The following is a 288,358-nucleotide window of genomic DNA, read 5'->3' on the forward strand; positions in this document are numbered from 1 at the left end:
ACGCAGCCAGCATTCCTGAATGACTTGCTGTTTTCCATAGAAATGTCTTTTAATCGAGGACAATCCAGGCAGTTTCTTTAGCCATCATTTAAAGTTTTAAACCCTTTATGTTGACCCGGGTCTAGATTTGTTCCCAAAGCTCTTGTCAAACGGGTGATTGAGTTGGGACAGATTTGACCACACGGCACCCATTTGATGCAATGGGATTCCCTGGCGTGCTGTTGACGAGGACTTGATGATTTACAATTCTCCAACTATCGCCGGTATGCAACTCAAACGGTGCTGAGTCGGCAGAAGAAGACTTTGCACTGCTTTCTCGCCACACTGCTCGCTCGGGCTATATATCGTTGTTGCCGGGCGGAAACCTCGTATCTCCAAGTTTCAAATGTGTACGTTTTTTCACCAAGTAAAGCCCTGCTTCATCATATGAATGATGAATGAATTAAAATGATGAATGCAAAACGAACGGTTTTGGACATACAAGGTTTTCAAACGACAACGACGATATGCCTCGCGGCCTGGGCCCTGAGTGCGCTTTTGACGGCACTCCTGCATTGTCTTACGTGTTTTAGCCTGCACGTCAACCATATATTTATAATAGACCTACAATGGCCGCCCGAAATCCCTGCCCATTCATTTGAATTAGTTGCTGACCCAGGGCATATACTCCCTTTTTTTTCTTCCGTATTTGGCTGGCCCTATTGCATGCACAGTAGTGTCCAAGGGGACTCTTCGCATGCCCAATAGTGTCCTTTATGCTTCTACGTCACAAACAACGGGAGCGTGTCGATATTGCGGCATAGCATCTGTTCGACGGTCCGTTCTTTCAACAAGGGTGAATGTCCACCTGGTGAAAAGCTAACCTGCCGACGCGGGTGAGTAGCTAACCTGCCGATGTGGGTGAACGTTAACCTCTATGCCTAAACCTAAACCTAACCCAAACCCTAACCCCAACCTCAGTAACCGTGACGCGGGTGAGTAGCTGTAGCTAACCTGCTGTGGTTACGCTGCTCTACCAGAGTCGGCCAACAGGAGATCTCTGCTTCATTTATTCCCTTTGGTTATTGGTTGGGGACAACCTATTACAAGTTGGGAGTGAGAAAGGCACCTCTGCATTCCAGCATGGCGGCCTGGCGGGACTACCAGCAGCTTTGAAAAGTCCTGCTGTTACAGTGTTTTGTCAACGGTTGACGCATGGTCAGATGTCCCCAAGTGTTGCGATGCGTTGTGAGCTTCTACGCTATTTTCGCCCAATGTCCGCCTATTATAACAGGAGAGACGAGATCCCCCAGCGACGGTTGACAGGTTGGCGCCCCGCCCCTTTCGGTCGCCGACCCGCCCCTTTCAGTTGCCGCTCGGTCACCGGTCGGTCGCTTGATCGGTCGGTCAATCTTCGACGCAGCAACCGACGGCAACGCAGCACAGACGCAGTGCCGACGGCGACGCAGCACAGACGCAGTGCCGACGGCGACTGGGCGCCAACGGACGTTGGTGACCGGTCGCCGACCGGTCAAGGTCGCTGGGGCATCTCGCTGTCCCTCTATTATATAACATGCCCAGAATAGGGACGCTATAAGGTTCTATAGCCATAATACTCAATCACCAACATCATTATTATGCAGAAGCCCGGATACTTCTGGCATTTTGATGTGTTTTCTCCTTGATAATTTAGGGGTCCTCAGTTGTCAGTAAAGCCTGAAATACTCCTTTTTGTATGAAGCAGACTTGGGAGGCACAATAATGTCACACAGGATGTACTTGTAAGACGCCTCAGGGCGCCAATTCTTGGCCATCTGGCAAGTGATGTATATCAGACCATATATGGAGACCCCTGGTACCCATGGAGATCCATGTACTGTATTATTGCGACTGTCAGGTCGCAGTTACTATCAAAACCTCCGTCTGTCTGTCCGTCCGTCAGTCTGTCTGTCTGTCACGTCACGTCACGTCACGTCACACTTTTGTCCTACTTATATCTCCACCATCGTTGCCCCTAATCCATGTGAAATTTTCCACACACACTCCTTGCCTGCCAAACCACAACCTTCAGGACCCCGGACCTCCACGGACCCCCAGGGACCCCCTGCCACCGCCGCCAAATAGTGCAAAAAACTGGGCTGCTCATGGGGAATTCCCGGGGACCACCGACTCCTGCTGCTCCAACAGTCCTTCACCTTCATTGGTTTAACTTTGCCCCACCCCCTCCCCTCATTGGCCAAAACTTTATTTGGCTTTACTCATCAACCGTTTGTCGTACAAACTTGTGGGTGGTGTCAATTGACTTGATTAAGAGTCCTTCACCTTAATTGGTTTAACTTACTACGGTTGCAAATAGCAGCTTAGGCTAAACCAGAATGTATCTATAGTAGCTAAAAGATTAGCCTACTAACCTATAATGTGAGTTGGTGCACCAGGCACTACTCTTCATTCAGCTCCTTTATTTCTCAAAGGATGATCCATTGATTGTCATGGATTGTAGGCTACATAATGTTGAAATAACTTACTTATTATTTTTGAGTGGGACTGAGTTACTAGGGCTCAAGGTGGAGGGGCCTTAATTATTTTATTTACTTTAGCTATTGAAAAATAGCAGATCTACAAGTAGATCTTGTAGATCTGCTATGTTTTGAAAAGCTGTGAAAATGTGTGCAAATCTTTGAATATGTGTATTTTTTAAGCGAACATTTTTAACTAAAATGTTGCTTCTGGGGGGTCCCTGGAGATGGAGGTTCCTGTGGCCAAATACATATCATTTTGGGGGTCCTTCACATGAAAAAATGTGAGCACCACTGACATGGAAACATAGGTTTTTCAAAAAACCCTAGAAGGATTTAAAATATTCAAAGACTTGCACACATTTTCAAAAATAGCAGATCTACAAGCTCGCAGCGCTCGGTGCTGCGCTGTGAGCTTTATCTGCTATTTTTCAATAGTTAAAGCACAAAACAATGCGTAATAATGTGTTCCCAGTCTAAATGTGTTAAATAAAACCCCTCCCCCTATGACGAACATTCATGGGGGGCCCGCAGTGAATCCCTGTACCCAGGGCCCAGTATTTGGTGTGACACCCCTGGGCAGATGCTCCCTGTTGCTGTTTATAATGATAGATTACAAACAACGAATTACAAAAGAAAGAAAGAAAGAAAGAAAGAAGTCTGCATATCATTTTCATGCCTGTGCATGATAGATGTGGATAAAAGATAGGCGCTCGAGCACGTGTATCTAATTTCCAATACTTGTAGGCTACTCCACTACATCTTGGATCCAAATATTGTACTTTTACTCCACTACATAATTTAAAAACTTCAGCTACTAGTTACTTTGCAGACATATTATAATATTATAAAACATACATAAACCACTTTAGCCCTATGTTATACCTATATAGGCCTAGGCTATTTGAAAATAGCCGATCAACAAGCTCACAACGTGTCGCGATCACAACGCGTCGCATCGGACACGTTGTGAGCTTGTAGATCTGCTATTTTCAAACATTTTGGTTTCCTACTTTAAGTACATTTTGATGCCAATACTTTCGTACTTTTACTCAAGTAGCCTACATTTTGAATTTCTGACTTTTACTTGTAAGGGTGCCCTCACACCAAAATACCTAGAGTGGAATCCGCCAATGCATTTCAATGGCAGAGGCGTCAATTGGGTATGGCAAGCTATGGCAGCTGCCATACCTTGGCTACAGGGGCGAAACAATAAAATGTTCTGTAATCATGCCTGTTGCTAAGGTATGGCAACATGACTGGTGTCTTCAAGACACCAGTCATGTTGCCATACCTTAGCTTTTTATGAACTGACGCCGCTGATGAGAATGGAGCCTTTTTTTTGCCAGTAGAGGATTTCTGCAAAAAACGCTCCATTCTCATTGAAATGCATTGGCGGATTCCACTCTAGCCTAGGTATAGGTGTGAGGGCACCCTAACAGAGTAGCCTATTTCTATATTTCAGTATTGATACTTAAGTAAAGAATGCGAGTACTTTTTCCACCTCTGCCTTTCCAGCATCGACTCTGTATCCAGCAGCACGTCTGGCTGCTGGAGGCATGCCAACACCCGCCCTGTGAAATCACCATCGAGGCGCGCACGGAGTTGACAAGTGCGCCTCCCCCTCCAAACGTTGTTTGACATACCCGTCGTTATAGGCTTCGCCTCTGGCAACCCTTTTTTTCTGTCTTTCTTTTTTTTTTAAGGCAAGCTCAAAGCCCACAGATTATATATTGTGCTGGGGAACCGTGCGGGTTGGTACATAGCCTACGGAGATTCGCCGAGGAGGTGAATTTGGTCTGCTTCTTCTTCCACCTCATTATAAGGAGACTTAAGTTTTTTCGCGTAAAAAAACGACACTGGACAACCCTGGAGGAGGAATTGCTCAGGAAGATAGCTAATCCCATTTTCTTAATTTGATATATTTCTGCACTTCTTTGCACCGCTGAAGAGGACTTGCTGCGGGGCGTTTTTTTCCGCTTTCTTTCTCATGTGGTTTGCAAGCATCGGATGCAGACATCAGTGACACCAAAGGGGACTTCAACGACACTATAAAGAAGCGCGCACGGCACCTGTGGATGCTGGAGGAGGAACCCCCCCGTTTTGCGCACTGATTTCGCCCCCCTAATGTTTCAACTCGGAGGAGCCACTGGAAAGCTCGGATCGGACGTCATATTCAGTTGATATTCGTTCATATTCACATTTAGTCGGACACATTTCCAGCAGTGAATATGCTGCTGAGTGCATATTATTCTCTCCTGGTGGTGATCGTCCCTTTGCTCGCCCCGATCATCAGCTGCGCGCGGGGCTCCTATGTTCCCTGCGAGCCGTGCGACCAGAAGGCGCTGTCCATGTGCCCGCCGGTGCCGGTGGGCTGCCATGCCCTCGTCAAGGAGCCCGGCTGCGGCTGCTGCCTGACGTGCGCGCTCGACGAGGGCGCCGCGTGCGGCGTGTACACCCGGCCGTGCGCGCGCGGGCTCCGCTGCCTGCCGCGGAGCGGCGAGGAGAAGCAGCTGCACGCGCTGCTGCACGGGCGCGGCGTGTGCGCCAACGAGAAGCTGTACAAGCTGATGCACTCGTCGAAGGGTAAGAAAGACGTGTTTTTTTTTTTTTTTTACTCCCGAGCGTTTATTATGGGAGTGCGTGTGCGTGTGCGTGCGTTTCTGTGTGCGTGGATGGAACCAATTGGTTCCATTTAGGGAATTATTATCTTTTTCCACCTTTGAGGACTTTTCTTCTTCTGTATTCTGCAGCCCTATTTATATGCTATATCATTTTAGATTAGCCTATGCCTAATGTTGCGTCCCTATTACGTCCTCTGGTGCATGGGCTACAAACGGAGGGTCTAAAAATAATAGGCCTAAATGATAAATAAAGCATTCTTTGTTCATTTGTTTTAGTTTGGAGCAGCTTGGTCTTGTAGGCAATATCCATTGTTAGACAGCATTTCGGGATAAAAGCCTGGATTTCACAAACCCATGGTGTTAATAAAACCATAAAAGTCACTTTGCACTTTGCACTCTCTCATATAGGCGGCTAGCCTATTATAGCCTATACTCGATCGCTAATATTCCATTGATTAATTTGATAAGGCCATTGAAAACACCTATATGCCCTTGCCTTCATGTGATTGGGTGTGTGAACGACATGCCAGTCTTTAGAATTGGGAGGTGGAGGTGGCTGCCATTTAGAAACGCTCCTCTGTGTGTGAGACGGGTTGACACCTGTCAAAAGGCTGTCATTAACCGAGGCGCGCGACTCTAAAAGCCCGGCCGTGACCCGGCGAACTCTTGTCAACGGCTACTGCCGGAGTGCCGATCAACCTGTCATCTTGGTTTGAAAGCCGTGTATACGCGGTGGTGGTGGGACTCTAAAGAGCCGTAAATTAGTGGGTTTTCGGGGGCAGGCACGTGCACACATAGACATCAAAGGGGGCTTGAGCCCCCTGCCCTTTTATCCTTCAATAAAAAAAGTGCCCTCTCCAGACCATGAATGCAGTTTTTACTATGGTGAAAGAAATGCAAATGTCCTCTTTCCATGCCATAGCTGAAGGCAGCATTCACGAGAATTGCCTTGTCCGAACTCTCCTGAACTTGAAGGCAGCATCTTATGTTGAAAAAATTGTCCTCTCTGCATAGAAGCATCGAAAATAGCCGACCCCCAAGCTCGCAACACGTCGCAAGCGCGATGCGCTTGGAGCTTGGAGGTGTGCTGTTTTTGATATTATCACCAAAAAGGCCCTTTTAGAAATGTCAGCCCCTGCCTCTCTAACATCCTCTGCACGTCCCTGTTCGGGGGGCCACATAATAAAACAGGGAGAATATTACAGGCGCTGTTCCCGTTTGAATGACATTTTAGGGACATGTCGCAGACTAGTGTCTGCGGGGAGGGCGTCAAAGGCGAACGCTGTCCGAACGGCTTTGTGTGATTTGGCCCTATTAGCAGCCCCGGCTTGTGGTAATTTGAGACGACGGAGCACAAGAGGATTTTTTGTTCTGTCCCCCTTCGGTCTGTCTGACACGTTATTACCCTGCCACTCATTGTCTGGCGCAGGTGAACATGCAGGGACGTGCTGGCCATTGGGAAAAGCGGGACAACTCCCGAACGGCCGGTTCATTCCCCGGCCGGTCCAGGCCAGCCATTAGGAAAAAAATATAAATAATAAAATGTCGGCCTTCTTTCCATTTTGGGGGCTGGGCGGCCAACAAAGTAAATCGTCACTGTCGGGCAGAAACCTCGTATCTCCAAGTTTCAAATTTGTAAAAAAAAAATTCGCAAAGCAAAGCCCTGCTTCATCGTACAAGGCTGTCGCACAAAAGTAGTGAAAACAGCAGATCTACAAGCACACAACGCCTCGCGGTGCGAGGCGTTGTGTGCTTGTAGATCGGCTGTTTTCACTAGTTGAATTCATTTTTAAAATGGTTTTGCACATACAAGGTTTCCACCCGACAATGACTCATGTAATATATAACTCATGTAATTGGCCCACTGGCTTGTCACTTGTCATGATCTGAAATGGCAAATCTTTGAGTAGCAGCAGCGCTATAGAGAGAGATCTCTCTCTATAGCGCGCAATGAGGGCCTCTCCAACTCTTTTTCCCGGGCTGAATCAGGGGCCCAGCACGTCCCTGGTGACATTGTTTCCACAATATCGAACTTGCCCTATATTAAATCCCTGTATGTATTCCCCTGTCGGTAGGCTAGTCTGCGCTCTGTCATTTTCTTTTCCTTCACCCTACCTCCGTCCTTAACCTCCATGCATGGTTTTGTCCCTCCCTCCATTCTTTTACCGTCTCGAGTGGCAACGTCTCCTCTTTCCCCCCTGTCTCTGAGCCAGGGACGTGCAGAGAATGTTTGAGAGGCAGGGGCTGACGTTTCTAAAAAAGGGCCTTTTGGTGAAAATCTCGAAAAGAGGGAAATTCTTTCAACATAAGACACCGCATTCAACTTCAGGAGAGTTTGGACGAGGCAATTCTCTTGAATGCTGCCTTCAGGTATGGCATGGAACATTTGCATTTCTTTCACCATAGTAAAAGATGCCATTCATGGTCTGGAGAGGGCACTTTTTTTTTTACAGACGGGTAAAAAGGGGCAGGGGCTCAAGCCCCCTTTGATGTCTATGTGTGCTGTCTCTCATCCTCCCCTCCCCTTCTCAACCTCCCCACTCCATCTCCTCCGCCCCCCCCCCCCCCTGCTGTCATTATTACCCTCTTTCACCTCCCTCTTATTCTCTCTCTCTCTCTCTCTCTGCGTCCATCTCTCTTGCTTCTCTCCCTTCCTCCTGTCATCTTTCCATCATTCCCTCCTATAGTCACCTTCCCTCCCTCCATCGCTCGCTCTCAGGGGCGTCACATGGGGGGGAAAGTGGGACTGAGTTACTAGGGCCCGAGGTGGAGGGGGCCTTAACTATTTTATACTTTAGCTATTGAAAAATAGCAGATCTACAAGCTCACAGCGAGCTTGTAGATCTGCTATATTTTTTTAAAGTCGTGAAAATGTGTGCAAATCTTTATTTTTTAAGCGGACATTTGTAACTAGAATTTTGCTTCTGGTGGGTCCATGGATCTTAGTATTTTGAGATGGGGGTCCGTGGCCAAATACATATCATTTTGGAGGTCCTTCACGTGAAAAGGTTTGAGCACCACTGACATAGAAACATATTTTTTTCCAAAACCCTATGGAAGGATTTGAAATATTCAAAGACTCGCACAAACCTTCGCGATTTTCCAAATTTTTTTTGGAGTCAAAGCAGACTTTTTCAAAAGTCAAAGCACGAAATAATGTGTTATAATGCGTTCCCAGTTCCCCCTATGAAGAACGTTCATGGGGGGCCCCGCAGTGAATCCTTGTACCCAGGGCCCAGACACCTTGCGACACCCTGCCTCCTGCCCCCCCCCCCCCCCCCCCCCCCCCCCCCCCTCAATCTCTTCTCTCTCTCTCTCGTCCCCCTTCCGCTGAGTGTGTGAGCTGAGTCAGTGGCGTCAGTTCTGAAAAAGCTAAGGTATGGCAACATGACTGGTGTCTTGCACACGTGCCTTCAACATGACTGGTGCAAGACACCAGTCATGTTGCCATACCTTAGCAACAGGCATGATACACTTATTTCCAGAAGTACATTCTATTTTTTCCCCCGTTTCTACGGTTTCTTGGGCTGGATATATGGCAGCCTGGAACGGTTGTTCAAGTGCAGCTAAACTTGGCATGTCAGTAAACGTGTCACAATTAACAATGATGCATTGCACTTGTGCAGCTGACCTGCAGAACCTGGGAATATACCATTTTGTCAAGTTGGGGAGAATTTTGCATTTGTAGTTATTTTACTGTAATTTAACAACATAATAACAGAACAGATAGACAAAGAGACATTCATGGATTTATATTTAAAAGTAACTTTTATTTTCCCCCCCTGGACCCATGGGTATGGCAGCTGCATACCCCTGCCATACCCAATTGACGCCCCTGAGCTGAGTGTGTGTGCAGGCTCTGTATAGTGATTCAGCAAAATGCTGGCTGAGAGTGGATCACTAACCCCCCCTCCCCCTGCCCCCCCCCTCCCCCCAGTCTGTCTGTGGTCTCACTCGTATCGTGGATTAACTCCTCAGCCCCCGCTTGGTACGCATCTCATTCATTCTACACGCATGCATCGGCTCGCTGATATCATGTGCAATCACCCTAAAACCCACATGCATGTCGCACATGTGACATTTCTGTCAAGTATAGTATAAGTATAGGCATGCATGCATGTTGTATGTATGCACGGCACGCACGTGCACTTATGCACCGCACCCGTGCAGGCTGTTGTGCACGTACTATACAGTATGCATGCTAGGATGTGACGATAAGCGATATTACGGTTTATCGTGATAAAAACACTCACGATAATTGCATCGTGGAGATTTAATTCATCATGATATCGTCCTCCGTTATGCACTGGGATCAATTCACCTTTTATTTGCCGAGCTGCATATCCGGTACCACTTAAACCCTCTATAATTGGTGAAAGGTACTTATAATATACATACTTTTTACAGTCTCTCTATCAAATGTATTTGCCAAAAAAGAGCCGATTTGCGCGTTTGCGACACGTTGTGAGCTTGTAGATCGTCTATTTTTTGGCAAATGTTCCTACCAGGATAATGGATTTTGATTATCACGATAATCCTTTGTCTCAATAATCGTGATATGAAATTTTCATATCGTTCCATCCCTAATGCATGCCCCCTTCCATGCATGCATGCCAGCATGCAACCACAAACACCTACAGATACCTTGTATCAACGTATTTCATTCGTTTTTCATGCATTTATGCCCGACTTCGTCATGGTAGTGTCACACTAAAGCAAAAGTAGCCGATCTACAAGCTCACAACGTTCGCGATGTGACGTGTAAATGAGCGTATAGATCACGACCCGATGTGATATTGATCATACTCCCTCTTATCGTATAGTGACAGAATTGTGTTATGATATTTTATAATTAGGAAAGCGCTGTCCAGGTTTACATGAAGCATTTCTTTTTTTGCAAATGCAATGCCAAAGTTGAAGTATTAAATGCTGTGAGCTTGTAGATCAACTATTTTGTAATGATATCTAAATCTGCAAAGTAACTAGTAACTTAAAGTTATACCATGTAACTTTTTTTATAAAACAAATCTTAAAATTGTCCTAACTGTTAAATCGCTAAAGTTTTAGAACCCCCACTCCGTTATTTTCAGCTTCTGAAGCCTTCTCTTTATATGTTTTCTACTTAGCCGTGACAGGGGCGGGATTTCCCGGCAAAATTACGTCATCACACTACCGGCCAATCACAGCGAGGGTTATACACTGCCGGCCAATCACAGCGCATCTTGAAGTGGGGTCGCCATATTTGTAGTCGCCCGTGTGTCTCTATACTCAAAAGGTAATCTCGCCTACCTGGCAGGGGGAAGGAGTCCGTTTCTCCGGAATGCCTGAACGCACAGGAACCAGGGACCCCTCTAAAGATAGCTCTCGGCGAGGTGGAGGCAGACGCGGGGGTGTGAAGGTACGAAAAACGGCCGAAAGACGCGGACGCGACCGCGGTTTGCTATAGGGCTAATGACCACTAGTTGAGCATCTTACACAGTATAGCTTTAAGCTAGATACCTTCCACCCCTGGTAACAGAGATATGAAGAACTGTCTGGTTAGATGGATGTCCTGTATGTGTCAATGTGTACTCTGAGCCCTTTTAAAGTGTCAATATGTGAACAGGTTCAGTCTGAAATAACACGTCCACACCTTTTGAAAGGAAAGCCAACCCGACGACGGAATGAAAACTGATGAGCCCTGAAGAATAAATCACAAACACTGGTCTTTTGAAGGCTTTGTCGGACATAACGGCGGCAATGTTCATTTTCCATATATTTTAACCCATTTAGGGCCTAGAATTATTTAATGCTTTAGCTATTGAAAAATAGCAGATATACAAGCTCACAGCGCGGCACCGAGTGCCGCGCTGCGAGCTTGTAGATCTGCTATTTTTTTTGAAAAAGTCGTGAAAATGTGTGCAAATCTTTGAATATATATGTATTTTTAAAGCGAACGTTTGTAACCCAAATTTTGCTTCCTGGGTGGTCCCTGGAACTAAATATTTTGAGATGGGGGTCCATGGCCAAATAGATGTAATTTTGGGGGTCCTTGACATGAAAAAGTTTGCGAACCACTGACATAGAAACATAGGTTTTTCAAAAAAACCTTAGAAGGAAAGACACTTATAGAATCGGGTCAAAATTCAAATGTTTCAAAAATAGCAGATCTACAAGCTCGCAGCGCGGCACTCGGTGCCGCGCTGTGAGCTTGTATATCTGAGCTTGTATATCTTTTTGTGCTATTTTTCAATAATGAAAGCATGAAATAATAATAAGCTCTTCTTGTCTCAGTCAAACGGTTACAAGGGTGGTGGGAAAGGGTGAGTTTAGATCCTCCCTAGTTTCGTTCACAACCCCATCCAGAAAGGGATCAAATTCAACCGAATCATCACATCTCTCACACAGCTCCCAACCACAAGAGAAGGGATGCTAAAAAAGAGAGAGACATTATCAGTCAGCAGTAATCAGATTAGAAGATGGCGGGGGATTAACAAGTGCAGACTTGATTAGACTTGCACTTATCCCCCCCCCACACACACACACACACACACACACACACACACACACACACACACACACACACACACACACACACACACACACACTCCCCCCCAAGAAAAGTGTGTCAGCAGAAAACTGGGGGTGTGGGCAGGGGCGTCACAAGGGGGTGGGGGGAGGAAGTGGGACTGAGTTACTAGGGCCCAAGGTGGAGGGGCCTGGAATTATTTTATACTTTAGCTATTGAAAAATAGCAGATATACAAGCTCACAGCGAGCTTGTAGATCTGCTATTTTTTGAAAAAAATTGAAAATGTGTGCAAATCTTTGAATATATGCATTTTTTTAAGCGAACCATTCGTAACTCAAATTTTGCTTCTTGGGGGGTCCCTGGAACTAAATATTTTGAGATGGGGGTCCTTGGCCAAATACATGTCATTTTGGGGGTCCTTCACATGAAAAAGTGTGAGCACCACTGACATAGACTTTTCAAAAATAGCAGATCTACAAGCTCGCAGCGCGGCACTCGGTGCCGCGCTGTGAGCTTGTATATCTGCTATTTTTCAATAGTTAAAGCACAAAATAACGCGCAACAATGCGTTCCCAGTCTAAACGGGTTAAACCCCCTCCCCCTATGAAGAACATTCATGGGGGCCCACCCTGCAGTGAATCCTTGTACCCTGGGCCCAGAATTTGGTGTGACACCCCTGGGTGTGGGTGGGAGTAACATCTCTTTTTCCTTCTCCCAATAATAATTGACTCCCGTGGACAGGGGGCATAGACATCATTGTCATCAGCATAATCATCTTCATCGTGGTGGGGGCGGAGGCTTTATGACAGAGGATTTTCATGGGTTTAACCCATTTAGGGCCTAGGATTATTGACTGCTTTAACTATTGAAAAAACAGCAGATATACAAGCTCACAGCGCGGCGAGCTTGTAGATCTGCTATTTTTTTTAAAGTCGTGAAAATGTGTGCAAATCTTTGAATATATGTATTTTCAAAGCGAAAGTTTGTAACTCACATTTTGCTTCTGGGTGGTCCCTGGAACTGAATATTTTGAGATGGGGGTCCGTGGCCAAATAAATATCATTTTGGGGGTCCTTGACATGAAAAGGTTTGAGAACCACTGACATAGTAGTCTCTCAAGAACAGACTAACTGAGCTCCAGTTAAAGTGAAAAGGACCTTTTCTTTGGCGATGGCCGGCCAGATTGCTGACATAGAAACATAGGTTTTTTTCCAAAAATCATAGAAGGATTCAAAAGACACTTATAGAATCGGGTCAAAATTCGAATTTTTCAAAATAGCAGATCTACAAGCTCGCAGCGCGGCACTCGGTGTCGCGCTGTGAGCTTGTATATCTGCTATTTTTCAATAGTTAAAGCATAAAATAATGATACACAATAATGTGCACCCGTTATGAATGCGTTAATGTATGGCTTCATGTCATGACCCCCAGCGAGCTGACCTTGTTTCCCTTACAGACGTTGGCTTAGGAATGGCGTCATCATCATGCAAAGCTCAGACGGGTCGGTGTTTGTCATCCCCCGGGGGGGGTTTTTACAAGGCAAATCTTTTTACTGCCTGCCAAAAGTGTAAGCGGAAACACGCACATGATGCACGGATATCCCTGACAGTCATGGCTCAGCACGCACATACAGTATGGCTAAAACTGTTTAGTGAAATGCCACCACGTATATATATTTCAATGTTGTTTTTGACATCAAATTTTGATTTCGTTTTGAAAAGTTGTAGTTTTAGTCAGATTTTAGTCAACTGAAATGTATTTTGGCAGGCCTTGATGGCATCATAATGACTGATTTTACACTTGGTTGTGTGCTGAAAATAGCAGATCTACAAGCTCACAACGCATACAGTATGGCTAAAACTGTTCAGTGAAATGCCACCATGCACAGTATATCCATTTCAATGTTGTTTTTGACTGCACATTTTGATTTAGTTTTAGTCACAGTCTTTTGAATGTTAGTTTTAGTCATAATTTAGTCACCTGAAAAGTTTTAGTCTAATTTTTAGTCGACTAAATATCATAAGATTTTAGTCAACGCAAATGTATTTTGGCAGGCCTTGATGTCATCGTAATGACTGATTTTACACTTGGTTGTGTGCTGAAAATAGCAGATCTACAAGCTCACAACGCGTCGCAGTAGATCGGCTAGTTTCAGCATGCAACACCGGAGAGCAACCAAACATAAACTCTCTCTTCTCCACTAGTCCCTCCCTAACGTTTTAGTCTAGTTTTTATTTTGTTGACGAAATTGCCAATATATTTATTCTTAGTTTTAGTCATCACAGCTCAGTTTTTATTTAGTTTTTGTCAGTGTAAAAACTCAGTCGACCCCCTGAGGGAGTGGAGGAAGTTGCTCGGGATAAGGAAATAATGATTCTGGATAAGCGGTCGAGGATGGATGGATGGATGGATGGACAATAGTGAAACAGCCAATCTACAAGCTCACAATACGTTGTATCGCGACGCATTGTGAGTGTGTAGATCGGCTATTTTCACCATTTAAAAAGTAACAAATCATTAATTAATCGTAATCAAGGCAAAAGTTTGAAATAATCCTCACAATGATTTGAAGTCGTGTCGCCCCGCATTAATTGAGCTCTATTCAGGTGTAGTCTGGGATCACTTCACTTTTCGGGGTTGTAACTGGTCTGGAGCAGAAACCACAACACGTCATGTTGTAGTACTCAAAGGACTACAATTTGCCGGAACTATCAAACCGGATTCAGTTTTAACACAAAATATTCCCCTGCGTTCAAGGACATACTTTTAGGGCCTACCTAATAAACTCCTTGATGCAGAGTTGATTGCTTTTGAAAAATTCGATTGGTTTATGCATCTTTTAGTCCAACTGTTAGCGACTGGCAAGACTACACTAGGTTACTCGAGCATTTTAATAGGAATTGGGGAAACAAACGGGTGGAACCAAATCAAAGCGACGCCGCTTCTTAGTGGTTTCCGCGCTTTCGGCGGAAACCAAACGGACTGTTGTGAACGAACACCAGGCTTTCCCCCAGAAAGCCTGGTAGGCGAGGTCAATTCAGGTGGACAGTAACAGACAGAGCTGCGGTGTTGCTTGGAAGCCCACAGGACTGACCACTAATTCCAGCCTGCATTGAGAGGGCAGCGAGGCCCGTGATTGGTGCGAAGATGTGTCGCGTGTTTTTTAACCCATTTAGAACGGGTACACATCATTGTGTATTATTATTTTACGCTTTAACTATTGAAAAATAACAGATATATAAGCTCACAGCGCGGCACCGAGTGCCGCGCTGCGAGCTTGTAGATCTGCTATTTTTTTTTTTTAATCGTGAAAATTTGAATTTTGACCCGCGATTCTGTCTTTTGTATCCTTCTAAGATTTTTTGAAAAACCTATGTTTCTATGTGTCAGCAATCTGGCTAGCCAAAGGTCCTTTTCACTTAAATGGAGCTCAGTTAGTCTGTTCTTGAGAGAATACTATGTCAGTGGTTCTCAAACCTTTTCATGTGAAGGACCCCCAAAATGATATTTATTTTGCCACGGACCCGCATCTCAAAATATTTAGTTCCAGGGACCACACAGAAGCAAAATTTGAGATACAAACGTTCGCTTTGAAAATACATATTCAAAGATTTGCACACATTTTCACAACTTTTTCAAAAATAGCAGATCTACAAGCTCTGCGAGCTTGTATATCTGCTATTTTTCACTGGTTAAAGCATTCAATAATTCTAGGCCTGAATGGGTTTCCTAAAGGCCTTCCTAAAGGCATTCGTTCGAAGAAAAAAAAAACATGAGAGCAGTCCAGTGTTTCTAGGGATTGGGACCCAAAATGGAGGACTTGTCCCCAGTGGGTTGCCCACATGACAAGTGTAATAGTATGTTTTCTTGACTCCGGGGTGCTAGTGTGACTAAAATGTCTCATTTAGGTCGCCGGCTATAAAAGTTTGAGACCATATGGTCTACATATACCCCCAAAATGCTAACTTGACCTGCCACAAATGTAGGCTGTGTTTGTCACGCATGTCAACACATGGTGTCTGAAATTGGCCGGTGGCCACGGAACTGCGCTAAACGCGGACGCAACGGTCCGCAGAGACATCATCACATCATTTCATTTTTCTTTTCTTGTCCAGTGTCTGGTCTCTCTCTCATTCCAACAGCTGTACGGTTAGTTTTCGTAACCGCATGAACCCTAGCGTCCCTATTCTGGGCAAGTCATAATAGACAAAACATTCTACGAAAACGGGCGAACGTTCTGCGAAAATGGCAGTTCTGCAAGCTTCTGGTGCGTTTTGAGCATGTTGATAGGCTATTGGGGGATGGACAGATTTGATGTATAACCAGTAAGACTGCCTAATCGGGAGATAAGCAACCGCCACGTTGCATACACAAACTTTAGAAGGCAGTCGTAGCCAATCGGGAGGGAATATGCGAAATGGGACAGATCCATGTTGATGACATGACTTTAGAGATAGAGTGTACCGCTTTGCGTGATTTTAGGGCAAAATCTGTAGGAGCAGTGTCCAAAAATGTGTTTTGCAAAAGTCGCCCTGATGGTGGCGCTAATAGGACAGATCCATGTTGATGACATGGCTCTAGACATACTGTGTAACGCTTTGCGGGATTTTAGGGCAAAATCTGTAGGAGCTGTGTCCAAAAATCCAAAAATGTGCCACAGAGATCTTTTGACCTCCCGAACCAAACCAAAATAAATGTATCTCTAAAAGTGGAGTATGAATCGGCCCTTGGAATATGACTTCTTATGAAAAAAGAGATTAATTCCTTAACACAGGGGTCTTCAACAGGGGGTCCGGGACCCCTAGGGGGTCCTCAGAGTTACTACAGGGGGTCCTCCAAATCTTTGAGTGATAGAAACTTTTTTTTTCCTTTTTTATATTAACCACTTGCACCCTAGCGTCCATATTCTGAGAACTTTAGCCAAAAATAGCAGATCTACAAGCTCGAGCTTGTAGATCGGCTATTTTGGGCAAAGAGCTTTGGTGTAGAGGGGGAAAAGAGCAGCCTAAGTACAGAGTGAAAGGTCAGGTTTATTAAGTATTGACGGTTCAAGTGTTTAAATATCTGAAAACACAAATTGACATGAATCCAAAATACACTGATGATTGTGCTCTCAAACAATGAAACTATATGGAATCTATGAGGTTGTGGGGGGTCCCTGCTTCATCTCTCTCTCTCAACTAAGGGGTCCTTGGCCTGAAAACGTTGAAGACCCCTGCCTTAACACAATTGGCCACAGAGATGAATAGGTTATCAATACTCCTTTCCCCACCAAAACTGCCATAGATATCTGCAGTTTCACACTTCATCTTATGCATGTCAAAGCATGTCGCCAGTCACCATGTTTCCATCACTGCCACTCAGAACTGAAACTGATAAAGTCCTGGGACGAATGAAAAAGAGTCCATGACAATGACAGGCAGTCATTTTGTTCACCTGGTGTTTTCATCAGGATGGGGGACAATCATTTTTAGCCCTCAGCACAGAGGGCGTCAATTGGGTATGGCAGGGGTATGCAGCTGCCATACCCTGGGTCCAGGGGGGAGAATACAAGTTACTTTAAAATATAAATCCATGAATGTTGTTAAATTACAGTAAAATAACTACAATTGTAAAATTTAACAAGGTATTATAATTATATTCTCCCCGTCTTGACAGAATAGTATATTCCCAGGTTCCACCGGTCAGCTGCACAGGTGCAATTCATTATTGTTAATTGTGGCACGTTTACGCCAAGTTTAGCCACACTTGAACAACTGTTCCAGGCTGCCATATCCAGCAAGAAACCATATACATTTTGGGGAAGAAAATAGAATGTACTTCTTAAAATAAATGTATCATGCCTTTTGCTAAGGTATGGCAACATGGCTGGTGTCTTGCACGCGCGCCTTCGCGCGCGTGCAAGACACCAGTCATGTTGCCATACCTTACCTTTTTCTGAACTGACGCCACTGCCTCAGCACATCTAGTGACTGCACCTTTCAACAGAAGACAATAAACCTCTGTGTGTAATGTATAAGCACTCAAAACAAGTGTTCATTATTTTGTATCATTTTCATTGTGGTGAAAACCAGGACAATTTGGTAGTGAATGTTGAAAAGCAGGACAATCCCAGCCAAACCAGGACATCTCGTCACATTGTAACTTTCTGTCTCTCTCTAAATATTCCCAACATCCATTATCCTGGGGCGGAACATTTGCCAAAAAAATAGCAGATCTACTGTACAAGCTTGCGACGCATTGTGAGCTTGTAGATCGGCTATTTTTTGGCAAAGAGATTTGGTAGAGAGTGAAAAAAAAGACTGTATCCAGGGACGTGCTGGCCATTGGGATAAGCGGGACAACTCCCGAAAGGCCGGTTCATTCCAAAGCAAAGCCCTGCTTCATCATACAAGGCTGTTGCACAAAAGTAGTGAAAACAGCAGATCTACAAGCACACAGTGTGCTTATAGATCGGCTGTTTTCACTAGTTTAAATCATTTTTAAAATGATAAATACAAAACAAACGGATTTGGACATACAAAGTTTCCACCCGACAACGACGAAATATAACTCATGTAATTGGCCCACTGGCTTGTCACTTGTCATGATCTGAAATGGCAAATCTTTGAGTAGCAGCAGCGCTAGAGAGAGATCTCTCTCTATAGCGCGCAATGAGGGCCTCTCCAACTCTTTTTTCCGGGCTTTCACTTTTTGAGAGTGAAAAAAAAAAACTGTATCAAGTAACTTATTTACAGTTCCGTTTGACCAATTATAATGGTACCAGAAAGGCGAATTGACCCCAGTGCATGACGGAGGGCGATTTCACTATAAATGAAATCTCCATGATACGATTATCGTGTGTTTTTTTATCACGATCAGCGATAATGGCGATTATCGCCCTGTCCCTAAATACTTCCTCTTAAATGTGTTCACTTCAACTGTCCATCTTATTTGAAACAATCCCTGGAACCATACACATCACCATATCCACTCAGGAACTCACAACATCCCTATTTTACAGTCCCCCCCAAAAATAACTACTGAATCTGGACGCAGGGCATTCCACTACAAAGCTCCATCTGACTGGAACAATCTCCCTCTTTCACTCAGATCTGTTACATCTTTTGGCCGCTTTCAGGACTTCCTTGTACTCACATCTTGAAACAACCGGTTCATACTTCTAATATTGATTGTATTTGTATCTACACTATTTACATTTTTGGACTCAAGCCAAAGTATTGTATTCTCCATTCTTTTAAATTTTTTTGCTTTAGGCCTAGGATTATTGACTGCTTTAACTATTGAAAAATAGCAGATATACAAGCTCACAGCGTGGCACCGAGTACCACGCTGCTCTGCTATTTTTGAAAAATCGTGAAAATTAGAATTTTGACCCCATTCTTTAAGTGTCTTTTGAATCCTTCTAAGGTTTTTTGAAAAACCTGTGTTTCTATGTCAGCAATCTGGCCAGCCATCGTCAAAGAAAAGGTCCTTTTCACTTAAATGGAGCTCAGTTGGTCTGTTCTTGAGAGACTACCAAGTCAGTGGTTCTCAAACCTTTTCATGTGAAGGACCCCCAAAATGATATGTATTTGTCCACGGACCCCCATCTGAAAATAGTTCCAGGGACCACCCAGAAGCAAAATTTGAGTTACAAACGTTCGCTTTGAAAATACATATATTCAAAGATTTGCACACATTTTCACGACTTTTTCAAAAATAGCAGCTCTACAAGCTCGCAGCGCGGCACGAGTGCCGCGCTGTGAGCTTGTATATCTGCTATTTTTCACTGGTTAAAGCATTCAATAATGCTAGGCCTAAATGGGTTAAATGAGTTGGGGTGTGGGTGGGAGATGGTGAGCAAGCTAACTGTACTGTACTTGTTGTGTGTTTGCATTGTATGTAACGTTTTAGTTATGTGTTTTTGTACTTTATGTAATGTTACTTATGTGTTTAGGACCCCCTCTAAAATGAGATGCTGCATCTCAAGGGACAACCCCTCTCAATAAATTCTGACCAAATCCTCCTCTCCTTCTCAGATGGCGCGTCTCCCGACGAGGCCATGTTACCCATCCCAGAGTCCATCCTGCCCCAGACCAAGGTGCCCACCAACAGACGGGACCACATTGTCAGCCTGAAGGCCCAGGCCAAGAAGCACGCCGAGGACCGCAAGAAGTGGCTGGCCAGGCAGAGGCCCGCCGCAGGCAGCCCGGACTACGCAGCCCGCCCCGTGGAGAAACTACAGCCGGAGTTTGTACGCGAAACGGTGGGCCTGCAATTTATGCATGGGGTTACACATGTGGGCATTCACACAGGCATTCGCACGCACACAGGGGTGTGGCACCAAATTCTGGGCCCTGGGTACAAGGATTATTTTGTGCTTTAACTATTGAAAAATAGCAGAGCTCACGGTGCCGCGCTGTGAGCTTGTAGATCTGCTATTTTTGAAAAAATCGGTTTGTGCAAGTCTTTGAATATTTCAAATCCTTCTAAGGTTTTTTTGAAAAACCTATGTTTCTATGTCAGTGGTGCTCAAACCTTTTCATGTGAAGGACCCCCAAAATGACATGTATTTGGTCACGGACCCCCATCTCAAAATATTTAGTTCCATGCAGGGACCCCCCAGAAGCAAAATTTGAGTTACAAATGTTCGCTTAAAAAATACATATGTTCAAAGATTTGCACACATTTTCACGACTTTTCAAAAATAGTAGATCTACAAGTTCACAGTGTGAGCTTGTAGATCTGCTATTTTTCAATAGCTAAAGTATAGAATAAGGAAGGCCCCTCCACCTTGGGCCCTACTAACTCTGTCCCACTCCCCCCCCCCCCCTGTGACGCCCCTGCACACATGGGATTCACACAGGCATTTGCACGCACGCACGCATGCGATGCGCACACACACACAAACTACACAAACAATGAGACTGTACACACTGTGCATGGCTATGTGTGTAATTTGGATAGCGTGTTATTTAGACTGATGCTTTGTTTACCTGCTATCCTATAGTTTGAATGTACAGATGATTATTTTGATAGTACGGTGTTTAGACTGACGATGGGTTCTTAGTTTACCTGTGATCCTATAGTTTACTGAGGCACTACTACACTGTCTCTCTGTATTTGAGGTATGTGATTATCTTTCTTAATGCAAGTCTCTCTGGATAAATGCCTACATTGTAAATTGCACATACAGTCGTGGTTAAAAGTATTGGCACCCTTGCATTTGTTTAAAACACAACACACAATCGTCTAGATTGCGCACAGTGAAGGAACATCAAGGTCTCTGGAGATGGACTTAGAGCCTTCAGATTGTCCATGTTTGGCTACAATCTGACCTCTGACCTCCTGACAATTCTCTCCTTTTTTATTTGGTCCATGCTCAGTGTGTGACACAAAACAGCAGAATGAGGGATTTACTCCATTTAAACTGGGTGGATTAGTGGTTACTAAAGATTAAAGTCAACTTGGACTCACCACAGGTGAGTTCCAGGTGAATAGCCTGCTTGATCAAATCAAGTACAGTACAGTGTATTTAATTATGTATGTAAGTTTCTTCTAGTTTTATGTTGTGTTCCTCTGCAAACCAAATACGGTATGTTGATGCAAAATATGTTTTCAATTGCCAAGCTTTTTTTTTTTCTGTTTTACAAATGCAAGGGTGCCAATAATTTTAGCCACAACTCTATCCACAAACTGTATATATATAATAATAGTGTGTGTGTGTGTGTGTGTGTGTGTGTGTGTGTGTGTGTGTGTGTGTGTGTGTGTGTGTGTGTGTGCGCGTGTGCGTGTGTGCGTGTGTGTGTGTGTGTGTGTGTGTGTGTGTGTGTAGGGGCCCTGCAGGAGGAGATTAGACAACCTGATTCAGAGTATGAAGGACACGTCCCGGGTCTGGGCTCTTTCCCTCTACATCCCAAACTGTGACAAGAAAGGTTTCTTCAAGCGCAAGCAGGTATTTCTACCGTGAAAGCAAATGACCCTGCCTGACTTTTAACATAGTATATTGTCAGTGTTTCTCAAACTTTTACATTTCAAGGTCTCTGACTTGTATGAGTCAATTTAGACCCCCATAAAGGAACTAGGGATGTTAATCGACGCATTATTTTCGAATCGACGCGTCGCGGCCGAAAATCGACGCGTCGATCGACATTTTTCATTTTTTTTTTTTTTTTCCCGCTAAGCAGCAGCTGAGAGGAGACTCAGGAGAGCACAACACAACGGGGCATTACTTTAAGCAACACAACTTATGCAGCTGCACCCATCAGAACTGGCATCAAAGCCCTAATAATACTTATAATTGCTCTTCCTTGCGTTAGCACAGAGTCTGTTCTCTAGAGACTAGAAGCGGAGTGACAATTTAAAGTCCATGGAACGTAGTGGTAGCGCTCTGGATGGCTGGCACCCCAGGCTAGTGTATCAATGTGGAGGAGCTTTGGTCTGCCTCGATCTCTCCCTCCCCGACCGCATCCACGGGTGTCGCATTAACGACGTGGTATTTTGTGTTGTTTTATTGTCAATCTTGACAAAATCACTGCACACGAGGCGACGCTGCATCAAGCATGCATGCACACAGGCACGTAAACAAAACACATCCAGTCAGCGCGGTGAGCGCGCACTGCTATGACGCGTGCACACGAACAGACCAGCAGTGTTTCTCAACATGTAGTCCGCGGACCTGACTAGCGCCGTATGCATGCGAATCTGCGATGCATGCATGCACAACACAGACGTTCATTCGTCCCCGACACAGACACACACACCGGTCCGCTCACATTTGGAAAACATTAACGCTTATAACGTTTTTGAAGCGATTAAAACATTTTTGGGGGAAAAACTTTAGAAAAAAAAATAAAAAAAATAAAAATCCCTAAAAGGAACCCAGGGGTGTTGCACCAAATTCTGAGCCCTGGGTACTTTAACTATTGAAAAATAGCAGATATACAAGCTCACAGCGTGGCACAGAGTGCCGTGCTGCGAGCTTGTAGATCTGCTATTTTTGAAAAATCGTGAAAACTTGCAAGTCCTATATTTGAAAAAAATATTTCAAATCCTTCTGAGGTTTTTTGAAAAACCTATGTTTCTATGTCAGTGGTACTCAAACCTTTTCATGTGAAGGACTCCCAAAATGATATGTATTTGGCCACGGACCCCCATCACAAAATATCTAGTTCCAGGGACCCCCCCAGAAGCAAAATTTGAGTTACAATCGTTCGTTTTGAAAATACATTATATTCAAAGATTTGCACACATTTTCACGACTTTTTCCAAAAATAGCAGATCTACAAGCTCGCAGCCGCGCTGTGAGCTTGTATATCTGCTTTTTTTCACTGGTTAAAGCATTCAATAATTCTAGGCCTAAATGGGTTTTAACAGGTACAAGTGGTAAAACATCTCATGTTTATCCGCAGTGTAAGCCGTCCCGCGGACGGAAGAGGGGGATCTGCTGGTGCGTGGACCGCTTCGGGGTGAAGCTCCCCGGCATCGACTACAGCGGCGGAGACCTGCAGTGCAAGGAGATGGACAGCAGCAGCAACAGCAACACCAACGAATGAGAGCTTCAGATAGTCCGGGCGTTTCGGGCGGTATTTTTGATGGAATCGTGCACTTTACGATAAAAGCATGACATTTGGCACGCAGTTAGAACATGCCATATGGAACATTTTTGGCTATAGGGACATCGCAGATTTGTCTTCGGAAACTTGTGGGAGCCAATCAAAGTTGGTGTCTCATAGACTTTACTATGCAGTAAAATAAATACGAAAAATAAATATGCTTTAAGTAGCATGTGAGGGGTCAAACTAGGTGTTTTTTTGTGATTCGGAATCCAATGCAAGCATTGCATTTGTGCAAGCGTTTTGCGCAAAAAAACATTCCTTGGGCTAAAAAACGGCCCCCATAAAACTATGGTTTAGTGATCGAGTCATCACTATTTATTTTTTGTATTATTTTACTGTATAGTAAAGTCTATGAGACCCCAACTTTGATTGGCTCCTTTTGAAGTTTCCCAAGACTCTATAGCCAAAGAATTTCCATATGGCATGTTCTAACCGTGTGCCAAATGTCACGCTTTTTATCGTTAAGTGCGCGATTTTTGCCCGAAACAGTGAGAGAGGTGGGCTCAGCCGCACTTCCTCTTGAGTCCGTTCCTCTGCTTGTCAAACCTGCCAATCAAGCTAGCACAATTATTGACGACTGCCAATCTAGAGAAAGAAAAAAATATATATATAACAATAACGGCACAAACGATTTTACCTGTGAGGTCAGGTGTGTGTGATGATGATGGTCTGCGTAGGTTTTATCAACGGGGGAGCTGAGCTGAGAAGGTTTGACGGAATCCTTCTGGTATCGGTAATTTCTGGTATCGGTATAGCGTCATGTCTCAGCCTCATTAACCCATTTAGAACGGGTACACATTATGGTGTATCATTATTTTATGCTTTAACTATTGAAAAATAGCAGATATACAAGCTCACAACGCGGCACCGAGTGCCGCGCTGCGAGCTTGTAGATCTATTTTTGAAAAATCGTGAAAATTTGAATTTTGACCAGATTCTGTAAGTGTCTTTAGAATCCTTCTAAGGTTTTTGGAAAAACCTATATGTTTCTATGTCAGCAATCTGGCCAGCCATCGTCAACGAAAAGGTCCTTTTCACTTAACTGGAGCTCAGTTAGTTCTTGAGAGACTACTATGTCAGTGGTTCTCAAACCTTTTCATGTGAAGGACCCCCAAAATGATATTTATTTGGCCACGGACCCGCATCTCAAAATATTTTGTTCCAGGCCCCCCCCCCCCCCCCCCCCCCCCCCAGAAGCAAAATTTGAGTTACAAGCGTTCGCTTTGAAAATACATATATTCAAGGATTTGCACACATTTTCACAACTTTTTCAAAAAATAGCAGATCTACAAGCTCGCAGCGCAGCACTCGGTGCCGCGCTGTGAGCTTGTATATCTGCTATTTTTCACTGGTTAAAGCATTCAATAATTCTAGGCCTAAATGGGTTTTAACCCGTTCATTTGCAATCAACCAGATTGTTCACTCCCCGGTGACTATGTATGTAGCCATGTTTGAGGTGAAAGAAAACAACAGCTCGATAATTCCGTAGATGATAGAAATAAATACACACACACACATACAGTATATATAAAACGATGAGCTCAAAAAGAAAGGCAACTTGACTTCGGTCCATAATATCTCCCCTTTAATAATATCAATTTGTATTGTGTTTTGACTTATTACTGTGGGAGAGTGCAATCATTCAATGCATCAAGCAACAAAGGTGAACACCAAAAGAACAGTATTGCAGGCCTGCCGGGCCATTTTGACCATTTTTTGGAGGGGCGCTACCCTCACGTTTGGCTGTGTTGCTCATTCCACGAATGCCATATCCTTACAAGCTGTACCTCGTTGTAAAGGTGACAACGATAAAAATGATATAAAACACAATACAAATTGGTATTATTAAAGGGTAGATATAATGGACCAAGTCAAGTTTCCCTTCTTTTAGTGATTAGTTTTTATATATATCGTCACTGTCGGGCAGAAACCTCGTATCTCCAAGTTTCAAATTTGTATGTTTTAGTAAGTAAAGCCCTGCTTCATCATACAAGGCCATCGCACAAAAGTAGTGAAAACAGCCGATCTACAAGCACACAACGCCTCAAGCACACAACGCCTCGCGGTGCGAGGCGTTGTGTGCTTGTAGATCAGCTGTTTTCACTAGTTTAGTTCATTTTTTACATGATAAATACAAAACTAACGGTTTTGGACATACAAGGTTTCCACCCGACAATGACGATATGTATATGTGTGTGTGTGTGTGTAAGTGATATATATTGATAATATTTTGTGTATTGAGTCAGGGTGACAAGCTATATTAATGGTCAAATTACTTAAAACGATAAGCCAGATTTCATGTACTGTAAATGTGGCTGAAGCTTCATTATCCTGCTTTTGTAATTTTGTATTGGAGCTGGCTGTAGGGAACTGAGTATGGTGGAGTTCATGTAAATATAGGGAACTCAATGTGGTAATGTTGATATTAGTCTTGCGTAGCCAGACAACTATTCCACAATCTCCGAATGCTATATAGAGTCTGGAACGGCAGCTCCTGAACGGCGAGTATCGGAAGTAGCCAGTGCTGCACTGAACTGTAGTCCCATTGGAAACATAACAGAAACACAATAGCTCAGACAAAGTCATTCGAGCGGCCTATTCTTGTTATGGATGTATAGTTTAAGAAAACGTTTGAAAACATCATGGAGGTAACACCAATAACACCAGAGAAAGACGAAAATAAGACCCCCAGAAATATTGAAAGGAGACATAACGCTTCCAGTAGGACATGTTATTGCTACTGCACCAAGGGAGCGGTTGCGTCACATCCGCTTTATCTCGCACTCATCGTTTCTATTTCCGTTTGCCAGACTGTATGCCGGGAGCATTTGCCCAAATCGCGGAGGCAACAGTCTGGCCTCGCGAGACTACGTTGATATGAACTCCGTACGGGAGCTGGCTCTAGAGAACTCAGTCTGTTGAGGTGGTCGATTTAGAGAACAGAAAAAAACAGCCTCTTATAGCTCTTTTGTCCTAAAGCTTCAGCCCTTGCAGAGCACTTTGCCACGTCTGTCGCTGGATAATCTAGACCAGGGGTCTTCAACAGGGGGGCCGGGACGCCTAGGGGGTCCTCAGAGTTACTGCAGGGGGTCCTCCAAATCTTCCAATCCTTTTTATATTAACAACTTGAACCCTAGTGTGACTGTCCATATTCTGAAAGCTGTAGCCAAAAATAGCAGATCTACAAGCTCACGCCGCCTCGTGAGCTTGTTGTGCTATTCTCGGCAATGAGCTTTGGTGTGGAGGGGAAAAAGTACAGTGTGAAAGGTCAGGTTTATTAAGTATTGACGGTTCAAGTGGTTAAGTATCTGAAAACACAAATTGACATGAATCCAAAATACACTGATGATTGTGCTGTCAAACAATGAAACTATATGGAATCTATGAAAAGGTTGTGGGGGTCCCTGCTTCATCTCTCTCTCTCAACTAAGGGGTCCTTGGCATGAAAACGTTGAAGACCCCTGTTCTAGACCACTCCAGATGATCCACGCATGCTATTTCTTGTCCAAAAAGTGAGTGGGTCCACCAACAACGCAGTGTGTGTTAAGGGTTGACATTCTTTGGCAATGCCAGTCCTGCCAAAAGAGGCATTCCCTTGTCACCTGACGTTGATATTCGGGCCTTGTCACCCTTCACCAACCTATAGTATCATAGTTGATGGCTTACCTTTGCACAAGAGTGGAGTTCCTGTGGGAAATGTCCAAACATTAGATATTGCTGCTCTTTGAGTCGTTGGCTCTAGCACACTAACCCTATAAATGAATAAGCAGTCAAGATAAATAAACACTTAATGGTATATATACTGTATAGCAGTAGTGTATAAGGTTGGTTATTTGGTACTGAATATCCTCTTGAAATAATGCAAGAGGCCTTTTTCTCCTGTCCCAGCAACTGTTAACTGCGTCATTAAAGGACAACTTTGTTTTTTTTGAACAAGGGTTCATATTTTAGATAGTCATTAGAGAAAGAAAAGATGAGTGTTCAATTGTTTTCATTTACTTCTTTCTATCTTTTTAGTGATTTTAACGATTTTGATTTGGGCATGCATGCATGTGGCTAAATATGTCTTTTATAGACACAATAAGCCCATTCCCAAGATGAACTGCAAGCTTTCATGGGCAGATGTGACTTATGGGGGCTGGTATAAATAGCAACAAAGAAATTGCCGGCTTATTGTGTCTAAAAAAACATATTTAGCCACTTGTACGCATGCCCCCAACCACTGAAATCAACACACTAAAATGGCTAAAACGATAGAAAGCCGTAAATGAAAACAATTTAACGCTCATCTTTTCTTTTCTCTAATTACAATCTAAAATGAACCCTTGTAGAAAACCAAAGTTGCCCTTTAAGAACTTTTGTGTGTGTGTGTTTGTGTGTGTGTGTGTGTGTGTGCGTGCGTGTGTGCATGCGTACGAGAGAGTGCATTCCCTCCTTCACTCTCACATCCAGTCAGTTCAAATCAACTTGCTCTCACTAGCCAAGCCAAGCTAAGAAAATCACGGTGCTGTGAATTTTCCTACATAGCTCGCACGCAAATCATTATGCAAAACACACTCACGTTGTATATCTTTAACCTAGCTAATATTGTGACTTCCGGCCCGGTTTTTCAAGCCTAGAAAAGGTCTCCCAAGTTCGCATGTAAATTCAAGTGCCTTCCATCTCACGTCGCTTTGAATTGTGATTTGCATGGAGAGCCATTTTGTGAGCCGTATAGGATGGTTTTATTTTCCAGTTGCCTGCCCAGAAAGGTTATGAATACTGTATGTTCCCGTCAAGAACTGTATATGAACAACATTGCTCTACTTTTCAAAGTATTTCACGTCTTCAGTTAGAGTCTTGACACTCAGTTCTCATTTAACCACTTAAACCTAGTATATTGGACCCCTACTTCTTTTCCTCTATACCAAAACCTCTTCAGCTGAAAACGGCTGATCTACAAGTTCACAATGCATTTGCGTTGTGAGCCTTTTGGTGGGCTATTTTCCGCCTAAGGTTCACCCCAAAATGGGGACGCTATAGGGTTTGGGGGCAGACCTCCATTCAGAAACACCCCCACTTAGAAACATCCCCATTCAGAAATACCCCCACTGAGGTTAGGTTTTAGGTGACACCTCCATTTAGAATAATGGAAGGCAATCTTCTGAATGGCAATGTTTCTGAATGGAGATGTATACGTGGTCAAGTAAACGTGTGTGCAGTTTACTGCCACATCCGTGACATGGACGTTGGGCCGATCGGCCTAATCTCCGCAATTTACTTTCATGCTTGTTATGTTTAATGGATATACATGTTAAATGCGGTGACATTTCATACATTGCAGATTCTCAAAAGGTGACAAAGATCAATGTGAAGCAAACAGTGAAATATTTATCAGGTGTGTGTATTTGATGTACTCATTTCTTTTTTTTCCTTTTTTGTAATGACAAATCACTTATTTAAATAAAGTTCCAGTACTTGTGAGGTTGTGTCGTGTGCAAATTGTGTTTGTTCGTTTCTTGTTTTTCCTCTGTGCATTTATGTATACCTGTCGGGTCATTGAATTTAAGTGGATATGGGACATATTGCATTGTCAGTGACTATTTGTCACAAGTCAGTTGTAGCATAATGTGGGACAGGTTATCAGGGGCGTCACAAGGGGGGGGAAAAGTGGGACTGAGTTACTAGGGCCCAAGGTGGAGGGGTCCTTAACTATTTTATACTTTAGCTATGAAAAGTCGTGAAAATGTGTGCAAAACTTTGAATATATGTATTTTTTAAGCTAATTTCTTTTTTGCTTCTGGGGGTTTCCCTGGAATTAAATATAGAATATATGAAATGGGGGTCCGTGGCCAAATACATATCATTTTTTGGGGGTCCTTCACATGAAAAGGTTTGAGCACAACTGACATAGAAACATAGGTTTTTCAAAAAACCTTAGAAGGATTTGAAACATTCAAAGACTTGCACAGACTTTCGCGATTTTTCAAAAATAGCAGTTCTACAAGCTCGTGAGCTTGTATATCTGCTATTTTTCAATAGTTAAAGCACAAAATATGAAGGAATCCTTGTACTCAGGGCCCAGAATTTGGTGCGAGACCCCTGCAGGTTATTAGTCATGGCAAAATAAGCCATAATAGAGGTTTTATAAAGACTTCAGGAGAAGAGATTACTACGTGACGGACTGCAACTCTATGATCTCTTCCACACAGATCTTTATAATTCGAATCCCCTATTGTCATGCAGACGCGAGGCATTTCCTTCGGCATTACAAGTGACAGTAATGTTACAGTCTTTTGTTGGGGTGGCAATTTCCCTGGTAACCACGGAAACCCACTGCCCCAAACATTCCAGGGCAGACAGTCACCCCTTTCTAATGACATGCATTTGCAGATAATGACGGTGGTTCGACAAAGCCAAGCACACAAACCAAAAACCCACGAGCACAAAAGGTTTATTTCTCATCTTTTTTTTAATAGCATTACCTATTCTATGACATTCAAAACACGGCGTGGTTTTAATAACACTTAACTATATTAATACTGTGTATTAACACGAAGGGGTTGTTCGAATGCCCGTAAGCATATGAAGTGGAACAACGGTGTGCGAGCGGAAACACTAAACACTAAATATTCTGAAGGCTTTGCGTTTTTTAAAAGACACACATAGTACAAAACAGTGATGACAGGGCAAGTCTGAGTAGTTCATGCGGTTCACGATGGGGGTAAAAGCGGTGTCCTGTCGCGGACGAGTCGACCTCTAGCGACGATTATACCTACGGAAAAAGGCTTGCGTGGAAGTCAATGTCATCTTCGCTTCTTTCGTCCCCTAAAGGACCAGCCGGTTAACAAGTTCGTGTTAGAAGAATGCAAGCCACTAGCACTTTTGTGGTGGTTAAAACGTAAATAGCGCAGAGAAGTGTCCTCAGACAACCTACGGTCACATACAAACAGAGATAATGTATAGCTTACTCAGATGTTTTCAAATACTTTTTTTTTTTTTTTTCAAAATCTGAAATACTTTACTGTTTGTTTCTCCCTCTCTCTCCCTCTTTTCCCTCACCTCCCCATCTCTCTCTCTCTCCCTCCCTCTTACCAACTCTCTCCCCTTTGTCGTGGTCGGGTGAAAACCTCGTATCTCCAAGTTTCAAATGTGTCCGTTCTTTCGCAAAGCAAAGCCCTGCTTCATCCTACAAGGCCGTCGCACAAAAATAGTGAAAACAACAGATCTACAAGCACACAAGGCCTCGCGGTGCGAGGCCTTGTGTGCTTGGAGATTGGCTGTTTTCACTATTTTAAATCATTTTTAAAATGATAAATGCAAAACGAACGGTTTTGGACGTACAAGGTTTTCACCTGACAACGACGCTTTGTCTCTCCCTCTTTCCCTCACCTCTCCCTCTCTCTCTCTCTCTCTCTCTCTCTCTCTCTCCCTCAGGGCCGTACTATATTTGGGGCATGGCAGGGAGTTCCAGTTCCGATCCTCCAAGGTATTGGCTGCAGTTGGGGTCCCCCCTCACGGTGGGGGCCGACGGTAGAGGCCGGCCGGTGTGCGGGTTGACGCACCAGCACTCGCCCCGCTGGCCGTGAAGGGACATCTTGCACTGTGGAAAAACACAAAGCGAGTTTACTGTTTCCAGTGAGTCTGCATTAGCGACTGCAGACTGTCACGACTATGACATTTTACATGACGATTAATTGTCACTCAAATAAAAGAGTTTTTGTCGTTGACAATTACATTACTGTTTGGCTTGTAGGCTTTGAAGTTGCACATGGCAGATATGACACATAACCTAAATATACAAAGGAATTATGACATATTTGACAACTTTACACTTAAAAAATCACACCCGTGTGAAGTGGAGCTGTGTGTGTGTGTGTGTGTGTGTGTGTGTGTGTGTGTGTGTGTGTGTGTGTGTGTGTGTGTGTGTGTGTGTGTGTGTGTGTGTGTGTGTGTGTGGATCATGTGTACCGATTTTTGTGACATTTGAAGAAAATATGTAGGAAAAGGAGCAAAAAGTGTGTTTTGGAGAAAATTCAAGATGGCGGAAAATCTATCATGGCGCAAATGGGCGTGGCCTATATGGGGAGATGCGTCATGACCCAAGGAATCCAGGGAAAAAATATTTTTAATTTTCCGACCTACGGTTCAAGAGTTACAGGCCAAAACGTAAAGTGGGGTGTTATGGCGCCACCATGCGGCCAAATGACACAATTATTTTTTATTTAATCCTTGAAATCATTATGAACCTCCTCTCCAAGTCTTGAAACTCTAGCCCCTATGGTTTGCGAGAGACAAATAATTGAATGTGAGTTTTTGCGATTCCCATTATAAGTCAATGGGGAAAATTAATTCACTAATCAATTAATATCAATTAAACTATTGAACCTTTCTCTTAGCAAGTTACTAGCCCACGATTCCCGAGTAAGCCGGTCGATTTGACATATGGCGCGAGTGTGTGGTGGCAAAACTGTGGGACTAGTAGCGTGCCGAAGTTCAGGCTACATACACACAGACACACAGACCCACACAGCCACGTATAGGGAGCCTGTGCTTCACACAGCTCCAAAAAGAACATTAATAGTGGAAATAGCCGATCTACAAGCTCACACCGCGTCGCGATGCGACGCGCTGTGAGCTTGTAGATCTGCTATTTCACTATTTTTCAATATGGAAACGATTATGACGATTATGAAAAATAATCGCGATTATGTGAAATAATCGTGGTTATGACTCTGAACCCTTATTTGCTCCCGATGTGCAGAGCCTTGCATGCTTTCCCCCGCCATCGGTGTGTGAATGGGTGAATGTAAGGCACAATCTATGTAAAGCGCCTTGGATATCTAAATGCACCATTCTTTATTTATTATATGACGAAAATTTTTTGTCGATTACCTTTTTTCACTGATGAAAACGAGATAAATCTAAATAAAAGCTATAATGACTAAAAGACTAAATAAATTGACAATTTCGTCAACAAATAAAAACTATACTAAAATGTTAGGGAGGGACTAGTGCAGAGGAGATCCAGTAGAACTAAATGACGAGTAACTTTGTTTGGTTGTGCTCCGGTGTTGCAATCTGAAAATAGCAGATCTACAAGCTCACAACGCGGCTATTCTCAGCATGCAACCAAGTGTAAAATCAGACATTGCGACGCCATCAAGGCCTGCCAAAATACGGTTTTGCCAACAAAATCATCTGTAGGTTTAGTCGACTAAAATCTTATATTTAGTCGATTAAAGAGACTAAAACAAAAACATTTCAGATGACTCAAATATGACAAAAACTAAATGAAAATGTATTCAAAAGACTATGACTGAAACTAAATCTAAATTTGCTGTCAAAATCAACACTAGTCTGCATAGCCTTGCTCATATTTCCAGTCACTTCTCCCCTAGGTATATACATTTTGGCCTTTTGAAAATAGCCAAGTTGACAAGCTTGTAGATCTGCTCTTTCTAAAAGATTTGTATACATTTGAAATCTTGAAATGTGACATTCTGCACAGCTAAGTACTTTCTACTTTTGCACTTTAACTACATTTTGATACCAATACTTGTATTTTACTTTTACTCAAGTACATTTTGAATTCCGGACTATTACTTCTAAGGGTGCCCTCACACCAAAGTACCTATGAGAGTGGAATCCGCGTTCCGCCAATGCATTTCAATGAGAGTGAAGCGGTTTCATGCCAGCAGAGGATTTCTGCAAAAAACGCTCCCTTCTCATTGAAATGCATTGGCGGAACGCGGATTCCACTCTCATAGGTATTTTGGTGTGAGGGCACCCTAACAGAGTACTTACATTGCAGTACTGATACTTTTACTTGAGTAACAAATGTGAGTACTTTTCCCACCACTTCTCAGAGTTATGGGGGACTGGGGTGCTTGGTCTAAATCAGTGGATCTCAACCTGTGGGTCGAGACCCCCAGGGGGGTCCCCACATTATTTTGGAGGGTCCCCAGATGATTAGCTTAATGTGAAACATTGTTTTATCACTCAACAGTAAACAAACCAACATAAAGTTTAAGTGTATAGACTATAAGAACAGGGGTCTTCAACAGGGGGTCCGGGACCACTAGGGGGTCCTCAGAGTTACTACAGGGGGTCCTCCAAATCTTTGTATGATAGAAGCATTTTTTCTCCTTTTTTATATTAACCACTTGAACCCGTGGGTCCATATTCGGAGAACTTTAGCAGAAAATATATGAATGTATTATATAATATTTTCGACAAAGATGTTGTGTAGAGGGGAAAAAGAGGGGAGTACAGAGTGAAATGTCAACTTATGTATTGACGATTCAAGTGGTTAAATAGTAATAAATCTGAAAACACAAATTGACATGAATCCAATATACACTGATGATTGTGCTGTCAAACTATGAAACTATAAGGAATCTATGAAAAGGTTGTGGGGGTCCCTGCTTCATCTCTTTCTCAACTCGACCCGTGCTATAGAGGGTATCTTCACATTTCTAAAGTGACTTTTTAATACCTCTAAAACTAAAAATTAAACATTGGCCAAATTGTCAAATATTAGAGGCAGAAATTGTGAAAATAGCCTTTCTACATGCTCAGCACAGGCGTTGTGAGCTTATAGATCTGCTGTTTTCACAACAGAACCATGTTATACAAAATGTAATGCCTCAACTCTTAGTGCTCGTCAGGGTGGTGGGGGGGTCCTCAGTTAAAATATGATTATTTTGGAGGGGTCGCTGCCTGAAAAGGCTTGAGAACCACCGGCCCAAATGAAAATCCTGCTTCTCCCAATCTCATTCACCCAAATTCACGGGAGTCACCTGTTTGAGGTTATACTGCCCTCTCTTGTCACAGTTGGGGATGTGCAGGGCATAAAGGTCCTCCAGGGGGCCTCTGTTGTCCCTGAAAGGCATCTTGGATATCCTCTCCAGCACCTGGTCCAGCTCCTGCTGGCACTGGGTCTGAAACAACACCGAAACAACGACAACAGCAATTAGTTCAATGATATTGTCGTTGTCGGGTGGAAACCTTGTATGTCCAAAACCGTTTGTTTAGTATTTATCATTTTTAAAATGATTTAAACTAGTGAAAACAGCCGAGGAGCGAGGCGTTGTGTGCTTGTAGATCGGCTGTTTTCACTACTTTTGTGCGACGGGCTTGTATGATGAAGCAGGGCTTTACTTTATGAAAAAACATACAAATTTGAAACTTGGAGACACAAGGTTTCTGCCCGGAAAATTCAAACTATTTGTAATGATCACTCGCTTGCAAAAGCAAAATATCGTACCGTTTTGGCTTTGTATCGTATCGTTTTAAAATGCGGTAATCGTATCGCATCGTTTTGCAATGCAAATAATTGATTGTATGGAAACTAAGTATTTGTGCCTTGTATTTGTAAAATTAAAGAGGAAAAAAGAAAAAGAGGGGTCTAACTACTTCTCCATTCCATATAGCTACTCTTGGTCTATCGATAAATCTGTGTAATCTCTGTGTTCATGTCAAGGTGGGTTTGTCCATATACTGTATGTTGAAATATGATCCATGTATTTGCTAGATAATCACAGCGTTTACTTCCATAATAATGGATTTTTTACACGTTTTACAAAGATTTAATTTCTTTGCAAAATAGCCCCTGTTGAAGACCTCTGCTATAGAGTCTATAGAGACTATACATGTCAATCTAACCAGTGTGACTGGTTCTACAGACAGGGATCTCCATATATGGGCATAAAAGGGATTGTATGTGGCCAATGTGGCCTCTCCATATATGGACACAAAAGGGATTCTGTTAGTGTGGTTTCCCTGACATCACAGAGCGTGATGACAGTCAATCAACAATAAAAGATCAAACCAAGCATTACCCAGGCAGACCGACAGACAGACAGACAGACAGATACGGTCAAGATGTGACGGTTCTCATACTAAACTGAATAAAATGATGTCAGTACTATTATTATGACGTCATATTGATGGTATCAGGGATAGAGTTGAGTTGAGTTCTTTTGATTTACCTTTCATCATTTGAATTGTCGGTTATACTGTCTTGTATTTTCATTTCTTTCTTGTTGCTGCACCTGCTTTAATACTTTGGCTAGTGGAATTCCCCTCAGGGATTACCCTCTCCTCTCCTCTGCACTCCTTCTTCTGGCAGTATTATTATTATATCACAATAAATAAAGGTAGCATAACAGTTTAAAACAATCAGCGGTCTTCGACATTTTTCAAACCAAGGACCCCTTAGCTGAGAGAGAGATGAAGCTGGGACCCCCGCTACATATTGTATACATTTGTGATGCAGATTACACTATTTCATGAATTTCATAGATAGCTTCATAGATAGACTTGTTTGAGTATCATTGTGTAGAGTTTCATGTTAATGTGAGTGTTCATTTTCAGACAGTTAACCACGCACTTAAACCCTTAATACTTAGAAAACTTGTACTTGGTCTGCCCCTAGGGGGTCCTCAGAGTTACTACAGAGGGTCCTCCAAATATTTGTGTGATAGAAACCTTTTTTCCCTCCTTTTATATATGAACCACTTGAACCCCAGCATCCATATTCTGAGAAATAGCAGATCTACAAGCTCACTTGAGCTTGTAGATTGGCTATTTTCGGCAAAGAGTTTTGGTGTAGAGGGGAAAAAGAGCAGACTAAGTACAGAGTGACAGTTCAAGTTTATTAAGTATTGACGATTCAAGTGGTTAAATATCTGAAAACACAAATTGACATGAATCCAAATCCTATGAAAAGGTTGTGGGGGTCCCTGCTTCATCTATTTCTCAACTAAGGGGTCCTTGGCCTGAAAACGTTGAAGACCCCTGCCCCAGGGGTCGTGTTGAGGACCCCTGTTCTACAATATAAAGACATATGTGCTGTAGGTGCCACGCAAGTTGTCGTTTGTACAGTAAATAGTCAATCTCTACAAGCTCAAAACACGTTGTGATGCGACATGTTGTCAGCTCGTAGATCAGCTATATCTTCGGTTTGCAACGGAGTGCGCAAAGGAGAACCTAAATCAAATGTTACGTGTTTTTATGCATGCACTTCATGGGTTGTTGTGCTTTTCCCCCTCTTCCCTGTCTCTCCTCAGCTCAGGTCCAGCCCATCGCTCATTCCACCAGCCATAAAATTCCGCCTCACGCAGGGGCGTCACAAGGGGGGGGGAGTGGGACTGAGTTCCTAGGGCCCAAGGTGGAGGGGGCCTTAATTATTTAGCTATTGAAAAATAGCAGATATACAAGCTCACTGCGAGCTTGTATATCTGCTATTTTTGTGTTGTGTTGTTGTGAAAGTTGTGAAAATGTGGACAAATCTCTGAATATATGTATTTTTTAAGCGAACATTTGTAACTCAAATTCTGCTTCTTAGAGTTACTAGGGCCCAAGGTGGAGGGGGCCTTAATTATTTAGCTATTGAAAAATAGCAGATATACAAACTCACTGCGAGCTTGTATATCTGCTATTTTTGTGTTGTGTTGTGTTGTGTTGTGTTGTGTTGTGAAAGTTGTGAAAATGTGGGCAAATCTCTGAATATATGTATTTTTTAAGCGAACATTTGTAACTCAAATTCTGCTTCTTAGAGTTACTAGGGCCCAAGGTGGAGGGGCCTTAATTATTTAGCTATTGAAAAATAGCAGATATACAAGCTCACAGTGCGGCACCGAGTGCCGCGCTGCGAGCTTGTAGATCTGCTATTTTTGTGTTGTGTTGTGTTGTGTTGTGAAAGTTGTAAAAATGTGGGCAAATCTTTGAATATATGTATTTTTTAAAGCAAACATTTGTAACTCAAATTCTGCTTCTGGGGGGTCCCTGGAACTAAATATTTTGAGATGGGGGTCTGTGGCCGAATACATATCATTTTAGGGGTCCTTCACATGAAACAGTTTGAGCACCACTGACATAGAAACATAGGTTTTTCAAAAAACCTTAGAAGGATTTGAAATATTCAAACACCCCTGGCCTCACCACTCATCAGTTCTCCAATCACCTCCAGCCACCTCCAATAAAAAGCACACAATGCAGCTGCAAGCTTCACCCTTGCTCTCTGAGAGCTAGTTTCTTTTTGACCCCGTTTTCGTCTTTGTAAGGCATTTCTGTTGTATGGGGAAGGACATGTAAGTAGTTGTTTTTCTGTTAAGCACACTCGTTTAGAGTTGAGTGTCAAGCCACTGTAGTTTTAGTTGATAGTTGGAGTAGTACGTTTTTAGTTGTCCATTGTATTGTACCTCGATCTGTTCACCCTTACAATCTCAATCAAACAACAAATCGTGACCATCAGTTTCCTTTTCCATTATTATTTTTTTAAATTCATACATTTATAACCCCATAGAGCAAGGGTCTTCAAAAGGGGGTCCTGGACCCCTTGGGGGTCCTCAGAGTTACTACAGGGGGTCCTCCAAATCTTTGAGTGATTGAAACTTTTTTCTTCTTTTTTATATTAACCACTTGAACCCTAGTGTCCATATTCTGAGAACTTTAGCCAAAGATAGTAGATCGGCTATTTTCGGCAAAGAGTTTTGGTGTAGAGGGGGAAAAGAGCAGACTAAGTACCGAGTGAAATGTCAAGTTTCATTAATTATGACGGTTCAAGTGGTTAAATATCTGAAAACACAAATTGGCATGAATCCAAAATACACTGATGATTGGAATCTCTGAAAAGGTTGTTAGGGGGTCCCTGGCTCATCTCTCTCTCAACTAAGGGGTCCAGTGAGTTAGGCTTGGTGGCAGGCCACCACCAGTGTCCATTACCCTCACATGGGGTGTGACCAACACTAGGGACGTGCAGAGAATGTTAGGCCCCGTTCAGACGACAACGCTCTTCAGAGAAAACGGCGAGGTCCCGGGACTTCGCCGTTGCGTTGTCACGTTTTATCCAGCGTTTCATCAGGCATGAAATGATGTAGTGTCCATTTAATTTCGCTAGGTGGCGGTGACGCAATTCAATTCAAAGGAGCTTTATTGGCATGAGAAAACATAAGCACATTTCAAAACATAATAAAAACTGTTGAAAATGGGGAACATATAGCCTATACAGTTGGAGGGGGTACAGCATTGTGTAAACAGAGCTACTGTATGTCACATTGTGTTGTTATGTACAGTATAGGGTATGAAGCTTTTTGGAAGAGCATTTCTATTTTCTTTTTCTTTTTTGACGCACGGATAGACGATTCTACTTCCTTGTTTACCATTCACCATGGTAACGTGGCTGCAGTAGGCTGTATGCGAGCCTTGATATCACATGTGTTGTCGTTTCTTGTGTTTCCCACTGTTCACACGGTGACGCGAGGGGAGGCAGTTGTCAGCTTTTCCACCCCAAATTCCGGTCTTTCTTCGTTCCGAAAAATGCAGTTGTCGTCTGAACGGAAGGCATATCTGACTTTTCATTTCTCGTTGCAACGCCGCCGCGTAAACGACCCCTAAGAGAGGCAGGGTCTGAAATTTCTAAACGGAAATGAAAAAATCTAAAATGGCAGACCTACAAGCTCACAACACGTTGGTTCCCTGGTTCACATGGGGGTGCGACCAACACCGTGGTCAAGGGCATTCACGAATAGTGATTTTTAGTATTCGAATTATTCAACCTGAAAGTATTCGAATAGTCGAATATTCGACAGGACTGGCCAAACTGTCAAATATTAAGTAAGCAAGAGGCGAACATTGTGAAAATAGCCGATCTACATGCTCACAATTATATGGGTAGGGCTGTCACAATTATTACATAATCGTCTAATCGCAATTATTTGACATAATCGCAATTATTTTGTGATAATCGTCATAATCGTTTACATGTCGAAAAATGTCTATATATGTTCAAACATAAAAAAAAAAATGTGATGCGACGCGTTGTGAGCATGTAGATCTGCTATTTTCACTATATTTATCTGTGGAACCGAGTCACATTAAATGTAATACCTACAATTCCAAGTGCTTGTCGGGGTGGGGGTCCCCAGTTCAAATATGTTTATTTTGGGGGTCACGGCCTAAAAAGGTTTCAGAACCCCTGGTATAGAGCATTAACAAACTCATCCACCAGGGGCATTGACAACTCATTCTTATGACTTCTTATCTAGCCAAGCTTTATAAACTATACATTTTTTAAAGAGAAAACAATGAAAAGAAAAAAAAAGCGATTATTCGACTTCGGTGAACAACGTCGAATAGTGATTTTGATATTTGAATATTCGGTGAATGCCCTACTGTGGTCAGTGGATGCCGCCGACCCTGGTTACGTCCACTGATAATTCAAGGGACACGAAACTGCAATGGCGCCCAGCCGTTGACTTGTCTAAACAACCCGCCCTGCTGCCTTGCATAATTAAGACCTTGGTCACCCACACAGCTGTTTTAGTTTATCTTGGCTGATTACACCTCTTCTAAGGACAGTTTTGGCTGTGTACAGGCCGTGCTCGACTGCCATCTCCCCCTAACTCCTTAATGTCAGTTTTGTTGCACCTGTTCGGGGTCAGGCCAACTTACGACTCTCTTCTTGGATAGACGCACCTTGATGAGCTCAGCGAATTTGCCCCGAATTTGCGCCCAAATTCAACCTGAGAAGAGATCTAATCAGCGACGTAACTGAAAACACATGTGCGGATAACCAGGGGCTTTAAGCCATTTAGAACGGCTACGCATTATTATTTTATGCTTTAACTTTAAAAAAAAATAGCAGATCTACAAGCTCAAAATGTTTACCCGATTTTGACCCGATCCTATTCTGAATCCTTCTAAGGTTTTTTGAAAAAGACATGTTTCTACGTCAGTGGTTCTCCACTCTAACCTAACGCGGATCAGTTTGTGTAGGCAGATGGGCGGGGCACGGCGAATCTCTCCGCGAGTCTCTGGCCAATAGCATGCGTTCTCCTCCCCCACCCCCCTCTGCTCCTCTGCTCAGCGCAGAGAACGCTGCTGCGTCATGACGTCAACACATTGGGCGCGACGCTCTCTGAACTCTGAACTCTTCTACACTTCCTCCAACAGTGATCATAACGCGATCACCCAGGCTTCTTTTTCTTCCTATCGCCAAAAGAAGCCTGGGTTTCCGAGGCTAGTGGTTCTCAAACTCGGTGCCGCGCGGTGAGCTTGTATATCTGCTATTTTTCAATAGTTAAAGCGTTCAATAATTCTAGGCCCTAAATGGGTTAAAGAATGAGGCAATTCTCGTTTGTTTGGTTACCATCTGGGCTTGCACTATGACACTGTATCTTATATGAAACCACCGCAGGAACTGTGCTAATCACTCATTCTCATTTGCCCAGTCCTTTGTTGGATCTGCATTCAAAAGGTCTTAAGTGCGTTTCCTGAGGATTATTAGCCACATCTGTTTTTCCAGAGGTCACCCTCTGTATTGGCCAAAGTAATAGGAATTTGTCTACGTTTGCATATCCCACTTCTAGAAATTTTACATGTGCATGAACAGCTAGGGCTGTCACAATTATTACATAATCGTCTAATCGCAATTATTTGAGGTAATCGCAATTATTTTGCATAATCATCATAATATAATCGTTTCCATGTTGAGAAATGTTAGTATAGTTTCAAACACTTTAAAAAAGTAGTGGAAATAGCAGAGCTTATAGATCGGCTATTTCCACTATTGATGTTCTTTTTTAAGTATAACGTTGTCATATGCCAGTAATTTCTTTGTATATTTAAGTTATGTGTTAGCCTTACATTAATCCTCTCCTGTAGTAGCTTCTGCTTTGATGACGTCTATGGCTACAGGAGAGTCTTAACGCTTTGACAGACAGGTCGGGAGTATGGTCTGCAAAACTGCTACTGCGGCTCTACACATGCATACATGCGAGACATATCTTCCGTACAAGTTCTGCAAGGTGTATGCGACTTGTACGGTAGCCTTGTTTAATGTATAAGTCCGTATTGTTAAATAAAATGAGTTTTTACCAAGTGTGTGTCTTTTCCAAATCGAGCAGCTCTGGTCTGGTTAAAGATGGCTGCACTTATCACGTGACGTTCATCCATTCCCCCATTCGTTCATACAAGGACATGACGTATGTGTATACGGAATAATGCTTCCAGCCACCAACGGGCGCTGTTGCAGCTAACATTGTAGCAAACGAGGAAAAGCTGTACACTTGGTAAAAACGAATTTTATTTAAAAATACGGACTAATACATTAAACAAGGCTACCGTACAAGTCGCATACACCTTGCAGAACTTGTACGGAAGATATGTCTCGCATGTATGCATGTGTAGAGCCGCAGTAGCAGTTTTGCAGACCATACTCCCGACCTGTCTGTCAAAGCGTTAAGACTCTCCTGTAGCCATAGACGTCATCAAAGCAGAAGCTACTACAGGAGAGGATTAATGTAAGGCTAGTTATGTGTCATAATTGCCATGTGCAACTTCGAAGCCTAAAAGCCAAACAGAAATGTAATTGTCAACGACAAAAACACAAGTTGTTAATCGCAGTTTAGGGGGTTCCACACTACGTGCGGTCACCGCCTCCTAGCAATTCATTTTCAATGGGAGGCGGGCGGCTTTTTCAGCCGCACAGCAAAGTTTTGGGGCTGCGAGGAGAGCGGGCGCTGTCCCGTGAAATCCCCGCGAGCGTGCTCGTTTGTGCATGCGTACGCGGGCGGTGAGAGATGGATTGTGTTCATCTTTGTGAAATACCGCGTGGCGTTTATTCACTGAGCGAGTGTGTTTGTGTCTCACCGAGGCGTGGCCACCGCTGATCCTAGCGACAGCCCCGACGGAAACCGCCTGTAGTGTGGAGGGCACCTTATTTGAGTGACCATTGAGTGACCATTAATCGTCATGTAAAATGTCATAATTGTGACAGGGAAATGTCATAATCGTGACAGCCCTATGAACAGCAACATTCGTTTTTTTAAACTTAATTTTTATTTGCAGCTTGTCACATGTACATCACTCACTCCATATTAAACATTCGTGGTGTCGTTCTGTTGGGTTATAAATTCAGTTCATTTCTCAAGGAACAGTTCTTCTTGTATCCTGAGTTTGTGTGTAAATCTCTCCATCAATGCACAGCCACTGCTCACAAGTTGGAGGGTCACTTTTATACCACAATCTTGTTATTGCTTTTTTTGCTGGCTACCAGCAGCGCCTTGACCAGATACATGTCATCTCCATGTGTGTTTTCCTAGATGCAGTACCAGGGGCGTCAATTGGGTATGGCAGGGGCATGCAGCTGCCATACCCTGGGTCCAGGGGGGAACATAAAAGTTACTTTTAAATATAAATCCATGAATGTCTCTTTGTCTATCTGTGCTGGTTATTATGTTGTTAAATTACAGTAAACTACAAATGCAAAATTTTACAAAATGGTCACTTTAACAAGGTATTATAATGATATTTTCCACACTTGTATTCTTCCCATCTTGACAAAATGGTATATTCCCAGGTTTCGTAGGTCAGCTGCACAGGTGCAATGCATTATTGTTAATTGTGGCACGTTTACTAACATGCCAAGTTTAGCTGCACTTGAACAACCGTTCCAGGCATATCCAGCCCAAGAAACCGTAGAAACGGGGGGGGGGGGGGGGGGGGGGGGGATGTTATACACTTCTTAAAAGAAATGTATCATGCCTGTTGCTAAGGTATGGCAACATGACTGACACCAGTCATGTTGCCATACCTTAGCTTTTTCTGAACTGACGTCACTGTACAGTGCCACACTTGTCTTTGGTATTTCATATTTCAATATCTCCTTCATTACTGACCACACATCATCCCAGTACTTGTACATTTTTGGACAATTTCCAAAATATATGTTCGTGGTCAGCGTCCATGTATCCACATCATCTCCAGCATGGTTGTTTCTCTGCTGTGACTTTTCCTCTGATCTTTGGAGTTATGAAATATCTAATAACATTCTTCCAGCAAAACTCCCTCCACACTCTAGAGCTTGTGGCCATGCACTGTGTCTTACACCTATTATACCAGTCCTTCTTGGCAATCTGCAATTCCTAGCTGCTTCCCATTTCTCCTTGACATAGTCATCTTACTTGTCATCAGTCCCTGATAAAGGGCTGAAATTACTCTACATTTTTTTTTTATTATTGTAGGCCTGTATTACCATTATCTCAATTAGCGGGTTCATTGAAGCAGTTTTAATCTCTTTTACATAGTAGTCCCTTATCTGCAGATATCGGAAAAACTCATGTTTGTCCAGATCAAGGCTGGGCAATTATTTTTTCCATGGGGCCACATGAACAACAGAAAATATTGTGGAGGGCCGGTCCAAAAAGCAGTGCTCCCCGCAAGATGTGCTCCCTGCAAACTAAACATGTGGCTTTACCTCCAACTTTCAGTCCAATACTCCAATACTTAGCAGTCAGATTTGTGTTGAAAACCCGGCATTCGGCATCAACTTTTCTTTTTTTAGCCACAACTTAAAAATTAAAGAAATGCAGCTTTAGTCCATGCATTGTAATTTGCCATTAACCCTACAAGGGCAGGTCAGAGTGAACCAAAGCCCCAGGGCCGCGCAAGGCCCATGTCTGGTCCAGATCATATGTTGCCCGTAAATCATCAAAACTCTGCATCTGCCCATTCTCTATTAATGTACATTATGTACATATCGCTGTCACGCCCTTTCGTTCCCATTACTTGAATCCTTGGTCAATGACTCCTGTTTGAAGTTTGGGTCAGCCAGCCCAGGATCTTTCTTTCGTCTTCCAATTCATATTTCTTAACTATGGTATTCCAAATTTCAATTGTAAATTTAGTAATCGGGTCCAATTCTTTCTCTAGTTTTTTTCTCAGTTCTTTATTTGACACCAAATTTTGTATTTGGCGCCCTCTCTGATCCAATTCAATATCCTTCCATTTTGCAATATATCCTGGGTTACACCGGCATACTAGGAATCTGATTTGGGCTGCATTAAAGTATTCTTTCAAGTTTGGCAGTGCCATTCCTCCCTTGTCCTTGGGCAGCTGCAGAGTTTCCTATCTGATCCTGGGTCTCTTACCCTTTGATATGCATTTATCCCACTCAGCGAATTGTTTTTGTGGTACCGTTACCGATAGGGACTGAAACAAGTACAGAAGTCTCGCCAATATATTCATCTTGTTTATCTCTATTCTTGAACTGAAATCCAGACACAGTATTGACCATCTATCTAGGTCTCTTTTAATTTCCTGATTTACCTGTATGTAATTAGCGTCATATGAACAGCAACATTTGTGTGTGTATGCTCTCTGGGCCAGGAGTCTTCAACGTTTTCAGGCCAAGGACCCCTTATTTGAGAGAGAGATGAAGCAGGGACCCCCACACCCTGTTCATAGGTTCCATATAGTTTCATTGTTTGACATCACAATCATCAATGTATTTTGGATTCATGTCAATTTGTTTTCAGATATTTAACCACTTGAACCGTCAATACTTAATAAACTTGACCTTTCACTCTGTACTTAGTCTGCTCTTTTTCCCCTCTACACCAAAGATCTTTGCTGAAAATAGCCGATCTACAAGCTCACAACGTGAGCTTGTAGATCTGCTATTTTTTGGCTAAAGTTCTCATAATATGGACAGTAGGGTTCAAGTAGTTAATATAAAAAAGGAGAAAAAAACTTTCCATCACTCAAAGATTTGGAGGGCCCCCTGTAGTAACTCTGAGGACCCCATAGGGGTCACAGGCCCCCTGTTGAAGACCCCTGCTCTAGGCCAGTGGTTTTCAAATTGCGGCCCAGGGACCTCCAAGCCAAAGGAGGAGCAATAATTCAATTCACTTGAAATTATTACATAACAAAACATTTATAAAGAACATCTTTCAGTATCACCAGTATTAGCAAATGTAATCAGAACATCAGAATCATTTGAAATTGGTCTATGGTCAAATGAACATGTATTTGGGTTGGAATTAAGTCCCCTGCTCTTGTGCTCTAGTGACACCTGCCATGCCATGTATCCAACCATCTAGTATCTTGTCTTTGTCATCTATAAACATTTAAGAACAATTCACATGGTTCCATTTATACACACGCCACAAGAGGGCCTCTCTGACTTCGAGGTGAGGTGTGTGTGTGTGTGTGTGTGTGTGTGTGTGTGTGTGTGTGTGTGTGTGTGTGTGTGTGTGTGTGTGTGTGTGTGTGTGTGTGTGTGTGTGTGTGTGTGTGTGTGTGTGTGCGTGCGTGTGCGTGTGCGTGTGCGCGTGCGTGCGTGCGTGCGTGCGTGCGTGCTATATCCCAAGCCAGGAGTGCATCAGCACTTAGTGAACAACTTGTGCACTTTGGACAATCAGCATATTTTCATAGATGTGCATGAATTTCCACATAAAACACAGATGTGGACATGCGAGCACACACGCACGCACACACACACACACACACACACACACACACACGCGCACGCGCAGACTCCTTTCAGCAATGGCTAAATGAAGCATGTCTCTTGCCAGTAATGAATAATAACTGGTGCCAATGACCTCAGTTTTACCTCACCGTTTGAATCCGCCAAATGCCTGTTGGAAGTCCGCGCAGCGACGCGGGGCTAACGTATGATTTATAACCCATAACGTCATTATCAAATCATCTTCGTCTTTATTGACACATTTGGCTACCGAGCACCGTCTCCCTTGACATAAATGTCACTATGTTATATGGGCTGCATTAATCTGACCATTAAACCCATTCAGAACGGGTGCACATTATTGTGTATCATTACTTTTATGCTTTAACTATTGAAAAATAGCAGATATACAAGCTCACAGCGCGGCACCAAGTGCCGCGCTGCGAGCTTGTAGATCTGCTATTTTTTGAAAAATCGTGAAAATTTGAATTTTGACCCGATTCTATAAGTGTCTTTTGAATCCTTCTAAGATTTTTTGAAAAACCTATGTTTCTGTGTCAGCAATCTGGCTTAGCCATCGTCAAAGAAAAGGTCCTTTTCACTTAAATGGAGCTCAGTTGGTCTGTTCTTGAGAGACTACTATGTCAGAGGTTCTCAAACCTTTTCATGTGAAGGACCCCCAAAATGTATTTGGCCACGGACCCCCATTCAACATATCTAGTTCCAGGGACCCCCCAGAAGCAAAATTTGAGTTACAAACCTTCGCTTTGAAAATACATATATTCAAAGATTTGCAACACGTTTTCACGACTTTTTCAAAAATAGCAGATCTACAAGCTCGCAGCGCGGCACTCGGTGCCGCGCTGTGAGCTTGTATATCTGCTATTTTTCACTGGTTAAAGCATTCAATCATTCTAGGCCTGTATGCGTTAAACTGTCAACATCCCGAGGATCAAGCTACAACATCCGTAGGATCAGAGCTTTCCCCACCGAGGAGTCTGCCCGGCTCCTTATCCAAGCCTTAGACTACATCTCCGGGGTTCAGGGGCGTCACAAGGTGGGGGGGGGGGGGGAGTGGGACTGAGTTACTAGGGCCCAAGGTGGAGGGGGCCTTCATTATTTTATACTTCAGCTATGGAAAAATAGCAGATTCGAGGGCTTCATGGAGCAAAAAGGGCGTAAGTGACATGCTCAAACATTTTAGGACAGCTTTCCATTGATTGTAATACTTTTACGTTAATTAGAAACATTAAAAAAGTATTTTAAAATATATTCATTGAAGCCTAATCTGTGTTAAAGTATAGATTGCTTAAACATATAGCTTTCAATTAAATAATTACAATCAATGGAAAGCTGTCCTGTAAAATATTTGAGAATGTCACTTACGCCCTTTTTGCTCCAAGCCCTCGATGTACAAGCTCACGGCGCCGCGCTGTGATCTTGTAGATCTGCTATTTTTGAAAAGTCGTGAAAATGTGTGCAAATCTTTGAATATATGTATTTTTTAAGCGGACATTTGTAACTCAAATTTTGCTTCTGGGGGGTCCCTGGAACAAAGTATTTTGAGATGGGGTTCCGTGGCCAAATATATATATCATTTTAGGGGGTCCTTGACATGAAAAAGTTTGAGCACCACTGACAGAAACATAGGATTAAAAAAAAAAAAAAAAAAAACTTTAGGATTTGAAATATTCAAAGACTTTCATACATTTTCACGATTTAAAAAAAATAGCAGATCTCGCGGCGTGGCGTGAGCTTGTATGTCTGCTATTTTTCAATAGTTAAAGTACCCAGGGCCCATAATTTGGTGTGAGCTCAGACATCTCCGGGCTTGACTATCTCACTCAAACCCCAGCAACTGATCCAGAATGTTGCGGTCCTCCTGGTCTTCAATCCCCCTTCATTTTCATGGCTCCCCCCGAGTCTCGCGTAGCCAGACAACTATTCCACAATCTCCAAATGATATACTGTAGAGTCTGGAGCTACACCTCCTGAAATCCGTGTAACGGAAGCTGGTGTTTCCGTTCACCAAGATATATCTTAAAATATAATTTCTGCTAAGCAGCAAGATAAATATGCTTAGATGATTTTGATTTATGTTAGGATAAATGTGCGTGACTGTAAAAACGAAACGGAAATGGGGAGGACTTATGGGGAGGACTTATGTCAGAACTTATGTCTCCCAGACAGTATGACGGGAGCATTTGCAAATTGTGGGAGAGAACAGTCTGGCCACGCAAGACTATGTTCCCCCTAACTTTCCTTCACTGGCTTCCGGTTGCTGCTGCCCACGTCAAAATTCAAACCACTGATGACCTATACGTCGAAGTCTTGAAGGGCATTGCAGCCCCCTTCCCCCAGGACGTGATCCCACCCCTACAGCAGGGGGTAAAAGGGCAGAGGCTCGAGCCCCCTTTGATGTCAATGTGTGTACATGCCTGGTGTCAACACAAACACAATTAAATCAAGGAATGGAGCCTTGTGGGATATTTTTCACAAGCTTCAAAGATATGATTTGATCGGGTCAAGTTGACCGGGGAGATGTTGCCTGTGTGGGGGACTTGGAGAGGAGAGCAACAACTGTCCTGGGCTGGTAGGCAGAGATCAGATCAGATCAGAGATGGGATTATATAAAGCCTTACTGTTACACACAGGGGTAGGGGGGGGAAGTGGGAGTTACTAGGGCCCAAAGTGGAGGGGCCTTCATTATTTTATACTTTAGCTATTGAAAAATAGCAGATATACAAGCTCACAGCGCGGCACCGAGTGCCGCGCTGCGAGCTTGTAGATCTGCTATTTTTGAAAAGTCGTGAAAATGTGTGCAAATCTTTGAATATATGTATTTTTTTAAGCGAAGATTTGTAACTAAGATTTTGCTTCTGGGGGTCCCTGGAACTAAATATTTTGAGATGGGGGTCCGTGGCCAAATACATATCATTTTGGGGGTCCTTCACATGAAAAAGTTTGAGCACCACTGACATAGAGACATAGGTTTTTTTTTAAAGGATTTGAAATATTCAAAGACTTGCACAAATGTTCCAATTTTTTCAAAAATAGCAGATCTACAAGCTCACAGCGTGGCACTCGGTGCACACCCAGGGCCCATAATTTGGTGAGAGAGAGAGAGAGAGAGAGAGAGAGAGAGAGAGAGTGTGTGCGGGGGGCAGAGGTGTGGATTCTGTGGAAGTTTTCCCTAATTTGTTTTATTTGCAGTTTAATTGTCAAGATTCCTTGGAGAAAACAAACACACAACTGAAAGGTTGAACTGACAGGTTTTTACCATATGTTTGTGGACACCAAACTCGTGGCATTCTCGAATCCAGTGGAAACAATTACTCTTTCCACTAAACGCTCTTTCCCTATAGCTAAGCAGTCACGGTGTAATTTCTTAATTAATTCACTATGTTTTTTTAGGTAATAGACAACAGTACACATTAAACAGAGGTTTGCAAAGGTTATTTGTCAAAGATTGAATTACATTCTGCACATGTAAACACAGATACTCTGTATTGTTAGACATTAAAGGGGAAGACCACCCATTTTCAATATTGACTATGTCATTAATATACCTTAGAGGAGTTGTGTGGAAATTGAAAACAAGTTCCCCCCCTTCTGTGTTGCCTAGAACTGGAAGATTGATTTTGGGGTTTGTATTGTAAAGTACAACTTGATGACATCACACCATTGTACTTGTACTTTACAATACAAACCCCACAATCAATCTTCCAGTTCTAGGCAACACAGAAGGGGGGGGGGGGGACTTTTTTTCTATTTCCAAGTTATATTAATGGCATAGTTCAATATTGATAATGGGTGGTCTTCCCCTTTAACCGAATCTTCTGTTTGTCTATTTGTGTCATCAGCTCTGAAAACAATCTACAGGTGCTAGTCTACAAATGGAGGGATTATAACATGCAAGCTGAGACACTATTTGGACAGGTAAGTACTGCTGTACGTCGCCTGCATTTTCACATATTTTCGTAACTCCCGAAAGCTGTGTGACAGAGGCTGTATTGCACCCTGACTCCCAGTCATTGATAACATATTCCATTTATCTCTCAACCAACTTGAGCTCATCTGCAAGGCCAAGGGCCAGTTGAGTGAACCTCACAGCAAGAGAGGTAGATAGATAGATAAATACCTTTATTATCCCAAGGGGGAAATTCAGTCGGCCAGAGGCAGCACAGCAGTTAAGGTTACAGGAAGTTACAGGACAGTAAGAAAAATAAAAATGACTGTTGTGTACTGCAGCCGAGCGACAAAAACAAACAAGAAAGAAGAATCAACAATACAGGAGAATCAACCATACAGAGAAACTAAGTTAAAAAAATATAAAGTGAACAGTTGAATAGTAGTACTTAAAGTTTCTATAATGGATTAAAATGTTATAGCACTTTTCTAAGCATATTGCAAACTCAAAGCACTTACATTGGTCCATTCATTCAAACATTAGGAACTACTTATCAACGCAGTGCCAAAAAAATATACACATATATATATACTGTACATACGTTTCTGCACCAAGACAATAATACTTAAAAAGCGCAGAGCCAAAAAGGTGTCCAAAGTCAGTGCAAAAAAGAAGTGACTGGTGCCGAGTCCCGAAGAAACTGGTGCCACAGAACAAAAACGCACAGGAATGCCCCTCTCTGCAATCCCAAGAGGGGGGAGGGGGGGAAGTCATGATTTGGATGGCACAGGATGGAACAGTAATGTAGTATGTTATGCGCGTTGCAATCGCCCGTTCCGAGCCTCGGTACGGCACCTCCTCCGCCGTCTTGACCCACACTACGACCCGCCACAGCGACAGCGCCTCCGGTCCAAGTTACGGGGCTTTCACGGCGAGGGCGCCTCCGGCCCACGCTGCGGGCTTCCACGGCGAACGGCGCGTCTGGGCCTCCTGCGTCGAGCTTTGCGCGGCGTCGCGCGGATGCAGCATCGCTCCGGACCGGACTCCCGCAGCCACGTTCGCATGCATCCAAAGACGAAGTCCACGTAAACGTCTCCCATGCCTACGGCACCGACAGACTAGCGTCTCCAAAAATCACCAAGGCAACGAGCCATCGAGCCTCGTTACCCCAGGGCCACACGCGTAAGACAGGCTAGGCAGGTAGAGGTAGGCCGCTGTTTCTTATGTTCCTTTGTTGTTCCAAGGCACAGAAGGCCTCCCCAACTTTTCCGCCAGCCGGCCGATCAGAAAAACAACACGATAAGAAAACAGACTAAACTACTACATACTAGGGACAAATAGTGATTTTTAGTATTCTAGTTATTCAACCTCAAAGTATTTGAATAGTCGAATATTCGACAGGACTGGCCAAACTGTCAAATATTAAGTAAGCAAGAGGCGAACATTGTGAAAATAGCCGATCTACAGGCTTTGTGAGCAGGTAGATCTGCTATTTTCACAATATTTATCTGCGGAACAGAGTCACATTAAATGTAATACCTACAATTCCAAGTGCTTGTCAGGGTGGGGGTCCCCAGTTCAAATATGTTTGTTTTGGGGGTCACGGCCTAAAAGGTTTTGACAACTCATTGTTATGACTTCCTATCTAGCCAAGCTTTATAAACTATATATTTTTTAAAGAGAAAACAATAAAAAAATAAAAATAAGCGAATATTCGACTTCGGTGAACAACGTCGAATAGTGACTTTGATATTCGAATATTCGAATAGTTGGTGAATGTCCTACTATCAAACATATAATTTTCCAAATGTCTGTCTGTCTGAGTGTCTGTCTGTCTGAGTGAGTGTCTGTCACAGCGTTTCTCCTCAGTGGCTGGAGCAATTGATCTGAAATCGCATCACCATTAGCATATGAACACACCTGACATAACTGTGAAGCCCGTTTGTCACTTTCACAAATCATATGCTGTATATTAGCATTTTTATGGTGTATCTATATCTATTCTGCATCTAGCTTGAGGCATATCTATTCTGCATCTAGCATGAGGCAACATGTTTAACCAGCTGTGTGTGTGTGTGTGTGTGTGTGTGTGTGTGTGTGTGTGTGTGTGTGTGTGTGTGTGTGTGTGTGTGTGTGTGTGTGTGTGTGTGTGTGTGTGTGTGTGTGTGTGTGTGTGTGCAGGCGGGTGGGCGGGCGGGGGGTCGTTTGTCTTGCCCTGTTACAGATTTTGTCCAAAAATCATGCAGATCGGTACACAGTATCTCTGTAGCCATTAAACGAAACGGGTATTTCTTACATTGATGCTCCTACATATTATCATGCAAGCACCCGTTAAAGTTACTTTCCATCCCTCATATACTGTGTGCACAGTGCACATCCCATAACCCACACACTGCACATCATTTCGGAGCTCATATCTTTGAACGGGTAAGGGCTAGTATACACAAATAACACAAAGTTCCTTAAAACATGCCCAGCCTGGCCAATGTAATGAGTCACAACAGGAAAAAAACAAGAGGAAAAAAAAGCAAGAAAAAGAGAAAGTAGGAAAATGACTGCGGAGCAGCGTCCAGACAGGTCTTTTCCCACGACAGAGCGACCACAAGACAAGACCCCCTGGTGTCAGTCAGCCGGTTTCAATTGACACAAGCCACATTCAAAAGTAACATACAAATCCACTATTATGATGTATTAACCTCGCGTCACCAGGCTTTCTCGGGGGAAAGCCTGGTGGTCGTTTACAACGGGCCGTTTGATCCGGTCTAGGCGGAAACCACAAGCAGAAGAAGCGGCGTCGCTTTGTTTTGGTTCCCCCCCGTTTGTTTCCCCAATCTCTATTAAAATGCTTGAGTAGCCTACAGTAGTGTAGTCTTGCCAGTCGCTACGAGTTGGACTAAAAGATGCATATGCCAAACGGATTTTCCAAAAGCAAAACTACACCGCATCAAGGAGTTCATTAGGTAGGCCCTGAAAGTATGTCCTTGAGCGCAGGGGAATTATTTTGCCCTACAGGAAAAGCCTGGTGGTCGTTTACAACGGGCCGTTTGATCCAGTCTAGGCGGAAACCACAAGCAGAAGAAGCGGCGTCGCTTTGTTTTGGTTCCCCCCCGTTTGTTTCCCCAATCTCTATTAAAATGCTTGAGTAGCCTACAGTAGTGTAGTCTTGCCAGTCGCTACGAGTTGGACTAAAAGATGCATATGCCAAACGGATTTTCCAAAAGCAAAACTACACCGCATCAAGGAGTTCATTAGGTAGGCCCTGAAAGTATGTCCTTGAGCGCAGGGGAATTATTTTGCCCTACAGGAAAAGCCTGGTGGTCGTTTACAACGGGCCGTTTGATCCAGTCTAGGCGGAAACCACAAGCAGAAGAAGCGGCGTCGCTTTGTTTTGGTTCCCCCCCGTTTGTTTCCCCAATCTCTATTAAAATGCTTGAGTAGCCTACAGTAGTGTAGTCTTGCCAGTCGCTACGAGTTGGACTAAAAGATGCATATGCCAAACGGATTTTCCAAAAGCAAAACTACACCGCATCAAGGAGTTCATTAGGTAGGCCCTGAAAGTATGTCCTTGAGCGCAGGGGAATTATTTTGTGTTAAAACTGAATCCGGTTTGATCTTTCCGGCCAAATTGTAGTCCTTTGAGAACTACAACATGACGTAAAGTGGTTTCCGCTTCCGACCGGATCAAACCCCGAGATGTGAAGGAATCCCAGACTAATGATGTATGTTAAAGCTATACTGTGTAAGATTCTCAACTAGTGGTCAGTAGCCATATAGCAAACCGCGGTCGCGTTCGCGTCTTTCGCCCGTTTTTCGTACCTTCACACCCCCGCGTCTGCCTCCACAACGCCGAGAGCTATCTTTGGAGGGGTCCCTGGTTCCTGTGCGTTCAGGCATTCCGGAGAAACGGACTACTTCACCCTGCCTGGTAGGCGAGATTACCTTTTGAGTAAAGAGACACACGGGCGACTACAAATATGGCGACCCCACTTCAAGATGCGCTGTGATTGGCCGGTAGTGTACCATGTGTGCATGATCGGCGATGTGATTGGGCAACGTATACACAACGTATACAGATGATGCAGATTACGTCAATTTTGCGCGAAATCCGGTCCACGGCCAGGATCATAGAAAACATATAAAGAGAAGGCTTCAGAAGCTGAAAATAACGGAGTGGGTGTTCTAAAACTTTAGCGATTTAACAGTTAGGACAATTTTAAGATTTGTTTTATAAAAAAAGTTACATGGTACAACTTTAACTATGTTTAGTAAATAATTGACTTTCCATGTAAAGACAACTCAAATTGTGTTTTGCCTAAAGTTTAGACAGTATCTAATGCGATCATAAGCACCTAGTGGTATTATAACTGTAAACTCAAATTAGCACAAAAGCAGGGACGTGCAGAGAATGTTCTAGAATGTTCTAAATTATAAAAGGGCCTTTTGGTGAAAATATTGAAAATAGCCAACCTCCAAGCTCACAACGCGTCCCACTGCGACGCGTTGTGAGCTTGGAGGTGAGCTTGATAACAAACTAAACTAAGCATAAAAAAGGCAATACTTGAGATGTGGCGTACGGCATGGATTTATATACAGAGAGGGCAATTCTATCAACATGAGTTGATGCATTCATGTTCAGGAGAGTTTGGACAAGACAATTCTCTTGAATGCTGCCTTCAGGTATGGCATGGAAAGAGGGCATTTGCATTTCTTTCACCATAGTAAAAACTGCATTCATGGTCTGTTGAGGGCACTTTTTTACAGACGGGTAAAAGGACAGAGGCTCAAGCCCCCTTTCATGTCTATGTGTGCACGTGCCTGCACAAAAGTAATAGTGCCCGCTCCTTTGGACCTCGCAATGCAACACACCAATTCTAGGTGTCAAAAAACATAAGGGTAAAAGATTTAAGGGCAATAAATAACTGTATAATACCATTGTTGACACTGTAATCGATCTTTGCTCAGCATTTTGTATTCCAATTGGAACACGATATTAGTGTTTTTAGTCCTTGGTTTTTATGTGTAAGACGCTAAGCCTGCCAGTTGCCACTGACAGGGAATCCGTGCTGAACAATGTGAACATGGCCAGAAAACAATTAGAATGGGGGTGAAGTGAACGCTGGCGTGAGTAGAATGAGTTAACAGACGTTTTAACGGTGTGTTGCGAATCGACATGACAGGGGACATAAGTTCTGCTTCTTATCTCGACTTCATCCAACACTGGAGAAACAAAGGCCGATCTCTCAGTGCTCGTAGATCAGTAGGCTCCCTCCTGAAGGCTACTCAATAGCCACGACTTCACGGTTTTCAAGCTAGGTGTCCCGGCCCGGATTCCGACAATTATCTCTAAAACACTCAAACGTCCCAGTTTTCAACACTCACTACCAAACTGTCCTGGTTTCTCACAGCAATTATAACAACAACACTTATTTTGAGTATTCGCATACCATGCGAGTGCTCACTGAACATCGCATATCATGTTCAGTTCTGTTGAAAGGTGCAGTCACTAGGTGTGCTGAGCGCTAAAATAATTGTCCCCATCCTGGCGATGAAAACACCAGTAAGACTCCCTAATCGGGAGATAATCGACCGCCAGGTCGCATGTAAAAATCGGCCTGATGGTGGCGCTAAATGGGACAGATCCATGTTGATGACATGAGTCTAGAAATACTGTGTATGGATTTGCGTGATGTTAGGGCAAAATTTGTAGGAGCAGTGTCCAAAAATGTGTTTTGCAAGAATCGGCCTCGTGGTGGCGCTAGTAGAGGGCCATGTGAGAAATGAGGTTGGTTTGGCAGCCAAGGAGTGTGTAGGCAAAGTTTGGCATGGATAGGGGCAACGGTGGCGGAGATATGAGTAGGGCAAAAGTATGACGTGACATGACGGACAGACAGACGGACTGACGAACTGCGACCTAATGGTTACAGTTACTGGTGAAAATAAAAATAAGTAAAATAAATTGACTATTTCCAAGCTCACAATGCATCCCAATGAGACACACTGCAACCTCGTAGATCTGACTATTTCCGCTATTTTAGAAATTGGATTTAAGTGATTGAGGGTGCCAGTTTGGGTTTTTGAAACAAATTCTCACTATCTTCTGTCATGATGGCAGAGCAATCCCGTCTGAGTGACAGCTAGGCGGGCTGCGGCGGCTGATACCGCCAACGCGGCTGAACATGAATAGGCCTCATATTCAGCTTCATCCTCCTCCAACTGGCGCGACGCGTTCGGGGGCCGATCCGACACGTCACTAGCTAACGCAGGGGTCAAACAAACGTGGGATGTCTTTGGCGTCTAACTATCGACTCTGTGGGATTTCTACAGAAGTGTGGTTGCCTGCTGCTCACGTCTAAACATGACACTAGAGAGCACTGACAACGTCGGCCAGGTACGCCTGAAGCACTTTACCCCAGGGGCGTCAATTGGGTATGGCAGGGGTATGCAGCTGCCATACCCTGGGTCCAGGGGGGAAAATAAAAGTTACTTTTAAATAGGCCTATGAATCCATGAATGTCTCAATGTCTATCTGTTCTAGTTATTATGTTGTTAAATTACAGTAAAATAATTACTAACAAGTTTAGCTGCTCTTGAACCATTCCAGGCTGCCATACACAGCTCAAGAAACCGTAGAAACGGAGGGAAAATAGAATGTACTTCTTAAAACAAATGTATCATGCCTGTAAGGCATGGCAACATGACTGGTGTCTTGCACGTGTGCAAGACACCAGTCATGTTGCCATACCTTAGCTTTTTCTGAACTGACGCCACTGCTTTACCGAGCAGCGAGAGGAGTGAGAAAGGGTTCCAGACAAGACATCGAGAAGACATCTAAAAGCTTTCTAACGCCTGTCAAAGGGCCAACTTTTCATAAGGGAAAATAACCAAGACTGGGCCTTCTTAAATATGGGACTGGTATTCTCTTTTGGATGTGATGCTGTTCAATAACTTAAGTACTTCCAGAACAGACACTCTGTTGTCTCTAAAGCCTGAGTTAAGGTCTTTGCACACTGCTGCGTTTTTCGGGCCGAATATCGGTGGGAATTTCGGAGTGCGCAAATAAAAAAATCAACCTCACGTTATGTCAGTCACGTTTGCACACTGCCGCCCGTTTCGCGCACCACTCTGTCCCTTGCTCTCTCTATCTCTCTCTCTCTCTCTCCTTGCCCTGAAAAACGCAATTCGCAACGAAAAACGCAGCAGTGTGCAAAGACCTTTACTGTAGATTCACAGTAGTTGCTTGCGGGTGTTGCGCGTCGAAAACAGCCGATCTATAAGCTCAACAACCCGTTGCAGCGCAATTGTGAGCTTGAGTTGTGAGCTGGTAGATCTGCTATATTTCTGGTGCGGGACACCCGTCCGCACGCAACCACTGAATGTAAACGACAACAACGAGAAAAAGGTAGACCCTTACTATTCCTACAGGGGAAATTCAGTTACAACTTCAAACAGCTGATGGCTGCTCTGATACTGAATGCTCAAGGGGGAGCAGGGGCATCACAAGGGCGGGGGGAAAGTGGGACTGAGTTACTAGGGCCCAAGGTGGAGGGGCCTGGAATTATTTTATACTTTAACTATTGAAGTATAGCAGATATACAAGCACCGAGTAACGCGCTGCGAGCTTGTGGATCTGCTATTTTTTAGCGAGTTGTGAAAATGTACGCAAATCTTTGAATATATGTATTTTTTTAAGCGGATATTTGTAACTAAAGTTTTCGCTTCTGTGGGGTCCCTGGAACTAAATATTTTGAGATGGGGTCTGTGGCCAAAAACATATGATTTTGGGGGTCCTTCACGTGAAAAAGTTTGAGCACCACTGACATAGAAACATAGGTTTTTCAAAAAACCTTAGAAGGATTAGAAATATTCAAAGACTTGCACACATTTTCATGATCTTTCAAAAATAGCAGATCTACAAGCTTGCAGCGCGGCACTCAGTGCTGCGCTGTGCGCTTGTATATCTGCTATTTTTCAATAGTTAAAGTACCCAGGGCCCAGAATTTAGTGCGACACCCCTGGTCCAATTTATGTTATAATTGATGTTATAGCAGGGTATGCTGTAGGAGGGGCTTGTGATCTGGCTTGTGACGATTCTTCTTTGTGTGCTTTATTTTCGGCAGGCTCAACACATTTACCCAGCGAGTGCCGCGCTGCAAGCTTGTAGATCTGCTATTTTTGAAAAATCTTGAAAATGTGTGCAATTCTTTGAATATTTTGAACCGATTCTATAAGTGTCTTCTGAAGGTTTTTTGAAAAAGATATGTTTCTATGTCGGTGGTGCTCAAACTTTTTCACGTTAAGGACCCCCAAAATGATATGTATTTGGCCATGGACCCCCATCTCAAAATATTGTATCGGGGACCCTCCAGAAGCAAATATTTGCACAAATCTTCATGATTTTTCAAAAATAGCAGTTCTACAAGCCCGCAGCACGGCACTCGGTGCCAGGCTGTGAGCTTGTATATCTGCTATTTTTCAATAGTTCAAGCATTCAACAATTCTAGGCCTAAATGGCTTTTAATATGAATCAGGTCATCGTTACCTGCTTTGGCCTGGTGGGTCGCACCTCTTCCACTCTGTTGTTGGTCTTCATCTTGGTCTTCATCTCCTGGCGGTGCTGACGCACGGCGCTCTCTTTGGCCCCCAGCCACAGGCTGTCTTTGGTGGGCTTCCGGATGGCGGGGATCTCAGTCAGACCCTGCTCCACCACAGGGTCCACAGTCTCACCTGTCAATTAGGGATGGGGATGATAATCGTTATCATTTATCGTGATAAAAAAAAAAAACACTCACAATAATCGCATCGTGGAGATTTACATTTATCGTGAAATTATCCTCCGTCATGCACTGGGATAGCCTAGTAACTAGGCTATCGCAGTGCATGACGGAACTAGGCCCTAGTTCCAGACCCTGAATCGCTAGCCACACCCCTTAAAATTTTTGTTTTGGCGATTCAGGGGTCTAGAAGTGCTCTCATTGAAGAGGCCTTCCTCGTTCGAAAATCCGTACGGCGAATCAGCGTCGTGAATCAGCGTCTTGTGATCAGCGTGGGTGGGGGTTTCCCAGAACTCATGTGCGTTTCCAAGTAAACCAGCGCCGCCGCCGTACCGTGCATCGCGTCGCGGTAAAATGCGGTAAAATGCGATCGTATCGATGGGTGTTGTTGTGCACATTTGCCTTCCCTGTGTATTTTTGGTTTCTTCCTGAAAGCTGGAGCCTCTGAGTCAAAAGGCCTGATCGAAAAACACTGATTCAATGACATCATAAAATAATCCCCTCCCCTTTTACCATACACCCAACACTGTGGGTGTGGCTAACCTCAGCTGGGTCACCACCCACCTGACAACCATGCATACCTAATGACCTGGTGGGTGTGGCCACATAAAAACATAATTTTAACTCATTCTGTACACTTTTTGGTAAAGAATCTACACATCTAAATACTCAAGTAAAAGTACCTCAAAGCCAAAGGTGTACTTAAGTAGTAGTATTTGAGTAAATATACTTAGTTACTTTCCACCACAGCTTTTGCGTAATAAAATGTTTGCATGCAACAGTGATCGACTCCAGCTACGTGTGGGTTATTCAAACCACTGCGATTTTTACGACCAAGTATAATGTAAATCATGTTTTGTCTCGTTGCAAATCGTTGGTCCTAATTAAGTATCTATGATTAATATGGACATCAGCACTGAAACCATAAAGAATCTGAATAGTTTGTGCCAGGAACCACCAATCCACCATACAAGTTTTGGGTTGTTAAAATGTTTCAAAAAAAAAATATATATATTTGTAACCCCTTGTAGACTTGTAAACAGCACGAGGTACAGTCCGAAATTGTGGTCCTACGTATGTATTGATGCTACATTAACTAATTTAGCTGGGGACCACCCTAGAAACCCCTCAAGGCCCCCGGACCCCACTTTGAGGAACACTGTCGTAAATGTGCGCAGCACACAAACAATAATTGCGACCATAGGTTGCAGTTTACTGTCAGAACCGGCACAGCTTGTCCGTATATGTGTAACATAATATGTGACCGAACACAGCTGAAGGCTAGTCATTGAAGTTTTTTTCATTTTCATGTTTTCACTCAGCTGGGAATCATAGCTACAAAATGATATATTGGTTGTGAAGATTGACCCAACAGTTTTGTAGATATAGCTTATAGAGTTATGCCATGCAGAAATACTAGATCTGAGAAATTCAGCCTTTTAGATAAAATGTAACCTGCAAAATGTGAGGTTTCTCTTCACATTAATTTAAAAAAAGTCTTATTTACATGCAGAGTTAAGCTCTGGCGTTTAAGTGAAATGTAGCCTGATATTTATGAAATGCTTTTGTGGCTTTATCACATTTTAGAGAAAAAAAAAGAAAAAAAAAAGGAATTTCAGGGCTGGTCTAAAGCTGTGCTTTCCGAAATGACTGCCCCTCTGCTATGCTGGGACACATATGTGTATTGCCTGACACTGTGGTTCCCCTGACACGTCACTGTGACAACACAGGTGACATCACAGTGATGTCAGACAGGGATCTCCATAGAGCAGGGATCTCCATATGTGACTAGTGCTGGTGGAAAGGTCCATAAGTCGGCGATTTTCAAACAGTAGAAAAGTGAGAAAATTAAGTTGATTTTTCCATATCAAACAGTTCGAATTTAGAACAAGGGTTTCGTGTCAAAAGATAGTTGTTTTATGGTACTACAATGGCTACTTTTATTAGTTAAACTAGGCTGCTTTTGTAAGGAATTGTCCGTGGTTTTTGGGGGAGGAGATATTGTGCTCTGAGAACTCTTGTCTCGAGCATAAACAGGTGACATCACAGTGGTGTGGCTGGTTCAGACAAGGATCTCCATGTATGGGCATAAAAGGGATTGTATGTTGTGATGTCATGGGAACTAAGGCTGGGCAATATATTGAAATATATCGATATCGAGGTATCAAAATGCAAGGTATACATATCGATGAAGATGGCTTGAAATGAGGTATTGGTGTATGTGTCAAATTAATTAACAGACACACTATGCATGCACGTAGCACATGCAACAAAGCAGTCCATCTGTAACCAGGTGGATATGCTATTCATTATCTGGGTTAGGCAGGCAGTGGACCTAAAGCAGAAAAAACATTAAAAACTATATAATGCAATTGTTTTTACTAATATCGTGAGTAATACCGATATCGAGGTATTCAACAACGTTATCGAATATCGAAGGCTTTCCTAATATCGCCCAGCCTTAATGGGAACCACTCTGTGCCGATATATGGAGATCCCTGATGTCATCAATATTAAGCCCATATCTAACAGGACTTCATATCCATATATGGGGAACTGGTCCGATATACATCACTGGCCAGACGGCCAAGACATGGCACGACCTCGCCCTTGATGTATATCGACCAGAGGCGTCTTACTAGATGACATAGTGCAGCTTACATTTTCGCGAAGGGACCTCAAGCCACCCAAACGGGGCCCCATCGCGCACGCGTCACAGTCGCTGTCAGGGACGCGTTATTGGAAATGACACCTGAGCTCCAGGGAAACCCCGCCCACCGAAGCTTTTGATTGGCTGAAGCGGAGCTCGGGTGTCATTTCCAATAACGTGTCAGGGACCCCAATCCGGTGGCATATTATTTTGCGTGTTTTCAAACATAACACGTGAACTGTAATGTGGAATTTCATTTAGCTCTTAATGGGGAATCAAACAGCTGCATGCTGGGCCCGTCCTGAAGGCATCCCCCCGTCTTGTTAAACAGCGACTTCTCTCCAAACACATGGTGCAAGCAATAGGGGTGGGACGATACGCGATATTATCGTTTATCGCGATAAAATACACTCACGTGACATCGTCCTCCGTCATGCCCTGGGATCAATTCACCTTTTATTTGCCGAGCTGCAAATCCGGTACCACTTAAACCCTCTGTAATTGGCAAAAGGTACTTATACTTGATACAGTATTTTTTTCCGCTCTCTAACAAATCTCTTTGCCAAAAAATAGCAGATCTACAAGCTCACAACATGTTCCGCCCCAGGGTAATGGATTTTGACTATCGCGATAATATCGTAAATAGCGATTTCTTTTGTCACAATAATCGTGATATGACATTTTCATGTCGTCCCATCCCTACTCCAAACAGATGGCGCAAGCAACAAGAGAAGCCATGAAGTGCATCGCGACATGTTATTTTCTCACAACAGAACATCCTGTGGGGGGGGGGGGGACACTTAACTCCAAAGCACAGACAAAGTGTCTCATCTGAAACAATGGTTCTCTCAACCTTTTTCTGGATCAGGGCCCAAATGAAAACCTTGTGCCCAGCCCACCCATCAGACCACTTAAAGGACAACTTTGTTTTTGTTTTTTAACAAGGGTTCATGTTTTAGATTGTAACTAGAGCATAGGTCTCCGCCAGGTCAGGTAGGTTATTGTTAGCCTGAGTTCAGACTCTGCGCTGGAGCTTGAGTCTGACATTGTCCCATTGACAAAAGATTTCAAAGGGGAGGGGATTTAAAATTCGAAATTCCCAATCACAAGAGATCTGGTGGGAGGGGTTGTGTTTGACTTGTGTACACAAAACATTCCCCCCTCCCCCTCCCCTGTATGACAGGCATCAAACAAGTCGTTGTCTTTGATGTTTCATTGATTAGAGAGAAGCACTACGAGCTATTGACACTTGTATGGCTCAATCAATTACTGCAGTTCAGAACCCCTTTGAAGTTCAAAGGGAGCAATTAAGAGCTCTGGTGAGCCACCCCTCCCTCCACTGTTTCTGTTGATTTTCAAAAGTTAGACCCACCCCTCCTCCGTCTTGCATTGATTTCATTGGTTGGTTTGCCAAGATACCATAGAAAGAGGCGCGTCATATGCCAATTCCAGACCAAGAGAAGCAGTCCACTCAGAGAGTGGGCGGGTCTATTGGCTGGAGCCAGGCAAGGTTATTGTGGCCTCCTGGTGGCGCTATAAGAGGCCAAAGTGAAAAGGGTGCCATGTCTTCTTCGGCCTTTCACGACAATCGGGCGCCGCATTCATCATTCGAGGCGCTTTGTTCGAAACACTTGTCGACCTACTGGTGGCGCTATAACAGGCCAATGTGAAAAGGGTGGCACTTGTTCCTCAACCTAGTGGGAATGTGCGTGCAATATTTCACAGAAATAGCACGCTGCGTTCATGATTTGAGGCATTTTGTTCAAAATCAATCAATCCTGCAAACTTTGGAAGGGAAGCCAATTTTTTTTTATTAGATTTTTTTGTGTCTGTCTTCATCACATGACTATAGATATCATGTGTACCAAGTTGCGTGAGATTTGGATAAGATCTGGACGAATAATACAAATACATTTTTACGTAAGTCGGCCTCCTGGTGGCGCTATAAAAGGCAGATTTGAAAAATGCAGGGCAAAGGTTTTTCCTTGGCCTCTAGGGAGTGTGCATCCAACATTTTACACTGATCGGTGGAGTTATAGGTAAAAACACAAATCAGCCTGTTATAGCACCATCATGAGGCTGATGTGAAACATTTCAAGTGGTATTTCTTCCTCTACCTCGTGGGAATGTGAGTGCAAAGTTTCACAGAAATCACACTCTGTGTTCCTGATTTGAGGCATTTTGTCAAAACGGAGCAGTCCTGAAAACCTTTGAAGCCAATCAGGATGGAATATGAAGAATCGGAAATACCCGCTTCGTTTAATGACTATCAGAGATACTGTGTACTGATTTGCTTGATTTTTCCACTAAATATGTAGGAGTACTGTCCAAATATTTTCACCAAAATGTCCTTTTATAAATTTCAGCCCCTGCCTCTCTAAAATTCTCTGCACACGCCCTGATGCGTTATTTGGAATCGCTGGCCCCCTCATCTTGGCACAAAGTGCTCAAAGTCTGTTGTACTGACGGTCACATTGGCCAAGCTTCGCCGGACGCTTAATGAAATGATCTCATAAGTAGCACCGTGCACTTCACACTAGGTGTTATTTTTTTTATGTATATTCATGTAAAATTATCAATTTTTTTTTTAGTGTTTTGCCAATTATATGCATGGGTAGGGCTGTCACAATTATTACATAATCGTCTAATCGCAATTATTTGACATAATCGCAATTATTTGACATAATCGCAATTATTTTGTGATAATCGTCATAATCATTTACATGTTGAAAAATGTTTATATGTTCAAACATTAAAAAGAATTGTGATGCGACGCGTTGTGAGCTTGTAGAACGGCTATTTCCACAATCAATGTTCTTTTTCTAGTGTAAAGTTGTCAAATATGTCCTTCATTTCTTATATTTAGGTTATGTGTCATATCTGCCATATGCAACTTCAAAGCCTACAAGCCAAACAGAAATGTAATAGTCAACAACAATTAAATCGTTAATCGCAATTATTTGAGTGACAATGAATCGTCATGTAAAATGTCATAATCATGACAGCCCTATTATGGGGGCCCACTTTCTATGTCCTCATGGCACACCAGTGGGCCCCGACCGACAGGTTGAGAACCGCTGACCTAAAAAAAATGTGTCAGTAAATGCCTCTGCCTGACAGGTCGGTCACAGGCGGTAGGACTGAAGGTCACATACTGGACAACACGCTGATCTGAAGCTGTTTTGATAACAAGCGAGACAGAGAAATGGCCTGGACAAGTAGATAAGAACACATTCCTGGAGAACAACCTTGATGCAAGAACCAAAGTGTAACGCCTGGGACTTAGGGGCCGTGTGCGCAGTGTTGGGGAAGTTAAAGTTACATGTAACTGAGTTACGTAACTAAGTTACATTTTGCTGTAACTTGCTGGTAACTGAGTTACATTCATATTTCTACTCGTCATGTAACTTCAGATACTTTTTGGGTCATTTTTGGCTCAAGTTACAATTTACATTTACAATTTGTTCATTTAAGTTATGCTAAGATTGACGATCAAATGTCCTCAACAGATCATAATTTTCTTCTTTTTTTAACTTCATATTAGGTAAACAGATATTTACCAAAGAAAATGTCAACCTTTTTGAAATAAAACAAAACTCAGTTGAGAGGCATATTTCTGACTTTTTTGTAGGATATTATATTTTGTTTCATGCACACCAAATGTACACTCAATTTAACGCTGAAAAAAAAAGTAACTCAAGTTATACTCAAGTTACTTTTTTTTATGTAACTTGAAACTTTAAAAGTTACATTTCTCCAGGGGTATAACTTTAACTTGACCAAGTTACTGCCATGGTGAGTTACTTGTAACTGTACTTGTAACTGTACTTGTAACTGTACAAGTAACATCCCCAACACTGCGTGTGCGTGCGTGTGTGCGTCCGTGCGTGTGTGTGCGCGCGTGTGTGTGTGCACGTGTGTGTGTGTGTGTGTGCGTGTGTGAGTACATTTTCTGAAGCAACAAAAACATAAAGCCATGACGTTTCCGGAGCAGCTCCCGGTACCAACTCCCCGTCAATTACAAATGATTACGGAGCATAAATTCACGCACTAATGACTTTATAATGATGACATTGCGACGATGGCTTTATAATGAGGCCTTTTATAATAAATGTTCTCAAAGTGTTTAATGTCCCTGGATATTAGAAACGCAAACACACACACACACACACACACACACACACACACACACACACACACACACACACACACACTAGAGCTGGGATCGGGGCCATTTTTTTCTGTCCGTTCCGAAACGCGTCCGACAGTTTTTTTGTCCGCCCCGAGGCCCCCGAATCGACGTCCGAGCATTAATCATTAAAACGCGCCCGACTCGTGCAGAGGCCTGACCCTTATATTTCCCACCGCTTTTTCCCCTTCTTTTTCTTTGAGGAAGCCGCGGATTACACTGACTTTAGTCTAACAAACGTATTCTTATGTTTTCTGTCATTTACTCGAAATGCGCTCCTATATGGGTTATCGCGTTCAAGCTCATAGCATGGCACTTATGAGCTTGTAGATCTCGCTGTCGCCTCGCGGCTAGAAGGTCCTGGGTTCGATTCCCGCCGGGGGACGCTGTGGGTGCTGGAGGGCGTGTTTCCTCCTCCGCGTCATCAGTGCCCACACTAGGTGGAGTTGGCGAAAGGGCCTTTCTGTGTGGAGTTTGCATGTTCTCCCCGTGTCTCCTAGGGTAGATACCCTCATAAAAACATGCAGTAGTCCTGGTTTCTATAAAGCCTTCCCCTGACCAGGCGTGGCAGAGGGAGAGCAGAAGCCAGGATTCAAGGTTAGGCAATTGGCACTGGGTGAAAAAATGGGTTACAAAATCGTAGGATAAAAATTATACGAATAAAATAAAAATGAGATTGTAGATCTGCTATTTTTGAAAAATCATGACATCTTTGAAGAGATATTTTTCAGGGATATGTTTTTGTTTTTGTAGCATTCCTAGGCAATAATTTGATGACCAGCAGTGGTTCCCTATGGAGACACACAGAGTCTGCTTTGTTCCCTATGGAGACACAAAGAGTCTGCTTTGTTCCCTATGGAGACACCATAGATTCTCCTCAAATTATTGGCTTAGGAATGCGACAAAACCAAAAGAAAAATAACATGAATTCAAGTCTCCATGGAGTAATCAATAGAAAAAGAAAAAGTCATTTTGGGGGTGAACTACTCCTTTAAGTAGGACATTCAAAGCACTCCTTCCACCCTTTGCAGGACATAATGCAGTCGGAGGGTCATTCTCTGTGCTCTGCAGGCACGTGCACACATATACATAAAAGGGGGCTTGAGCCCCTGCCCTTTTTATCCGTCTGTAAAAAGTGCCCTCTCCAGTCCACAAACGCAGTTTTTATTATGGCGAAAGAAATGCAAATGCCCTCTTTCCATGCCATACCTGAAGACTATGCTTAGTCAAGTGTGGTATCAAGCACTGAAAATAGCCGACCTCCAAGCTCACAACGCGTCGCAGCCCGACGCGTTGTGAGCTTGGAGGTCTGCTATTTTCGATATTTTCACCAAAAGGCCCTTTTGGAAATTCCATCCCCTGCCTCCTCTAACATTCTCTGCACGTCCCTGTTCTCTGTGCTCTGTGTGAGGTAAATCTGACATCCGCCGGTCATAAAACAACCATCACAAGGGCTCCAGAAGAGACGCGGCGAAAAAGGAAATTCCGAGCGCAGGAAAAATAAGGTGGCTGGCGCCTTCGGCCATCGGATAGAGCGGCTGTTGTACTCCGGTTCTCTCATGACGCTCCTCTCTGTGCTTCCCCCTGGCCTGCACTCTTTTGTCTTTGAAGACGAAGTTTCTTTGTTGAGGGGCAAAAGTCAACTGAAATCAGGTGTTTGTGCATTGTGTGCATGTGTGCATGTGTGCATGTGTGCATGTGTGTGTTTGTGTTACTATAGGCTACTTGTGAGGACCAAACGTCCCCAGTCCACAAGCAATGATGTAAAGTAACTAAGTAAATGTACTTAAAGGGGAAGACCACCCATTTTCAATATTGAACTATGTCATTAACACATACACAGCCATTTACAATATGCTTGTGCGCCTATACTGCCAGGAATATTATTAATTTTCAAACTATGGAGTACAGATTCCTAGCAGGCATAATTATAATGGTAGACTGTAGTACATCTAACTCACCACTAGAGAGTGCCCAAGGATTAGGTCTTCTAGGCTGGACCAGCCTGGACCATAATGGCCGCCTATGGGCGCCGCCATTATGGGCCGGTCCGGACGAACGGGAGCGTTCGTGCACGCTGTGCACGTCGTGCGCACGCCGTGCACAATCGTTTTTGCTCCTGGGTGACCACTCTGCCACTTTTTTCCGAATGAAAATCCGTTTAAATATGGTAAAGTTTGATAAGAAAAACGTTAGCTTTCAATGCTAAAAAAAGGCCTATGCTTTGTTATGGGCAAACGGCTTCCGGGTTACGTCATCGATGATGTCATTTCCAGCGCTTTTTCATAGCTTAAGCTTATATGAACCTGGATGCAAGCTGAATGAGTAAGCTGTCAACTAAAGAATATACCGTGTGAAGATGGCAGATGGTCAATGCGATGGTGCAGGGGGCTTGAGCCCAAGAGAAGTGTACGATAGAGTAACCGCACAAGGAGACCAAGTCAGAACCTTAAAAATAGACAAGGCTGATAAAGCCGATGTCGATGCCGCCGTCCAAAATTCTGTTAAAGTTAAAACTGGAATACAAACAGATAACGGGTCAAGAGACTCAAGACTACAAACCGGGATGTCCGCCCTCAGAGGATTCTGTTGTCCACGACAACGGGCCATCAGAAGATGGTGCTGATGGGGATACAGTTGACCCATGGAATGTGTCCACCACCAGTGCCAAGGGAGTGGACTAGGACAAACTGATAGTCAGGTTTGGCAGCAGCAAAATAGAGAAGGACTTGGTGGACAGACTGGAGAAGGTGGCCGGCCAGAAAGCCCACCGCTTTCTGAGAAGAGAAATATTTTTCTCTCACAGAGATATGGACCAGGTGCTGGATGCATACGAAAAGAACAAGTCCTTCTATCTGTACACCGGCAGAGGACCCTCATCAGGGTCCATGCATGTTGGACACCTCATCCCCTTCATCTTCACCAAGTGGCTGCAGGATGTGTTCGACATCCCCCTGGTCATCCAACTGACAGACGATGAGAAATACTTGTGGAAGGACCTGACACTGGAGGAATGTCACCACTATGCAATGGAGAATGCTAAGGACATCATTGCCTGTGGCTTTGATGTCAACAAGACATTCATCTTCTCCGACCTCGATTATATGGGTTCGTCACCTGAATTTTACCGTAACGTGGTGAAGATCCAGAAACATGTCACTTTCAACCAGGTCAAAGGGATCTTTGGCTTCACGGAAAGTGACTGCATAGGAAAGATCAGCTTCCCAGCCATCCAGGCAGCTCCATCCTTCAGTAGCTCTTTCCCTCATATCTTCAACGGCAGAAAGGATGTTCAGTGTCTTATCCCTTGTGCCATAGACCAGGACCCCTACTTCAGAATGACGGTAAAATTCAGGTGTAGCCCCCAGGATCGGCTATATAAAGCCAGCCTTGCTGCACTCCACCTTCTTCCCGGCCCTGCAGGGGGCTCAGACAAAGATGAGCGCCAGTGACGCTAACTCCTCCATTTTCCTCACTGACACACCCGAGCAGATCAAGAACAAGATAAAGAAGCATGCGTTCTCTGGAGGGAAAACGTTGGAGGAACACAGGAAGGATGGTGGTAACCCAGATGTAGATGTGTCCTTCATGTACCTGACCTTCTTCCTGGAAGACGATGAACAGCTGGAGAAGATCAGACGGGACTATACCAGTGGAGCTCTGCTAACAGGGGAGTTGAAAAAACGTTTGATTGACACACTTCAGCCAATGATTACCGAACACCAACAGAGAAGGAAAGACGTGACAGATGACATGGTCAAGCAGTTCATGACCCCCAGGCCGCTGAACTTCTAGCCTGTTACAGAATTTGGACTGTTAAGTTTTATCCTCTGGTCAGTAGCAATGACAATAACAATGTGAATCCTGTGACAATGTTTAATATGGATGAAATTCCAAGAATTAGCTTGTGAACTGGGAAAAGAAATCTAATCAAATTCGACAAATAAATCCATTTTATGTGCTTACAGTACATACAGCTAATCATCACACAAATGTACATGCATTGCCACTTGTTTCCAGAAACATTAATTCATGTGTCGAATTAAATTGACTGTAAATGTAAAAAAAAAAAAAAAAAAAAAAAGCTTATATGAACCTAGAATGGTCATTTATAGCTCAAAAAATGTCAAAAAAATACCAAAAAAATCAGAAAATGATCCCCAAGGCGACGTTTGGCGATCTGGCTGCCTCACCCTCCTCACCCTCCTCAAAATGGCGATGGAAGGCGATTTGGCTGTGAAGCAGTTAATATACCTTAGAGGAGTGTGGAAATAAAAAAAAAGTTCCCCCCTTCTGTGTTGCCTACAACTGGAGGATTGATTTAGGGGTTTGTATTGCAAAGTACAACTTGATGACATCACACATTGTACTTTACAATACAAACCCCAAAATCATTCCTCCAGTTCTAGGCAACACAGAAGGGGGGGAACTTTTTTTCTATTTTCACACAACTCCTCTAAGTTATATTAACTAGACCTTACCCGTTCGAAAAACTGCTTTAATTTGGGAGAAATGAAATTCGGGCTCCGTCAGTGTTGGTATAATGCTAATGGCCAATACCATGTGAACTTTGGGATCGGTTGCTGAAGCGAGTGAATAGATAAACGTCGATAAGCGTGAGCGTTAGAGCGTTAGAGCGTGAGTGAGTTGAGCGTTAGAGCGTTAGAGCGTGAGTTTGCTCCTTTATTAGTAGGATGACATAGTTCATATGGGTGGTCTTCCCCTTTAAGTACTGTACAATTTTGAGGTATTTGTACTTTACTTGTATATTTCCAATTTCCAATACTTTTACTTCTACTCCACCACATCTCAGAGGCAAATATTGTACTTTTACTTCACTACATTTATTTGAAAACTTTGTTTACAAAATTACTTTGCAGATTGATTATTATATAAAAAAAAAAAAAAAAAACATTTCGGCCATTTGAAAATAGCAGATCTAGAACCTCACAATGCGTCACATCGCAACGCATTGTGAGGTTGTAGATCTGCTATTTTCAAAAGATCTTTATACATTTGAAAAATCTTATGCCAATACTTTTGTACTTTTAGTAAGTACATTTTGAATTCCGGACTTTTGCTTGTAACAGAGTCTACACATTGCAGTATTGATGCTTTTACTTATGTAAAACATTTGAGTACTTTTTCCACCACTGTCCACAAGTATGGTAGAATTTGAGAAATAGACATCGTGAGTTGTTTTAACTGTGTACTAATATTGTATTGTTATCGCAACAACCCAATATGCAGATATCGGATCAATTATTTACCTATACAGTATATCTCTATGTACAGTTCTTTATTAAAAAAGTACAAAAGATGTTCAGTGTTAGGTCTACAATTAGAAAAAGATTCGGGTTGGTGGTTAGTGTTACTCAACTTGTGAGTAGGGCTGTCACAATTATTACATAATCGTCTAATCGCAATTATTTGACATAATCGTGATTATTTTTCATAATCGTCATAATCGTTTCCATGTTGAAAAATGTTCATATATTAAAAAAAAAGTCAAAAATTGTGGAAATAGCAGATCTACAAGCTCACAACGCGTTGCATCGCGACGCGTTGTGAGCTTGTAGATCGGCTATTTCCACTATCAAAGTTATTTTTTAAGTAGTAAGTTGTCAAATATGTCAGTCATTTCTTTGTATATTTAGGTTATGTATCATATCTGCCATGTCTTCAAAGCCTAAAAGCCAAACAGAAATGTAATCATCAATTAAACACAATTAAATCGTTAATCGCCAATTATTTGGGTGACAATTAATCGTCATGTAAAATGTCATATTGTGACAGCCCTACTTGTGAGGGCCAAATATCCCCAGTATATCGCCATTGTCCAGCAGAAACCTTGTATCTCCAAGTGTCAAATTTTTTCGTAAAGTAAAGCCCTGCTTCATCACACAACACACTGTAGCACAAAACGAGTGAAAATAGCCAATCTACCCGACCCTGACAGATCCATTTGGTTCCATTTGTACACTCTCTGAGTTACAGATCCATAAGAGTGCATTTTTTTGGTTCCTATCATTTAGCTGGGGACCCCCTGGAACTCCCTCAAGGACCCCTGGTGGGGTCCCCGGACCCCACTTTGAGAACCACTGTCCTAAAGCCTTTTGATGTCCTCAGCCTCACAAGTATAGCATTACCTGTGTGTGCGTGCGTGCGCATGTGTGTGTGTGTGTGTGAGAGAGTTTTTGCAGACAATCACAGCGCACACACACACACATGCAGAGCATATTGGCGGCCGGGGAGATTCTTGTTTTGCTCCCTTACATAATTCCAACATTATTCCAAGTGCAACACACTACAGACACTCCCACTTTCCAGGAGAAACCGGAGATGTTTGAGTCTCTGCACAAACATGCGTGCACGGCTAGGGATGGGACGATACGCAATATTATCGTTTATCGTGATAAAAAACGATAATCGTATCATGGAGATTTAATTTATCGTGATATCGTCCTCCCGTCATGCACTGGGATCAATTCACCTTTTATTTGCTCGAGCTGCATATCCGGTACCACTTAAACCCTCTAGAATTGGTCAAATGTACTTATAATATACGTACTTGATACATCCTTTTTTCACTCTCTATCAAATGTCTTTGCCAAAAAATAGCAGATCTACAAGCTTTGCGACGCGTTGTGACCTTGTTGTAGACCGGCTATTTTTTGGCAAATGTTCCGCCACAGGATAATGGATTTTGATTATCGCGATATTATCATAAATCGCAATTTCTTTGGTCACAATAATCGTGATATGACATTTTCATATCGTCCCATCCCTACTGCGCACACACACACACATTCATAGTTACGTGCACATGAAAGCATGTACACACACACAGGGGCAAGTGCAGACTCATGCTTACACACATGTGACATAACACATATACCAAAAACAGTGGTCTTGCTCACATATGCTTGCACACACACACACACACACACATCAGACACGCACAGGCGTGCACACACATACAAACAAAACACCAAGAGGCACACTGTTGCACGTACGGATTCACAACGTGCTCGACTCGACTGCGATTTCTGCCACAGACCCAGACTCATGGGTGTCCTGGACACTTTGTGAGCTTGTAGATTGGCTGTTTCCGATACATGACACCCACCACGCGCAACGACGTATAACTCAGGCTTTACTCAAACACACACATACCGTGCTTTCGTTCCGCTCTTGCACACACACACACACACACACACACACACACACACACACACACACACACACACACACACACACACACACACACACACACGCACGCACATGCACACACACACACAAACACAGGGGAGTCGCACCAAATTCTGGGCCCTGGGTACAAAGATCCACTCACATTTTGTATAAAAGCTCGCAGCGCGGCACCGAGTGCCGCGCTGCAAGCTTGTAGATCTGCTATTTTTGAGCGGTGGTCACACCGTCTCCATAGCGTGGCCGTGTGTGTAGGTATGTATGTTTGTTTGTATGTATGTATGTATGTATGTATGTGGGTGGGTGGGTCTGTATGTAGCCTCAAGCCTGTGGTGTAGTACCTTTTCTGACCACACATGTTAAGGGAGGGGCGCTGTTGTTCAGGCCAGGCCAGAACAGGCAAGGCACACTCACACTCACACACACGCACGCACGCACACACACACACACACACACACACACACACACACACACACACGCGCGCGCACAGACTCCACCGCTCAGTTCACACGGGTGTGATTTTTTCAAATCGTGAAAATCTTTGCAGTCTGAATATTTCAAATCCTTCTAAGGTTTTTTGAAAAACCTATGTTTCTATGTCAGTGGTGCTCAAACCTTTTCATGTGAAGGACCCCCAAAATCATATGTATTCAGTTCCAGGGACCCCCCAGAAGCAAAATTTTAGTACAAACGTGCGCTTAAAAAATACATACCGGTATATTCAAAGATTTGCACACTGTGAGCTTCTTGTATATCTGCTATTTTTCAATAGCTAAAGTATAAAATAATGAAGGCCCCTCCACCTTGGGCCCTGGTAACTCAGTCCCACTCCCCCGCCCCCCTTGTGACGCCCCTGTGTGTAACAGTAAGGCTTTATATAATCCTATCTCTGATCTGATCTGATCTGATCTGATCTCTGCCTCCCAGCCCAGGACAGTTGTTGTTGCTCTCCTCTCCAAGTCCCCCACACAGGGAACATCTCCCCGGTCAACTTGACATGATCAAATCATATCTTTTCAATAGAAAACTGAGTTTGTGAGAGAGAATATCCCACAAGGCTCCTTTCTTGGACCAATTTAATTGTGTTTGTGTTGACACCAGGTGCGTCACAAAGGGGGGGGGGGGGGGGGGTGGAGGGGAGTGGGAGTGAGTTACTAAGGCCCAAGGTGGATTTTATATTGAAAAATAGCACTCGGTGCCACACTGTGAGCTTGTATATCTGCGATTTTTCAATAGCTAAAGCATAAAATAATTAAGGCCCCCTCCGCCTTGGGCCCTAGTAACTCAGTCCCACTTTCCCCCCGCCTTGTGACGCCCCTGCACACACACACACACACACACACACACACACACACACACACACACACACACACACACACACACACACGCGCACACACACACACACACACACACACACACACACACACACAGGGCCAGGAGCACACTTCGGGGGGTGCCGTGTCTCTCTGCAGTACAAGCTGTCCCACAGAGGTGGGTGTGGAGGAAGGCTCAGCACCATCATGTCAGGTCTACTGCCTGAATTAACCCTTCAAGACCTGGAATTATTTGATGCTTAAAGGAATTATGTGTAACTTTAAGACTACTAAAACATGTACAGTATATGTATAAACTATTTTAGCAGTCATTTCCCTTCATCGGTAACTATATTATTGTGTTGCCGTGTTTCCTTGCAATAAGACACATCCCCTGGTATTTCTGTTCTGTTCCACTCTTTATGTTGACATTAAATGTCAACAGAAACAGTGGAGGGACGTTTTTGTCAGGGGGAGCTCAGCCAGAGCTCTTAACTCATACTCTGCGATCCCCGTCGAAACCGGAGATTTCCCGCTGTACCACTCTGAGTCTGCGATGCCCGAGGAGCCCGAAGATGTAATTATCTTTAATCATTATGAAACGCTTAAAAGTAGGATTGCTGTATATAGCCGCTTCGGAGACTTTAGGCCCGCCCCCTAACTGTATCCGGTCGTATTTCCCGTTTGGACCGGATCTAGGTTTCCATATCCGGTCTGACGTCCAATCGCAGCTCCGTTCGCATAGCTTTTCATTGTAAACAAGTGAGCTGACTGCATGGCCATAGAATGGTATTTTTTCACATGTTTTTTTATTTATTTTGTAGCTGTTTGATTCCTCTACCCGCCTGGCATATGATCTGCGCACATATCGTCTGCTATGTGCGCGAACGTGTCCACGTGTTACCATAGCGCACAGCTGGCTTTTTCCAATGTTTTTTCATGTAAACACTGGCGGATAAGCAGGTATACAGCGTGGCAACGGATATGTCTATTTCAATGGGGTTTTTTTTATTCGAAAGCTGTCACCGAGTCTACACGTCTACTAGATGAGTCGCGCACAGATTGTGCACGATGCGTGCGCGTGCCCATGTTAAAAGGTAAGGACAATTTGGCAGCTGCTTAGTACAGCTATGTTTAAAATGGCAGCAAAATTGTTAATTGCTCCCTTTGAACTTCAAAGGGGTTGTGCACTAAGGTAATTGATTGGGCCATAAAAGCGTCAAGTCCTCGTTAGTGATCTCTTTAATCAATGAAAGCATCAAAGACAACTACCTGTTTGATGCCTGTCATAGAGGGGATGGGGAGGGGGGAATATTTTTGTGTACAGACAAACTTGCATATTTTTCCTTTAAGCTATTGAAAAACTGTGAAAATGAGTGCACATTTTTCCAATATTATATTTTTCAAAGCAAACTTTTGTAACTCAAATATTTGCTTCTGGGGGGTCCCTGGAACAACATATTTTGAGATGGGGGGTCCACGGCCAAATACCTGTAATTTTAGGGTGTCCTTGACTGTTTCAGATCATTCAGAGGAAGGATTTTAGAAGTCGGGTCAAAGATCGGGTTGAAGATATTCAAAGACTTGCACACATTTTCACGATTTTTCAAAAATAGCAGATCTACAAGCTCGGAGCGCGGCACTCGGTGCCGCGCTGCGAGCTTGTATATCTGCTATTTTTCAATAGTTAAAGCATAAAACAATTGTTAAAGTGGTTCAAATCTAACGTGATGTGGGCTTAAAGAATTAAGACTGCGGGGCCTTCCATTCTATATAGAGCATCGCAGCGGAAGTGGATTCCTGGGGTCACTTAATATTCCCCATTCATTTTCGCCATTTATAACAATTATGTTAAGCCTCGAACCAAGCCATCCAGGATGGAGGTGAATCATGACCATAAAACCTTTGATCCTATGTGAAAACATATTTTAATATTACATTATTTGATATACTACATTTAATAACTACCCTTTGTTTAGCGATTTTCAAAATGTTCTTTTCATAGAAAAAAAAGGTTATATGATCATGATTCACCTCCATCCTGGATGGCTTGGTTCGAGGCTTAACATAATTGTTATAAATATTTTTGTAAAAGTCTATGGCGAAAATGAATGGGGAATATTAAGTGACCCCAGGAATCCACTTCCGTTGCGATGCTCTATGGGCTCCCTGCTGGATCCCCAGATAGGAGTGTCACGTCTTATTGTCTAACAGTCGATTCTGGTCAACCGAGCAGCAAATTGCAGACTTGGCTTGGAAGCGGAGCGGCGTTGGAAACAGGAAGAGAGCTCGGACTCTGAGCAGCATCTGTAACCCCCCCCATCCCCCTAGATCTGAAGATAATAACTCTATTTATAAAGCACTTGTTAAAAAAATAAGATTACAAAAAGCTTTTTTTTCCAGCATTTGATATATGCATATGCTCAAAATGAATGTCATATGTCCTACTGCCCCAAAGACAGTGGTGTAAAGTAACTAAGTACATTTACTTAAGTATTGTACTTAAGTACAACTTTGAGGTATTTGTACTTTACTTGAGTATTTCCAATTTCCAAATGTTTAACTTCTACTCCACTATATCTGGGATCCAAATATTGTACTTTTACTCCTACATTTATTTGAAAGCTTTAGTAACTAGTTACTTTGTAGATATAAATTATAATATTATAAATCATACATGTACCACTTTATCCCCATTTTATATCCCTTTAAGGCAGCAGTGTTCTGTACAATTTTGAGCCTATTGAGTGTTTTTTTTCCCTTCTTTTTCTTTTGCTTAAGGCGTGTTAGAACACCGTCGCAACAGTCAAGGTCAAGATCTCAGAGGGCCATCATCGGCTGTGTCGGGCCGCAATTATTTCAGGAATTTGGCCCGTGGTATGGGCAGCAGCACGGCTGCCTTTCAATCGGCCTCTCACGAAAGCTCAGGTGTGAAATAAGTCATGCACTGCTCAGAGCAAGAGTAGCCGATCTGCAAGCCCCGCTCGCAAGATCGGCTACGTTGCGCCTCATAGGGCTGTCACGATTATGACATTTCACCTTCGCTTGTAACTTCTTGTAACTTGTAACTTGAGCCAAAAATGACCCAAAAAGTATCTCAGTTACTTGACGAGTTATACAGAAATATGAATGTAACTCAGTTACCAGCAAGTTACAGCAAAAGGTAACTTAGTTATGTAACTCAGTTACATGTAACTTTAACTTCCCCAACACTAGGATTATGTAACAATTGTGACAGCTAGGGCTGTCACGATTATGACATTTTAAATTACGATTAATTGTCACTCAAATAAATGCGATGAATGATTTAATTGTGTTTTTGTCGTTGACAATTACATTTCTGTTTGGTTTTTAGGCTTTGAAGTTGCACATGGTAGATATGACACATAACCTAAACATACAAAGAAATTACTGACATATTTGACAACCTTATACTTAAAAAAGAACATTGATGGTGGAAATAGCCAATGCGACGCGTTGTGAGCTTGTAGATCGGCTATTTCCACTACTTTTTTGTAGATTGGCTGTTTCCACTACTTTTTTGTAGATCGGCTATTTCCACTACCTTTTGATAGTGTCTGAAACTATATTAACTTTTCTCAACATGGAAACGATTATGACGATTATGCAAAATAATTTGCGATTACCTCAAATAATGGCGATTAGACGATTATGTAACAATTGTGACAGCCCTAGCGCCTCACGACATACCGCCGCACGACGGAGGGTAAACCGCGCATCAGAAGCTGCTGAAAGCTCTCGCATAGAGGAACCCGCAGTTCGTCATCCATTACGCGGCCAACTGGGACCGTCTTCCTAGAAGCACGCACTCAGCAGGAGTGCAGATGTGTTTACCTTACAGGCTTTTTCTGGCCCGACGGGGGAGAACTCAAATTGGAGCCCTTGGACAGGACCTGGCACGTACGGCCCATGGCATCCAAGGCCACGCATCAGCCAGGTACATACTGTAGCTGGCTACCTTCGCAGCCGCTTGAACCCTATGGCAGCTAGGGGCAGAGCGTAGCATCGAGGGCAAGCGCAAACACATCAGGCTCACGGGGCGTTAGCAGGCAAACTGCACAGTAAAACCCTGAGTGTTGCTCTAACGCCGAGTGTACAAACGAACACCCAATTCAGGGGCGTCAATTGGGTATGGCAGGGGTATGAGGCTGCCATACCCTGGGTCCAGGGGGGAAAACAAAAGTTACTTTTAAATATAAATCCATGAATGTCTCTTTGTCTATCTGTGCTGCTTATCATGTTGTTAAATTACAGTAAAATAACTACAAATGCATTTTTTTTTAAAAGGTCACTTTAACAAGGTTTTATAATTATATTCTCCACACTTGTATTCTCCCCATCTTGACATAATGGTATATTCCCAGGTTCCGCAGGTCAGCTGCACAGGTGCAATGCATTATTGTTCATTGTGGCACATTTACAAATATGCCAAGTTTAGCTGCACTTGAACAACCGTTCCAGGCTGGAACGGTTGCATGCGCGCAAAGGCACGCGTGCAAGACACCAGTCATGTTGCCATACCTTAGCTTTTTCTGAACTGACGCCACTGACCCAATTCATATTAATTGTTACTGTGTTGAGCTAAACTACATTTGAATGCTGTGGACTTTGCTGTGCATGAACAATGGAAATGGGCAGAAAGAGTTGAAAGTGACTGAGAAAAGAAGATGTGTGAATTAAGTGGCATTCTCAGTTTGACATAAATTAATCTGGAGTTGTCATTAACCATGTATAAATAGATACACTAACAACAGCACACCAGAAGGTTGATATGCATATGCATATTTTATGTCTGAAAGTAGGGCTGTCACGATATGACATTTTACATGACGATTAATTGTCACCCAAATAATTGGCGATTAACGATTTAATTGTGTTTTTGTCGTCGATGATTACATTTCTGTTTGGCTTTTAGGCTTTGAAGACATGGCAGATATGACACATAACCTAAATATACAAAGAAATGACTGACATATTTGACAACTTACTACTTAAAAAATAACTTTGATAGTGGAAATAGCCGATCTACAAGCTCACAACGCGTCGCGATGCAACGCGTTGTGAGCTTGTAGAGCTGCTATTTCCACTATTTTTGACTTTTTTTTTTAATATATGAACATTTTTCAACATGGAAACGATTATGACGATTATGAAAAATAATCACGATTATGTCAAATAATTGCGATTAGACGATTATGTAATAATTGTGACAGCCCTATCTGAAAGGACCTGTCTTTACAGACCTGTTGGCTCCTAACTGTCAATTATTCATCTGGGGACCCCCTGAAACCCCCTCAATGACCCCTGGGGGTCCCCACTCCCTTGGAAACCAATGATATAGACAAACACACTCTTCCTAATCCAGAACTACAAGGTAACTGGGGAGGCTTTTGTCACAACTCCTGATGATTTATAATTGGTTGCGCATCATGTCATGACGCATCATGTCAAATAGCAGATCTACAAGCCCACAACGCCTCTCGGTGCGACACGTTGTGGGCTTGACGATCTACCATGTTCAGTGTGCGACACTGGCGTGTAGTCAAGTACAAATGAGGCGTAACCCTGAGGCGTTGAAAAGCATTATACATCATATCACATATCAGATAACCTGTTATGACACACCCCTTCTATTTTCTGATCTGATCTGATGTGAAGTCAAGTGACTTAACACGTTAATTATGGTGAATGACTTCAGATCAGTGTTTCTCAACCACTGTGCCTGGGGACCTTTGGTGTGCCCCTGAGAAGGGTCAAGTGTGCCCCTTGAAACTGCTTGAAAGCCAGTATTGTATTTATCATTTTAAAAATGATTTAAACGAATGAAAACAGCCGATCTAGATCGGCTGTTTTCACTACTGTTGTGCGACAGCCTTGTATGATGAAGCAGGGCTTTACTTTGCAAAGAAACGTACACATTTGAAACTTGGAGATAGAAGGTTTCTTCCCGACAGTGACGAGATTTACACCCCTGTATTATGTTGGTGTGCCCATGGATTCTTGGGACATGAAAAGTGTGCCCATGCAGAAAAAAGGTTGAGAAACACTGACTTAGATTGCCATTACCCTGCATCTATGAATCGAGAATAAACACGTTTATTTGTCACTAATACTACTAATACAAGTACTGGCAGTGAGATCCAAGTGTGGCGAGACTGTTCTAACAGCATCACAACGACAATATAACAATAATAAAGCTAAAAAAAAAACTAGAAGCAGTGCTCTTCCGAGCACAGGTCTCCACCAGGCCAGGCATCCTGGTGGGGCTATAATAGGCCAATGTAAAAAAGGGTGGCAAGACCTTTCATGGTAGTCGGATGCTGCATGCATGATTTGTGGCATTGTGTTCCAAAAATGTGTTTTGCTAAAGTCTACCTGCTGGTGGCGCTATAACTGGCCAATGTGAAAAGGGTAGCATTTGCTCCTTGACGTAGTGGGAATATGTGTGGCAAAATTCACGGTAATCGCAAGCTGCGTCGATGATTTGAGGCATTTTGTTCAAAATCGGAGCAATCCTGCAAACTTTGGAAGGCAATATTAGCCAATTAGGATGGAATATGAAATATCAGACGGATTGGACTTGATCACATGACTATAGAGATACTGTGTACTGATTTGCAAGATTGTTGGAGAAAATCTAATGGAGTAATAGCAAAGAATGTGTTTTACATAAGTAGGCCTCCTGGTGGCACCATAAAAGGCAAATGTGAAAAATGCAGGGCAAAGGTTTATCCTCAGCCTCTAGGGAGTGCTCATACAAAGTTTTCCAGTTATCGGTGGAGTTAAAGGTAAAAACACAAATTGCCCTGTTATAGCGCCACCATTAGGCTGATTTGAGAAATTTGAAGTGGCATTTCTTCCTCGGCCTAGTGGGAACGTGCGCGCCCGATTTCACCAAGATTGCACGCTGTGTTCATGATTTGAGGCATTTTGTTCAAAAACGGAGCAATCCTGCAAACTTTGTAAGCCAATGGTAGCCAATCAGGATTTAAAAAATCGGACAGATGCATGTTCATCACATGACAGTAGAGATACTGTCTACCGATTTGTAGGATTTGTGGACTAAATCTCTAAGAGTAGTGTACAGAAAACAACATTTTGCAAACATCTGCCTCATGGTGGCGCTAGAACAGGGCCATTTGAAAAATGTGGGGCAGAGGTTCTGAATTGGCATCCAGGGAGTGGTTGTGCTAATTTTGGCAGCGACCGGGCCAATGGCGCCGGAGATTAGCTGGTAACAAACTGGAGGGACGCACGGACGGACGGACGCATGCACGGACGGACGGACGGACGGACGGACGGAGAGGGGCGAAAACATACTCTCCCCCATGCCTTTGGCTGATGGAGACAAATATACAAAAATAAATGAAATAAAAGATGAATCCCCATGATGAATTTCGGTACCTTAGTGTCTGGATTCTTTACAGTATGTGCATCCTTTCCAGGCCGTGACCCCCAAAATAATCATATTTGAACTGGGGACCCCCACCCTGATGAGCACTACTTGGAGTTGGAGGAGTTGAGGCATTACATTTTGTTTAACACAATTCTATTGTGAAAATAGCAGATCTGCATGCTCACAGCAAGCAGATTGGCTATTTTCACAATTTCTGCCTCTAAGATTTGATAATTTGTTAAATCTTTAATTAGAGGTAATTTAGAGGTATTAAAGAGTCTTAAAAGTCCTTTAATTGTCAGATACCCTCTATCTATACACTTAAACTGTATATTGTTGTTTTTTTACTGTTGAGTGAGAAAACAATGTTGCACATTAAAGGAGCTATAATCAACTTTTTCTTGAAAAACAGATGCTAAAATAAAAATAATGTTTCGAAATTTTATAAAAAATATTCAGATTAAAAAATGACCACAAAAAGCGTAAAATAATGATAAAATAATCATTTTGGCCATTGTCAGGCTGACTTTGTTTACATCCCTTATCAATCCATATAAAAGAATAGAAGAGGCCAAAACGATTATTTTATCATTATTTTACACTTTTTGTGGTCATTTTTGAATAGAAACACATATATGAAGCTTCATCTTTTTCATAAAATATTTTCAACATTATTTTTATTTTAGCGTCTGTTTTTCAAGAAAAAGTTGACTATAGCTCCTTTAAGCTAATCATATGGGGACCCCCCCAAAATAATTTAGGAACCCCCCTGGGGGTCCCGACCCGCAGGTTGAGAAACACCGACCACGTTAGACATAACCATGAAATGGTGCTTCAAAGAGTAGCCCCTGTGTTTTATTCTCTGATATCACGCAACACTTCAGGCATTCATCAACAACAAAGTCCTGGCTATACAAAGGCACGGTAGTTTCAGTTGATCTGACGGGATCAAACAAAAAGGGCCGGGTCGCAGCACCAATGTAGCGTTTGTGAAGCATGTAAAGCGATCCACCGAGCCCTGAGCCAAGAAAGACTACTTGCGATGTCTCGAGTAACTACTGGGCTTCGTAGAATATGAACCGCGGCTCCCTGATCAACTGCTAAACAAGTGGGAGCATAACATTGACCCCTCGCTGCGTATGAATTTGCAAAATAAACAAGCAAAACTATGCTGCAATTTCTTTTTCCTTTAAAAGGGAAAGCTATTTCAAACAGCCTCCTTGACCACATTTTCTGGTGCCGTGCCGTGCAGAATATTCTGGCCCTCAAACGCAGTCACATGCCGGACCAAAATCTTTCATTTCGTTCCATGGAGGCAAATACGAGGCATTTTTGCGATCCTCCATCTCATTTCTGTGTAAGTGCGCTGAAAGGAGAAAGTATGCAAGAGCAAGTCCCGTTCATATACAGTAAAGCAGGGGCCTTCAACGTTTTCAGGCCAAGGACCCCTTAGTTGTGAGAGGAGATGAAGCAGGGACCCCCACAACGTTTTCATGATTCCATGTAGTTTCACCGTTTGACAGCATAATCATCAGTGTATTTTGGATTCATGTCAATTTGTGTTTTCAGATATTTAACCACTTGAACTGTCAATACTTCTCTCCCCTCTACACCAAACCTCTTTGCCGAAAATAGCCGATCTACAAGCTCACAACGCCTCGCAGATCGGCTATTTTTGGCTAAAGTTCTCAGAATCTGGTTAAGAATCTGGCTAAAAAGGAGATTTTATTTTTTTCTTTCTATCACACAAAGATTTGGAGGACCCCCTGTAGTAACTCTGAGGACCCCCTAGGGGTCCCGGAGCCCCTGTTGAAGACCCCTGCTGTACAGCATATCGCAAATATAATATCCATAGACAAGAATCTCTCAGCTCGGGTGCGCCTGCTGGCCTAGTGGTCCAGGTGCATACCACATACTAAGTTATGATGCCTGCTGGCGTCGCCGGTTCGATTCCCGATCCAGACGACTTTTGCCACATGTCATTCCCCATCTCACTCTCCCCATTTCCTGTCAGTCTACTATCCTATCAAATAGAGCACCGAAGTTTGACGTAATTTACACATCCTACCTGGTTCCCGTTTTTATCCCCCCCATTCTGAATTCCCATATACTTTTATCATATCGCGTGATATAAGAACTGTGTTCCAAACATAAACATTTGATCTCAACGGTTTGACTCATATGGATATGAAGAATCAACTGATGGTGAGAAAACACAAATGTTACTGTCACCGAATTAGTTACATTTTCGCCAGAAACAGACTGTATCAAATATTAGTGACTGACTATCATAAACCACACAGAGCCACCTCCCCGACAATATCGCGGAGACCGTTTGTTTATTTCGGGATGCTTATATGAGACGATTTTAAGATGACTCAATGTTATTCTTCATAGAGAAATTACTTCCGCGAACCGGGGGATGAACGAGTGACGTCTAGGGGTGCCACAATACTGAACCGAACCGGTATACCGAACCGAATGGCCCTGTAGGGAACCGAACAGCCCATACCGAATGAACCGAATTTCTTAATTTTTTTGGGTGTGGCCACATAAAAACATAATTGTAGCTCTTTCTGTACACTTTTTTGGAGAAAATCTTCCTCCTAGTATTATCATAATAACTGATTATCATGTTTTAGGGGGGAAACAAATGATTGCACCCCATCTTTAAAATTAACTGAATATTTTGGATTCTTTATTTTTTCATTTTCAATTTTTACTGTACCGAAACCGTGAGCCAAAAACCGAGATACGAACGAACCGTGGGCTGACTGAACCGTGGCACCCCTAGTGACATCATGACTTTGTTAATCTATAAAGGCATAAAGAAATATATATATATTTTACAAAAAATCTTTAAAGAATCTCTCAGCTCCCAATTTTGTGTCGACCTTTTGCGAGCTGCAACAACAGCACACAGGATCTTTGGGGGGCTTTTATCGCCCTGTTACATGACTTTCTCACCATGTAGGGCTTTTCAAACCCCGAGTTGAAGAGAGGCCCTCCACCCCCTGACCTCTCATACCATAAAGTACCTTTCCCTTCCCTTCCAGCATCGCTCGGCTCAGTGGCGTTTCAGCTATTGTTTGCATTGTCTTCAAGCACCCTTGTCCAGGGGAAGGGAAAAAGGGGAGGGAGAGAGAGAGAGGGAGAGAGAGAGAGAGAGAATGAGAGAGTGAAAGCCAGAGAAAGGACAAGGGGGTGGGGGTGGGCAGGGGCGTCACAAGGAGGGGGAAAGTGGGACTGAGTTACTAGGGCCCAAGGTGGAAGGGGCCTGGAATTATTTTATACTTTAGCTATTGAAAAAGAGCAGATATACAAGCTCACAGCGCGGCACCGAGTGCAGCGCTGCGAGCTTGTGAAAAGTCGTGAAAATGTGTTTCAAATCTTTGAATACATGTATTTTTTTAAGCAAACATTTTTAACTCAAATTTTGCTTCTGGGGGCGTCCCTGGAACTAAATATTTTGAGATGGGGGTCCGGTCCGTGGCCAAATACATATCGTTTTGGGGGTCCTTCACATGAAAAAGTTTGAGCACCACTGACATAGAAACATAGGTTTTTCAACAACAAAAAAACGCAGATATATAGATAGCAGATCCACGAGTGCTGCGCTGCGAGCTTGTATACAGTATCTGCTATTTTTCAATAGTTAAAGCACGTGGGCCCCACAGTGAGTCCTTGTACCACCCAGGGCCCAGGATTTGGTGTGACACCCCTGGGGGTTGGGGGTGGGTTATTATGGAACTCAATAGAGGCACGCTGGGATTCTTGGCACGGGTACACATGAAGTCGTCGCCTAAGGGGGAAATGGCACAAACGCCCGTGTTTTGGTAAAGCCCGGGAGGGGAGGGATTATCTGGAGCTATTTTGGGTCCCGTGGGCCTCGTCTGGATGCCCTCGCAGGTATACTGTACAGCTGAATGTCTCTGGTTAGCTAACGGTGTTATTTCGGGGGAGCAGATGGCACAGAAGTTGTTTTTGGGTTCAGGAGGCAGGTGGGGGGAGGTTTCTTTGAATTTTGACCAAAAAAAAAACGAACATTTAGTTTAGTAGCCAGGGACCCACAAGCCCAGCATGGGAGATGACCTGTGATGTCATGCCGTACTTTTTATTTCTGTTTTATCTATTAGTTTGGTCATTAAGGTCCACAGAATGAGAGGCCTGCTCTGCCCGAATCATCGCAAAAAAAGAAATTATGGCCATTTGTATATTCACTGTCTCATCGACTTCACTATACAGGAAAAGAAAAAATATTAAAAAAAGAAAATAAATCTGCTTTAAGTAGCATGTGAGGGGTCAAACTAGGGGTTCTTCATGAACAAAAAAGGTTTCAATGAAGTACTGCTAAGGCCCCTATTACATTAAAACGGGCTTCACTGTAAACGTAATGATTTATAGTCGTTTGTGGGGGGTCATTTAGACGAAAATGGCGTCTTCGGGGGGTGAAACCGTAACAAAGTGAACCCCCCTTTGAAAGTGGAAAAGGTAAAAACGCTTTGTATCTCCCGCTTTCATCTAAATACCGTAAACGCAGCAAACCACTGAAAATGATAAGATGTGGGACGTCCTAGGGCTGTCCCAGTGGTGTAAACTGTAAAGTAACTATTAAGTACATTTATTTGCTAACGTTAGCCCTAATTTATACCGTAGCTATTTGAAAATAGCCGATCTACAAGCTCACAACAACGCGTCGCGGTGCGTTGTGAAAATAGCCGATCTACAAGCTCACAGCGCGTCGCGGTGCGTTGTGATAATAGCCGATCTACAAGCTCACAACGTGTCGCGGTGCGTTGTGAAAATAGCCGACCTACAAGCTCACAAGTTGTGAAAATAGCAGACAACTGCAAAAATAGCCGACGCTGAAAATAGCGACAGTAGCCTATAATGTTTATCATGACACGATCCAACATCTATAGCTCGTCGCCGTCTGTATGTAATCATCATCATCCCCTCCATAAGCTGCAGTAAAGGCATTGACTCCAGTCCTCTGTGTTGAAACAAAACGTGAAGTGAACGCCTTTTTCTGTATCGTATCATAAGGAATAAATATAGTCCCGGGGTGTGTATGGTACATGTGTCTGTTCCGACCGTCTGGAACAAACTTTTTAATCATTTATAGTTAGCCAGCCAGCCAGTCTGCCTGTGCTGTGTGACGGCAGTGCGTTGTGTTGACTGACTGAGGAGGACTTCTTTGCTGGCTGCTAGGAAGTAGAACGGAACTTGGGCAGTGCGGTCATGGAGACATGCGCCACCTAGCGACCTGGCATGCAAATTACCGCGTTTAGGGACAAATTGCGTTTTAATCTAAAGACCACATAAAAAATGAAAACTAAACGGCTCTTAGCCGTTTACAGTGAAGCCTGTTTTCATCTAAAAGGGGCCTAAGTTCCAAGGTATAGACAGCAGACTTACAGAGAAGGAATTTCCAAGGCACTCCGTCGTTAGTGAAAAAATATATGATTTATTTGAGCAAGGCAACAGAATGGACCGACGCGTTTCGACCTACTAGGTCAGGGGTCCTCAATAGGCGGACCCCGGTCCATGTCCGGACCGCGAGGCACCGCTGACCGGACCCAGGACGAATTATAGTAAAAAAGAAAAAAGTGGAAAAATATCTCCACGTTTTCGTTTCCACTTCTCGTTGTATTCATTCACTTTCATTGCATGCGCTGAGTGTGTGTGTGTGTGTGTGTGTGTGTGTGTGTGTGTGAGAGAGAGAGAGAGAGAGAGAGAGACAACGACGCGCTGATTGGCTGATGCCGGGCAACAGAGTATTATGGGCTGGCATCTCTGACAACGATGCGCTGATAGGCTGTTGCCACAGACCGCGGAAGTTTTCGGAGCAGCAACAACAGCTGTAGCTTCAGCCACCAACAACGCAACTAGTTATAAATCAGTGGGGTTTCATTTACGCAAAACATCATCAACGTGAATACGTTTGCAGGATTGTAATCTTATCTCCAGAGACCAGAGTTGGTCGCGACGTGCCACGGCCCGACGGCCCGTGACGGCTGCCTCTCTTTCTGCATGGATGTTGTTCTCCCATGGTTCTCCCCACCGGGGGAAATGGATGTGCTGTGTGGCAGCGCGCCGCATCCAGTTGGGGTTACCGTGCTGCACTTAACGTGCGTCGATAGTCTCGATACCGCGATGCGACGACGCCGTCCGTCCGCGTTCAGTGTGTGCTCCCCTGTCTCTGACGCGCGACACCTTGTTTTCATATCGATATTCACGTTGCGACACAAGCATAAATTATTCGAAGATTATCCCAGTTTGTTAAAAGAAACCAGAGCACTAGCGCAAAATATCTCTGCTCTACTTTGAACATTCTGTTCTCCCTGCTTTAATGGGTTGTTTCTCTTCAATCAAGTAAGGCCCCCAAATGATTTTGGAGGAGTCCCCAGCCCAGATGACAGTGAAGTCATAATTTAAGGACCCTTTTAATAAAGAAATAAACGGGAAAAGACCATTACTGCATCAACAAACTACAAAAAAAAAAAAAGCCATTGTAAAAAAATAAATAAGAAAGGGATCCCTAATTATGTAAGATGAACAATAATGAGGGCAAGTGGCCATGACCTGAGGGCAAGTAGAACATGACCTGTACTTTCCAGACGGACAAGTGCCTCTGAGACCATGGTGTCAACCCCTGGTTGGTACTTTTTTGTATCTTAGCCTACTATTTAAGATTGACCGACATAATAAAAATAAGCGAATATAAATATATTATATATGTATATGTGTGTGTATATATATATATATATATATATATATATATATATATATATATATATATTAATTGTTTTATTTTTTCCCCGGACCCGGACCTGTTTCAAAAAAATATTTGTGGACCTTCAAGATTTGTATTTGAGGACCCCTGTACTAGGTCTTCATCAGGGTCAGTTTTTTAGCTTTTAGCTACCAGACAGAAATCTATGGGGTCAAAGGTAGCTTGATCATTACTGTCAAGACCTCTAGGCTTTGGAATGTCCCACTCATCAAAACAAGTTTACAGACACACTCATATTTGCTTCAGCCTGATTTAGTGCACTTTAATCTAATAGATCCTTGTTTTAATTCTGATATATTCAGCGTCTCTTATTGATATTTGTTAATGATGAAGCATGTTTGCTAGAGAAAGTGATAAATAAATGAAACAGACCAGGATAAATATATAAGCAATAAGCATACATTTAAAACTAACCTAGTATGTACTGTAGGTAGTTAGGTAGATAGTACAGTATGTAGGTACTAGGTACTAGGGTATTAACGACTTGTGATTTTTGCAAGTTGACTCGACTCAGTAAAAAGTTGAGTTGAAGTCGACTTTATCGTTTGATGACGTCGTCACATCACACACGACGGTCCCCAGATGATTAACTTAATGTGAAACATTGTTTTCTCACTCAACAGTAAACAAACCAACATAAAGTTAGTGCCAATTTAAGGACTTTTTAATACCTCTAAAATGGCAAATTAAACATTGTCCAAATTGTCAATAGAGGCAGAAATTGTGAAAATAGCCGATCTACATGCTCTCTACATGCTCTCTACAAGCTCACAACGCGTCCCAACGCGACGCGTTGTGAGCTTGTAGATCGGCTATTTTTTTGGGGCAAAGACATTTGATAGAGAGTGAAAAAAAAGACTATCCAGAACATATATTATAAGTACCTTTTACCAATTATAGAAGGTTAAATACCTTTTAACAATTGGGATTAAGTGGTACAGGATATGCAGCTCGGCAAATAAAAGGTGAATTGATCCCAGTGCATGACGGAGGACGATATCACGATAAATAAAATCTCCACGATACGATTATCGCGAGTGTTTTTTTTATCACGATAAACGATAATATCGCTTATCGTCCCATCCCTATTTGACAGCACTATTTAATTATACACTGAACTTTTTCTATGGTGTTGTTTAGCTGATGCACTCACCCAGAGGGAGAAGGACACTTACAAGTACAGCTGTTAACCACTTAAGTCCCATATAATTCAGCCGAACGACGTCCCCCAGGGGTATATCACTGGCACCCTCTGCACTAAATCTCTTTGACGAAGATTACTGATCTACTGGCTAAGATTTGTGAGCCCGTTCACCTACTTTCGCAGAACGTCCACCTATTATGACAGACAGGCCCAGAATCAGGACACTATAGCAGGGTTCCCCAATAGGCGGTCCGCGGGCCATTTGCGGCCCGCGGGGGGGGGGGGGGGGGTCTACTGTCTGGCCCACACCAACCCCAGTAATAATGGTGGTATAAGAGCCACTAGTATAGTGTTGTCGTCGTCGGGTGGAAATCTCATATCTCCAAATTTGTACGTTCTTTCGCAAATCATACATGGCCGTCGCACAAAAGTAGTGAAAACAGCAGATCTACAAGCACACAACGCCTCGCGGCTGTTTTCACTAGTTTAAATAATTTTTTAAATGATAAATGCAAAACAAATGGTTTTGGACATTTTCACCCGACAACGGCGATATAAACTGTCGCAGTCGCTGGAGTAGCGGGAACGCCGCCGTCGCCCCCCTGCAATGTTGTGGCCCTCGGCTTGGTACCCTAGACATAATTCGGCCCTTGGGGAAAACTAATTGGGGAACCCTGCACTATAGGGTTCAAGTGGTTAGATTACAAGCAAACCATAACGAATACAAAGATCAGAGACATGACCATATTCCTGCACCCCGATCATGACCTATTGTACATAAATACTGTATATATACTGTGAAGTTTTTTTTAATTTTATTATACCGACCTTTTGCACATAGAACACACTGTGAAGTTGTTTACGAATAGTTAAAGTACAGTACTAGCTACTATGGGAAAATAATGCCATTGGTGGAAATACACCAAACTTTATGCACGTATGCACAGTTGAGGATGCTTTTTTCATTCTCTTTGCTCTTTTGCCTTTTGCACTCTCTTTCTTCCTAAGTCATTATTACAGTACTTATTATTTTATCTTTAGATGTGTTGTTTTCTGTTGTTCTGGCTTTATTTTATATACCACTGCATTGTCTGTAAGGAAGCCGAAAAAGAATACATTTTACTCTTATGCACCTGTACAAAAGACGTAACGATAGTACAACCTTGAACCAAGCAATAAATAGGCACAGGCCTATATTAAATGGACAGATTTAGCAGGATGACATATCATTTGATGTATTTAGAGTGACCTGACATTGTTGAAACACAAACCAGACAAACTAATGTGGCCCTTAAATGGCCCATGTGTGAATTAATCACTTAAACCATATACTGAACTACTTTGATGGGGGTCGCCCCCAGAGCAATACTGTGTCTCCTTTTTCCTCTACACCAGTGGTTCTCAAACTTTTAAATTTGAAGGTCTCCCCTTAACTTTGACAGTGTACAAATGGAACCAAATGCCATTTGGTTCCATTTGTACACTGTCAAAGTTACAGACTTGCCAAGGGTCAATTTAGACCCCCCATAAAGGAACCTAGAGAGTCCCTGAAATCCACTTTGAGAACCACTGCTCTACACCTCTACACCTTGTAGATGTGTGCTATTTTTGCACAACATTTGCCTATTATTATGACATGCCAGGAATAGGGACACTTCCAACACTTTAAAGCTTCAAACTGGTGGTGATTTATATTTCATTCTAGCGGACAGGACAGCCAAACAGTTATTCTGAAGCAACAGCCAGGAGACGATTCCCTTGGTTTGAAGTAGATAACCGTAGCAGCCTTGCATGTAAACATAACCACCCACACCAGCAGTTTACAGTAGGGCAACCTCCTGGTCAAAGCCTAAAGTCCATGTCTCCAATCAATGCAGCACCCCCCCCCCCCCCCCCTGCCCCCTCTCTCTCTCTCTCTCTCTCTCTCTCTCTCTCTCTCTCTCTCTCTCTCTCTGTCTCTCTCTCTCTCTGTCTTGCCCTCTGTTCTATTCTCCCCCTGAGAAATCCTCCAAACATTAATATTGTTTTTGTGTAGTCCCCAACAACTACAGCATTTGGGGAATTTCCAGGGCTGCTAGCTGCGAGGCTATATTATAATAATAAACCACCCCTTACAACATTGCGGTGTTGTTACAGTGTTGTGCAGAAGACTATTTGAGAGTATTTTGGGGGGGAAGATGGGAGACATTGTGTCCTTTCATGGCCCCTGCCTAATCAACTGATGGCACATTTAGATCATATGTTATAGATACAGACAGACATCAGTTAAAAGTAATATATTATCTATTTCTGCAGTCATTATGCCCAAGAAAAAATGCAACAGATGTTTGACCCAAATTTTAAGACAACATGTGCATGTGTATGTTAATAGTAGGCCTATACAGTTAATATACATTCATTCATTAGGCCTACACTGTACCTTGCCTATACTCTATTCTCAAAGTGGATTAGGGACTCTGTTGGGTTCCTTTATGGGGGTCCATATTGACCCATACAAGTCTGTAACTCTGACAGCATACAAATGGAACCAAATGGACCCTAACGGGTCCATTTGGTTCCATTTGTATTCTGTCAGAGTTAAGGGGAAACCTTGAAATGTGAAAGTTTGAGCAACACTGCTCTATTAGTCTGTTGTACACATGCGAATACATAATAACTTAAACAGTAGCGTTATAGCCTATAAGTGGACAAAGGCTGTAGTAGTACTACAAAGTTTTAAGCGTGTTGTTTCTGGTTGTCTAGGGCTGAAGGTCAAGCGAAATTCATTTTTGCGGATCAAATTTGCAGCCTTCTCTGACAGCTTGCATTGATAACACTCAGGACTAAGTGCATTGCAAGCCACTGACGATCGGATATTCTAGACTAGACAGTCTCATTAAAAATTGATCAAAGAGAGGGGGGGTTTTACGGTAAAAACTGACCGCTCGTGGGTTCCCGGTGCTCCAGGCTCCACGCCGCGCCGGTGGGCTCATCGGGGTCCACTTTGTGCCCGCACAGCCCCTGCCCCTGCACCAGTTGCTCCAGGGGAAGCTCGGAGTCGGGCTTCGGGTAGCACCGCAGACCGCTGGCGCAGCGCGGCGTGTAGACGCCGCAGAGCTCGCCCTCTCGCCGGGCGCACACCGGGCAGCAGCCGCAGCCCGGTTCGCGCACGATCTCCGCACAGGTCCCCTCCTCGGTGGGGACCTTCGGGCAGAGCGCCTGGCGCTCCGCGGTGCAGCCCGGGCAGCGGAACACCATCTCGGCCCGGGACTGGGAGGAGGCGAACAGCAGCAGCGCCGCGGAGAAGATCAGCAAGAAGCCGCAGCCTGAGCCCACGTACGAGATCATTGTCGGCATGATCGCAGAGGAAAAGGCTTTTTTTGGGGGGTCAGATCAGATCATTGAGCGATGGGGAAAAGGCAGTCCCAGGTAAAAAAAAAAAAAAAAAAGAAAAAGGCAAAAGAATTGTGCATGCGAACAGGTGAAGCCCACGGGGTCTGCGAGGACGTCTGCTGGGTCCTACGAACAGCCAGATTCAAATTTTGCACATCAGAGAGCCACACTCCTCTGTACGCATTTCAGTGATAATACACGTGTCCCCAAACTCCCCATAATTGTGGGCTCGCCTGGAAGGCGAGCACACGTATGTTATCTTCATTATTGTGGGCTCGCCTGGAAGGCGAGCACACGTATGTTATCTTCATTATTTATTTATTTATAGCTATATGTGTATCTCCTCAAAACTTTGGCGCGCTTCATCTCCTACACGCTTACACCTTTCAACACCATTCAAATTTTTATGTGTTCAGCTTACTGAGGACACGTGTGCTTGTAGGCCTACTTTTGGTTTTGAAATGTTTTGTAGTATAAATATAAAAAAATAAAAATGTTTAACTTTAAGCACCCAATGCATTTCCAATGGGTTTAGTGAGTGGGGACAGAGTGGAGAGAAGGATAATAGACCCATGTTTATGTTAAGGCGCTGTGGCTGCAGTGTTCACACTTCAGATATGCTATCTATATCATTGCGTTCACACAGGTCTGCTCTCTGATTTGATCCAAATGTCTAAGCTGTGTGATGTATAAAACTATAGTTATAGTTAAAACTATAAATAAATGTCCCTCTCCACTCTACTGATTACACAGCTGTGATCAAGAATCAAGTCCGGGCGATGGGATGTAAATCCCATAGCCATATATCCTAGAGCCCGCAGGGACAGTCAGCCATATTAGTGGTTGTTGTTGGTTGTCAGGGAGATATCAAAACCAATGCATTTCCAAGTCAGATCCACAAACACAATAAAAGCCATGCTCCACTCCTCAGTCTGGAGTGGCCACATAGAAGAACGCCTTGGTTATAGACATAGTGGAGGACAGATGTGATCTGGGATTGTTAGCCTACAGTATATGCACTCAATATACTCCACTACAGTTGGAGTCCATTTGACAGTTGCTGGTTCCCAAACACAGAATCAAAAATGTAGATCTAGAACACATATAATATGTACAGTACAGTAAGGTTCAGTAGAGTACAGTAAAAGTACAGTAAGGTTCAGTAGAGTACAGTAAAGTACAGTAAGGTACAGAAAGGTACAGTACAGAAAGGTACAGTAGAGTACAGTACAGTAAGGTACAGTAAAGTACAATACAGTACAGTAAGGTACAGTAGAGTACAGTAAAGTACAATAAAGTACAGTAAAGTAGAATAAAGTACAGTAAGGTACAGTGGAGTACAGTAAAGTACAGTAGAGTACAGTAAAGTACAGTATAGTAAGGTACAGTAGAGTACAGTACAGTAAGGTACAGTACGGTACAGTAGAGTACAGTATAGTATAGTACAGTAAGGTACAGTACAGTACAGTAAGGTACAGTAGAGTACAGTACAGTAAGGTACAGTAGAGTACAGTAAAGTACAGTAAGTTACAGTAGAATACAGTAAAGTACAGTACAGTAGAGTACAGTAAAGTACAGTAAGTTACAGTACAGTACAGTACAGTACAGTACAGTACAGTACAGTAAGGTGCAGTACAGTATAGTAAGGTACAGTACAATACTGTAAGGTACTGTACCTTACAGTACCTTAAAGTATCCTATTTGTTGGGTTGGAAGCGAGCCCACACTGTTTCGAAGGAACAGTATTTCTAGTTATGTCTTCTTGTCCTTCTCTCGGCTATTGTGCACAGCCTGCCACCAAGTCAGGGTTTTGTGTGAATGATTTCCGATTGTCTAAGTGTTGTTTCTAGTGTGTTGTCCAACTAGCTACAGTTGTTTTCCAAATGTAAAACGCATATCAAAGTCTCATATTCTGACATCATTTTGGCCACTTGGCTTATCAAGATAGGCTATGCCTATTAAATGGATATTCCACTTTCAAAAAAACTTTTGGTCACTTTATCATCTAATCATTACATTAAAAACTTTTCAGGGTGTTCACAAAAGCCTGATTAGATGATCTAATCAGGCTTTTATGAACAGCCTTCAATATTTAAATATTTGATGTAAATCTTATCTGTCCCCCCAGGCTCAAGTAGGGATGGGTATCGTTAAGATTTTAGCGATTCCGATTCCGGTTCTGCTTATCGATCCGGTTCCTTATCGATTCTCTTATCGATTCTCAGCCCCCTCGCCATGCAGGGGGCTGGTCAGAAATAGTGGCCAATGGTCTTTTCTACCTCCTCCACTCCTTATTCTCCTCCTGTCATTTTCTTCTTTTTCTAGTTTTTATTTATATTTTTCACCCAAAAAAGCTCAATCCAACGTCCCGTTTTTGCAGTGCTCAGAATGTGAAGGCACAACTTATTTTTTTTACAGTGTAGCCCTAATATGGATATAATATTGATGCCAGCTGATCATTCACTGAAAGGCCTAAAGTTAAAAATACATACTACTGTATATAGCCTATATTTGTAATTGCTGTGCCATTGCTGCTATGTCTGTGTCACTGTTAGAGCTGCATGATTATGGCAAAAACTTTATTTTAAAATTATGGCTACATATTGAGATAATTTATTTCAAATATTATTAAAAATATTATTATTGAATAAATATTGTTTTAAAACGATTGTCTTAAAAGCTAAAATAAATAAGGTTGCATTTGTTGTTTTCAAGGTGAGAAATGTACCTTATGTCACAGTAGTCTGACTCTAGTCTATTCCTTTCAAATATTTAAGGGCAAAATATTACCTCATGACACTGTTCCTGTTGTTTGGGTTGTAAAACCTCTGTAAGGGACTTAAAATGTTAAATAATACATTTCTGTTGCTTAATGTACTTTGTGAAACTATCGGAGGATACTATAACGACTTTTAACGGGCTTCACCTGGACATGCATTGATTAATCCAGCGTGCGGACAGACACACAACGACACCACGCAAAGTGAACTGACTTTTTTTTTTTCAACAACAGAGAAACGGGAGGTGGTTTTCCTTTGAAACTGGCTAAAATAAAGGGACATTTAGGCTAGTATAGGATGGCTTTTTCTGTACCTTGCAGCCTTGCAAGAGCTTTTGCAAAGCTGTTGCTTTCTGTTAAATGAAAGTGAAAGTAAACTCCTTCTGCATGGACCGTCTGGAGGCAGGAAAGCCTGGTGACACGATGCTTTTTTTTTTCTCTTCTTCTTTTTTGAGACGACATTAACAGACACAGGATTATGGAATATATCCGTACATTGCAAAGGTAACCAGCACCATCTGTATTATGTAGGCTGCCACTATAAAGTAGACTGCCTGCTACTTGTTATGTTTGCTTTAGTTAGTCACAGGACCAGAGCATCAGACAACATGTTGGCTGCTTCTAAACAAGGCAGCGCGTCGCGTGGGTGACGTGATGTCATCGCGCATATGCAGGAATCGATAGCAGAATCGTTAAGGACATTGGCTAACGATTCCATGGAACCGAACCACGGGCAACCGGTTCTCAACAAGAACCGGTTTTCGATACCCATCCCTAGGCTCAAGGCCTCTCCACATACACACCCATTGTAAGTTCAAACTCCATTTTAACCATGATAGATTCATTAAATACACCCATTATTTTTTTTTCTGGTAACTCATACATATGTGGAGAGGCCATGAGCCTGGGGAGGCAGACTCATGCAAGGCATAGTTTTTTTTAAGTGGAATATCCCATTAAGCCAGCTATAATCTAAAAGCAGTTTTCCCCCAAAACAATATTAGATGTGTTGTTGCATCCTCTTTAAAGCTAGTCTACAGTATATAGGCCTATGTAGCTGATATATTATATTACTATATTATATTGTGTAGTTTATGTTTATGTTCTTTGAATGTATAGGACCCAATTAGCATTTTAAACAAACAGGAATCAGACCATGGGGAAAAAAAACATAGTCCTACATTAAAGGTATATTCAGTGATTGTATTTCATTCAAATAAAAATATAATTCGTACATCTGTCATTAAATCTCCTCACTAGAATGTGTGCTGACCATATAAGGACTTCCACCATGGCCCGTGTTGCGAGCATAGCTAGATTACATTTTCAGAGGTGGCCAGCCAGTCCTCGACCAATCAGGGTAGAGTATGGCCGTAGTTTTGTTATGATGTTTAGTTATGATGGTCAAAATAAAAGTTTTGAGAACCACAGTCGCTCTGAATTAAGAATGTCTGCTAAATGCCTAGATTGTAAACTACTGAACTCATAAAATGCCACAGTCTCATAGTAAAATCAGTAGCATACATATCCTGAAGCTGGAGACGTAGGCCTACCGATACGAGAACATTATAATGGTGTAAAAAATCTATAAAAAACTAAACATTTCAGTATGTATGCCAGTAAGGAACAAGATGACCCCCGGCCACTTTCATTATCACTGAATACACCTTTAACTTTACCAATTTATTGCTCTTGCTGCAACTTGAGGCAGTCTTGAGGCAAATGTGTCCCTTAGTCCAGGAGGTCAAGTGTCATAGTCTCAAGTTGAAAAGTCAAGTTACTAACAAAACAACAGTCCAGAGTATTTATTAGACGGCCTCTGCAACAGTGGCATATTTACAATGTGATCTTGCAGTAAAGGAGACGTGTTCAAGTAAGCGAAGTGCAAGTCCAACATGTCATGTAAGACTCTGGAATCAAAGAGGAGTTTTAGTCCACTGACTAAAATAAGCTATACAGTCAGAATTGATGAGTCCAAACATGTGACAAATCACATGCTATGACACCTAGGAGGCCTCTAGGGGGGCATAGGGGCCATTTATATATAAACACAACACCTGCTTTGATGTTGTAGGATCCTGATTTCATTGTTGCCTAAATTATTTCTTGTGAAAAATGAGGCCTTGAGAGTTGAGACACTGTTGGCTCCTTAAGCCCCTTTTCCACAGGCCCCAACACCACACCACTCCACACCACACCGCCTACAATTGTGCCAGGTTTTCCACTACAAGGACCTGGGTAGAGTGGTTTGAAAGTGGTACTAAACGTGATACTAAAAAGTATCCAATCTAGAGTAGGTCTGAGCTAGGCCAAACAGGGCCAAACACTTCATAATGACTGATCACTCACTGACTTTTCATTTAGACCACCAGGATATAGTTGTATTACATGATAATAGATTATATTGTGTTATAACCACTATTATAGTGTATTATAATTATCATAGTAATACATTAATACTTTATAGTGTATTATAATCACAGTCATAATCCATTATAGTGTATTATAATTTAGGATAGTTGTAATACAAATTTATATTGTATTATAATCACAGTTAAAAGGGTTGTTTCTTACCGATATGGGTACTTTTGTGTAATGGAAAATGTAGATATTTTTATGTGGTGTGGTGTGGTGTGGTGTGGTATGGTGTGGTGTGGTGTGTTGCTAAAGCTGCATTCGAAAAGGGGCTTAGGAGGCCATTGGGTACCATTGCGTTGACATTGCTACAGAGCCAAGCTCTGATTTAATATAATTAATAGCTAAGTTATTACTTGTGAAAAAAATAAAAATAAATGTTTTTACACAAGGCCTTCACCTGGAAGGAAGGCAACGAGGACTCGATGCAACAGAGAAAAGAGGCAGTGATGCAGACTTCTTTCCTGGCTGGAAGACATTGCAATCCTGTTGGTGTTTATCAGCGAGGCCCAGGCACGTGCACACGCAGGGGGCTTGAGCCCCTGCCCCTTTATCCGTCTGTAAAAGGGTTTTTTAGGGGTTTTTCATGATTCCGAATCCATTGTAAGCATTTGTCTTGCACAAAGAACATTCCTTGGGCTAAAATAGCCCCCTCAAAAGTGTGACAAATTATGACTCATCTAAACCATAGTCTTGTAGGGCTGTTTTTAGCCCAAGAAATGTTTTTCGTGCAAAACAAATGCTTGCAATGGATTCAGAATCATGGAAAACCCCTAGTTTGACCCCCTCATATGCTACTTAAAGCAGATTAATGTGTTGCTTTTTTTCCCTGCATAGTAAAGTTAATGGGACACCAACTCTAGCGGCTGATAACACCAATTTAGCTGTGTCTCAGAAAGGGTTATCATCAAAATATACATATAGAGCTTTTCAAAAATGCATGGTAACCTTTGCCACCTTTCGGATACCGACATCTCGTATGGCCCATAGACCGTGAATGCAGTTTTTACTATGGTGAAAGAAATGCAAATTGCCCTCTTTCCATGCCATACCTGACGGCAGCATTCAAGAGAATTGCCTTGCCCAAACTGTCCTGAACTTAAAATACAGCATCTCATGTTGAAAGAATTGTCATCTCTGTGCAGAAATCCATGCTGTACATTAGTGGCGTCAGTTCAGAAAAAGCTAAGGTATGGCAACATGACTGTCACGTTGCCATACCTTAGCAACAGGCATGATACATTTCTTTTAAGAAGTACATTCTATTTTCCCCCCCGTTTCTACGGTTTCTTGGGCTGGATATGGCAGCCTGCACGGTTGTTCAAGTGCAGCTAAACTTGGTATGTTAGTAAACGTGCCAAATTTACAATAATGCATTGCACCTGTGCAGCTGACTTGCGGAATCTGGGAATATACCATTGTGTCAAGATGGGGAGAATACAAGTGTGGAGAATATAATTATAATACCTTGTTAAAGTGACCATTTTGTTACATTTTGCATAGTTATTTCACTGTAATTTAACAGCATAATAACCAGCACAGATAGATGCAGGGCTGTATTAACCATTGGGCCGGTGGGGCCGTTGCCAGGGGCCCTTGGCTCTCAGGGGCCCTTGGGGGAACTGGGACGCGTGGTCATTGACAATTTACTAAAATCAAATGTATACGTTAATTAAAAATCAAATGTGTGGGCCCCTCCTCTGTTGTCTACAGGTGCTTTCTTGGCCCACAGATGATAATCATGGTTTAAAATCCGAGCTGGGTAGTGCGTGTCGGGAGGGAGGGGGGGGGGGGGTATGGTGGAGGGTGGGGGGGCCCTAAAAAAATATCGTCCAGGGGCCCTCGCGGGGGTTAATCCGTCCATGGATAGACGAAGAGACATTCATGGATTTTTATTTAAAAGTAACTTTTATTTTCCCCCCTGGACCCTGCATACCCCTGCCATACCCAATTGACGCCCCTGCTGTACATCGCCACATCTCCAGTATTCACTTGATTATGCTTAATTTAGTGTGGTATCAAATACCAAAAATAGCCGACCTCCGAGCTCACTACACATCGCAGCGCGACGCCTTGTGAACTCGGAGGTCTGCTATTTTCAATATTCTCACCAAAAGACCCTTTTAGAAATGTCAGCCCCTGCCTCTCTAACATTCTCCGCACGTCCCTGATCAGCGGGCCCTTCCCCAAAAGTACCCAGAATGCATGAATAAACAAACAAACAAACAAAAGCACTATGTCCCCGCGTGGAAAACACCTCCCCCTAGCGCGGCTGTCATGTCCATTGACACTCAATTAAAAGTCTCCAGCTGCGATGGGACATAAAACGCCAATGTACAGTAATGTTACTGTGCAACGTATGCTGCGAATGTTTCCGATCGATCAGCGAGGGCCAAGACTTGAGGTGTCGCGCCTCCTGGCCAAACAAGCGCCTATTAACCCCCAGACCAGTGCGGTGGGCTAATCGCTGTTTATCCAAGAGCGCAGGAATAGAAGCGGAATGTTGTAACCTTACACTGCTAGCAACCGAGACGGAATAGTAGATATAAATGCAGATTATTTTGTTTTGTGGGTGGCCCCTGATTTAAGCCTCAAAGACCTGCGTGAACGCGCCCCGAGTCGCGTTAGATCTTAACCACTTTAACCGTTATTTTATGCTTTAGCTATTGAAAAATAGCAGATATACAAGCTTGCAGATCTGCTATTTTTGAAAAAGTCGTGAAAATGTGTGCAAGTCTTTGAATATCTTTGACCCGATCACGACTTCTAAAATCCTTCCTCTGAATCAGTGGATCTGAAACTTTTCCATGTCAAGGAAGGACCCCCAAAACGACAGGTATTTGGCAGCGGAACCCCCATCTCAAAATATGTTGTTCCAGGGACCCCCCCGAAGCAAATATTTGAGTTACAAAAAGTTTGCTTTGAAAAATGTATATTGAAAAAACGCTGTGAGCTCGTATATCTGCTATTTTTCAATAGCTATAAAGTATCAAATAATTCCAGGTCTTAAAGGGTTAATACTATTTGGCCCCATTCACAATCGGCACCCTTAGCTGGACTTTGGGGTCGGAGGAGAGGGGGGAAAAAAAACGCTATATTTGAAGCCGCCCTGTGTCTCGGGGGGGGGGGGGGGGGGGGGGGTAGGGTGATGCCCAGGGGCGTCGCACCAAATTCTGGGCCCTGGGTACAAGGATTCGCTCACGTTTTGTGCTTTAACTATTGAAAAATAGCAGATATACAAGCTGCGAGTTTGTAGATCTGCTATTTTTGAAAAATCGTGAACATTTGTGCAAGTCTTTGAATATTTCCAATCCTTCTCAGGATTTTTGAAAAACCTATGTTTCTATTCTATGTCACTTAGTGGCGCTCAAAGATTTTCATGTGAAGGACCCTCAAAATGATGCGTATTTGGCCACTGACCCCCACATCAAAATATAGTTACGAGGTCCCCCCCAGAAGAAAAATTTGAGTTACAAATGTTCGCTTAAAAAATACATACATTCAAAGATTTGTACACATTTTCACAAGTTTTCAAAAATATCTAAAAGCTCACAGCGCTGTGAGCTTGTATATCTGCTATTTCAATAGCTAAAGTATAAAATAACGAAGGCCCCTCCACCTTGGGCCCTAGTAACTCAGTCCCACATTTCCCCCCCTTGTAACGCCCCTGGTGATGCCCCCCGAGGGGTTGTTTGCACACAGAACCTCACATGTCATCTCACGAAAACCATGGATGGAAACGGAGCGGTGGAGAAGACTTGGACGTTCTTGGGGCCGGGATTTGCTCAGTGTCTGGGGATGGCCACGGGCTAATAGGCCTAGCAGGCCGCAGTGTCTGACCATGTGTGCAGTGTAATCCCCACCAAGGTCAGTTACTTAAATTGCCCCCCATGGAATTGTTAAGTAAACACAGACTCTGGATAAACTCCACATTGATATAGAGAGAGGTATGGGGATCATGGATGCACTGTAGGTTACAAGTAAACAAGTACACAGAGAGAGTTTTGTACAGTGTGAGCATCGGCTCATCACGTCTTGTGCTGTTGAGCTCCTAAACTCGAGCGGCGTTTTTTACGCTGTAACCACATTGACCCTGCCGACCCTATTTCGGTCAAAGTTTCAAAAAAATGTAAAAACCTATACCTTATCCATTTCACAGAGAGATTTTTGCAAATTCTCAAAAGTTTGAATTCATGTATTTATTTCAAAAATTGCAGATCTACAAGCTGATGGGCTATTTCCGCTATTCGTCGTACAAAGCATAGCTTAAGTCAGTGTTTCTCAACCTTTTTTCTGGATGGGCACACTTTTCATGTCCCAAGAATCCATGGGCACACCAACATAATACGGGGGTGTAAATATCGTCACTGTCGGGAAGAAACCTTGTATCTCCAAGTTTCAAATGTGTACGTTTCTTCGCGAAGTAAAGCCCTGCTTCATCATACAAGGCTGTCGCACAACAGTAGTGAAAACAGCAGATCTACAAGCACACAATGCCTCGCACCGCGAGGCAAGCAGTTTCAAGGGGCACACTTGACCCTTCTCAGGGGCACACCAAAGGTCCCCAGGCACAGTGGTTGAGAAACACTGGCTTAAGAAATAAGTGCAAATCTCTTACTTGTCTTACACATGTTTAGATGATGGGAGGAGAATGTCAGAATATAGATGTAGCTAAGTAAAAAAAAAAAACTAGCCTAGGCTACGTATACTGTGTAATGTATCAGTGTATGGAGTATGTATTGATTCAAAGACAAATCACTGGTGATGGCTTAGATTAGAAAGACTTCACTGAACATCAAATGTGTAGCTTGTGATTAGTGATAAATGATAAATCACCCTCCTAATCTAGCAGTGTAATACACTCTGCACGCTACACATTGATATGTTGTCTCAGTCCAAAAGAATTGTCAAGAAATGCCACCTTTTGACTTTGTAAGGTCAATTTAAAGAGGTACTGTCACCTAAAGGGGTTGAGGGGCAGATTACACTGTGACATGAGCTTCTCTGAAAACGGTCTGAAACAGTCTGAAGCTCATGTCACAGTGTAATCTGCCCCTCGCCCCCCAACAACAGCTGACCAGTACAGTAAGTAGTAGTCATACAGTTAGGCTATACAGACAATTCATTTGATTGGCTTATAATTGCACATCCCCACAATTACATCATAAAAATATAAACTTGTTTGTTAAGATGATTCTTAAAGTGACAGTAACCATTTACGTGACAGGCCCCCTTTAAGTATACTTTAATGTTTCTGCATGCGTCCAAGCTTTGCAAATAGCTTCCCTTTGATACTGCCAAGCCTTACATAATTTCAAAACTGTAGCGGTCTACTAAGTGATCATCTTTGACATCATTGATAACCATTTGTTTCACAGCTATTTTCTTTATCAACCCGCATGATGTATGACAGTGTAATCCTACTGCTGGCCGCACATTTTATACTGATTAGCTATTGAGTGAACTAACATTTTGCACAGATCGCACAACCAGGCGAGAGAACGACCACAAAATGAGGCTGCACTGCAAAGCAACCCCTGATGTTGTCTGCTCACTTCTCAAACTCTGACAACGCGAGCGAGTGCATGGTTTTGCTTTTGGTCTTGATTAAAGTTAATTAAAGTTTCCTTTGCTTGCTTGGCCCACTGATTGGATAACCAGGGGCGAGAGGGATGGGGGTCTGTGTGGAAAAGCAATTTATCATCAGATTTATGGCCCCGTATAAAAACCAGAGTCATACACTTTACGCAGTGCTCTCTCTCGTGCGAGGGCACCCAAACAGCCAGGGACGTGCTGGGCCCCTGAATCAGCCCGGGAAAAAGAGTTGGAGAGGCCCTCATTGCGCGCTATAGAGAGAGATCTCTCTCCATAGCGCTGCTGCTACTCAAAGATTTGCCATTTCAGATCGTGACAAGTGACATGCCAGTGGGCCAATTACATGAGTTATATTTCGTCGTTGTCGGGTGGAAATATTTCGTCGTTGTCGGGTTTTGGAAATGTCCAAAACCGTACCGTTTGTTTTGTATTTATCATTTAAAAAATGAATTAAACTAGTGAAAACAGCCGATCTACAAGCACACAACGCCTCGCACCGCGAGGCGTTGTGTGCTTGTAGATCTGCTGTTTTCACTACTTTTGTGCGACGGCCTTGTATGATGAAGCAGGGCTTTGCTTTGAGAAAAATTTTACACATTTGAAACTTGGAGGTACGAGGTTTCTGCCCGACAGTGACGATTTACTTTGTTGGCCGCCCAGCCCCCAAAATAGAACGAAGGCCGACATTTTATTTAGATTTTTTCCTAATGGCCGGCCTGGACCGGCCGGGAATGAACCGGCCGTTCGGGAGTTGTCCCGCTTTTCCCAATGGCCAGCACGTCCCTGCAAACAGCCACATTATTGTATATTTGTTTATTTCCGAGGCCATGTGTTGTGAATCCCGAACAAAGAGCGCGACGCCACTAAGTTACATGTTGTGTGCTCAGAGGGGATTTGGGAAATCTCCACGATCATTTTATGGTCTAGCAATGTCACACAAAGGACACGGTCAGTTAGCTTTCGGGGCCATTTGTTTGAACGTCACATTGCCTAAGAAGGGGGATCATAAGGAATTTGGAAAGAAATCACAATGAGGTTTTCCCCAATGCACACACAGCTGGTTGAGAATCCCTTCAGCTAATGTAATGTTAGCAACATCTGAATGGAAATGTTTACCGAATTACAGTACATAAATCCTACATGGAAATGTTCACATCACAAGTCCCAAATGGAAAAACGTGTGTGTGTGTGTGCGCGCGCGTGTGTGTATGCACGCGCGCGCACCCGTGCGTGTGTGCATGTGTTTGTTTGCAACCTAGCAACAAGGGATGCATGTGCAAATCAGGAAAGTACTTGGTTTATTTGCTCATGCAAATCGCCCTGAAAATTCTGTTTTGAAGCCACATAGTGTAATGCGTTCTCGATTGAAAATGACAAGATGTAACCTACTTACGTACTTTATTTATTCACATTGTCTGGAACACATGGTTCTGCAAACTATACGAATCTAAAATATCAATTTGTCTGATGTTCTGAATACATTTTGTATAATAAATCTTGTATAATAAATCTTGTATAATAAATCTTGTCTCTTCCAGTCTCTTCTAGGGCATTCACAAATAGTGATTTTTAGTATTCGAATTAGTCGACCTCAAAGTATTCAAATAGTCGAATATTCGACAGGACTGACCAAACTGTCAAATATTAAGTAAGCAAGAGGCGAACATTGTGAAAATACTATTGCTATTTTCACAATATTTATCTGCGGAACAGAGTCACATTAAATGTAATACCTACAATTCCAAGTGCTTGTCAGGGTGGGGGTCCCCAGTTCAAATATGTTTATTTTGGGGGTCACGGCCTAAAAAGGTTTGAGAACCCCTGGTATAGAGCATTTACAAATTCATCCACCAGGGGCATTGACAACTCATTCTTATGACTTCCTAGCCAAGCTTTATAAACTATATATTTTTTAAAGAGAATATTCGAATATTTGGTGAATGCCCTAGTCTCTTCTAGGATCTTGTAGATTTACTGAGATTCTTTTTTTATATTTAAGTTCATGGGTCCTGCAATTCAGGGGTGAAAATGATTACCAGAAATCACTATTCAAGTATTTTGTTGCTAAAATGTCCCTTATGCAGACTAGTTATAAGTACCGTACTTCAGACATGCTTGAAAAATGAGTCAAGTCTCATTTAACCTCATACACTCTATTTTGGTATTGGTTTTACTTTTAGTACGTATTATAACGACCTGACCCTCGCCAGGCCCAACCCAAAATAGTCGGGGGCCTTAGGGAGATAGAATGGTAATTTCGTGCTAATCAGTCTAAAGGTGCCAAATTTTGCACATGAGTAGCCCAGGGCATGCTCTAATGATTTAGCTAGGGCGCCCGAGTCAGCGACCTTCGGGTTCGCCACAGCGACCAAATCAAGTTGGGCTCCCATCGACTTTCTATACAGGAGGGAAATACCCATATTATTTAAGTAGGATGTGAGGGGTCTAACTAGGGGTTTGTCATGATGCTGAATCCATTGCAAGCATTTGTTTTGCACAAAAAAACATTCCCTGGGCTACAAATGGCCCCAGAAAACGATGGTTTAGAGATGAAAAGTGATGAGTCATCACTTTTCATCAGTTTCATCAGTTTTGTGGGCATTTTCTGTGGCCATTTGTAGCCCAAGGAATGTTTTTGTGCCAAAATGCTTGCAATGGATTCAGCATCATGACAAACCCCTAGTTAGACCCCTCACATCCTACTTAAATACCAAGAAAAAAACTGTTTTTCTGGGTGTTTTCTTCCTGTATAGAAAGTCGATGGGAGCCCAACTTGATTTGGCCGCGTGTGGCGACCCCGAAGGTCGCCGTCTCGGGTGCCCTCGCTAAATCATTAGAGCAAGCCCTGGGCTACATCTGTGCAAAATTTGGCGCTTTTAGACTGATTAGCACGAAAGATCCCTAAGGCCTCCGACTGAAATGCTATTTTACCAAGTGAGCAGTTCAGAAATATTCACCGCCTGTTTGCCACTGAACAATTCCACCAAGTATGACTGTACACACCACAAAAAACAACAACATGACTGTACATTGTGCAATTTCATTTCACCCAATTAAATCCCAACCAAAACGATGACCTCAACAGGCAAGATATATGTGCAGTTCAGAAATATGTAGGCTACTTGTTTGTCACTGAACAAGTCATACCAAGTCTTACTGTATACACGCCACAGAAAAACAACAAAGAGACTGGATACTGTATAATTTGGCTCATTTTTATGTTAACCAATTAAATCGAGCCGAACTTGGCTTACTCAGCATGCCTGCCAACCCTCCATGCACTCAGCACGATTGATGGAGCTATGCGATGTGGTCACAGCTCCTGCTGCGTAAAAATGACCAAACCGGTGACTGCCATAAAACTGGGCTTTTTATTGGTGCTGTGGCTCGGATATGGCTGAATCAACCAGTGGCGTCAGTTCAGCAAAAGCTAAGGTATGGCAACATGACTGGTGTCTTGCACGCGCGCCTTCTCGCGTGCCTTAAAGGGATATTTCACTTTCAAAAGAACTTTTGGTAATTTTATCATCTAATCAGGCTTTTATGAACACCCTGAACAGTTGTTAATTTGCTTGATTCAATATTTAGATATTTTATGTAAATGGTATCAGGCCCTCCAGGCCCAGGGCCTCTCCCCACACACTCACACCCATTGTAACTTCAAACTTCATTTTAACCATGATAGATTCATTAAAAACACCCATTATTTTTTCTGGTGACTCATATTACCCTCCTAATACGTGAGCAGGCCGTGTTTTTTCGATAAAGTTTTTCATTTATTTTTAATAATTATATTTTGTATTTCATTTTTTTCCATTTTCCCAAATAATTATACAAAATAAATGAAAAACGTTATTGAAAAAACACGGCCTGCTCACGTATCAGGAGGGTAATATGAGTCACCAGAAAAAAATAATGTGTGTTTTTAATGAATCTATCATGGTTAAAATGAAGTTTGAAGTTACAATGGGTGTATGTGGGGAGAAAAGCCCATAAGGTGTTTCCCTGTTGAAAGTGGAATATCCCTTTAACAAAAGGCATGATGAATTTATTTTAAGAAGTACATTTAACCTTTTTGCCCCTGTAGCCAAGGTATGGCAGCAGCCATACCTTGCCATACCCAATTGACGCCTCTGGAGTCAACCTCTGCCAGCTGGCACCTGTGGGTTGAGCTGGTGAGTTTGAACCAAAGATGAGTGTACTGCATGATTGGCTAAATTATGGGTTTGGACCCCAAGCTTGTCTACTATGGGTGCTCACATGATGGGAGTTGGAATTTAGCATAATGACTTCTCAGGATTTCTTGTTTGCTTGTCCACTTAAGCCTTATTTTTATACTTTGTTGTACAATGCTGTCACGTAAAAGTAATGAATAGTAGATATATGCTTTTTTTTTTTTTTTTTTTTGAAAATCCTTGGCCAAGATACGGATGCCAGGTTGAAAAGTGGCTAAGCAACCCATGTTGAATTACTGTAAATGACCAATGTAGAGTACTGAATCACTGTAAATTGCACGCTTCTCTAAAACAGTGGTTCTCAACCTTTTCAGGCCACGGTCCCCAAAATAATCATATTTTAACTGGGAGTTAAACTAAGAGTTGAGGCAATACATTTTGTATAACACAGTTCTATTGTGAAAATAGCAGATCTACATGCTGTCATGCTCACAACACCTCCTTTCACAATTTCTGCCTCTAATATTTGACAATTTGGCCAATGTTTAATTTGTCTTTTTAGAGGTATTAAAAAGTCCTTCAATTGTCACTTTAGAAATTATGTTGGTTTGTTTACCGTTGAGTGAAAAAAAAAAGAAAGACTATGTTTCACATTAAGTTAATCATCTGGCAAGGCATCTGGGACAAGCTGTACCATAACAAGATAGGCTTTACCGAAACAATAGTTACTGAGGCCTACTGAAGGCCTTTCGACTCCTAACAATTATCAAGTATTAGCATCATCATAAAGACCCACATATTAATATAATCAATGAACACATGATCTACTCTAACAACGTCACACATAATCAATCATGATAATATCTAATCTACTACAGGACCCCCATAAATCATTCGGGGACCCCCCTGCTCTAAAGGGTGATTTATACTTGGTTGCACGACATGACGCACGGCCAAGTATACAGTAAGTCAGGCATGAGGCAGCCTGTGACAGATTGGTTGAGGGGTAGATCTACAGACGTGTTCAACAGTGGCATTGTGAATGTGTAATACTGTAATAGCCCCAGTTGATCAGTCTACCGTCACCCAGATTGTGTATGACATAACATTTAAAAAGGCACAAAGCTAAAACCTATAGATCAGGGGTCTTCGACATTTTCAGGCCCGAGGACCTCTTAGTTTAGAGAGAGATTAAGCAGGGACCCGGACCCCCACAACCTTTTCATAGTTTCCATATAGTTGAGAGATGAAGCAGGGACCCCCACAACCTTTTCAGAGATTCCATATAGTTTCATTGTTTGACAGATCATCAGTGTATTTTGTATTCATGTCAATGTGTGTTTTCAGATATTTAACCTCTTGAACTGTCAATACTCGATAAACTTGACCTTTCACTCTGTACTTAGTCTGTTCTTTTTCCCCTCTACACCAAACCTCTTTGCCAAAAATTGCCGATCTACAAGCTCACAGCGCCTCACAGCGTGAGGAGTTGTGAGCTTGTAGATCTGCTATGTTTGGCTAAAGTTCACAGAATATGGATGCTATAGGATTCAAGTGGTTAATATAAAAAAGGAGGAAAAAAAGTCACACAAAGATTTGGAGGACACCCTGTAGTAACTTTGAGGACCCCCTAGGGGTCCCGGACCCCCTGTTGAAGACATCTGCTATAGATCATAGGCAACTGGCAGAGGGCCAAATGTGGCCCCCACCTTCACACAGGTTAATCGGAATATATTGATTTCAGCTTTTCCAATTCCAAATATGTAAACATGACTTGCCACTTGAATGACTTCAGTCTATATTTGTAGCTTATAGTACTAGTCTTTTTTTTTATGTCCAATGTATTTGTATTTAAGTTCATAAAGGTTTACGGTAACATAAAAACATATAGTGCATTTGAAAATAAATAAAAAGTTTCTTTTCAAGATTTCAATAAAAAAAATGGCTAAGAATAATTCAAGATTCCAATTCAAAGCTATTCAAATCCAATTGAAAGCTATTTTTACCATTTTTGACTGCAATGTGGCCCTCTGGAGGCCTCTCCATCATCAATGTGTCCCACCCCTGCTATTGGTATTTATTTCTGTGTGTGTGTGTGTGTGTGTGTGTGTGTGTGTGTGTGTGTGTGTGTGTGTGTGTGTGTGCGTGCGTGCGTGCGTGCGTGCGTGCGTGCGTGCGTGTGTGTGTGTGTGTGTGTGTGTCTCTGTGTGTGTGCGACTGTGCGTGTGTTGATCCTTGCGTTAGTGCACCACTCAGTGGTTACATACATACTAGTCTGGGATCACTTAACTTTTCAAGGTTTGATCCGGTGGGGAGAGGAAACCACTTTACGCCATGTTGTAGTACTCCACGGACTACAATTTGCCGGAACTATCAAACCGGATTCAGTTTTAACCCAAAATAATTCCCTGCGCTCAAGGACATACTTTTAGGGCCTACCTAATAAACTCCTTGATGCGGCGTAGTTTTGCTTTTGAAAAATGTGTTTGGGATATGCATCTTTTATTCCAACTCGTAGCGACTGGCAAGACTACACTAGACTACTCGAGCATATTAATAGGGATTGGGGAAACAAACGGAGGAAACCAAAACAAAGCGACGCTGCGTCTTCGGCTTGTGGTTTCCGCCTAGAGCGGATCAAACCGCCCGTTGTTAACGATCACCAGGCTTTCTCTCAGAAAGTCTGGTGAGGCGAGGTTACATACATACAGTACATACTGTAGAACTATATTAGATCATTACACCCCATGTTGTCAGCTTTAGCATTTTGTTATCAAATTGTATTCATATGACAAGAAAAACAGAAAGATGTTCATCACAAGATTAACTATTTACACTAAGAGATTTTTTTATCTGGAAAAAGAGATTTTTTTAATGTGTTATCTGGCCCAGTGGGAATGGGCCTTTATGCAAAGAGCACACATGGAGAAAGCGCCTCTTTTGACACACCAGGGCCACCGTAGAGGCTGCCTGTCTCACCCTCACGTGACTCTAAAAAATGTCAACATCGTTCCTACTCGACCCAAAGACACTCGAGTTGTGTCACATTTCCCCCCCTTGCTTCAGCTTTATCTCATGGAATGAGTTTGGAATGAGTGGAATGTGTTTCTAAGAAGATATTGGACGTATTAACTGTCACCGCACAGGTATGTTGCGCTTCGTGTCACTGTCTGGACTGAAATTGAATGTTGTCAGACAGTCAGAGGGAAGTGGCTACACACTACAGTCACTAGCATGCATTCCATACAGTGACAGACTGACAGGAATAAATGTCATAGCTTTTTATATGGTGACATGTTAGGATGGGAACCATGGTTAACGGTAATTTTAAATTATGTGTCTATGTGTTGTTGATGTTGTTAGACAGTCGCAACGTTCTCAAAGTGGGGTCCATGAGGGAGTTCCAGGGGGTCCCCATCAGCTAAATTATAGATAGGAACTAGCCCTGAATACAGGACGCTCATAGCGTCCTGTATTCAGGGCTAAGATAGGAACCAAATGGACCCTTGTCATGGGTCTGTAACTCAGAGAGTTAAATTAACATTGATTTCACAATATAAATTGTGGTCTCGGAGATAGAAAATCCCATTAAATGGGGGTCCGTAGCCTATAGTGCATGTAAAACTGGACGTCCTTGAACATTTAAATGGTTGAGAATCACTGCTAGAGCCATAGAAATGTTCTCTTATGGGGGTCCCTGGCGTATTTTTTCACATGGGGGTCCGCGTGCTAATATTATGTGTCAATTTGGGGGTCCTTTACATGAACATGTTTGAGAACCACTGCTCTAGGTCTGCTGTTGAGCTGCTAGACTCTACAGATAGGACATGTTGTCAGACACTTCTCCAGTTTCGACTGCACAACAGCATGGATGGACTAATTAAGGACCAATTCAGGATTGATCACAATATATAATGTTGCGTTTTATAGTTTTCACATACTGTACATTAAAGAGATTGATTTGCCAAACCATACCAAACCAAAGCCAAAATGTGCCATTTGGAACTTTCTTATCGTATTGTAGCCTAAATCAAAATATAGATACTCTCACACAACATAAAAATTCAATTTGGTCCAAGACAAGTTGATTTTCTGTGCAGTGTTTGTGAACAGAGTTGACAGGTAATACATTTGGAGCTTAATCTGTTCACGTAGCAACACAATTTGCTTTACTCCACTGTTTACAAAAATGACTGATTAATGCAAACAAACGTTACATCCACAAAATACAGTTCAAAACCAGCCTGTTCTTTTGTATTATAGTGCTAGATCAGCCAGGTGGTCCCCGGCTTTCCGGTGACCACCAGTGGTCCCAGAGAGTGTTCCAGGTGGTCCCCAGCTAAATGATGGAGAGGTAACCACCAAAGGGACCCTTATCAATCTTTAACTCTTGAGAGCGAAAATGAAACCAAATGGACTTGTTGCGCTTAGCGTTAAATCATTGTTACTTAACCCATTTAGGCCTAGGATTATTGAATGCTTTAACTATTGAAAAATAGCAGATATACAAGCTCACAGCGCGGCACCGAGTGCCGCACTGCGAGCTTGTAGATCTGCTATTTTTGAAAAAAAGTCGTGAAAATGTGTGCAAATCTTTGAATATATGTATTTTCAAAGCGAACGTTTGTAACTCAAATTTTGCTTCTGGGTGGTCCCTGGAACTAGATATTTTGAATTGGGGGTCCGTGGCCAAATAAATATCATTTTGGGGGTCCTTCACATGAAAAGGTTTGAGCACCACTGACATAGTAGTCTCTCAAGAACAGACTAACTGAGCTCCAGTTAAGTGAAAAGGACCTTTTCTTTGACGATGGCTGGCCAGATTGCTGACATAGAAACATAGGTTTTTTTCCAAAAATCTTAGGATTCAAAAGACACTTATAGAATCGGGTCAAAATTCTAATTTTCACGATTTTTCAAAAATAGCAGATCTACAAGCTCGCAGCGCGGCACTCGGTGCGGCGCTGTGAGCTTGTATATCTGCTATTTCTTTATATTTTAAAACATTTTAAAATATTGCGTCATAATGTGTTCAGGCCTAAATGGGCTAATTTACAAGAAGTCCACTCAATTAGAGAATGTAGAATAGAATTGTTATTTTGATCAACGTTTGCCTGTTCTCTTTCCTATGGTACCAACATCAATACAGCATGGACAAAATCATGCAAAACAATGCATGAGAGATGAATCTCTCTCCACGTAAATGCGTCGAGTATATGGCTGTGCTATGGAATACATACAAATACAATACAGTTTGGAATGTAAGCCATGCTAGGGCTAAGGAAAATCAAAATGTCTCGACTGCTCATTTGTTACCTTTTGGTCATTGACTGGGCTTTTTATGTCAATGAATAGTGATTTACATCGTAAGCTTTTGCTGGTGCTTAGTTTTTATTGCTGTACATTAATTTCCCTTTGTCTGAAACTTTACAGGATGGCTGCAGTGTCCCATGCTGGCCAATCCTCCCTCATACACAGCCTGGCCAAGCTTCTCCGAAATGACGGTAAAGTTTAACCTACACCACGACATGCTCCGTTTGAACATGATTGAGACTAAAATCGTACTCGAGACATAAGCATTACATTTTAATAAAAGCAATGAATTGAGTGTGTAAAAATCTTTTGTACTGGAGGGTTCAAGGGTATGAAAGACAGAGCAGACAACAACATTTCTCATTGCATTTTCTTTGTAAGAGACGGTTTGTAAATAATGTGCAACATTTGTCTAAAAGTGTGGTTTACGGTTACTAAACTATTAGTTTAGTAACTGAACTGTAGCGTGGTAGTTAGCACACCGGTTGGTTAGGATATTAACCACATAATTACGATGCCAATATCTTCTCCGCTGTGCACTTCTTCCCCTCTCTCTGTATCAGAGAGAGTAGTGTTTGGTAGGGCTGTCATGATTATGACATTTTACAAGGCGATTCAAATAATTGCGATTAACTATTTAATTGTGTATTTGTCGTTGACAATTACATTCATGTTTGGCTTTTAGGCTTTGAAGTTGCGCATGGCAATCATGACACATAACTTAAATATACAAAGAAATGACTGATATATTTGATAATTTTATGCTTAAAAAAAAAACATTGATAGTGGAAATAGCCGATCTACAAGCTCACAACGTGTTGCATCGCGATGCGTTGTGAGCTTGTAGATCTGCTATTTCCACTACTTTTTGAAAGTGTTTGTAATTTATTAACATTTCTCAATATGGAAACGATTATGACGATTATGCAAAATAATTGCGATTAGACGATTATGTAATAATTGTGACAGCCCTAGTGTTTGGCAATGACAGGGACTTTATACATGAGGAGGGAAGTGACAAAAATGACCCCAGTGTAAACTGCACATGCACGCACATACACTACTCAAAGCCACGCTGAAGAGCAAGTCAGCATCTTAATACATTAGTTAAACAGATAGACTGGATGGTTGTTTTTAGTTTGGATGCTTTAGGTCTTGGACAGGGGTCTTCAACAGGGGGTCTGGGACCCCTAGGGGGTCCTCAGAGTTACTACAGGGGGTCCTTAAAATCTTGGTGTGATATTAACCACTTGAACCCTAACGTCTATATTCTGAGAACTTTAGCCAAAAATATTTTCGGCAAAGTGGTTTGGTGTAGAGGGGAAAAAGAGAAGACCAAGTACAGAGTGAAAGGTCAAGTTAATTAAGTATTGATAGTTCAATTGGTTAAAGCTATACTGTGTAAGATGCTCAACTAGTGGTCAGTAGCCCTATAGCAAACCGCGATCGCGTTCGCGTCTTTCGCCCGTTTTTCGTACCTTCACACCCCCGCGTCTGCCTCCACAACGCCGAGAGCTATCTTTAGAGGGGTCCCTGGTTCCTGTGCGTTCAGGCATTCCGGAGAAACGGACTACTTCACCCTGCCTGGTAGGCGAGATTACCTTTTGAGTAAAGAGACACACGGGCGACTACAAATATGGCGACCCCACTTCAAGATGCGCTGTGATTGGCCGGTAGTGTACCATGTGTGCATGATCGGCGATGTGATTGGGCAACGTATACACAACGTATACAGATGATGCAGATTACGTCATTTTGGCGCGAAATCCGGTCCACGGCCAGGATCATAGAAAACATATAAAGAGAAGGCTTCAGAAGCTGAAAATAACGGAGTGGGTGTTCTAAAACTTTAGCGATTTAACAGTTAGGACAATTTTAAGATTTGTTTTATAAAAAAAGTTACATGGTACAACTTTAAATATCTGAAAACACAAATTGACATGAATCCAAAATACACTGGTGATTGTGCTGTCAAACAATGAAACTATATGGAATCTATGATAAGGTTGTGGGGGTCCCTGCCTGCTTCAACTCTCTCTCAACTAAGGGGTCCTCGGCCTTAAAACTTTGAGGACCCCTGGTCTTGGATAATGGTATGCTGCCATAAACACTACTAATGTTATGAAGTCATGAGGTGGTGGATAAATGCTGCATTTTGGGGACTAGACAGCGCTCCAGTGACACATAGTGGCTTATTTAGGCTACTGCCTTATGTCACACTTTTGCCCCTTCTCTTATCTCTGGCACCATTGGCCCTATCCATGCCAAACTTTGCACACACACTCCTTGGATGGCAAATCACAACCTCCTGATTTTTCACTTGGCCCTCTTTTAGCGACACCATCATCAGGCAGATTTTTGCAAAACACATTTTTGGACACCGCCCCTACAGAGTGTGACCTAAAATCCTGCGTAGCGGTACACAGTATCTCTAAAGTCACGTCATCAACATGGATAATAACTAGACTAAAACGTTAGGGAGGGACTAGTGGAGAAGAGATGAATAAAATGAAATTTTATTCAAAAGACCATGACTAAAACTAAATCAAAATTTGCTGTCAAAAACAATACTGAATCCTGGGGCACGGTGGCGCAGTGGTTAGCGCTTCGCCTCACAGCTAGAAGGTCCTGGGTTTGATTCCCGCCGGGGGACGCTGTGGGTGCTGGGGGCGTGTTTCTCCCTCCGCGTCATCAGCGCCCACACCCTAGGTGGGGTCGGCGATAGGGCCTTTCTGTGTGGAGTTTGCATGTTCTCCCCGTGTCTCCTAGGGTTGATACCCTCACAAAAACATGCAGTAATCCTGGTCTCAATAATGCCTCCCCCTGGCCAGCCGGGGTGCCTGAATCCTGAAAGGAACTGGTTGGAATAACGTGTTCCTTCCACGCGCTACGTCCATCCCGGGGAAATCCCCCCTGTCAGGTGAAAAGAAACAACTTGAACTACTCATGCATTGAAGGAAGCATGAGGTCAGTCCGTTGTCTCCCCAGGCGCGGCAGAGGGAGAGCAGAGCCCAGGATTACAGCTTAGGCCAGGGGTCGGCAACCCAAAATGTTGAAAGAGCCATATTGGACCAAAAAAAAAAAAAAAAATCTGTCTGGAGCCGCAAAAAATTATAAAAGTCTTATATATCGTCGTTGTCGGGTGGAAACCTTGTACGTCCAAAACTTCATTTTGTATTTATCATTTAAAAAATGAACTAAACTACTGTAGTGAAAACAGCCGATCTACAAGCACACAACGCCTCGCACCGCGAGGCGTTGTGTGCTTGTAGATCGGCTGTTTTCACTACTTTTGTGCGTCAGTCTTGTATGATGAAGCAGGGCTTTAGGGCTTTAATTTGAAACTTGGAGATACGAGGTTTCTGCCCAAAAGTGACGATAAAAGAAATCGTTCCATCTCTTCCATATCTTTTTCCATTTTCATACATTTTTGAAAAAGCTCCAGGGAGCCACTAGGATGGCGCTAAAGAGCCGCATGTGGCTCGAGAGCCACGGGTTGCTGACCCCCGGCTTAGGCAATAGGCACTGGGTGAAAATGGGTTGCAAAATCGTGGGATAAAAAATATTAAAAAAAAAAAAAAAAAAAAAAAAAAAAAACAACAACACTGAATCATACCTCCCTCCCCCAGGTGACACGGTACTGGCGGGCAGCAGCACGTTGACCCTGGAGGCGTCCGGCCTGCAGCAGATGACCCGGCTGTTTGAGCAGCATCTGCTGTCCCGCAGCCAGCAGCACGGATTCCTGGCCCAGTCCTCCCACCCGGGGGACACGGTGTCACTGCTGCAGCTGCAGTTCCTCTTCGACATGCTGCAGAAGACCGTCTCGCTCAAGGTGGGTAGGGCTGTCACGGTCACCATTATGACATTTAACATGACGATTAATTGTCAGCCAAATAATTGCGTTTAGCGATTTAATTGTGTTTTTGTCGCTGACAATTACATTTCTGTTTGGCTTTTACAGTAGGCTTTGAAATTGCACAATTATGACACATAACTTGAATATACAAAGAAATCACTGACATATTTGACAACTTTATACTTAAAAAAGAACATTGATAGTGGAAATAGCCGATCTACAAGCTCACAACTCATGTTGTGAGCTTGCAGATCTGCTATTTCCACTATTTTTGATTATGTCAAATAATTGCGATTAGACGATTATGTAATAATTTTGACAGCCATAGCGATATGGTGATAATATCGTTGAGACGAGACAAAGTGTCCTACGATAAGCCTTTTCAGAGATATCGTATATATCGAACAAATGAAACCAAATGCACCCGTAAGGGTCCATTTGGTTTAATTTGTACACTGTCAGAGTTACATACTTGTAAGGGTCAATTTTAGACCGAAAGGAACCCAGAGAGTCCCTGGACCCCACTTTGAGGACCACTGGTCTAAATGGTCTGTTACTCCTTTTTCTTTTAGTTTTTGTTACCTTGTCAGGTGTTTGTACTGTTAAGTAACCAACATGAAAAAGAATCGTGATAAGATCGTGTATCGTGATACAGCTTGGAAAAATATTGTGATATTGTATTTTCCATATCGCCCACCCCTAGGTGTGATGTTGCTTTTGTGTTTTAGTATTTCAAGTGTCGTAAAGTTGGTGTTTGAGTTTAAAGTGTGTGTGACTTGATTCTTTTAACCCCAGCTCATCAACCCACCGGGTGAAAGGCTTCAGTCGGTGGTGAAGATCTTCCCGTTCAAGTCTCTCAAGTGTTTGGAGGTATTATTATGATCATGATTATTGTTATTATATCATAATATGTCAGAACTACTGGACAGCTGTCGTCAAATTCTCTTAAAGGGATATTTCACTTTCAAAAAAACTTTTGGGCATTTGATTGTCTAATCAAGCTTTTATGAACACCCTGAACAGATTTTAATTTGCTTGATTCAATATTTAGATATTTGATGTAAATGTTATCAGTCCTCCTCCAGGATGAGGGCTCCATACACACCCATTGTAACTTCAAACTCCATTTTAACCATGATAGATTCATTAAAAACACCCATTATGTTTTCTAGTGACTCATACTACACTCCTAATACGTGAGCAGGCCGTGTTTTTTTGATAACCTTTTTTCATTTATTTTTAATAATTCTTTGGGAAAATGGAAAAGATAGATACAATAAAAACGCATTAAAAATAAATGAAAAAAGTTATTGAAAGATCACAGCCTGCTCACGTATTAGGAGGGGTAGTATGAGTCACCAGAAAAAAAGAGGGGTGTTTTTGATGAATCTATCATGGTTAAAATGGAGTTTGAAGTTACAATGTGTGTGTGTGGGGAGCAGCCCTGGAGGAGGAGGGCCTGATACCATTTATGGTATATCAAATATCTAAATATTGAATGAAGCAAATTAATATCTGTCCGGGGTGTTCATAAAAGCCTGATTAGACGATAAAATGTCCAACAGTATTTTTTTAAAGTGAACTATCCCTTTAATACAGTATATTACTGGAAATACTGTATGTGGTCTTCCTAACTGTCTTCAGGCATTGACACTAAGGCTTGCCCACCTGCCCCCGGCAGGTAAATAAAACCTTCGGGAAGGTGGAGTTTGCTTTCAGGTTGCCCGACCGGGCAAGTGCTCATTTGAGAGGGGATGCGACCGTCTATAAACAAAACATGAGATATCTGTCTAAACACCTGAACGTGGCCAGAGCGCTCTGTCTTCTGGTCTGTGGAATGTGAAATAAGAGCACTGTTTACCTATAATGTGCTGTTTTTTTCTGTTGCTACACTTATGAAAGTAGAAAACCATAGACATATTCAATCATAGTTATGTAGTCATTTGGATTTGGAAGTACTGAGGTACAGTATGACATTTTTCATCGCACAGCCCCAGAAAATAAAGAAATAAGAGTTAAATTGAGTGGTAATTAGAGTGGTAATTAAAATCGTACAGTACGTATCATTTTATAATGGACAATTTACTTTCCGGGCAAGTGGGCATATGACCTTTGGGCAAGTAGAACATGACCTGTACTTGCCCGACAGGCAAGTGCCTCTGAGACCTTAGTGTCAACCCCTGGTCTTTCTTTGTTTGTTTGTGTCTTTTTTTCCCTGTCTGTCTGTCTGTCTGTCTGTCTGTCTGTCTGTCTGTAGTTGAAGCGTATCCCTCCCCACTGCCTGGAGGGCCTCAGAGGAGTCTACTCTCAACTGGAGGTCTTCACCTGCTCAAAAAGCCTCACTTCCCTGGAGGTATTGTCCTGTGTGCGTGCGTGCGTACGTACGTGGCGTGCGTGCGTGTGTAATTGTCTACAATAAAGAGACGATAAAGGCTAAGTAGTAGTGTTTATTTGGACCTGTGTGTGTGCCAGGGGCGTCACACCAAATCCTGGGCCCTGGGTACAAGGATTCACTGAGGGGCCCCCCATGAATGTTAACTATTGAAAAATAGCAGATATACAAGCTCACAGCGCGGCACCGAGTGCCGCGCTGCGAGCTTGTAGATCTGCTATTTTTGAAAAATCGTGAAAATGTGTGCCAAGAAACCTATGTTTCCATGTCAGTGATGCTCAAACTTTTTCATGTGAAGGACCCCCCCCCATCTCAAAATATTGAGTTCCAGGGACCCCCCCCCCAGAAGCAAAATTTGAGTTACAAATGTTCACTTAAAAAATACATATATTCAAAGATTTGCACACATTTTCAGGACTTTTCAAAAAATAGCAGAGCTACAAGCTCGCAGCGCGGCACTCGGTGCCGCGCTGTGAGCTTGTATATCTGCTATTTTTCAATAGCTAAAGTTACTAGGGCCCCTCCACCTTGGGCCCTAGTAACTCAGTCCCACTTTCCTACCCCTTGTGACGCCCCTGTGTGTGTGCTTTCATTCCAGGAGCTGTTGTCTCTTTGCGGTGGTGACCTGAGCTCTGCACTGCCTTGGCTGGAGCTACACTCTCTCAACTTCAGCTACAACTATATTGTCTGCCTTGACCAGTCACTGGTGAGAGACACACACACCAATGTTATTTTTGACAGCACATTTTGATTTAGTTTTAGTCATAGTCTTTTGAATAAAATGTCATTTCGTTTTAGTCATAATTTAGGCACCTGAAAAGTATTAGTTTTAGTCTAATTTTAGTCGACTAAATATCATACGTTTATACAGGTAGGTGACTAAATTTACAGTTGATTTAGTCAACTAAAATTTATTTTGGCAGGCCTTGATGGCATCGTAATGACTGATTTTTACACTTGGTCTGCGACGTGTTGTGAGCTTGTAGATCGGCTATTTTCAGCACGCAACACCTGAGAGCAACCAAACATAAAATGACTCTCTTCTCCACTAGTCCCACCCTAACGTTTTAGTCTAGTTTTTATTTTGTTGACGAAATTGTCAATATATTTAGTCTACTTTATTTGCGTTAACAAGAGGTTCTTGAACACAAAGATTAGCAGATGCACAAATTAGCTTTTGGCTTGGCTATTCTTGCAATCTGCAGGAGCCTATCTCCAGATTCTACAGCGTGAGGCAGCTTGGTGTACTACAAGTACACCCCCTGGACATGACGCTAGTACATCTCAGGGCTTACATTTGTTACCAAGCTGTATAATAGCATCCTTAAGACATTGGTACTTAAAGGGGCCCCACCATGCTTTTCAAAATATATATTTTATATAAATATTGGTCTATAATACGGTTTTATACAGGTTTTAGCCTAAACAACCACTGGGATATTGAAATTTCATATTCTGTCTGTCTCTAATTCCAAGCCGTTTCAGATGCAATACCAAAATGCCCTTTGTTGGCAACAGGGCGCTGTCTTTGGGCTAAAATTGGAACGATACAGAGAATATTAGAGAACCACGATGAGAACCATGTAGAGTCAATCGTAATCTTCTCTGTATCGTTCCAATTTTACTACCACTTTACCTCATGGTTACAACTCATATAGTCTCAATAGAATATAGCCTCCCAAAAAGTACCGCCCCCCTTCTCGATGGGTCCCAATAGGAAACGAGACCCCTGTGACATAAGCAAGGGGCCGATTTCAAAAGAGTACCGTTCAGACACGACCATTCAGAAAATCACTGAAATGAAAGGCAAGGCTTAGAGTTAATGAATGTTTTTTTGGGGGCTGGAAGAGACACTGGGAAGACCAAAAAACAAGAAAAAAAATGAAAAATGTGAAATTCATGGTGTGTAGTCCCTTTAAGCATCATGGTAAGTACCAATCTCTACTGTCCTCATCAACAACAACATCTGGTAAATTAGTACCGTGCACTGGATTTGTAAACCTTTGGGGTCGTTGCATTGACGTCAATTCATTCCATATCCCTTTCCACGACCTCCTTAACCATAACAAACTTAAAAGCTGCAATAAGTGTCTGGGTTCAAGTAGATTCCAAAACAACAGTCCAACAACATTGTGGCCGCCCTGTGCAATATTTAGACTAAAGTAACTGCAGTTTGTTAACAAAGCTGCATAAATCTGGTGTTCATTGGCGAAGCTGAAACAGTTTTAGGTCAAATCTGGATAGCATCAATACCCTCGCTGACAACCCGCCCACGACCAGGGACGTCACAAGGTGGGGGGGAAAGTGGGACTGAGTTACTAGGGCCCAAGTACATTATTTTGGACTTTAGCTATTGAAAAATAGCAGATGTACAAGCTCATAGTGCGGGGGCTGCGCTGAAAAGCTGTGAAAATGTGTCTAAATCTTTGAATATATGTATTTTTTAAGCAAACATTTGTAACTCAAATTTTGCTTCTGGGGGTCCCTGGAACTAAATATCTTTAGATGGGGGCCCATGTTCAAATACATATAATTTGGGGGGCCCTTCACGTGAAAACGTTTGAGCACCACTGACATAGAAACATATGTTTTTTTCAAAAAAGTGGCAGATTTGAAATATTCAAAGACTTGCACACGTTTTCACGATTTTTCAAAAGTAGCAGATCTACAAGCTCGCAGCGCGGCACTCGGTGCCGCGCTGTGAGCTTGTATATCTGCTATTTTCCAATGGTTAAAGCACAAAATAATTGAAGCGAATCCTCGTACCCAGGGCCCAGAATTTGGTGCAACACCCCTGCGCCCACGACCGCGTTGACTAGCGTGCATGGCGACCGCCCACCACCCTTGCCCAAACGGAAAGAACTAACTTTATAAATATTGTTTCAGCACTAAAAGTGCAGAATTGCCTCACAAGAACAATGTTGGTGTAGCCACACAGATTCACTGAGAAAAGTATGTATAGATTATCAGCTATAGCCGCTATATAACTTTCACCCCACTTTCACTTTTGCCCGAAGGCCCTTGGTCACTATGAAATGCATGAGGGGTGGCGCTATTTGGCAGACACACACACGCACCGTCCATCCATTAGTTCAACTATCTCTCTTATCTGTCATCTTCTACAGCAGGGGTCTTCAACGTTTACAGGCCAAGGACCCCTTAGCTGAGAGAGAGATGAAGCAGGGACCCCCAGAGTCCATATACTTTCTTCGTTTGACAGCACAATCATCAGCGTATTTTGGAGTTATGTCAATTTGTGTTTTGAGATATTTAACCACTTGAACCGGCAATTCTTAAAAATCTTGACCTTTCACTCTGTACTTAGTGTGCTCTTTTTTCCCCTCTACACCAAACCTCTTTGCCGAGGCGTTGTGAGCTTGTAGATCTGCTATTTTTGGCTAAAGTTCTCAGAATATGGACATTAGGGTTCAAGTGGTTAATATAAAAACTGAGAAAATAATTTTCTATCAAACAAAGATTTGAAGGACCCCCTGTAGTAACTCTGAGGACCCCCTAGGGGTCCCGGACCCCCTGTTGAAGACAGTACCTACTTGTACTGGCATCCATCCATCAATCCACCCAAGATATTCATCTATCCATCCATCCATCCATCCATCCATCCATCCATCCATCCATCCATCCATCCATCCATCCATCCATCCATCCATCCATCCATCCATCCATCCATCCATCCATCCATCCATCCATCCATCCATCCATCCATCCATCCATCCATCCATCCATCCATTCATTCTTTCATTCATTTTAAACTGGGTAAGAAGTTTCTCTCCTTTTTTACTTGCAGACTTTACTGAATGTCCTGAGGTCTTTGGATCTGAGCCACAACAAGATCCAGGAGTGTGCCGAGTTCCTGAAGGTAGGATGGGGTCAGGGTTTTAACCACTTGAACCCCATGGGGGTCCAGGGGAAAAATCCGCCTAAAATGCATGCCCAAATTGGAACAGTTATGGACACAAAACTACAGAGATTGTGGCTACTCTTGACCAGGCCTGGAATTTCTTCATTTTAGGGGCAAGGCCACTTGGCCTTTGATGTTGTCTATTTTTTAGAGGGCACAAAGGCCAAATGCCAGGGCAGGAAGGCCATCAAATAAAAAACAGATTTTAGTCCATTGAAATAATTTGTTGAATGTTTTGGGTTAGGTATGATAACCTAATCTGCAGTTAGATAGATAAATTATGATATTTACAATCTGATCCATGCTCAGATCGGCTCCAATCAAAGTTACTGGATTGGTTTAAAGATGGGGACCAGGGGGAGTTAAGATTTCAGAATCTCAACAAAGAACACTGGTGTCTACGATGACAAGAAAGAGACACTGGTGTCTACATGACAAGAAAGAGACACCGGTGTCTACATGACAAGAAAGAGACACTGGTGTCTACATGACAAGAAAGAGACACCGGTGTCTACATGACAAGAAAGAGACACCGGTGTCTACATGACAAGAAAGAGACACTGGTGTCTACATGACAAGAAAGAACACTGGTGTCTACATGACAAGAAAGAGACACTGGTGTCTACATGACAAGAAAGAGACACCGGTGTCTACATGACAAGAAAGAGACACTGGTGTCTACATGACAAGAAAGAGACACTGGTGTCTACATGACAAGAAAGAGACACCGGTGTCTACATGACAAGAAAGAGACACTGGTGTCTACATGACAAGAAAGAGACACTGGTGTCTACATGACAAGAAAGAGACACCGGTGTCTACATGACAAGAAAGAGACACTGGTGTCTACTGTCTACATCTAGATACGAAAGAGACAGAGGAGAAAGTGGAACAGTCAGCTGGGGCATTAAGGCCACTGTGTCCTCAGGTCATGCCATTGTTTTGAGGGGCACAAGGCCAAACTGAGGGGCAACGGTGGCCATGGCCTTCATGGCCTCCATAGAATTCCTGCCCTGCTCTTGACCCACCAAATGTAAGCTAATCCCTGAAAATTCACAAATGCAGTGTAAAACATCACATTTCTCTTACCAAATTGTAATGAGATCAATTACTAGGGAAAAGAGGATTGAAAAAGACCTCCGCCTATGGAAAATGTGCATTCTGAATAGTGAAAAAGACCTCATTGGAGACATATATAGTGAATAGAGAAATTGTTCACCAAGGTGTCATCAACTGATAGGCAAAATCTTATGAATATATTTCAAACTATGTAAACTCTACAGATGTTTTAGTGACAGTAGTGCTGTAATATTAGTAATGTAAAAGTATAGGGTGAAAAATGATAAAAACAAGTAAAACTAATGTGTAATAATAATGTAATATGAGTAATGCATGGATGCAATACAATGGCAGTTGATTATGTGCTGTAGGGCCACTGGAGCAGAATCAACATTGAAATTGTAATTTGATTTTGTCTATCTTGATTTATTGACCAATAACAGAACAAAAACAGTTATGTGACTGGTTATGGGAAGCCGGCTTCCCATATGGGGCTGAAGTGGTTGGTTAATTTCACAATTTCACTCATCTCACTTTGGGAGCATTTTCTTTTTACTTGATCAGTAGTCTCTCAAGTGAGCTTGTCTCTTCCAAAACCTTTAAATACCCCAGAGACAGTCTGTTGAGCAGAGGTCTTCAACGTTTTCAGGCTAACGCCTGAAAGCTCACAACGCCTCGCAGCGCGAGGCGTTGTTGTGAGCTTTGTAGATCTGTGGCTAGATTTCTAGATTTCTAGATTTCGGCTACAGTTCCAGGAATATGGACACTAGGGTTCAAGTTGTTCATATAAAAAAGATTGGAAGTTTTGGAGGACCCCCTGTAGTAACTCTGAGGACCCCCTAGGGGTCCCGGACACCCTGTTGAAGACCCCTGCTGTAGAAATTCTGCTTTAACTGGGGGAAAAAAACTTCCGCTGGAATAGCGGAACACCTCTTCAGACAGAGCTGAAACCATTTAGACAAATAAGGAGTCTCTGAATTAGTGTTGAAAGTTGGACAATTACTATTTTGTTTCCCTGTATGACTGACTCGTATACTGCACATCACTACACAGCAGAAACGGATGTTGGAAACTGGTAAATTGGATAACTCTGAAAACTATGCAGTTGGTTAGATGGGCGCATTTGGAAACAGGGGCGTCAATTGGGTATGGCAGGGGTATGCAGCTGCCATACCCTGGGTCCAGGGGGGAAAATAAAAGTTACTTTTAATTTAAATATAAATCCATGAATGTCTCTTTGTCTATCTGTGCTGGTTATTATGTTGTTAAATTACAGTAAAATAACTACAAATGCAAAATGTAACAAAATGGTCACTTTAACAAGGTATTATAATTATATTCTCCTCATCTTGACAAAATGGTATATTCCCAGGTTCCGCAGGTCAGCTACACAGGTGCAATTCATTATTGTTAATTGTGGCACGTTTACTACAAGTTTAGCTGCACTTGAACAACCGTTCCAGGCTGCCATATCCAGCCAAAGAATCCTTAGAAACGGGGGGGAAAAACTTCTTAAAATAAATGTATCATGCCTGTTGCTAAGGTATGGCAACATGACTGGGCTTCGCGCACGTGCAAGACACCAGTCATGTTGCCATACCTTAGCTTTTTCTGAACTGACGCCACTGTTTGGAAACGGGGGGAGCCAGAGCGTCTGTCTTGGTCAGACAATGTGTGACGACAATTCAAACGCAAGAAATTACTTTCATTGGAAGTACATTTGAATATCTGTTTATTTTTCATTCCTTTGTCCATTCTTTTCATTCCATCTCTCTCCTCTCTTTCTCGCACACACGCGCACACACACTCTCTCTCTCTCTCTCTCTCTCTCTCTCTCTCTCTCTCTCTCTCTCTCTCTCTCTCTCTCTCTCTCTCTCTCTCTCTCTCTGTCTTGGCTCAGCCCCTGAGCGAGCTGGAACATCTCAACTTGGGTTATAACTGCCTCCAGAGGGCGCCAACGCTCAGCCTGAGCGCCAGGTTTAAGCTTCTCACGTTGATCCTCAGGTACAATGAGCTGGATACCATCAATGGTGAGACACAGGCAGGCACGCACGCACACACGCACGCACACACGCACACACACACACACACACACACACACACACACACACACACACACACACACCATTTAGTCTTAGTCTTCTGAAATAGTTTTTGTCTAGTCTAGTCTTAGTTGACTAAATATCAAAACATTTTAGTCTTAGTCTTTTGGGATTAGTCTTACACTTTTAGTCTTCGTTTTTACGATCTTGTAGGCTAAATATAATCATTCTGAACAAGTCATTGTCTTCTACTGCCTGTTACTTGGTCAAAATAAACCATACATAAAAGATGTATTTGGCTTTCATTTCATTGCAGTTACATATCAGTGTTAATTTTTACAGCCATTAGTCTTAGACTTAGATTTAGTCTTAGTCTTAGTCTTTTGAATAACACAAATTATAGTCTTAGTCTTAGTCTTAATTCTTTTAGTCTATTCTAGTCTTATCGACAAAATATCAAAATCTTGTTGTCTTTTAGTCTTTTAGTCTTAGTTGACAAAAGTAACACTGCCACCCGGTCATCCAGGGTTACAGACCTTCTTGTTTATGAATGCTAGAATGACTTTTACAGAACACGTTGTTTAGACAGATGCTAGGTTTGACGTTTACCTGGTATCCTAGTTACTTTGCAGTACGTTTACATGACCGTTTACCCTATCAGTTGTTGACTGGAGCATCACGGTAGTTCAGGCAGTCACATTTGGCCACAATGCTAATCTACGCCAGGGGTCTTCAACGTTTTCAGGCTAAGGACCCCTTAGTTGAGAGAGAGATGAAGCAGGGACCCCCACAACCTGTTCATAGATTCCATATAGTTTCATTGTTTGACAGCACAATCATCAGTGTATTTTGGATTCATGTCAATTTGTGTTTTCAGATATTTAACCACTTGAACCGTCAATACTCACTAAACTTGACCTTTCACTCTGTACTTGGTCTGCTCTTTTTCCCCTCTACACCAAACGTCTTTGCCAAAAATAGCCGATCTACAAGCTCACAATGCCTTGCAGCGCGAGGCGTTGTGAGCTTGTAGATCTGCTATTTTTGGCTAAAGTTATCAGAATATGGACACTAGGATTCAAGATGGTTAATATACAATTGGAGAAAATTTGAAAGATTTGGAGGACCCCCTGTAGTAACTCTGAGGACCCCCTAGGGGACCCGGACCCCCTGTTGAAGACCCCTGATCTACGCGGTCTAATTAAGCACACAGACATGTGATGCTTTCACATGTCGTTCTGGCCAGGGCTTAATCGCCAAATGTAATGCAGCAATAAATGGTTTCATCTTGACAAGAGGGCTCATGCCATCGACTCCGATCTTGCATTTGGTCACTCTGGTTAAATTATAATTGTAAAACGTTTCATTGTCAAAGCATGTCATTTTACAATAGAACAGCTGGCATTTTACAGCATGGACACACAGAACCAACGCACCATGAAGCATGGCGTCATATTTTCACATATCTTCCTTGCAGTTGTGGTGGAATTCAGATCAATCAATAATCAATGAGAACATGAGGAGTGTTCATTGAATATCTAGGTCTTTATGATGATGCTAATACTTGATAGTTAGGAGTCGAAAGGCCTTCAGTAAGCCTCAGTAACGATTGTTTTGGTAAAGCCTATCTTGTTATGGTACAGCTCGTCCCAGAGGCATTGGAGCCACACAGTATAACTCATAGCATCTTACCATTATTCTTGGCAGAACTACTTTACCACTTACCAGAGTGATAACTGTACTTCTGTTCATGACATCATGTTACATAAACTTGACCACCACCACCACCTAATACATTGTCTTGTCTCCTCTGTTTCTCATTGATTATTGATTGATCTGAATTCCACCACACAGTAGAACGTTTGACAAATATCAGCCAAGTCCTCCTTTAACCACATACTAGTGTCCCCTATTCTGGGCATGTTATAATAGGCAAACATTGCTAATCTACAACCTTATAATGCGATGCGTTGTGAGGTTGTAGATGGACTGATTGGCACATAGAACAAAGCACACAGTAGTTTCAGTGCGTGTTTCCTAAACCCACCAGGATTGAGTTAAGACCCGCCTCGCGGAAACGCGAGGACTTCCAGGAGTGGCTGAAATCCTTGCCGGACACATGGAGGGTGGATAAAGTCAGACCTAGAATGCACAGCTATTAATATGTCCCTACAGTGCTCAAAATAATCTGCTAAAGAGAAAAACTTACTGAGAAAGCTATTAATTTGTCACTACTGTGCTCAAAATAAAAACTCTTACTAATTATCAGTTAAATTGTTATAGTTTGGATATGGCTTTGGGCGTATTATGCTGCGTAGGTACAGTATTGCTTTGCACTTGAGCGAGCAGCACTAACGTTCATACGCACTTTCATCAAGATTATTGAGAGGGGCGCTTCCGCGAGGCGGGTCTTAACTCAATCCTGGTGGGTTTAGAAAACACGCCGTTTCAGTGGATGGAAGCTGTGCTCTGCATTACATGCATTTATGTTAAACGTCTGGGTTACTGTCTCGTGGTGTAGGGGTGGAGCAGCTGTCGTCCCTACAGCACCTGGACCTGGCCTACAATGTCCTCCTGGAGCACTCCCAGCTCGCCCCACTCTCTATGCTCCACTGCCTCAACACGGTGAGCACGCACGCACGCACACATTTGAAATGTTTATTTATGTCCACAGAAGCAGAAGTACAAGAATGCCTCGTACAAAGGACATAAACCAGGGGTCTTCAACGTTTTCAGGCCAAGGACCCCTTAGTTGAGAGAGAGATGAAGCAGGGACCCTCACAACCTGTTCATAGATTCCATATAGTTTCATTGTTTGACAGCACAATCATCAGTGTATTTTGGATTCATGTCAATTTGTGTTTTCAGATATTTAACCACTTGAACTGTCAATACATAATAAACTTGACCTTTCACTCTGTACTTAGTCTGCTCTTTTTCCCCTTTACACCAAATAGTCCAGTCATTTTAGGGTTAGACCTCAGACAAATTGCAATAGTAGCAAACTCAACTGATTTTGTATCCTCATTATGTCCTTAGTGAGGGAAAAAAAGTCCCAAGGAATCCCACCGGGGCAAAGTTTTGAAAACGACCTACCTACCTTCAATTACTATACACTACAATATAACGGAAAAAATGACTGAAAAAAAATCTGCTTTAAGTGGGATATGAGGGGTCAAACTAGGTGTTTTTAATTATTCTGAATCCATTGCAAGCATTTGTTTTGCATGAAAAACATTCCTTGGGCTAAAAATGGACCCCAAAAGACTGAAAATTGATGAAAATTGATGAAAATTGACGTTTTGAGTGGCCATTTCTGGCCCAAGGAATGTTTTTCGTGCAAAACAAATGCTTGCAATGGATTCAGAATAATTAAAAACCCCTAGTTTGACCCCTCACATCCCACTTAAAGCAGATTTTTTTTCAGTCATTTTTTCCTTTATATTGTAGTGTATAGTAAGTGAAGGTAGATAGGTCGTTTTCAAAACTTTGCCCCGGTGGGATTCCTTGGGACTTTTTTTTCCCTCAATAAGGACATATTGAGGATACAAAATCAGTTTAGTTTGCTACTATTGCAATTTGTTCCAGGTTTGGCCTAATTTTGGCCTAAAATGACTGGACTAAAAGCCCTTTGCCAAAAATAGCCAATCTACAAGCTCACAACGCCTCGCAGCGCGAGGCGTTGTGAGCTTGTAGATCTGCTATTTTTGGCTAAAGTCCTCAGAATATGGACGCTAGGGTTCAAGTGATTAATATAAAAAAAGAGAAAAAAGTCACATAAAGATTTGGAGGACCCCCTGTAGTAACTCTGAGGACCCCCTGAAGACCCCTGACATAAACAATATCAGTACAGTCAGATAATTAAGAAAACAGCCATTTACAAAGTGCATGTAGGGCAGAACATTGTTACATACAATACTCATACTGTTGGCATAGATGTCAGCAGACAACAATCATGGGTAAAGATAACAACGCCTCCTCCAAATGGAGCGACTTCCTATAATAGCTGATTCAGAGCAGTACCTTGCTAACTGTTTGGCCCTCCTTTTGGAGAGGCCGGCCATTTGAAGGCCCCTCACAACCAACTTGTGCACGTGCCCTAGGCTCCCAAAGATAAAAACCAAATGTTTACATCTGTAGCCTAGCTGTGCGGTGGTCTGTTCTAGCTCAGGATATTTTAACACTTTGGTTAAGAAAGCTTCCTCTAAGCAGTAATCAAAGGTACAGCCGAACTCGAGAATAAACACCTCCCTATGGGTTTAACAACAATGACATCAGGGGTGTTAGCTGATATGTTAGAGAACACAGAATCATCGTTACACAGGCTAAACATGCTCGGCTTCACAGTAGAATGCTTATATAGCATAATGGAGGACCTGAAGATGGAAGAGATATTTTTGATATCAAATCCACTATTCTCTCATGCCCACACACACACACACACACACACACACACACACACACACACACACACACACACACACACTGGTTTTGCAAACCTTTGGCGTCATTGACCGAATTCACGTTACGCAACTTCCTGGTGCTGACATCACGGTTGAAGGAGAAAACCCTACTAAAAGCCTATAGAGTTGACACAGAAATCGCAAATTTAATGCCATTTCCGAATAGTACAGATAAAATACGGCTAGCATGATCAAGAACACAAGATAGTAAAAGGCACAAGGCGTTATAATTTACTTTACCGTTCGAAATAATGATTTGTTGGCTTTAAGTCCAGCAATTTCTGTATTAATTTACCCTTCAAAGCTGACGTCAGCACCAGGAAGTTGCTGAGAAATTTGCTGAGTGCGCGTGCGTGGGCGGGCCGTGAATAGGGTCAATTGCATTGACGTAAATTCATTCCATATCACTTTCCCCAACCTTAATCCCAACAAACACACAATGAAAAACTGTCAGCGACTAAGATGCATTGATACAAGTATAATTACCTTCCACCTGCTATCTCTAGGGAAAATAAAGGCGGTGTGATGCATAATGGATATAGAACACTATACTGACATCGCCCCTTGCACGTGTACTGTGTTTGTAAACGCTCAATGTATGGGTGTGATATCACACACCCGTACATGTTGCTTTTCTGACTTATAGGATGCACATGTGCTTTTCCGACGGGTCCCTTTGTCTCCGACGCTCCCATAAGACCGCTGATATTGTACAGTTACCGTAGCTACACAGGGTGTGTGTGTTTATGTCACATTTGCGTTGTCTTTCTTACTGGAACTTTAGTTGCACTGACTCTGACCTCTAAGGACCTTCCAGGGAGGGTGCTCTTGTGCGTCTTGCTGCGTCACCCTCTCGTGTTTCTTTCTTTTTCTAGTTGTTTTTTATATCGCACTGACCTTTGGACACTCTGCACTATTAGGTTGTGTTAGTAGTTTTGAGTATTATTGCTTGTGTTTGACGTGATGGTGAGATATTTGTTGCACTAACTAACTAGCATTGGCTGTTATGGTCACTTTGATTTGGGGGCACTGTACTATATTGATAGTTGTGCCTAAGGACACTTTATGTATATATTTATATATATTATTCGTTCCCTTTCTTGGCGTACCCTGCTCTTACTGTACTCTGTTCTTGTTTTTTTTTAATTTATTTTTGTAATCTTTTTTCTTCTTTTTTTACTTCTCTGTAACTTTGTAAATAACCAGCTTATACTGCTATGCTGCCTCTGGGCAACTGATTTTCCCCCTTGGGATACTAAAGGTATCTATCTATCTGTCTTCCAGCTGAACCTTGAGGGAAACCCGCTGTACTTCCAGAAGAACCATCGGAAATGTACAGTCCGACACCTGTCCCCCAAGGCCGCCTACCTCAGAGTGAGCGAGCGAGCGGCCTACTGCCAATTAGGGCCGTCACGATTATTACATAATCGTCTAATCTCAATTATTTGACATAATCGTCATAATGTTGAAAACGTTTCATAAATTTTAAAAAGTCAAAAATAGTGGAAATAGCAGATCTACAAGCTCACAACGCGTCGCGATGCGACGCGTTGTGAGCTTGTAGATCGGCTATTTCCACTATCAATGTTCTTTTTTCAGTAAAGTTGTCAAATATGTCAGTAATTTCTTTGTATATTTAGGTCATGTGTCATATATCTGCCATGTGCAACTTCAAAGCCTAAAAGCCAAACAGAAAGGTAATTGTCAACGACAAAAACACAATTAGACTGTTAATCGCAATTATTTGAGTGACAATTAATCGTCATGTAAAATGTCATAAACGTGACAGCCCTACTGCTAATACTGCTATTATAACTATTACTACTACTTATTAAAGGTTGTGTACTTCAGAGTAAATATACAGCTACTGCCAATACTGCTACTATAACTATTTCTACTACTTATTAGATAAGCAGCAGATTATTGAAAAACTATTGTAATGAGACTGTTTTTTCACTCTGTCTGCAGTGACTCAATACACTGTATCATCATCAAATCACAACACAAGGCTTGATCTAGTACATCTCTAACTCAGGATCTGACATTAGGTGCAGTTTTGGGTCAAAATGAATTAATTAATTAATTAAGATTAAGAAATTGTCATCCATAACAGCTTAACTATTCAGTGTAGAAGGATGAAACCAGTGTTGTACCCGAACGCGTCCAATGAACAATCGTTCATGAACACGTTCATAGTTTGGGCGAACGTGAACTGAACGTTCTTTGTTTCCGTTTGAACGCTTGGTTGTCGAACGCGTTCATTCTGACGTGTGTTGCTTGCCAAAAATAGCTGATCTGCAAGCTCACAACACGTCGCATCCACGAGACAACGTGAGCCTGTAGATCAGCTATTTTAACCAACGCGGAAACATGCAGATGTGCGACTGTTAGAAACTTCTGCCTTCACAATAAGGGTGCAGGAAGACAGGGCACTGGGCACCTAAACATTGCAAATCGGATGAAATGATTGCTGTGTGTGGTTTTATATGGGCTGTGTCAATAATTTTGACAAATAATAACTTGCAGCAACGTCTAAAAAAAAAAATACATTTGTATAACCAAAAGTATAAAAGAATGTATGGTTACAAAAATAACAAAAAATAACTAAGTTAGTTCATTTTGGGGAACCGTGAACTTTAGTTCAAAATGTGGAATTATGAACTATGACACGAACTAGTTCATTTTAGAAGTTTTGAACTTGAACTTGAACTAGTTCATGTTGAAAGTGAACTTTCCCAACACTGGATGAAACTGGGCGAATTTTGAAAGCTTGCCTCGAGCCATATCACTTCCCTGAATTACGTTTCCTACATGATGCAAGATAACAATGTGAATTGAGGTTGATGCTTGGAATTTTTTGGCTCAGCCGTGAACACTGTAGGTTGCAGCCCTGCTACTTCCGTTGTTGTATAATAACCCATTTAGGCCTAGAATTATTGACTGCTTTAACCAGTGAAAAATAGCAGATATACAAGCTCACAGCGCGGCACCGAGTGCCGCGCTGCGAGCTTGTAGATCTGCTATTTTTGAAAAAGTCGTGAAAATGTGTGCAAATCTTTGAATATATGTATTTTCAAAGCGAATGTTTGTAACTCAAATTTTGCTCCTGGGTGGTCCCTGGAGCTAGATATTTTGAGATGGGGGTCCGTGGCCAAATAAATATCATTTTGGGGGTCCTTCACATGAAAGATTATGAGAACCACTGACATAGTAGTCTCTCGAGAACAGACTAACTGAGCTCCAGTGAAGTGAAAAGGACCTTTTCTTTGACGATGGCTGGCCAGACTGCTGACATAGAAACATTGTTTTTTTCAAAAAATCTTAGTCTTAGTCTCAAAAGACACTTATAGAATCGGGTCAAAATTCAAATTTTCACGATTTTTCAAAAATAGCAGATCTACAAGCTCGCAGCGCGGCACTCGGTGCCGCGCTGTGAGCTTGTATATCTGCTATTTTTTTATATTTAAAGCATAAAATATTGCGTCATAATGTGTTCAGGCCTAAATGGGATAAACACAGCGTAGTTCTATTGACAGGGTTCCCACGGTCATGAAATTCCTGGAAATATTTTGAAATTGGACAAATATTTTTCCAGTACTGGAAAAGTTTTGGAATTGATCAAGGGTCCTGGAAGGTCCTGGAAAAAATAGCTATGCGTTGTCTTTGGTTATTAATTTTGTTAATACCTCTGAAATGACAAATTAAACATTTGCCAAATTGTCAAATATTAGAGGCAGAAATTGTGAAAATAGCAGATCTACATGCTCACAACGCCTCGCGTTGCGAGGCGTTGTAAGCATGTAGATTGGCTATTTTCACAATAGAACTGTGTTATACAAAATTCCTCAACTCTTAGTGCTCGTCAGGGTGCCGGGTCCCCACCCCAGTTAAAACAAGATTATTTCGGGGGTCATGGCCTGAAAAGGTTGAGAACCACTGGCATACACTACCTGTCTTTGGGCATTGTGCATAGGAGTAAGCGACCTGTTATTGAGCTGAATTATTCTTATATAGTCCTGGAAATTGGGTTAAATATTCTGGAAAAGTTTTGGAAATTAAATGTTAAAAATGTGTGGGAACCTTGTATTGACAAAAAATAAAATAAAACACAATACATACGGTTGTGCTCAAAATTATTCGACCTTAAAATTATGCAATTATGGTTTATTGGCTATATTCACAAACTGACAACTGAATGAAATAAATACATCATACAAGAACAATGTAAATAGCTCAAAAGTAACATTTCTTTTTTCTTTTCTTTTTTTCAAATTCAATGCTAAATGCCACTTTCAACGCCACTTTCACTTTAAATTATTCAACTCTTATTTATACCTGAAAACATCTTTAATCAACTGCAATCTACTAATCAAGGGCTTAAATAGTTGCATCAGATGTGCAATCTGGCCTGACTAGAAGTTTGTTGACTGTGATTAGAGCAGTTAGAAACATGGCTAAGTTTAAGGAATGGTCAGAAAAGAAAAGAGATTATTGCTTTGTAAAAAAAAAGAAAAAGGATATAAAACAATTGTAAAGACAGACACTGAATGTTCCAAAAAGTAGAGTTTTGAGCATAGTTGACAAGTTCTAAGTTTTGTCAAATTTGTCAGGGGGGGTTGAATAATTTCGAGCACAACTGTAAATCTTCAACTTATTGTCCTGCATAATACTTTTATCTTTTACAGGTTAAACTTGACGGAGTTCTACTCTCATCATCAGAGCTGTCCGTGAGTATTTCAGTCAACATTTTGCCCCAACTCTCTTGCCTGGTATCATATACCCAGCAATTTGTTTTAATTTGTAAAGAGCAGATTTATAGCTGATTCTAGTATAATCTATACATGATACTGTGTTATCATGTTTCTGCCTCACTGGATATCTTTGAACATGTACATCTCGGAGTCCAACTCTGTTTTGGTATTGTGAATCACTGATTCTCAAACATTTTTATACCAAGGACCCCTAAATGATTTAGTCCATGGGCCATACGAGATGTCTGTATCCGAAAGTGGCAAAGGTTACCATTCATTTTTGAAAAGCTCCATATCTGTACATTATATTTTGGTATGATAACCCTGTCTGAGACACAGCTAAATTGGTGTTATCAGCCGCTAGAGTTGGTGTCCCATTAGCTTTACTATCCACAACTTTCCAACATCCCATCGTGCATTGCGCAGAAGGCGAGTGGCATTTCCGGCGCCGCAGCCGAGTGTGATCTACAAGCTCACAATGGTTGCATCTGCGACGCGACGTGAGCTTGTATGTCTGCTGTTAACCGGAAGTGTCCCACAGATAATGCTACAGTAAAGTCTTGCGGGAACAGGTGGATACAGGAAAAAAATGCAAAAGATTAATCTGCTTTAAGTAGCATATGAGGGGTCAAACTAGGGGTTTTTCATGATTCTGAATTCATTGCAAGCATCTGTTTTGCACGAAAAACATTCTGTGGGCCCCAGAAGACTATGGTTTAAGTGATGAAAAGTGATGAGTCATCACTTTTCACACTTTTGTGGGGGTGTTTTAGCCCAAGGAATGTTTTTGTGCAAAACAGATGCTTGCAATGGATTCAGAATCATGAAAAAACAAACTAGTTTGACATCTCATATTATGCTACTTGAAGCAGATTAATTTTTTGCATTTTTTTCCTGTAAAGTTAATGGGACACCAACTCTAGCGGCTGATAACACCAATTTAGCTGTGTCTCAGAAAGTTAAATTTTATACCAAAATATAATGTACCTTTGCCACCTTTTGGATACCGACATCTCGTATGGCCCATGGACTTATGTTTTTGCGGACCCCTATCTGAAAACATTGTGTGCTAAGGCAGTGTTTCTCAACCTTTTTTCTGCATGGGCACACTTTTCATGTCCCAAGAATCCATGGGCACACCAACGTAATACGGGGGTGTAAATGTCGTCGCTGTCGGCAAGAAACCTTGTATCTCCAAATTAAAAATTTGTAAGTTTCTTCGCAAAGTAAAGCCCTGCTTCATCATACAAGGCCGTCACACAACAGTAGTGAAAACAGCAGATGTACAAGCACACAACTCCTCGCACCGCGAGGCGTTGTGTGCTTGTAGATCGGCTGTTTTCACTAGTTTAAATCATTTTTAAAATGATAAATACAATACTGGCTTTCAAGCAGTTTCAAGGGGCACACTTGACCCTTCTCAGGGGCACACCGAAGGTCCCCAGGCACAGTGGTTGAGAAACACTGTGGTAAGGAACCCCATATGTGTTGTTAAATTCTTAAAATAAATATATTAAAAATTGTGATTCCATATTAGTTGGTTTAGCATGGAGACCAGACTCCACTTTGAGAACCACTAGTGTGAATGACACCAGGCCACTCCCCTTCCACAGGTTCTGCCCAAACGGGGGCAGCTGATTGGCCAAGCGCAGACCTCTCCCCCGGTCCCCCCGCCCCCGGTGGCCGAGCGGAGCAACCCGGACGTCTCCAGCGGCGCCGGGGAGCTGAGCGACAGCGTGTCCGTCGGGGAGGTGGGCATCACGCGTATCCGCAAGAGGAAATCCAGGGTAGGACTGTCACAATTATTACATAATCATCTGATCCAGGGGTCTTCAACAGGGGGTCCGGGACCCCTAGGGGGTCCTCAGAGTTACTACAGGGGGTCCAATCCTTTTTATATTAAGAACTTGAACCCTAGTGTCCATATTCTGAAAATTGTAGCCAAAAATAGCAGATCTACAAGCTCACAACGCCTCGCAGCGCGAGGCGTTTTGAGCTTGTAGATCGTCTATTTTCGGCAAAGACCTTTGGTGTAGAGGGGAAAAAGAGCAGACTAAGTACAGAGTGAAAGGTCAAGTTTATTAAGTATTGACGGTTCAAGTGGTTAAATATCTGAAAACACAAATTGACATGAATCCAAAATACACTGATGATCGTGCTGTCAAACAATGAAACTATATGGCATCTATGAACAGGTTATGGGGGTCCCTGCTTCATCTCTCTCTCAACTAAGGGGTCCTTGGCCTGAAAACGTTGAAGACCCCTGGTCTAATCGCAATTTTTTGACATAATCACAATTGTTATTATTATTTTTTTTTTAAGATTTGTTTTTGGGCTTTTTATGCCTTTATTTGATAGGACACAGTAGTAGACTGACAGGAAATGGGGAGAGAGATGGGGAATGACATGTGGCAAAGGTCGTCCGGATCGGGAATCGAACCGGCGACGCCAGCAGGCATCATAGCCTAGTATGTGGTATCCGCCTAGACCACTAGGCCAGCGGGCGCCCCATCACAATAATTTTGTGCGATTAAAATGCGCACTTGTTTTAGTCTCCTACGTTTTTCTGTAATTAATTCATATAAATTAATCAGTTTACGTCCCTGCATGCATGTACAATTGATAAATAGGAATTTAGGAAACGATTCGATTTGCAGCAGGTACAGTGTGGTGGTGGGATGCATGCTTCTGCTTTGGTATCCCCCCTCTGGTAATGTTGACCCGTTTTAACGTTGGTGGGGCTATTTTTTTTTATCCTTGCTTCTGGTCAGATTGAATTTAATACATGCATTTATAAAAAAATTCAGATATGTTTGGGGATTTCTCTGCCTTTATTGATACTTGATAGTATATAGCAGATAGACGGGAAATAGGGAGAGAGAGATGGGGAGTGACACGCAGCAAAGGTCGTTGCATTGCAGCCTCTGTGCCCGGACCGTAAGGCTAGCGGTCCGGGCCATACATGCATTTCCTTTTGGGAAATGTTGAATTTAGTTTTATTTCAAAAAGATCTACAAGCTCGGGGGCACGCTGGCGCAGTGGTTAGCGCTTCGCCTCACAGCTAGAAGGTCCTGGGTTCGATTCCTGCCGGGGGACGCTGTGGGCACTGGGGGCGTGTTCCTCCCTCTGCATCATCAGCCTAGGTGGGGTTGGCGATAGGGCCTTTCTGTGTGGAGTTTGCATGTTCTCCCTGTGGCCCCTAGGGTAGATACCCTCACAAGAACATGCAGTAATTCTGGTCTCAATAATGCCTCCCCCTGGCCAGCCGGGGGCGCCTGATGGAGGGGAAAGGAACTGGTTGGAATAACGTGTTCCTTCCACGCGCTACGTCCATCCCGGGGAAATCCCCACTGTCAGGTGAAAAGAAGCAACTTGGACTCCTCATGCATAGAAGGAAGCATGAGGTCAGTCCGTTGTCTCCCCAGGCGCGGCAGAGCAGAGCCCAGGATTACATAGGCAATTGGCACTGGGTGAAAATGGGTTACAAAATCGTGGGATAAAAATTATTTAAAACAATTTCAAAAAAGCTCACAACTCAACACATCATTACACATTGTGAATGTGTGGAATTATCATTTCCAACACCCACACTACAGAGATCATTTTTCTCATCAGAGACATAACTGAGGCGTTGAAATGTGATCCTTGCATCTTTTCAGAGTAAGGTGAAGGTGAGGCGAGCCAGCATTTCTGAGCCCAGTGACACCGATTACGAACCCAGAATGCGCAGCACGACATGCGGTAAGTGACGTCTCTGTGCCGCCTACAGCATCCACACTGCATTTATTTCTTCGTTTTTCTGTCTGTTGTGCACACGCATGAACAGGGGTGTCGCACCAAATTCTGGGCCCTGGGTACTTTAACTATTGAAAAATAGCAGATCTACAAGCTCACAGCGTGGCACCGAGTGCAGCTTGTAGATCTGCTATTCTTGAAAAATGTTGAACATTATTTTGTGCAAGTCTTTGAATATTTCAAATCCTTCTAAGGTTTTTTGAAAAACCCATGTTTCTACTGTATGTCAGTGGTGCTCAAAGATTTTCATGTGAAGGACCCCCAAAACGATATGTATTTGGCCACAGACCTCCATCTCAAAATATTTAGTTCCAGTGACCCCTCCCAGAAGCTAAATTTGAGTTGCAAATGTTCGCTTAAAAAATACATATATTCAAAGATTTGCCTACATTTTCACGACTTTTCAAAAATAACAGTTCTACAAGCTCGCAGCGCGGCACTCGGTGCCGCGCTGTGAGCTTGTAAATCTGCCATTTTTCAATAGCTAAAGTATAAAATAATTAAGGCCTCCTCCACCTTGGGCCCTAGTAACTCAGTCCTACTCCCCCTCCCTTGATGCCTGTCATTTGTTTATTAAAATAAAAAAAATATATTTGCCCAAAATAGAGAGGCCAGGTTTAATGTGGTTTAAATGTCAAAATAATCGTGAAAAGCTAAAAGTGTTAACGTACGCCTGTCTTCCCAGACATCGTCCTCCCACACAAGAAGGAGATCGAACGCATGGACAGCTTCAGGGAGCAGCTGGGCGAGGACTGGCTCCGGTACCAGACTCACCTGGAGGGGCCGTCAGTCTGCCCCCCTCCACCCCTCACCAACGGCCACAGCCCGCACGCCGCCGGCCCGGGGACCCTGGAGGTGGGCCTATCACAATCATTATACATTATATCATATATGCCTAATTATTGCGACCTTCAGGTCGCAGTTACTATCAAAACCTCCACCGGCTGTCGTCACGTCACACTTTTGCCCTACTCATATCTCCGCCACCGTTGCCCCTATCCATGCCAAAGTTGCACACACACTCCTTGGCTGCCAAACCACAAACTCTCACATGGCCCTTTACTAGCGCCACCATGAGACCGATTCTTGCAAACCACATTTTTGGACACTGCTCCTACAAATGTTGCCCTAAAATCACGCAAAGCGGTACACAGTATGTCTAGAGTCATGTCATCAACATGGATCTGTCCATGTTGATGTCTTTGCCAAAAAATAGCAGATCTATATGAGCTTATAGATCTGCTATTTTTTGGCAAATGTTCCGCCCCAGGATAATGTATTTTGATTATCGCGATAATGTCATAAATCGCAATTTATTTTGTCACAATAAACGTGATATTGACATTTTCATATCGTCCCATCCCCAATATCTATCTATGGAGGTCCCGGAGCTCCTCCCCCCGCCGCTGCTGTCCTCGGAGCCCAGGCTGGAGGAGCCCTGGTCGGACGGGGGGGACGCGGACCAGGAGACAGAGTCCACCCTGCAGTGGGCCACACAGGGCCACACCGAGTCCACCCTGGACAGCAGCGCGCTGGACAGCCTGGGGACGGGTAAGGCCTCTGGCACAATTAGTACATAATCGTCTGATCGCAGATATTTGACATAAGCGTGATTATTTTTCATAATTGTCATAATCGTTTCCATGTTGAACATTTTTCATGGGGACACGATGGCGCAGTGGTTAACGCTTCGCCTCACAGCTAGAAGGTCCTGGGACGCTGTGGGCACTGGGGGCGTGTTCCTCCCTCCGCGTCATCAGCGCCCACACCCTAGGTGGGGTTGGCGATAGGGCCTTTCTGTGTGGAGTTTGCATGTTCTCCCCGTGTCTCCTAGGGTTGATAGTATACCCTCACAAAAACATGCAGTAATCCTGGTCTCTATAATGCCTCCCCCTGGCCAGCCGGAGCGCCTGATGGAGGGGAAAGGAACTGGTTGGAATAATGTGTTCCTTCCATGCGCTACGTCCAAACCAGGGAAATCTCCACTGTCAGGTGAAAAGAAGCAACTTGGACTCCTCATGCATAGAAGGAAGCATGAGGTCAGTCCGTTGTCTCCCCAGGCGCGGCAGAGGGAGAGCAGAGCCCAGGATTACATAGGCAATTGGCACTGGGTGAAAAACGGGTTACAAAATCGTGGGATAAAAATAATAAATAATAAAAAAAGATCATTTTTCATATAATAAAAAGAAAGTAAAAAATTGTGGAAATATGTCAGTAATTTCTTTGTATATTTGGTGTCATATCGACCATGTGCAACTTCAAAGCCTAAAAGCCAAACAGAAATGTAATTGTCAACGACAAAAACACAATTAAATTGTTAATCGCAATTATTTGAGTGACAATTAATCGTCACTCGAAATGTCCTAATGGTGACAGGCCCAGGAGCGGGACGGGGACGAGGGGAGGGGGAGTCTCCAGGAACGGAGGTGTTGTTGGACACACAGGGCCGCGCAAGGACAGAGAGCGGGAACGCCAGAGACGAAGACGAGGAAGAAGAACTCGGAGGTGAGAGGAGAGGAGAGTCTGTAAAATCACTGACTGTATTTGTTGTACAATGTATACTTTTTTTCTTCTCTCTTTTATGCTATGTGTATTGAGTCACGTTACAGAAAATGTACATCAAAATGGTTATTTATTTATTTTATTTTATTTTAAAGATTTGTTTTTGGGCTTTTTAATGCCTTTATTTGATAGGACAGTAGACTGACAGGAAATGGGGAGAGATGGGGAATGACATGTGGCAAAGGTCGTCCGGATCGGGAATCTAGTATGTGATATGCGCTTTGACCACTAGGCCAGCGGGCGCCCCCGGTTATTTTAAATTTCATATTATTTTTATATACATTAAATATTATTTTCACTAAATATCCCATACTCATAGTCATACCTGAGCGAGAATAGCTTTAGATGTTTTTTGAATACTGGCAAGGTATCGGGCAAGTGTCAAGTTCAAGTCGTGAAGAGGAAAATCTGATAACATTTCACCGTTCTGTGTCTTGAGGAGCTCGCTCTCAAAAGCCCCGGAGATCCTCTGACAGCCTTACATAAGACGCGTGATTCAGCGCAGGCTGGCCGAGTTTGGAATTGGGGTTAACCCATTTAGGGCCTAGAATTATTGAATGCTTTAACCAGTGAAAAATAGCAGATATACAAGCTCACAGCGCGGCACCGAGTGCCGCGCTGCGAGCTTGTAGATCTGCTATTTTTGAAAAAGTCGTGAAAATGTGTGCAAATCTTTGAATACATGTATTTTCAAAGCGAACGTTTGTAACTCAAATGTTTGCCTCTGGGGGGTCCCTGGAACTAGATATTTTGAGATGGGGGTCCGTGGCCAAATACATTGTGGGGGTCCTTCACATGAAAAAGTTTGAGAACCACTGACACATAGTAGTCTCTCAAGAACAGACTAACTGAGCTCCAGTTAAGTGAAAAGGACCTTTTCTTTGACGATGGCTATAGCCAGATTGCTGACATAGAAACGTAGGTTTTTCCAAAAAAACCTTAGAAGGATTCAAAAGACACTTATAGAATCGGGTCAAAATCCAAATGTTCACGATTTTTCAAAAATAGCAGATCTACAAGCTCGCAGCGCGGCACTCGGTGCCGCGCTGTGAGCTTGTATATCTGCTGTTTTTCAATAGTTAAAGCATAAAATAATGATACACAATAATGTGTACCCACCCGTTCTGAACGGGTTAAAAAATGGGTTAGGCGAGAAGACGTATTGACGCTCTTTTCTCTCTTGTTCTCTTCCTTTTCTCCACCCACTCCACCCATGCGTTCCTTTTCTCCACCTACTCCACCCATGCGTTCCCAGTGGACCTTTGTCACCCCTTGCTGGTCGGGGTGTTGACAGACGTGGAGGTGGACGGCGGGGGGAGGCTGGGGAGGTAGGCCTGTCACAACTATTACATAATCGTCTAATCTAGTGGTTCTCAACCTGTGCTACGTGTACCACTGGTGGTATATATGGGTCCCCTTCTGGTGGTACTCAGAGGAGTCTCCCAAAAATAAGAAAAAAATACATAAGTGCCAAGTGGGGTGAAATATTTACATTATACTTAGGGCTGGGATGCGATACAATTTTTTAATCTAATTAATTACAGGCTCTGTGATTAATTAATCGCATTTTAATCGCACATCGATATTTGACCTGAGAAGCATTTTTTTTCAAGTAAAACACATTTTGTTGTACGACTCACGAGTGAATCAACGAGTGAGTTTTTTTTTTAATCTAAATTTAGCATCCACTGGGCCAAGCAAAGCGCTCTGATCGGCTACTTCTCCCTTTGCGTTTGTTATCTCTTCTTGGTTGGTGCATCGCTATGATCAGTATGCCCGGAACTGAAGGTTCTGTGGTGCAAAAACTAAGTGTGATTAAAATGCGTTAATTTTTTTAATCGCGTTAATTTTCTGTAATTAATTAATCGCAATTAATCAGTTAAAGTCCCAGCCTTTATTATACTACAGGTAGTTCTTCTTGAAATAGGCTTTCAGGACGTGCTGAAATGAGCATGATGGCACACCTAGCCATTAATAGAGGATTTGAGAACAGATTAATCACGTTAGAAATATCATCAGTTTTCAGTTCACAAATGTAGTAGCTAAATCTATCCGATGACCCAGTCATCAAATTATTGGCTTAGGAATGCAACAAAAATCAATGAATTCAAGGAATAAATTGGCCTCCTGTGTTAACTGTGCTTAGCTGAATAGGATGGGGTAGGTCTACGCACCTGTATTTTAACATCAGGTGGTACTTGGAGAGACACATATTTTCTGAGGCGGTATTTGGCGTAAAAAGGTTGAGAACCACTGGTCTAATCGCAATTATTTCACACAATCGCAATTATTTTGTCATAATCGTTTCCATGTTGAAAAACGATCATATATTTTCAAACATGTTAAAAAATTGCGTTGTGAGCTTGTAGATCGGCTATTTCCACTATCAGTGTTATTTTTTTAAGTATAAAGTTGCCAAATATGTCAGTCATTTATTTGTATATTTAGGTTATGTGTCATATCGACCATGTGCAACTTCAAAGCCTACAAGCCAAACAGAAATGTAATTGTCAACGACAAAAAACACAATTAAATCGTTAATCGCTTAAAGGAGTAGTTCACCACTTTTCAACCTGTCTTCATATAATAGGTCCTCACTAATGTTCATAATAAAATAGCACAATTTTTTTCTATTCAGTCTGGGTCTCATAGGAGAGCTGTCAAATCCTACTACCGGTGACATCATCGTTTGACAAAAAAAAATTAAATAATATTTTTGAAATAATTATCACGAGAACAATGGCTTCCACTTTAACATTGCAACTTTTTCAGGAATAGAAAGCCTGCCGTTTCTATTAGCTTGCATTTCCCATTGATGATGTCACCGGTAGTAGGATTTGACCCACCCTCAGCTCTCCTATGAGACCCAAACTGAGTAGAAAAAAATTGTGATATTTTATCATGAACATTAGTGAGGACCTATTATATGAAGATAGGTTGAAAAGTGGTGGAGTGCCCCTTTAATTATTTGAGTGACAATGGATGGTCATGTAAAATGTCCCGGCAGCAGGAGGGAGGTGTTCCTGCGGGTCAAACAGGGCCTCCTGCTGGAGGTGGACATGCAGCGAGGCCTGGAGAGGAGCCGCCTGGAGCTCAGCAGCCTGGTCCGCCTGGAGCCCTCGCAGGCTGCCTGGATGCATGGGGTGAGAGTTAGTTAGTTAGTTAGTTAGTTTCATTTATTGTCCACAGTCTGGAAATGTGTCTTTTGTCTCATATACATTTAGACAACATTAAAATGACAGATAAACAGCAACAAACACTTACAGCCGGACTACACCAAAAAATGCGCGCATACGCGCGTACTGTCCGTAAAGACGCTCGCGTATGCGTAAACGCTCCAGGCTACACCAAGGAGGGAGTATATGTGAGGAAGACCAGATAGTCTGTGTACAAAACGCATACGCGCGCTTAAAGAATAGAACCGATCCTATTTTTAGGGAATGCGTATCCGTGGTTCGCGCTATCCGTACGCCTGGTGTAGCCGGCTGAATTGATATACATTGGATCTATCCAAAACGCGCGCACGCCCCACATACGCACGCATACGCACTGACGCACGCAAAACGGCTCGGTGTAGCCCGGCCGTTACACACAAAATATCTTAAGGCAACCAGAAGGACAAACAGGCAGATCAACGAGACATGACATCATTCAATGCCTAAATGGCATTTGGAATGAATGAATTTAAAAAATATATTACGGCTACGGTGTGCCCAAGCTGTTCTATAGCGTCTACCAGAGGGAAGTAAAACTCCCTATGGAGTGGGTGAGAGGGATCATTTATTATCTTGACAGCTTTTTTCCTTAGCACTTCATTGTAGATACAACTTAATTGTTTTTGTTTTTTCCCTATGATTTTTAGAGAGAGAGAGATAAGCCCATTTAGTAGGGGTGTAACGATACATTTGAACAAGGATTCGATACACATCACGTTACATGGTTGACGATACGATACGATACTTGGATGATATTTGTTCATTCATGGCGATGCGATTCAATGATTTAAAATCTATATAGTTACTATTTAGCAAAGAAATTAAATCTGTGTGAAACGTGTCAATAGTGCATGTTTTTTTAAGGGAACAATCTATTATTATGGATATAAATAAGTAAACACTGTGATTCTCTAGCAAATACATGGACATTAAATTACAACACATGGACAAACCCACACCTTGACATGAACACAGAGATTACACACATTTATCGATAGACCAGGAGTAGCTTTATGGAATGGAAAAGTAATTAGACCCTTTTATTGCTAAATACAAGGCACAAATATTTAGTTTCCATACAATTGATTATTTGCATTGTAAAACGATGCTATACGATATACAGAGCCAAACAGTACGATATTTGCTTTTGCATATCGATATGGTAGATCATTGCAAATTAAAAACGATTTCTCGATTCAGTTACTATATCGTTACACCCCTACCATTTAGACCTGGAACGTACTTTAGATTTTAACCACTGTAACCACTATTTTATGACCTTGACATGAAACATTTTTTAAAACCACTGTCATAGAAACATGAGTTGAGCTGTACTCCACTTTTAGAGCCGAATTTATTTTGGTTTGGTTCGGGGAATGACAAAATCTCGGCAGCACCGAACGGATGACGGCACCCACACCCCCCGAACCTCTCAATGTCGTCATATTGTAGTTTAGACAGAAGCGAACGAAAATAAATTTGTCAATCGGGGCTATCACTGTCAATTTTTTACTGTTTTATTCTTTGTTTACTGTTTCTTTGTCCCTCTGTCTGTCTCTCCTCCCTGTCTTTGTCTATCTCTTTCTGCTTCCGTCTATCTCTCTCTCCTCTCTCTGTCTCTCTGTCTCTCTGTCTCTCTCAGGGTGAAGAGAAGATGCTTCCAGTGGTTCATCTCCAGTTTGACTACATCAGCAGAGAGAGGAGGGGAAGGAGCTATGTTATGCTGGACGACGACCCACAGCAAGCACTGCAGGTACGCAGACACGCACGCGCACACACACACACACACACACACACACACACACACACACACACACACGCACACACGCACACACGCACACACGCACGCACACACAACTCTGTTAGAGTTAAGGGGAGACCATGCCATTGTAAAGTCTGAGAACTACTGATTTAGACCAAAATGGAGGTTTAAATGGATTCTGCAATGAATCTCTGTATCAACAATTCAACTGGATTGTTTGTATAAGGCTCCCTCATTGTATCACGATATATATGATATCTCTGAAAAGGCATATGGTGGAGATACTGTATCATCTCAAGGATATTTATCACCGTATCGCCCACCCCTACACACACACAGACACACCCTGGTGAACCCGCCACCTCTGACTCTGCACTGTACCAGTCTGTTCTTGCTAACCATACCCACCCATCCTTGGTTCAGGAGAACACCTAATCCCTGATGCATTCACGTTGCTACCAACTATGTGCAGGTTTCTAGCTGAAGCCCCATGACTCAGACCTGAGATGAAGCCCATCAAGAAGGATGATTGATGATTATTGCTACCTTTCACTGTCAGGCATGTGCACACATAGACATCAAAGGGGGCTTGAGCCCCTGCCCTTTTATCCGTCTGTAAAAAGTGCCCTCTCCAGACCATGAATGCAGTTTTTACTATGGTGAAAGAAATGCAAATGCCTCCTCTCCATCCATGCCATACCTGAAGGCAGCATTCAAGAGAATTGCCTTGTCCAAACTCTCCTGAACTTGAATGCAGCATTGTGTTAAAATTTTGCCCTCTCTGTGTAGAAATTATGCTTATGATTATGCTTAGTTCAGTGTGGTATAACACACCGAAAATAGCCGACCTCCAAGCGCACAACGCATCGCAGCGCGACACGTTGTGAGCTTGAAGGTCTGCTATTTTCGATAGTTTCACCAAAAAGGCCCTTTTGGAAATTTCAGCCCCTGCTCAGCCCCTGCCTCTCTAACATTCTCTGCACGTCCCTGTTCACTATAAACGTGCGTTGTTGATGCGTAGGTTGGACAGGCCCAAGTACATCAGTTCAACTTTGCTTTGTCAGAACCTGTTCACCACAATAGCGGTGGTTAGGGTGCTATTGTACATTCTGACTTCTGAGTTGACTGGAGGGAGAAACATAAGGGAAAAATACAATCCCAACCTGGGGACATGCATGCAAATCAAAATAGTTGAACTCACAAAAACGATAGAAAGAAAGAAATGAAAACATTTTAAAATAAACTCATCTTTCCTTTTCTCTCATTACAACCTAAAATATGAACCCTTGTCCTTTAAATAAATATGCTATTTGTAACTTTATTACAGTAAATACAGTACTATAGGCCTGTTGGGTCTTTTTGGTTCCTTGGTTTGGTGTGGTGTGGTGTGGTGCCACGCCAGTGGACATCCGGCTTTAGTGTAGCTGGGGTCCCCCTTAACTCATTCCCCGCCTCCCCCGATAGTCCCGAGAAAATCCCAATGTCGCTCCCCGCCAGGCCCGATAGTCCCGAGAATTTGCTTTTATATAATGTAATGTTTAATTACATTCTCCCCCTGCTCGTGACAAATTCTGAGCCTTTTATCTTAAAGGGAACCTAAAATATCACACATCAAAGTAAGTGTGTTTGAAAAAAAGACTGTAATAATGTACAAATTGCAATACAAATGTATAAATCTCCCCAACCACAGTTAATTGGCAAAAGACGCATTTGAGCTCAAAAGGCTGGCAGCCGAAAAAAAAGAGAAGAAAAAAACAGCTGTGTGTGTGTGTGTGTGTGTGTGTGTGTGTGTGTGTGTGTGTGTGTGTGTGTGTGTGTGCACATCTCTTAGCTGGCTGGTGGTCCACGACCACTGTCTGTTTCAGTGGTCCCCCTGTCCTAATCAGCACACAGTCCCATAAAGAAATAGTGCTATCAGAGTCTCTGATTCAGAGATCTGTCTCTCTCTCTCTCTCTCTCTCAAGACACAAAAAAATTATCGCCAATTCGCCATATAAATGCTTCTAAAACATACCTGAGAATGATGATGGTTGATTAGTATCCACAGGTTACTGTATAATCCATATATCCAGGCTATAATATATTGTTTTGTAATGGTCCACAAGCAGCCAAGCAGGCCATTGTCAACAGGCGGTCCTTTGCAAAAGGGGGTCCCTGGGGGGTCCGCGGGCTCAACGCTTCGCTCAGCAGAGCAGTGGGAACACGATAATCAACTCTTACAAAATCAATCAATAAAACTGCCCGATTACATAAAGTTCACACGACGCGATCCAGTTGATTCAGAGACAAGTGAAGTGGTCCCTGAAAGGGGGTCCGTCCTCTCACTACCCTGCCTGGTCTCCAGCCAACACTTCTCAAGGGTGGTGGTCGTGGACCACCACCAAAACTCCCACGCTCCCCCACCGCTCCTCCAAAAAAGCAAGAGATCAACTAGTGTTGATTACTAACGAGCAAAGACGCAGAGGAGCTGTTTAGCAGGGCAGTGCAGAGGATTTTTTTAGGGGCAGGGGGAGACATTTTTCTAACATGTCCTAGAATGTGAAAATAGCAGATCTACAAGCTCTACAAGCTCTCAATGTGTCACAGAGCGATGTGTTGAGCTTGTAGAGCTTGTAGATCTGCTATTTTCACATTCTAGGACATGTTAGAAAAAAGACTCATGCCCCCTTTGATGTCTATTTGTGTGTGTGCACCTGTACAGATCAAAACCCATCCGAGACCGAAAACAGACACATAGAGACAGAGAGAAAGCGCCCCCAAGTGGGGGCTCACATAAATGCTCACATAAATACTGCAATATACAGTAGTATATATGTGAAATTGCTGAGTGTATGGTCAGACATAGCCAATAAAAATATGTTTCTCTGCATTTTTCTAAACAGAAAATTAAAAAAAAAAGAAATCCTATTACATAATTACATTAGTACACTTATCTGATAATGCCTGAAGCCATAAAGACAAATATCAAGTGAGTTATCCACTTGAAAAGCGATCGATCACAAAAAGGTCAATATTTCCAGTTGTTTCAATTATAGCTGGATTTTGGTCAAAAATGGCTATTTTGAGATGGCTGCAACTATAGAAAAAAAAGCTTTTTATTTATTTGTTTTATTTTTTGGTGAGACTAGAGGTGGTCCTGTTTCAATTCAGGTCCTGTATGACACAAAATACAGAATACAGAATTTAGGAAAAATGTCAATATAAAAAAAATATATCAATTTTTTCATTAAACAAAATGGCAGGGGAGCCAAACAGTCAATGTTAAAATGGCGGCCAATGAGTTAAGGATCCCTGGGGTCCCCGGGCATTGAGAACCCAGTGGTTTAAGCCAGTGTTTCTCAATAAATTTTGGCTTGAGTACCCCCTTTCCCTGATTTCTGAATCCAAGTACACCCTTTACCCTGCAAAAACATTTTGCTTATAAAACTGTAATTAAAATATAATTAAATAGTGTTTTATGATTCTATTTCAAGAATATAAAATCACAAATAAGGAATGGAGTGAAAGAGTTTCAAACAGTTTTCATGTCAATACATTCAAACAACTTTAAAACACATTCCAGTTGCCTGGTACCATGCCATTTGGGTTAGCAACTCAGGTTCATATCAAGTTATAAAACATATCAGTACATGTTTTTCCCCTCCTAATTCAATTGTAGTCAATTATTTAACTATGAACAATATTAGCATGATTTATACTTCTGTTTTTCTTTTTTTGGGGGCAATTTCTGAGTACTCCCTGCAGTACCTCCGAGTACCCCTAGGGGTACACGTACCTCCCTTTGAGAAACACTGGTTTAAGCGACTCAAATCACAACCCCAACGTCCCCCGCTCCGTTGTCCAGGCTCTGATGGAGGTGCTGGCCCCCCTGGTGGAGGAGAAGAAGCAGCAGCAGCTGGCCTCGGCGCTGCAGCCCGGCCGCCAGCTCCACCTGCAGTGCCTCCGCTGCAAGGCAGAGTTCGCACTCCAGAGAGAGGGCTCCTCGGAGGAGGAGGCCAACGGAGGCCGAGCTCAGAGGAAAGGGGCCGCCATGCTGCCAGAGGGGCTCTCAGAGGAGCTGGACGGCGAGGCCGGGATGTGGGACCGGCAGGGACAGGACGGCAAAGGTGAGAGAATTATTTTAGGAGTATTAGTCCATGGGCCATATGAGATGTCAGTATCGGAAAGGTGGCAAAGGTTATCATGCATTTTTGAAAAGCTCAAGGAATGTTTTTTGTGCAAAACAGATGCTTGCAATGGATTCAGAATCATGAAAAACCCCTAGTTTGACCCCTCATATGTTACTTAAAGCAGATTATTTTTTGCTTTTTTTCCCTGTAATGTAAAGTTAATGGGACACCAACTCTAGCGGCTGATAACACCAATTTAGCTGTGTCTCAGAAAGGGTTTGATGGAATTTTGGATCATATTCCATATGGATAAACAGTTTTCCCCAATCATAATAAAATACTCCACACAATGAATGAGACCACACCGGAGAATATGCGTTTTTGTGTTGAAGTTTAGTCAGAGTTCAAAGTACTGTACAAGTACAGTATAGCAAAATCACCCATCGTAAGCTCTCTGAGTACAAAGCATAATGATTCCACATATATAGTTGAATGTGTACAGCATAAAATACATTAGTCACATTATGATTGGACAATTAAACATAACAATGGATCATGAGATGGTGTTGTGACTGAGTCTCGTGAACTCAGAAGCAAGGATGTAGAATGTTTTGGTTTCTCATTATCCAGTGTCCGGGACACTTTGACATTTCGCCGGTCAATCTTTCTGTCCCTGGAGTGGGGCAGATTCTCGTCTCGTGCATTAGTTATCAGATCAAAACATCATGGCATTGACTTTTAACACTGAGAATGATATCTATACCATGTTAAACAACAATAACATATTGTACTATCAATTCCCTCCTGAGATAGCATTTGAAGTGTTAAATGTCAAGGCAGCATAAACAACAAGGGAAGAAAACATGGGTTAAACTTTTTTTTTAAGGTATTAGAAACAGAACATAATAATTGAACAATTTAAGTCAAAAACATTTCGATAGTTTTTGAAGAGTAGAGTCAAAAGAACTGTATATTTCCAAAGGTATTTAAATCAGAATATCATAATTGAACTTTGTTTTTGTTTTTTAAGTAGAGGTAAAAGATTTTTATTGTCTTAATTATTAATTATTATATATATGTATTTTACAAAGGTTCAATGTGTCGAAGATTGATTGGAAATTATCCATGTCAAGCAAGATAAAAACACATCAGCATCACGCTCCCGGGTGGTTATTACAATTTGGGGCCGATTTTAGTCAAAACAAGACGAACTTGACTCTTTACCATAATTTAGGTTAAAGACAAAAGCATTCAAAATGTATTTAGACAGCATCCGAAAATCAGCCGTTTGGCGGTCATAATTCGTACACCTCCGAGGTTACCTTTAGGTAATCAGTGGTCTTAATTGTCCCTGCAGGTTGGGGACATTTATAGTGAGGTGTCAAACCGGAGCCGCCTTAAAGCCAACTGTCTATTCCTCCTTACTGGCTTTTGTCCGAGTCAAGGTCTTAAAGAAAACTTTACAGCGGGAAAACGTGTGTGATGCAGTTTCATACTCACGAAATACATATGGATTTTTCAATCATCCTTTTTGACATTTCCACTTTGGACAGACATGCAGTGAAGTATGTGTCTGTCAACTCATTCTCAATTATCATCTCAAAATATCTTTATCTGTAAGACAAGGGAAAAGACAGGGACAAATCAATCCATAATGTAAGGCAATAAGGTATTTATATATAGAAATTAAATTGAAATGTTTAGATACATCACCAAAAGAGGACACAAGTTGTGTCAGTTTGTTCTGTTAGGGGAAACAGATTAACCCTGTTGAGGATTGGAATCAACTTCAATAAGGTGAAATATATTTAAATGGGATGAAATGAAAACAAAATGAAATATGAAAATATGAAATCAGAAAATGAAATATGAATTCAGAAAATGAAAATATGAAAGAAATAAAATTAAATGAAAAAATATTAATTCTAAATATTAATTCTCCAAACACATTCCCTCCCGTTTGCCACAGCCAAAAATATTGGGTGTGACAAAAATTGTTTTGTTGATGTTTGGAGGCAATATGGTTAAATGAGAAACAGATGGTCCAGAGGTACAGTAAACCTTGTGGATGGACAGTGATTCTGCTCACTGTCAGAGTTAGTGAGCTTCCAGGCCTGTGAGGGGGGAAATGTACCATAAAAAGATAAGGCTTTCCAAAACAATAGTTAGCGAGGCCTCTATACTGAAACTCAGCCTGATGGGGGAGTAATCAAAGTGTTTTTACTCGTTAGAACACAGACAAAAGGATGAAAAATGGAAATAAAAGATATAAAATATAAATAGTAATAATAATTATAAGCCTCTTTCCCTTTTTTTTAAACACATGGTCTGCAGTCCATGTGTTAAGAATGGTGAAAGTAAATGTTTTTGGTTCATGTCCATAAGATGTGGTTTAAAAGAACAGGATTACTAAATAATTGAGGATCTAGAGTTAAAATGTTGAGTTGGCGACATTTGACCTTGGAGGCCAGATGTCTTCTAGCAGACCGACACACATAGAGCTTCAGTCACACATCCACATACACGCACACGCCCATGTGCACGCACGCAGAGACACAGTACGTGCACACCCTCACAGGATATGGTGTTTTTCACACACAAGACAGGAGGACAGGAGAAAACTGTTAAAATAAAATAAACAGTCATAAAATTAAACAGGTTAAAATAAAATTGAAATAAAACAGTCAGTCAGTCAGTCACTGATAATCAGTCAGTTAAGTTGGTAGCGAGTTAGTGGAGTTAGTTCCACTATACCTGTTCTGCCATGTCATTAGTCCGTCCTGTCCCCTAAAATAAAATAAAGCCCACCTGTCATTGATGGGAAGAAAAAAATTATTAAGACATAGAAACATTCAAATAAACCCAAGCGTTGGTTGTTATCAGTACGAGTGTAGTCATAACAAGAGCGAATGAGATCCCCTTTGAGAGAGAGAGGGAGAGACAGTCATATGTGTAAATAATTCCTAGTTTTGCAAACCAGGCAAGTGAGTTAGAACACAATACAGAGGGAGAAAAACCCAAGACAGATTCAAATATAACCCCAGCACATTGTTATCAAGCCCTGTATTAGAATGTAAACAGTAGATTATACAGAACAAGAGCGAATGAAACCCATTTTTGAGAGAGAAAGAGAGAGCAAGGTCACACAGAAACTGAATCGGCTCGTGGCCTCTCAAGGTAAAAATAAGAAAAATGAAATAAAAAACAATTCCAGCAATCCCCTCATAGTTTTTTTTCCAAAATAAAACAATAATAAACCAAAATGTAAGCATCGGTCAAGCGAGCGCGGGCAAGCAGCAAGCAAGCAGCATAAGCCAAGCACATATTGTACCATATTGTACACAGAAGTAGCACCGCTCACTTTATACTTGGTTTGATTTTCTTGCTTTCATAATAGACAAACCGAAATGTAACCAGGGGAGGAAAATTGGATTAGAGATGATTAGACAGAGATAGATTATCAAAAACATTTAACACACAGGTTTGTCAGTCAGAACTTGATTTTTCTTTTTTTTTCTTTCCAGAAGTCGTTCTTAGTCAAAAGTAAACAAAATATATAGTACCATTATCTCGGGGCGTCCCAAGGGTCAAGAGTGTTTGTTCTTTTCGGGACATTGTAATCCATGAAAGTCACGTAGCAGATCTACAAGCTCACAACGCGTCCCATCGCGTTGTGAGTGGAAGGCAGTGCCAGCCAGGTTCGGCTGGGGGGGGCCTTGTCAAGCCCGTCAGCATCTGAAAACACTGTTTGCGTTCTCGGTTCCTTCCTAATGAGGTTTGCGTGGTATCCAGCAACACATCCAGTGGCAATAATGTCTCCGCAGCTTCGCCCATATCCATTGAAATGTTCCAGGAAAGGTTTTAGGTATTGCTGGTAAATGGGAGTTCCCGATGATCTTCCAGAGTGATGTGAGGTCCGGGTTAAAAAAAAGGTTCTAGGTTTAGATTGTAACATCTCATCCGTGTGTGTCCAGGATTTACACGATAAAAACACTGCTTCTCGGAGCAGGGTTTTTTTTTAGCTTGAATGGTCATGTTTCTTAAAAATGTTCTTGGGAGCGCTGAGATAAAAAGCTCCTGTATTCAACATCTCAGAGTGGCCTGAGACGGAAATTAAAAATAAAATAAGATAAGACGAAAACGAAGCTTAAAGCATGAAGATTTCCGTCAGAACGTTCGGTTCTAGAGCATAAAGTGAAATCTCCTAATTAAAATAACCACGCTATTTCTTATGTGATTAAGTGGCTCTAATCAGCCGTATTGGGTTATCGTACTGGCCGAAGAGACATTCCTTCAGAACAAAATATGTTCTGGCCCCAAATAAAAAGATTTCTTCTCAGAACTTCTTGAAACAGCCGTTCTAGAGCATAAAATGAAATCTATATTGAAGTCTCGTACTGATACAAACCCAACCTTAGACAAGCAATCTCCGTGGCCAAACGGCTGCTATGTCCTCAAAACATGTAACAAAAAGCGACAAAAACAATAGACTACAAAACATTAAACAATAAAAACGCAGCTTGGGCTAAAGATAGCTAGTCTCTAACTTAGCAGGTACAAACGTCTGAACCCCGGATTGTGGTGAATTAGGACTTAGCGTGTGAGAATGGAGCCCGCCTCTCAAGTCTCTTGTGCGGAGAGATGAGGGGAGAGAGACCGTCCGTGAACGGCTCCTGGTGTGGAACGTTGTGCCAGAGCCAAACCTGGCCGCCTCCATTTCGGCTTTCTTCAGACCGTTGTGAGGTTTTATCGATATGTTGATGTGGGAGAGAGTCATCATATCCGAATTCCTTTCTCCATATGGGCAAAAATGGTGCAATTGTGGGGCACCTAGAAACAACCTGTTTCATTTCCTCATTGTCTATCTTAGCCATTAAAGCTGTTATCAGTTCATTCTCCAAGCTTTGAAGAGACGCTTCAATTCAAAGGTGTTGTTCCGTTTGTAAAAAGGTTGTTTAGATTTCGGCAGGTGTTTTCTGCCTTCCTGTGCCGCGCTCAGGAGGAAAAAACGTGGAGGGAGTCCTTTCAGTGTTACTCCGTGGGAGTCAGGGGAAACGTCTGATAATATCCTCGGCTGGTTGTTACTAGCAGAGATGAACGAAGTGGGATTCCAAAACAAACTGTCCAGCTGTATCGAATCCATAAACGTCAAATCAGTAGAAATCCGTAACTGGTTCTAGCAGCGGAGAAGACAAAATGAGTCCAACAATGTTGAGTCCCCAATATCTCCTCGGAGCTAATCCGGCAATCGAATGGGCCATTTGATGGAATTTTGGATCATATTCCATATGGATAAACAGTTTTCCCCAATCATAATAAAATACTCCACACAATGAATGAGACCACACCGGAGAATATGCGTTTTTGTGTTGAAGTTTAGTCAGAGTTCAAAGTACTGTACAAGTACAGTATAGCAAAATCACCCATCGTAAGCTCTCTGAGTACAAAGCATAATGATTCCACATATATAGTTGAATGTGTACAGCATAAAATACATTAGTCACATTATGATTGGACAATTAAACATAACAATGGATCATGAGATGGTGTTGTGACTGAGTCTCGTGAACTCAGAAGCAAGGATGTAGAATGTTTTGGTTTCTCATTATCCAGTGTCCGGGACACTTTGACATTTCGCCGGTCAATCTTTCTGTCCCTGGAGTGGGGCAGATTCTCGTCTCGTGCATTAGTTATCAGATCAAAACATCATGGCATTGACTTTTAACACTGAGAATGATATCTATACCATGTTAAACAACAATAACATATTGTACTATCAGGGTTATCATACCAAAATATAATCTACAGATATAGAGCTTTTCAAAAATGCATGATAACCTTTGCCACCTTTCCGATACCGACATCTCGTATGGCCCATGGACTATATGTGTGTAGGGCTGTCACGATTATGACATTTTACATGACGATTAATTGTCACTAAACTAATTACGATTAACGATTTAATTGTGTTTTTGTCATTGACAATTAGCCAGTAGCTATGCCCCTCCCAAAAAGCTTTTGTCCAATGCTAGCTTAGAATAACTTCCTGCTTGCCAAGGTGATTGATTGATTGATTGATTGAAGACTTTATTAGGAGTTTGCATAGGAAAAGGTACAGTTTCATGACGGTACAGTTCAGTGGTACAAGGTCTACTAAAAGGAGATCCATGAAAAGACTAAGCTTATTTCCACTGGAAACCATTTAAGTATCTCATATAACATTGAATGACAGACAAATAGAACACAGTACTATGCAGTAGATATGTAAAGAAAAACAAAAAAGAAGACAGTAAGTCTAAAACAAACAGTATATACAAAGAAGGGGCAGGGGAGGGTAGGGTTGGGCTAGGTTAATTTTTTACCAGTTGCGAACGGCTGCTGCCTGTAAGTGGTTTTTCAGGGCAATTTTAAAAGATGCTAGTGATCCACACTCCTTTATGGCCTTCGGTAAGGCTTTCCACATTTTGGTGGTATAGCAGAAAAAAGAGTTTGACCCTTTGTTGGTTTTGACTCTGGGTTGAAAGTGATCTGTGGTGCTGCCTCTGGTGTTGTAATTATGGACATCCTTAATGTTTATAAAGTATTTTGATAGGTACTTGGGTATCATAGTGGTGTAGTGTATCTTGTACACCAGGCCCATTGCAAGTTGCTGTACTCTGTCATCTACTCTGAGCCACCCCACTCTTAGCTGGTGAGTAGCGGTGAGGTGAGTCTGATAGGGAAGGCCAAGCAGGACCCTAATTAGTTTATTTTGGGCTGTTTGGAGTTTAGTTTTCAGGGCTTGTGGTGCGTCACGATACCATACGTGGTCAAAGAGGGGCTGGATTATTGCACCAGCTATGGTCTTCAGTGTGTTGAAATTGACCATCGGGGCGATCCTCTGTAGGAAACGAGTTTGTTGGTTGATTTTATTTATTACTTTAGAAGTCATCTTTTCACTGGAAAGATTAGCTTCAAGGATGCATCCTAAGTAAGAGATTTCGTTTTTTCGTGTTATGACCTTGTCACCCACTTTGATTGTGAAGTTCTCTACTTTTTTGAGGTTATGATTTGATCCAAAGAGGATGGACTCCGTTTTTCCCAGGTGAATTGATAATTTGTTGTCATTAAGCCATGTGCAGATCTTACTTAGTTCAGAGTTAAGAGTCTTCTCAACCTGCAAGTGGTCCTTGCCCGAGACTAGGAGAGACTAGGAGGTTTGCCCTGGCAACAGCCTTGGCAAGCTGCCGGTTGCTAAGCTAGCATTGGACAAAAGCTTTTAGGGGAGGGGCATAGCTACTGGCTAATTACATTTCTGTTTGGCTTTTTAGGCATTGAAGTTGCACATGGTAGATATGACACATAACCTAAATATACAAATAAATTACTGACATATTTGACAACTTTATACTTAAAAAAGAACATTGATAGTGGAAATAGCCGATCTACAAGCTCACAACGCGTCACGATGCGACCGTGTTGTGAGCTTGTAGATCTGCTATTTCCACTATTTTTTACTTTAAAAAAATACATGAACATTTTTCAACATGGACACGATTATGACGATTACGAAAAATAATCACGATTATGTCAAATAATTGCGATTAGACAATTAGGTAATAATTGTGACAGCCCTATATGTGTGTATAGCAGGGGTCTTCAACGTTTTCAGGCCAAGGACCCCTTAGTTGAGAGAGAGATGAAGCAGGGACCCCCACAACCTGTTCATAGATTCCATATAGTGTAGTTTCATTGTTTGAAAGCACAATCACCAGTGTATTTTCATGTCAATTTGTGTTTTCAGATATTTAACCACTTGAACTGTCAATAAACTTGACCTTTCACTCTGTACTTAGTCTGCTCTTTTTCCCCCTCTACACCAAAGCTCTTTGCCAAAAATTGCCGATCTACAAGCTCGCTGCGAGGCGTTGTGAGCTTGTAGATCTGCTACTTTTGGCTAAAGTTCTCCGAATATTGACGCTAGGGTTCAAGTGGTTAATATAAAGAACACAAAGATTTTGAGGACCCCCTGTAGTAACTCTGAGGACCCCCTAGGGGTCACGGACCCCCTGTTGAAGACCCTTGCCGGGTACCCTGTGGCAACACACACGACGCACATGTTTTAAAAGCTGCAATCCGGAAACCTTAAGGTCATAAGGTCATTTCCCCCGGGCAATTTGGGATCCCCTCTCGAAAGAGCTGTGGAAGCGACACATTTTGATGTTTTAGCAAGTTAACTCATTTGCTGCCAAAAACGAGGAACCCGAGAATTTCGCGATGTACCACCCTGCCACGCCCGAGGAACCCGAGAATTTAAAAAAAAAAAAAAAAAAAAAAAAAATTTCAAAAGAATTTTTTTTACCCCAAAAACGATAGTAGGCATGATAGCGATCGCGAAATCGCATGTTTAACCCCCATAGCAGCCCCATCTTTCAAGCATGGCAGCCATTTTTGTTTACATTATAGGAAAACATAGTGGCTGTTAACTCATGAATGCCTGAACGGATTTCCATTCTGATTTTTTTGTTTGAAAGCTGTGAGCAATGTGGACACACGTGGTGCATGATCTAGGCATGGGTGTGCATTATCCGTGCACTACTGATTACATGGAAGTCTATGGAGACTCATGGCAGGATTGGAGTACGAAGGTATTGTTAAATGGCAGCAGATGAGTTAAATCCCTGCTGTCTACAATACCAGAATTCTACATCAGTAGTCAGTCAACCATTGAAGTTATTGATGTTATAAAGGCAAACAAAGGAAGCCCACAGAAGAAGCCAAAATCGTGCTTGAGGGGACAATAAAAGACAACCGCAACAAACAACAACAAATGACGGATATTAACAGCAAGTACAGCAACATTGGATCATAAGTTACTAGAAAAGCAAAACAAACTAGAAGCAGTGCTCTTCCGAGCACAGGTCTCCACCAGGCCACACAAATCGGCCTGTTATAGCGCCACCATGAGGCTGATTAAAAAAATGTGGGGCAGAGGTTCTGAATTAGCATCCAGGTAGAGGTCTTCACGGGTCCAATTTGAACTACCCGAACCCAAAAGGACCCGGGGGAAATGGACCCGGACCCATATGGCCCCGTCTATCATTTGGAATTTGAGAACCGTTACCCGATCAGCCCCGAGACGTGATGGATCCGATCCGAACGGCCCCGCCTGTTATTAGAAAAATTGGATCCGATACCCGAGCAGAACGAGAGATCCGAGACCCGAACCTGTCGCCCCGAAATGAAAGAATGCCAACGTTATTATATTAAGAGTTGTATCAGACATATTTCTTACCTAACGTCGCCACGGTGCTGCTGTTGCTGTCAGCGGCGCTGTGCCTCTCGCCAAAAGATGATCTTTTCCCAGACCAGTAAGTCAATGCGGACAGTTTGTAAATACAAATAAATCCATGTTTTTATTCCGTCTTCTTTGGCTAGCCAATGCTAATGCTATCGTTTTCTGTCGCATGTGTTGTTCATTATATCTTTCTGCTTTGAGTGTCCATTTTGCTCTGCAGAGCATGACAACACGCAATGACAACTCCATTGTAAACCGTTAACCAAAACGTTACGTTAATATCTTTGATAATAATAACAATCCAACTGATACAGTCAGTGTTGCTGTGACTGAGTGAGTTATACTTCTCAGTTCTCACAACCAATGCAACAGATTACATGCTGCATCTTTAGTGCCATCGTGTGGCGTTATCTATTTGGTGCAGTTGTTGCGTTCGCTTTCACTTCAATCTCGGCCTGGCTCGGCTCCACTCGGGTAACAGGAGATACCCGGGGAACCGGGGCAGACGGCCCCGGCCCCGGCCCCGGCCCGCCCCGCGGTAAAAGCTCGAAAACGGCCCCGTTACCCGGCTCGGGGCGGTTCGGATCGCGGGTAATTTCGGATCTCGGGCAGGTCCGAAGACCTCTACATCCAGGGAGTGTGTGTGCTCAGTTTGGCAGCGATCGGGCCAACGGCGCCAGAGATTAGCTGGTAACAACCAGGCCACACAAATCGGCCTGTTATAGCGCCACCATGAGGCTGATTTGAAAAATGTGGGGCAGAGGTTCTAGATTGGCATCCAGGGAGTGTGTGTGCTCAGTTTGGCAGCGATCGGGCCAACGGTGACTGAGATTAGCTGTTCACAAACTGCGAGGACGCACGGACGGACGCACGGACGCACGGACGGACGGAGGGGAAAACATACTCTCCCTCAGCCTTCGGCTGGTGGAGACAACTACAAAGCAACTGCTTATCAGATACAAAGTAGTTTTGAACAGACAATCAGGTTATCGTTCCTACTAATGGTGCAACGGTTTAAAAAATTCACGGTTCGGTTCGGTTTGATATTTTGGTGTCACGGTTCGATACTTTTTCGATACAAAAAATAAACAGAAATGTCCTTTATAAATGTATTTTTCTAACTACATATATATATTATTTTTTTTTTTTAACTTTGAACAATACGGTACCCAATCTCTATGGTAGTGGTTCTCTAAGTGGGCTCTGCGGACCCCTAGGGGTCCTTGAGGGGGTTCCAGGGGAATGTGGATGTCGAGTGGTATTGTATTGCATTGTTCGGTACAGGATCATTCTGTTTGGTACACCCTCGTATTGAACGGTTCGATACCGGTACAAGTATTGTTGCACCCCTAGTTCAAGTGTGGAGTCAAGATATTCCAATCAGAATCAAAATTAAACGCGATAAACTCACAGAACAGACAGGGAGAGCTGATCTGAATGCATGCGTTTGTCAGTCTTATGACTACAGTGTACGGTATCTGCCTGACATTTTACCTTTACTGTTTAATTAGGATTTTTAACCTCTAATCTATTCTATAATCTAAGTATACCTACATCAGTCAAATCAGCTTTATATTCAGAGTGAATTTGCCCATAAGAACTTGAAAACTGCAACACCTTATTCCCTGCTCACTCTCGCTGTGCAGGGGACAGGATAATCTCATTAATCTTCCAACTTACTTCTAATTTCTGCCGTTTTTTATAAGCTCTAAAGTGCTGTAAACTATTTCAAATGAATAACATTCTTGAAAAGTATATACCAGCTCTTACGATGATCTTTAGCCGATCTACTATAACATGCTTATTTTGAAATGCCCAAAACGGGGTCGTCAGGGTTAAAGGGGTTCATCGGAATCACTGACGGTCTTAAAGCCTCTCCCTAAGCGTTGTTAAGGCAGTATTGCTGAAAGAAGTGAAAGCTAAACTCACAAAACAAAACCACGCTTCGTTGAAAAAGGACCTGCTTTGTCAAATGACGTCGAGTGCTCTATCGTGACGACGGCCCCCGTGCAGGGACGTGCTGGCCATTGGGAAAAGCGGGACAACTCCCGAACGGCCGGTTCATTCCCGGCCGGTCCAGGCCGGCCCTTAAGAAAAATAAATAAATAAAATGTCGGCCCTCGTTCCATTTTGGAAGCACACAGCACCCGCGAGGCGTTGTGTGCTTGTAAATCGGCTGTTTTCACTAGTTTAAATCATTTTTTAAATGATAAATACAAAACAAACGGTTTTGGACATACAAGGTTTTCACCCGACAACGACGAAATATAACTCATGTATAGTAATTGGCCCACTGGCTTGTCACTTGTCATGATCTGAAATGGCAAATCTTTGAGTAGCAGCAGCGCTATAGAGAGAGATCTCTCTCTATAGCGCGCAATGAGGGCCTCTCCAACTCTTTTTCCCAGGCTGAATCAGGGGCCCAGCACGTCCCTGGCCCCGTGCCTGACAGCAGGCGTGGGGCTTGATATTTATCCCAAAACAAATGAGGTTTCGTAAGAGGCTTATGCGAAGAATCACTAAGGGATTTTTCTTTTTTTCTTCTTCCTTTGAGCCTCCACCTCTATAATCTCCAGGAGACAGATAGGCCCTCGACTCCAGCAGTGGCGTCAGTTCAGCAAAAGCTAGGGTATGGCAAAGACGGGAGTCCTCATGGAAAAGAGGCATTACATTTTGTATAACACGGTTCTATTGTGAAAATAGCAGATCTACATGCTCACAACGCCTCGCGCTGCGAGGCGTTGTGAGCATGTAGATCGGCTATTTTCACAACGTCTGAAAAAAACGAGTTTTGGCAGTTTTTTACACAGGTTTCTACGGTTTCTTGGGCTGGATATGGCAGCCTGGAATGGTTGTTCAAGTGCAGCTAAACTTGGCATGTTAGTAAATGTGCCACAATTAACAATAATGCTTTGCACCTGTGCAGCTGACCTGCGGAACCTGGGAATATACCATTCTGTCAAGCTGGGGAGAATACAAGTGTGGAGAATATAATTATAATACCTTGTTAAAGTGACCATTTTGTAAACTTTTGCATTTGTAGCTATTTTACTGTAATTTAACAACATAATAACCAGCACAGATAGACAAAGTGACATTCATGGATTTATATTTAACAAAGTAAATTTTCCCCCCTGGACCCAGGGTATGGCAGCTGCATACCCCTGCCATACCCAATTGACGCCCCTGGACTCCGGCAGCCGCCTCCCATAGCACGGCGTCCAAACCTGACATTAAGACATGTTCCCACACGCCGCGGGGTCGCGTAGGCCGTTTGTCGAACAGATGTTTTCAGGGGTTTTGATTTTGGTCGGCGCGCTCGGCCGCAGCGCTGAGCTCAATGGACAGGGGCGTCACAAGGGGGGGGGGGGGGGGGGGGGGGGAGTGGGACTGAGTTACTAGGGCCCAAGGTGGAGGGGCCTTCATTATTTTATACTATAGCTATTGAAAAATAGCAGCTATACAAGCTCACAGCGCGGCACCGAGTGCTGCTGTTTTTGAAAAGTCGTGAACATGTGTGCACATCTTTGAATACATGTACTTTTTAAGCGAGCATTTGTAACAGGGGGGTCCTTGGAACTAGATATTTTGAGATGGGGGTCTGTGACCAAATACATATAATTTTCTGGGGGTCCTTCACATGAAAATATTTGAGCACCACAGATTTTTTTTTTCTTTTTTTTTTTTTTATTAAATTGTTTTTATTGAATTTTTTACAGAAAACACAAAACTACACAGTACAATAATACATTTAAAAGAAAAGTACAATAATACAAACCTAAAAATACGATGCAATAAAAAATACAAAATATAAATGATTATGTACATAATTTGTCCACAAAATGTCACTTGTCATACAAAATGTTTGTCATGAAATTCACGTCCTATGCCTGAGCGTCCCCAGCCGGGAATTTAACTCTGAAATAGTCCAAGAATGGCTGCCTTGAGCACCACTGACATAGAAACATAGGTTTTTCCAAAAGAAAAAAACCTTAGAAGGATTTGAAATATTCAGACTCGGCACACATTTTCACGAGTTTTCAAAAATAGCAGATCTGCAAGCTCGCAGCCGCGCTGTGAGCTTGTATATCTGCTATTTTTCAATGGTTAAAGCACACAATGTGAGCGAATCCTTGTACCCAGGGCCCAGAATTTGGTTTGACACCCCTGTCAATGGGAGACTCATATCCTTTTCATTTATTTGCACACATGCCTGAACCGAGCCATGCTATGAGGAATGTTTTAGGAGAAACACATAGCCTGCAGCCAAGCATTATGACTGTTATTATTGCTGGGAATCCGAACCTCTTAAAATAATTAAATGTCTGCAAGCATTCATTTGAAATGGAGTGTCTGAAATGTCCTTATTTTCTATTTCCTATGTTTGTTACAATTACATACTAGACTAAATGTTTGATGTTTACGTTAGATTTTGACACAAGATAATCATTTTTCCTATTGGATATTTTTTGTTGAAAAAAGGTAAAAATTATTATAAAAAAAAAAAAAAGTTTAACACCACAACTATAAAAACATATATATCGTCACTGTCTGGCCAAAACCTCTTAACTCCATTTTTGCGGTTTTAGATTTTTTGGCATAAATCAGGGCTATTGAACACCCTTTACATCTGAGTGTTGGTTAAAATAATATTGAACCAATGGAAAGTAGTAAAAAGTGCTTGGGACAAAACCTCCTCTCTCCACTTGAGCTCATTTTCCCGAAATTGAACATTTTGGAGTTAGGAGGTTTCGGCCCGACAGCAGAGATATATTTAAATATATCGTCGTTGCCGGGTGGAAACCTTGTATCTCCAAGTTTCAAATTTGTCCGTTCTTTCGCAAAGTAAAGCCCTGCTTCATCATTCAAGGCCGTCGCACTAAAGTAGTGAAAACAGCAGATCTACAAGCACACAACGCCTCGCGGTGCGAGACGATCTACGTGCTTGTAGATCGTCTGTTTTCACTAGTTTAAATCATTTTTGAAATGATAAATGCAAAACGAACGGTTTCGGACATACAAGGTTTCCACCCGACAACGACGCTATTTAAAAAAAGGCCCTTTTTTTTGTGTCCAAATTTTTACAAATGTCCAAAACCCGAACGTCTCATTTTGTAAACAACCACATTATGGTGTTTGGTTTTTGTTGTTTGTCTAGAGAGCAGCACCGTGTGCCCAGAGTGTGGTAGCGACCATGTGGTTCAGCTGGACGGCCAATCGGCTCCCTCCACCAGCACGCCTAACCGCCGGTCCTCCGGACAGCACGCCAGGGACGCGCCGCCAGGCCACGACCACGTCGATCACCTCCTCTATCAGGTCTGTCCATTAGAGCCTGACCGTTGCCATATTTTTTTTACCGACGCCGATGTTTGCCGATGGAGAGTGCTAGACCAGTGTTTCTCAACCACTGTGCCTGGGGACCTTTGGTGTGCCCCTGAGAAGGGTCAAGTGTGCCCCTTGAAACTGCTTGAAAGCCAGTATTGTATTCGTCATTTTAAAAATGATTTAAACTAGTGAAAACAGACGATCTACAAGCACACAACGCCTCGCACCGCTTGGAAATCCGTTCAGGCATTCATGATATAGCAGCCATTATGTTTTCTTCAAATGTAAACAAACATGGCATTTTTGAAAAAAAATAATAATAATTGAATTATATTTTTTTTCATTTTTTTTTTCAAAAACGGCCCAAACTCGGGAAACTCTGGGTTGGCAACAGATGTGTTAAAATATACCCTTCAAGGATTACGAAAAAACAGGTGGCGAAAGAAAATCCACCATATGCGCGCGGCCCCCCCTGTCCATCTTCTAGACTAAATAATAAGTGACACAGATGCTTTCCAGGTCCCTATTCTGGGGGTGAACATTGGACACACAGATAGCTGATCTACAAGCTCACGTTGCTCCTCTCCTCTCCTAGGACCATTCCACAGACAACCCGTCGTCTAGAGACGCTAGCCTCAGCTGCAGCCCCGTCCTTGAGGCCACCACCGCCACCACTACCAATACCACGGACGACCCCAGCTCCTCCTTCGTCACCGCCCAGGGGACCTTCGTCGATGAAGGCGAGGGGGACACCTGGGCCGACCGTGGCCTCTCTCACGGCAAGGAAGGTCAGCCGGGGTGTCGCAACCAAATTCTGGGCCCTGGGTACTTTAACTATTGAAAAATAGCAGATATACAAGCTCACAGCGCGGCACCGAGTGCCGCGCTGCGAGCTTGTAGATCTGCTATTTTTGAAGAATCGTGAAAATGTGTGTGTTGAATGTTTCAAATCCTTCTAAGGTTTTTTGAAGAACCTATGTTTCTATGTCAGTGGTGCTCAAACCGTTTCATGTGAAATGATATGTATTTGGCCACGGACCCCCATCTCAAAATATTTAGTTCCAGGGACCCCCCAGAAGCAAAATTTGAGTCACAAATGTTTGCTTAAAAGATACATATATTCAAAGATGTGCACGCATTTTCACAGACTAACTGAGCTCCAGTTAAGTGAAAAGGACCTCTTCTTTGACGATGGCCATAGCCAGATTGCTGACAAAGAAACATAGGTTTTTCAAAAAAAACCTTAGAAGGAGTCAAAAGAAGGATTTCTACAGATCTACAAGCTTGCAGCGCGCGCTGTGAGCTTATAGATCTGCTATTTTTCAATAGCTAAAGTATAAAATAATTCCATCCTTGGGCCCTGGTAACTCAGTCCCACTCCCCTTGTGACGTGCCTGCAGGTCAGAGTAAAGAGGATCTGTCCGGGAGCTACAACTACACCGACGCTACTAGCTCTACCCCTCCAGGATACCACGCCGACCAGGCCCAAGCCCTGCGCGGAGGACGGCCCAGTCCTGGAGGTGGGTGGTTCTAGCCTGATTTCAGACTCAGCTTACCACTTGAGTCTGATATTGTGCCCTGTCTGAACGATTTATGGGGGAGGGACTTTTGTGCGAGCTTGCACACGCGTGGCCGCGCATGAGTGATCGCGACGCACGGTCGCAGTCTGTGTGTGTGTGTGTGTGTGCCAAAATTTGATGCCAAAATCTGTAGGAGCAAAAATCGGCCTGTTGGTGGCGCTAAGAGGGCCATGTGAGAAATCAGGGGTGGAGGTTGTGATTTGCCATCCAAGGAGTGTGTGTGCAAAGTTTGGCATCGATAGGGCCAATGTTGGCAGAGATTAGGGGCAAAAGTGTGACGTGACGTGATGTGACAGACAGACAGACAGAAGGAGAGCCGGTGGAGCTTTTTTTCATAGTAACTTGTACCTGACGGTCGCAATAATCTTTTTCAGAGAGCGCCTCATAGTGCTGTTGCTCAAAATCCCTGGCCTGTGCCATGCCTAGAATAGGGACGCTAGGGTTCACGTGATTAATAATCATTAGTGTCATTAAACTCGAAACCAAGCTAATCCTAAACCAAATCCTCTCCAGAGATGATAGTATGTATGAGATTCACTGGTGCACCACAGATTTCATATGGCTAAAGTGAAATTGAGATAAATTGCAGTCTTAACTAGCGGTCATAGATCGGGGAAATGGTTGGAAAAGCACACACAAACCCTGAAGGGGGAACGCTCCGCTTCTCAGATGGTATCCCGTTTCCCAAACCCAAAACCCTAACCACAGTAACAACAGTAAGAGTAGAGTCACCTCTTGATCCGACGGCGGGGCACCAAGGAATGAGCAGACAACAGACAATAGGGGCATAATAAAAAAACGTACCATATCTCTTCTCTTTTATTCCACTCTCCATCAGGGGTGTCACACCAAATTCTGGTCCCTGGGTACAAGGGTTCACTGCGGGCCCCCCATGATTGTTCTTCATAGGGGGAGGGTGTTTAACCCATTTATACTATTGACAAATAGCAGATATACAAGCTTGTAGATCTGCTATTTTTGAAAAATCGTGAACATTTGTGCAAGTCTTTGAATCTTTCAAATCCTTCTAAGGTTTTTTTTGGAAAAACCTATGTATTTATGTCAGTGTGAAGGACCCCCAAAATTATATGTATTAAAATAATACTTATATACAAAGATTTGCACACATTTTCACGACTTGTATATCCGTTATTTTTCAATATCTAACGTATAAAATTATTAGGGCCCTCCACCTTGGGCCCTAGTAACTCAGTCCCACTTTTCCCCCCCTTGTGACGCCCCTGGGTATAAAAAAAACATACCATCTCCCTTCTCTTTTCTTCTACTCTCCGTGGCAGTGCCATGTAATCTCTTCTTGTGAAACCGTAGGTGAATGTTGGCAGCGGTTCAGACCCAGTGCCTCACCCACAGCATCAACTCCTACTGAATCATGTATTTATTTTTTGGCAGATTGGCAGAGTGCCCTCATTGTTACGCAGAAGCCTTCTAATGTTGCCTTTGTTTTTAAAAAGCTATTGCTGCCTGCAGAAGTGTGCATGCGCTCAGCCTTTGTACAGATCAGACGGAAATCTTTTCCCCTTATTTCAGTAAATGAATGGCCTAATTTATATTTGGGCGTATGACGGTATCATGCAAAAGTAGCGAAAATCTGATCTACGAGCTTGTGAGCTTATAGATCTGCTAATTAAAGAAACTAGAGGTTCGGCCACTACGCGCCCGCCCCTCACACCTACGTATGTCGCACTGTTGATCCGACCGATATGCTCATACGTATATGGAGATCCCCGGGGTCATCAGTATATGCCCATAATAGGGCTTGCCCCCTTTTTTGCCCATATATGGAGATGTTCTAGAGCTCCACGGAGCTGGCTTGATTTGTTTGCACCTGATGCCATGACGACAGACACATTGTGGTTAGACAACACAACACACACTCCATATTTGGGCATAGCCGATCTGGGAACCCATCGGCAAAAAATACAGGGCATATGTACTCCACATGATGCGCACTGCAATGTAGTTTCAAATGCACTACATTGCAGGCACTTTTTAAGTGTGAAAAACTAAGAAGACCCGTGTGACATGTGTGATCTGGGCAGCTTGCCCCAGGAAATGTGCAAACTCAATAGAGGGTATGCACGTCCACTGGGATCCGCCCCCCTAATCTAGACCGAGTGGCAAAACATTGAGCAGCATGGAGCATTAGAGTTTGGAAGTGCTCGTTGCAAATCACTCAACGGTCCTGCATACCACCTGTTTCTAAATTGCACATAATGCAGGAGGCAGCAGGACGTTGTGTTGTTGAAAACGAGTGCTTCCAAACTCTGACACTTTGAAAAATAAAAATGTGCACAGAATGTCTTGACAGAAAGTAGCTCATAACATGCCTATGGTGGATTTTTATGCAGATAGAAAAGTGGATAATTCAAGCTTTCAGTATTGCCGCAATGTTGGTGAGTTTAACTTTGTTTAAACAATCAGATAGGACTTTTCTGTTTGGATGTATGGGCTGTCAATGGCAGAAATTATTTTTTTGCCACTCAGTAGGCGTTCCCACATAACTTCCAGCAACAGTGATGTCACACGCATACCCTCTATAGGGAACAACAGTATGTGAGTATTTTTTCCACCACTGCTTGTGAGTTTCACCTCGTGGAAGAACAGAAACAGTTGTTTCCACTCACCTCCAGATGAAAAGACATGAGGTTTTACCGTGGCCTCTGCGAGGCCCGCTCCCATCACTCTCAATCCAGATCAGTCGTTCATAAGGGCTCGCAATGCAGTAACGTCCCATGTAGCTGTTCAGCATTCACCACAGGGTTTATTGCTCCCAAATGTTCTCCCATTTAACCCATGTAGGCCTAGAATTATTGAATGCTTTAACTATTGAAAAATAGCAGCTATACAAGCTCTCAACGCGGCACCGAGTGCCACGCTGCAACCTTGTAGATCTGCTATTTTTGTGTGCACCTTTTTCAATATATATTTTTCAAAACAAGGTTTTGTAACTAAAATCTCTGCTTCTGGGGGGTCCCTGGAACAGCATATTTTGAGATGGGGGTCTGTGGCCAAACACCTGTAATTTTGGGGGTCCTTGACGTGAAAAGGTTTGAGACTTTAGAGGAAGGATTTAGAAGTCGGGTCAAAGATATTCAAAGACTTGCACACATTTTCACGATCTTTCAAAAATAGCAGATCTACAAGCTCGCAGCGCGGCACTCGGTGCCGCGCTGTGAGCTTGTATATCTGCTATTTTTTCAATAGTTAAAGCATAAAAGTAATGGTTAACGTGGTTCAAATCGAACGCGACTCGGGCACGTTCCGGGGCTTTGAGGGTTAATGGCCATAGGCCGTGGCTTGCAGTATAAATGAATGTTTTAGTCAGGTTTCTGGCCAGGCCACAGGAATATCCCCGTCGCCAAGAAACAGTAGTTTAGGGATGGGACGATAAGCGATGATTGCCGTTTATCGCGATAAAAAAACACTCACAATAATCGTATCGCGGAGATTTAATTCATCGTGATATCGTCCTCCGTCATGCACTGGGATCAATTCACCTTTTATTTCCCGAGCTGCATATCCGGTACCACTTAAACCCTCTGTAATTGGTACAGTCTTTTGTGACGCGTTGTGAGCTTGTAGATCTGCAATTTTTTGGCTAATGTTCCGCAGGATAATGGATTTTGATTAGGGGTGGGCAATATAATCGATATGGCAATATAATCGATAAGGCAATACATCGCGATAGTTTATTTACCAATACTGTATCGATACTCAGGCCTTAGTATCGCGATACTTTGAGGAAAATAAAATATGTTCCCATGCATAGGAACCAATGGTAGAAGTCCGGTCCTGACACTCTGCTGCCTCTAGATGTCGCTGTACTATAGTAGCTACTTCCCCTTCCCTCAGTTCAATGAATGAGGTCTCTCGAGAAAATGGCTGCAAATGACGAAAACAACAACATTAGAGCAGCGCCTTCAGCTTTTAAAGCTGATATATCGCAATAGTATCGCAATAGTATTGCATCGCAAAGATTCACAATATATCATGATACTATTGCATCGTGACCCAAGTATCGTGATACGTATTTGCATCGCGAGATTCTTGCCAATATCCACCCCTAATTTTGATTATCGCGATAATATCGTAAATCGTGATTTCTTTTGTCACAATAATCGTGATATGAAATTTTCACATCGTCCCATTCCTACAGTAGTTTGATAACTTAGCGAACGGAGGAACGGAGAACATCTCTAAGATGATACAAATGTGAGGATTAGACATTTGACAACGGGGATACGGGAGACAAATCTCAAACGTTTCATTCAGTTGGAGTGAATTCATGTCCCCCCGACAGTGGTCGGCTGTCTGTTTGTCTATCTGTCATAGCAATAACTTAAGACACTTCATAAACTTGGGAGAAGAGTTGAGGGTGCGGTCAGGACCCTTCGCTCTTAATCTTTTCGCTTTCTTTTAGTGTTGTTTGCTCTCAAATCGGTCAAGGGTCACAGTGCAGGGTCAAAGTTTAGCGTTAGCTTGAGGCACAGCAGTGCGTCTCTCTCTATTTGCTGAAGAGTTGTTTTCGCTGAGCATTGATTTGTGGAACGTGTTAGAGCTGTTGCTGAGTCCTAGATCCCCATTTACAAGTTTACACACAGTATATTTTGTCAGAAAGTGTAAGATTTTCTAATAATTTTTGAAAAACGATTATGATAAAAATAGAATTTGACAACATTGAACTTATAAGCATTATTTATTTTTATCTCAGAAATAAACACAAAGAACTTTCTGATAGATTAAAAATAAATAAACATCAAAACTTTATTTTATTTAACCACTCAAAATATACCGATCTGGATCTGCAACTAACATTTTATGACTTGGTTAAAAGTAGCCGAACATCGGCAGCATAAATGCAATGTAATAATAAGAACAAGAAGAAGAAAATGTAAATAATGAAATCGTCATAATCGTTTACATGTTGAAACATTTTCATATTTTCAAACATTTTCAAAAATAGTGGGAATAGCAGATCTACAAGCTCACAACGTTGTGAGCTTGTAGATCGGCTATCTCCACTATCAAGGTTCTTTTTCAAGTATAAAGTTGTCAAATATATATAATATATGTAAGTCATTCCTTTGTATATTTAGGTTATGTGTCATATCTACCATGTTCAACTTCAAAGCCTACAAGCCAAACAGGAATGTAATTGTCAATGACAGAAACACAATTAAATTGTTAATCGCAATTGTGACCATAGTGTATATTGTGTATATTGCTCGGACAAAAGCTGGGGTGGCGTGTATCAAAACACCATCCCGGTTCCAACAATGGAACAAGGGCGGAGCGCTTGTTTTCGTTGGAGATGACGGAGGCGCGACGGCGTTATATTATAAACACAATCTGATCTAGCTATAACAACAATCATGAAATAGGCTATTTATTATGAACTAATTCACTATGAAGTGTCTTTAATTATAATTAATAAAGTAAAAATAGTGAAATAACAAGGACAAATTGTTCTGCCCACAACCTTATCAAACCAAAATGACTAAACTACTGTAAATATTGGTCTATTATAACTATGATAATGGTTCTTGTAAGTCCCAATTATTAAGTAGAATACTTAGACATTGTAAATATAGAATGTTTATCATGTGCTATGATTATTTATGGATTACTGCGGAAGTCTGTATCGAGAGACTACCTATAACCTATACACGAGTGAGCTCTTGGCACCTCCGTGCGGTCCAGGCGAACACAACGGAGCGCTCCCTACCTCCGGTTCAGCCAATCACAAGCTTCCACTGCTGGAAGCGGGATGTTGTTTTGATACACGCTGTGGGGTGTGTGTGTTTGTAGATCTGGACCTGCTCTCTGAGGACTATGAGGGAGTGGACCACCGGCTGAAGCTCTTCCTGGACGTGGAGGTGTTCGAGGAGGAGGAGGAGCTGCACTCCTTCCTCAAGGTGAGACCACCAAGATTCCACTGCAGAAGTTAGAATGCGTCATGTGGGGATGGGATCGACAATCGCTGTTATGGTTTATCGTGGTGAAAAAACACTTGTGGAGATTGAATTCATCGTGAAATCGTCCTCCGTCATGCACTGGGATCAATAGGCTATAATGCGCAGCAGCCATTTTGGAGAGAAGTTGGGTCTCAAACCTTTTATTTCAAGGACTCCCATAACTCTGAGGGCATACATGGAAAGGTTCCATTTACACACCTTTAAGGGGTCATTTGGAATCCCTAACTGGACCACACTTTCAAACAGTGTTCCCAGTGAGCCAACATGAACAAACAGTATCAAAAATCAAACCTTGGTTCGAAGTGGAGCCGTGAAATTGAGCACTTCCAGATCTATGTTTTTGATTCTATGTGTTCCCCCCTGTGTGTGTGTGTGCGTGTGTGTGCCTGGCCTGAAAACAGCGCCCCTCCCTTAACATGTGTGGTCATAAAAGGTACTGTTCGAACTCAACGGGACATTTCTCACTGGTGAGACAGGACACACAAAGCCACTCAGAAGGAGACCATGGGCTCCGCCCACGGCTCCAAAAATAGCCGATCTACATGCATGTAGATCGGCTATTTTTACAATGTTCGCCTCTTGCTTACTTAATATTTGACAGTTTGGCCAGTCCTGTCGAATATTCGACTATTGGAATACTTTGAGGTTGAATAATTCGAATACTAAATATCACTATTCGTGAATGCCCTACCCCACGCCCCCTCTGCTCAGCGCATGCTCTGCTCCCCTCCCCCTCCCTCAACGGCTTGTCCAAAAGGTTTTTGTCGCCAACTGGAAACACAGTCCTGCTTGCTATTCTTAATGAGTAAATTGCGTTTGCTTCTGGGGTCACTAAACGTCTCCCCACAGAGTCGGCACACGTCCGTGATGGATTTTGATGGAGTGGTGGGTTCAGCCAAGGTCTCCAAATAGTTGTAATTATCGCTAGTTAGCCTTCCAAAAAAAAAAAAAAACCTGGTTGTAGTTGTCGGAAACATTTTGAGGAGTGGACACAGCACAGGGCTCAGAGATGCTGCTGCGTCATGACGTCAACACATTTGGTGCGACGCCACTCTACACTTCGTACACCAGTGATTTTAACACGATAGCCCGGGCTTTTATTTTTCTTTCCGATCGCCAAAATAAAAGCCTGGGTTTCCGAGGCTAAATACCAAGTAACTAGGGGTGTAACGATATAGTAACTGTATCGAAATATCATTTTTAACTTAAAAATCGAAGCTAAAATTGAATCGCATCGTTTTATTTTGTATCGTATCGAATCGGCAGTGCAAAGAATCGATTGTATCGATACTACCTACTTGTAGGGCTGCAAGCGAACCTTCGGAGATTCGAACGTTCGTTCGTTACGTTGGCAATCGAAGTTCGAAATTAATGGGTTCAGGTTTTTTTCTTTTTTTTTTTCTTCTTTTTTTTACACGAAAAATAATTATCAGAATGTGATAGGCCTATTCAGAATATCACAGTAGTAGAGATAGCCAAATACGAAATAAGTTAGGCCTACCGGTAAACACTAACAGTTAATGGTGACCGTTAAAGTAGTTGTAAAATGCACCAGAACAGCTTGGAGCGATCAAGGACCGTCCTCCGCTCCAATTCCGCTCCTGTTTGGGGCCGCGAACCATTACAGCGCCTCGCTGACACACGCTTGTGTCAGCGAGGCACAAGCGTGTAGAGTGAGAGCAGCTGAGCTGGGCAGAGACAGACGTGTGTGCTTTGAACAGCGAACACCCATCCATGCACCCAAAGATTAAACAGCCTTTCTCCTAAGCATGAGCAAAGATGGATTTCATTGCAACCCCCTAAAGGATCTATAATGCGATGTCTGGGGTTGTTACATCGAGACCAGTTCAGCCCGAACGCGACAAGCTCCGACGCAGTCACCAAGTCTAATCATCATCCGTGCAACTCTGCTATACATTGAGCCTGTTCGTCAACTAACTGCGCAACATTTTCTCCGATTGGGTTGGATTTTCCAAGTGTTAGCCTAGGTGTTAATGCGGCCACGCATCCACGCGTTTTCAATGGATAAAACAGCGCATTTAAAACATTTCCTACACTGTTTTAGCTGGTTAAAGGTACAGTACGTTCGATGGGTCGAACGTTCGAACGTTCGGTTTTTATTCAATTGAACGAACCATCGAAGGTTCGATGGTTCGTTCGGAAAATCCCCCCGAAGTTCGAATCCCTAAAACAGGGCTAGATTACAGCCCTACCTACTTGTGCATTGTATTTAGCATTTTCAAGAAGAAAAAATTAAAAGGAGGGGTTTAATTACCTTTCCTTTCCATATAGCTACACTGGTCTATCGATAAATGTGTGTAATCACTGGGTTCAAGTCAAGGTGCAGGTTTGTCAATATACAATGTGCATGTATTTATATCCATAATAATACCTGCACTATCCACACCTTTCACACAGTATTAACTTCTTTGCTAAATAGTTACTATATCGACTTTAAATCATTGAATCGAATCGTATCGTATCGCCATGAATGAACCAATATCATCCATGTATCGTATCGTCAACCATGTATTGTGATATGTATCGAATCGCTATTAAAATGTATCGTTACACCCCTACAAATAACCCTACAAAATGTCCCAACGAGTCCAAAGACCAACCGTAAGGGGTCAGCAGTGACAATACTACACTAGGGCATTCACGAATAGTGATTTTTAGTATTCGAATTATTCGACCTCAAAGTATTCGAATAGTCGAATATTCCACACGACTGGCCAAAATGTCAAATATTAAGTAAGCAAGAGGCGAACATTGTGAAAATAGCATATCTACATGCTCACAACGCCTCGCAACGCAATATTTATCTGTGGAACCGAGTCACATTAAATGTAATACCTACAATTCCAAGAGCTTGTCAGGGTGGGAGTCCCCAGTTCAAATATGTTTATTTTGGGCATCACGGCCTAAAAAGGTTTGAGAACCCCTGGTATAGAGCATTAACAAATTCATCCACCAGGGGCATTGAGAACTCATTCTTATGACTTCCTATCTAGCCAAGCTTTATAAACTATATTTTTTAAGAGAAAACAATAAAAAATAAAAAGCGAATATTCGACTTCGTTGAACAACATCGAATAGTGACTTTGATATTCGAAGATTCGAATATTTGGTGAATGCCCTAGACTACACACACTGTGTGGGGAATTTGGGAATCGGCATAACAAGTAAAATTGGGAAAAAAAGACAAAAGAACCAGTGTTCTGTTCAATGACTTATTCATTCAGCCACACAACCCAAGGTTCAAACTCAGCAGTAACATGTTTTGATGGCCGTGTTGAGGTGAGTCACGTTTCTTGATTTGCGGGGAGAAAACGAAAGCTTTTGAACATCTTCCCGGTGGCCGAGGATCGGGGTGAGGATTACGACATTTAAAGGAGTAGTTCACCCCCAAAATGACTTTTTTTCTATAGAGGGTATGCACGTCCACTGGGACCCGCCCCCCTAATCTAGACTGAGTGGCAAAACATTGAGCAGCATGGAGCATTGGAGTTTGGAAGTGCTAGTTGCAAATCACTCAACGGCCCTGCATACCACCTGTCTCTAAATTGCACATAATGCAGGAGGCAGCAGGATGTTGTGTTGTTGAAAACGAGTGCTTCCAAACTCTGACACTTGGAAAAATAATCCCCTGCACAGAATGTCTTGACAGAAAGTAGCTCATAACATGTCTATGGTGGATTTTTATGAAACAAACACTTTGCAGATAGAAAGAGGATAATTCAAGCTTTCAGTACAGCCGCAATGTTGGTGAGTTAACTTTGTTTAATACAATCAGAAAGGACTTTTCTGTTTTGGATGTATGGGCTGTCAATGGCAGAAATTAGTTTTTTGCCACTCAGTAGGCGTTCCCACATAACTTCCAGCAACAGTGAGGTCACACGCATACCCTCTATTGATTACTCATGCCATGGAGACTTGAGTTCAATAATATTTGTTTGTATTTGTCACATTCCTAAGGCAAAACTTTGATGACAATAAATGCACCCCCTTTGATTCCGGATGGGGACCCAAATGCATCTGGTACATTTACTATCATCACTTTTTTCGTTGCACCGAATTTATTGAACTCAAGTCTCCATGACATGAGTAATCAATAGGAAAACAGTCATTTTGGGCGTGAACTACTCCTTTAAAACCCATTTAGGCCTAGAATTATTGAATGCTTTAACCAGTGAGTTTGTATGCAAGATATACAAGCTCACAGCGCGGCACCAAGTGCCACGCTGCGAGCTTGTAGATCTGCTATTTTTGGAAAATCGTGAAAATTTGAATTTTGCCCTGATTTTGACCCGATTCTGCCGAAGTGTCTTTTGAATCCTTCTAAGGTTTTTTGAAAAACCTATATGTTTCTATGTCAGCAATCTTGCCAGCCATCGTCAAAGAAAAGGTCCTTTTCACTTAACTGGAGCTCTGTTAGTCTGTTCTTGAGAGACTACTATGTCAGTGGTTCTCAAACCTTTTCATGTGAAGGACCCCCAAAATGATATGCATTTGGCCACGGACCCGCATCTCATAATATCTAGTTCCAGGGACCCCCCAGAAGCAAAACTTGACTTACAAACGTTCGCTTTAAAAATACATATATTCAAAGATTTGCACACATTTTCACGACTTTAAAAAAAAATAGCAGATCTACAAGCTCGCAGCGCGGCACTCGGTGCCGCGCTGTGAGCTTGTATATCTGCTATTTTTCCATAGCTAAAGCATTCAATAATCCTAGGCCTAAGTGGGTTAAGGACAAACCTACAGCGATTTCCCATCGAACCCAGCGTGTAGGCCGACCTGGCTAAAACGCCTCCTTTTCTGACCGCTTTTCGTGCCGCCCTCCCGCGCCGTTCATGAACGTTCTCTCCAAGAACTCTTTTTCCACACAGCGCATGTACGGAGCCCCCTCCGTGCAGCGCTAGGGTATCGTTTACCTCCTTCAGACACCTGGACACGGACCAAAAAGAGCGGAAACGGAACCAAGCAGACCCCAGCAGGACCCTTGTTTATTTACCTTGGTCGCACGGGGCTCCTCGTCCTTTCATTTTTATGTTTTTTTTACATTTCTCGCACCTAGAGGAAGTGAAGGAATGTCTCGGTTGTAGGGCTGTCACGATTATGACATTTTACATGACGATTGATTGTCACTCAAATAATTGCGATTAACTATTTAATCAGTGTTGTACCCGAACACGTTCAATGAACGATCGTGCATGAACACGTTCATATTTTGGGCAAACGTGAAATGAATCATCATGTTTACACTTGATGAACGTTATTTTCGAAAGCGTTCATTCTGATGTCCGTGAACGGCGCTCGTAGGCCCGTTCGGCCCGTTCGTGCGGCGGTCCGCGGTCGCCTGTCCTCTCGTCTTTCTTTGCATTCACATGCTCCAATAAATAGCACCCAGCTGCAGGCTCGCAGACCTCGCGGACGGGGCGTTGATATGTGAGCGCCTGAGCGGTGCTGTCTGCGGCTGTGCTCTACATGAAGCGTTGAGTCTCCTCGTTACGTTGTCTCCCACCCAAGTAAAGCCTGACTATACTTCGTCATGTGACGTGTGTTGCATGCCAAAATAGCTGATCTGCAAGCTCACAACGCATCGCATCCACGAGACAACGTGCGCTTGTAGATCAGCTATTTTAACCGACGCGGACAGGAAGACTGGGCACCCAAATATTGTGGGCACCTCAATGTTAACTCATACCCTGCCAAACCCGAGGAACCCGAGAATTTCGCGATGTCCCTCCCTGCCACGCCCGAGGAACCCGAGAATTTCCGCCATTTTGAAAAAAAATATATGATAGCGATCGCGAAATTGCTTGTTTAACCCCCATACAACCCCCATACAACTCAGGTAGCAGACCTCCAAGCTCACAACTAGGGTTGGAGGCGGTAACCGCCGTACCGCCGTACCGCGGTATACCGAGGTCTACCGCGGTGTCATTGTGCTTACCGCGGTAAAAAGACAAAAAAAGGTCTATTTTTTATTGGAAAACAAGCGAGTTTTAAAACGGGGGAGAAGCGAGGACCGCATGCGCTCCATGCCGCTCTGCTCTGGGCCGTGTACCACACGTTGGAAGCCACATACGTCACTCACACACAGAGACCTGCAGTGTACACAGTGCACGGCTGCACGCAGGGCATAGATAGAGTACGGAGCACAACTCTTTCTCTGTAATCCACTCGACACAAGGATGTTAATACATAGGCTACCTTGTGTTGTGGCATATCTTTTTTTATTCATACGGATTACTGGCGGAGCGCGGGCCGCGTGGACTAAAGCCGAAAATGAAACTATTTTAAAACTATCTCCACCCCGTCGCACGTTGTGCTCCGTCCAGCGGCGCGTCGGCGATTTTATAACCTTTTCTGTCAAGTCTTGTAACTAAAACCTGTATATAGCAGCACTCAATCACTGCGATTTGAGAGTTGAGACGTGACGTGACGTGAGTTTACAGAATCACTGTACACGATCTGACAACCCTTCCTTCAGCTGTTTGTGTCTGAATAGCCCAAGTAGCTAGCCTACGTAGCTTGCCTACGTTACTATGGTAACCCGACAGTGCAGATCTAAAAGCTCAGAACGCATCGCGGATGCGACGTGTTGTGAGCTTGTAGATCTGCTCCTTTGAAAGCCAGACACGCTGTGCTGTACGGAGAAGTATAACTCGGGCAGTCAGGCTGTGTCGCCTCTCCACTGTGGAGAAACTATTTTACTTTCTCCGTCGCACGTTGTGCTCCGTCCAGCGGCGCGTCGGCGATTTTATAACCTTTTCTGTCAAGTCTTGTAACTAAAACCTGTATATAGCAGCACTCAATCACTGCGATTTGAGAGTTGAGACGTGACGTGAGTTTACAGAATCACTGTACACGATCTGACAACCCTTCCTTCAGCTGTTTGTGTCTGAATAGCCCAAGTAGCTAGCCTACGTAGCTTGCCTACGTTACTATGGTAACCCGACAGTGCAGATCTAAAAGCTCAGAACGCATCACGGATGCGACGTGTTGTGAGCTTGTAGATCTGCTCCTTTGAAAGCCAGACACGCTGTGCTGTACGGAGAAGTATAACTCGGGCAGTCAGGCTGTGTCGCCCCTCCTTTTGGGAAGATGATTGCAATATTTTGGCTTATCGCCGAACCTTAATTAATAGATACGGGGGTGCGGTAATTACCGCAGTACCGGCGGTAAATGGGAAGACGGTAATCGCGGTAACAAAATGTCCATACCGCCCCAGGCCTACTCACAACAGTGTAAAACATAATGGCTGCTATCTCATGAATGCCTGAACGGATTTCCATTCGGATTTTTTTGTTTGAAAGCTGTGAGCAATGTGGACACACGTGGTGCATTATCTAGGCATGGGTGTGCATGATCCGTGCACTATGAATTACATGGAAGTCTATGGAGACGAATGGCAGTTAAAGAGTACGAAGGTATTGTTAAATGGCAGCATATGAGTTAAGTTGGATGAAATAATTTATGTATGGCCTAATGAAAGCTGAAACTAGCACGGCAAGGTAAGCACATGAAATGTGTGCCTCGCGTACAGAGATTCTCAACCTTATTTCAAGGACACCCAGTCTGATATGCATTAATTAGGCCATGGACCCCCATTTCATATGATTTTGGTGACCCCAATCTACGCAAACGGACCCTTACGGGTCACTCTCTGAGTTAGTAGTGCACACACACCTGTTAGTTTGTACATCGATAAGGTTCCATTTGGTTCCTACCCACACCAGTGTCAGTCTTTTGAATAAAATGTAATTTAGTCGCCTGAAATGTTTTAGGTTTAGTCTAATTTAAGTCGACTAAATATCATAACATTTTTAGGCGACTGAATCTACAGTTGATTTAGTCAACTGAAATGTATTTTGGCAAGCCTTGATGTTATCGTAATGACTGATTTTACACTTGGTTGTGTGCTGAAAATAGCAGATCTACAAGCTCACAACACGCAACATCTGAGATCAACCAAACATAAAATGACTCTCCACTAGTCCCTCCCCAACGTTTTGGTCTAGTTTTTATTTTGTTGACAAAATTGTCAATATATTTAGTCTGAGTTTTAGTCATCACAGCTTCGTTTTTATTTAGTTTTCGTCAGTGAAAAAAACGGCAGTCGACAAACATTTTTCGTCATGGTTTTAGTCGACGAAATCAACACTGTCCCACACCCCACGTTGAGAACCACTGCTCTAGAGGTTGCTTGATTCTGGCAACAGCCGTGTGTTTTGTGGAAAAATTCCAACCTGCTCACCCCTGACACGGAACCGTTCTAGCCAACCTAAATACCTGACATATATTGCATTCTTCTTTCTCTTTGCCTCGGGTAAAATTGTCCACTACTTAGAATACGTTGTTGTTATTAAGATAAGATAAAGCTCTACTGATCCCCGGGGGAAATCCAGGTGTCATGACAGCAACAGCAGTACAGTAAGAATGAAACTCAGATACAGGTAAGAGTACGAGTCAAGAGCAAGTACAAATAATTTAACCCATTTAGGCCTAGAATTATTGAATGCTTTAACCAGTGAAAAATAGCAGATATACAAGCTCACAGCGCGGCACCGAGTGCCGCGCTGTGAGCTTGTAGATCTGCTATTTTTGAAAAAGTCGCGAAAATGTGTGAAAATCTTTGAATATTATGTATTTTCAAAGCGAACGTTTGTAACTCAAATTTTGCTTCTGGGTGGTCCCTGGAACTAGATATTTTCAAAATGGGGGTCCGTGGCCAAATAAATATCATTTTGGGGGTCCTTCACATGAAAAGGTTTGAGCACCACTGACATAGTAGTCTCTCAAGAACAGACTAACTGAGCTCCAGTTAAGTGAAAAGGACCTTTTCTTTGACGATGGCTGGCCAGATTGCTGACATAGAAACATAGGTTTTTTTCCAAAAATCTTTGAAGGATTCAAAAGACACTTATAAAATCGGGTCAACATTCTAATTTTCACGATTTTTCAAAAATAGCAGATCTACAAGCTCGCAGCGCGGCACTCGGTGCCGCGCTGTGAGCTTGTATATCTGCTATTTCTTTATTGCGACCGTAGGTCGCATCTTACTACAGAAAGCTGCTCGAGGTGTCCGTGCGTCAGTCCGTCACACGTCACACGTCAGTCCGTCACACCTCACACGTCACACTTTTGGCCTGCTCATATCTCGGCCACCGTTGGCCCGATCCATGCCAAAATTTCCACACAAACTCCTTGCCTGCCAAACTACAACCTCCAAGGACCCCCGGAGTTCCAGGGACCCCCAGGTCTCTGGGGGACCCCCAGGTGTAAAAAAAATACCAAATGTGCAAAAATGACCAAATGACCACCCCAACGGAGTTGCTCACGGGGAATTCCTGGGGACCACCCACTCCTGGTGCTCCAGAACGGATGCAAAAGTGGTGGCGCCCCCAGTGGAGGACCCCCTGCCACTGCAGCTCACATAAAATGCCGTAACTCAGGCTAGGAGCGTCCGGGAGAGCCGGGGCCAGTACCTATTCGTCCGCCAAGGCAACGCGGACAGCCCACCACTCATTTCTCACATGGCCCTCTTCTAGCGCCACCTACAGGCCGATTTTTAAAACACATTTTTGGCCACTGCTCCTACAGTTTTGGCCCGAAAATCACTACACAGTATGTCTACACTCATGTCATCAACATGGATCAGGAAGTTTATGGAATAAAAAATGTTTGCCCTATTTGTGGAGATAAGTGACCTACGGTCGCTTATCTCCCGATTAGGGAGTCTTACTGGTATTTAAAGCATAAAATATTGCCATGGCCCATGGGACACGGTGACGGCCCTGCCCTACTGCCCTACTGTAGGCTTGCCGGCAGCCTCAGTGGTTTGAACTTGTGTGTGGACTCTTTTTTGGTTGTTGTGCATCAGCACATCCTATTGCTTGATTGAAGACTTTATTAGTAGTTTGCATAGGAAAAGGTACAGGTTCATGACAGTACAGTTCTTGTGGGTTTTGTAGAGATGTTACCGATCAATCGGCAATGGATCGGATCGGGCCGATCAACGCGTGATCGGCGATAATCGGTGGTTTAGATCAAAAGGTAAATTCACCGATCCGATCCGATCGGTGCATCCGATCAACCAGCCGTTCAGTATGCCCACTTGAGGCCATTTTGGGGTATTGATTTCCACAGTGCTGAAGGAATAATTAGTTACTGCTATGATAATAAATACATAGTAATGCTGGTAAATAACTATAAGGCAAATATATAAATGAATCCATGAGTGAATTAATTAATTAAAGTTAAAACATTAACATTTAGAAAATATAAATAATATATAAATAATAACTTGATCGGATCGGTGATTGATCGGTATCGGGTGATCAAACTTTTGTGATCGGTGCTCGGTGATCGGTTCCAAAAAACCTGATCGGACCATCCCTAGCAGAAACCCTACCCTTGTGGGCGGCTGTAGCTCAGGAGGTAGAGTGGGTTGGCCAATGCTCCATGGGTCAGCGGTTCAAATCCCAGCTCCTCCTGTCTACATGTCGAAGTGTCCTTGGGCAAGACACTGAACCCCAAGTTGCCTCCGGTGAGCAGGTTGGTGCCTTGCATGGTTTCCACCGCCACCGGTGTATGAATGTGTGTGTGAATGGGTGAATGTAATGCACATTGCATTACATTGGATAAAAGCGCTATATAAATGCACCATTTACCATTTTACCATTTTACAGTTCACTGGTGCAAGGTCTACTAAAAGGAGATCCGAGTAAGCGTTTCTGCTTATTTGCACAGGAAACCATTTAAGTATCTCACATAACATTGAATGACAGAAGGATTAGCTATATTTAATTAGAGTAACTAGTTACGTAGCTTGCTACATTTTCCAAATAATGTAGCTTGACCATCATGGTTGGGAAAAATAAATAAATACATAAATAAGTAAATAGACCAGTCAATTGCAATAGTGTCCCCAATAGTGAGGGGACATTCAGGACGGTCAGACCCCAGTTCAAATGTGATTCTTTTTGGAGGTCATGGCCTGTAAAGGTACACATTTAATTTAAAGACAGACAGAAGTAGTGTCGATGTAGCTAGCTACTTTTGCCTGTAGCTTGTAGTGTAATCTGCTACAGTTCTCAGGGGATCGCTTGTAGTGTATTTGAGCTAGATTTAATCAAGAGTAACTAGTAGTGTAGCTTTCTATATTTTTCAAGTAGCTTGCCCATCACTGGCCTTCGGTAAGGTGTTCCTTATTTTGGTGGTATAGCAGGAGAACGAGTTTGACCCTGTTTGATTTGACTCTGGGTTGAACATGATCTATGGCGCTGCCTCTGGTGTTGTAATTGTGGACATCCTTAACGTTTTCAAATTTATTTTGTCAGGTACATGGGTATCTTTGTGGTGTAGCATGACAACACCCAGTATGGCCTTGGTCTCTGAACAAAATGGGTTAACATACTGTACAGTCTGTCAATGCATAATATGAGTAAATGTACAGTCACCGTCTATCACCAGTGAATATATGAATATACAGTACAGTATACCAATGAAGGTCTGATTGATTGAAACGTTGACGACGCAATAAAAATACAGCGGAGCCTTTTCGGCATCACCAGTGTGCAGAGCAGACTCCATAGTTTTTTTGTGATACTACTGCTTGTCTTGCACCTGCACCACTGATGTGCGTGCACTACCGTCCTCTTGATATTGATATAACCCTCAGTTCTTCCTCAAAAACATTTTTAATCTGATCTCATCATTCTTGTTAAAGGCTAAATAAATGTTCTTATTTGTGTTCTCAGATGTCCACTGTGAAGTTCGGGGAGCCAGGAGAGGTCCCCTCTCTGCTTGTGATGTCAAACCAGCGGATCTACTTCCTAGAGATGACATCAGAGTCGCAGTGAGTCCAATCACCTTGCAGCTTATCCACTTTAACCCCGGTGTCCCAATTCTGAGCATGTCATTTGGCGAAAATGAAATAAAAATAACGGCCGGACTACACCAAGCCGTTTCGCGCGCGTCAGTGCGTATGCGCGTTTTGGATAGAGCCAATGTATATCAATTCAGCCGGCTACACCAGGCGTACGGATAGCGCGAACCACGGATACGCATTCCCTAAAATAGGATCGGTTCTATTTTTTAAGCACGCGTATGCGTTTTGTACACAGACTATCTGGTCTTCCTCACATATACTCCCTCCTTGGTGTAGCCTGGAGCGTTTAAGCATAGGCGAGCGTCTTCACGGACAGTACTCGCGTATGCACACATTTTTTGGTGTAGTCCGGCCGTAAGACAACTCAAAGATTTTCCATAATGGCAGATCTACAGATCCATCTAAAAAAGATTGAATATTGTGGAAAAGTTCATTATTTTCCATAATTTGAAACTTTCTAGATACATTGTGCATTGCGCATGCAGTGAAATATTCAATACCTTTTTTGTTTTAAAGGCAGTGTAAGTGATTTCATTGAATTCAAATATTAACAAAATGGGTCTATGTTCTGATAGTACTAGTTACTATAGAGTGTTTGGTCCATATTTGGACTTCAGCCTTATGCCCTTTGAGGAGAAAAAAGCTCCACCAAAACTGTTGGGTGACAGGTTTTCTTCCTATCAGGATAGAGTGGGGCCTTCCTCCAATCATGGTCGCGTAGGGGCGGGCCTTGCGCGCACCATACATTTGATCATGATTGGAGGAAGGCCCCTGCCTGTCACCTATATGAAAACTGAAACTTAAGTGAAATCAATTGACCAGTCGCTATGCCCCTCCTAAACCCGTGCTTGCCCAATGCCACGTTTAGCGACAGGTTACTAAGGCGGGTGCCTTGGCAAGCTGCCATGGCGGCGTGCAGCAATAGCACCCAGCTGCAGACTAACCTGCCACAAACGTCCAGGAAGAAAACAATAGCCTATAGTATACTAAAGTCAGATTAACATACAGTACACAAGTGTTACCAGTTATATTTTCTCATGAAGTGCTCCTAAATTATTCCCGTGGGTTTGTGTAGTTCAGTGCAATCCGTTCTGTTTTTGTTTCAGTGTTTGTGACACGGAAGCGAGTGGGTGGGACGTTCGCGAACGAATCGAGTCTTTTGAACGGCTCTTTGAAATGAACGATGTGATTCGGTTCACAGTAGGGAGCCGTTCCTTTCTATGAACAGTGGTGGGAAAAGTACTACATTTCTTTACTTAGGTAAACATCAATACTGCAATCAAGTTTGGAATGTTATTAATGTACTAGAGTAAAAGTAAAATAGTATTGGTATCAAAATGTACTTAAAGTACCAATATTAGAACGTACTCATTATGCAGAATGTCCCGTTTCACAGGTTTTCTAATGAGTAAAATGTAGAAAAATCATTTGCAAATAGCTGATCTACAAGCTCACAATGCATCGCAACGTGACACATTGTGAGCTTGTAGATCACCTATTTTCAAATGCCAGAAATGTATCCAATGGCCAAAATGTACAGGCCTATTTGGGTGGAAGTGATTTACAATCATAATCAAAATCTACAAAGTAACCAGTAACTAAAATGAGCCAGTCTTTTGAACGGCTCTTTGAAAGGAACGGATCTCAGAGATCCGGTTCACTTCAAAGAACCATAAATCCCATCTCTATCTAGCAGCCAAACTAGCGGTACACCGATGCGCGCCGCCATGGCAGCTTGCCAAGTCTGCTGCGTTAGTAACCTGTTGCTAACTTGGCATTGGACAAGGACGGCTTTAGGAGGGGCTTAGCGACTGGTCAATTACCCTACCTTTAATTTGATGTTTAGGCATACAACTCATGAAAAAAAATTAAAATCCATATCGCAAGATATCACAGTATTACATGAGACCAATCAAAACAAGAATTTATAATACAGAAATGTCAACCTTCTGAAGTCAGAGTTGCTAGTCCAGATGATTTGGGGTGCTATGGCATCTGCTGCTTTTTTACACAATATTCCACACACACACACACACACACACACACACACACACACACACACACACACACACACACACACACATACACACATACACATACACACACACACACACACACACACACACGCGCGCACACACACACACACACACACACACACACACACACACACACACACATTCGGCAATTCTTTAAAATAAAACCTTTGTGGTTATATACTGTATATTGCCTACAAAGGAATCCCCCCCCCCCCTTCTTTGATACCATAAAGGTATGCAGAATACCTGCTTCTTTGACACTGTGAACCCCATAACCTCATGTACTGCACTCTCAAGTCTGCACACTGAGCTGTATTAAAAAACCGCGGTAGTGAAAAAGATGGTGTGGCATTTCAGAGCCACCTTGGAGGATGACATTGCATAACCCAGGTTATGTGGGTCACATCTTGAGAACACATTGACCTCACTTTTGTCTTTGTTCACCAATACGTCCCCCCCCCCCCCCCCCCCCCCCAACCTACCCACCCTCTCCCCCAACACCCCCCCCCCCCCCCCTCCCACGCTACACCCAACACCCGACTTCCTCCTCTCGGTTTTCTTTCCTCCTGCATCATGACACCAATAAACGGAAATATTTTCCTACCCCGCTTTTCAAAACGAGGCTCTTGTTATAGCATCGGTTCTCAACCTGTGGGTCGGGACCCCCGGGGGGGGTCCCCAGATGATTAACTTAATGTGCGACATTGTTTTCTCACTCGACGTTAAACAAACCAACATAAAGTTTAAGTGTATCGAGGGTATCTGCTAAAGGTGTAACAATACATTTCAATAGCGATTCGATACATATCACGAATTCACGATACATGGTTGACGATATGATACATGGACGATATTGGTTCATTCATGGCGATACGATATGATTCGATTCAATGATTTAAAATCGATATAGTAACTATTTAGCAAAGAAATTAAATCTGTGTGAAAGGTGTGGATAGTGCAGGTTTTTAAGGGAAACATGTATTATTATGGATATACGAAGTAAACATTGTGATTATCTGCCAATTACATGGACATTGTATATTGACAAACCTGCACCTTGACATGAACCCAGAGATTACACACATTTATTGATAGACCAGTGTAGCTTTAAGGAAAGGAAAAGTAATTAAACCCCTCCTTTTCATTTTTGAGCGGTGGTCACACCGTCTCCTATACGTGGCCGTGTGTGTGTCCGGCCGTCCGGCCGTCCGTCCGTCCGTGTCTGTATGTAGCCTCAAGGCTGCAGTACCTTTTCTGACCACACATGTTAAGGGAGGGGCGCTGTTGTTCTCTCTCACACACACACACACACACACACACACACACACACACACACACACACACACACACACACACACACACAGGGGGGAAGGGTGGGTCAGCATGTGTGGTCAAGTATTATTATTATTATTAACAAACTGAATGTTTTAGGGTCAAATAAATTAGAGTGTGTGAAGAAACTACAGCATTGTAAAGCACACTAACCCCGCTGCACCCACCCAGTAGTGCTGTTGCACAGCCTCCACGACCACCGCTCAGTTCACACGGGTGTGATTTTTCTTCTTAAAAATGCTAAATATAATGCAGAAGTAGGTTGTATCGATACAATCAATTCTTTACACTGCCGATTCGATACGATACAAATTCAAACGATGCGTTTTGATTTTAGCTGTTTTCATTTCGATATACTTCGATTATTTAAGTTAAAAACGATATTTCGATGCAGGTACTATATCGTTACACCCCTAGTATCTGCACATTTCTAAAGTGACAATTTAGGGACTTTTTTAATATACCTCTAAAATGACTAATTAAGCATTGGCCAAATTGTCAAATAGAGGAGGAAATTGTGAAAATAGCTGACCTACATGCTCTGAGCATGTAGATCTGCTGTTTTCACAATAGAACCGTGTTATACAAAATATAATGCCTCAACTCTTAGTGCTTGTCAGGGTGGGGGGTCCCCAGTTGAAATTATGATTATTTTGGGGGTCGTGGCCTGAAAAGGTTGAGGACCACCGTGTTATAGCATGGGAGGTATCGCCTGCATCCCATGCTGCGAGGGTTCTTACAAAGGTTTCTGTTGTCTTTAACCAACACACAATTGGACCTCCCTGGCTGCTGGGGGACCGTCACAGTTGCGTAAGCGCAGTGGTTCTCAGACCTTTTCGGACCCCCAAATTAACATGTATTTGGCCATGGATCCCAATCTGATCATATTTAGTTTCAGGGACGCACATACAATATTTGTGTTGTTAAATGTTTCACGGATATTCTGTATTTGTAAATATTTATTTCATGATTGTTTGGGAAATAGCAGACCTACAGTTGTGACAGTGTGCTTGCAGTGATCAACCCATATTAATCGGGGCAGGCCGTGCCTCCTATTACATGTGCCACAATGTCTATTGAAGCGGGAGGTCTATTCACTAGTAAGATGCCTCAGGGCGACATGCAAGGCCAATTCAGCGCCAATTCTTGGCCATCTGGCCAGTGATGTATATCGGACCAGTTACCCATATGGAGATCCATACACTGTATATAGACATCCCATTTATGCCCATACATGGAGATCCCTGTCTGAACCAACCGTACAGATACAGTATGGGCTGTCTTCCTCCATATATGGGTATTCCCATATGAAGTCCTGTTAGACATGGGCTTAATATTGATGACATTAGGGATCTCCATATATGGGCATAAAAGGGATTCTGTTAGAGTGGTTGACATGACATCACAACATACAATAGATTTTATGCCCATACATGGAGATCCCTATCTGAACCAGCCACGGGGGCCATGTCTTGGCCATCTGGCCAGTGATATGTATCGATGACATCAGGGATCTTCATATATGGCCATAAAAGGGATTCTGGGGAATACCCATATATGGACTTTTACATAGGTGATGTCACCTGTGATGTCACCTGTGATGTCACAATGATGCATCAAGGGAACCAACCCATCCATCGATAAATGTGTACACACACGGAGACAAGCTGTGACATTTCTCATGGTAAACTGCAACCCCTGGTCGCAACAATTAAAAACAAGCAGTTTGCCTTATTTCTTTTTTTAAACAATATGTTTATTTTTGTTTTTCATTTTTTAAAGAGACATACAAAACAACATGTACAGGACAATACTATACTACATACAGATGAAACAAGCAAAAAAGAAAATACAGCAACATACATAGAAAAGGAAAACCCACAAAAAACCTGACACTAACACGACACATAAGAGTATTAAATAATTATTATATAAAGAGCACATGTACTATTTACACTATTTACACCCAGAGTCCTATGCCTTATTACTACTACTACTACTTGTATGTATTCTGCTAACACTCGAGTAGAATCAGGACTGCAGAGTGGGAGGCAGCATTGGGCGATTCTGTGACTGCAAGGAAGGAGTGCAGTTTCCGTGAAGTAGGCTGGTTTGAATCCTGACTGGTTGTGGTTGTTCTGTGATAGATGGAGAGAAAGCTGGTTGGAAACGTGTTCAGTGGTTTCGGAAAGAAAGGAAAGGAGTGATACATAGCGGTCTGTAGTTCTTGACGTCCGAGGAGTCAAGGTTTGGTCTCTCGCGTGGCTCGCTCAGCTGTGTCATGATGTACTCATCATGACACAAATAGCATTAAATGAATGAGAATGAATCGGTGGAAATAAACGTTCCCGCTGTTTAAGGAACTCGACCTCAGCTACCATGTGACACGTAGGCTACACTGACCAACGGTTGGAAAGTGAGATTCATGGTCCTTTCTACGTCATCCCACCAACTCATGCGTAATGCTGTCAGTTGCCAATGACTGAATACAGGCACATGCACACATAGACAAAAAGAGAGAAAGCTTGGTCAATGAGAAGGAGGGCCATATACATGTAAAATAGCATTGTTTTATTTGAGATTATTTTGTTCATGATGTATTGTTTATGGATTTGTTAATGTATAACAAGGGTGTAGCTTGAACGCCAGAAAGACTATTGATGTCAGTTCACTTTGATGTCTAATGTGTCATATAATCCCATATGGGATGGGCCAAATTGTGGCATGTCACGGACATCAAAATGTCATTCATTCATTCGTTCATTCATTCATTTATTCATTCATAGACACAAAAAAAAGTGCCCTCTCAAGACCATGAATGCAGTTTTCACTATGGTGAAAGAAATGCAAATGCCCCCTTTCCATGCCATACCTGAAGGCAGCATTCAAGAGAATTGCCTCCCGAACTTGAATGCAGTGTCTTATGTTGAAAGAATTGCCCTCTCTGTGTAGAAATTCATGCCGTTACGGCACATTGTATTGACTTGATTATGCTTAGTTCAGTGTGGTATCAAGCACCGAAAATAGCTGACCTCCAAGCTCACAACGCGTCGCAGCGCTACGCGTTGTGAGCTTGGAGGTCTGCTATTTTCGATATTTCCACCAAAAGGCCCTTTTAGACATGTCAGCCCCTGCCTCTCTAACATTCTCTGCAAGTCCCTGAATGTATAAATGACCAACATGCAGATTTATATATCTCACCTGTTTATTTCTGTCTTTGTGCGTAACAGATTTTCATGCAAGCATTTGTAGGTGATGATTTTTCATATTGTATTGTATTGCTGTTACTATTTGTTAGATTAAGCAAGCAGCCTACAGAAAATGAATTGCATGGCCTGGTTAATAAAAACAATTGAAGATTTCAGATAACAGGGCAACATCAGATATTCATATCCCCACTATGTGATGCAAGTATACCGTACCTTTTTATACCGTGACAGTGAACATTGAGGGTGAATAAATATGTAATCAGTTACTTAACCCCCCACGTGAAAATATTGGAAAGTGTCCTTGGAGGTTGGGGAGCCTAGTACATCGCCGTTGTCGGGTGAAAACCTTGTATGTCCAAAACCATTGGTTTTGCATTTATCATTTTAATAATGATTTAAAGTAGTGAAAACAGCCGATCTTCAAGCACACAACGCCTCGCGAGGCGTTGTGTGCTTGTAAATCTGCTGTTTTCACTACTTTTGTGCGACGGCCTTGTATGATGAAGCAGGGCTTTACTTTGTGAAAGAACGCACACTTTTGAAACTTGGAGATACGAGGTTTCCACCCGACAACGACGATATGCTATTTTGGACAGAAGCCCAGCAAAATGGCATAATAATATGGTGTTATATAAGTTCTGCGATGAAAAATATACAGTCGAATCTTATCGCACATGTCATGTACGTGTCTAGCTCCGGGCAAGCATGTTGATCCTTGGAACCTTTTAGTTTTATTTTTATTTTTTTGCCACGGGTATATCATGAGGCAGCTTTACTGTCACGTTCTCTCGCTCACTAAACCTATGGTCGCTCTCTCCCCCCTTAAGCCTAAGGTCGCCCGACCATCGTAGTTCTTCTCTCTCATTGAACTCGTTCTCAGTTTACAGTTTACAGTTTAGGCATTTAGCAGACGCTTTTAATCCAAAGCGACTAACAATAAGCAGATAATACATCACTATAATAAACAAGATAATATGTCAGAACATCAACAACAATATAACAAATGCATATGAATATCAATCTAGAAAAACAATATAATCAGTAAAAAAGTATCTAAAAACCAAAAGAATGCTACTAGCTTCATGTATGGTCATTGAGTGTTTCACTAGTGCTATGGGTTTAGGTGGAGTCTGAAAAGGTGAGTCTTCAGTCCACGGCGGAAGCTAGGGAGTGAGTCTGTAGTTCTAAGTGCGACAGGGAGTTTATTCCACAGTTTGGGGCCGCCACATGACGCTACTGGGATAGTGAATGTTCACTTGTTCGCACATAGGAAACATGTGGTGCCATTGTTGCCACCTTATCAAAGCTGCGAAAAAGACTAACAGTGTGAAGCTTCTCTGTCTTTTTTCCAACACCAAATATATACCACCATACAAGATCTATGCACAAGGGATGGGACGATAATCGCCATTATCGTTTGATAATCGTATCGTGGAGATTTTATTTATTGTGATATCGTCCTCCATCATTTATTTGCCGAGCTGCATATCCGGTACCACTTAAACCCTCTATAATTGTGGGCTCGCCTGGAAGGCGAGCACACGTATGTTATCTTCATTATTTATAGTCAGTCAGTCAGTATCTCCTCAAAACTTTGGCGCGATTCAACTCCTACACACTTACACCTTTCAACACCATTCAAATGGTTATGTGTTCAGCTTGCTGTGGACACGTGTGCTTGTATTTTTCATTTTGAAATGTTTTGTAGTTTTAGAGAAATGTAACTTTAAAAGAATCAAGTTTTAGGATCCTGATTGGTTGTGATATGTCCCTGGCAACCGGCGGCAACCAGTGGAAGGACGGACTGTCCCTTCAGGCTATAGAATTTAAGGATTTTACTGTAGGTCCCAGTGGCCTGAGGGGACAGTCAGCCATTTTGTTGGTTGTTGTTGGTTGTCAGGGAGATCAGTTGACAGGCTTTTCATTTTTATTACTTTTACTCCGCTACAATTACAGAATTTGACAGCTTTAGTTATTTGTTACTTTGCAGATTTTATTATTAATACAAATTTCTGTAGAGCGAAGTGTCATAATCATCACCAAAGTCTCAGGTTACAAGAGGGAAGGGGGGAACACACATAGAATTCATAGATATAGAACACATCGAATATGTACAGTACAGTACAGTTAGGTACAGTAGAGTACAGTAAAGTACAGTAAGGTACAGTACAGTAAGGTACAGTACAGTAAGGTACAATACAGTAGTGTACAGTAAGGTACAGTAGAGTACAGTACAGTAAGATACAGTACAGCAAGGTACAGTAGAGTACAGCAAAGTACAGTACAATAAGGTACAGTCTGGTACAGTAGAGTACAGTAAGGTACAGTAAGGTAGTCGGGTACAGTAGAGTACAGTACAGTAAGGTATAGTAAGGTACAGTAGAGTACATTAAAGTACAGTACAGTAAGGTACAGTAAGGTACAGTAGAGTACATTAAAGTACAGTACAGTAAGGTATAGTAAGGTACAGTAGAGTACATTAAAGTACAGTACAGCAAGGTACAGTAAAGTACAATACAGTACGGTACAGCAGAGTACAGTACAGTAAGGTACAGCAGAGTACAGTAAAGTACAGTACAGTAAGGTACAGTAAAGTACAGTACAGTACAGTAAGGTACAGTACAGTAAAGTACAGTACAGTAAGGTACAGTAGTGTACAGTAGAGTACAGTAAAGTGCAGTAGAGTACAGTACAGTAATGTACATTACAGTAAGGTACAGTAGAGTACAGCGAAGTACAGTACAGTAAGGTACAGTACAGCATAGCACAGTAAGGTACAGTACAGTAAGGTACAGTACAGTAAGGTACAGTACAGTAAGGTACGGTGCAGTAAGGTACGGTACAGTATGGTACAGTACAGTACAGTACATACACACACAGGGTATAGCTGCTCAGTTTCACCGCTCCACTTCGAACAGGCCGGACTGGGCCCGTCAGTAAAATGAAAGAGAGCATTGCCTGACACCTTTTACTATATTATTTTTTGAGTGGAAGCGAGCCCACACTGTTTCGAAGGAACAGTATTTCTAGTTGGTAAAAGTTACTTATAATATACGTACTAGATAGTCTTTTTTCACTCTATATCAAATGTCTGCAAAAAAATAGCCGAACTTGTAGATCTGCTATTTTTTTGGCAAATGTCCCACCCCAGGATAATGGAATTTGATTATCGCGATAATATTGTATATCGCGATTTATCATCACTACTGTGTTCACTACTGTGTTGCACCCACTGATCCCTTTCCCCCTTGTTTCCCTACCCAGCGGAAGCCAGCTCTCTGATTGGCTGCAGAAGAGGGACAGCCATCCAATCACGGACCTGAGTTACCTGGAGGTGGGGTTGGGTTCTCAGAGCATCCACATTGAGTTTGAAGAAGGGGGCGTGGCCTACACCCTCCTGGTACGGGACAGCGTGCGCTGCAAGCGCTACTACGGCATCTTGACAGGTAATCACGATAAAATACACATTCAGGCCAAGGACCCCTTAGTTGAGAGAGAGAGATGAAGCAGGGACCCCCACAACCTTATCATAGATTCCATATAGTTTCATTGTTTGACAGCACAATCATCAGTGTATTTTAGATTCATGTCAATGTGCGTTTTCAGATATTTAACCACTTGAACCGTCAATACTTAATAAACATGACCTTTCACTCTGTACTTAGTCTGCTCTTTTTCCCCTCTACACCAAAGCTCTTTGCTAAAAAAATAGATCTGCTATTTTTGGCTACAGTTTACAGAATATGGACACTAGGGTTCAAGTTGTTAATATAAACAAGGATTGGAAGATTTGGAGGTAACTCTGAGGACCCCCTAGGGGTCCCGGACCCCCTGTTGAAGAGTCCTGTTCTAAGTCACTGTTTCCCTAGTGGCGAAAAAAAGAACCTCTTGGAACTCAGATTGCTGTTTCCCAAACAGTGGGTGGGGACCCATTTGTAGTTCGCGGACCGATTTCCGTGGGTCACACTTAATTATCCCTTTTTTGGGGGGGGTTTCTATCTAATTTCAGAAGATTCAAAAGAACAAAGAAATCAACAACTTTTCAGAAAAAAATTAAACAATTACAACGTTTTCTTCTAAAGTATTTCATAATTAGCTTGTGAGCTTGTAAATAAATGGGGGGGGGGAATGCCTTTGTGTTGATATGCGGATTTTCTTCCAACGCTAGAATATACGATAAGATTTCACCCAGTGGGAAATCTCATGCTGTCATGTGGTCTCCCTCTCACGTGTGGCATGACACAGAGAAAGGTTTAGCAACCCTGTTAGTGTCAGGAACGTGATGGGCCCGCTCGCAACCAGACGTACCGGTTCCCGCGTCCCGGGGCACTTTTTGGGCGCGATGCAGCAAAACCCAAACTGCTCGGAGCGACTCAGAGGTGGTGGCGTGTTCGAAGGATGAAGGGATCTCGAGGTGCACTCATGTGAGAACGGCATGTTCGTTATCAGTGGCGTCAGTTCAGAAAAAGCTAAGGTATGGCAACATGACTGGTGTCTACCTTAGCAACAGGCATGATACATTTATTTTATGAAGTACATTCTATTTTTTTCCCCTGTTTCTATGGTTTCTTGGGCTGGATATGGCAGCCTGGAACGGTTGTTCAAGTGCAGCTAAACTTGGCATGTTAGTAAACGTGCCACGATTAACAATAATGCATTGCACCTGTGCAGCTGACCTGCAGAACCTGGGAATATACCATTTTGTCAAGATGGGGAGAATAGAAGTGTGGAGAATATAATTCTAATACCTTGTTAAAGTGACCATTTTGTAAGATTTTGCACTTTATTTTCTGCAATTTAACAACATAATAACCAGCACAGATAGACAAAGAGACATTCATGGATTTATATTTAAAAGTAACTTTCATTTTCCCCCTGGACCCAGGGTATGGCAGCTGCATACCCCTGCCATACCCAATTGACACCCCTGTTCATTATACTCGGGGGGAACCCGTCCCACTCCATTTTGTACCGCAACACACCCACCTTAATTTATACAAACACACACACACACACACACACACACACACACACCAAACGCACACACATGCAGAAACTCTCACCTCTCATGACCGACATGATCACCTAAAGCCTGATGTATACTTCGCCGTAGGACTGTGTCAGGCACTAATAGCCTATCTACGAGCCCATTGCACAACGCGTCACATTGCATTGTAAGTTTATAGATTTAAAGGGGCCCCACCATGAATTTCACATTTTTCTTTTTTTTGTTCTTGTTTTTTTTGTCTTCCCAGTGTCTCTTCCAGCCCCCCAAAAAACCCCATTCATTAACTCTAAGCCTTGCCTTTCATTTCAGTGATTTTGTGAGTGAGTGTGTCCGAACGGTTCTCTCCTGAAATGAGGACTGGTGTGAGGTCACACCAGGGCCCATTTCCTATTGGGCGGTACTTTTTGGGAGGCTATATTCTATTGAGACTATATACAGTATATGATGTAAAGTGGTACGAAAATTGGAACGATACAGAGTTGATTACGATTGACTCTACATGGTTCTCATCGTGGTTCTCTGATATTCTCCGTATCGTTCCAATTTTAGCCCAAATACAGTGCCCCGTTGCCAACAAAGGGCATTTTGGTATTGCATCTGAAACGGCTTGGAATTAGAGACAGACAGAACATGACATTTCAATATCCTACTGGTTGTTTAGGCTAAAAACTGCATAAAACCGTATTATGGACCAATATTTATATAAAATATATATTTTGAAAAGCATAGTGGGGCCCCTTTAATAAAGTAAAATAAGCATGTGACCCACATATCCGGAGCTGTACCCTCGTCATGACGGTATGCATGGACATTCTTCAGTCATGGCTGCATACGTTTTGCAGACTCGCAAATCCCTGCGGCTTCTCCGGTAGCCTGAGGCTCTCTCACATGGTCGTAGCCCTGCTTGGACCAGCCCGTCTGCCAGGGAGGACACAGAAGAGAGAACTGAGATTTTTTTCCCCAGTTTTCCTGTCTCTCTGCTGCAGTGTTTATTTCGTCGACTAAAACTGACGAAAAATGTTGGTCGTCTGCGTTTTTTTCCCCACAAAACTAAGCTGTGATGACTAAAACTAAGTCTAAATATACTGACAAATTTGTCAACAAAATAAAAACTAGACTAAAACGTTAGGGAGGAACTAGTGGAGAAGAGAGTCATTTTATGTTTCGTTGCTCACGTGTTGCGTGTTGCGTGTTGAAAATAGCCGATCTACAAGCTCACTGCGACGCGTTGTGAGCTTGTAGATCGGCTATTTTCAGCACAAAACCAAGTGTAAAATCAGTCATTACGATGCCATCAAGGCCTGCCAAAATTCATTTCAGTTGACTAAATCAACTGTGGATTTAGTCGCCTAAAATCTTATATTTAGTCGCCTAAAATGTAACTTTTCAGGTGATTAAATTATGACTAAAACTAAAAGACATTTTATTCAAAAGACTATGACTAAAACTAAATCAAAATTTGCTGTCAAAAACAACACTGCTCTGCTGTTGTGAATAGTCAGCTATAGAGTGCTGACTTACATGACTGTCAACACACTGATTTCCAGTCAAGAATGCAAGGTCTGGACAGAATGCAATTTTTTTTTTAACATGGAAATAATTCAGAGCCCTGGTTGACGCTTAACCACTAACCCTCTTGACTTAGTAAACTGGACCTTATAGTTGGCTCCGTACCCTTTTTTCTACACCAAATATCTTCTCCAAAAATAGCTGATCCACAAGCTCACAATGCGTCGCATTGTGAGCCACTATCTTTGGCCGATGTTCCCCCCACCAGAATTTGCTGGGGTTCAAGTGGTTAAACCCATTTAGGCCTAGAATTATTGAATGCTTTAACCGTTGAAAAATAGCAGATATACAAGCTCACAGCTGCGAGCTTGTAGATCTGCTATTTTTGAAAAAGTTGTGAAAATGTGTGCAAATCTTTGAACATATGTATTTTTAAAGCGAACGTTTGTAACTCAATTTTTGCTTCTGGGTGGTCCCTGGAACTAGATATTTTGAGATGCGGGTCCGTGGCCAAATAAATATCCTTCACATGAAAAGGTTTGAGAACCACTGACATAGTAGTCTCTCAAGAACAGACTAACTGAGCTCCATTTAAGTGAAAAGGACCTTTTCTTTGACGATGGCTGGCCAGATTGCTGACATAGAAACATGGGGTTTTTCCAAAAACCTTAGAAGGATTCAAAAGACACTTATAGAATCGGTCAAAATTATAATTTTCAAGATTTTTCAAAAATAGCAGATCTACAAGCTTGCAGCGCGGCACTCGGTGCCGCGCTGTGGGCTTGTATATCTGCTATTTTTCAATAGTTGAAGCATAAAATAATGATACACAATAAGGTGTACCCGTTCTGAAGTGGTTAAACTCTGACAGTGTCTCTCTCCTCCCCGCCCGGCATTCGACCACAATCTAACAAGTTAATTTTGGAAGTGCACGCAAAGATTGCCGCGTTGCGGTGGAACAACGCCTGCAATAGAACTCGTGCTATCTGCCCTGCTCGTTCTATCTGCGACTGTGTCATAAGGCATCCATGTGTCAGCCATGCACTTTCTTTTTTACTTTAGAGCAGGGCTCTTCAACGTGTTCAGGCCAAGGACCCCTTAGTCGAGAGAGAGATGAAGCAGGGACCCCCACAACCCATAGATACCATAGTTTCGTCGTTTGACAGCACAATCATCAGGGTATTTTGGGTTCGTGTCAATTTGTGTTTCCAGATGTTTAACCACTTTGAACCGTCAATACTTAGCCCCAGGGGGGTCCAGGGGAAAAATCCGCCTAAAATGTATGCCCAAATTGGAACAGTTGTGGACACAAAACTACAATGATTGTGGCTAATCTTGTCCCACCAAATGTCAGCTAACCCCTGAAAATTCACAAATGCAGTGTAAAACATCACATTTCTCTTACCAAATTGTCCTGCTGTGATTATTTAGCTAGGAAAAGAGGATTGAAAAAGACCTCCGCCTATGGAAAATTTGCCTTCTGAATAGTGAATGAGCCTCAAGACCTCATTGAAAACATAAATATTGAATAGAGAAATTGTTCACCAAGGTGTCATCAATTGATAGGCAAAATTGTATGAATATATTCCAAACTATGTAAACTCTACAGATGTTTTAGTGAGAGTAGTGCTGTAATATTAGTAATGTTAAAGTATAGGGTGAAAAATGATAAAAACGAGTAACAATAAGTAGTAATAATACTGTAATATGAGTAATGTATGGATGAAAAGTACAATGGCAACTGATTACTATACTGTAGGACCACTGTAACAATAATCAACAATGAAATTGTACTTTTATTTGGTCTCTATTGATTTATTGACATTTATTGACAGCTGTTCAGAGGTCAACACCTTTTGCCCCCGCCGGCGGGGGCAATGGGGTTCAAGAGGTTAATAAACGTCTCACTCTGTACTTAGTCTGGTCTTTTTCTCCACAAAACCTCTTTGCCAAAAATAGCCGATCTACAAACTCGTAGATCTTGTAGATCTGCTATTTTTGTTCTCAGAATATGGACGCTAGGGTTCAAGTGGTTATTATAAAAAAGAAGAAGAAAGTTGTTATCACTCAAAGATTTGGAGGACCCCTGTAGTAACTCCCTACCGTAACTGGAAATTCAGCATTCACCATGTTCAGCTACATTCGTTGGAGTATTGGGAGATTTAATGTATTCAGTCTCTCCTAAAAGGTCACGCTAATTCTTTCCGGCGATATTTGAAAATAAGCTCAAATTCTACCACACTATGTATGTGCAAAATGTTCCAAAAAGTTCTGTCTCTCTCACTTAGTCCTTCATGTTGTCTCATTCTCTCTCTCTCTCTCTGTTGCTCTCGATCTCTCACACTCGCTCATTCACTTTTAACTCCTGCTCACGCTCTCTCTCTCTCTCTCTCTCTCTCTCTCTCTCTCTCTCTTTCTCATGCAGGCAGGCACGTGCACACATAGACATGAAAGGGGGCTTGAGCCCCTGCCCTTTTATCCGTCTGTAAAAAAGTGCCCTCTCCAGACCATGAATGCAGTTTTCACTATGGTGAAAGAAATGCAAATGCCCCTCTTTCCATGCCATACCTGAAGGCAGCATTCAAGAGAATTGCCTTCATTCCCAAACTCCTGAACATGAATGCAGCATCTTATGTTGAAAGAATTGCCCTCACGGCGGAGAAATCCATGCCGTTACGCCACATCTCCAGCATTGCCTTTTTTATGCTTAGTTTAGTGTGGTATCAAGTACTGAAAATAGCCGACCTCCAAGCTCACGACGCGTTGTGAGCTCGGAGGTCTGCTATTTTCAATATTTTCACCAATAGGCCCTTTTCGAAATGTCAGCCCCTGCCTCTCTAACATTCTCTGCGCGTCCCTGCATGCAGGTTGTTCTTTCTCATGTTAAATTCTCTACTCCGTCTCTCTCTCTCTCCCTCTCTTTCCCCTGAGAGGTTCCCTTCCTGTCTGGATCCATAAAACAGACCGTTCTTTACCTTTTTATTCTCCATTACCGACATGCAGCCCCAGCTTGCTCTCTGTGGCAAGACCACAGAGAGAGCCCCAGAGCTAATGCTCAGTGCTGGGGAAGTTAAAGTTACATATAACTGAGTTACGTAACTAAGTTACATTTTGCTGTAACTTGCCGGTAACAGGAGTTACATTCATCATTCTGTAACTCGTCAAGTAACTGAGATACTTTTTGGGTCATTTTTGGCTCAAGTTACAAGAAGTTACGAGCGAAGTTATAATTTTACATTTAAGTTTTAAAGAAGATTAAGATTGACGATCAAATGTCATGTAACAGTTTAATTAATATGTATAGCAAAGGTGTAGCTATCACTATACTGTATATGGTCATTTCAGTCCAGAATCTGTCCTGTATGTCCAGAATCTGTCCCATACGTCCAGAATCTGTCCCGTACGTCCAGAATATATGTGTGGTGTCCGTCCCGGTCTGATGATTGGATACTTTGAGGATTGGTCAAGCTTCACATCACAATTCGGCCCTCCAGATAAAAACATTCATTCAGAATAAAGAATGTATCCATGTGTTCCAGAGTTCATAACTCTGGAACACAGTGTGGATTAATTAGGGGTCATTAATCCACACTTAAAATGGATGAGGTTTAAAATAAGCTTAATTCTGGGGGCTAGTTGTGTTACTGTAACTAGTAATAAAGAAATCGCTGGCTTATTGTATCTAAAAATACATATTTAGCCACTTGTACGCATGCCCCCACCCACTGAAATCAAAATCGCTAAACGTGCTAAAAGAAACGACAAAGAACAAAGTAAATTAATGTTAACACTCAAGCTTTCTTTTCTCTTATTACAAAGAATTAAAATGCAAACCCTTGTTGTAAAAAAAAAAAAAAGAATTGTCCTTTAAAAAAATCATCCTGCTGGTTTGTGAGTGTACAGATATGCTATATGAACTTTTACTGTATATAAAGAAAATCTAACGTATGAACATTTATCAACATGGAAACGAGTATGATGATTAAGCAAAAATAGCTGCGATGATATCAAATAATTGCGATTAACTCAAATAATTACGATAAGGTGTTTGTGACAGTTCTACTAGGTACCAGCCAGAGGGGGCTCTACTCCAGGGGTTTTCTTTTTTTTTCCAATTTTTATCCCACGATTTTGCAACCCATTTTCACCCAGTGCCAATTGCCTATGTAATCCTGGGCTCTGCTCTCCCTCTGCCGCGCCTGGGGAGACAACGGACTGACCTCATGCTTCCTTATATGCATGAGTAGTCCAAGTTGTTTCTTTTCACCTGACAGGGTGGATTTTCCCCGGGATGGACGTAGCGCGTGGAAGGAACACGTTATTCCAACCAGTTCCTTTCCCCTCCATCAGGCGCCCCGGCTGGCCAGGGGGAGGCATTATTGAGACCAGGATTACTGCATGTTTTTGTGAGGGTATCAACCCTAGGAGACACGGGGAGAACATGCAAACTCCACACAGAAAGGCCCTATCGCCGACCTCACCTAGGGTGTGGGCGCTGATGACACGGAGGGAGAAACACGCCCCAGCACCCACAGCGTCCCCCGGCGGGAATCGAACCCAGGACCTTCTAGCTGTGAGGCGAAGCGCTAACCACTGCGCCACCTTGCCCCAGGGGTTTTCAAAGTGGGTGACGGTGACAGGGCACCCTGGGGTGCCGCGACGGCAGTCCAGGGGTGCCGCGAGATCATTTGATAATATTTGGAATTTATTTGGACAAAATATTTATTATCATTTTAAACTTGAAGAACAAAGTTATTTTCAGTCAGTTCTAACCAAAATGGCTATTATCTCAACGTTTTCCTCGCAACATAATCACTAAAGTATCATCACTGTCAGGCAGAAACATCTGTCGCACAAAACTTTGTGAACATGTTTCAAAAATAGCAGATCTACAAGCTCACAGCGAGGCACTTGGTGCCGTGCTGTAAGCTTGTATATGTCCATATATGGTCATTTCAGTCCAGAATGAACAGGTTTTATCAAAAACAAAATGTGTGTCCACAAGGCATCAGTCTTTTTCTATTTTTACAAGAGATGTGATCAAAACTATAAAACTCAGTTGAGAGGCATATTTTCTGCTGACTTTTTTTTGTAGGATATTATATTTTGTTTCATGTACACCAAATGTACACTCTCAATTTAACGCTGAAAAAAAAAAAGTAACTCAAGTTACTCAAGTTACTTTTTCTATGTAACATTTCTCCAGGGGTATAACTAACTTGATCAAGTTACTGCCATTGTAACTGTACAAGTTACGCTTTCAAAGTAACTTCCCCACCAACACTGCCTGCTTGCTCTCGGCAAAAGACCACAGAGAAGCCTCGGAGCTAATGCTAATGCTAATAGTGGTTTGCTGCAGCCTTCCAGTTGGACTTGTCCTACGCCTTAATCCCAAAATAACTCCTCTGCCGTTTGAGCACCGGCGCCATGGCGAGAGAAGCTCCAAGAAATCAATCCGTTTCCACGTTATGTACTCGTGATTAAAACCCATTCAGAACGGGTACACATTGTTGTGTATCATTATTTTATGCTTTAACTATTGAAAAATAGCAGATATACAAGCTCACAGCGCGGCACCGAGTGCCGCGCTGTGAGCTTGTAGATCTGCTATTTTTGAAAAATCCTGAAAATTAGAATTTTGACCCGATTCTATAAGTGTCTTTTGAATCCTTCGGAGGTTTTTTGAAAAAACCTATGTTTCTATATGTCAGCAATCCGGCCAGCCATCGTCAAAGAAAAGGTCCTTTTCACTTAACTGGAGCTCAGTTAGTCTGTTCTCGAGAGACTACTATGTCAGTGGTTCTTAAACCTTTTCATGTGAAGGACCCCCAAAATGATATGTATTTGGCCTCGGACCCCCATCTCAAAATATTTAGTTCCAGGGACCAGTCGGACCACCCAGAAGCAAAATTTGAGTTGCAAACGTTTGCTTTGAAAATACATATATTCAAAGATTTGCACACATTTTCATGACTTTTTCAAAAATGGCAGATCTACAAGCCCTAAATGGGTTAAACGTCGCTGGATCTTCCAGTTGGCAGAGGAGACCCCTGCAGTAAACAGATATGTCCTCAGTCAGCGCTGCGAGGCGTTGTGAGCTTGTAGATCTGCTATTTTCGGCAAAGAGGTTTGCTGTAGAGTGGAAAAAGAGCAGACTAATTACAGAGTGAAAGGTCAAGTTTATTAAGTATTGACGGTTCAAGTGGTTAAATATCTGAAAACACAAATTGACGTGAATCCAAAATACACTGACGATTGTGCTGTCAAAAGATGAAACTATATGGAACCTACGAAAAGGTTGTGGGGGTCCCTGCTTCATCTTTTTCTCGACTAAGGGGTCCTTGGCCTGAAAACGTTGAAGACCCCTGACTCAGACCCTATATGGTTGCTGTCCGACAGAAACCTTGTCTGTCGTAAATGAACAATGCCCTACTTCATCATACTATAATGTCAAACAATTGACAATGAAACTATTAACAACCACATTGGTGAACTGGAACACAGGTTCTTTTTTCCATTTCCTGAAAAGTAATGGTTTTGGATAAAAGTAATGATTTCCATCTGACAGGAACGATATACTCCTTTGACCGCTGCATGGTTCCCCCGGGGATATGCACTCGGTGCCCTCCTTGTTAGCAGATAGCAGATCTACAAGCTGATTGATCTTGTACAGATTGTAGATCTGCTATTTTCGCCAGATGTTTTCCCACTTTTGCCAAGTGTTCGCCTACAGCAGGGATACTCAAACTTCTGAACCAGTGGGCCACTATTTTTGATAAAAATGATTATTTTATGTCTTGGAATTCCTTTTAGGCTATATTCTGTCAATTACACAATTTGTAATCAAAGTAAGTTGCTACATTTTCTCTCATTTTAATAATGCTGTGCAATTAGCATATTCCACACAAACACTAAAACAAAGTAATGTATATTTGTCTGCTATTTGTCTGGGTTGATATCTGTCTGCCTGCTATGAAGTGGGATAACACCCAGACTGTTTAGCTACCAAATGGCTAATGATGCAGTTGTTAAGTAGAGCTACAGTACATCTCTCTTTGATATTTGATTTGCATTAGGCCTACAATGACGTTTTGGGTATGCTAATTAGTCGGACAGCCACTGGTAAAGAAAAAAAGAGCGAATCATTGGGCGCTTTCAAGATGTTTTGGCCATTATCTCGGGAACGCACGGTCAAATCTGCTCAGTTTAAAGCTTGTTGGATGAGTGACTTCGAGGACATTAAGCTGGTGGGCCAGTCAAAATTGCAGCCGGCCCGCGGGCCGGAGTTTGAGTATCACTGGCCTACAGTATCATGCTCAGATTATGGACACTTAGGCCGATTGGTTCATGTGGTTAAACCCCGCGCCTCCCAGTCGCCTCTCCGTCCGTCAAAAGAAGGGCCAACTATTTAGCGAGAAACCAAGTTAACCCATTTAGGGTATTAGTTAATGCTTTAACTATTGAAAACTAGCAGATATACAAGCTCACGGTGCCACACTGCGAGCTTGTAGATCTGCTATTTGTGAAAAATCATGAAAATGTGTGCAAATCTTTGAATATCTCATTTTTAAAGAGAACTTTTGTAACTCAAATGTTTGCTTCTGGGGGGGTCCCTGATACAAAATATTTTGAGACGGGAGTCGGCAGCCAAATACATATAATTCTAGGGGTCCTTGACATGAAAGAGTTTGAGAACCACTGACGTAGAAACATGTGTTTTTCAAAAAAGGACAAATCGGGTCAAAATCGGGTCAAAATTCAAATGTTCGCGTTTTTTCAAAAATAGCAGATCTACAAGCTCGCAGCGCGGCACTCGGTGCCGCGCTGTGAGCTTGTAGATCTGCTATTTTTAATAAGTTATAAAGCATAAAATAACAATATGCGATAATGCGTACTCGACCTAAGCGGCTTAACCCTCAAACAGCTGTTTGTTTTGTTAGCGGGGGTTGAAAAGGATATCTGCAAGTCGACCATTAACACAACTATATATTATCCCCCCGCTCCGCTCCACCGTCCAAACCGGCCTCTGTCATCAGGCCCCAGTTCAAAACCACAGTTGGACTAACGAAGGGCCGCTGTCGTTATGGCACGAGTAGAGATTCCCTAGCCCGGTCAGGGGGAAGGATGTGGTTTTTGGGAGTTTAGCGCCCCTCACGTCTTCCAAATCTGAATACATTTAAGCCCATTAGACCGGGTACGCATTATTCAGGGCTCCCACGGTCATGAAATTCCTGGAAATATTTTGAAATTTGAAAAATATTTTTTTCCAATACTGGAAAAAGGGTCCTGGAAGGTCCTGGAAAAAATTGCTATGCGTTGTCTTTGGTTATTGATTTTGTTAATACCTCTGAAATGACAAATTAAACATTGGCCAAGTTGTCAAATATTAGAGGCGGCGTTTTGTGAGCATGTAGATCGGCTATTTTCACAATAAAACCGTGTTATACAAAATTCCTCAAACCTTTGGGCTCGTCAGGGTGGGGGTTCCCCAGTTCACATATGATTATTTTGGAGGTCATGGCCTGAAAAGGTGGAGAACCACTGGCATACACTACCTGTCTTTGGGCATTGCGCATAGGAGTTAGCGACTTGTTATTGAGCTGAATTATTGTTATGTAGTCCTGGAATATTCTGGAAAAGTTTTGTAAATTAATTGGTAAAGATTTGTGGGAACCCTGATTATTGTGTATCATGTATGCTTTAGCTATTTTTTTAGCAAAAAAAAAAAAAAAGAAAAGATCTTGAAAATGTGCGCAATTCTTTGGCTATTCTGACCCGATTCTATTAAGTGTCTTCTGAATCCTTCTAAGGTTTTAAAAAAAAATATATATATATGTTTCTATGTCGGCGGTGCTCAAACTTTTTCATGTGAAGGACTCCCAAAATGATATGTATTTGGCCATGGACCCCCATCTCAAAATATTGTATCAGGGACCCCCAGAAGCAAATATTTGAGTTACAAATGTAACTTTTCCAAAATAGCAGATCTACAATAGCTCTCAGTGCGGCACTCGGTGCTGCGCTGTGAGCTTGTATATCTGCTATTTTTCAATAGTTAAAGCATTCAATAATTTTAGGCCTAAATGGCTTAAATGTGAGAGAACATGGTCTCTGGGAAGGATCAACTTGCAGCTCCGAAAATCTGGCGTAGAATGTAACTTAATATTCTATATATATATATATTATATGTAAATAAAGTAGGCTAATCGGGAGATAAGTGACCGTATACACAGACATGCCGTCTACCGCTTTGCGTGATGTTAGGGCAAAATCTGTAGGAGCAGTGTCCAAAAATGTGTTTGAAAAAATCGGCCTGATGGTGGCGCTAAATGGGACAGATCCTAATGATGATATGACTGTCGACCTACTGTGTACCGCTTTGCGTGATTTTAGGGCAAAATGTGTATGAGCAGTGTCTAAAAATGTGTTTTGCAAGAATCAGCCTCATGGTTGTGCTAGAAGTGGGGCATGTGAGAAATTGGTTTGGCAGCCAAGGAGTGTGTGTGCAAAGTTTGGCATGGATAGGGGCAACGGTGGCGGAGAAATGAGTAGTGCAAAAGTGTGACGTGACGTGACAGACTGGCAGACAGCCGGCGGAGGTTTTGATAGTAACTGCGACAACGGTGACCATAAATCGTAGACCACAGACAAAAACAAAAAGGCAACAAGTTGAGCAGCAAAAACGTTGTTAATTTAAGACAGCGTTGGTCAAAGTTAAAAGCAGATATACAAGCTCACAGCGCGGCACCGAGTGCCGCGCTGCGAGCTTGTAGATCTGCTATTTTTGAAAAAAACATAGGTTTTCTGAAAAACCTATGTTTCTAGATCTGGCTAGCCATCTGGCCAGCCATCGTCAAAGAAAAGGTCCTTTTCACTTAACTGGAGCTCAGTTAGTCTGCTCTTGAGAGACTACCATGTCAGTGGTTCTCAAACCTTTTCATGTGAAGGACCTCCAAAATGATATTTATTTGGCCACGGACCCCCCATCTCAAAATATTTAGTTCCAGGGACCCCCCCAGAAGCAAAATTTGAGTTACAAACTTCCCTTTAAAAAGACATATATTCAAAGATTTGCACACATTTTTTGCTCACAACTTTTTCAAAAATAGTAGATCTACAAGCTCGCAGTGCGGCACTCGGTGCCGCGCTGCGAGCTTGTATATCTGCTATTTTTCAATAGTTAAAGCATTCAATAATTCTAGGCCTAAATGGGTAAGAGCGTTGGTCAAAGTTAAATTGACCAAGATGGAATATGATAATCTTTAAAGGCACCAATTAGAGCCTATGTTGCTTAGTGGATCATAGAGTGGTTTAAGAGGTGACACATGTTTTGCCAGGCCGAGCGCTTCAGACCGACCTTTCAAAGCCTCTGGATCAGACAGAAAAAAATATGTTTCACCTTCTGGCTCCATTCAGAAAGGCAGAAGGATCCCGGAGATAAGCTGTTGATGTTGTCATAGTTGAGCGGGAAAGACCAGGGGGTTGGCCGAAATCAACCTTATACTGTGATTATTTTGTCCTCGGATTTGGGGACTGGATTTGAAGCAGCGGCGCAGCCAATTTTGGCCAAAAGAATGTCTTTCTTTCATTAAATGTTTTATGTAGAGGGAATTTAAGCCAAACCTCTATTGGTGAAGGCCCAGGGTGTCTTGACTCCATTATATTCCAATAAAAAAAGAAAAGAGCGATTGAAATGCAACAAAGAAATATTTATTATCTTCCAAAAATGTTCATGTAAATAATTAAACTGAAATGGTCCAAAAACAGTAATGCAATAAATAATAAGGTCAAAAACTGTATGCCTCCCTCACCTCCACCAAACTTTTCTTTGTTCTCTTGTTCCCAGAAAGAATGACAAGTAACCTTAAACAAGCTACCCTACTTCCTGTCCAACCTTTCAAAATAAAGTATACCAGGAAGCTTTTACTTTGAAGGGGAAAGGGAACTGCATAAGGGCTAACTTATTTGACATGACACATTTTAGTGTTATCCCATATCTGGAGGAGAGGTGGGATCTACAAAATATCAAATTACAATAACTTCATAATGTTTTCCAAAATAATATTTTCTATTTATGAAAACATAAACTAGAAACAAAGTGGACAAAACCAAAAACTAAAACTGGCTCCAAAATTTTATTTAATTTTTAGTTTTTTTTTTGTGTGTGATCATCGTCTTGCTTATTAACACATATGGTGCCAATCCCGAGTTTCCCGAGTTTGTATTGGTACTACCGCTGTGCCAACCCCGAGTTTCCCGAGTTTGGGCCGTTTTTGAAAAAAAAAATTTTTTTTTTTTTTTTCAAAGTTTTTTTTTCAAATTTATTTTTTTGGACCTCCAGAAATGTATTAGGCATGATCGCGATCGCGAAATTGCATGTTTAACCCCCATACCAACTCATTCTTTCAAACATGGCAGCCATGTTTGTTTACATCTGAAGAAAACATAATGGCTGATAAATCATGAATGCCTGAACGGATTTCCAAGCGGATTTTTTTGTTTGAAAGCTGTGAACAGCATCTACACACGTGGTGCATCATCTAGGCATGGGCGTGCACTTTTTACACAATTGCACAATTACATGGAAGTCTTTGTTAAAGTGATCCCTGACTAATACGACAAATATGCCTTAATACATTATAATTGTCCTCTATAACTACAATGTAAAATTAAAAACACCTTCAATATTTTATTTCTTCAAGAAATAGCTAATCTTTCACTCAACAGGAGAAATGCCTGTCGCAAGTTGATGATGTCATAAATGCCATGTGTGATCTAACCCTATGAAATTTATGGAATGCATGTGCAAAAAACACATTTGAAATATTGAGTTGATGCTCATATTAACCATATGAAGTATTAAGTTTGTTTTTATTTGCACATGCATGCCATAATTCCATAGGGATAGATCACACATGACATTTATGACATCATCAACTTGCGACGGGCATTTCCCCTGTTGAGTGAAAGATTAGCTATTTCTAGAAGAAATAAAATAATTAAGGTGTTTTTAATTTTACATTGTAGTTATAGAGGACAATTATAATGTATTAAGGCATATTTATCGTATTAGTCAGGGATCACTTTAACCATGGCAACGCGAGACATTGAAGAGAAAAAATCATTGCAACATAAGTGTTAAGAGTAAATAAACTGTCGCTCCGATGATGCATCCTTTACACTAGCAGCAGTTGTCTTCTGTGTGTTTGGAGGGTGAGTGTTAGTTTATATTAGGAAAAGTGTTGTTGGGATGAAGTGCAGCTCCGAACTCAATGCATTGTATTAGCCTATTAATTATTGTTCATTGAAGTTGCCAGGCCCAGCCTATTTCTCTGTTCTGGCTGCGCCACTGATTTGAAGCACTGTTTGTTACCTCTCTCTCGCTTAAGGTGCCCACATCAACAGCACCTTACCTCTGAAACGAGGCCAAGCCTTTTGATGGAAAACAGCATCCTTTGCACCTTGACTCCCCCTACCCCCATGAACACACACACTATGTCTCTCCTCCGCCCAGGGGTGTCACAAGGGGGGGAAAAGTGGGACTGAGTTACTAGGGCCCAAGGTGGAGGGGCCTTCATTATTTCATATACTTAAGCTATTGAAAAATAGCAGATATACAAGCTCACAGCGCGGCACTCGGTGCCGCGCTGCTAGCTTGTAGATCTGCTATTTTTGAAAAAGTCGTGAAAATGTTTGCAAATCTTTGAATATATTTATTTTTTAAGCGAACATGTGTAACTTAGATTTTGCTTTTGGGGGGTCCCTGGAACTAAATATTTTGAGATGGGGGTCCGTGGCCAAATACACATCATTTTGGGGCTCCTTCACATGAAAAGGTTTGAGCACCACTGACATAGAAACATAGGTTTTTCAAAAGACCTTAGAGGGATTTGCACACATTTTCACGTTTTTTTCAAAAATAGCAGATCTACAAGCTCGCAGCGCGGCACTCGGTGCCGCGCTGTGAGCTTGTATATCTGCTATTTTTCAATAGTTAAAGCACAAAATAATTGAAGTGAATCCTTGTACCCAGGGCCCAGAATTTGGTGCGACACCCCTGTCCCCTGCACACACACTGTGTCTCTTCTCTGCCAAGGTGTTTGGTTTCACCTCAGACAAATGAGAGTCCAGCTCATGTCTTGTGTAAATACACTGTGGCATTGGTGTCTGCCGTGGGAGGCGGCCAGTTGGCCTGCGATTGAAACATGAGGACGCAGACTGTACTGACTGGCGACACACCCAGCACACCGGTCAGGGATAGCCCATTACCTGCACTATATAGGTCAGGACATAATTGGCCCATAGTCTTTTGCTAACTGCTCTTTTTGAGCGGTGGTCACAACGCTCCTATACGTGGCGGTGTGTGTGGGTATGTCTGTCTGTATGCGTGTCTGTATGTAGCCTGCAGGACCTTTTATGACCACATATGTTAAGGGAGGGGCACTGTTGTTCAGGATAGGCCAGGCACACTCACACACAAACGTTCAGGCCAGGCCAGGCGCGCGCGCACACACACACACACACACACACACACACACACACACACACACACACACACACACACACACACACACACACACACACACTCACTCTCTATTGGTGAGCAAGTGTGGCTCTCTCACTCATTCACTCAATTCAATTCAAAAATTCAATTCAATTGAATTCAATTAAATTATTGCGCAGCCTCCACGACCACCGCTCAGTTCACACGGGTGTGATTTTTCCATCTTGGATGACTATTTTCAAGATCTACCAGTGGATTTCAAGCAGGCACCCCACTGGCCATGTGAAAATATCACGGAACACCCGTATTCGTAGTGAAAAGAGCAGATCTACAAGCTCACGAGTCATCGCGATTAAAATGTTTGACCAAAATACGTGTACTAAGTTGAAAGTGGTACTTAAAATGTTTTTTTTTTTTGGTCTTTTGATTTGCATACAGGCTCGTCCCTTTGTGAAATCATCCTGATGTGACACAACAGCGTCTGTAAACACTGTCGAGGTGTGACCTCGGGGGTTGTTTTACTTTGATGCCTTCGATTCCGTGCGCGTGCTCCTGCTGAAACGCTCGCATGGCACAACAAACGCAACACCGTTTGGGAACCACTAGTGTAGACAAAGAACAGAAAACGAATAATATCCCCACCGTTGGAGTGGCTAACAGAGCCACCAATGTTTTTTTATCTCACAAATAAAATGTCTTGTCTTGTTTTTCTCGGAAATTGCTGGTTGCCTGCCCGCTCACATGCAGCTGGTATCTTTAGATAAGCCTCCCAGCAGGGACGTGCTGGCCCTGATTCAGCCCAGGAAAAAGAGTTGTAGAGGCCCTCATTGTGCGCTATAGAGAGAGATCTCTCTCTATAGCGCTGCTGCTACTCAAAGATTTGCCATTTCAGATCATGACAAGTGACAAGCCAGTGGGCCAATTACATGAGTTATATTTCGTCATTGTCGGGTGGAAACCTTGTATGTCCAAAACTGTTTGTTTTGTATTTATCATTTAAAAAATTAATTAAACTAGTGAAAACAGCTGATCTACAAGCACACAACGCCTCGCGGTGCGAGGCGTTGTGTGCTTGTAGATCTGCTGTTTTCACTACTTTTGTGCGACGGCCTTGTATGATGAAGGTTTCTGCCCAGCCCCCAAAATGGAACGAAGGCCGACATTTTATTTTTATTTTTTTCCTAATGGCCAGCCAGGACCGGCTGGGAATGAACCAGCCGTTCGGGAGTTGTCCCGCTTTTCCCAATGGCCAGCACGTCCCTGCCTCCCAGTCTCCCAGTTAAATTGTAGAGATGGGATTTATGGCTCTTTGAAGTGAGCCGGATCTCTGGGATCCGTTCTTTTCAAAGAGCCGTTCAAAAGACTGGCTCATTCTACTGGTTACTTTGTAGATTTCGATTTTAATTACTAATAACTTCGACCCTATATACATTTATTTCGGCATATATAGGTACAAACCTGCCATTTGAAAATAGCCGATCGACAAGCTCACAATGCGTCGCGCTGCGACGCATTGTGAGCTTGTAGATCTGCTATTTTCAAATGGTTTTCTACATTTTACTCATTGGAAAACCTGTGAAACAGGACATTCTGCATAATGCATTTTAGATACCAATACTTTTTTACTTTTATTCAAATACATTAACATTCCAAACTTCTACTTGATTGCAGTGTTGATATTGATATTGAGTTCTTTTCCCACCACTGTTCATTTAGAAAGGAACGGCTCCCTACTGTGAACCGAATCCTATCGTTCATTTCAAAGAGCCGTTCAAAAGACTCGATTCGTTTGCGAACGTCCCACCTCTAAACACTTATGTTGCAATGATTTTTTCTCTTCAATGTCTCGCGTTGCCATGGTTACCATAGACTTCCATGTAATTGTGCAATTGTGTAAAAAGTGCATGCCCATGCCTAGATGATGCACCACGTGTGTAGATGCTGTTCACAGCTTTCAAACAAAAAAATCCGCTTGGAAATCCGTTCAGGCATTCATGATTTATCAGCCATTATGTTTTCTTCAGATGTAAACAAACATGGCTGCCATGTCTGAAAGAATGAGTTGGTATGGGGGTTAAACATGCAATTTCGCGATCGCGATCATGCCTAATACATTTCTGGAGGTCCCAAAAAATTTTTGAAAAAAAAAAAAAATGAAAAAAAAAAAGTTTTTTTTTTCAAAAACGGCCCAAACTCGGGAAACTCGGGGTTGGCACAGCGGTAGTACCAATACAAACTCGGGAAACTCGGGGTTGGCACCATATGTGTTAAATTGACCCTCAGCTTACTGTAGCCTGGTGGCTGGTATGAATTTTCCGCCGTGCATATAAAACAGGGCTCCGGTACGGGTCTGATTAAGAACAGCAGGGCTACATGTTCACGGGGGCCACATGAGGAGACCTCGGGAGCAGCGGCGGAAAAAGTACTCACATTTGCTATTTAAAGGAGGACTCCACCACTTTTCAACCTATCTTCATATAATTGGTCCTCACTAAAAAATAACTTTTATTATTATTTTTTTCTCAGAGGAGGTCTGTGGGCAGGTCAGAAACACATCGTCTTGTGACATCATCGATTGGGAATCCAAGCTAATAGAAAAAGCTAATAGAAAATTCCTGAAAAGTTGCAATGTTAAAGTGGAAGCTATTGTTCTCGTGATAATAAAATTCTAAATATTAAAAAAAATATATATATATTCATTTTTTTTGTCCCCAAAATGATTTTTTTTTTGTATTTGATTACTCACGCCATGGAGACTTGAGTTCAATAATATTTTTTGGGTTTTGTTGCATTCCTAAGACAAAAAAAAATGATTATAGTATGCACGCCGTGCGTAGAAAGTACTAACAGAATTCAACTGGGGATGTATACAAATCTTTTGAAAATAGCAGATCTACAAGCTCACAATGTGTCGCGCTGCGACGCATTGTGAGCTTGTAGATCGGCTATTTTCAAATGGCCGAAATGTATATAGGGTTGAACTGGTTAATGTATGTTTTGTAATGATAATCCAAACCTACAAAGTAATCAGTAACTAAAGTTTTCAAATAAATGTAGTGGAGTAAAAGTACAATATTTGGAACAGAGATGTAGTGGAGTAGAAGTAAAAGTGTAGGTAAATCGGAAATACTCAAGTAAAGTACAAATACCTCACAATTGTACTTAAGTACAATACTTAAGTAAATGTACTTAGTTACTTTCCACCATTGCTACACTAGGGTTCAAATTGTTAATATAAAAAGGATTGGAAGATTTGGAGGACCCCCTGATTAACTCTGAGGACCCCCTAGGCCTAGGGGTCCTGGACCCCCTGTTGAAGACCCCTCCTTTATCTTGTTTTATTTTTTTCATCCAATAGGTCATCATTTGATTTGATCTCGATAAAACAAATATGAGTAAACACAATGTAACCTAGATATACACTGGATATACACATAAAACACTCCAATGTGGTCCTGCAACATAAAATACAAATAAATAGTCCAATAATTACATAGCACCAATACATTACACAGCACGTCACATGAACTACAAAATGTAAAAAAGAAAAAGAAAATCCAGAATATCAAACAAATAAAAAACCACAATCTACATCAGGTTCAGGTTCAGTTTTATTGTCACACATATCCATACAGGTACAGATACAATGAAATGCTTGTGCCAGGAGCACTAGCATTTCATTGTATCTGTACCTGTATCCATACAGGTACAGATACAATGAAATGCTTGTGCCAGGAGCACAAGCATTTCATTGTATCTGTCTGTACCTGTATGGATGTGTGTGACAATAAAACTGAACCATACATACTACACATCTAAAGTGCATCACTAGCCTGTAGCTTATTCCATAACAGTATTTGTATTGGACAGTTTAGATTGAGACCGCCTGACACACAGAGGCAACTAATGTTAAGAAAATGCTTAACAAAGCTCTTAATGATCCTAATTATTTTTGTCTTTGCCCTGTTTTTAGTTTTTCTCTGACCCATTAGTCTAGCAAAGTTGGGTCCTATGTACTGTTTGCCTATATGCTGTTTTTGCCTTGTTTTACTGTTGTTGTTTTTTTGCCTTGTTTTAAACCTGTAGCACTTTGACATTCGTAAGAATGTAAAGCGCATTATAAATAAAATGTATTATTATTATTATTAAAGAGAAATACCCGTTGCAATCAATCTACTAACACACACATATACACGCACACACACACACACACAGACACACACACACACACACGCACACACACACGCACACACACACACCTTTCACATAAAAAACGAGTGTGCTTTTGTAAAAGTTGGATTCACGTGGACTTGGGCACTGATTTGTAAAACGATACTGTGTTGATCAAAGGGAAAGGGCCGTTTCCACCTCCCCTGTTCCTCCCCTTGCCTCTCCCGTTCCCGAAGATGACTCTGGGTTTGTGAAACTGGAGCGTTTTTTTGGGGGGTTTGCGTTTGGATTTTTCTAATCGCGTTATCCGCCACTGTTCCCCCAGGTTTGCTGTCACCACTCCACTGCGTCCCTTTAACTCCCAAATACCTGGAACGCGCCCGAGTCGCGTTAGATTTTAACCACTTTAACCATTATTTTATGCTTTAACTATTGAAAAATATCAGATATACAAGCTCACAGCGCGACACTGCAAGCTTGTAGATCTGCTATTTTTGAAAAATCTTGAAAATGTGTCTTTGAATCTTTGAATATCTTTGACCCGACTTCTAAATCCTTCCTCTGAATCAGTGGTTCTCAAACTTTTTCATGTCAAGGACCCCCAAAATGTAATTTATTTGGCCGCGGACCCCCATCGCAAAATATGTTGTTCCAGGGACCACCCAGAAGCAGAGATTTGAGTTACAAAAGTTTGCTTTGAAAAAAATATATATATTGAAAAGTTTGCACACATTAATTTTCACTACTATATCAAAATAGCAGATCTTGTATATCTGCTATTTTTCAATAGTCAAAGCATTCAATAACTCTAGGGCCTACATGGGTTAACTCCCCTTTTCTCACTTTCAAGTTCAACCTCCGCGCACTTGACTTTGAAAGCGCTCTGCGTGGAGTGCTTCTATCCGCCGTGGCGTCCTCCATTGTTGTCGCAATAAATGACACGCCACACCGCGGAGATGTTTTTTTGTGACCCAGCCCGATTGTCTCCCTCCGCAGTTTCCCACACCCCGCGATTCTATAGGGTCGAAATCTTAGACCGGCAACCCGAGACCGCACGGATTTCTCGTTGTGCCGCCACTGTGACAGAGACTGAATGGGTCTCACATTTTAGTGTGTCTATTGTTGCACAGGACTTTTTTTTTTCTTATACACTGAGGTGTGACATTTATGTCAGCTATACCTGTGTTTCTATCCCTTGTTTAACGCATTCAAAACGCGTACACATATTGTGTATCATTATTTCATGCTTTAACTAATGAAAAATAGCAGATATACAAGCTCACAGCGCGGCGCTGCGAGCTTGTAGATCTGCTATTTTAGAAAAATCGTGAACATTTGAATTTTGACTCGATTCTATAAATGTCTTTTGAATCCTTCTAAGATTAAAAAAAAAAAAAAAACTATGTTTCTATGTCAGCAATCTGGCCAGCCATCGTCAAAGAAAAGGTCCTTTTCACTTAAATGGAGCTCAGTTAGTCTGTTCTTGAGAGACTACTATGTCAGTGGTTCTCAAACCTTTTCATGTGAAGGACCCCCAAAATGATATTTATTTGGCCACGGACCCCCATCTCAAAATATCTAGTTCCAGGGACCCCCCAGAAGAAAAATTTGAGGTACAAACGTTCGCTTTGAAAATACATATATTCAAAGATTTGCACACATTTTCATGACTTTTTTCAAAAATAGCAGATCTACAAGCTCGCAGCTGTGAGCTTGAATATCTGCTATTTTTCACTGGTTAAAGCATTCAATAATTCTAGACCTAAATGGGTTAATAGGTTCTCAAGAGTCACTCCCATTCTCTTCATCTCTGCATCCGGGGCCGCTGTCTTTAATAGATGCCTTGTTCCTTATGCTATTCAGGGATTACCGCACATCACTTGTCATTTTCTCTGTTCTTTGACACTGTTCCCGTCTTTTACTGTTACTCTTTTCATTGTTTTTTTTTTTTTATATACATCCTGGTTTATCTTCTCGTAACCACTTGATTCCTGGCAACATATTCTAGGGCAGGGGTGGGCAGTTATTTTTTCCATGGGGCCACATGAACAACAGAAAATATTGTGGAGGGCCGGGCCAAAAGGCAGTGCTCCCAGCCAACTAAACACACAGCTTTACCTCTGACCAATTTGTTTGGAAAACCCGGCATTCGGCATCGACTTTTCTCTTTTTAGCCACTTTATCCATGTTGGGTAAGGTATTGAGTAGGGATGGTCCGATCAGGTTTTTTGGAACCGATCACCGAGCACCGATCACAAAAGTTTGATCACCCGATACCGATCAATCACCGATCCGATCAAGTTGGGCAATATTATTATTATGTATTAAATAAATAAAGAAAGAAAAAACATGTTCCCATACTGGAGCAAAGAGCTGAACTGTATAATACGGCTTTGATCGGATGCACCGATCCGATCTGATCGGTGAATTTACCTTTTGATCTAAACCACCGATTATCGCCGATCACGCTTTGATCGGCCCGATCCGATCCATTGCCGATTGATCGGTAACATCTCTAGTATTGAGACAACAATCCAATGATCACGCTCATGTGCTGATGTATGTATTGCGTCCATATCTACGTGGATAAAAAACGTCAAAATAAAATGAATGCAGCTTTAGTCCATGCATGAGGTAAAATTAGAAAATGTGTTTATTTTGTAATTTGCCATTAACCCTACAAGGGCCGGTCACAGTGAACCAGAGGGCCGCACAATGCCCATGTCTGTTCTAAGGGGAACATTCATCAAAAATAGCTGATTTAATAGCTCACAAGGACGCGCTATGAGCTTATAGATTGGCTATTTTAAGCAACGAGTGTTGGTTTAGAGGGGGGGAAAGAGCGGACCAAGTTGCACTCGCAGGTTCAAGTGCTTAATAAGCTAATAATGTCCTTTTCGGGTGTATTGAGTATGTCTCCACCCCTTCAACTAGTTTCTATAGCATTACTGTCACGCTGGATTTCAACATGAGGCCCTTTCTCTCTCCCCTCTTTCTCTTCTGCAGGGGTCGTGCGTGAGCTGGCCCCCAAGTCTGACAGCAAGCTCAAGTCCATCTCCACCACGAGGCTCAGCCCCCAGCACCATCTGTGGTACGTAGGCTACCAGGGGCGTCACAAGGGGGGGGGGGAGTGGGACTGGGACTGAGTTACTAGGGCCCAAGGTGGAGGGGACTTAGTTATTTTATACTTTAGCTATTGAAAAATAGCAGATATACAAGCTCACAGCGCGCGCTGCGAGCTTGTAGATCTGCTATTTTTGAAAAGTCATGAAAATTTGTCCAAATCTTTGAATATATTTATTTTTTAAGCGAACATTTGTAACTCAAATTTAGCTTCTGGGGGGTCCCTGGAACGAAATATTTTGAGATGGGGTCCGTGGCCAAATACATATCATTTTGCGGGTCCTTCACATGAAAAGGTTTGAGCACCACTGACATAGAAACATAGGTTTTTCAAAAAACCTTAGAAGGATTTGAAATATTCAAAGACTTGCACAAGTTTTCACGATTTTTCAAAAATAGCAGATCTACAAGCTTGCAGCTGTGAGCTTGTATATCTGCTATTTTTCAATAGTTAAAGCACAAAATAATTAAGTGAATCCTTGTAACCAGGGCCCAGAATTTGGTACGACACCCCTGTAGGCTACGCTCACATGGCCCCAAACGTACTCATGGCAGACCTCAGACCTCACGCCCTACAGTGGCATCAGTCAGAAAACCCCTGTCATCCAGCAGCTAAAGCCTTCCTCAGTACTAAACATCCACCTCATTAGGCCTAGAATTATTGAATGCTTTAACTATTGAAAAATAGCAGATATACAAGCTCGCAGCGCGGCACCGAGTGCCGCGTTGCGAGCTTGTAGATCTTGGAGATCTCTTGTAGATTTTTTTTTTAAAGTCGTGAAAATGTGTGCAAATCTTTGAATATATGTATTTTTAAAGCAAACGTTTGTAACTCAAATTTTGCTTCTGGGGGGTCCCTGGAACTAAATATTTTGGGATGGGGGTCCGTGGCCAAATACATATCATTTTGGGGGTCCTTCACATGAAAAAGTTTGAGAACCGCTGACATAGTAGTCTCTCAAGAACAGACTAACTGAGCTCCAGTTAAGTGAAAAGGACCTTTTCTTTGACGATGGCTGGCCAGATCATCCTTTCTTTTCTCTAGTTACAATACAAAACATGAACCCTTGTTGTAAAAACACAAAGTTGTGCTTTAAGCAATAATAGCATATCACAGCTTTCAAATATCCTTCAGACTAGTACGTGCCAGACCATTTTCTCACACCAGTCATTTTTCATTTTCGCACTGTGGTGAAACAATAGTGTTCTATAATTGGTACATCAGCCCTAAGGCCAAAGTGGCCTTAATGCCCTGACCATACTGCCCCACTCATTCTGCCTCTTTCCAATTCAGACACCTACAGTAGACTCTAACCCTTAAGTAAAAATTATTATCATTGTTTTAATTGATGACCTTTTGGGCTTTGCATGTTGAATCTTGAATAGGGCTTACGTGGTGTGGTTAATAAACAGCATTCTGCTCTGTTGTCTGCTGGAAGACCACAGAGCGCTCCCGATATTTGCGCAAGACAAATCATGTCATCTGCGATCATGTCAGCGGTCACCCCGGGCTTCCATATACCTCTTAAAGCCCTCGCGCCGACCACAACACAGCCCAGAAGCTCAAAAGTCAACAATGTGTTAAACCATAAACCACCATAAAGTATTATGACCAGTTCCATATCAAATAATAAACGTCATAATGTTACCCACATGCTGATCGGAGGAATCATCAAAACAATAAATGATAACACAGTTGTTCTTGTATACTGAAAGACCCCGACCGATGGCAGATTTTTGGATCCAATGCCGGTCCCTATTTCTTTTTTAACTCATCCCCAGCTAGAGTACATACATTTTAAAAGCCCATTCTGCCAGCATTTTTTCTTAAAGGAATTATAGGTAACTTTAAGACTATTAAAAAATGTATATATATACAAGTATAGCAGTCATTTCCCTTCATCAGTAACTATATTATTGTGTTGGAGTGTTTCCTTGCAGAAAGACACTCTTTATGTTCACATGAAATGTCAACAGAAACAGTGGAGGGATGTTTTTGTCAGGGGAAACTCAGCCAGAGCTAGGGATGGTCCGATCAGGTTTTTTGGAACCGATCACCGAGCACCGATCACAAAAGTTTGATCACCCGATACCGATCAATCACCGATCCGATCAAGTTATTATTTATATATTATTTATATTTTCTAAATGTTAATGTTTTAATTTTAATTAATTAATTCACTCATGAATTCATTTATATATTTGCCTTATAGTTATTTACCAGCATTACTATGTATTTATTATCATAGCAGTAACTAATTATTCCTTCAGCACTGTGGAAATCAATACCCCAAAATGGTTGATCGGATGTACCGATCGGATCGGATTGGTGAATTTACCTTTTGATCTAAACCACCGATTATCGCCGATCACGCTTTGATCGGCCCGATCCGATCCATTGCCGATTGATCGGTAACATCTCTAGCCAGAGCTCTTAATTGCTCCCTTTGAACTTCAAAGGGGTTGTGCACTAAGGTAATTGATTGGGCCACAAAAGTCTCAAGTCCTCGTTAGTGATCTCTTTAATCAATGAGAGCATCAAAGACAACTGTTTGATGCCTGTCATAGAGGGGAGGGGGAGGGGGGAATGATTTTGTGTACACACAAGCTTGCATATTTTTTCCTTTAACCTTTCAAGTAGTCACAGAATATTGATCTCTAGTACAATCGATGCCCAGATCGCTGTTAAAGACAGTGGTTATCTCTGTGCTTCAGTGAAAAATACAGCCCGCAGACAGAGGCGATTTCCCCAAAACGAAAATACAGGAAGCTGAAGTCGGGAAATCTGGGTGATTGTGACTGCAATAGTTTTACACTAGGTGGAGCTCTTCGCTAACATATGAAGAAAAGAAAAAAACAGGTGTTTTGGGCTTTGGGAAAAAATGATGTTTTTTAGTTAATTGCGACCATAGGTCGCAGTTTACCATGAGAAATGTCACAGCTTGTCCGTAGACGTGTACACATTTTTCTATGGGCAAACCCATAGACCGTAAAAACTGTCATCATGATGTCATCGTGCTCTGATGTCACTGTGATGTGACACGTACAGAATCCCTTTTATGCCCATATATGGAATTCCCTGATGTCATCAATATTAATGATGCCCTGTTAGAGAGATCCCTGTGATTCCAGGGGGAACCCATATATGGAGATCTAATGTCCACATCCCTGATGTCGCCCTGAGGCGTCTTACTAGTACAAATAAGAGTAATTTTTTATTGTGCTTAAAGGAGTAGTTCACCCCCAAAATTACTTTTCTCTATTGATTAGTCACGCCATGGAGACTAGAGTTCAATAATATTTTTAGTTTTTTGTTGCATTCCTAAGATAAAAATGTGATAACAATAAATGTACCTCCATTCATTCCGGATGGGGACCCGTTTCAAAACGGGTCCCCATCCAGAATCAATGGGGTTAAATTTACTCGAATCAAATTTTTGTCTTAGGAATGTGACAAAAACCAAAAAGTATTATTGAACTCTACTCTCCATGGCATGAGTAGTCAATAGAAAAAAAGTCATTTTGGGGGTGAACTACTCCTTTAGCTCACAACATGTCACATACATGAGGCATGTAGTGACATGTCGTGAGCTTGTAGATGGGATTGTTAAAGAAAAAACAAATTGCCTATAATGACACGGACAAAATAGGTACGCCAGGTTGAAAGTGGTTAAAATTGTGACTCACGGGCGCATAATTGCAGAAGTGTTGGCCAATATATAAATAGATATCTATAAGTGTTGTGATAGTTATTTCTTGTGTGCTACTGCAGGCCTCTGGTGTGTGAAGACGCGCACACTGACACGGAAGAGGGCCAGCTGCAGTTCTTCTATCTCCTGGCCTTCCTCCTGCAAGGTGAGCATACGTGCACGTACATACTGCACATGGGCACGAACCGGTAGACCAGGGGTTTTCAAAGTGGGTGACGGGGCACGCTGGGGTGCCGTGATGCCAGTCCAGGGGTGCTGCGAGATACCGGTAATTTGACAATATTTGAAATTCATCAATATCACTAAATCTGTCAATATCACTTCACTATGCTTAGTAAAACAGACCTGATACTTGATGAGTTCTTTTCCCATCTACGACAACTCTTCACCAAATAATAGCAGATCTACAAGCTCGTGACGCGTTGTGAGCTTGTAGATCGGCTACTTTTGGTGAACCTTTCCCCCCAGAATAGGCATGTTGGGGTTCAAGTGCTTAAACGTCAAGTATAACGTTATTTTCAGTCAGTTCTGATGGAAACGGATATTTCCCCTGTAAGATTCTAAAAATGAACAGTGTAAAGGCCCATTCCCACTGGGCCAGATAACAGATAAAAAATCTCTTTCTCCAGATATTTTTCCATTCAAAGTGGATGGTAGATACAGATTTAATAAAATATCTTCCACAAATAAAAGAAATATCTGTGGCAGATATTTTTTTTTATCTGTTATCTGTTATCTGGCCCAGTGGGAATGGGCCTTAACTCAGGGGTGCCGTGGATGAAAAGGTTATTTACAGGGGTGCCCTGAGTTAAAAAAAAAGGTCTGAAAACCCCTGACGTAGACAAATGAGCGCCCGCATTTTTGTGTGGATTTCGTTTGTGTGGGTGTACGCTAGGACAAGGACTGCTACATATAGGTATGCGTGTAGTTTCTTTTGTTCCCCCCCTGTGCGCTCTGGTGCCGAAGGACGCTTATCTGCCTGTTTGTGCTTGGTGCAGACAAAAACATAGCCTGCGGGCCACACAGCTGTATAGAGGTTCACGGAATTCCGAGTGCTGCAATTGTTGCGTGCGCTGACCTGCCCTTCTCTTTCCACTTAACGTGTTGAGATGTCAGATCTGTTCTCGTAAAGCCTGTGGAGGAGGACTGGAAACGCTTGTAACCAGTGTTAATATTGTCGACTAAGACTAAGACTATTATTTGTGTTATTCAAAAGACTAAGACTAAATCTAAGTCTAAGACTAATGGCTGTAAAGATTAACACTGGTATGTAACTGCAATGAAATTAAAGCCAAATACATATTTTATGTATGGTTTATTTGACCAAGTAACAGGCTGTAGGAGACAATGACTTGTTCAGAGTTATGTGGTTATATTTAGCCCAAAAGACTTAAAGCCTAAAATATTTTGATATTTAGATATTTAGGCTGGTTGAAGACCAGTCGTGCCGCGGCATTTTGGATCAGTTGGAGGGGTTTAAGTGCACATGGGAGACCAGTGAGGAGAGAGATACAATTGTCAAGTTTTGATATGACAGATGTCTGGATGAGGAGCTGGGCTGCCTCCTGGGTGAGGAAAGGTCTGATTTTACGGATGTTATAGAGTGTGAACCTACAGGACCGCGTGAGACTAGACTAGGATAAAACAATTTCAGAAGACTAAGACATGACTAAGACTAAATGATGTGTTATTCAAAAGACTAAGACTAAATCAAAATTTGCTGAAAAAATGAACACTGCTTGTAACCAAATCAGTCTGAACAATATTCCCTAATAAATGTTGACGCAATTACACTTTATTGTATAAGCCATTGACTTTAACGACTGACTATTGATTGGGGATTGGTGATGACTTCTGTCAGTGGCTTAACCCATTTAGAACGGCTACACATTAGTGTGTATCATTATTTTATGCTTTAACTATTGAAAAATAGCAGATATACAAGCTTGTAGATCTGCTATTTTTAAAAAATTGTGAAAATTAGAATTTTTACCCGATTCTATAAGTGTCTTTTGAATCCTTCTAAGGTTTTTAGAAAAACCTATGTCAGCAATCTGGCCAGCCATCGTCAAAGAAAAGGTCCTTTTCACTTAACTGGAGCTCGGTCTGTTCTTGAGAGTCTACTATGTCAGTGGTGCTCAAACCTTTTCATGTGTAGGACCCCCAAAATGATATTTATTTGGCCACGGACCCCCATCTCAAAATATTTAGTTCCAGGGACCACCCAGAAGCAACATTTTAGTTACAAACGTTCGCTTTAAAAATACATATATTCAAAGATTTGCACCCATTTTCACGACTTTTGCTAAAGCATTCAACAATTCTAGGCCTAAATTTTTCATTTTGGGAATTTGAGAAAGAAACAAAGTGTTGTTGAACAAAGCATCTGAAGAGTGCTGTTCTAAAAATGTTTGGGGGTGTTTCTATTGGGGGGGAGGCGGGGGGAGAATCTGCCAGCCAAAGACCAGAATGAATCATTCTGTTAGATGTAGCTGTCATTCCTTCAATGAGGATGTCTGTGTTTATGTACAGTATGTAGTTATGTGTAATGTATGTCATTGTCTGCTGTGACTCAAAACACTGTATCCTTGTCAAATCACAATGCAAGCCCATGAATCTTTATATGTTAGGTCAGAGGTATTCAACAGGGGGTCCGGGACCCCTAGGGGGTCCTCGGTGTTACTATAGGGGGTCCTCCAAATCTTTGTGTGACTTTTTTGAACCCTAGCGTCCATATTCGGAGAACTTTAGAACTTTAACTTTAGCAAAGAAGTTTGGTGTAGAGGGGTAAAAGAGCAGACTAAGTGCAGAGTGAAAGTGTCAAGTTTGTTAAGTATTGACAGTTCAAGTGGTTAAATATCTGAAAACCAAAAACTGACACGAATGCAAAAACACTGATGATTGTGCTGTCAAACAATGAAACTATTCATATCATAATCATAGATTCCATATAGTTTAATTGTTTGACAGCACAATCATCAATGTGGGGGTCCCTGCTTCATCTCTCTCTCAACTAAGGGGTCCTTGGCCTGAAAACGTTGAAGACCCCTGTATTAGGTATCTAACGCAATACCTGACCTGCTAGGTGCAATTTGGTGGTCAAAGGTCAAGTGAGTGACATGGCTCAACTACTGCACTTATTGTAACGTGGAGCCGGGAGTGCCCAGGGGTCATTGAGGGCGTTCCAGGTGGTCCCCAGTTAAATGATTGATTGCTACCATAGGTCGCAAGTTTACGATGAGAAACGTCACAGTGTAGACGTGTACACATTTTTTAGGTCTATGGCAAGGGTCTTCAACAGGGGGTCCGGGACCCCCAGGGGGTCCTCGGAGTTACTACAGGGCTCCTCCAAATCTTTATGTGTGATAGATACCTTTTTTATATTAACCACTTGAACCCTAGCGTCCATATTCAGAGAACTTGCGAGGCGTTGTGAGCTTGTAGATCTGCAATTTTTGGCAAATAGGTTTTGTAGAGGGGAAAAAGAGCAGACTGAAAGGTCAACTTTATTAAGTATTGAGGGTTCAAGTGGTTAAATATCTGAAAACACAAATTGACATGAATCCAACATACACTGATGATCGTGCTGTCAAACAACGAAACTATATGGAATCAATGAACAGGTTTTGGGGGTCCCTGTATCATCTCTCTCTCAACTACGGGGTCCTTGGCCTGAAAACGTTGAAGACCCCTGGTCTATGGGTTTGCCACTTTGACATCAAGCTCTGATGTCACTGTGATGTCCGGCACATTTCTCCACGTATCCGTGTATCTCTGAAGGTCACGCCTGACACTGTGGTTCCCTTGACACATCACTGTGACATCAAAGGTGATATCACAGGTGACATCACCTACTGTATGTAAAAGTCCATATATGGGTATTCCCCAGAATCCCTTTTATGCCCATATATGAAGATCCCTGATGTCATCGATACATATCCCTGGCCATATGGCCAAGAAATGGCATGTCGCCCTGAGCCAAAACTTTAGCCAAAAATAGCAGATTTTTTCGGCAAAGAGCTTTTTTCGGCAAAGAGCTTTGGTGTAGAGGGGAAAAAGAGCAGACTAAGTCTAGAGTGAAAGTTCAAGTTTATTAAGTGTTGACGGTTCAAGTGGTTAGATATCTGAAAACACAAATTGACATGAATCCAAAATACACTGACGATTGTGCTGTCAAACGATTAAACTATATGGGATCTTTGAAAAGGTTGTGGGGGGTTCCTGCTTCATCTCTCTCTCAACTAAGGGGTCCTTGGCCTGAAAACGTTGAAGACCCCCTGGTTTAGAATCATTGGCATGCAATGCCCTTCTGCCTTCATGATTTGACTGTTTGGATTATTTAACCATGTATAGAGGGTATGCACCAGGTATGCACGTCTACTGGGACCCGCCCTCCTAATCTAGACTGAGTGGCAAAACATTGAGCAGCATTAAGCGTTGGAGTTTGGAATTGGAAGTGCTAGTTGCAAATCACTCAACAGTCCTGCATACCACCTGTTTCTAAATTGCACATAATGCAGGAGGCAGCAGTATGTTGCGTTGTTGAAAACGAGTGCTTCCAAACTCTGACACTTGGAAAAATAATCACCTGCACAGAATGTCTTGACAGAAAGTAGCTCATAACATGCCTATGGTGGATTTTTATGAAACAAAAACACTGCAGATAGAAAGAGGATAATTCAAGCTTTCGGTACAGCCGCAATGTTGGTGAGTTAACTTTGTTTAATACAATCAGATAGGACTTTTCTGTTTGGATGTATGGACTGTCAATGGCAGACATTAGTTTTTTGCAACTCAGTAGGCGTTCCCACATAGTCAGGGACCCACAAGCCCAAAAGCTCAAGGAATAGGGGTGATACCTATGATGTCTTGCCGTACTTTTTATTTCTGTTTTATGTATTAGTTTGGTCATTAAGGTCCACAGAATGACAGGCCTGCTCGGCCGGAAACATTGCGAAAAAAAGTTATGTCCATTTGTATATTCACTGTCCAATTGACTCCACTATACAGGAAAAGAAAAATATTAAAAAAAGAAAATAAATGTGCTTTAAGTAGCATGTGAGGGGTCAAACTAAGGGTTCTTCATGATTCTGAATCCATTGCAAGCATTTGTTTTACATGAAAAACATTCCTAGGGAAAAATATCGGCCCCCAAAACTGTGAAAAGTGAAGATTTTTTGATTTTGGGGGGCCAAAATTTAGCCCAAGGAATGTTTTTCATGCAAAACAAATGCTTGCAATGGATTCAGAATCATGAAGAACCCCTAGTTTGACCCCTCACATGCTACTTAAAGCACATTTATTTTTTTGTATTCTTTTCCTGTATAGTGAAGTCGAAGGGACAGTGAATATACAAATGGCCATAACTTTTTTTCGCGATGTTTCCGGCAGAGAAGGCCTCTCATTCTGTTGACCTTAATGACCAAACTAATAGATAAAACAGAAATAAAAAGTACGGCAGAACATCACAGGTCCTCTCCCATTATCAGGGACTGGGTCCCTGACTAACATAACTTCCAGCAACAGTGATGTCACGCGCATACCCTCTATTGTCCCTGTTTCAACACAGAGGACATCTGGTCTCCCGTGACGGTGCTGGTGACCCAGGAAACCCTTTACCTCCTCAGCGAGGACCACCAATGGAGCAAGAGCTTGACCGGCCCCTCGGCCAATGAGCACGCAGAACCCGGCACCGGGGGTTTCATCGTTCTGGAGAGCCAGCCAATCAGCTGCGTCAGCTCCGTCCACCTGTGGGCCTCGGACCCGCGCAGAATGGACATCAAGCTCTACGACGAGGTCTGTCCTAAAGGGGGTTTGAGCCGTGTGATTGGCCACGTCGGGGGTCTTCGACAGGGGGTCCGGGACCCCGAGGGGGTCCTCAGAGTTACTACAGGGGGTCCTCCAAATCTTCCAATCCTTTTTATGTTAACAAATTGAACCCTAGCGTCCATATTCTGGGAACTTTAGCCAAAAATAGCAGATCTACAAGCTCACAACGCCTCGCGCTGCGAGGCGTTGTGAGCTTGTAGACCGGCTATTTTTGGCAAAGAGCTTTGGTGTAGCTGGGAAAAAGAGCAGACTAAGTAGAGTGAAAGGTCAAGTTTATTAAGTATTGATGGTTCAAGTGGTTAAATATCTGAAAACACAAATTGACATGAATCCAAACTACACCGGGATGATGAAACTATGGAATCTATGAACAGGTTGTGGGGGGTCCCTGCCTCATCTCTCTCTCAACTAAGGGGTCCTTGGCCTGAAAACGTTGAAGACCCCTGCTTTACACTAACTTCTACGCCGCAGAAATGGCAGCGGCGCCCTTTACAGGGGAGCGCTCACGAAAACGGTCTATATCTGCTATTTTCCAATGGCTAAAGCATGAATTAATTGTGCGTCCCTCTCTTGTTTGACCACCTGCAGATCGTGAAGCAGGAGAAGGCGTGGTGCGTGCGCTCGGAGGGCGGCGAGATGACCCGGGGTCTGCTGGATTGGGTGAAAGAGCGGTGGGAAGCCATGTTCGGCGTCAAGCTCACCACGAGCACGCAGGACACATGACGAGGCAACCGGAAGTGATGCGTGTGCGTCAGTAGAACTCGGGGTCCCATCCTAATTTACAGTACACTTTAAGACAGAATAAGACATAATAAAGCATTAATAAGAAATAATGTGTTGGTAATTAGAACTAATATGTTTTATTAGACAGAAACAAAGACAGAATAGCAGAAAGAGTGAATACATTCTCTGGCACCGGCACCTGCCGACCGTCAGTTCGACCGTCAGTCGTGCTGCATCGCCGGCGATAGGACCGTCAGCCACGGAACTGTAGGTAGGACCGGCATCGCTGGTAACTGCCGCGGCAGCCACCACCACACGGACTCGCAGTTTACCGCGACGGGACCTGCCGGTCCGTGCGGCCGCCGCCGGTCCTACTGCCGGGACTGCTGGTGAAACTGCGGTCCTATCGCCGGCGTTGCAGTGCGACTGCTGGTCGTATGGTGGTACCTGCCGCGGTACTTTCTGCTATTCTGTCTTTGTTTCTGTCTAATAAAACATATTAGTTATAATTACCAACACATTGCTTCTTATTATGGCTTTATTATGTCTTATTCTGTCTTAAAGTGTACTGTAAATTGGGATGGGACCTGTTTTTATGTGTCAGTAGAACTCGTTTCAGTGAAAGATGTTGTCTTCTATATATTTTTTTTGGTTCATTATCGCACACGTTACGCACTAGGGCATTCACGAATAGTGATTTTTAGTATTCGAATTATTCGACCTCAAAGTATTCGAATAGTCGAATGTTCGACAGGACTGGCCAAACTGTCAAATATTAAGTAAGCAAGAGGCGAACATTGTGAAAATAGCTGATCTACATGCTCACAACGCCTCATGTAGATCTGCTATTTTCACAATATTTATCTGCGGAACCGAGTCACATTAAATGTAATACCCACAATTCCAAGTGCTTGTCAGGGTGGGGGGTCCCCAGTTCAAATATGTTTATTTTGGGGGTCACGGCATAAAAAGATTTCATCCACCAGGGGCATTGATAAACTCATTCTTATGACTTCCTATCTAGCCAAGTTTTATAAACTATATATTTTTTAAAGAGAAAACAATAAAAAAAGCGAATATTCGACTTCAGTGAACAACGTCGAATAGTGATTTTGATATTCGAATATTCGAATATTTGGTGAATGCCCTAGTTCAGTGAAAGATGTTGTCTTCTATATATACCGGTATATATATTTTGTTTTGTTCATTATCGCACACGTTACGCACACGTTCATTTTTATTGTCCGCATTTGTCTTTCCCTTTTATGCCAAGTACTTGTTATTGCACTCGTGGACAAGCACATAAACTTTCATGTCGTCGTCTTTTCTAAAGACACCACCCGAGGGAACTGTTCGAACGCAGAAAAGGAGTGCGCCTTTGCCTTAGTTTGCTCCCAGCTGCGACCGCATTCTGAAATTGAAATGCATATGTATGATACCGGAGCCTCAACCTAGAATGAAGCAAGGTTGGGTGCAGAGGACAGATTGAGCTTTCAGGGAAAGGCATTTACTGCCATTTGTTTGAATTGTAACTAGTGTGTTTGTGTGTGTGTGCGTGGGTGTTTGTGCGTGTGCGTGTGTGTGTGTGCATGTGTGTGTTGCGTGTGTTCTTGCGTACATGAGTGTGTTTTGTCCATTCCGTCATTAAGCTTGATTTGTGCGTCATATGACAGTGTTGTGTGCCAAAAATAGCCGATCTACCAGCTCACAAGGCATTGTGCTATGCCACGCTGTGGACTTGTAGATCTGCCATTTTCTGGCTCTGCAGACTGTGGTCCCCGCCAGCCTTGGGGTGCAGTGAGTTGTGACATCACGCGCTCAACACAAGCTTGGGAGTTCAGTCGCCATCCGCCCAATTCTTTTTTTACCCATTTAGGCCTAGAATTATTGAATGCTTTAACTATTGAAAAATAGCAGATATACAAGCTCACAGTGCGGCACCAAGTGATCTGCCGAGTGATCTGCTATTTTTGAAAAATGAAATGAAATGAAATGAAAATATATATATTTTTAAAGCGAACATTTGTTAACTCAAATATTTGCTTCTGGGCTAAAAGACTAGACCAAGATTTCTCAGCCCCTACGACGGCTCAACTTCAGTCAAAATAAACTAAACTACTTCACTACTCACCAAACCAACGGTAGTTTTGCGGTGGGAAACCTCTCAGCACCCCACCCACTCTGTAAAATACATTATTTTTGTCATGAAACAAAACGCAACCAACATCGACCGCCGCTTATTTCCGGGTTGTGTCTGCGGTGGCCGCTGGGTGGCTCGAGGTGGGTGCGTTTTATTTCATGACAAAAATAATGTGGTATGTATGTATTTTACAGAGTGGGTGGGGTGCTGAGAGGTTTACCACCGCGAAGAATAGACTTTCAACAACGCAAAACTACCTTTGGTTTGGTGAGTCGTGAAGTAGTTTAGTTTATTTTGACGAGAGTTGAGCCCTCGTAGGGGCTGAGAAATCCTGGTCTAGTCTTTTAGCCAGCAGTCTGTCAGAGCGCCTAGAGCTACACTGGACACAGGGTTTCCTATGGGGGGGAGGCGGTGTTGTGGAGACGTCTGGAAAATCAGTTTGATGACAAGTTGGGGGATTTGCTGAAAAGGGAAGATTTGCACGAAACATCTGGAAAAGTATTACAAAATACATATTGTCGATGTTACTTCGGGTTCAAGGTAGAGAAGGGAAAAGATACCATAAGCAACTGCAAATGCGTTGGAATCATATCCAGCATGCGGTTGACGGTTTATGACAGTCTTTCTTTCTTTCTTTCTTTCTTTCTTTCTTTCTTTCTTTCTTGTTCTCATAAGAACAGGCAGACAGATATGTTGCAGATAATATTTGAAGCCTACTGTTTTAATGTCAGAAATGCAGTTGATTTGTGTAACCGTGTGTAACATTTAAACGTTTGTAACTGTGGGCTGCTATTTTGTGATGTGCACTGCTAATGATGTCTGCTCTGCCATACAGAGCCGCCCGAGCTCAGCGTACATATGGTATGTTAAAATCCAAATTGAAGAAACAGTGCGTACATGTAGCTTAATTTATTTGTTAACGGCGTTTGCTTTCATAATACAGTGTGTAGACTGTAGATCAAGCAAAATGTATTTCGTTTTTTTTTCTACCTTTTATACAAATAAATAAAACAATCTGATGTATGAATTAACTAAAATGTATTCTGTTATGTTTTGTGTTTGTTTATTTATTTGTTTACAGACATCCTGGCTCTATTACAAGACCTCAGTGATTAGGGATGCTATGTTTGGGCTTGGTGGTGTTGAGAGCAAGTAATGTTAATTTTAATCCCCAGTGCCAGAATCCAAACCATGTAAGTACCATTTAACTATGTCACAATCTTTAAATGCTACACAGTCTCATAACTACGAGCTCTAGGAAGCAGCACACAGGGAGCTGTTATCGTTCGTTGTTTTTGTTCAATATTTTTAAAGTATTCCGTAGATTTTTGCTAAGCAGCAGCATTTCGTCGACCAAAACTATAACGAAAAATGTTTTTCACTGACAAAAACAAAATAAAAACTAAACTATGATGACTACAACTATGACTAAATTTGTCCGAAAATAAAGACCAGACAAAAATGTTAAGGAGGGACTACTGGACTCCCGGCTATGACTGCCGTCCAACGTTTGCAGGACTTGGGTTGACAATCCGGCCTGAAAGAAAAAGGAATAAAAAAAAAAGAGAGACAAGGTATCTACATATCCACACAGCATAATCCATCCAAACATTAAGCAGTGGCTCAGGTGTAGAGCGGCCGGCTGAGTGGCCGGATGGGAACCAGTTCGATTCCCGAGTCAAAGTGTCCAATTCTCTGAACCCCTAGTTGCTCCTGATGTGCAGGTTGGTGCCTTGCATGGTTTCCTCCACCATCGGTGTATGAATGTGTGTGTGTATGGGCAGGGGTGTCGCACCAAATTCTGGGCCCTGGGTACAAGGATTCACTGTGGGCCCCTCCATGAATGTTCTTCATAGGGGGAGGGGGTTTAGCCCATTTAGACTGGGAACGCATTATTACGCATTATTTTGTGCTTTGAAAAATAGCAGATATACAAGCTCACAGCGCGGCACCGAGTGCTGCAAGCTTGTAGATCTGCTAGTTTTGAAAAATAATGAACATTTTGTGCAAGTCTTTGAATATTTCAAAGCCTTCAAGCTTTTTTGAAAAACCTATGTTTCTATGTCAGTCGTGCTCAAACTTTTTCATGTGAAGGACCCCCAAAATGATATGTATTTGGCCACGGACCCCCATCTCAAAATAATTAGTTCCAGGGACCCCCAGAAGCAAAATTTTAGTTACAAAGTTCGCTTAAGAAATACGTATATTCAAAGATTTGCACACATTTTCACGACTTTTCAAAAATAGCAGATATACAAGCTCGCAGCGTGGCACTCGGTACCACGCTGTGAGCTTGTATATCAGCTATTTTTCAATAGCTAAAAGTACAAAATAATCAAGGCCCCTCCAACTTGGGCCCTAGTAACTCAGTCCCACTTTTCCCCCCACATGTGACGCCCCTGTGAATGGGTGAATGTAATGCATGTGATGCACAATCTATTCAAAGCGCTTTGGATAAAAAAAGCGATATATAAATGTACCATTTTACTATTTACACATGAGGTTTAGAAATAAGGTAAGCATAGCAGCTGATCATGACATTAGCGCAAGAAGAGTCTCAGTTGAGATTAAGGTGCAGAGTATCGTAAAGTGTCGAGTTCATCCAACTCAGGTGTCATAGACTCAAAATCAATCATTTCTAAAATCAATCATTTCTCTTTAGGAAGCAGCCCAAACTGGCTGCCATAATTCATCACATCAACTACTTATAAAAGGTATGCACGTCCACTGGGATCCGCCCCCCTAATCTAGAGTGGCAAAACATTGAGCAGCATGGAGCATTGGAGTTTGGAAGTGCTAGTTGCAAATCACTCAACGGTCCTGCATACCACCTGTTTCTAAATTGCACATAATGCAGGAGGCAGCAGGATGTTGTGTTGTTGAAAACGAGTGCTTCCAAACCCTGACACTTAAAAAATAAAAATCAGAATGTCTTGACAGAAAGTAGCTCATAACATGCCTATGGTGGATTTTTATGAAACAACCACTTTGCAGATAGAAAGAGGATAATTCAAGCTTTCAGTACTGCCGCAATGTTGGTGAGTTTAACTTTGTTTAAACAATCAGATAGGACTTTTCTGTTTGGATGTATGGGCTGTCAATGGCAGAAATTATGTTTTTGCCACTCAGTAGGCGTTCCCACATAACGTCCAGCAACAGTGATGTCACGCGCATACCCTCTATTGCTGTCGCCAATATATGGCTGACTGTACCATTAAAAGCTCATGTTCTCAATCACGGTTTATTTTGAGGGTGTTAAACTGCAGGGATAAAGTAAGCATCAATTACATGTAACTCAACCTCTTTAATTTGATCCGCGGCTGTATCGAGGCTGGGGTTATTGGAAAAGGATGTCAAACTAATGTGATTGTGTAAATATTCCTTCAAGCAGTCAGTGCCGAACATGTGCCGCACACATGCCCGTGCGAGGAAACCTGTTTCACAATTGCGCCCACATGTCCGACACACACAGGCCTGCGTTTCAAAGACGTGTTGCATTGTTGGCTTAAGCCTACGTTAGTATAACATGACTGCTAACAACTCTGGCGGTTCCTAATGCAATCCGCTTTCATGTTCTCTGCCTTCCCTCTTAAATCATTTAGAACGCGTGCACGTTATCATGTATCATTATTTTATGCTTTGACTATTGAAAAATAGCAGATATACAAGCTCACAGCGCGGCACCGAGTGCCGCGCTGCGAGCTTGTAGATCTGCTATTTTTGAAGAATTGTGGAAATTTGAATTTTGACCCGATTCTATAAGTGTCTTTTGAATCCTTCCAAGGTTTTTTTGAAAAACCTATGTTTCTATGTCGGCAATCTGGTCGGCCATCGTCCAAGAAAAGGTCCTTTTCACTTAACTGGAGCTCAGTTAGTCTGTTCTTGAGAGACTACTATGTATATGTCAGTGGTTCTCAAACGTTTTCATGTGAAGGACCCCCAAACTGATATTTATTTGGCCACGGACCCCCATCTCAAAATATCTAGTTCCTCCAGGGACCACCCCCAGAAGCAAAATTTGAGTTACAAACGTTTGCTTTAAAAATACATATATTCAAAGATTTGCGCACATTTTCACAACTTTTTCAAAAATAGCAGATCTACAAGCTCGCTGCTCTGTGAGCTTGTATATCTGCTATTTTTCAATAGTTAAAGCATAAAATAAGGATACACAATAATGTGTACGCGTTCTAAATGGGTTAAATCATTTCACAGTTTATCTGCCCATTAAGGCCTCGATAAATGCTGGGCACCGGCAGACCGAACTACTGTACAAAACCACATGTGGTATATATTATAAGTTGGCAACGTGTTCTGCCAGTTTGGGTTGGCCGTGCGGTGGGTATGAAAAAAAAAGCAAGGAATGTGTTAGACACAGTGAGTTACACACATTGTACACTCCGGCTAATTTAACAGGTGTTGCCGATAAAATTTTGCAACACATTTTATTGGACACATTATTTCCATCAGTGGATTTTAATGCACAGAGAAAGTGCCAGGACTGTGGGAAGTCTGGGCGGGACGTATATTTAATATGAATATATAAATAAAATATTGAAGGTGATTGGGTTCGTGGCTATTTAGATGAAGGGTTCAGGAGGCAGTAGTTCAGTATAGGTAGGCATAGGCATTGGTGTTAATTTCCATGACTAAAACTATGACAAAACATGTTCGTCGACTAAAACTAAGACTAAGATTTTATTGACAATTTCGTCAACAAATAAAAACTAGACTAAAATGTTACTAGTGGAGAAGAGATCCAGTAGAACTAAAAGCCATTTTATGTCTGGTTGCACTTGGCTGTTGCACTCTGAATAGCTGCATGATCTACAAGCTCACAACGTGTCACATTGTGAGCTTGTAGATTGGCTATTTTCAGCATGCAACCAAGTGTAAAATCAGCCATCACGACGCCATCAAGGCCCGCCAAAATAATGTTTTGTCTACAAAATTTATATTTAGTCGACTAAAACTTTTCAGATGATTTTACTTAATGTTACTAAAACTAAATGAAATGTTATTCAATAGACTGACTAAAACTAAATATATAATACGTACAGTATATTATATCGTCACTGTCGGCAGAAACGGAGAAACCTTGTATCTCCAAGTTTCAAGTTTGTACGTTTTTTCACCAAGCAAAGCCCTGCTTCATCATACAAGGCTGTTGCACAAAAGTAGTGAAAACAGCCGATCTACAAGCACACAGCGCCTCGCGGTGCGAGGCGTTGTGTGCTTGTAGATCGGCTGTTTTCACTACTTTTGTTCATTTTTAAAATGATAAATACAAAACGAACAGTATTGGACATACAAGGTTTCCACCCGACAACGAAGATATATTATATATATATTATGCAGGGTTGAAAATCAGTAAGCATGGGGCAAGGAAGTGACTGCTGCCTGGGACCATGCCCTGGGTGCTGGCTTGGAGACATCTGGACCGGTGTGAGTTTCCCACACTTCCCCATCGACATTGTTTTTGGATTATGCTGATAAGGTGTCAGGGTTTACATGACTACAGCTGTACCTTGAGCGATAGCAAGACATCTGCTGTCTGAATTCCTGGAATAGACGTCACTTCATCTAAAAGCCACATCATTCGAATGATATCGACGCACTGAATGGCTTTGAGCTGCAGTAATGTTGCCCCTTTACAGTGTTATCTCAGAGCATGGGTCTTCAACAGGGGGTTCTCAAAGTTACTACAGGGGGTCCTCCAAATATTTGTGTGATAGAAACTTTTTCTCTCCTTTTTCATATTAACCACTTGAACCCTAACGTCCATATTCTGAGAACTTCAGCCAAAAATAGCAGATCTACAAAGCTCACAACGCCTCGCAGCTCGGCTATTTTCGGCAAAGAGCTTTGGTGTAGAGGGGAAAAAAGAGCAGACTAGTACAGAGTGAAAGGTCAAGTTTATTATGTATTGACGGTTCAAGTGGTTAAATATCTGAAAACACAAATTGACATGAATCCAAAATACACTGATGATTGTGCTGTCAAACAATGAAACTACTGTATATGGAATCTATGAACATGTTGTGGGGGTCTCATCCCTCTCTCAACTAAGGGGTCCTTGGCCTGAAAACGTTGAAGACCCCTGTCTTAGGGGATTCGCTTTGCAGATATAGCCTACTGTACATCCTCTCTTAGGTCATCCAATATATAGCCTATTGGTATTTCTTTACACAGAAGTTAAATCGTATGTTTACTAAGTTTAAAACAGAAGGAGGAAGCGCTGCCTGTGTTCAGTCCGTCACAGTGGCTTTCTCAAGTGCTCTTCAGTGAAACAGGTACATAGAAGCGAAACAATTCTGCTTGTGGTGATGCAGAATATAGGGAGAAAATACTGAGGCCTTCAGGTACAGTCTGTACCTGAAGGCCGAGTGCCTCAGTATTTTCTCCCTATATTACAGAAGCAGGTTTCTTATTTTTCTCTGGGGCGGGATTCGCGTCTATGTATGTTTGCTAACTTACAGTATTATTGAATCTGAATTTTAGCCCTTTATAAAATAACGGTTTTGAAATTCGACGATTCTTTTTTTTTCCTTTAAAGAAGGGGTGCCGTAAAATTGTAATCCTTATATCACTGTTTTATATTTGATGTTTGTACAAAAGAAGCTGCTACTCCTATTATTGTACCACTTCATTGCCTTAATGCTTCATTTGAAAATCAAATAAACAAAGTAAAAAAAGAAAAAGAAAGAAGGGGTGCCGTGATTTTCTCCCCCTTAAAACATAATCATCTGGTATTATGATTATACTTGGAGGAAGGATTATTTTCAAAAAGGTGTACAGAAAGTTACCTTTTTATGTTGCCACACCCACCTGAGTATATCTGGTTTTCAGTTGAGTGGAGACCCAGCTGAGGTTAGCCACACCTACAGGGTTGCTAATCTCCTCGAGGGAATGATTTTATGATGTCATTAAAGGACCACTCCGCCCTAAATAACATCAAGGCTCCTTTTCCTACTTCTATTGATCCCAAATTAGGGTCTATACTCTATAGGGTCTATTAGGCAGAAATGCCCCTGTTGTCCTGTTTCCCCAGCAGAACCCAGCAGCTTTCATATGGCATAGTGGAGCCCATAAGCCTATCGCTTTTGCGCTATTTGTTGTGGTCAAAAGTGTGTTCATTCTTTTATTTTCTGTTATTAGTTGTCCTTCACATGCATCACTTTGATCAGTTGTGCAATGCTCACCCCAAAACATGTTTTATGAGACTGTAGCAGCTTGTGTGGGACAACCAAGGAATGGATGTGTTTGTAATGACAACTATAACACATTCATGAATGGGCAAAAAAAACACTTTTGACCGTAACAAATTTAGCAAAATGATTTTTGCAAAACACATTCTTGGACACTGCTCCTACAGATTTTGCTCTAAAATCACGCAAAGCGGTACACAGTATCTCTAAAGTCATGTCATCAACATGGATCTGTCCCATTTCCCATATTCCCTCCTGATTGGCTTTCATTGCCTTCTAAAGTTTGTGTATGCGACTTGACGGTCGCTTATTTCACAATTTAGGGAGTCTTACTGGTGGGCTGATGTGGGATCTGCTGGGGAAAGTGGACAACAGGGGCATTTCTTCCTAATAGACCCCATAGACAGTCATTTGGGATATAAGTAGGACAATGAGCCTAAATGTTATTTAGGGCAGAGTTGTCCTTTTAAGCTGTGTATTTCAATTGGGCCTTTTGTCTCAGAAGCTTTCATCTTTCAGGAAGAAACCAAAAGTACTCGTTTGCATATTATAACCACTGGTGGTCTATTAGAGTAATGGCCATAGTAAACTCCATTGACACATACAAAACAGAAAAAAAGCACAAAACCATGGCACCACCTCTTTAAGTAACGCATCAGTGGTTCTCAACATGTGGTCCTGGAATGCCCAGCTATTGATCGTTAAAGTAAATACATAGTCATAAATCATAGTCTCATTGTTATTATCTCTATACCTATTGTACATTGAGACTAGGTTAGAGAGTAAAGGAATTCTGGACTAAATGACAGACCACATTGAACCAAATCACATCACCTTTTTTAGTTTATTTTATGGTAGCCTCGGAAACCCAGGGTTTTGGACACTGCTCCACTGCTCCTACAGATTTTGGCCTAAAATCATGCTAAGCGGTATACAGTATCTCTAAAGTCATGTCATCAACATGGATCTGTCCCATTTCCCATATTCCCTCCTGATTGACTACGACTGCCTTCTAAAGTTTGTGTATGCGACGTGACGGTCGCTTATTTCCCGATTAGGGAGTCTTACTGGACTGGTATTTATGCTAGTTTACCATGCATATATACTATGTTGGTTACTTGTTTTTTCTTGACGACAAATGTTAAGAATGTTATTTAGATGTTATTTGGACAGATGTAGGTTTGATGTTTACCTGGTATCCTAGTTTCTTTGAGGCACTTGTTCTCGGACTCTACTTTTGTGACTATACCCTGTAGTTTGTTGACCACTAGGGTTCATGTTTACCCTGTGTACTCTCCGGTCTCACACTTGTAAATCGCACTGGACAAAATGTGTCCTGAGTGCTAAATGCCTAAACTGCCATAAAGCATTGAATGTTGTTTTGGGCCTAAATACAATTGGATCTTGTCAATGTTTTTAGTTGCTGAAATAAAGTTGTATTTCTGTCTTATGTTTTAATTCTGTTGTTTTCATAGTTCTGCTGTGTTGCTTGTGCAACACCCGGGATTCGAAAAGCCAACATGTTAACCACTGGATTAAAGGGGAATTATAGGCTTTTGGTCACCACGCAAGGTCTGAGCCACTACTACTACCACTACAACACTGTTTTTTTTTCATTTGCATGTTGTGTCCCAGGGCTTCCTTGGATTTTATATATTTTTTTAATATATAGGCCAGGGCTACTCAACTTAAGATGGCTCAGGGGCCACTCAGCAAAATACCAAAAGTCCAAGGGCCACAAGCTAAAAATGAGTCCCTATTTTTGACATTTAAACAATGATTTTGTAACACACTAGATGAGAAGTCTAAAAATGTAGTAAACACGCATAAAACAGCCACATTTACATCTATACGGCCAAACTTCATTGTTCAAAAGATTGTCATGAAATGATGAAGTTTCTTCTTTTGGAACAAACAAAACAGCAAACTAGTATTGTAGCCTATAAAACAAGACAAAAATAGTTTCCTAGTGGTTTTGGAGGGAAACTGAAAAATGACATCAAAAAGTAGACAACATATATTTTTATTGGTATGACCATGATGGGCCACATAGACATGCCGCAGGGGGCAAATGCAGCCCAAGGGCCGCAGGCTGAATAGCGCTGATATAGGCCTATACACAGTTAAGCTATGGGTAAATTAACTGTGGGGGGGTGTAGGTGTGAACGCAAATGTCAGACCCAGTAGGACATGCAAGTGTAATGTCCGATTCAACCCAAATGTCTCAATGTGTGAATCAATGGACGAGGTGGTAGTGCTAATTGAATTGAAATTGAAATGTTAATCTGGGTCATTTACAATGAGTGGGTGTGTTGATGACGCTTCCTCCTCCTCCCGAGGAGGTTGGAGCGAAAGCGATATGATCACAAGTGAAAGCTATTTCATTTATCCGTGACGTAATGGCTCATAAGTGAAACTTTGTTAAAACAAGAACAATTATTTACTACTTATGCTTAATCTGTTTTGTGTAAAGCTTGTGTAAAAACTGTTGGGGCCCCAGAGTGAGTTAGCCTATAGTTAATACATACATAAATAGGTAATGGGGGTCTATGGTCTAACTCTAATGCACTTCAAATTTACATTCCTTGAAATAAATTAACGTTGGGAATTACTGGCCTATTATATCCTGCACAACATATTTTTTTATTGAAACCACCGTAGCACTGTACAGTAGGCTGCAAGCGTCTATGATTCAACCAGTCTGAAAAGACTACTTGTACAACTAAGAGGCAAATGTTTTACTTAACTTTCGAGTCTACTTTATTATTAACTTTTCAGATGCATTAAGCCCACTCAGATCTCAGTTGCTGGTTGCTGCATCATGATGCATTGTGAGCTTGTTTTGAAAAGATTTTGACACATTAAAAAAACTTCAATCTTGAATACAGGAGTTCAATCTTGAATACAGGACTTGTAACCGAGAATTTCTACATTGTGGTACTAGTTTTACCTAAGTAAAAATAAACAAATAAATGTGAGTTTACTTCTTGCAAAGCCTGTGTCACATTCAGGTCACATTATAGAGGGCCTTGTTAATTGACTTACAAGGGGACAACAAAACAGTAGTCTAACATGTGGATCTCGGGTTTCAGCCAGGGGCCTCCTCCCTCCTCCCCAGTGGTGTAAAGTAACTAAGTACATTTACTTAAGTACTGTACAATTTTGAGGTATATGTAGGTCTACTTTACTTGAGTATTTGAAATTTCCAATACTTTTACTTTTTCTCCACTAGGCAACTTCTCAGATCCAAACATTGTACATACATATTCATTTGAAAACTTTAGTGTAATACTACTATTCTGATTATTATTACAAAACATACATTTACCACTTCGGCCAGCTTGTAGAGCAGCTATTTTCAAAAGTTTTTCAAATGTAGGCCTACATTTGAAAAACCTGAAATGGGACAACCTACATAATGAGAACTTTTACTTTTGGTGCTTTTTATGCTTTTTATTTTTTTTTTATTTTTTTACTTTTGCTCAAGTAAATGTAGAATTCCAGACTTCTACTTGTAACTTGTAACAGAGTATTTTCACATTGCAGTCTTGAAAAAGTTTGAGTACTTTTCCCACCCCTGCTCCTCCCCCTCCCCTCCCAGCCTCCTCCCTCCTTGAAGAGAGGGGGTGTGGTGAGGAGGACAAGAAGAATTCAAGAATCACGACTCCTCAGTCAGAAATCATTCTCATTCAGGATCCCCCCGGCCTCTTGTTTGTTTGCTGTTTGCGACCCCGACACGACGACAAGGGTCAGACACACGTCTTCTTCAATTCACAGGCACACACAGACCACTGGATGGATGGATGGGTTCGCGTCTTGAGAGAGAATCAAAGTTCAGGTTGAGTTTAGTTCAGTTGGTTGTTGGTGGTGATGAGGAGGCGCACGTGAGCATCATCAAGTCTGCTGATTAAACAAACTGGTGAAGCGACCTGGTGGCATCTTCTTCAGCTTGGAGGAGCACACTAGGTGAGTTTGTTTGGGGGACATTTTCTTATTTTCGTTGTTTCAACAGGTTCGTTTAATTGTACATGCTTTTCCATCAAAGTTTATACTCTGTGAAACTACTAAATCAGTGGTTCTCAAACTTTTTAGCTCGAGAATCAAAAGAAACTAACATTCGTTTTCTAATTCAGAGAATTATAAGATTTGTATTCATCCTTGAATGTTATTTGAACCATTACATTTAGAATTTTTCCATCAAGTTAACTTAAATCATAGAATTTGTTTGGTTTTTGGGGTGATATATATTTTTTGAATATATTGAAATTAAATTGTAGGTGGGGGGAAAAAAATAAGGCACACATAAAAATGTGTAGACCTACTGGACCAAATGACTACTTTGCCTAAACATGTAGGCACTAGTCCAGTGACTCCACACCGCTGCAGACAGTGCCTGTGTGATGACACGCACCGAGCTCCAACGTGTTGCATACCTGTCTGTCTCACACTAAAAAGTGATATTAACTGGTCTGGTGGTGTTTCTATCAAGTTAATCACTTAAAGAAGGCTGTGTCTTGTGTTTTGTACCCTTGTTTTGTGGGTACAAAACACACCCAAAAGTTGGTTGTTTGTCGACGTTTTGTCGAGGAGTTTCATCATCCTCCCATTCATGCAGTTCAATCGACGTCGAACATTTCGTCGTACGACGGTTCTGTCGCCCGCTCGCCCCTAGAACATAGCCCCTAAACAAGCTCGCAATGCGGTGGGAGGCGGCGTGTTCTTGTATATCTGCTCTTTTTCGTTTATGGTACAGCGAGTTCACTCTCTGCAACGTGCGGTTGGGACGTTTTAAAGCAGTGGTTCTCAATGTGGATTCCTGGGTTCCTTTAGGGGGTTGACAGGGTGTCCAAATTGACCCATAGGCCTACAGGCCTGTAACTCTTGACAGTGTACAAATGCGGGTTCATTTGGTTCCATTTAAACACTGCCAGAGTTTTAATGGAGAAACACTGCTCTAAAGGTATGCCAGTCTTGCCAGAAGGTCCATATCTTATGTCCCAAACAATACACACTTTAAAAAAACATTGTTTACTTTCAGTGGACATGGTGTTTTATATCATATTGGCGTGCACGACTCGAGGACTGCATGCATGATGTGCCCTCAAAGTGCTCCCTGAACCCTAAAAATCCAGCTCTGCTTTTGGTTAAGAGTGGAATGTTAACTCTCCTTTGCTCTGTTCTCAACCTCCCCCAGTCTCCTCCACCGCCTGGCCAGTCGTTAAGAAGCCAAATAGCTCGTTAACGCAAACTTTTGTTAGGTTTCCAAATGGCTCTTGTGTGTTTGCTTTCACCCAGATGCTGCAAACACAGGCTACTGTTTAAAAGGTGTCTTTGGGCCAGCAGGAAGCAGCATTGTGTGCGAGTCCTCCCTCTTGTTGTTTGTGAGACAAAGTTTGCATTGTCTGTAATTGCATTGTCTGTTTAAAGGTCCCATGTTGAAAGGGAGCTTTAACAGTGCATGGCTTTTGTCAGTTTGAGGACAGTATGAAGGGTCGCACTACTAGTCTTTTGTGCATCATTCCCCAGACTGCATGGAAGGAGAGTGGACACTGGACAGCTGATCTGAATCCCAGCACACTGTCTGAAATCAAACCACAGTACGCATGAAGGAATTCATCCGTGGTTCACACGTATCCATTCCTCAATTGGCTAAGAAGCGGTGTAGTTATGTGGGACAGACAGCCTATATAATATAATGTAGACAAATGTGTGGCCATTAAACTTCTTACAGTGGGTATCTGCCAGTGGGGTGTGAATTTCACTTTGTACGCTGCTGACGTTTTTAGAGTATTGGCAAGTTCAGAGGTGAAAGTGTTTGGTTAAAAGCTGATAAGTAGGCTGCCTGGATCTGATTCCAAACGTGAGCATGTAGTTTAGAAGTCAGGGCTAATGCTTGGCCGTACCTGAAATGTGGATTATTACATTTCAGTTTGCCTAAACCAATATGGGCCAATTTAATTGGGATGCTTGTCATGGGCTTCTAACGTGTGGCCCCTTGTAGTAAGTGAAGTCTTCCCAGCTATGAGTCGCCTCATTGTTGTTTGTGTGATTTGATAAGTGCAATTATGTAACCTAGATATTGTATCCATCTATTTGTGGCACTTGGGGATCGGAGCACACCGAGTCCTCTTTTTAAACAATGAGTTGATAATACCTTTCACTCTGACTGACAATGACATTCTTCTTTGTTGCCTTTTCTTCCCATGATATTTTGCACAACCAGGGTTTGCCCTCAAAAGAAAATAAAAGCTTGAAATGGAGACGCTTGAATATCAGATCAGATTGTTTTCGGGAAGAAACCAAACACAGCTTGAACTGGGGCATGTGGAATTGCATGCCATGTAAAGGGACAATCGGGCTTTGTATATAAAACACTGTTCTTCTGATGCCTAATATTTGCAATGCCACTATTGTCTTGATGTGAATAAGAGTTACTTCACATAATTTTAATAGTGTATGCCATTTGACACAACAGACTTAACATAGATCAAGACCACAATCTTAACATTGGGCTGGCATTTTTTTTATTGAGCCATTTAACACTACTTAAAGATTTGTAAGTACTTTAGCATTGGTAATATTTGGACTTAAAATGCATACATGATTAACATTAATAACATAACCGGTTAACCCATTTAGAATGTGATTTGGGAAATTGCCCGATCTGTATATGCTTGAACACATTTGATGTCAACACAACTTTTAGCTCTTAATCATGGACTCTATGCTCACTTTGATCTGTGATCACACGTAAGTGTCCTAAACGGGGAAGGTAATTATATGGCAAAAGGGGAAACGGATGTTCCTTTAATGTAGGTCACTTTTTAGAAGTAGTCCCAAGGACTGCAGCTCATTGAATGCTCTCAATCATCATAGTCTGTTGAATTTAACATTGCTCTTTTCCTTCTTGGCATAAACTGAACAGGCATTAGCCAAACCTCTACTGTTGATTGGACAGCAGAGTTATCACGCACAATAGACTCAAGCACAGCTACCCCCTCAAACAACAAAGGGAAAAATGTGAATTGCCCCCAATCACTACAGCCCATCCACCCAAACTATACCCCATATACTGTAGTTGCAGCTTGCCAGCTAATTGCGACCGCCAGTTCGCACAGTTACTATGAAAACCTCCACCGGCTTTAAGTCCCTCCATCTGTCTGTCTGTCACATGACATCCCACTTTTGGCCCTACTCTTATCTCCGGCATCGTTGCCCTTATCCATGCCAAACTTTGCACACACACTCCTTGGCTGGCTGGCAAACCACAACCTCCGCCCCTGATTTTTCATTATGCCCCTCTTTCTCCCGATTAGGGAGTCTTACTGGTAATGTTGGCTCTAGCTGTGGAGGTCTGGATTGATGGGAATCTATTTAGAATATTGACTTCAACAGTGCTGTTGACTTTTTAAAAACATTTTATTAACAACTGATTTTATTTGATGGGTTTCAACTTTCAACCACTGACGTGCAGTTTTTTTGATAACCCTTGCTAACCCTTTTTTGTTTGTTATATGAATTGTCTCCCAAAGCCCGAAGGCCTGAGTAAAGCGTTCGCGACATGAATTCTGCTTAATGTTTGCCATTATCAGTCTCTTTTACTGTTTTATTTCTAGTAAATTCTTTAGTCGTTCATCAAGCACTGCCACAAAGCTATCCTGAGCAGGCGACATAACATAGTGTTTTAACATTGATCTAAATGTATTACGAGGTCAGGTGGATCATTTGTATTTAATCAGGCATATACACCCAAAAAGTTTACCACATGTCCAGTTTGTCTGTTTGCTATTTGATGTGACTGGTTGTTGAACAGTAAAAAGCACTGATCTTTAATGGTTCTCATCACCAGTGTACATCTCTTTTAGGGATAGGATCATATGAAAATGTCATATCACAATTATTGTGACAAAACAAATGTGTGATATTATTGCAATAATCAAAATCCATCATCCTGGGGCGGAACATTTGCCAAAAAATATCAGATCTACAAGCTCACAACGCGTCGCAAGCTTGTAGATCGGCTATTCTTTGGCAAAGACATTTGGTAAAGTGAAAAAGACTGTATCAAGTAGGTATATTATGAATACCTTTTACCAATTATAGCGTGTTTAAGTGGTACTAGATATGCAGCTTGGCAAATAAAAGGTGAATTGATGCCAGTGCATGACGGAGGACGATATCACGATAAATTCAATCTCCACGATACAATTATTGTGTGTTTTTATCACGATAAACGATAATGTTGTATATTGTCTGATCCCTAATCTCTTTGCTTGTCTCTCTTCCCAGCGCTGGTCTAGAACACTGACGGTGGCATCATGAGTTGGAGCTTCATAACACGGTTACTGGATGAGATCTCCAACCACAGCACCTTCGTGGGGAAGGTGTGGCTCACGGTGCTACTCATTTTCCGCATTGTGCTGACCGCGGTTGGAGGGGAGACCATCTACCACGATGAACAGAGCAAGTTCATGTGCAACACTCAACAGCCTGGATGTGAAAACGTCTGCTACGACGCCTTCGCTCCTCTCTCCCATGTCCGCTACTGGGCATTTCAGGTGAGCTGGTTTGTAAACATAAAACGACATGCTGGAAATCTTTAGGCCTTTAACTGGTTGCCATGGGGAATATAGAGCTTTTAACAAAAGTATCACTTACAGCAGTGGTTCTCAACCTGTGGGTCGGGATGATTAACTTAATATGCAAATGGTTTTCTCACTCAACAGTAAACAAACCAATATAACGTTTAAGTCTATAGAGTGAGTCTAAAGTGACAATTTAAGGACTTTGACACATGGGGTGCCCAGGATTATTCAACATTTAATCTGGGAAATGGAGTGTTTTTCCTCACCGCAGTAGCCTGGTACAGTATAGTTTACTGTACAACATGTCAAAGGGCACACAGACATCAAAGAGTTTGGCACGTTGTGGACCTCCTATGAGTTAATGGCTCTAAAATGACAAATTAAACATTGGCCAAATTGTCAAATATTAGAGGCAATTTTTTTGAAAATGGCCGATCTACATGCTCACAACGCCTCGCAACTCTGAGCATGTAGATCTGTTATTTTCACTAGAAAATGTAATGCCTCAACTCTTGGTGCTCGTCAGGGTGGGGGAGTCCCCAGTTAAAATATGATTATTTTAAGGGTCGCGGACTTACAGCGCAGTAAAAGTGTTTTCAGCACTAGATGCAGTATTTGAATTTGTTGGTTATTTAGACCTGGCATGAAAATAAAATGGTGGTTTAAGTGGCTTTTTATAAGTAACTAAACCTGATTTTATGATTTGTCTATCCAGGTCATCATGATTACGACACCCACCATCATGTACCTTGGTTTCGCCATGCACAAGATCGCCCGCATGGGGGACAGCGACTACAGGCCCCTCAACCGCGGCGGGCGCAGGAGGATACCCATTGTGAACAGCAGGCCGGACCGGGACTACGAGGATGCGGATCTCGGTGAGGACGATCCCATGATGGAGGAGGAGATTGAGCTTGAGAAGGAGCCACCTGCAGCAAGTAAGATGAACATTCTGAAATTGAGTAGAAGTTGTCAGATTCCACTGGTTTTACCACTGTAATCCTGGCGTCACCATTTTTAGCACATTTTCTTAACATTAATGTAAAAGTTCACAACCCAAGTGTGGCATTGTAGACTGTCTAATTTAGTAATTTGTCATATGGCAATATGCCATTCTTTTAGTATTGTATTTGCACACAGATTGTGATAATGGTGAATGAAACAACGTGGTGGCATTATCCAGGTCAGATGTTTATGATCACGTGTCTGTCCTTCAAGGTGGTGCAGCGAAGCATGATGGTCGGCGTCGGATCATGCGTGATGGCCTGATGAAGGTCTACGTGTTCCAGCTGCTGTCGCGTGCATCCTTCGAGGCGGCCTTCCTCTTTGGCCAGTACACACTCTATGGCTTCGAGGTGCTGCCCTCTTTCATCTGCACGCGTGACCCCTGCCCACATACGGTCGACTGTTTCATCTCACGACCCACGGAGAAGACAATCTTCCTCCTGATCATGTATGTGGTCTCTTTCCTCTGCCTGCTCCTCACCTGCCTCGAGATGGTTCACCTGGGCGTAGGGGGCCTTCGCGACACCTTCCGCCGCCGCGCCACTCTCAGGTCAAACCCCCCGCGACCTCCTGCCCCGTCCACACGGCGCCCGCTCGCCATGGCCCCTCCGGGTTACCACGCGGTCACCAAGAAGGATCACTGCAGCAAGCTGAGGGAGGGAGGGTCCCTGGGGGACTCGGGCAGGGCGAGCCCACCGCCCAGGGAGCTAGAGAGGCTGCGACAGCACATGAAGTTGGCCCAGCAGCACCTGGACCTGGCCTACCCGGAGGAGGGGGGGAGCCCATCACGGAGCAGCAGCCCTGATGTCAACGCTGCAGCGCAGGCTGCTGCTGATCAGAACCGGCTCAACTTCGCCCATGAGAAACTAGGAGAACCCAGCGATAAAGGTACAGCTAATATTATTAACTGATAATGTAAGTAGCCGATCTACAAGCTTCAAATGCATCGCAACGTACTGTGAGTTTGTGGATCGGCAATTTTTGAAAAAGGGGTTAATTCTAAAAATCAAAAGGCTTTATACAAAACAAAGAACATACAAATGGTTATTAAAGAGTTAAATAATGGGTTATTAGACTTAAGTTAAAGCTTCAATCCATAACGTATGTACTACCTCAGATACACACATTCTACCACTCGTCCAAGAGGCAATTGCTGCTTCTTCTTGGGAGATGATGTGGCAATTCTACTACCGTAATCAACCAGTAGGGAGACCACCTCTAACCACTGCAGATGTTCTGGTTATATTGATTACAATCATTTTATTTTAAAGAAGCAATCTGGAACTTGAATGAATAAAAGATAATGTATAAACTGCAGTGCAGCACAAGAATCAAACCTCAGTAAAAAGCAGCAGCAAAAGAGGCTATTACGGAGTTGGAGTTTGTTACAGATGTAGTGTGTGATGTATAATAACTGAACTCTTCACAGTTAAGGGGAGACCTTCAAATGTCAAAGTTTGAGAACCACCGTTGTAGAGATCATAGATTTGAGTTTTCTAATGATTCCCTCTTCTTTCCTAGGAGTACATGCCTGAGCGTGCTTCCTGACTCAGACGTCTGTCTTGTCATTTCTACTGGCCCTGGACACAGGGGGGGAAGCACATATGGCAGGGGGTGGCGACATCTCTTTCCAGGGGGCCATACTGACTTTGATAACGTGAGTGGAAGGGCCACGCGTTGGACAATGGAAACTTGAAACACATAGTGCTGAATTAAGTTAAAACTGCGTGAATTTGATAGACATGACAGACAATCGCATTGCCTATTTTGTGTCGTGTCTTTAAGGCTTATGAATTCTTTTATAATTATGGATCCATGGCAGACTGTTTCACTGTTGCATTATAAAAACATTTAACATTTGAGTACATACGGAGGGAATATGGAATGCAGTACTACGCATTACATATAGGCCTACGCATTAAAATTGATTTCCTTAAAAGAACATAATGTTGCCTTTTAACATGTAGATTGTATGGGGGTAATTTAGTTTTTCTTGAGGATTCGAGGGCCGTATTGAGATGGTCGAAGGGCCGGGTCTGGACCCCGGGCCGTATGTTTGCCATGTGTGACATATGGGAATGCAGTCAGACCACTGAGAGCGACTGAAGTGTGTATGCTTGTTGTGCGTGTGTCTGGTTTTGTTAGTGGATGAAAGGGAAAAATGCCTTGTCAGTATTAAAGGGCCAATCTAAAAAGAGAAGAAAACAAGACTCAAATGTGAGCTGCGTTTGTACACAACGCCACAACTCTAAACTTGAACTTCTGCCAAATATTTTGGTCTCGAGTTTCAGCTTGCCGGTCCACACCCACACCTTGACAGTGCCCGTAGCTGCGTTTTGGTCTACACGCTCTTTTATTTCAATCCCTTTCTTTCATTTTTTTTGGCCAACGTTCTCATGCAGTTATCCACGTGTTCATTGGAAGCCTTACTGATCTTCAAACGGTTGTGCTAATTGTACTTTGTTAAGATTTCCTAATGAAAGGATTGTCACATTCATTGCACACTGTTAAGACTTGTTGCTGGCTGTAATTAAGACCAAAAAGAAGAATGCTGCCTATGGGTTCTGTTGTTTTTTTGTGCGTGCATGGACATGGACTTAGTATGCAGGAAGGACCAAGTTTAATTCCAATGATTTTTATAATTGTCTCTCTTTACTATTGTCATTGTTTCACTGAGTTCCAAGCCGTTACGTTTGTTCAAATTAGCCAAAACGTTTACCTGGGAAATGCTTGAATTCTGTCTACCATGCTTTTTCTTTTTTCCTTAGTCATGTATTTTTCTTTTGGTTTTGCAACATTTCATGACAACTTCCATATTCCTTAAATCAATAGCTTGTTATGTGACCTGTTTCGTCAGGCACCAAGGTTAAGATTTAAAGTGTAGACTGCAGCTACCTTAGTTCTCACAAGTAAACATCACTATTGGAATGTCATTTATTTCAATAGACTGCAGGGGAAGAAAACAGCACTTTAACATTTGTATAACTTGGTACGTGTACTTTATAAACCATTACATGCAAAAAAATAAGCATTTCCCCATGTTAATCTAAACCTTGCATTAAAGTTCGCTGACCACAAGAATACTGTAATCCTGTAGATGTTTCAATGCAATGTTCCAGCCGTACCTTGTCAGTAGGTGCCTTGTCCCAGAAATCTGTTTTTTGTGTGTGTTCATTTTGTAAGCACAGAGGATCAGAGAAATGCCTTAAAGGAGTAGTTCACCCCCAAAATTACTTTTTTTTTCTATTGATTAGTCACGCCATGGAGACTAGAGTTCAATAATATTTTTTGTTTTTTGTCGCATTCCTAAGACAAAAATGTGATAACAATAAATGTACCCCATTCGTTCCGGATGGTGACCCGTTTCGAAACGGGTCACCATCCGGAATCAATGTTGGTAAATTTACTCGAATCAAATTTTTGTCTTAGGAATGTGACAAAAAACTAAAAATATTATTGAACTCAAGTCTCCATGGCGTGACTCTTTGTCATTTTGGGGGTGAACTACTCCTTTAAGCCTTTGTTTAAAATTGAAACGAGCACCCCCTTTTGGCTGTTATGATTTGTTTTTTATTGCAGAGAAGCAGGATTTTATACTATGTCGTACGATGTGTCTGGCAATGTTCCATACAAACAAATGCTCTTTTTAGTAAGTCCGTTTGGCACACCTGCAATGGACACGGTGTAGGTAGTCAACAGTCTTCACTTGGAACCAAAAAAAAAGTTTAAAGATTTGTTTCAGTCGCTTGAAACTTAATCAGGTGTGTATACATATACCATTATGTATCATACCTGATGACGGTCGAAGTGACCCAAACGGTAACAGAAATAACTGAAACTGCAAGGGCAAATGAGAAGCAGATGGAGCGTATAGGTGTGAGATGATGACGCACTGAAATGAGCAGCTTTGTAGTGCATCAGTCAGTGGCAAAGCTCTGTAGCATGTTGTCATGGATATGGGTGAGCTCTCTTAAAGGTTAAATGACATTCTGTTTTTACCAATCATAAAAGTCTTTGCCCTGGTCCTAAAAACATGTTTTAAAATGTTTAAACTTGAAAATCCACTCCATGGAGCCATGGTCTCTCTCTCTGTTTAGGTGTCATGAAAAACGGTCTGTCACCTGAAATACTCTATAATCACCACCAGGGGAGCCTCTCTCTCCCACTCAGCAGTTCTCAAACTGGTACCCAAAGTGGCCACTGGCCACACGCACGCACGCTCACACACACACACACACACACACACACACACACACACACACACACACACACACACACACAGAGGTCCGCCCAGCTCCAACACAATGACCGAGAGATGCATGCTCGCAGACGCGATGCATGTGTTTCGCTGCTTTGCTTTGGTACAACAAGACACACTGTGACACACACACACACACACACACACACACACACACACACACACACACACACACACACACACACACACACACACACACACACACACACACACACACACACACACACACACACACACACACACACACACATACACACACACACACACACACACACACTGACACACAGAGGCTGAGCTGAGCCCTGACGAGGCACACACAAACAGCATCGAGAGTCGCGAGTGTTTTTTTCTTCCCCGGGACCGACGTTACCGCCCGGATCTCTGTGGTTACATCTGTACCCCCGCGGAGTTCAATTTAGACCGTACGCGGTAACGTTATAGCTCTGCTCCGCGCTGCAGAAACACTTCACGGTCCTTCTGTAGTTATTATAGTAACATATTTTGTCTAAATGCCTCCGTTTAGAGAACCACCTATTGCTTGTGTTATCATAGCGTTTTACTGTCTGCTCTCTGAGTCGCCGTGCCCGTGTGTGTGGAGGGAGGACAGGGCAGCGTGGAGTTATAGTCGGCTGCTCCACGGTCCACGGAGCTCTGCCCCCGGGAGAAGTGCGCTGTCCTCGGGGACTCGGTGATGAGGAGGGAGGCGCTGCCCACGGACCCAGCCAGGGCGGAAAATACATAGCGATATATAGCGATTTTCATTATTTCACAAAAGCATAAACTGACTACTTGATATGAAGGATATTGATGTAAATAAGATATCCGAATGGGTAAATATATGTTATATGCCCATATTTACAATTAAAGGATAATATAATGTAAGAGGTCACTTCCTCAAAACTTGGGCTGTGGAGAAATACAGACAGGGACACTGGGAGAGGGGAGAGAGGCGAGAGAGGTGAATCGACTGACGACGTATGAGTCCAGTAGCCAATGAACTGCGCGTTTGAGACTCATTATGCAGAAACCAGCACAAACACACAGATAGCAGGAAAACCACTGCATGTCAAAAGTTGCGTTTTTTTTGGTGTAATTGAGGCCAGGAAACATTAAAAAAAGCATAAAAAACTCAAAATTTATTTTTGGATGTCACCACCCCTTTAACTATTTTGTCACAATCGTACGACTGAGTATAAATTAAGGCATTACGATGAGGTGTAGGTAGACCTTCCTGTAATCTATTACAGTCCTACTCTGGAATTCCAGTTTACACTACATACTGCTTTGATGTGATTTTATTTCATTTCCTCTAATGTACATTTTGTAACTAGAGATTATTTTGTTCAGAGAAAAAAATAAACGTTGGAAAATAAACATATTTTTCAAGTGTATGGACTTGACATACTTTTGTCAAACTGATCTAGTCAAAAGGTATTGAGTTGTAATTGTTTACTGTTAGACAGTTAAAGGCTATAGGCTATATAACTGCTGTACTTGAGGATGCATTTAAATTAATAATTTAATTAACAATTTAAATGCTAATTTTATAAACCTATGCTCTTATGACTTTGGTTGTCCTAATGACATTCTCAATTTTAATGATTGAATAGAGGTAAACTACATTTTATGTGTTGGCTGTAGCAAGGCTTGGTTACCTGTCATCTCCCATGGCACTGCTGTCTTGGAAGTGTAGCCAACACTGCCCTCTAAAGGTATAGTGCAAGTACAAAGAACTGTGTTGATGACGCTTCCTCCTCTAGAGGAGTTTGTAGAGAGCGATATGATCACAAGTGAAAACTATTTAATGTATCTGTGATGTAATGGCTCATAAGTGAAACATTGTTAAAACACGAACAATTATTTACTACTTATGCTTAATCTTTGTGTAAAGATTACAAGCTCTTGAAATGTGCCTAAAAATAAACTTGCCTTGCCCAACAATAAAAAACTGTTGGGGCCCCAGAGTCAGTTAGCCTAGTTAATACATAAATAGGTAATGGGGGTCTAACTCTAATGCACTTCAAATTTGCATTCCTTGAAATGTAATTTTGAGAATTACTGGCCTATTATATCCTGCAAAACATTTTTTATTTTATTTTATTGAAACCACCTTAGGACTGTACAGTAGTCTGTCTATCATTCAACCAGTCTGAAAAGACTACTTGTACAACTCGGAGGCAAATGTTGTGCTTTCTAGCCTACTTACAATTAACATTTCAGATGCATTAAGCCCATTCAGATCTCAGTTGCTGGTAGCTGCATCATGACGCATTGTGAGCTTTTTTGAAAAGATTTTGACAAAAAACTTCATTCTTGAATACATGAGTTCAATCTTGAATAAAGGACTTATGTATAGGACTGTATAGACTTAGTATTTCTACATTGTGGTACTAGTTTTACCTAAGCAAAAATAAACAAATGTGAGTGTACTTCTTGCAAAGGCTGTGTCACATTCAGGTCACATTATAGAGGGCCTTGTTAATTTACTTACAAGGGGACAACAAAACAGTAGTCTGTGGATCAGGTTTCAGCCAGGGGCCTCCTCCCTCCTCCCCAGTGGTGTAAAGTAACTAAGTACATTTACTTAAGTACTGTACAATTTTTAGGTATTTGTACTTTACTTGAGTATTTCCAATTCACTTGTTCTCCACTAGGCTACGTCTCGGATCCAAACATTGTACTTTTACCTATTAAACTAAATGTATTTACCTTACTACATGTATTTGAAAACTATTTACTTTGTAGATTCTGATTATTATTAGGCCTACACAACATACATTTACCAATTGTAGGCCTTTGAAAAATTTAGCCATAAATCATAACTACCAGTAGAGGTCGATAATATTCGGACGTTATGTCGTCCGAATATTAGCGAACTCTACTGGTATGATTTATGGCTATGAAAAATGATAAGGTTGTCCCTTGACCGGCAAAATTAGTACTTTTACTTTTGGTGCTTTTTTCTGCCAATACTTTTTTGTAATTCGCGTCTTGAGAGAATAAAGTTCAGGTTGAGTTGTTTAGTTTTACTTGGTTGGTCACTTGGTTGGTAACCTCGCGTCACCAGGCTTTCTGCTGTACTTGGTTGGTAGCCTGGGCTGGCTTCCAATTTCGGGCTTTTGATCCGGTCGGGAGCGGAAGAGCTCCTACGTTTTTCTGTAGTCCAAAACGGACTACACTTTGGCCGGAAACAACGATCGGAAACAGTTTTAACCAGGTTTTAACCCGTATTTGCGCATGCGCTAACTACTTGCGCATGCGCTAAACTGGGTTGAAACTGTTTCCGGTCGTTGTTTCCGGCCAAAGTGTAGTCCGTTTTGGACTACAGAAAAACGTAGGAGCTCTTCCGCTCCCGACCGGATCAAACGGCCCGTTTAGTAAACGAAGACCAGGCTTTCCCCCAGCGGAAAGCCTGGTGATGCGAGGTTACTTGGTTGGTGAATCTGGTGATGAGGAGGCGCACGTGAGCATCATCAAGTCTGCTGATTAGACAAACCTGGTGAAGTGAACGGGTGGCATCCATAACTCTATGGTGGCATCATCTTCAGCTTGGAGGAGCACACTAGGTGAGTTTGTTTGTTTGGGGGACATTTTCTTAATGACTTTTCGTTGTTTCAACAGGTTTGTTTACGATCCATATCCTTATCCATCAAAGTTCATCGTCTGTGAAACGACTAGCCGGAAATGACCGTCGTTACAAACTTTTTAGCTCGAGACTCAAAAAGAAACGTCGTTAGTCTAGTCCCAAACTAGTGAAAACGGCAGATTTACAAGCCCACAAGGTGTCGCCAGTTTGGAGATTTTCGGCTAGTTTCACTACTCAAACATTTGTTTTCTAATTCAGGGAGGGAAGGCCTTATACATTTGTATTTATCCACGAAGTTACTTGAATCACTGAATTTCACTGAATAAAGGCCTCTCCATACTTCGACCGAAATGTTCGGTGAGTTGTGTTTTCCGACGTGCAAATTTCCGAACTCTCGTTCGGTCCAATGCTTTTCAGAAGTCCCGAGGGATATAATTTTATGGTAGAAATAGTGGAGGAAAAAATAGGCCAGAAGTTGACCATACCCCTACCCGGGGTAGAACAAAATGCGACATAGTTTTTTCATATCTTTAGGATGTCCCTTTCATGAAATGGATTGTCCCGAGTTTTGCTTTTAATGCTAAAGTCATGAAATTGATCCATGAAAGGACTAACCACATAAGCAAAAAAAACGCCTATCCTGAAAGATGGAGTTCCAAGTCAAACCTTTGTCATTTTCTACCTGCTGGTTGTTTTTACCTCATACTTGCACAGATGGTCTACAGGTAGTGTCCCTACATCCCAAAACAATCAGACTGCAAAAATGTGGTTCTGTTTTGAATCTGCAGCCTTTTATATAAGGACTTTCTATAGGCGGAAATGACATTCCTAAGGAGAATTTCCCTGTAATCCTTCTATAAGGGGTAGTACAAACCATGACAATGTTTTTTCATAACTTTTACTTGTCCTCTTCATGAAATGGATGGTCAGCAGTTTTGCTTTTACTGCAAAAGTCATGAAAATGATCCATGAAGGGACCACATAGGCAAACCCTGAAAGATGGAGTTCCAAGTCAATCCTTTGTAATTTTCTATTTTTACCTCATACTTGCACAGATGGTCTACAGGTAGTGTTCCTACATCCCAAAACAATCAGAATGCAAAAAAGTGATTTACCAAGAAAGTGCAGAAATATCCCCACACGTTAATCATACACCATTTCTACTTACTGGTTGGGATGGTGCTCGAAACAAGGGCCTACTACAAACTTGATATCCCGGTATCAATAAGCGTTGGGCTTATCAAGCTTGTTATTAAGCATAGCGGGCCATGACATCATGTTTAAATAATCAAGACAAGAGGCGATCAATACATTGTTACAGTACTATTCATAATATATAGCCATTTAACACTTACTGCACACTAATGAATGATTTTTAAAAGATATTAAATGATAATATTTTTTACTTTTGTCAATTCTCATCTTCATTCCGACATGTCTCCTTTCCGACAGACACTACTATCTCTTACCCTAACCCTAACCTCTATGGACGTGTTGCCACTCCGACAATAATTAGTCACTGTCGGAGTGGCGACATATCGGAATAGAGAGAGCCCCCCACTCACAGTCACAACAACTGGCCAATTAAAAAAAATACCAGTTCTGTTCAGAATTTGTCATCTCACATCTTCCCACAAAATATTATAAAGCGCTCAACAGTGGGCTTGATAAAAGCCCGGGTCAATAAGCAGGATCGATAAGGTGCTCATTATCAATACAAATGAATGAGCTCCATTCAGATTGTCAATAGGGAATACACCAACAACCAAAATAAACCAGAAGAATATGTCAGAATATGCTTGTATTGTGAATCAGGAGTTTTTTTCCCTCTATCTATTAATACTGTATATGCCTCAAATACAACAAAATGTAGTGGGATTACAATTTGATACCATGTCTCTACACACTTCATAGTCATAGAATCTACGGATGGTTCTCAGGTATAGGTATATATGTGTGCCATTCTTACTGCATGGCAAATAATCAAACAGCAGCTTTTTCTCATTTTAATTTATTTCGTTTATTTCTTTGTCAATATTTTCTAATCAACAACTATTTTGAGTGTGAGGGGGACTGACCAATTTGCAAAGCTGGTCAATGGATACAAAGCTGTGATCTCCCAAATTCTGACATAATTTTGTCAGGAGATTTCATGACGTAATCGGCTGTGTATCTATTGGTCAATGGCTGGTCAATGGATTAATTGAATTCCGTCTTACTATTTATGTTATGGTAATAAATATGGTATGATATAAACGGTAAGAAGGAATTCAGTTCCCAGTGGATTACAACCACAAGGCCACTACAATGCTCCACAGTCAAGGCTGGTCCACAAGGCACAAGCTGGTATAAAAGGATTGTGTCATTTCTTGTTTATTTGAGTTTACAGGCAATGTACTGTAAAGACAGGAGCAATATTATGTACAACACAATCCCACAGAGAGACATTGAGGAACATACTACTTTGACTGCAACAATCCTTATCATAGCAGTAGAGTTGGGTGAGGTCTCTTAATGCTTGGTGCAGGCTATTTTTTGAACAGGACAGGCTGTAGTGATGTATCCTTTAGCATCCAACCCTTCCCAAATGGATTCCACAGAAGGGGTTTGGGGACATGATTGTGGCTCCATATATGGCATGTCTGTCATGATGCAAGAATACAACAGAGCTCATCGAGACTAGAACACACCTGGTCCTTTGCTTTCTTTTTTAGGCCATAGAGAGTGAGGGCATATTGTGTTGAACATGCTGAAGCCTCTGGTAGACTATCTGTCAAGCCAAAGGTTCTCACACCCTGACCTAATTTATATGTACAGTACTATTGATATACTTGTGTTGCTCATCTACTGTCAGTCAACAACTCCTTGGAATAGCTGCCATTTTCATGCATGCTGGTCATTGGATAGACAACGATACATGCAATGTCTGATATTACAAATACATTGGGAGTGGCTTTGTGTGAGAGTCTTCCAGCATGGCACGCATTGACTGGATGCAATGCAACGAGCAGTCTGTTCAGAATAAGCAAAACAACAGCTTTCAACAAGCTGGCGAAGCACATACATGAGCTTCAGGGTCTGAGAATCTTTGGCTTACTGCATGCCAAATAATCACACATTGTGTAGTGTATTCTACTGAATATAGGCCTACATACATACTGCATTTAAGTCTGACTACCATAGACTGCTTATAGAACAATATTTTTGCTGCTTTTGAGGTGAAAAAAAGCAGGTAGAAAATGACAAAGGATTGACTTGGAACTCCATCTTTCAGGGTTGTCTTTTTTTTATGGTGAGTGCCTTTATGGATCAATTTCATGACTTCTACAGTAAAAGTAAAACTACTGACCATCCATTTCATGAAGAGGACAAGTAAAACACTGTCAGGGTTGGTACTACCCCTTAGAGAAGATTATCTCCAGGATTTTCCTTAGGAATGTCATTTCCGCCTATAGAAAGTCCTTATATAAAAGGCTGCAGATTCAAAACAGAATCACATTTTTGCATTCTGATTGTTCTGGGATGTAAGGATGCTACCTGTACACCATCTGTGCAAGTATGAGGTAAAAACAACCAGCAGGTAGAAAATGACAAAGGATTGACTTGGAACTCCATCTTTCAGGATAGGCGTTTTTTGCCTATGTGGTGAGTCCCTTCATGGATCAATTTCATGACTTTTGCAGTAAAAGTAAAACTCGGGACAGTGCATTTCATGAAGGGGACATCCTAAAGATTTGTAAGAACTATGTCGCGTTTTGTTCTACCCCTTATAGAAGATTATCCCCAGACTTACAGGGGAACATTCCTTAGAAATGTAATTTCCGCCTATAGAAAGTCCTTATATAAAAGGCTGCAGATTCAAAACAGAACCATCTTTTTGCATTCTGATTGTTCTGAGATGTAAGGACACTACATGTAGACCTTCTGTGCAAGTATGAGGTAAAAACAACCTGCAGGTAGAAAATGACAAAGGTTTGACTTGGAACTCCATCTTTCAAGATAGGCGTTTTTTTGCCTATGTGGTGAGTCCCTTCATGGATCAATTTCATGACTTTTGCAGTAAAAGTAAAACTTGGGACAATCCATTTCATGAAGGGGACATCCTAAAGATATGAAAAAACTATGTCGCGTTTTGTTCTACCCCGGGTAGGGGTACCTCAAAAACTAAGGCTCTTTTTTATGTTTTTTTCCTCTACTAAAAAGGACCTTTTGACCGAAAACGGCGGTTTCGGTCAAAGTATGGAAGGGCCTTAAGTGGCCCATAAAGAAATGTGTCTCCTGGACCAAATGACTAGGCTATTTTGCCTCAACATGTAGGCACTACAGTGCCTGTGTGATGATGAGACGCCAGTGACGCCACCGAGCTCCAACGTCTACCTCTGTGTCTCACACTAAAAAGTTATATAAACTCTTAATGGTGGCGTTTCTATCAAGTTAATCACTTAATGAAGGCCGTGTCTTGTGTTTTGTACTCTTGTTTTGTGTTTCACCCCCCCAAAAATGGTTTATTTGTCGACGTTTTGTCGTGGAGTTGCATCACCCTCCCATGCAGTTCAATCGACGTTGAGGCCATATATTTCGTCGTACGACGGTTCTGTCGACCCTAGCAGTGTTGCCAACTCCCCAGTAACCTCGCCTACTCCCCAGTAACGGAAGTAGCTAGTGGCTCTCCCAGAAGTAGCTAGAAGTCGCTAGGGGTGGGGTGCACGCGCTCTGCGCGCACGTGCACACAAAAGCGCGTGCATGTGAACAGATGCGCGTGCACGTTTCTATGGTAATATTTTGAGTTTTTTCACGGCGGCAGTACCAGTAGAGACAGAAAGAGATGCAGGGTGTGCGTTTGTGTGTCACTGAGGAGCAGATAAGCAGCAAATGGAGGCAGAGAGAGGGAAAAGGAAGGAAAAATAGGGCTTTATCTCTGGCTCCTGTCAACAATATGTGTCCCCAAATCAGCAGAAAAAGTAGCTAGATTTGTCTCTAGAAGCTTTTCACAAATTTAGTCTCTAGGGGGGTCTGGAATGTAGCTAAATCTAGCGACAAATCCTCTAGGTTGGCAACACTGGACCCTAGGGGGTCCTCCCTAATGTTCCCCGGGTAAGGGTTCTATGTTCCCCACTTACCCCCCCAAAAAGGATCTATGTCCCCCACCCACCCTCCCCACAAAAAGGTTCTATGTCTAACCTAACCCACCAAAAGAAATAAGTATAATTATGTTCCCAACTCATGCAGGAAATGGTGGGACATCTGGGCACTAAGAACATGTGGGCAATCCTAATGTAGGTGCCCAGATGTCTCCACCCCTAGGTGCCCACTCGTCCAAATGCCCAGATGTCTTGTCCAGGTGCCCACCCGTCCAGATGCCCAGTCATAACAAATGTATGGTGTCCAGATGTCCCTAGTGCCCCCTGCCACACTAGTATTTGTAATTTCTCCCCATTATTGTGTGTTTTGAGTTGTTTTCATTTTTGGATGATTGGGGAACATTGAACCAGAGTTATGGGGAGACCTGGAAAGTTGAAGGTTTGAGAAACACTGCTTTAAAGGTATGCCAGAAGGTCCCGTCATGCAAAACGAATACAAACTTAAAAAAAAAAAAAAAAAAAAAGTTTCAGTGGACATTAGACGTGTTTAATATTACTAGCCCTTACCCGTTTAAAGATATGAGCTCCGAAATGATGTGCAGTGTGTGGGTTATGGGATGTGCACTGTGCATACAGACAGTGTGAGGGATGGAAAGTAACTTTAACTGGTGCTTGCATGATAATATGTAGGAGCATCAATGTAAGAAATACCCGTTTGTTTAATGGCTATAGAGATACTGTGTACCGATCTGCATGATTTTTGGACAACATCTGTAACGGGGCCAGACAACCCCCCCGCCCGCCTACACACACACACACACACTGATGGTTAAACATGTTGCCTCATACTAGATGCAGAATAGATATGCCTCATGCTAGATGCAGAATAGATATAGATACACCATAAAAATGCTAATATACAGCATATGATTTGTCAAAGTGACAAACGGGCTTCACAGTTATGTCAGGTGTGTTCATAATATTATATTGGCGTGCACAAGGACAGCATGCATGATGTGCCCTCAAAGTGCTCCCTGAACCCTAAAAATCCAGCTCTGCTTTTGGTTAAGAGTGGAATGTTAACTCTCCTTTGCTCTGTTCTCAACCTCCCCAGTCTCCTCCACCGCCTGGCCAGTCGTTAAGAAGCCAAATAGCTCGTTAACGCAAACTTTTGTTAGGTTTCCAAATGGCTCTTGTGTGTTTGCTTTCACCCAGATGCTGCAAACACAGGCTACTGTTTAAAAGGTGTCTTTTGGCCAGCAGGACGCAGCATTGTGTGCGAGTCCTCCCTCTTGTTTGTGAGACAAAGTTTGCATTGTCTGTAATTGCATTGTCTGTTTAAAGGTCCCATGTTGAAAGGGAGCTTTAAAACAGTGCGTGTCTTTTGTCAGTTTGAGGACAGCATGAAGCACTACTAGTCTTTTGTGCATCATTCCCCAGACTGCATGGAAGGAGAGCGGACACTGGACAGCTGATCTGAATCACAGCACTGTCTGAAATCAAACCACAGTACACGTGAAGGAATTCATCCGTGGTTCACAAGTGCCGTATTTTCCGGACTATAAGGCACACTTAAAAGCCTTTAATTTTCTCAAAAGAATACAGTGCGCCTTATAGTCCGGAAAATACGGTATCCTCAATTAGCTAAGAAGTGGTGTAGTTATGTGGGACAGACAGCCTTGACATAAATATAGGTAGAACTCATGATGTAGGCAAAACTTCTTACAGTGGGTATCTGGGTGTGAATTTCACTTGGTACGCTGCTGAGGTTTTTTAGAGTATTATATAAGTTCAGAGGTGAAATGTTTGGTTAAGAGCTGTTAAGTAGGCTGTATCTGATTCTGCACCAAACGTGAGCATGTAGTTTAGAAGTCAGGGCTAATGCTTGGCCGTATCTGAAATTTGTATTATTACATTTCGGTTTGCCTAAATCAATATAGGCCAATTTAATTGGGATGCTTGTGACCACAGTGTCATGGGCTTCTAACGTGTGGCCCCTAGTAGGAAGTGAAGCCTTCCTAAATGTCGCCTCATTGTTGTCTTTATGTGTGATTTGATAACTGCGATTATGTAACCTAGATATTATATCCACCTATTTGTGGCACTTGGGGATCGGAGCACACCTGAGTCCTCTTTTGAAACAAAGAGTTGATAATACCTTTCACTCTGACAATGACATTCTTCTTTGTTGGCTTTTCTTCCCATGATATTTTGCGCAACCAGGGTTTGCCCTCGGAAAAATAAAAGCTTGAAATGGAGACGCTTGAATATCAGATCAGATTGTTTTCGGGAAGAAACCAAACACAGCTTGAACTGGGGCATGTGGAATTGCATGCCATGTAAAGGGACAATCGGGATTCAAATGGCTTTGTATATAAAACATTGTTCTGATGCGTAATATTTGCAATGCCACTATTGTCTTGATGTGAATAAGAGTTACTTCACATAATTAAAATAGTGTATGCTTTTTTTCCACAACGCACTTAACATAGATCAAGAGAAAAAATAGACCTGAATCTTAACATTGTGCTGCCATTTTTTTACTGAGCCATTTAACACTCCTTACAGATTTGTTAGTATTGGTAATATTTTTGGGCTATTCAAATGCCTATACTATTAAAGGAGCTTTAGTCAACTTTTTCATTGTAGGGCCGACACTTTGTTTAGGATAGTCTATAGACTAGAATGTAAACAAAGTGTCGGTCTGACAATGGCCAAAATGATTATTTTATCATTATTTTACACTTTGTGGTCATTTTTTAATAGAAACACATACAGTATATGACGCTTATTTTTTTGTAAAATATTTTCGAAACATTTTTATTTTAGCATCCGTTTTTCAAGAAAAAGTTGACTATAGCTCCTTTAACTAATAACATAACCGGTTATCGGTTAACCCATTTAGAATATGATTTGGGTCTGGATATTGCCTGATTCTGTATGCTTGAACACATTTGATGTCAACACAACTTTTAGCTCTTAATCGTGGACTCTATGCTCACTTTGATCTGTGATCACACGTAAGTGTCCTAAACAGGGTAGGTAATTGTATTGCAAAAACGTTGAACTAAATGTATTACGAGGTCAGGTGGATCATTTGTATTTAATCAGGCGTATACACCCAAGGTTTACCACATGCCCAGTCTGTCTTGTTTGCTATTTGATGTGACTGGTTGTTGAACAGTAAAACGCACTGATCTTTAATGGTTCTCATCACCAGTGTACATCCTTTTGCTTGTCTCTCTTCCCAGCGGCATCATGAGTTGGGACCTCATAACAAGTTTTTTCGGTGACATCTCAAAGCGCAGCACCTTTGTGGGGAAGGTGTGGCTCACAGTGCTACTCATTTTCCGCATTGTGCTGACCGCGGTTGCAGGTGAGACTAGGGGTGGGCGATATGGAAAAATAAAATATCAATATTATGGTTATTTTTCAAGGTACTTGACAAAAACTAGACTCTCTGGGTTCCTTTTGGGAGGTCTAAATTGAACTTTATTGTAACTCTGACAGTATACAAACAAAACCAAATGGACCCTTACGGGTCCATTTGGTTTCATTTGTATACTGTCAAGAGTCAAGTGGAGACCTTGACATTTTAAAGTTTGAGAACTACTGATTTAGAACAAAATGCAGGTTTAAATTGAATTCTGCAATGAATCTCTGTATTAACGATTAAACGGGATGTTTTACAAGGCTCCCTCATTGTATCACGATATATACGATACCTCTGAAAATGCATATCGTGGAGACATTGTATCGTCTCAACGATAATTATCACCATATCGCCCACCCCCAGGTAATACCATCTACCACGATGAACATGAAAAGTTCACGTGCAACACTACGCAGCCTGGATGTGAAAACGTCTGCTACGACGCCTTCGCTCCTCTCTCCCAATGTCGCTACTGGGCATTACAGGTGAGCTTCTAGTGGGCCCTCACAGACTTCTAGTGGGCCCTCACAGACTACTAGTTGCCATCAAAGACTACTAGGGGCCCCCACAGACTTCTAGTGGGCCCTCACAGACTACTAGGGGCCCTCACAGACTTCTAGTGAGCCCTCAGAGACTACTAGTTGCCCTCAAATACTACTAGGTTCCCTCACAGACTTCTAGTGGGCCCTCACAGACTACTAGTTGCCCTCACAGACTACTAGGGGCCCTCACAGACTTCTAGTTGGCCCTCACAGACTTCTAGTAGGCCCTCACAGACTACTAGGGGCCCTCACAGACTACTAGGGGCCCTCACAGACTACTAGTTGCCCTCAAAGACTACTAGGGGCCCTCACAGACTTCTAGTAGGCCCTCACAGACTACTAGGGGCCCTCACATACTTCTAGTGGGCCCTCACAGACTACTAGGGGCCCTCAGAGACTTCTAGTGGGCCCTCACTACTGTATTAAAAATGCCTAAGTAACAACATTATTTTCTTGAAAATGGCCTAAGTCACTTTTTTTTGTTATGGAATCACTGTCATGTTTATCTTTTTGTAAAAACATTGTGTTAACCCCTCAGGAAGCTATTTTGAAAATCTGCATTAAAAACTCTTACATACTTGCTAGAAAATGTGTTTTTTCTTATTATCCAAAAATCATAAAAAATGACTTAGGCATTTATCCTATGAGGCTAACGATATGCAAATAGTTTTCTCTCAACAGTAAACAAACCAACATAACGTTTAAGTCTATAGAGGGTGTCTGCACATTTCTAAAGTGACAATTTAAGGACTTTATATTGGCTCTAAAATGACAAATTAAACATTGACCAAATTGTCAAATATTAGTGGCAGAAATTGTGAAAATAGCCGATCTACATGCTCACAACGCCTCACAACTGTGAGCCTGTAGATCTGTTATTTTCACTCTTAGTGCACTAGATGCAGTATTTGAATTTGCTGGTTATTTAGACCTGGCATTAAAATAAAATGGGGTTTTAAGTGGTTAAAAGAATAATTGCAAATAATGTTTTTACACTAAACATGATTTTATGATTTGTCTATCCAGGTAATCGTGATTACCTGGCCCAGCATCATGTACCTGGGTTACTCCATGCACAAGATGGGCGATACTGGGGCGATCCCGATCAAAGGTAAGATGTACATTCTCAACTTGAGTAGAAGTGGCTTATTTCAGCAGAGATTCCACTGGTTTTACCACTGTAATCCTGGCATCACCATTTTTAGCACATTTTCTAAACATTAATGTAAAGCGTCACACAACGAGATTGCGATAAAGGTGAATGAAACAACTTGGTGGCATTATCCAGGTCTGGTGTCGGAACGGAAACAGATCACGCTTGATGGCCTGATGATGGTCTACGGGTCCCATCTGCTGTTTCGTGCAATCCTCGAGGTGGCCTTCCTCATTGGCCAGGGCATCCTCTATGGCTCCAAGGTGCATGACAAGTTCATCTGCACGCGCGACCCCTGCCCAGACACGGTCGACTGTTTCATCGCACGACCCACGGAGAAGACCATCTTTCTCTGGATCATGTACACTGTCTCTTCCCTCTGCCTGCTCCTCACCCTCCTCGAGCTGTTTTACCTTTACAAAGGGAGACGTCGCGACCACCGCCTCCTCCAAGCCGCTAAGGAGCAGGAGGAGAATCCTCAGCTATAAAGGTACAGCTAATATTATTAACTGATAATGTAAGTAGCCGATCTACAAGCTTCAAATGCATCGCAACGTACTGTGAGTGTGGATCTTTGAAAAAGCGGTTAATTATACAAAACAAAGGACATTAAAATGGTTATTAGAAAGTTAAATAATGGGTAATTAGATTTGAGTTAAAGCTTCAATCTGTAACTGATGTACTACCTCAGATTCAAACCTGGGTCTCCCACATTCTACCACTCGTACGGCAATTGCAGCTTCTCCTTGGGAGATGATGTGGCAATACTACTTATCAACCAGTAGGGAGACCACCTCTAACCAACTTGAATGAATAAAAGATGATATATAATTAAACTGCATTACAGCACAAGAATCAAAAACCTCAGTAAAAAGCAGCAGCAAAAGAGGTTATTACGGATTTGGAGTTTGTTACAGATACAGTATGTGATGTATAAGAACGGAACTCTTCACATTTACTAAAAGGCAACAAAACAGCATGCTTTCAATTGAAACTCAAGTATCTGCAAGAAGAATTTACCATACATTTCTTTCATCCTTTTTTCTTTTTCTTTAACTGCATCCCTAACAAACATTGACTGCAGTGTAAACATTAAAGGAAACCCGCAAAATGACTTTTTTTCTATTGATTACTCACGCCATGGAGACTTGAATTCAATGATATATTTCTTGTATTTGTTGCATTCCTAAGAAAAAATAAATATTATAGTAAATGTACCCCCATTGATTCCGGATGGGGACCCAAATGCATTACTCCCCATCCGGGTCCCCATCCGGAATCAATGGGGGTAAATTTACTATAAAAAATGTTTTGTCTTAAGAATGTAACAAATACAAAAAAATATCATTGAACTCAAGTCTCCATGGCATTAGTGATCAATAGAAAAAAAGTCATTTTGGGGGTGAACTACTCCTTTAAGCAATTTGAACAGATTCAGGTAACTTGTAATTAACATTGACCATAATTTAAATTTATAGTTTTTTGAGTTGTGTGTTGTTGTACATTTATCTGGTTATTGATTTTATTGTGCACTTTATTGCCTTATTTGACCATCATGTTATGGTTACATTAGTTGCATAAATGAGCCTAATCGAATAAAATAATTATAGCTCTGGAAAACGGGGGGGGGGGGAAAGCTAGCCAGTTCATGTGCAGTATATGTGATTAATTGATTGACAGTGGCTACAGGGGGGCAATGATTACTGCGGGCCCACTGGGGAGGCACATGTATATGATGCGGCCGCAGTTTTCCCGGTGAACCTGAGCGCGACGGTGGGGGCGCGGGAGTGTGGGGAACACACACCACTGACTATTGCCGATGATGGAGAGGTTATATAGCTTTATGTAATGAGAGGCACTCTTGCCGATTTCGTAAGAGACTCATCGCCAATTGCAAGATATTTAAAAGTTATTTGGGGCCATGATGATAACCTCTTCTTCCCACTACTAGACTAAGGATTTATATTGTCTGTGTTATCGTTTACAACCACAATTATTTACGTGTGGCAGGATCTCTGTTCCACTAGTTTTACTAGTAGGCTAGTGTAGGCTTAGAAGCCTTTTCAGAAGTTAATTTACTGTTTTCCATTTAGGCTAATGATTTCCTTTATCCTCATCTAATCTTGTGCTAATGCACGCAACTGTTTGTCGCTAGGTTTTAAGGTCTTGTTTTAGTTGTTTCTCATAAGCTCGTGACCCTCCTTGCCCATCAGTCCCCACCGTTGCGCTCAGGTTTACCGGGAAAACTGCGATCGCGTATATGACTGACCCAGCCAGGCAGGAATATATATATTATATTATTTTTTAGTAATTGTATTGTTCTCCCCACCCCCCACCCATTTCAGGCAACTGAAGACCTCGTTCCTGGTTCAAAGAGAATTTATATGTTGGATGAAGAGTCTTGGATTTATTGACCGACGTACGGAAGTCCAACAGCGCCTGTCATAACGGAAATCAGAACTTGGTTATTCATACATTGTTGAAAAGACTCCTGTTCTCGGAGCTCTTTCGTGGAAAGACTGGGACGTTAAAGGGTGTTTTGTGGCCCTTTTCTACACCCTTTGCCTCTAATACAAAGCCCTGGGATGGCTAGAACGTGTGAGATAGCCAACAGGTAAAGGTCTACTGAATTGACTCAATGGTTAGACAGTCACAGTGGAAGAGCTAGTATTGAAGTGCCTGCCCTGGACCTAAACTGCTGTTTTCCCCGGTCCAGAGAACCAGTGTTCTGTCTGAAAGACTGGACTCTTGTAAGCTGTGAAAAAAAGAGAAAAAAACTAAAGGCAATTTTAAGCAAGACTGCACCTGCAGTTAATAGGATGCACATTTTCATTTACTTAAGTAAGCCATAAGTTAAACTATATTTGCTTATTGCACTGTATTTACTCCCACCACCCTGTTTGTCCACTAGAGGGTGTTATACACATAGAAACTCACCGCCTTCCTCATTGTGTCACCACAACTGTTCCAATTCAGGGCCTGTGTCCTTTGAGGCTGCAGCGTCTGAACAGGGACAGGGTGAACATCACCCTGTCTAAAAGCCAAATATTACGACTAATTTGATTAATCTGATTAACCACGTAAGCCGTATTTTATAATTTTGTCACACAACAATGAGGCACAGAAATGGAGTAAATAGCCGATCTACAAGTTCACAATGTGTCGTATTGCAAGGTGGTGTGAGCTTGTGTATCTGCTATTTTTTCTGTATTTTTGTTAGTATTTTAAAAATTTGATAATCTAATTAAAGCCTCACATTCTCTCCCCATCTCTCTCTCTCATCAGATGGCTGCTGCTGCTGCTGGCTGGACCGCGTACCTTGGGAACCCATAGTTATTCAGGTGGCCGACGGGCAGCAGGTGGGCGACGGGCAGCAGGTGGCCGACGGGCAGCAGGTGGCCGGGCCGGTGGCCGACGGGCAGCAGGTGGGCGACGGGCAGCAGGTGGGCGACGGGCAGCAGGTGGCCGGGCCGGTGGCCGACGGGCAGCAGGTGGCCGACGGGCAGCAGGTGGCCGACGGGCAGCAGGTGGGCGACGGGCAGCAGGTGGCCGACGGGCAGCAGGTGGCCGGGCCGGTGGCCGACGTGCAGCAGGTGGCCGACGGGCAGCAGGTGGCCGACGGGCCGGTGGCCGACGGGCCACCGGCGGTGTGTCACCGGCGGTGTGTTACCCCTCACGACCCATGGAGAAGACCATCTTCTTGTGGATCATGTTCGTAGCCTCTGCCTTCTGCCTGCTCCTCACCCTCGGCGAGTTGATGTACCTGCCCCCAGGACCCGGTACCCCCCCCCCCCCCCCCCCCGAGTTCCCGGGGGGGGCAACAAGAGCAGCCTGCCCCAGGACCCAGGACCCAAGGCCCCGAAGAGCAGCCTGCCCCAGGACCCGGTAGGTTCCGTATACTCTGCATACATCTAATAGCTGGGAGGGAATCCGTCAAAAAACATCAACTTTGGGCACTCGGTGACAAGTTTTTGATTTTTGGTATGGTATGGTTATAAGGTTTACAAAAACCATCGCAAACAAGTTGGGCTCGCCCCCTAGTGGTCTGTTTGCGATGAATCAAATATTCGATACATATATGGTTGAAACCCCAAATAATTGATAAAAGAGAATTTTCAATGGATTCTGTTACTATTGGGTATGATAAACAACATACTAAAAAATCTGGAACCACCAGATTCACCAGTGTGTGTCTCTGTAGTTTACCCCAGAGCTCCAGGGACCCCCAGGTCCCTGAGGGACCCCCAGGTGTAAAAAATGACCAAATGTGCTAAAATGACCAAATGACCACCCCAACGGGGCTGCTCACGGGGAATTCCCGGGGACCACCGACTCCTGGTGCTCTAAAACTATTAAGAAATACAAGGATACTTATATCCTCAATATACATTTAATCTGACCATTTATAGTAGAGAAGCATCCAGAGCATTACAAATACATCTAGGTTTGATGCTTTACAGTATGAGTGTGATCTACAAGCTCACAACGGTTGCATCTGCGACGCGACGTGAGCTTGTATGTCTGCTCTTAACCGGAAGTGTGGTGCAAAAGTTCTCCAGTAAATTCCAGCGGAAAGAGGTGGATACTATGTTGAATTAAACTCATTAAACTATGCCCTCTTGTGTGTTAAGGGTCTACAAACCAGTAGTGGCAGTATGGCTACGCCTACTCCATTATATGGTGAGTCCACTTTCTTTTCTCTTCGTTCTGTTCAGGTCATTTTGACCCGGGCGATATTTGGTTTAAAAAAACAACACTAATATAAAGTTTAACAAATCATCATCATACACTGACTTTGTCTCAATTCCAAACAATTCATATGATATATATTGTAAATGTTTGCATTTTTGCTTTGCTATATCACATTAAACACTGAAAGAACTAGGCGTTTTTTACTGATAGCTGAAATTCATGTATAATAAGAGCTGAACACATGTGAACATGGGAACACACATTAATGTCACATATGAATGTACACTTGTACATAATACACTAGGAAGCACATGCTTCACAATCACAGACTGCCTCACATTCTCTCCCCATCTCTCTCTCTCATCAGATGGCTGCTGCTGCTGCTGGCTGGACCGCGTACCTTGGGAACCCATAGTTATTTTTACTGGTCTTTTTGGTGTTTTTTTAGCAATAATCGAAAGTAGCAGTAACAGATTAGCTGCTGCAGCATACATTTGTTATTTGGGACTTTTTGTTATGTGTGTCCTTACAATTATTAAAATGGCGCATTTATAGTTCCCGGGTGGGCAACAAGGCCCCGAAGAGCAGCAACCTCAGCCACTACCTGCCCAGCCTGTCCCAGGACCCGGTACCCAGTGACTCCCTAATCGGGAGATAAGCGACCGTTGGTCGCTTATCTCCACAATCTGTCGGTAGATAATGCCGGTCTTATATAAGGGTCATTTGTGTACGGTGTGATGTCATACTGATGTCAGCAGTGTGATGTCATACTGATGTCAGCAGCCATGTCTCTATATATGGAGTTATATGTTGTTTGTGTCCAAATATGGGGCTTGTGAGGTCAGACTTAGTGAAATTCGTCGGTTAATAAAAAACACATGAATGTGCCCATGATGACGGAAAACTAAATTAATTCCCTTATTTTAGACTAATTCTTATTTTTGCCCTCAACATAAAAGGAGAGGTTGACTTGTCTCTTGGCCAGGTGCTACAGATTTTAGGCCAGGGGGCCCCCCTGGCCAATAAAGTGCTGCAGGAAACCCTGCTCAACTCTTAGTGCACTAGATGCAGTATTTGAATTTGCTGGTTATTTAGACCTGGCATTAAAATAAAATGGGGTTTTAAGTGGTTAAAAGAATAATTACAAATAATGTTTTTACACTAAACATGATTTTATGATTTGTCTATCCAGGTAATCGTGATTATCTTGCCCTGCATCACGTACCTGGGTTATGCCATGCACAAGATCGCAGCGAACCCTGGTGGTGCAGCTAACCCTGGTGGTGAAGCGAACCCTGGTGTTGAAGCTAACCCTGGTGTTGCAGCGAACCCTGGTAATCGGCAACGGATGAAGGATGATGGCCTGATGAAGGGCTACATATTCCATCTGGTGATCCGTGCCATATTGGAGGTGGCCGCCTTCTTGGGCCAGTGCTTCCAGTATGGCTTCGAGGTGCTTCCAAATTTCATCTGCGAGCGCTACCCCTGCCCAGGCACGGTCGAATGTTTCGTCTCAAGACCCAAGGAGAAGACCACCTTCCTGTACATCATGTACATTGTCTCTGCCTTCTGCCTGCTCCTCACCTTCGGCGAGATCATTTATCTGGTCGTATGGTCGTACAAGCAGGTGGCCGGACAGGTGGCCGACGGGCAGCAGGTGGGCGACGGGCAGCAGGTGGCCGACGGGCAGCAGGTGGCCGGGCCGGTGGCCGACGGGCAGCAGGTGGGCGACGGGCAGCAGGTGGCCGACGGGCAGCAGGTGGCCGGGCCGGTGGCCGACGGGCAGCAGGTGGCCGACGGGCAGCAGGTGGCCGGGCCGGTGGCCGACGGGCAGCAGGTGGCCGACGGGCAGCAGGTGGGCGACGGGCAGCAGGTGGCCGACGGGCAGCAGGTGGCCGGGCCGGTGGCCGACGTGCAGCAGGTGGCCGACGGGCAGCAGGTGGCCGACGGGCCGGTGGCCGACGGGCCACCGGCGGTGTGTCACCGGCGGTGTGTTACCCCTCACGACCCATGGAGAAGACCATCTTCTTGTGGATCATGTTCGTAGCCTCTGCCTTCTGCCTGCTCCTCACCCTCGGCGAGTTGATGTACCTGCCCCCAGGACCCGGTACCCCCCCCCCCCCCCCCGAGTTCCCGGGGGGGCAACAAGAGCAGCCTGCCCCAGGACCCAGGACCCAAGGCCCCCGAAGAGCAGCCTGCCCCAGGACCCGGTAGGTTCCGTATACTCTGCATACATCTAATAGCTGGGAGGGAATCCGTCAAAAAACATCAACTTTGGGCACTCGGTGACAAGTTTTTGATTTTTGGTATGGTATGGTTATAAGGTTTACAAAAACCATCGCAAACAAGTTGGGCTCGCCCCCTAGTGGTCTGTTTGCGATGAATCAAATATTCGATACATATATGGTTGAAACCCCAAATAATTGATAAAAGAGAATTTTCAATGGATTCTGTTACTATTGGGTATGATAAACAACATACTAAAAAATCTGGAACCACCAGATTCACCAGTGTGTGTCTCTGTAGTTTACCCCGGAGCTCCAGGGACCCCCAGGTCCCTGAGGGACCCCCAGGTGTAAAAAATGACCAAATGTGCTAAAATGACCAAATGACCACCCCAACGGGGCTGCTCACGGGGAATTCCCGGGGACCACCGACTCCTGGTGCTCTAAAACTATTAAGAAATACAAGGATACTTATATCCTCAATATACATTTAATCTGACCATTTATAGTAGAGAAGCATCCAGAGCATTACAAATACATCTAGGTTTGATGCTTTACAGTATGAGTGTGATCTACAAGCTCACAACGGTTGCATCTGCGACGCGACGTGAGCTTGTGTCTGCTCTTAACCGGAAGTGTGGTGCAAAAGTTCTCCAGTAAATTCCAGCTGAAAGAGGTGGATACTATGTTGAATTAAACTCATTAAACTATGCCCTCTTGTGTGTTAAGGGTCTACAAACCAGTAGTGGCAGTATGGCTACGCCTACTCCATTATATGGTGAGTCCACTTTCTTTTCTCTTCGTTCTGTTCAGGTCATTTTGACCCGGGCGATATTTGGTTTAAAAAAACAACACTAATATAAAGTTTAACAAATCATCATCATACACTGACTTTGTCTCAATTCCAAACAATTCATATGATATATATTGTAAATGTTTGCATTTTTGCTTTGCTATATCACATTAAACACTGAAAGAACTAGGCGTTTTTTACTGATAGCTGAAATTCATGTATAATAAGAGCTGAACACATGTGAACATGGGAACACACATTAATGTCACATATGAATGTACACTTGTACATAATACACTAGGAAGCACATGCTTCACAATCACAGACTGCCTCACATTCTCTCCCCATCTCTCTCTCTCATCAGATGGCTGCTGCTGCTGCTGGCTGGACCGCGTACCTTGGGAACCCATAGTTATTTTTACTGGTCTTTTTGGTGTTTTTTTAGCAATAATCGAAAGTAGCAGTAACAGATTAGCTGCTGCAGCATACATTTGTTATTTGGGACTTTTTGTTATGTGTGTCCTTACAATTATTAAAATGGCGCATTTATAGTTCCCGGGTGGGCAACAAGGCCCCGAAGAGCAGCAACCTCAGCCACTACCTGCCCAGCCTGTCCCAGGACCCGGTACCCAGTGACTCCCTAATCGGGAGATAAGCGACCGTTGGTCGCTTATCTCCACAATCTGTCGGTAGATAATGCCGGTCTTATATAAGGGTCATTTGTGTACGGTGTGATGTCATACTGATGTCAGCAGTGTGATGTCATACTGATGTCAGCAGCCATGTCTCTATATATGGAGTTATATGTTGTTTGTGTCCAAATATGGGGCTTGTGAGGTCAGACTTAGTGAAATTCGTCGGTTAATAAAAAACACATGAATGTGCCCATGATGACGGAAAACTAAATTAATTCCCTTATTTTAGACTAATTCTTATTTTTGCCCTCAACATAAAAGGAGAGGTTGACTTGTCTCTTGGCCAGGTGCTACAGATTTTAGGCCAGGGGGCCCCCCTGGCCAATAAAGTGCTGCAGGAAACCCTGCTCAACTCTTAGTGCACTAGATGCAGTATTTGAATTTGCTGGTTATTTAGACCTGGCATTAAAATAAAATGGGGTTTTAAGTGGTTAAAAGAATAATTACAAATAATGTTTTTACACTAAACATGGTTTTATGATTTGTCTATCCAGGTAATCGTGATTATCTTGCCCTGCATCACGTACCTGGGTTATGCCATGCACAAGATCGCAGCGAACCCTGGTGGTGCAGCTAACCCTGGTGGTGAAGCGAACCCTGGTGTTGAAGCTAACCCTGGTGTTGCAGCGAACCCTGGTAATCGGCAACGGATGAAGGATGATGGCCTGATGAAGGGCTACATATTCCATCTGGTGATCCGTGCCATATTGGAGGTGGCCTTCTTCTTGGGCCAGTGCTTCCAGTATGGCTTCGAGGTGCTTCCAAATTTCATCTGCGAGCGCTACCCCTGCCCAGGCACGGTCGAATGTTTCGTCTCAAGACCCAAGGAGAAGACCACCTTCCTGTACATCATGTACATTGTCTCTGCCTTCTGCCTGCTCCTCACCTTCGGCGAGATCATTTATCTGGTCGTATGGTCGTACAAGCAGGTGGCCGGACAGGTGGCCGACGGGCAGCAGGTGGGCGACGGGCAGCAGGTGGCCGACGGGCAGCAGGTGGCCGGGCCGGTGGCCGACGGGCAGCAGGTGGGCGACGGGCAGCAGGTGGCCGACGGGCAGCAGGTGGCCGGGCCGGTGGCCGACGGGCAGCAGGTGGCCGACGGGCAGCAGGTGGCCGGGCCGGTGGCCGACGGGCAGCAGGTGGCCGACGGGCAGCAGGTGGGCGACGGGCAGCAGGTGGCCGACGGGCAGCAGGTGGCCGGGCCGGTGGCCGACGTGCAGCAGGTGGCCGACGGGCAGCAGGTGGCCGACGGGCCGGTGGCCGACGGGCCACCGGCGGTGTGTCACCGGCGGTGTGTTACCCCTCACGACCCATGGAGAAGACCATCTTCTTGTGGATCATGTTCGTAGCCTCTGCCTTCTGCCTGCTCCTCACCCTCGGCGAGTTGATGTACCTGCCCCCAGGACCCGGTACCCCCCCCCCCCCCCCCGAGTTCCCGGGGGGGCAACAAGAGCAGCCTGCCCCAGGACCCAGGACCCAAGGCCCCCGAAGAGCAGCCTGCCCCAGGACCCGGTAGGTTCCGTATACTCTGCATACATCTAATAGCTGGGAGGGAATCCGTCAAAAAACATCAACTTTGGGCACTCGGTGACAAGTTTTTGATTTTTGGTATGGTATGGTTATAAGGTTTACAAAAACCATCGCAAACAAGTTGGGCTCGCCCCCTAGTGGTCTGTTTGCGATGAATCAAATATTCGATACATATATGGTTGAAACCCCAAATAATTGATAAAAGAGAATTTTCAATGGATTCTGTTACTATTGGGTATGATAAACAACATACTAAAAAATCTGGAACCACCAGATTCACCAGTGTGTGTCTCTGTAGTTTACCCCGGAGCTCCAGGGACCCCCAGGTCCCTGAGGGACCCCCAGGTGTAAAAAATGACCAAATGTGCTAAAATGACCAAATGACCACCCCAACGGGGCTGCTCACGGGGAATTCCCGGGGACCACCGACTCCTGGTGCTCTAAAACTATTAAGAAATACAAGGATACTTATATCCTCAATATACATTTAATCTGACCATTTATAGTAGAGAAGCATCCAGAGCATTACAAATACATCTAGGTTTGATGCTTTACAGTATGAGTGTGATCTACAAGCTCACAACGGTTGCATCTGCGACGCGACGTGAGCTTGTGTCTGCTCTTAACCGGAAGTGTGGTGCAAAAGTTCTCCAGTAAATTCCAGCTGAAAGAGGTGGATACTATGTTGAATTAAACTCATTAAACTATGCCCTCTTGTGTGTTAAGGGTCTACAAACCAGTAGTGGCAGTATGGCTACGCCTACTCCATTATATGGTGAGTCCACTTTCTTTTCTCTTCGTTCTGTTCAGGTCATTTTGACCCGGGCGATATTTGGTTTAAAAAAACAACACTAATATAAAGTTTAACAAATCATCATCATACACTGACTTTGTCTCAATTCCAAACAATTCATATGATATATATTGTAAATGTTTGCATTTTTGCTTTGCTATATCACATTAAACACTGAAAGAACTAGGCGTTTTTTACTGATAGCTGAAATTCATGTATAATAAGAGCTGAACACATGTGAACATGGGAACACACATTAATGTCACATATGAATGTACACTTGTACATAATACACTAGGAAGCACATGCTTCACAATCACAGACTGCCTCACATTCTCTCCCCATCTCTCTCTCTCATCAGATGGCTGCTGCTGCTGCTGGCTGGACCGCGTACCTTGGGAACCCATAGTTATTTTTACTGGTCTTTTTGGTGTTTTTTTAGCAATAATCGAAAGTAGCAGTAACAGATTAGCTGCTGCAGCATACATTTGTTATTTGGGACTTTTTGTTATGTGTGTCCTTACAATTATTAAAATGGCGCATTTATAGTTCCCGGGTGGGCAACAAGGCCCCGAAGAGCAGCAACCTCAGCCACTACCTGCCCAGCCTGTCCCAGGACCCGGTACCCAGTGACTCCCTAATCGGGAGATAAGCGACCGTTGGTCGCTTATCTCCACAATCTGTCGGTAGATAATGCCGGTCTTATATAAGGGTCATTTGTGTACGGTGTGATGTCATACTGATGTCAGCAGTGTGATGTCATACTGATGTCAGCAGCCATGTCTCTATATATGGAGTTATATGTTGTTTGTGTCCAAATATGGGGCTTGTGAGGTCAGACTTAGTGAAATTCGTCGGTTAATAAAAAACACATGAATGTGCCCATGATGACGGAAAACTAAATTAATTCCCTTATTTTAGACTAATTCTTATTTTTGCCCTCAACATAAAAGGAGAGGTTGACTTGTCTCTTGGCCAGGTGCTACAGATTTTAGGCCAGGGGGCCCCCCTGGCCAATAAAGTGCTGCAGGAAACCCTGCTCAACTCTTAGTGCACTAGATGCAGTATTTGAATTTGCTGGTTATTTAGACCTGGCATTAAAATAAAATGGGGTTTTAAGTGGTTAAAAGAATAATTACAAATAATGTTTTTACACTAAACATGGTTTTATGATTTGTCTATCCAGGTAATCGTGATTATCTTGCCCTGCATCACGTACCTGGGTTATGCCATGCACAAGATCGCAGCGAACCCTGGTGGTGCAGCTAACCCTGGTGGTGAAGCGAACCCTGGTGTTGAAGCTAACCCTGGTGTTGCAGCGAACCCTGGTAATCGGCAACGGATGAAGGATGATGGCCTGATGAAGGGCTACATATTCCATCTGGTGATCCGTGCCATATTGGAGGTGGCCTTCTTCTTGGGCCAGTGCTTCCAGTATGGCTTCGAGGTGCTTCCAAATTTCATCTGCGAGCGCTACCCCTGCCCAGGCACGGTCGAATGTTTCGTCTCAAGACCCAAGGAGAAGACCACCTTCCTGTACATCATGTACATTGTCTCTGCCTTCTGCCTGCTCCTCACCTTCGGCGAGATCATTTATCTGGTCGTATGGTCGTACAAGCAGGTGGCCGGACAGGTGGCCGACGGGCAGCAGGTGGGCGACGGGCAGCAGGTGGCCGACGGGCAGCAGGTGGCCGGGCCGGTGGCCGACGGGCAGCAGGTGGGCGACGGGCAGCAGGTGGCCGACGGGCAGCAGGTGGCCGGGCCGGTGGCCGACGGGCAGCAGGTGGCCGACGGGCAGCAGGTGGGCGACGGGCAGCAGGTGGCCGACGGGCAGCAGGTGGCTGGGCCGGTGGCCGACGTGCAGCAGGTGGCCGACGGGCAGCAGGTGGCCGACGGGCCGGTGGCCGACGGGCCACCGGCGGTGTGTCACCGGCGGTGTGTTACCCCTCACGACCCATGGAGAAGACCATCTTCTTGTGGATCATGTTCGTAGCCTCTGCCTTCTGCCTGCTCCTCACCCTCGGCGAGTTGATGTACCTGCCCCCAGGACCCGGTACCCCCCCCCCCCCCCCCGAGTTCCCGGGGGGGCAACAAGAGCAGCCTGCCCCAGGACCCAGGACCCAAGGCCCCGAAGAGCAGCCTGCCCCAGGACCCGGTAGGTTCCGTATACTCTGCATACATCTAATAGCTGGGAGGGAATCCGTCAAAAAACATCAACTTTGGGCACTCGGTGACAAGTTTTTGATTTTTGGTATGGTATGGTTATAAGGTTTACAAAAACCATCGCAAACAAGTTGGGCTCGCCCCCTAGTGGTCTGTTTGCGATGAATCAAATATTCGATACATATATGGTTGAAACCCCAAATAATTGATAAAAGAGAATTTTCAATGGATTCTGTTACTATTGGGTATGATAAACAACATACTAAAAAATCTGGAACCACCAGATTCACCAGTGTGTGTCTCTGTAGTTTACCCCGGAGCTCCAGGGACCCCCAGGTCCCTGAGGGACCCCCAGGTGTAAAAAATGACCAAATGTGCTAAAATGACCAAATGACCACCCCAACGGGGCTGCTCACGGGGAATTCCCGGGGACCACCGACTCCTGGTGCTCTAAAACTATTAAGAAATACAAGGATACTTATATCCTCAATATACATTTAATCTGACCATTTATAGTAGAGAAGCATCCAGAGCATTACAAATACATCTAGGTTTGATGCTTTACAGTATGAGTGTGATCTACAAGCTCACAACGGTTGCATCTGCGACGCGACGTGAGCTTGTATGTCTGCTCTTAACCGGAAGTGTGGTGCAAAAGTTCTCCAGTAAATTCCAGCTGAAAGAGGTGGATACTATGTTGAATTAAACTCATTAAACTATGCCCTCTTGTGTGTTAAGGGTCTACAAACCAGTAGTGGCAGTATGGCTACGCCTACTCCATTATATGGTGAGTCCACTTTCTTTTCTCTTCGTTCTGTTCAGGTCATTTTGACCCGGGCGATATTTGGTTTAAAAAAACAACACTAATATAAAGTTTAACAAATCATCATCATACACTGACTTTGTCTCAATTCCAAACAATTCATATGATATATATTGTAAATGTTTGCATTTTTGCTTTGCTATATCACATTAAACACTGAAAGAACTAGGCGTTTTTTACTGATAGCTGAAATTCATGTATAATAAGAGCTGAACATGGGAACACACATTAATGTCACATATGAATGTACACTTGTACATAATACACTAGGAAGCACATGCTTCACAATCACAGACTGCCTCACATTCTCTCCCCATCTCTCTCTCTCATCAGATGGCTGCTGCTGCTGCTGGCTGGACCGCGTACCTTGGGAACCCATAGTTATTTTTACTGGTCTTTTTGGTGTTTTTTTAGCAATAATCGAAAGTAGCAGTAACAGATTAGCTGCTGCAGCATACATTTGTTATTTGGGACTTTTTGTTATGTGTGTCCTTACAATTATTAAAATGGCGCATTTATAGTTCCCGGGTGGGCAACAAGGCCCCGAAGAGCAGCAACCTCAGCCACTACCTGCCCAGCCTGTCCCAGGACCCGGTACCCAGTGACTCCCTAATCGGGAGATAAGCGACCGTTGGTCGCTTATCTCCACAATCTGTCGGTAGATAATGCCGGTCTTATATAAGGGTCATTTGTGTACGGTGTGATGTCATACTGATGTCAGCAGTGTGATGTCATACTGATGTCAGCAGCCATGTCTCTATATATGGAGTTATATGTTGTTTGTGTCCAAATATGGGGCTTGTGAGGTCAGACTTAGTGAAATTCGTCGGTTAATAAAAAACACATGAATGTGCCCATGATGACGGAAAACTAAATTAATTCCCTTATTTTAGACTAATTCTTATTTTTGCCCTCAACATAAAAGGAGAGGTTGACTTGTCTCTTGGCCAGGTGCTACAGATTTTAGGCCAGGGGGCCCCCCTGGCCAATAAAGTGCTGCAGGAAACCCTGCTCAACTCTTAGTGCACTAGATGCAGTATTTGAATTTGCTGGTTATTTAGACCTGGCATTAAAATAAAATGGGGTTTTAAGTGGTTAAAAGAATAATTACAAATAATGTTTTTACACTAAACATGGTTTTATGATTTGTCTATCCAGGTAATCGTGATTATCTTGCCCTGCATCACGTACCTGGGTTATGCCATGCACAAGATCGCAGCGAACCCTGGTGGTGCAGCTAACCCTGGTGGTGAAGCGAACCCTGGTGTTGAAGCTAACCCTGGTGTTGCAGCGAACCCTGGTAATCGGCAACGGATGAAGGATGATGGCCTGATGAAGGGCTACATATTCCATCTGGTGATCCGTGCCATATTGGAGGTGGCCGCCTTCTTGGGCCAGTGCTTCCAGTATGGCTTCGAGGTGCTTCCAAATTTCATCTGCGAGCGCTACCCCTGCCCAGGCACGGTCGAATGTTTCGTCTCAAGACCCAAGGAGAAGACCACCTTCCTGTACATCATGTACATTGTCTCTGCCTTCTGCCTGCTCCTCACCTTCGGCGAGATCATTTATCTGGTCGTATGGTCGTACAAGCAGGTGGCCGGACAGGTGGCCGACGGGCAGCAGGTGGGCGACGGGCAGCAGGTGGCCGACGGGCAGCAGGTGGCCGGGCCGGTGGCCGACGGGCAGCAGGTGGGCGACGGGCAGCAGGTGGCCGACGGGCAGCAGGTGGCCGGGCCGGTGGCCGACGGGCAGCAGGTGGCCGACGGGCAGCAGGTGGGCGACGGGCAGCAGGTGGCCGACGGGCAGCAGGTGGCCGACGGGCAGCAGGTGGCCGGGCCGGTGGCCGACGTGCAGCAGGTGGCCGACGGGCAGCAGGTGGCCGACGGGCCGGTGGCCGACGGGCCACCGGCGGTGTGTCACCGGCGGTGTGTTACCCCTCACGACCCATGGAGAAGACCATCTTCTTGTGGATCATGTTCGTAGCCTCTGCCTTCTGCCTGCTCCTCACCCTCGGCGAGTTGATGTACCTGCCCCCAGGACCCGGTACCCCCCCCCCCCCCCCCCCGAGTTCCCGGGGGGGCAACAAGAGCAGCCTGCCCCAGGACCCAGGACCCAAGGCCCCGAAGAGCAGCCTGCCCCAGGACCCGGTAGGTTCCGTATACTCTGCATACATCTAATAGCTGGGAGGGAATCCGTCAAAAAACATCAACTTTGGGCACTCGGTGACAAGTTTTTGATTTTTGGTATGGTATGGTTATAAGGTTTACAAAAACCATCGCAAACAAGTTGGGCTCGCCCCCTAGTGGTCTGTTTGCGATGAATCAAATATTCGATACATATATGGTTGAAACCCCAAATAATTGATAAAAGAGAATTTTCAATGGATTCTGTTACTATTGGGTATGATAAACAACATACTAAAAAATCTGGAACCACCAGATTCACCAGTGTGTGTCTCTGTAGTTTACCCCGGAGCTCCAGGGACCCCCAGGTCCCTGAGGGACCCCCAGGTGTAAAAAATGACCAAATGTGCTAAAATGACCAAATGACCACCCCAACGGGGCTGCTCACGGGGAATTCCCGGGGACCACCGACTCCTGGTGCTCTAAAACTATTAAGAAATACAAGGATACTTATATCCTCAATATACATTTAATCTGACCATTTATAGTAGAGAAGCATCCAGAGCATTACAAATACATCTAGGTTTGATGCTTTACAGTATGAGTGTGATCTACAAGCTCACAACGGTTGCATCTGCGACGCGACGTGAGCTTGTATGTCTGCTCTTAACCGGAAGTGTGGTGCAAAAGTTCTCCAGTAAATTCCAGCTGAAAGAGGTGGATACTATGTTGAATTAAACTCATTAAACTATGCCCTCTTGTGTGTTAAGGGTCTACAAACCAGTAGTGGCAGTATGGCTACGCCTACTCCATTATATGGTGAGTCCACTTTCTTTTCTCTTCGTTCTGTTCAGGTCATTTTGACCCGGGCGATATTTGGTTTAAAAAAACAACACTAATATAAAGTTTAACAAATCATCATCATACACTGACTTTGTCTCAATTCCAAACAATTCATATGATATATATTGTAAATGTTTGCATTTTTGCTTTGCTATATCACATTAAACACTGAAAGAACTAGGCGTTTTTTACTGATAGCTGAAATTCATGTATAATAAGAGCTGAACACATGTGAACATGGGAACACACATTAATGTCACATATGAATGTACACTTGTACATAATACACTAGGAAGCACATGCTTCACAATCACAGACTGCCTCACATTCTCTCCCCATCTCTCTCTCTCATCAGATGGCTGCTGCTGCTGCTGGCTGGACCGCGTACCTTGGGAACCCATAGTTATTTTTACTGGTCTTTTTGGTGTTTTTTTAGCAATAATCGAAAGTAGCAGTAACAGATTAGCTGCTGCAGCATACATTTGTTATTTGGGACTTTTTGTTATGTGTGTCCTTACAATTATTAAAATGGCGCATTTATAGTTCCCGGGTGGGCAACAAGGCCCCGAAGAGCAGCAACCTCAGCCACTACCTGCCCAGCCTGTCCCAGGACCCGGTACCCAGTGACTCCCTAATCGGGAGATAAGCGACCGTTGGTCGCTTATCTCCACAATCTGTCGGTAGATAATGCCGGTCTTATATAAGGGTCATTTGTGTACGGTGTGATGTCATACTGATGTCAGCAGTGTGATGTCATACTGATGTCAGCAGCCATGTCTCTATATATGGAGTTATATGTTGTTTGTGTCCAAATATGGGGCTTGTGAGGTCAGACTTAGTGAAATTCGTCGGTTAATAAAAAACACATGAATGTGCCCATGATGACGGAAAACTAAATTAATTCCCTTATTTTAGACTAATTCTTATTTTTGCCCTCAACATAAAAGGAGAGGTTGACTTGTCTCTTGGCCAGGTGCTACAGATTTTAGGCCAGGGGGCCCCCCTGGCCAATAAAGTGCTGCAGGAAACCCTGCTCAACTCTTAGTGCACTAGATGCAGTATTTGAATTTGCTGGTTATTTAGACCTGGCATTAAAATAAAATGGGGTTTTAAGTGGTTAAAAGAATAATTACAAATAATGTTTTTACACTAAACATGGTTTTATGATTTGTCTATCCAGGTAATCGTGATTATCTTGCCCTGCATCACGTACCTGGGTTATGCCATGCACAAGATCGCAGCGAACCCTGGTGGTGCAGCTAACCCTGGTGGTGAAGCGAACCCTGGTGTTGAAGCTAACCCTGGTGTTGCAGCGAACCCTGGTAATCGGCAACGGATGAAGGATGATGGCCTGATGAAGGGCTACATATTCCATCTGGTGATCCGTGCCATATTGGAGGTGGCCTTCTTCTTGGGCCAGTGCTTCCAGTATGGCTTCGAGGTGCTTCCAAATTTCATCTGCGAGCGCTACCCCTGCCCAGGCACGGTCGAATGTTTCGTCTCAAGACCCAAGGAGAAGACCACCTTCCTGTACATCATGTACATTGTCTCTGCCTTCTGCCTGCTCCTCACCTTCGGCGAGATCATTTATCTGGTCGTATGGTCGTACAAGCAGGTGGCCGGACAGGTGGCCGACGGGCAGCAGGTGGGCGACGGGCAGCAGGTGGCCGACGGGCAGCAGGTGGCCGGGCCGGTGGCCGACGGGCAGCAGGTGGGCGACGGGCAGCAGGTGGCCGACGGGCAGCAGGTGGCCGGGCCGGTGGCCGACGGGCAGCAGGTGGCCGACGGGCAGCAGGTGGGCGACGGGCAGCAGGTGGCCGACGGGCAGCAGGTGGCCGACGGGCAGCAGGTGGCCGGGCCGGTGGCCGACGTGCAGCAGGTGGCCGACGGGCAGCAGGTGGCCGACGGGCCGGTGGCCGACGGGCCACCGGCGGTGTGTCACCGGCGGTGTGTTACCCCTCACGACCCATGGAGAAGACCATCTTCTTGTGGATCATGTTCGTAGCCTCTGCCTTCTGCCTGCTCCTCACCCTCGGCGAGTTGATGTACCTGCCCCCAGGACCCGGTACCCCCCCCCCCCCCCCCCGAGTTCCCGGGGGGGCAACAAGAGCAGCCTGCCCCAGGACCCAGGACCCAAGGCCCCGAAGAGCAGCCTGCCCCAGGACCCGGTAGGTTCCGTATACTCTGCATACATCTAATAGCTGGGAGGGAATCCGTCAAAAAACATCAACTTTGGGCACTCGGTGACAAGTTTTTGATTTTTGGTATGGTATGGTTATAAGGTTTACAAAAACCATCGCAAACAAGTTGGGCTCGCCCCCTAGTGGTCTGTTTGCGATGAATCAAATATTCGATACATATATGGTTGAAACCCCAAATAATTGATAAAAGAGAATTTTCAATGGATTCTGTTACTATTGGGTATGATAAACAACATACTAAAAAATCTGGAACCACCAGATTCACCAGTGTGTGTCTCTGTAGTTTACCCCGGAGCTCCAGGGACCCCCAGGTCCCTGAGGGACCCCCAGGTGTAAAAAATGACCAAATGTGCTAAAATGACCAAATGACCACCCCAACGGGGCTGCTCACGGGGAATTCCCGGGGACCACCGACTCCTGGTGCTCTAAAACTATTAAGAAATACAAGGATACTTATATCCTCAATATACATTTAATCTGACCATTTATAGTAGAGAAGCATCCAGAGCATTACAAATACATCTAGGTTTGATGCTTTACAGTATGAGTGTGATCTACAAGCTCACAACGGTTGCATCTGCGACGCGACGTGAGCTTGTATGTCTGCTCTTAACCGGAAGTGTGGTGCAAAAGTTCTCCAGTAAATTCCAGCTGAAAGAGGTGGATACTATGTTGAATTAAACTCATTAAACTATGCCCTCTTGTGTGTTAAGGGTCTACAAACCAGTAGTGGCAGTATGGCTACGCCTACTCCATTATATGGTGAGTCCACTTTCTTTTCTCTTCGTTCTGTTCAGGTCATTTTGACCCGGGCGATATTTGGTTTAAAAAAACAACACTAATATAAAGTTTAACAAATCATCATCATACACTGACTTTGTCTCAATTCCAAACAATTCATATGATATATATTGTAAATGTTTGCATTTTTGCTTTGCTATATCACATTAAACACTGAAAGAACTAGGCGTTTTTTACTGATAGCTGAAATTCATGTATAATAAGAGCTGAACACATGTGAACATGGGAACACACATTAATGTCACATATGAATGTACACTTGTACATAATACACTAGGAAGCACATGCTTCACAATCACAGACTGCCTCACATTCTCTCCCCATCTCTCTCTCTCATCAGATGGCTGCTGCTGCTGCTGGCTGGACCGCGTACCTTGGGAACCCATAGTTATTTTTACTGGTCTTTTTGGTGTTTTTTTAGCAATAATCGAAAGTAGCAGTAACAGATTAGCTGCTGCAGCATACATTTGTTATTTGGGACTTTTTGTTATGTGTGTCCTTACAATTATTAAAATGGCGCATTTATAGTTCCCGGGTGGGCAACAAGGCCCCGAAGAGCAGCAACCTCAGCCACTACCTGCCCAGCCTGTCCCAGGACCCGGTACCCAGTGACTCCCTAATCGGGAGATAAGCGACCGTTGGTCGCTTATCTCCACAATCTGTCGGTAGATAATGCCGGTCTTATATAAGGGTCATTTGTGTACGGTGTGATGTCATACTGATGTCAGCAGTGTGATGTCATACTGATGTCAGCAGCCATGTCTCTATATATGGAGTTATATGTTGTTTGTGTCCAAATATGGGGCTTGTGAGGTCAGACTTAGTGAAATTCGTCGGTTAATAAAAAACACATGAATGTGCCCATGATGACGGAAAACTAAATTAATTCCCTTATTTTAGACTAATTCTTATTTTTGCCCTCAACATAAAAGGAGAGGTTGACTTGTCTCTTGGCCAGGTGCTACAGATTTTAGGCCAGGGGGCCCCCCTGGCCAATAAAGTGCTGCAGGAAACCCTGCTCAACTCTTAGTGCACTAGATGCAGTATTTGAATTTGCTGGTTATTTAGACCTGGCATTAAAATAAAATGGGGTTTTAAGTGGTTAAAAGAATAATTACAAATAATGTTTTTACACTAAACATGGTTTTATGATTTGTCTATCCAGGTAATCGTGATTATCTTGCCCTGCATCACGTACCTGGGTTATGCCATGCACAAGATCGCAGCGAACCCTGGTGGTGCAGCTAACCCTGGTGGTGAAGCGAACCCTGGTGTTGAAGCTAACCCTGGTGTTGCAGCGAACCCTGGTAATCGGCAACGGATGAAGGATGATGGCCTGATGAAGGGCTACATATTCCATCTGGTGATCCGTGCCATATTGGAGGTGGCCTTCTTCTTGGGCCAGTGCTTCCAGTATGGCTTCGAGGTGCTTCCAAATTTCATCTGCGAGCGCTACCCCTGCCCAGGCACGGTCGAATGTTTCGTCTCAAGACCCAAGGAGAAGACCACCTTCCTGTACATCATGTACATTGTCTCTGCCTTCTGCCTGCTCCTCACCTTCGGCGAGATCATTTATCTGGTCGTATGGTCGTACAAGCAGGTGGCCGGACAGGTGGCCGACGGGCAGCAGGTGGGCGACGGGCAGCAGGTGGCCGACGGGCAGCAGGTGGCCGGGCCGGTGGCCGACGGGCAGCAGGTGGGCGACGGGCAGCAGGTGGCCGACGGGCAGCAGGTGGCCGGGCCGGTGGCCGACGGGCAGCAGGTGGCCGACGGGCAGCAGGTGGGCGACGGGCAGCAGGTGGCCGACGGGCAGCAGGTGGCCGGGCCGGTGGCCGACGTGCAGCAGGTGGCCGACGGGCAGCAGGTGGCCGACGGGCCGGTGGCCGACGGGCCACCGGCGGTGTGTCACCGGCGGTGTGTTACCCCTCACGACCCATGGAGAAGACCATCTTCTTGTGGATCATGTTCGTAGCCTCTGCCTTCTGCCTGCTCCTCACCCTCGGCGAGTTGATGTACCTGCCCCCAGGACCCGGTACCCCCCCCCCCCCCCCCCCCCCCGAGTTCCCGGGGGGGCAACAAGAGCAGCCTGCCCCAGGACCCAGGACCCAAGGCCCCGAAGAGCAGCCTGCCCCAGGACCCGGTAGGTTCCGTATACTCTGCATACATCTAATAGCTGGGAGGGAATCCGTCAAAAAACATCAACTTTGGGCACTCGGTGACAAGTTTTTGATTTTTGGTATGGTATGGTTATAAGGTTTACAAAAACCATCGCAAACAAGTTGGGCTCGCCCCCTAGTGGTCTGTTTGCGATGAATCAAATATTCGATACATATATGGTTGAAACCCCAAATAATTGATAAAAGAGAATTTTCAATGGATTCTGTTACTATTGGGTATGATAAACAACATACTAAAAAATCTGGAACCACCAGATTCACCAGTGTGTGTCTCTGTAGTTTACCCCGGAGCTCCAGGGACCCCCAGGTCCCTGAGGGACCCCCAGGTGTAAAAAATGACCAAATGTGCTAAAATGACCAAATGACCACCCCAACGGGGCTGCTCACGGGGAATTCCCGGGGACCACCGACTCCTGGTGCTCTAAAACTATTAAGAAATACAAGGATACTTATATCCTCAATATACATTTAATCTGACCATTTATAGTAGAGAAGCATCCAGAGCATTACAAATACATCTAGGTTTGATGCTTTACAGTATGAGTGTGATCTACAAGCTCACAACGGTTGCATCTGCGACGCGACGTGAGCTTGTATGTCTGCTCTTAACCGGAAGTGTGGTGCAAAAGTTCTCCAGTAAATTCCAGCGGAAAGAGGTGGATACTATGTTGAATTAAACTCATTAAACTATGCCCTCTTGTGTGTTAAGGGTCTACAAACCAGTAGTGGCAGTATGGCTACGCCTACTCCATTATATGGTGAGTCCACTTTCTTTTCTCTTCGTTCTGTTCAGGTCATTTTGACCCGGGGGATATTTGGTTTAAAAAAACAACACT

At 42.7% G+C, this 288,358-nt stretch overlaps 4 protein-coding genes and 1 pseudogene across 5 annotated transcripts; 4 read left to right on the forward strand and 1 right to left on the reverse strand.

Moving 5' to 3' along the window:
* Positions 1–4,726: 4,726 nt before the first annotated feature.
* On the forward strand, positions 4,727–23,166 carry LOC308280301 (insulin-like growth factor-binding protein 5; the record flags this gene model as incomplete). Its single annotated transcript, XM_080720560.1, has 4 exons — positions 4,727–5,092; positions 19,671–19,865; positions 21,447–21,566; positions 23,023–23,166. 4 exons carry the CDS (start codon positions 4,727–4,729, stop codon positions 23,164–23,166), a joined length of 825 nt encoding a protein of 274 aa, XP_080576686.1.
* A 6,495-nt stretch (positions 23,167–29,661) lies between these two features.
* igfbp2a (insulin-like growth factor binding protein 2a) lies at positions 29,662–92,436 on the reverse strand. Its single transcript, XM_080720624.1, has 4 exons — positions 91,784–92,436; positions 57,913–58,097; positions 34,011–34,151; positions 29,662–30,811 (listed from the first exon to the last, which is right to left on the reverse strand). The coding sequence occupies exons 1-4, from the start codon at positions 92,196–92,198 to the stop codon at positions 30,653–30,655; spliced, it is 900 nt and encodes a 299-aa protein (XP_080576750.1). The 5' UTR covers positions 92,199–92,436; the 3' UTR covers positions 29,662–30,652.
* On the forward strand, positions 67,343–68,778 carry LOC308309348 (tryptophan--tRNA ligase, cytoplasmic-like; annotated as a pseudogene). Its single transcript has one exon. The product of its transcript is annotated as a tryptophan--tRNA ligase, cytoplasmic-like (transcript).
* Positions 92,437–111,522: 19,086 nt separating the features above from the next.
* stk11ip (serine/threonine kinase 11 interacting protein) lies at positions 111,523–228,941 on the forward strand. The gene is made up of 30 exons (XM_080720561.1): positions 111,523–111,552; positions 112,632–112,702; positions 116,141–116,343; positions 117,163–117,237; positions 118,625–118,720; positions 119,358–119,465; positions 122,565–122,636; positions 125,638–125,767; positions 128,301–128,404; positions 131,527–131,616; positions 134,928–134,969; positions 136,607–136,780; positions 138,653–138,734; positions 139,474–139,772; positions 140,171–140,339; positions 141,165–141,293; positions 142,606–142,678; positions 144,361–144,493; positions 146,208–146,318; positions 150,172–150,433; positions 164,872–165,029; positions 165,634–165,826; positions 166,439–166,558; positions 172,448–172,554; positions 184,389–184,486; positions 194,361–194,542; positions 218,294–218,378; positions 222,183–222,265; positions 227,690–227,916; positions 228,538–228,941. The coding sequence occupies exons 1-30, from the start codon at positions 111,542–111,544 to the stop codon at positions 228,670–228,672; spliced, it is 3,822 nt and encodes a 1,273-aa protein (XP_080576687.1). The 5' UTR covers positions 111,523–111,541; the 3' UTR covers positions 228,673–228,941.
* A 17,397-nt stretch (positions 228,942–246,338) lies between these two features.
* On the forward strand, positions 246,339–249,145 carry LOC308280303 (gap junction gamma-1 protein-like; the record flags this gene model as incomplete). Its single annotated transcript, XM_080720562.1, has 4 exons — positions 246,339–246,578; positions 247,321–247,543; positions 247,824–248,498; positions 249,132–249,145. 4 exons carry the CDS (start codon positions 246,339–246,341, stop codon positions 249,143–249,145), a joined length of 1,152 nt encoding a protein of 383 aa, XP_080576688.1.
* Positions 249,146–288,358: the final 39,213 nt, after the last annotated feature.

This window comes from Nannobrachium achirus, assembly GCF_963921795.1.
Source record: "Nannobrachium achirus genome assembly, chromosome: 24".
NCBI lineage: Eukaryota > Metazoa > Chordata > Actinopteri > Myctophiformes > Myctophidae > Nannobrachium > Nannobrachium achirus.

What these genes read in the sequence shown, in the direction of transcription:
- stk11ip (XM_080720561.1), top strand. An exon ending in AAAGCCTCACTTCCCTGGAG is followed by an intron (nt 118,721 to 119,357) that starts GTATTGTCCTGT and finishes CTTTCATTCCAG; the next exon opens with GAGCTGTTGTCTCTTTGCGG. An exon ending in GCTGGACAGCCTGGGGACGG is followed by an intron (nt 140,340 to 141,164) that starts GTAAGGCCTCTG and finishes TAATGGTGACAG; the next exon opens with GCCCAGGAGCGGGACGGGGA.
- igfbp2a (XM_080720624.1), bottom strand. Translation starts at nt 92,198, where the DNA reads ATGCCGACAATGATCTCGTACGTGGGCTCAGGCTGCGGCTTCTTGCTG. An exon ending in GCACCGGGAACCCACGAGCG is followed by an intron (nt 58,098 to 91,783) that starts GTCAGTTTTTAC and finishes CCTAATTGACAG; the next exon opens with GTGAGACTGTGGACCCTGTG. An exon ending in GACCCACCAGGCCAAAGCAG is followed by an intron (nt 34,152 to 57,912) that starts GTAACGATGACC and finishes GTGTTGTTTCAG; the next exon opens with ACCCAGTGCCAGCAGGAGCT.